This window comes from Eublepharis macularius, chromosome 2, assembly GCF_028583425.1.
Source record: "Eublepharis macularius isolate TG4126 chromosome 2, MPM_Emac_v1.0, whole genome shotgun sequence".
NCBI lineage: Eukaryota > Metazoa > Chordata > Lepidosauria > Squamata > Eublepharidae > Eublepharis > Eublepharis macularius.
This window is the reverse complement of record NC_072791.1, coordinates 71,028,655-71,301,694: the sequence shown is the minus strand read 5'-3', so window position 1 is coordinate 71,301,694 and position 273,040 is coordinate 71,028,655. Positions and strand designations below refer to the sequence as shown.

Genomic DNA, 273,040 nt, shown 5'->3' with positions numbered 1-273,040 from the left:
CATCGGTTCTAGTACCTTAAATCTTATTCTTGTTTTTTTGCCATTCCGAATGAATTGGTTTATCTGTCTCTGCCAGCTTTTCAATGTCTTATCTTTTATACTAATTGGTAACATTTGAAATAAAAAGTTAATTTTTGGTAAAATATTCATTTTGATTGTAGAAATTCTTCCTATTCAGGAAAATTTTAACTTAGACCATCTGTCAAGATATTTTTGAATTCTCCTCCAAAGAACTTATATTTAAATAATGTTTCCTTTCATCCTGTTAGATTTATGCTCAACAAACTGGGTTTGTTGATATTTCACATCCCAACAGTTCCTCAATTTTTTCTTCTTCTTGCCTTGTCAGAAATTTAGAAATTAATTTAGTTTTTTCTATTATCTTTAAATCTCAAAAGAGTTCCAAATCTTGCAAGGTGTTCCATAACATGTTGTAATTACTCGTGTGGGTTCAAAGTCGTCAAAACAACATCATCTGTAGAGCATTTCAGTTTAAATTCAGTTTAAATTTTCAAACCTTTAACTTTAGAGTCTTGTCTTAATTTTGAAGCAAAAATCTCCATTGCTTATTTTAGTTGTGTGACAGTGGACAGCCTTGTCTAGTCTGCTTTTCAATTTGTAATCTTTCTGTTAATACCCCATTGATTAAAATCTTGGCCTTTTGCTTTGTGTAGATTCTTCGTATACAGTTTTCAAATTTAAATTTAAATTCTCTACTATTTTTTGTAAGAAAGTCCAGGAAAGGTTGTCAAATGCTTTTTCAGCATCCAAAAAAATAAATGCCATCTTGTGTCCCTTTCCCCCCACTAATTCCGTTGCATCAATTATGAATTTTCTTTCATATATCTCATTTTCTTCATTTTCTTTCATATATCTCTTTGGCACAAAACCCGTCTGATCTGGTTGTATTATGTTTGGTATGCGTTTTCCGAGTCTTTCTGCCAATATTGAAGTAAACAATTTGTAATCCATATTCAGTAAAGAGATGATTGGGGCAACACTGTGTCATTTCTTACTTTATAGATTAATGTTATATGAGCCTCTTGCCAAGTTGGAGGTAAAATCTTATCTGCACTTATTTTATTCATTACTTTTTGAAATTGGGGCATTTTTCTAGCGCGTAAATAAAAAACAGACACTAGTGCCTTAGAGACCAACAGATACAAAGTGTCTGACAAAGTGAGCTTTGACTCATGACAGTTTATACCCTGGGAAGTTTTGTTGGTATAAGTGCTACTGGACACAAATTTTGTTCTAGTAATTTCTTATGGCTCAGGAAAATATCTAAGGGATGTGCTGAATTTTCTAGTGTTCTTCTAATATGTAATATTTTTTCTTATATTCGTGGAAGAGGCCATATCTCCCAAAGATTTTCCTTTAGCATTTTCAGTTGATACATCTCTGTGATCTCATGGCAGAGATGTAAGAGTGAACTATGTCTCTGTATTCACGTCTGTACTTAGGACTGCCAACCTCCAGAGATTTGGAATTTCAACTGATCTCCAGCCTACAGAAACCAGTTCACTTGGAGAAAATGACTGCCCTGGAAGCTGGACTCTATGCCTTTATACCTGCTGAGGTCCCACCCTCCTCAGGCTCCTCCCCCCAAATCTCCAAGAATTTCCTAACCCAGCACTGGCAACCCTATCTGTACTTGCAGAGTTGGAAACTGTTGACAGTTGAATCTCATGCTCTACCTTGAAAGCAGGGTTGGCCCTGGGAAGGGTCCATACCTCCCTGATGGAATGAGGCCCAGCACAGCCTTGTGTGTTTCCTGGTTTGGCCTTGACATCACCATTAGGCTGGACAGCCAGAGGGAGCAGGGCTGCAACTTGTTCAGGCTGTGGCAGCCTGGCAGCCTCCCTCTGGCAGCTTGTGCTCAGCTGAGACAGTCTCCTCACCGTCTGCCGTGTCCGGGGTGGGGTGGGGCGGGGCGGGGCAGGAACAGTGAGTGGTCCACCAGAACATTTTCCAGTGGCCATAATGGCCTATCTGCTTCTGCATTAAAAGTCATCAATCTCTAGACTCCCTGAGATTCTTCATTCATTTTTACTCATATGTGAATTTTAAACTCCTAAACTCAGAAGCCAACAGAAGAAAAATATTAAATTATAGTAAATTTAATTAATTTCTACTTCACCTCTCTTAAATACTCAAGGTGGCTTGTGCTTCATAAAACTGCTAAACTGTAAGAACTATGTGAAAGTATAAACAAGCTCCATTAACCACATCAACACAATTTTAAGTGTTCAGCAGCCAGACAGCAACTTCTTCTGAGTCCAGTATTCTCTGGTATACAAACAACTTGCCAGTGATGCTAAAGTGACACAAGTCTTTGATTCTGTTTTCTTCTTCATTTTTCAGGATTCAACAAGATCTCGCTGACCCTGTTGCTTCCTTCTCTCCCTTCCATAGTTTTCTGTTCTCAGGTTTGTCACACACTGTCCCAGTCTGTCATTCTTCCTCTCTAAAAGTCAAATCACAGGCTACAGTTTCTATGAACAGGATCGCTCCAACGAGTGAGTCTCATAAAAATGTATAAAATGGATCTTGAGCAGAAGTTGCTTCAGTTCGTGAACCGGTTTGTGGTTCATCATTCGTGGGTTTAAATGCCCCTTTCCCTACTGCTGCGAAGTGGCAGGGAAAGGGACATTTCAACCTCCGATCAGCTGCTTGTCAGGGATCTCTCCGATAAGCAGCTGATCCAAGCTGAAGGGTCAAATGCCCCTTTCCCTGCTGCTTTGCAGCAGTAGGGAAAGGGGCATTTAAACCCATGAACCACGAACCGGTTTGCGAACTGAGGCAAGTTCGTGAAAGTTCACGAACAAAGGGGCCTGCAACAGAGGGGCCGATGGAGGAGGTGCTGCAGGGCTTGGAGACAGGGCCTGCTGCTGCAGGGCTGATGAGGGAAGCCGAAAGGAAGATGGAGTGGCCAGATAGCAGCTAACAAAACAAAAATAAAAAAAAATAAAACATTAAAAGATATTAATTAAAATCCAGCATTAGAAGAAAAAAGGCCAAGCATAAAAGGATACAAACAGATCACAGACCAAGTTTTCAGATTAAAATAATATTTTTTAAAAATCAGCTGCTTAATAGGTAAACAAATGCTTTGCCCAACTCCTTGAAGAAAGCAATGTAGGTACCAGGGAAGCCTCAAAAGGAAGGGCATTCCACAAGCAAGGTGCCACTACTGAAAAAGCCCTGTCTCTGGTTGCCACCCACCTTACCTCTGAAGGATGAAGCTGTAATGGACAGTTTCAAGTTTGCCCTCCAGGACTCTTAGGCAATCACTTTCAAATGATGGGTTAAAATGTTGAAAAGGGGGGAAAAACAGGACTTGGGTAGTTTAACTGCTAGCCAACTGACAGAGGGGTTGTTGGATGTTGGCGGGAAAAGGGTTAGGAAAGCTGCTGGTTAGGCAGAGAGTACATTAGGAATTTTGAAGATAGGAAGGGTTTTGATGCTGTTCCTATCAAGAACAGCCAGAAATAGAGGTGGGCATGAACCAAAATACAAACCAAGGTTTGTGACGAACTGGGCTGGTTCATGGTTCATGAACCGGTGGTTCATGGGAGTGCATTTCTGACGAACTGTGACGAACTTTAGAGCAGTTGTTTGGTTTGTGGAGTTACAGAATCTTCCTCTGAGGACAGTCCCTGGGAGCAGAAAAACTGCTCTGGGGCTGGAATGACGGCCACCAGAGTGGAATGACTTGCATTTGTGCCATTGAAATACGTTGCAGCCCCCAAGAGTTGCAATGAAAACATGGGATGAAGTTACAGAATCTTCCTCTGAAGAGGAAGTTGCAGAATCTTCCTCTTCAGAGGCAGTTTGGTGTAGTGGTTAAGAGTGCGGGACTCTAATCTAGAGAGCTGGGTTTGATTCCCCACTCCTCCACTTGAAGCCAGCTGGGTGACCTTGGACTAGTCACAGTTCTTTGGAGCTCTCTCAGCTCCACCCACCTCACAGGGTGTTTTGTTGTGGGGATAATAATGACATACTTTGTAAACCGCTCTGAGTGGGCCTTAAGTTGTCCTGAAGAGTGGTATATAAATCGAATGTTGTTGTTGTTATTGTTGTTCATCCCACGTTTTCATTGCAACTTTTTTCGTGCTGCAATGTATTTCAATGGATCCAATGCAAGTCAATTGGCAATGGAACTTTCCTGGGGACAGCCACTTTAAGGGTGTATAACTCGGGCATCCAAGATCCAATCTTCACCAAACATGGAGGGTGGCTGTAGGAGAGCCTGCTGAAAACTTCCTGTGAGTTTGGTATCTCTAACTGTCAAGGGGGGCATTCTACAGCCCCCAGAAGTGACAAAACATGAACCAAACAAACTGGTTCGCGAACCGGGGCAAGTTCATGAAAGTTCACAGTTTGTGAAACATGATGAACCATGAACCGTGTTTCATGACATTTTCCTGGTTTGTGCCCATCTCTAGCCAGAAGCCTTTCTGTGCATAGTATAAGCCTGAATCAGTCCAGCAAGAAATCTTGGTCTATTCTGCACAGTCAATTTATGGCAATTCAGATTTCATTCTGCTTCTCTTGATCTCCAGAGTTCCACACAAGAAAAGGAGGCTTGAGATCCAGAACTGAACTTTACCTGGCTTTCCCCTGACTTTTTTTCCTGTGCACATAAGGTGACTTTTTTTGATGCTGCTGTTGAGTCGCCGCTGATGAGTCTTATATGTGTGCAGAATTCTTTGTCTTGTACTGCTTCTCTCCCTCCCCCCTCTCCTTTCCCTGGGATTTGATTGGTTAGCCACCTGGTGGAAACTATTTCCCCCTGCCCAGCTCTCCACACACCCCTTTTATTTATTTTCTTAAACAAGGAAAGGGGCGTAATGCTGTGATGTCATTGTGAAATCAAGACTGCAAATTCATAACCTTCCAAACATTTTTATCATCTGACCGACTCTTTGGTGTTAGGAGAAGCCTGGAATGAACCCCAAGCAACCAAGCCCCCCCTTTTAATTAGGGGAGAGTTGCAACATTGTGATGTTTGTGCATTCTGCCCCTGTAAGCACAATGTCCATCCTGTTTCCTAATCATAATCCACATTCTCCACTGATCACTTCTTGAGTTTACTTTTTTGTTTACTTTCTTTACAATGGGGGCTCATGATCACAGTGACTGGGAAATTGAGTGAGGGGGCTTGTCTCAAGAATCTGCCTTCCCTGACCCAGACACAGTCATATGATGTGAGGAAGCCAGAGAGAATGCAGTTTTGTTTGGGCAGCAGCATTTTAACATTTGCAGAAAGGTGTGGTTTTGTGCCAAACAGGACAATTCAAACCACACCAGAACAATCTGCTAGTGGAAGATGCACAAAAAGTACTTTGTAGTCCGTCCCCGCTCCCTGAACTCTGCTGGCAGTTGCCTCTCCAGAATTTTTTTTTTAAAAATGGTGGGCATAGGATTGCCCAATCAGCGAACACAGGGACAGGGAAAAGGAGGGGATGGCAGACACACTGGGTCCCAACATTTCCACATTGCAATTCACATGCTGAATTTTTTTTAAAAAAGTGGCATTGGCTCCAGCCCCCACAAAAGGTGAACAGACACTTCTTAACACATCTGGAATAAAAAAGCAGACGGCCAATTGCTTTGACGTCTTGCAGTGCAGAATGCGAAGAGCCCAAGCAGATTCAGCACTGATAGCTTGAATACTCAAAAGTGCCAGTTTAAAGACTGCCATGCAGAATGGGCCCTTGTTACACTATCTCATGCCCCAGCTCTCCAGTAACATTGTGACTGTAATACTGAAAGAAAAGGAAAATAGTGAAGCAACCAAGCCACATATTCTACTAAAATAAAGCTGTTTTTGTTTGTTTTTCTCAAGCCTGTTGTGTGGTTCCTTCGAGCCTATAATCCCCTCAAAATAGGTCAAGTGAATCCCGAGTGGCACTCTGAGTCAAAGCATTGCTCTCATTGAGGACTAGAAGACTAAGAGGTCCCAAAAGCCTCAATTATAAAAATAAAAATATGAGGGAAACAAAAGAAGTTTGTAGGGTGAGACTTTTAAATCTCCAGTTTGTCAATCTGGAGAGTTTTATTTATTTGTTTGTTTGTTTTACGTGTGCTATTTATAGCCCAGCTTTCTCACTGAGATGCAAGGTAGATTACACAGTGTGAGTCAGTACAGTCAATTTCAAGCACATTTCATTAAACAATGTAATAGGATATATATACATAAATTTGCAGAGATTTAAAACTAACAAGAATTCAATACAGAGTGGAAGAAATGCTTTAAAAAGAGCATAAATAATTCTAACACTGACATATTGAACAACAACATAGAAACTGTCCAGTGGGATCACATTTACAGCAACAGTGTCATGTCTGTACCTCTACATCCATAACACTACTCTATGTGTTGAACCATTGCTAATACTGTAATGTGTTGAACCATTACTGTAATGTGAACCAAAACTGTAATGTGTTGAACCATTGCTAATGCTGTAATGCTGCTAATGCTGTACCTTGTTTGCATTTTGCAAATACTCTAACCAACACTTTCTTTCTCTAACAGCCTGAGAACCCAGCTGTGGTATCTCGTTTCTTTGAAGCTCACAGAAATGACCTTGCACTGTCTGAAATGTTACAGTTTATTTTCATGCATTCCCAGACCCTTTCCCGCACAAACCTGTGGTCTAGCTGGAAGGGGGAAATGAGTGGATATTTAGAGTTGTACTTTCCTCAAGTCTCTGTTCCTATCAAGGAAGTATGTATTGCTGAGATGCTTTCTTGCTTCTGAGTAACTCTATGGAAATATATATGGAAAGATTGGATTTCTGAATAAAACCATTTAACCAAGAGCTTGGACTTCTTGTTGCAATGGTGCAGAGACTTGTCTACCATATCCTGTCATCCACAGCCTGACAAACAATGCATAGCAGTAAAGTCCACAGTCCCTATCTCTTCTACAACTCTTTGAGACCACTTCCTTACAGTACAGATTAGGTGTTTTGCCCAGGCACAGAAAGCAGGCTGATCATAACTGGACAGTATGGGTGGAGGTGGTTCTTCAAATACTCTGGCCCCAAGTCATTTAGGGCTTAAAAGGTAAGAACCAGCACTTTGAATTGTGCCTGGAAACCAATGGGCAGCCAGAGCAGATCTTTTATCACTGGAGTGATACAATCCATGTTTCCCATCCCTGACAATAGCCTGGCTGCTGCATTTTGGGTGAGCTGAAATTCCCAGGACATTTTCAATGGCAGCCCCATGTTAAATGCATTACAGTAATCTAACCTGAATGTAATCAGAGAAGGGATCCCGCTTTTTGAGGAACAACCATAGCTTTTGTATCAGCCGAAGCTCATAAACGGCACTATGTGCCACAGAAGAGATCTGGATCTCTAACTGTAGGCCAGGATCCAGCGATGTATTGGTCAGAGAAATGTCTAGGCTTTTGAAATAAGGAACGTGATGAACTGCGGGAGCAAAATGTTAATAATATACACATAATATGCAGTAATAATTATGCTCTGCATGTATATCAGCTTTTGTAGATAAGGGTCCCAAACATGAGCTGCCCACATATATTTACAGGAATTCATACATACATAATTTTTGTGCACTGGCAGCGTAGCTAGATATAAAGAAAAGCTCTGGAAAATGTAGCTTTTCACATGAAGTCTCAGCAAGATTGGAAGAATCCCAGATTTGCTCATCAAATATAAGCTTTTAAGAGTTTACCTTAATCCCCTTTTTTCTTAGTTCTTTCTCCCCAGAAGCACACAGAAATGTCACAGTGTCAACTGACCATCTGTTCTGTATGACTAAAATGGAAATTGTCCATAAAGGCCACAGTGAGACTATTACAGAGAGAGGCAAATGGAGAGAGCACTTTCCCTAATTAGCACTTCATTAAGTAGGATTAGCTCACGAGTAGAAATTCACATAGTAGATTGTTGTGCATTTAAGAATCTCTAATTGCTTAAGTAGGGCATGTGAAATACTGTTAGGCTGATTGGGACTTAATTCTGAAGTGTTGCTGTCCTCTGTCAAATGAAGAAATGAATGTTATCCGTGTACCATAAAATAGGTACCATGAATTAGTGATACAGGATTAGGAGAAAAAACTGATAAAACTTCCCTTAAATTGTTCACATAGGAATAAATAAAAATCTTTTTTTAAATGAAAAGAGAATCTCAGGTCCAGACATAGACCTGCAGGATGACAAAGCCTAATAGTGATCTTTGGAATTCAAGGGGGGAAGATGTTGCAGGACGGGAGGGCAGGAGCAGATAAGGAATTATGGCACTGAAATAATTTTAAGGAGTGAAAATGGAAATGTTCCATTTTTATATGAAAATCTTTCTTCTTTTTTAAATAGTATCCAGCTATGTCATTTCTGATGATTAATACCAGTAAAAGTTGTAGTCTTTGTAAGATCATGCTTTCAGCAAGTTTCAGAGAACAAAATATATCAGGAGACTAACAACCATCCCTAAGCATTAGTAGTACATTAATATTAGGCTCTGTACAGAAACCATGATTTTATTGTTTTTTTAAATGCCCCTTAAGTGAGACTACCCATATTGCTATAGCTGGTAGCATTGTGTGGATGAATATTTGCTCTGTGTTGGGTTTACTAATATTTTTACTTCTGTGACTTTTTAAGTCACCATTTTATCTCAGTAATAATGGCTAGATTGAGATGCAGTGGCCTGCATGAGCCTGAATGATTTAGAGTTACCAAATGCCCCAGGCATGAAAGTAAAGGCCGTATTTGTGGGACGGGGGGTGGGGCCCGATCTGGAGACTTACTTTGCAAGCACAGCACACTCATGCTCTGGAACGCTTCTGTGTTGCATCACGAATGATGTCATTCCCGGCACGACACAAACACCAGGTTGTCCCAGAGGAAGATTGGGTAAAAACTGGCCCTCAGTCAAGTGTTTGGGGGTCAATTTTTAACCTGTCAGCCCCTGGAATGTCCTCGCGATTCTCCATTGCCCTGGGAATGACATCATTCCTGGTGCAATGTGGAAGATTTCTGGAATGTGTGGGACCACACTCTGGGTTTTTTTTGCCCATTCCCATGCCTTTCCCCCTGTCGATCAGGTGAGAGGTGGCAGGGGGGAGGCTGAGAGCAGCAGATCCCCCATCCCCACCAGGAAAATGGGATCCCTAACATAATTGTCACCCTTGATCCAACCCTTCCTTTATTTATTTATTTATTTATTTATTTATTTATTTATTTATTTATTTATTTATTTATTTATTTATAGTCCACTTTTCTCACTGAGACTCAAGGCGGAATACACAGTGTGAGATTAGTACAGTCAATATCAGGAACATTTCCATAAACAGTGTCATAGGGTAAATAGATACAAGTTCACAAAGATATAGCATTAGTAGGAACAATACAACATAGTGGGTTTCTGGTTCCTAATTCATTAGCGGATCCTCTGAGATCCCCTCCCTACAATACACCCCTCCTACCTGAATAAGAAGCCTTTTTGAATAATTCGGTTTTGCATTGTTTGTGGAAAGCCAGGAGAGTGGGGGCTCTCCTGACCTCCTCAGGCAGGCCATTCCACAGGGTGGGGGCCACCATAGAAGAAGCCCATGTATGGGCTACTGTTGATTTCTCCAATGTGCAGGGTGGCACCTGCAGGAGACCCTGTTTGGAAGAGTGAAGCAGCCGTAGAGGAGCATAGGGAGGGAGGCGGTTCTGTAGGTATACCCGACCAAGACCATGAAGAGCTTTGTAAGTGATAACCAGTACCTTGACTGAGCACAGTAACTAATGGGTAGCCAATGGAGCGACTGCAGGATGGGAGTGATGTTCATGTTCCTGCTTGCTCCTGATAACAGTTGAGCTGTAGCATTTTGTACCAATTGGAGTCTCCTAGTTAGTTTAGATGGGTGATCTATATATAGTGCATTACAATAAGTCTTGATATTACGTAGTATGGATCCAGGTGGCCAGGTTGGCCAGATTGAGGTAAAAAGCCATTTTTCAGGCTAGGAAGAGGTTGTAGAAAGCATTTTTAGTGGCTGCCTTAACTTGTTTTTCTAGTAATAGCACTGGATTCAGTACAATCCCTAGTCTCTTAACTGAGTCTGCAAGGGTCAGATAAACCCATCAAAAGTGGGGAGTACAATGTCCTTCAGGATCTCTGCCTTACCAACAAGCATCACTTCTGTCTTGACTGGGTTTAATTTCAATTTTCAGCCATTTCACTACAGCTATCAGGAAGCGATCCAAGATTTCTACTGAATCTTGTGGGGACCTGGATAGCGAGATATAGAGTTGGGTGTCATCTACATATTAATGACATCCAACTCCACGGCTGTGAATGAGTTCTTCTAAAGACTTTATATAGAGGCTGAATAACATGGGAGATAAGATTGCTCCCATTCTGTAGATAGCTAATGTCCAACAGCAACCCTTTGAGTCCATTCCATGAGACATGATTTAAACCAGTCTGTAATGATTTTAAGTAAATGCGTGTATGTGTCTTTAAATGCTTGGTGTGGTATAGATGAAGTGTGGGTGATATGAGTGATATGATTGGTTGATGACTGAGAGTGTGGATGGAGTGAGAGCAAGGGAGGCAAGCTGTGTGCAGCCTGAGCTTGTTTGTGTTGTCTGAGAGAAATATGACCTATGTGGAAACCTGAACTCTGTGTTTGTGAAAGAATATTCAGTCAGGAAAAGCAGGCAAACTGTGTGTGCACCTGAGAAAAGGTCTTACTTGTAATTGAGAGAGAGATTAATATCAAAAGCAGGCAAGCTGTGCAGCCTGAACTTGTTTATTTTGTCTAAGAGAAATATGACCTGTACGGTAGCCTGAACTGTGTATTTGTGAAAGAATATTCAGTCAGGAAAAAGCAGGCAAACTGTGGCCGTTTCCACACTGCCTTAAAATAGTGACAAGGGTCTCTGGGGTTAAGAATATAATCCTTTTTAAAGTGCTAAGTGCTAAATATATACAAATTCATCCAATAACAACCATTACATAACCAACTCACACAAATATCACAGTACGCCGCTGAATAATCATATGACAAAAATACAGTTAGTCCATATCAAATTAGTTAGTCCATAAGATATTCCATAGTAGACAGTTCATTCGCAGAACGCTGGCGGCTTCTTCACGCGATATGAGATGAAAAAATGCCCCACATCCGTTTTAAAGAAAACATTGTGCAAAGAAGCCGCCAGCATTTCAGGAGCCTGCTGCTTTTTAAAGGTAGTATAGAAACGGCCTGTGTGTGCGCCTGAGAAAAGGTCTTACTTGCAATTGAGAGAGAAATCAATATCAAAAGCAGGCAATCTGTGTGTGAAGCCTGAGAGAAGATCTGTGTGGCTTGGTTTAAGTAAAGTAACTTTAAGAATTGAGAACTACTCTTTTGAAACCGTCAAGTTTTAGAAATAATATGAAACTGATACGCTTCTTATAAAAATAAAAGTTCACTTTTTTTTTTATATCCCAGAGTATCTGTCATTCCTGTATCCCATTCCTACCTTCAGGGCCGCATAGTACCATGAAAAAGACTGTCCCTTGGGCACGTTACTAAAAGGAGACATTTAAGTTATTCTGGAATTTAATTCCTGGTGGCAGCAATCTACCAAAAGGGGCCAAGAATAAAGGCTTAAAGACCAAGGTCATTTCCACACATGTTGAGTAATGCACTTTCAATGCACTTTCGCAGTCCTTTGGAAGTGGATTTTTTGTTCCACACATGGAAAAGCAGTTCCAAATGTTCACTAAAGAGTATTGAAAGTGAATTATCCAACGTGTGTGGAAGCAGCCTAAATCTACCCAAGAGAATGAAAGGGGTCGTAACACAGTCCAAGGCACATCCTTTGATGCCCACTTCTTTAGATGCCTCAACAGGATGACATGATCAGTAGATGGCATGATCAGTAGATCTGTCAAAGGCTGTAGATTGATCCAGGAGAAGCAATAAGGAGGCAAGGCCTTTGTCTGTGTTCAGATGGAGATCATCTACTAATGCTACTAGAGCTGTCTCTGTTCCGTGCCCTGGTCTGAATCCAGACTGGAAAGCATCCAGAACACTAGAGTTATCCAAGAAAGTCTGGAGTTGGTCACCTACTGATCTCTCAATCACTTTGCCCATAAAGGGCAGATTAGAGACTGGGTGATAATGGACCACATCATTTTGGTCTAGGGATGGTTTTTTAATTAGCAGACAGATAACCACCTATTTGAGCAGTCGGGGAAAGGTGCCCAGAGTTAGTGACTGATTTACTATAGACCTCATTGGTTCACTTATGTGGTCCTTACTTGATTTTAACAGTAAAGATGGGCAAAGGTCGAGCACACAAGTAGTGGCTTTCATAGATATCAGAATCCTATTAAGATCTGTCATTGTAATTGGTTCAAGACAGTCCAGATGTAAGCCAGATGGTGCATTCAGCATTTCTTTCTTGTCTGCATTGCAGCTCGCATCTAGATCAGAGCATATTTGTGCTATTTTATCAGCGAAAAACTTATCAAAGGCCTTGCAGCTAATTATCTGTTCCTGGGACTGTAAAGGTTCAGATTTAGGAGTTAGAAGGTGTCTGGATATCTTAAACAATTGAGATGATCATGAACTAGCTGATGCAATGTTTGCCGAGAAATGTTGTTTCTTTGCCATCTTAATTTCCGCTTCATAGATTCTCCAGTGGCCTCTGTAGCATGCTCTATCAGCTTCCGCGTGGGTTTTTCGCCAGTGTCTCCGACTACCACTTGAAGGATGGCAACCTTATTTGTAGACCAACAAATTATGATTTATGCTTGCCTTGAAAACCAAGGTGCCAGGCCATGTTTCCCCCCAGATTTGAGCCCTAATTTGCAGAGAAAGATGACACTACAGTTTGGACAAAGGAAAAGCAGAAATCGCTGATGAAGGGGCTGAGGGGGAAGATGAGGTGAAGCTCCTGAGGATCCCTTAGGCTTCTTCTCATAGGGGTCTGCTGTTGTATCTGAATCAAACCACTTAGGATCATAGATTCATAGGGTTGGAAGGGACCTCCAGGATCATCTAGTTCAACTTCCTGCAGAATACAGAAAGTTCACAACCCTTCCTGCCCTTCCTCTCACGATCTGCCTAGGTTCACAGAACCAGCATTGTTGTCAGATGGCCATCTAGCCTCTGCTTAAAAACCTCCAAAGAAGGAGAGCCCACCACCTCCCAAGGAAAGCTGTTCCACTGAGGGACCGCTCTCACTGTCAGGAAGTCCTTCCTAATGTTTAGCAGAAATCTCTTTTGATTTAATTTCAACCCGTTGGTTCTACTGATGTGGTTATACTGACAGATGTGGAAGCACCTAATTCTGTGGTGATGTTGGAAGCTGTGGAGTTTTGTGTCTCTGCTGTGCCTGATGGAAGAAGGCTGAGAGCTCTGAGATGTCAGCTCTTTTGAGGTTTCTAAGGGAAGAGTCAAATAAAAGTTTAAAAGCCACATGTATTCCAGCTTTACAAAATATGTCTCTTTATTGCTCTAATTGTTGTTGCCATGGTTTCTAGATGCCTTCCTCTCGATGGCAGTAGGTTTCCCATGGCGTATGATTTTCACAAGAGGAGAGCATTCAAGCAAGTCACTCTTAGGTCCTCCCTTCAGTGTGAGATCTGAGATAGTGCTGTTCTGTAAGAGGATTGTACCATGGTGAAAGGTTTTGTTTTGCTGGAGACCCATTTTTGAAGGGAAGGCCTCAGAGGTCCTACTGGCAACAAGATCTACCAGTTTTGTTCCAACAAATGCCATTCTCTTCTATGCTTGCGTCTAAATTAGCATTTGAGAGGCTAGTTGGTCCCTCCTGCAGTTAAGAAGTCTTGTAATTGGCCATGAGCGCACACAGATAGCAGTTTTAAAAGTGCAATTACAGTTGGAAGGTAAATTTCAGACTTCTTTTTTCTTTACTTTGCTTTTTTTTGAAATTTTTGAAATTATTTTTAATGTCTAACATAAAAAACTACAAAAAACTACAAAAATATAAGGGGAAGGGGAAAAAAAGGGAGGGGGGACTGGGAAAAGGGGAAAGCAACATACAAACAACAAACGCTACACTACATGTCTTGTATTCCCTTCATGCTGCAATTTTTCTTTAAAGTTAACTTTCTAATATGCTATCAGGTTGGTAGATCTTATACAATACAGACTATATTCAGGATCAGGACTTCTCCCCCCCCCCCCTTGCGTCTCGGTCTCAGTTCTCTCTGCGCAGCTGGAGCAGCTGCGCCCGTTCTTTCCTCCCCCCCACTTTCCCCTTCAGACTTCGAACTTTCTTCTTGCTGAAACTCCTGATGGTTGAACAAAAAATCTGTCAGCTGCGCGTCCAATGTAATCTTGTAGGTTTGATCCTTATATCTGAACCAGACGCCTTCTGGAAACAGCCATTTATATTTTACATCACATTTCCTCAAGAAAGCCGCAAGTCCTTTATACTTGAATCTTCTTTTACGAGTCATCAACCTTTTGCCCCATTTCATTCATTCAGTTTCGCGACAAAGGGCTGCACAGCATCAAAAACTGCTCGTCTCACCATCTCTTCCAAAGTTTCCCCCTTCCCCTGTAACGTCGCCATCACCGATTTACTCATTGCTGGGCTCTGCTTTCTCGTCGCCATCTTAGGGGGGGGGCACCAACTTTTTTTCTTTACTTTGCTAATGATTTGTTATACAATAAAACTTGCAGTCAGAGGTAGACCTCTAAGTAGGGGTGCTGTGATACGCTGCAATGAATTAGGTAGGAAGATTAGAAGTATGATTTATTCCCTCAAGAGAGAAACCAAGGATCAAATATACCAATCCTTGGTATATTTGAAGTCAGCCTCATCACCTATTTAAAATCAATCAGAAGGAGCTTTTGTGCCAAGTGAATAAATACAAACATTCTGTATTTTTACTATGGTGCTGTCTTGAGGTCTGCCTTTGTCTAATGATTATTGAATACAGCATGTCACTTTAAGAAGATCAAACTGTGGTATGCAATCCCAACCTCTTGGCCTTCTAGGATGTGTCCATTGAAATTAGTCGAAATGTATGAGATTAAGAGAAATCCAAATAAATTACTTAGAATCTTACTCATATCTATTCAATGAAGCTTACTCACAGAAAAATGTCTTCAGGATTGCCCTGTTGAGTTCCTAGATGGAACATATCAAGTGTTGCTTCCAGGACAGGTAGGGCTCCTGGGCTTTAAGACAGACCAAAGGAAAAATCTCCTAAACCTAAATCTTGTTTCTGGACTAGTACTAAATCCTGAGTTTGTGTATATTAAGATCAGAAGGGCTGTTCTTGAGTAATTACACCAGCGTTTAGTATCCAAAAGGTTTTGATATCCTAGCCAAATTACAACGTGGATAATTGTATTTCATGATCTTCTGTGGATTTAATTAAGGGAGTTAATTTTGCTTCTTAAAAGCTGCAGGAAATTGTTTTGTAAGTTACCAGAATAAAATGAATGCCAAGTCTCACCTTGAGGAAAGCAGCATTTCAGTGATGAGTAGATTAATTCCAGTGTCAGTGTTCTGAAAGAGCTTTGTATTTCAGCTGGAGAATGGCAGACAGGGAAGAATGACTCAGTAGGTACATTCAGCCAGGTAGGGTATTCTTTTGTAGTCTTTGCTATACAGTTATTCATTTTGGATTTTCTAACTAGCTACAGTGTAATTTTGTGGGTGGATGGTTTGAGGGTTGAGTGACTTGGAAAAGTAATAAAAAGATAATACAATTGTGGTCACGGTAGATACTTCACTGGCCGGCTGTATTCTCTGATGATCATATGTACAATTTTTTTTAAAAAAAATCCAGATAGAGAAAGCTTTACTGTGTGTAGGACTGTTGATATTAAATTACTAGAATTGGCCCTGCAATTGTAGTTAGAAAAGAGCAGCAGGAATTCTGTCAGGGAGTCTGGACAGTTTTCTGGGGAAATGGGATGACTGTTAAACCAGTTTAAATCTGTAACACGTATATGCTCAAAATCACTTTCTGTAGGATTTTCTTTGCATTTCTATTGGGAATGGAAGTAGATGGTTTTAAGGTATAAGAAACAAAATCTCTGTTGAGGTTGTGGTTACCAGTTGGGACTTTTAAAGTAGTGCTTGCGTGAGTCATATTTCCACATTTCTGTTCCCGATTATTTTTTAAAGAGTTCTGTTAGGGAAGGTATATTGCAATCATAAGAACAGTGTCCGAATTTTCCCACTGAAGTTAATAAAATTACTTGAACATAGTTTGGGAGTAAATATTTTAAGGACTGTAGATGTGCAGTATGATTCTTTATCTGTATACTTGGAGGTAAGTCGTACTGAGTTCAATGGCTAAAGCATGCACAGGGCTAAAACTGTAATCTTATGATTCATTTGATCCTGTGAGCAAAGGCATAGCCATTTTTCTTGCTAACTTGAAACACAAAGCTGCTTTTGCCTGGCCTTGAGTATAATTGTACAGTAGAGAAATGCTTGGTCAGCAAGACCAGAAGCAGTAAACAACTACTGGTTGAAACCAGCTAGATAACATGGGAAAGTTTCACTTAAAGCTGAGAAAAGATGATGGGTCTTTTGTCTCAGCAAGAAGGTGGGCTTTTGTCTCAAAACAGAGCAAGGGGTATAAAAAGATCATCCCTGCCATTTTAGGGTACGATCAGAGTGTTACTCCTGGAATAAACTCTTTTCCTCTTCAAAGTTCTCCAAGTCTTAGTGTAATCATTGGGCAAAGCATCAGGTCCTGATCCTTGCTATTTTTGCAACAATCCTAAGAGTTAAATGTAAACAATTAATTTTACAGTTGTTTTGTATATATTATAATCTTTAAAGATGTATAATGGCTTTAACCTTTTAATTTTGTATTTGTATTAATAGGAAAAATAAGTCCTAAGATATGTTTGTAGGCAGCGTATAAATATGTATGTTTTTAATCGGGCATTTTCACTCGCAGGGCCTTAAATAAACCTTATCCTTACATCAACCTCTAGTTTCAATTAGACATGGGCGCGAGCAGCATTACGAACGGAAAAAAACCACGAACAGCCCGTTCGTCTGTTCGCGAACGAGCCGTTCATGGGGCTCCATTCTAAACGAACAAGTGGTCGTTGCAAGCCTTGTTCATGCCTTCGTCATCCATTCGTCAAGCCAGACAGTCTGGGGCCTTTCAATAATTCCCCTGGCAATGGCAGGGACTGAACACTGTCTGAACTCCTTCTGGCTTTCCTTCGGGCTTTAACCCTTCAAAGTACTTCCAGCAGAGAGTCCCGTTTTTGCCACTGTGAAGAGAAAATGACAAAGGGAAGGACCCATGGATCATGCCTTTCCCGGGGTGCAATCTCTCTGAAACTTGGGGGGTCTTCGGAGGACAGTGAGGACTATGTCCCCTGCAAATTTGGCGGGTATTGGACATTTGGAAGGTCAGTTTGTAACCCCTTAAAGTAGCTTCCACCAGAGAGTCCTGTTTTTGCCACTGTGAAGAGAAAATGACAACAAAGGGAATGACCTGTGGAGCATGCCTTTCCCGGGGTGCAATCTCTCTGAAACCTGGGGGATCTTCAGAGGACAGTAAGGACTATGTCCCCTGCAAATTTGGTGGGTATTGGACATTGGGATGGTCATTTTGTAACCCCTCAAGGTAGCTGCCTTCCAACAGGCAGTACTGTTTTTGCCACTGTGAACAGAAAATGACAGCAAAGGGGGGGGGGACACATGGACCATGCCTTTCCCGGGGTGCAATCTCTCTGAAACATGGGGGGTCTTTGGAGGACAGTGAGGACTATGTTCCCTGTACATTTCGTGGGTATTGGGAAGGTCAGTTTGTGGGGTGTTTAAAGGGCCCTTTAAACTGTCAGCTGGCAGATGGCAGGGGGGAATTCCACCTGCCGCCTGCCTGCTGATAGCTTAAAGGGATCTTTAAGGGGCCACGAACAACAAACAACGAACATGTTTGTGAATAGGGTCATGTTCGTTACTGTTCATTGTTCATGGATGGCAATGCACAACAAACAGCTTGTTCGTTGTTTTTTTTCCGTTCGTGCCCATGTCTTGTTTCAATACAACACTTACACTGGCAAGAGTATGTTGTGGCAAAAACAAGAAAGACTTGTGGTACCCTCGTAACTGAATCTTAGGGTCGCCAGCCTCCAGGTGGAAGCTGGAGATCTCCTGGAATTACAGCTGATCTCCAGGCCACAGAAATCAGTTCTCCTGGAGAAAATGGCTGCTTTGGAGGGTAGACTCTATGGCATTATAGGCCCCTCCCCTCCCCAAACTCCACTCTTTCCAGGCTCCACCCCCAAAATCTCCAGGAATTTCCCAACCTGGACCTGGCAACCCTAAGATATATTGTGGTGTAAGCTTTTGTGTACTTTGAGGCCTAAAGACATTTGTAGGTCTTTAAGATATGACAAGACATTTTCATTTGTACTGAAAGGAACGTCTGTTTGCCTTTGTTCCATGATCCATCCATCATTAGCAAAATTCTCATGACAGAAATGCTGCTAAAAAGGCTCAAGGTGATTTTCATTGTCAGTATGAAAACTGTATTGTGTACTTCTTGATCTAAGCATCACCCTTCCTCGCTTCTTCAATTCCCACACCCAGAAACAAAGTATGGTACCTGAACTGCAGTATCCTTTGTATAAAACTCCAGAAATTATTGTTGGGAGAGGGGCTGGTAGGAGCAGGTGATTTTTCCTCTCTCCTTTGCTCTACAGCAAATTTAAATGTATTTCTGATAGCATTTAAATTTTTACTTTATCAATGAACCTCTCTTTTAAAATAAGATTTTTGTGTAAGTAAATGTTCTTACAAAAGTCAGCACAGTGAATTTTATGTATTTTAAGTATCATGTTTTAAATCCCCTTGAGAGCAGCAGATAACATTAACAAGAAATCTGGCTAACTTTTAATTTCATTCATCTTTAATAAGGCTGTGTGATTTTTTTTCTCCTTAAACATCAACATCTTTATTGAATTTCAGCTTAATTTAGATTTACTGGCTTTCTCTGGTAGGACTTGTTAGCTATATCTCACAGTTCATTAGTAACCTTTTTGGGGGGGTAAATGTTGCAATAAGCTGGTGGGGATTAGATTTTCTCCAGTTGCTTCTTGGACAGTTTGTTGACAGCCAAGAATAACCAGTCAGCTGCCTCTTGCAATTCTTCATCTCTTTGTTTGAATTCAGCCAGCCTGTAATTAGCTATCTCAGGTGAAGAGAAACCTCAGAGTGGCCATTTCTCTAGTATATTCATGTTAAATTATTTTAATTCAACCTGCTTTGCTTCTTTGCTTGGCTTTTAATGAAGGGGCACCCTCTCTGATGAAAAATTGTGGCAGGAAGAAGTAGAAGTTGCCTTCAATAACTTAATGGGATGTACCAAAATGCAAAACAAGCAAATTAGCTAACAGTTTACATTATAAAGGTGGATCCATCAGCTAGTGATACAGGATGATTTTATACATACATTTGTTCACTAAGATGACTCTGGGTGTCCCTGAACCAACACCCCGCCCCCCCGCAGTCACATATCAGCTGATAGAATGTCATGTTCAAGATCAGAGGGAGTCTTCTTTGGCTTGAACTGCTGCTGGGGGAGGGGGTTCTGCCTTCCCACAGGCTATTTTCAGACATTGAAACGCCCCCTCTCCCCCGAGTTATTTACTTGACTTTGAAGTAGCAGGTGGAGTATTCTGAGAGTGTGATGCTCCAAACTTCTGTAAATAACGGGAGAGGGGATTTCAGTATCTGAAAACAAGGTGGGAGGAAAGCAGGAGCCCTTCCATCCCCCAAGCAACAGTTCAACCTGAAGAAGACTCAGTCTAATATTTGAAATGACTGCCAACTGATGTGTTACTTCAGGGAAAACAAGGTTTGGGAAACCCAAAATCATCTAGTGAAGAAATATATTGTGTATTTTGCCCCTCAGTCTCATGCATGCTCAAGATGCAATGTAGAAAGTCAAATCATGCATCTTGATGTCCACTGTGTGAATCAGGATGCTGGACTAGATGGACCATTGGTCTGGCCCAGCATGACTGCTCTTACATTATGAGTGGGAGAATGTGAGAGCCTGAGAATCTCTCAGTCTTATTCACTTAATGGCCAACTAAGATTTTCTGCTACATTTATCTCTGACCTCAGAAAGTTGTCTGATTAATTTTTGGGAATTTTCCTGAGTGTTTAATTCCTTGATGTGGGCAGGAGTCCTTCAGGAAAGGGATCTTGCATGGTAAATCATGCTAGCATTAAAGCCTTTGAAATGATTACTTGTATTGTGCCAATCTTTTCTTTTTGTACGTGTATACTTTGATTTAAAATACAGTATAGGATTAATTATTGACATAAAACTCCCCCATACTTCAGAATTTATAGCTGAGATTAATATTTAACCATGCTCAAAATTTATTTTGGTCTACATCATGGGTGAGTGCAAACCTGGAACTTATATGGAGTTTCTGAAAAGGTAGATTCTGTCACTGATGTTGATTGCCATCCTTCTGGATGGCAAAGGTAAGCTGTTTGTTAGATGCCCATCCACCTGCCTCTCATAATTGTTAGGCAGTTCCACAAGCACAATCTGCCTTGTTGTCCTAAACTTTATGGCAGCGATGGTGAACCTATGGCGCACATGCCACAGCTGGCACGCAGAGCCCTCTCTGTGGGCATGCGAGCCAAGCTGCTGATCGCTAGGTCCAGGGCTCATTTGGAGGGGGAATGCCTGCAACGGCGTTCCAGTAGCTCTGAGCAGAGATCACATGGGTTTTGGCGCTGCCCACGTGATTCCTTTTCCTCAAGGCTGCATCCCTGCTGCCCGTCTCTTTAGCAGCAGGAAGCGGAGGCAGCAGTGAGGATGCTGGGGCTGGCTTTCTAAAGAAGAGTAAGCTGCTTTGATTTAACTTGCTTTACTTTCAGTCGTGGCTCTTGAGCGAGCGAGTGAGCGAGCGAGAGAGAGAGAGAGAGAGAGAGAGAGAGAGAGAGAGTGCTTGCAAGCAGGGCTGCTGGTCTAAAGAAGGGCAAACTGCTTTGATTTAACTTGCTTTACTTTCAGTCATGGCTCTTGAGTGAGTGAGAGAGAGAGTGCTTGCAAGCAGGGCTGCTGGTCTAAAGAAGGGCAAACTGCTTTGATTTAACTTGCTTTACTTTCAGTCGTGGCTCTTGAGCGAGACTCTCTCTCTCTCTCTCACTCACTCAAGAGCCACGACTGAAAGTAAAGCAAGTTAAATCAAAGCAGTTTGCCCTTCTTTAGACCAGCAGCCCTGCTTGCAAGCACTCTCTTTCTCTCTCTCACTCACTCATTCAAGAGCCACGACTGAAAGTAAAGCAAGTTAAATCAAAGCAGTTTGCCCTTCTTTAGACCAGCAGCCCTGCTTGCAAGCACTCTCTTTCTCTCTCTCACTCACTCATTCAAGAGCCACGACTGAAAGTAAAGCAAGTTAAATCAAAGCAGTTTGCCCTTCTTTAGACCAGCAGCCCTGCTTGCAAGCACTCTCTCTCTCTCACTCACTCAAGAGCCATGACTGAAAGTAAAGCAAGTTAAATCAAAGCAGTTTGCCCTTCTTTAGACCAGCAGCCCTGCTTGCAAGCACTCTCTCTCTCTCTCTCTCTCTCTCTCTCTCTCTCGCTTGAGCGAGAGAGAGAGAGAGAGAGAGAGAGAGAGAGAGTGCTTGCAAGCAGGGCTGCTGGTCTAAAGAAGGGCAAACTGCTTTGATTTAACTTGCTTTACTTTCAGTCATGGCTCTTGAGTGAGTGAGAGAGAGAGAGTGCTTGCAAGCAGGGCTGCTGGTCTAAAGAAGGGCAAACTGCTTTGATTTAACTTGCTTTACTTTCAGTCGTGGCTCTTGAATGAGTGAGTGAGAGAGAGAAAGAGAGTGCTTGCAAGCAGGGCTGCTGGTCTAAAGAAGGGCAAACTGCTTTGATTTAACTTGCTTTACTTTCAGTCGTGGCTCTTGAATGAGTGAGTGAGAGAGAGAAAGAGAGTGCTTGCAAGCAGGGCTGCTGGTCTAAAGAAGGGCAAACTGCTTTGATTTAACTTGCTTTACTTTCAGTCGTGGCTCTTGAGTGAGTGAGAGAGAGAGAGAGTGCTTGCAAGCAGGGCTGCTGGTCTAAAGAAGGACAAACTGCTTCGATTTAACTTGCTTTACTTTCAGTCGGGGCTCTTGAGTGAGTGAGAGAGAGAGAGTGCTTGCAAGCAGGGCTGCTGGTCTAAAGAAGGGCAAACTACTTTGATTTAACTTGTTTTACTTTCAGTCGTGGCTCTTGAGTGAGTGAGAGAGAGAGAGTGTGCTTGCAAGCTGCTGGTCTAAAGAAGTGCAAACTGCTACTTTCATTTGTGGCTCCTGAGTGAGTGAGTGAGTGAGAGAGAGAGAGAGAGAGAGAGAGAGAGAGAGAGAGAAGGTTCACCATCACTGCTTTATGGTATCTCGGTCCTATCAACTTCACAATTCAAGTGCAATCCTAAGCAGAGTTATACTCTTCTAAATCCATTAAAGTCAATGAGCTTAGGAAGGTGTGACTCCACTTAAGATTCCATTGCGAATGTGTTTTGCGTAGGCATAATATTCTTGTAACCTCTTCACCTCAGGTTACCACAAGTACCACATTTTACATGTGATTAACTGGAAATTACTGTGCATTTGTATATTCATAGGATTTTGGTATTGAGGTAACTGTAATGTGGTATCCTCAACTAAACTAGATGGGAGCTGGAATTCTCATGACAAATATAACTTTGAAATACCAAGCTCATTCCTACCCTCTCTACATAACAAAACCATAGGCTATTTATTTATGCAAGTCATGACAGCACCTGCAAATCTAGTAGAAACTGTCTTTTTATAATTCCTTTGAAATCCCAGTGTCTTTGACTATTTCTTGTTGACAAATTCCTCCTCATTATTTAGAGTAAGTATAACAAACAAGTCATTCCAAGTTTTTGAATTCTCTGGAAATACAAACCTGTTCCAAACTGCTTGTAGCCTGGTCAAGTTCAACAGCAAGCTTGGCTTGCATGTCTGACATGTTATCCTATTGACATCTAGTGTGATGTAATGGTTACAATGATCAAGTCAGACATGGGAAACCTGGGTACAAATTCCCACTGAACCATGAACCTCACTGGTGACTGCAGGTCCGTCATAGTCTTTCAGTCTAACCTGTCCCACAGTGTTGTTAGGATAAAATGAAGCAGGGAGAGAGACATGTAAGCTGTTCTGAACTCCTTGGAGGAAGGATTGTACGCTCTTATCCATTCCCTGGCTTGTTTCCTGAGGTAGGATTTTTTATTTTTATTTTTATTTTATGCATTAACAATAATTACAGTATAAACTTACCCAAAAAACCCCCTCATATCAAATAACCATATAACGGTACTATCTTTCAGAATTTAACTTTGAATCTGTTTAGATTATTCTAAATACAATATAGTATTTCTTTTTTTACACTTCTGATTTGATCCTTTTCCAAAACATTATAAACAGATACCATTTTTGATAAAAGAATCTTGAGTAAATGGTTTTCTATCTCAGGTCTCTGTGTAGGTGGATTGGCCATTATGACCACCAGGACTTTTCCCAATGGGCTGCCCCGCTGAGAGGTGAGAAGGGTAGTGCCTGACCCAGCCAAGTGGCATGTACCGTGGTGAAGGTACTGCTCAGCCAAGAGGTGTGTCTCTTTCTCCTTCTCTCCTTTTTGGGGGCAGGACTAGGCCAGGCTGGGATGTACGGCCCTCTTCCAGGACCATTTTTTCCTTCCCCGTCTGCCCTGTCTGTCCATAAGCTGTCATTTTCTCCATACACACAGTGAACCATACTTTACAAAGCTAATCCTCCGTACTAGGTAGTTTCTCTAACTTCCAATATTGCATTTAATATTCTTGTGCTGTCAAAATATTCCTTATAAGATTTCTCTTCAGTTTTATTTTTAAAACACTCCAGAGTAGCTACTCCAGGGATACCAAAATATTACCATTGGCAAATAGATCAAGATAGGTGGCTGTGTTAGTCTGTGTGTAGCAGTAGAAAAGAGCTAGAGTCCAGTAGCACCTATAAGACTAACAAAATTTGTGGTGCTGAAGAAGACCAGTGCTGAAGAAGTGAGCAGTGACTCACAAAAGCTCATACCCTACCACAAATTTTATTAGTCTTATAGGTGTTACTGGACTCTTTCTCTTTTCTATTATAATTGGCAATTACTTTGTCTTCATTCTTGATACCTTAAAAGGCACTTTCCTTCTTTTGATATCAGATTTAAGTGTGCCTTTTTAGATTCACTCTATGCCTATTTTCTCAGAAGTCCTAACATATTCAGCGGAGCCTACTCCAAAGAAAGTATGCACAAAATGTCAAGAGTTAAGTAGTCAAGAACACATGGTTAAAAATCATCTACACCACTAGTGATTTTTATAAGAACATTTTAAATGAGCCTTTAAAAACATGCAGTTGTTCTTGCAATAAAATCTATCATGGGCTCAGCACAAGTCCTTTGATGCAAGCTACTTGATTAAAGTCTTGTTTATCCAATTGCACTTTCTTTTCCTCTTTACCTTAGAGGCATTATGAAAAAGTACAATGTCCAGCTGCTACTTCAACAGAAACATCCACACATTACTATAGTCACTCACCATGCAGTAAGATATTATTTACTTAAATAGTACACTTTCCTTCTTTATCAATGATATGTGTTGTAAATCAGTTTCTTCTGAGTTACCTGCTCACAAATTTAAAAGCTAAACATCACATTCATATTACCTCATAAGATACAGCTTCATTAGGACTATACCACTTCAGAATCGAGGCAGGGCACTTCATGTTTGAATGCTACCCCACATTTACCAAAAAAAACCCCACTCATACAGGAAGTTAACATATCAAATGGATGGTTAGGCTAGAACGTTCTCCCAATAAGGTAACTTTCCATGTTCATTGCGTTTTTAAAAAAAATAGGCATTGAGTCATGCGGGCCCTACTTGAAGATCCAAATTAACTTTATATTTTTTGTAATATGGCAGGTTTTGTTCTTTCTTCTTAATTGCCATATAAATGCTGTGCTCTTGGTAGCATGACTTCTGGAGATATCGGTCCCCTCAGTTCCTTAGATGTGCTGTGTTAGCAACCTGTAAAGTTCCATTACATATGAGCCCAAGTATTCTTTCAAGTTAAATCAACTGGAGTGCCCCTGAGAATATACATTATTCATAGAAGAATATTCATTTTGATTACATTGATTCTTTTCCCTCTACAGAAAGTTAATTGTTAAGTATTTTTATCTACAAGCTTTAGAAGATGCTGAGGTATGAACATTTCCATATTAGCTTTTAACCAGGCTATCAGAAATCAATACATCCAATGCTAAATGGTTTCAGGTTGGATCTAAGAAGGTTGTAATCAACAAAATGACCCTATTGGGTAGTTTGATGAGGCATGAGATTTTAAATTTAGATTACATTATTCTTTATCCTGAAACATGCCTAGATGTATTTCAGTTTCTAGTACAAGATATTGTTCGTGATAGACAACCAGTCCCCAATGTCAATTGTCAGGGGAGTCACTTAGTGGTATTTAGCCTTATCACACCGCTTCAGTATATCGAAAGCTAGTGTAACACACAGGTGAAAAGGCTGAGCTGTGAACAGGAAGTCCCAGGTTCAGATTTGGGTCTTATGCATGCCATTATCCCTTAGCCCATCTATAATATGGTTATGATAATACAACTTGACTTATTCTACAGAATTGTTGTAAGGATTATTGACATCAGGTATGGGGAGCACTTGGAACACTTAAAATGCACTTTATAAAATGCTGATCATGATCATCATTATTAATGTGAAAGAGTGTATATACTACTTGCATCTATCCTGTAACCTTAACAACATAAGAAGAGCCTGGATCAAACCAGTGGTCCATGTAGTCCATTGTAGCATTCTGCTTCACACAGAGGCCAACCAGTTATTCTGGAGCGCAACAACAGAGCATAGAGTCCAAGGCCATCCCCAATGTTGCCTCATAGCACTCATATTCAGAAGTTTGCCTTCAGAGTTCTCTTTATCCATCAGGGCTAATAGTCACTGACCACTCGTCCTCTCTGAACTTAGCTAATCCCCATTTAAAGCCATCTATGCTTGTGACTATTGTTACATCCTTTGACAATGAATTCCACATTTTAATTACTTGTTGAATAAAGAAGTATTTATGTATTTAAAACATTTATTAGTAGCTTTTCTGCCTTGCAGGAACTCAAAGTGGCTTACAATATAAATAAAATGAAAATCCTAAAATGAATAAAACAAAGTTTAAAAACACAGTTTAGGGCAGCCAGTAAAAATAAAAACACAGTTAATTAAAAGCAGTCTGCAATAAAATTGTCTTCAGCTGCCTCCTGAAGATTGGCAGTGAGGGGCCTGGAGCACATCCTTTGAGATGCAGTTCATGGGACTGCCACCAAAAAGGCCCTCACTCATGTACCCACCAGGTGAGCTTCTTTAGTTAATGAGACACACAAGAGGGCCTCTTCTCGTGCTCTTAATTCCCAGGCAGGAACATACAGGAGAAGATGATGTGAACCTGGTTTTTCAAGGGAAGTATACCCCCATCCAAGACAGAGATCTCAAGTTCCTGGTCTGCCTTTCTACTAACCCACAGAATGTCTCTCTTGTCAGGATTCAGTTTCAATTTGTTCACCCTCATTCACGCCATTAGTGACTCTAAGCACTGGTTAAAAACATCAACAACATCCCTGGAATTAGGTTGAAAAGAAAAAAAAGAGCTGGATATCGTCTACCTTTTGGTGACACCATAGCACAAACCTCCTGACGACCTCTCCCAGTGGCTTGCTTTTGTCATCCTCACCTGTTGCCCATCAATTTCATTGAGTGCCCTCAAGTCTTGTATTTTGGGAGAGGGATAAAACATTCTCTCTGTCCATTCTCTCTGCCCCATCTTTAGTTTTATAAACGTCTATCGTGTTGTCTTGCAGTTTGTCTTTTTTTCTAAATGGAAAAGTGCCAGACTCTTCAGCCTTTCTTCATAGGAAAGGTGCTCCAACCCCTTAATCCTCTTGATTGCCCTACTCTGTACTTTTTCCAGCTCTGCAATGTGCTTTTGGGATAACAGCAACCAGAACTGCACACAGAATTCCAAATGAGGCCAAATCTTAGATCCATATAGGGGTAATATAACATTGGGAGATTTATTTTCAATCCCTTTTCTAATAATCCCTAGCACAGAGTTTACCTTTTTCATTGCTGCCGCACACTGAGTTTTTTGTTGAGTTATCGAACTTTACATTCTCAGTCTCACCAAGTTCAGACCCCATTAGCATATAGTTGAAGTTGGGATTTTTTGTTCCAGTGTGCATTACCTTTCACTTGCCTACATTGAACTTAACTTACTATATTATTGCCCACTCTCCCAATTTGTGGAATGCCTCCTGGAGCTCTTCACAGCAGGCTTACCATCCCTCCACCACGAGCAGGTGCTTCCCACTTCTGCCCAGCTAGCTGGAGGGGGGAGATGGGAAAGTGGGGCTTCTGCAGTGTCCCAACATAATAACATTACTTCTGATGTGCCCAGAAATGATTTCAGCATGTCACCAGGGGGAGCCAAAGACTTTCTAGTATTTGGGCAGAACTCTGTGGTTAAACCAGAGTTTTGCCCAAATACCAGAACATCCCTCTGGCAACACATGGACATCACTTTCAAACATATAGCAGTGATGTGAGTGCATCACCAGCAATGTTGTCCGTGGATGAGATGTCCACACCCCTCGGCCTTATCACAGCCACGACACCCAGCGCCTGTGAAAGGTGTACCGCTGCCACAGTGGGTAGAGAGCAGCTGGACGCCAGCATACAGAGGAGATATGACGCAGCCTCCACAGGCAGAGAGCGGTGGGATGCTGGTGCCCAGGGGAGCCACAGACAGGCAAGAAGGCAGCGAGCGGTCTCCAGGAGACCCAGGAGCAGCCACAGACCTCTCCCTGGGCGGAAGGCAACGAAGGACAAAGCACATGCTCAAACAGCCAAGTAGACAGGCAGGAGATCCCGCTGCCCATGCACACACAGGGTGGGGCTGACAAGCCAGGTGTCAGATCCACAGAAATGACATCTGCCCCAGGGATCTGTCTAGCCACACAGATACACAGGGAGAAGCAGCTGCCAGGACGCGTTGCCTGGAAAGGGAGAGGCTGGAACTGGGGAGAGACACCTGGAAGCCTCCCCAGCTGGCCCCGATCAGAAGCAATCAGCCTAGGAGAAGAAGGGTGGAGATCAGAGCAGGGAGAGACACCTGGAAGCCTCCCCAGCTGGCCAAGATCAGGAGTGATCAGCCCAGGAAAGGAAGGGTGAAGAGCAGAGCGGGAAGCTCTATCTAATAAGCAGGATCAGTAGAGAGCCAGGGAGGGGAGGGGAGGGGAGGGGAGGAAGAAGGAGATATGTAGCAAGAAGCAGAGGAGGGAGTGGAGGCAAGTGGTGAAGTAGGCCCAGAAGTGGCTGACAGGGTGCGAGGGTGATGTATACCCCCCTCCTTCCACTAGACGGGAGCCTACGCTGAATCTGGATGCCTCTGGGACTATTCCCTCAGCAGCTCAGGTGCTGGGCGCTGCTGCGCCCATGGCAGAACATGACAAATGTGCTGATGTTGCCTGCAAGCCCTCCCCTGCAACATAATGAGTTCCCCCCACCCCACCAGTGGTGAGGAGGCCTGGCAACCCTACTCCTTAGTCAGCCTTTGGTTTTGTCATCCTGAATAATTTTGTGTCATCAGAAAACTTTGCCACTACACTCTCCAATACCAATCCTTGTGATACTCCAATGCTTATTTCCCTCCACTGAGAGAACTGTCCATTTATTCCTACTCTTTGCTTCCTGTCATTTAACTAATTTTTAATCCATAAGGGGACCCACGTTTCCCATAATTATTAAGCTTACCCAGGAGTCTTTGGTGAGGAACCTTTTCAAAAGCCTTTGAAAGTCCAAGTAAATAATATCTACTGGGTTTCCCCTAACTACATACTTGTTCACTTTCCCAAAGAACTCCAAAAGGCAGGACTTACCTTTTTAGAATGGAGAAAGGAGATTATCTGTCATACATTGTTGATCTGCTTCTTTTAATAGGAACATACACATTTCTTAAAAACAGAAAACAGAAGCACGAGTAAAAATGGATCACTGATTGTTTAGTGAGAGAGTCTGTGTGTGCACAGTTTGCAAATGTATACACTCTGGAAGTATTGATGAATCCACTAGAGATAGAGTCACCTCTCAAAGAGCATTCAGTCAACACAGTTATGTTGTTTGAATCAGTTTTAAGAGTTGCCTCTTTGCTGTCATTAAACTGCTTCTCAAAATGTTATATTTTCTTCCATTTAGATGTAGTTTCTGATGTGTATCAGCGCACATACATAATGCAACCTGCTCAGAATGCTGAATATGGAATGTTCTTTGTCCCCTTCTGGTTTTATAATAGCTGATGAAACTACAAAATGGTCTTACCTGAAAGCACCCTAATGCGTGCAATACAAAGTAAGTGTTATTGCATGTCAAATAATGTGATGCAATTGTGAAATTTAAGCAGCTTTTCGAAAGCGTGAAGAACAGAAATGTATTTTTTTATATATATAAATTTTTATTTTTAATTACTAGCCACAAAAACTACAAAGAAGGGAAAAAGGGAACAGGGGGAAAGGGAAAAACAACATATAAAAACACACACTACATCTACAAGTATTGCATTCCCTACATAATACAATTATTTAAAGTTAAACTTTCTAATATGCTATTAGATTGGTAGATCTTATAAAGTACGAACTACAGTCAGGATCAGGTCTTCTTCTCCCCCCCTACGTCTCGGTCGCAGCTGTCTCTGAACAGCTACAGTAGCTGCGCTCACTCCCTCCTCCCCATTCTCCCCTTCAGATCCTAAATCTTCTCCTTGCTGAAACTCTTGATGATTAAACACAAAGTCCCTCAGCTGTGCTTCCGATGTTATCTTGTAGGCTTGGTCTTTATAACTGAACCAATGCCTTCCGGAAATAACCATTTGTATTTTATTTCACGCTTCCTCGGAAGAGCTGCAAACCTTTTATATTTTAATCTTCTTTTCCAAGCTAAAAATGGAACGTCCTTCAATATCTTAACCTTGATACCCAGAAAGTCCAAGTCCACATTGTATGAATTATATAAGATGGTGTCCTGAGTCTTCTTAGATGAAAAGTCAATAATAATCTCGCAAGGTAGCTGACGCTTCATTGCATATTTTGAAGATGTCCGGCGGACTTCCAGAATATCGCTTTTTAACTCTTCTTTAGTTGCCTTTGCAAATGACGCCAAAAATTCCGACACCAAATCTTTTAAGTTTTCACTCTCCTCCTACTTCACATTCTGAAGATGCAATACCGTCTGAGCACGATCCACTTGTAACCCTATCAATTGATTCTCCAGAAGCTTTACTTCTTTGTTTGTTGCTTTCATGAGTACTGCGCTTTCCCGAGCAGACTGCTCTGCCCCAGACGCCATGTCTTTAATGGTTTTCACCTCGTTTTCAACTGAACCAACCCTTTGACTGATTTCATTTAGCTTATCAACAAAGGGCTTCATAGCTTCAACGACCGACCGCTTAACCACCTCTTCAAGAGACTCTCCTTTCCCCTGCAAAGCAGCCGAAACAGATTTGCCCAGAGCAGGGCTCTGCTTTTTCGTCGCCAACTAAGGGGGGAGTCTGCCAACTAAGTTCCAAAACTCAATGAAGGGGAAGATATCCGAACCTTATTAGCTTCAACTCCCACCAATCCTTCGCATACGCTTAGAATAACAGAAGGGATTCGCTTACTTCCAGGTTTTCACTTTAAATCTGCTTGTTGCCGTTCTCCATGGCCCGGCAGCACGCGATGTGCTGCGCAAGTCTGCCGGCCTCCATAGGAGCAAACGGGCTATTTACCCCCTGCATCGGCTTCGGGGGGCTCTTCCCGCGGCGCTCCGGACCCTGACCCCCTCACTGGGAGTCCTGGGGGTTAACCCTCACGGGCCAACCACCCGGTCAGGCTGCTCGGGCACTTCCTCCCGGACCTGCAGAGAGGAGCATCCGACATGGCCGGGAAAACGAAACCGAATCAGAACAGAAATGTATTTATAGCCAATTAGTTCATTAACAATATGTTAATCTAACCAATCCACTCCATTCAGCTATAACCCAGAAAGTCTCTTACTAGCAGTTGAAAACTGGTGATGATTTATATAAACTGGTGCCTTCTTTAAAAGAGAAAAGGAAAATATTAACAGGACCCATATAAGGACCCATAAGTGTTTTCATTTCAAAGCAAAAGAAGCATGGAAAGACCAAAAAACAAAGTATTACCTCTAGCTGAGGTACTGGTTCAGATGCTTGTCTGGCCCCACACAATTTTCCAAAAAGCACACTGAGGGTTATCAATGTACTTCCGGTCCAGAAGGATTCCATAGAGATGCGGATCCAGCCTGTATATATTCTCAGATTTCATTTTGGAAATGGCTTCTCTTAAATGGGCTTGTATTGGGCCTGTGTTGGATTTTAAGTGGATAAAGTTGTATTCGAATTATACTCCCATGCATGGATAGCTGGTGATGGTGGATTCAGGGGAGGTATACCTTACAAATGTAAAAGTGTGAACGTGACAAAATGCATGTTTTCATTGCCATGATTGGCTCCAACTCTTAACTATACAGTTGATGGTGAATCTCTGTAGAATGTGTGAAATGACCATTATCTGAAGAAGGGAGCTTTGACTCATGAGAATTTATACCCCTGAAAAATCTTGTTGGTCTCTAAGGTGCCACTGCACTCAAATCCTGCTGTTCTGCTACAGACCAGCACCTTCCTGAAACTATCATCATGGAAAAGTTGTTTCTGCTGTAATATTCTTCAAACAAAAGGTCAAGAAAAAAGCAGTTGCAGATTCTGTAGCATCCTTCTTTCATTAAAATCAATATTGCACCATAAAAATGTGTGTGCTGTTGTTGAAACAACTGGATTCTCTTGTACAAGTAACCAAGCCATGGTAGAGGCATTACAGAGTAGAGATGGGCATGAACTGGAAAAAACGAACCGTGTAGTTTGTGGTTCGTTGCCACGACCACGAACTTTCACGAACCTGCCCTGGTTCGTGAACTGGTTCATTTGGTTCATGAAAGCGTCACATCCAGGTCAGCAAATCGTCACTTCCAGGTCAGCAGAAGGCCACTTCCAGGCCAGCAGAAAGTCTGCAGGAAGTCCATCCCCTGATGCCTAGGAAACTGATTGATTGGGGCCGGGCTGTCTGCAGTGACGAACCAAAAAATGAACCAAACAAACTAGCCTAAAATTTGTGACGGTTCGTCAGAAATGGGCTCTAACAAACTGCCGGTGCACGAACCATGAACCGGCCCAGTTCATCAAAAAACTTTGGTTTGTATTTTGGTTTGTGCCCATCTCTATTACAGAGATATTTGTTGGGGAACCTGTGGTTGATGTCTTACCAGCAAAATTTCCTTTTCAATGAAATAAACATCATCCTTTTTGTAATCAGTGTGAGAACTGACTCACAATACTCCCAAAGCAAAATGGAACAAAACTTACCCATGTATGAAATTGTCCCTCACTATCTCATAGGGTAATATTTTTCATGATCTGAATAAGGGTTAATCTGTGGTCAGGATGCCATCAGTTTGGTGTTTTAATATAATAGGGGCTTGCTGCCAACAAATTTTGTGTATGTTCAAATTAAATCTCTGCTTGTTTTAAAGAAAAAATACTCAGGGAAAGGTTCACAATTAATGGTCTCTGCAAAACTACCCAGACCTCAAACGTCATCAAAGCTTCACAGAGATGGATTTTCATGCCAGTGGATTTGAAAATCCTTTATGAAAATCCATATTTCATTATGAAATATGTAGCAAGGAGAAAGAAAATGATGGAGAGAACCAGACTCCACTGAACTCTTTACATGAAGGAGTAGAGTCAGAATTCTAATTCATCATTCCAGACAAGATATTTTATGTACTGTGCTTGTGGCAGTGAAACCTTACCATGAACAGTGTGTGCCTTGAATAATGGGATTAGGAGGGAATCTCAGTCTGTGAGAGAAAGGAAGAAGATATGGCAATACAAAGAAGACAGGGAGATGGCATAAAATGGCTGATGAAAGAGAGGCAGAGGCAATGTGAGAAAGAGATGGGAGATATGTGGAAGATGGATGTGGTGTAGGTGAGAGACACACACGCGAAAGAAATTGGGGGAAGGAAAGGAATGGACTTCAGCTGACATCTTGGGTCAGGAAATGGGGAAAGACACACACAGCAGAAATTCTTCACTAATTAGGGAAGGATTCTGTGTAATGGAATTTATAAGCCAAAATGTTGGCTTTAGGCCTCTAGTTTCTGTTTATAGCAGACTTTAATTATTATTTTCTTATAGATAGGTTCATGAATAAGGGCACCCTGGCTGATTTGTGAGCCTAGGGTTACTATTTATATCTATGTTTGTTAGTGACTAATTTTAAAACTGTTTAATTGAACAAGGAAAATGGAGCTGGGATAATGAGCACTGCTCTGAGATCCCACTGTCATTTGATATGATGTCCATTGAAAAGGACAAAGTTTTCAGAGAACCCTCTGCACTCAATTGTATTTATAAACTTAGCACCAAACTGCTGTACAACCATATGCCTTTCATATTGCCACAGCCATTCTTCTTGCTGTCAAGTATATTCTTTCAAGATAAAATCAGACACAGCTTTTAGAAGAAATTCAAACACTTGCTACTGATGTAGACACTTTTCCTGTTTTAAAAAGACAGAAACGCTTTTAATGAAAACTCTTAAGAATATTTCTACACTGTGACTACAGTATGACCTTTTACTTGAATGGACATATGTCTTTCTAATGCTTAACAAGATTGTGACTTGCCTTTAAAAACCTCTAGGAGTTGTAGCAATTGAAGTATTCTGTGAATATCAGTACCTTCTTGTTAAACAATCTCACCCCTTCACAGTGCTATAATTCCCAGGATTATTTGAGAGCCATGACAGTTCAACTGATACAAAGCTGTTTAAATCAATATATCTAATTTTCAATATGAACTCTTCTGTGAATAGTTAAATATAGAAACGGGTGCCATGAACAGTCAAGACATACCTTTCTACAAACCTGAGAAAAACCCTAGGTTTGCAGAAAATTCTGAACTGTAAAAAAACAACAACACTGGGGGTTAAAAGCCCCCATATAATAGAAGCAGCACCTATACCTTCAGTAAATGCCCTCTGTGGCCATTTTGAGGGTTGCTAGGCAACCAAACAATATTGCTAGTATTGTCGAAGGCTTTCACGGCCGGAGAACGATGGTTGTTGTGGGTTTTCCGGGCTGTATTGCCGTGGTCTTGGCATTGTAGTTCCTGACGTTTCGCCAGCAGCTGTGGCTGGCATCTTCAGAGGTGTAGCACCAAAAGACAGAGATCTCTCAGTTTCACAGTGTGGAAAAGATGTTGGCAGGTCATTTGTATCTACTCAGGAGGGGTGGGGTTGAGCTGAGTCATCCTGTAAGAGTTTCCCAGGGTGTGGAATGCTAATGGCGGGAGGCTTCACTGTATCCTGAGGAGGTTCTTTTGCATATGGATTGGTGCTTGATGTGCTAATCTTCTCTGCAGGGCTATTGTCGAGTATAGAGTGTTTTGTTAGCCTGGTGTTTTTCAGAACTGGAAACCATGCTCTGTTCATTCTTAAGGTTTCTTCTTTCCTGTTGAAGTTTTGCTTATGCTTGTGAATTTCAATGGCTTCCCTGTGCAGTCTGACAGTTGGAAGTGTTGTCCAGTATTTTGGTGTCCTGGAATAAGATACTGTGCCCTGTTTGAGTTAGGCTATGTTCAGCCACTTCTGATTTTTCAGGTTGTCCAAGTCTGCAGTGTCTTTCATGTTCTTTTTTTCTTGTCTGGATCCTACGCTTTGTGGTCCCGATGTAAACTTGTCCACAGCTGCAGGGTATACGGTATACTCCTGCAGAGGTGAGGGGGTCTCTACTGTCTTTTGCTGATCGTAGCATCTGTTGTATTTTTTGGGTGGGTCTGAATACTGCTTGAAGGTTATGCTTTTTCATAAGCTTTCCCATCTGATCAGTAATTCCTTTGATATATGGCAAAAACACTTTTCCTGTAGGAGACTGTTTTTCCTTGGTTGTTTGATTCCTCCTGGGTTTGATTGCTCTTCGGATTTCATTTCTGGAGTAGCCATTTGCCTGAAGTGCGTGGTTTAGATGATTAATTTCCTCATTGAGAAAGTGCGGCTCACATATCCGTCTTGCACGATCCACTAATGTTTTCATTATGCCTCTTTTCTGTCGGGGGTGGTGATTGGAGTTTTTGTGTAAGTACCGATCAGTGTGAGTTGGTTTCCTGTAGACCTTGTAACCTAACTGAAAGTTTGCTTTGCGGATGACCAAGGTATCCAGAAATGGGAGTTTTCCCTCGATTTCTTTCTCCATTGTGAATTGTATGCTCCGGTGGATGTTGTTGAGATGATTCAAAAACCCCATCAATTCTTCCTCCCCATGGCTCCAAATGATAAATGTATCATCCACAAACCGGAACCATACACTAGGTTTGTGGGGTGCTGATTCTAGAGCTGTTTTTTCAAAATGTTCCATGTAGAAGTTTGCTATAACTGGGCTGAGAGGGCTCCCCATGGCCACCCCATCCATCTGTTCATAGAATTCGTTATCCCATTGGAAGTAACTGGTTGTCAGACAATGATGGAATGATGGGGAGGAAGAATTGATGGGGGTTTTGAATAATTTTTGTGAGGTTTTTGTAAGGATAAAAATAACAATTCCTAAAGCATATGGACTTCTAGCTATTACATACCACAGTAATCCAGAAGGCAGACACAAGTTAGGCAAAACACAGAGTCTCTTTCTAGAGATATACAAGTCTTCAGTTGTTCAGCATTGCAAGGCACAAAGATGTTCACAGCAAAGTTTCCATCCTACAGAATCAGAGACAGAACTGAAGCAATAGCTGGGTCACAGCATAAGTGGCTATGACCTGACTAGAGCCTAAAGCCTCCAGTTGGTTAGCTAATTCATGGTTCTTGGAGCCTTGAATGATCCAGGCCTGTTGACCAATCAGGAGTCCAAGAACAGATGTCACCGTTGCTAGGTACATACATGTGGAAGGAGGAGCAAGACCAATCTGCAGCTTTGGTTCCACCCCTCTCTCTCTCCCAGGTGCAATGGTGTGATCAGAAAGAATGTTAACTGGCAGGAAACTGTACTATGGAAGCTCTGTCTCACTAACAAACTTAACTCACTATCTTATCTTACAAGATCACTGTGTACCAAAGGATCTTACAAGCTTTGCAAGTTTCTCATGAAGATTTCTTTAGGAAGGCCTGAGAGCCTGAACCAAAGTTTCAAGAACATGGCTACAGTTTAAACGTAAAAGACAGGCATTTTCTTGACACCTCCTCAAAGGCTCTGTCAATTTCACCTCCCCTTCTGGGAGGTGAAGAGGAAATAAACAAACCCTCTGAGGAGTGGTTTCCTCTCTGCCAGCTCTAGAGAGGTGAAATCGACAAAGTTTTCTGTTCTGTCTTTTAAAACTCTGCTCCCCAGCTAACATTGCATCTCTCTTCACTTGAGAGTTCTCATGCAAGAGGTCTTGTGTATGAGACTCTCTGAGAATCTCACAAGAGCCTCTATCTGTCCTCCCTAGATGTTCTCACAGCCATAATGCTAATTAATAGCTAGGTCCTGGTTGGCTCTTGAGTTGTTGGGTGATGTGCTGAGGTTTAGAAAAGATGGCTTCTCAGCTCACTCAGTTTCCTTCTCTATTCTTCCACCTCAGCATGTCCCCATGGAGAGGGCATGCATTTTGCCAGAAGGGTAAGATGAACAATAAATGGATGCCCAACCAGAGATGCTTAAGGTAGTAAGCTCCTAAGTTTTAGATAGGAAGATTTTAGTTAGCAACAGTAAGGTTACAAAGTTCTTCACGGTTTTGGTCCAGCATAGCTACGGGACCACCTCCCTCCTTATGTTCCTCCATGGCAGCTTCGCTCATCTGAACAGGGTCCCCTGCAGGTGCCAGGCTGCACACAGGTGAAGTCAGCAGCAGCCTGTACAAGGGCTTTCTCTGTGGTGGCCCCTATCCTGTGGAATGACCTGCCTGAGGAAGTCAGAAGAGCCCCCACTCTCCTGGATTTCCGTAAACGATGCAAAACTGAACTATTCAAAAAGGCTTTTTACTCAAATGGAAGGGCTGTATTGTAGGGATAGGGTCTCAGATGCTTCACTAACGAGTTGGGGATCATAGACTTTGTGGCGGAACGGGCGCTGGCTCACAGTCAGGGCAACTGAGCCTCCGTCAATGGCCTGCTAGCCCCGCTATCCGCCTCACGTGGTGGCAGCGGTGGGGATCGAACACCAGAGCACCAAATAGTGGGGGGTAGATCTACCCCCCCCCAGAGCTCCTAGCAGGCACAAACACACTGAACAGACCAAAAAGGGCTTTCTGTTTCTTTTTCGGGTTACGGAGTAGGGACAGTTTAGTTAGGCAGCATGGAAAAAGAAATCCTTGCTAGACTTTCAGCGCTGAAAATGCATGAATTGCAGGAGGAGTGTAGACTCCAAGACATTGATCCAGGAGACATGACGGTGGATGAACTGAAATACCATCTGACATCTCATTATAAAGCTGCTGCCCCTGAGAAGCCCAGCTCCTCCGAGGCAGTAGAATTGGAAAGAATACACCTGCTACAGTTTGAGCAACAGGCAGAAGCTTGCAAACAGGAACAGGAGATGAAGAAAGCCGAGATGGAGATGGAGATGAAGAAAGCCGAGATTCGGTTTCGTTTTCCCGGCCATGTCGGACGCTCCTCTCCGCAGTTCCGGGAGGAAGCGGCCAAGCAGCCTCACCGGGTGGTTGACCTGCGAGGGTTAACCCCCAGGACTCCCAGGTAGGGGGTCAGGGTCCAGAGCGCTGCGGGAAGAGCCCCCTGAAGTCGATCCAGGGGGTAAATAGCCCGTCTGCTCCTATGGAGGCCGGCAGACATGCGCAGCACATCGCGTGCTGCCGGGCCATGGAGAATGGTAACAAGCAGATTTAAGGTGAAAACCTGTAAGTAAGCGGGATCCCTTCTGTTACTTTAAGCGTATGCGAAGGATTGGTGGGAGTTGAAGCTTAAGAAGGTTCGGATATCTTCCCCTTCATTGAGTTTTGGAACTTAGTTGGCGGACTCCCCCCCCCCCCCCGCCCAAAGATAGCGACGAAAAAGCAGAGCCCTGCTGTGGGCAAATCAGTTTCGGCTGCGTTGCAGGGGAAGGGAGAGACTCTTGAAGAGGTGGTTAAATGGTCGGTCGTTGAAGCTATGAAGCCCTTTGTTGATAGGCTAAATGAAATCGGACAAAGGGTTGGTTCAGTTGAAAATGAAGTGAAAACCACTAAAGAGGTAGCGCTCGAGGCAGAGAAATCTACTCGTGAAAATGCAACACTCATGAGAGCTACAAACAAAGAAGTAAAGCTTTTGGAGAATCAACTGATAGGACTACAAGTGGATCGTGCTCAGACGGTATTGCGTTTACAGAATGTGAAGGAGGAGGAAAGTGAAAATTTAAAGGATCTGGTGTCGGAACTTTTGGCGTCATTCGCAAAGGCAACTAAAGAAGAGTTAAAAAGCGATATTCTGGAAGTCCGTCGGACATTTTCAAAATATGCAATGAAGCGTCAGCTGCCTCGCGAGATTATTATTGACTTTTCATCTAAGAAGACTCGGGACACCATTTTATATAATTTGACTAATGTGGACTTGGACTTTCTTGGCAACAAGGTTAAGATATTGAAGGACGTTCCATTTCTAGCTCGGAAAAGAAGATTCAAACACAAAAGGTTTGCAGCTCTTCTGTGAAAGTGTGATATAAAATACAAATGGTTATTTCTGGAAGGTATCTGGTTTAGATATAAAGACCAAGCCTACAAGATAATATCGGAAGTACAGCTGAGGGATTTTGTGCTTAATCATCAAGAGTTCGAGCAAGAAGAAGATCCAGAATCTGAAGGGGGGAGTGGGGAGGAGGGAGGGAGCGCAGCTATTGTAGCTGTTCAAAGAGAACTGAGACCGAGACACGGGGGGGAGGGGGAGAAGACCTGATCCTGACTGTAGTTCGTATCTTATAAGATCTACCAATCTAATAGCATATTAGAAAGTTTAACTTTAAATAATTGTATTATGAAGGGGATTCAATACTTGTAGTTGTAGTTTGTGTTCTTATGTTGTTTTTTCCCTCCCCCTTGTTTCTTTTTTCCTTTTTCTGTTTGTAGTTTTTAGTTTTGTAGTTTTGATGTTAGTAATTAAAATTAAAAAAAATTAATTAAAAAAAAAGAGATGAAGAAAGCCAAGATGGAGATGGAGAAGTGGCGTCTTCTGGCACAGGAGGAGCAGTGTAGACATGAACACCTTCAAGTGGGTCAATGCCACAAGATCAGAGTCACTCCCAAGGATTTCATCCCCTACAAAGAGGGGGAAGACCCATCAGTCTATTTGTCCAACTTCGAAAAGGCAGCGACCCAGTGGGGTCTGGCAGAAACAGACTTCATGGCCTATCTCTGCAGCATCTTGACAGGGGAGTTGGCTGCAGTGTACCATGGCATGCCTAGCCAGGACGGAGGAATCACCTTCAAAGATTTCAAGTCGGCTGTGTTTAAGCGGTTCCAGTTGGGACCCAACCATTTTCACAAACAGTTTAGGGCCTTAAGCTCACTGCAGTGTAAATCGTATATGGAGTATGGTGCTAAACTGGGAGAAATGTGGGGAAGGTGGCTAACGGAAGCCAAAGTAAATGATAAGAAGGGGGTGTCCCAACTGATGCTCCTTGATCAGCTGTACTCCAAGATGCCTAGGGAGTTACAGTGCCTGATCAAGGACAAGGAGCCCAGAACCCTTACTGAGGCCACTGACCTGGCAGTTAAGCTGGTAGCCAACCGAGAAGGGGTGGAGTGGGAAAATGTGGCAGGGGGGAGGGGCCCAGGGGGTGGAAAATCAAGCCCTCCTCCTTGGGGAAAGGAAGTTATTACCCCAGCGGGTCCTAAGAAAACCCCAGAGATGCCCATGAGAAACAAAACCCCTAGTCGAACGTGTTATCATTGTGGGGACCCAGGGCATATAAAAATTACTTGCCCTAAATTGCAAACAGCATCTCCCAATCCCACTCCTATGGTGCCACCTGTCTCAAAGGTAAAAGAAGGTGAGGTGGCATTAATCCAACACGAATGCCTCTTTGCCACAATGAGGGCCCTTGATGATTGGGCTGATTTTGTAGAACCAGTGAGGGTAAAAGACCAATTGGTTCTAGGGTATGCTGATACGGGTTCATCCATCTCACTTATAAGGTCTGACGTATCTGACGCTGATGTAGTACCAAACAAGGTTTTTAAGATTGTGGGGGCTTGTGGAGGATCTCAGATGGTACCAGTGGTAAGGGTGCCCCTGGAATGGAGGGGAAAGGTTTATCTCATGGAGATGGGGGTGAAGACAGATCAACCTTACCCAATACTGCTAGTCAGGGACCTTCTGGCAGGCCAATTTCCCATATATGTAGTGACCCGCAGCCAGACCTTAAAGGGTGAAAAACAGCTGGCCCCAGTTCCAGGGAGAAAAGAGACCCATGGGGAAAGTGAGTCAGTTAACCCTGGGGGGAAGCCTGAAGGCGTAGGCCAGGTAACCTTAGAGGGGAAGGACCAACCTATCCCTGATCCAGAAAAAGGGGGTAGCTGTAACCAGCTCCAGGGGGAGGAAGGTGAGGCATCAGAAACAGAAGGTCTCCTATTAAACCCTCCTGAAGCACTAGATGATGAGATAGTAGGAGGAGAAAGGCTCATACGGGAGCCACAAGATGATGACCTAGTAGAAGGGTTCAGCAGGGAACAATTTACAGGCAGTTTAGGAGATCAAGGAGAGTTCAAGGAGGAGACTCAGAAGGACCCTAGCCTGGAATCCCTTCGACAGGCTGCTATAGAGCAGGAAAGAAAGCCTTCTAAAAATACTATGGATCAAATCATATGGGACCAAGGTACGCTGTATAGGATGTGGTGGCCGCAAGAGAAACCAAATCCTGGGCAGGTGGTGAAACAGCTAGTAATACCAGCTAAGTAGACCTGCTGGGACTAGACCATGATATCCCTTGTGCCGGGTACCTAGGTGCCAACAAGACAAGGCAGAGGTTGCGACTGAATTTCTTCTGGCCTAAACTGGCACAAGATGTGAGGGAGTATTGCAGGACCTGCCTAACATGCCAGAGAGTGGGTAAGGTGGGGTGTAAGACCAAAGCCCCCTTAGAGCCCCTTCCTATTATGGGAGAAGCCTTCCAGAGGGTAGACATTGACATTGTGGGGCCGTTCCCAAAACCCACCCAGAGAGGGAAGAGATACATACTGACATTGGTAGATCATGCCACACGATATCCAGAAGCCGTGCCTTTAGCCTCCACCGAGGCACCAGTCATAGCTGGGGCTCTAGTTAAGATTTTCTGTCAGCTGGGGTTTCCCACAGAAATTTTAACTGATCGTGGCCAAAATTTCCTGTCTGACCTAATGGAGAGTCTATGGAACTGTTGTGGGGTATGCCATTTAAAAATGACTGTGTACCACCCTCAGACTAATGGGTTGACTGAAAGGTTTAATGGTACCTTAGAGGGAATGTTGAAGGCATATGTGAATTCACATCCTCAGGATTGGGACGAGAAATTGCCCCAACTGTTGTTTGCCTATCGTGAGGTACCCCAAGACTCAACCGGCTTTTCTCCCTTTGAACTGATGTTCGGGAGGAAGGTGCAGGGGCCACTGGATCTGGTGAGAGAGAATTGGGAGGAGAAAATCTACACAGCTAAACGGTCAGTAGTGGACTATGTCCTTTCTTCCAGGGAAAGGTTGAAAGACATGATGACCCTGGTAAAGGGAAATTTGGCCAATGCTCAAACCAACCTAGAACATCTGGAAAGTGTTCTGAAGGCCGTTAGGTAGGTGGGCTTACGGTGAAACTAAAAAAATGTCAAGTTGGATTGTCTGAAGTCAGGTACCTAGGACATCGGGTAGGGAGTGGGACAATAGCCCCCCTGTGGGACAAAGTAGAGGCCATCTGAGATTGGGAACCTCCTAAGACTAAGCGTCAAGTGAGAGTGTTTCTGGGACTTGCAGGACACTACAGAAGATTTGTTCTTAACTGCGGGGCTTTTGCAGAACCTCTCTCTTCACTCACCAGAAAGAGACTACCGGACAAAGTAGAGGGGACACCAGCCTGTCAGACTGCATTCGAGGGGCTGAAGCAGGCATTGGTGCCTATGCCAGTCTTAAGAGCCCCATATTTCTCTAAAAGATTCTTGGTAGCTACAGATGCATCTGACCAAGGAATTGGTGGAGTGCTGCTACAAGACTGGGAAGGGACTAAACACCCGGTAGCCTACCGTAGCCGAAAACACATCCCAGGACGGGACAACATAGTGGCTGACTCCCTATCCAGAAAGGATGATGGAGGCTGAAGGGACTATATCCTCTTCAGTAATGTATTGTTAGGTTCCGTAGGTTATATGTTTGTTTTGATGTTGACACACCAGTTATTGAGTTGGCAGACATGATACCCTCTTTTGGGGAGCTTCAGCTCCAGTCCATAAGAACATAAGAACATAAGCAAAGCCATGTTGGATCAGGCCAGTGGCCCATCCAGTCCAACATTCTGTCACACACAGTGGCTAGAAATCCAGTGCCATCTAAAGGACTGTCAGTGAGGCCAGGACACCAGAAGCCCTCCCACTGCCTTCCTTCCAGCACCAAGACAACCGAGCACCACCTCCCCACAAAGAGAATACCATCTATCTCCTGTGGCTAATAGCCACTGATGGACCTCTGCTCCATATATTTGTCCAGTCCCCTCTTGAAGCTGGCAATGCTTGTAGCTGCCACCACCTCCTGTGGCAACGAATTCCATGTGTTTATCACCCTTTGTGTAAAGTAGTATTTTCTTCTATCTGTTCTAACCCGACTGCTCAATAATTTCATAGAGTGCCCACGAGTTCTTGTATTGTGAGAAAGGGAGAAAAACACATCTTTCTCTACCTTCTCTAACCCGTGCATTATCTTGTAAACCTCTATCATGTCTCCCCTCAGTCGTCTTTTCTCCAGGCTAAAGAGCCCCAAGCGCCTCAATCTTTCCTCATAGGGAAAGTGTTCCAACCCTTTAATCATTTTAGTTGCCCTTCTCTGTACTTTTTCCAGTGCTATGATATCTTTTTTAAGGTGTGGCGACCAGAACTGTACACAGTACTGCAAATGAGGCCTCACCATCGATTTATACAGAGGCATTATGATACCGGCTGATTTGTTTTCAATCCCTTTCCTAATAAGCCCTAGCATAGCATTAGCTTTTTTTATGGCAGTCGCACACTGTGCTGACGTTTTTAGTGAGTTATCTATCATGACTCCAAGATCTCTCTCTTGGTCAGTCTCCGCCAGTTCAGACCCCATCAACTTGTATTTATATTTTGGATTTTTGGTTCCAATGTGCATTACTTTGCACTTGGCTACATTGAACCTCATTTGCCACATGGATGCCCACTCTTCTAGCCTCGACAGATCCCTTTGGAGTGCCTCACAATCCTCTCTGGCTTTCACCACCCTGAACAATTTCGTGTCATCTGCAAATTTAGCCACTTCACTGCTTAATCCCAATTCCAAATCATTAATAAACAAGTTAAAAAGCATTGGACCCAATACCGACCCCTGTGGCACCCCACTGCTCACCACCCTCCGCTGTGAGAAGTGCCCGTTTATACTCACTCTCTGTTTCCTATTAATTAGCCAGTTTTCGATCCACAAGAGGACTTGGCCCTTTATCCCATAGCTACTGAGCTTACTTAGGAGCCTTTGATGAGGAACTTTGTCAAAAGCTTTCTGGAAGTCAAGATAAACAATATCTATCGGGTCTCCCTTGTCCACTTGTTTGTTCACTCCCTCAAAGAACTCTAACAGATTGGTGAGACAAGATCTTCCCTTACAGAACCCATGCTGAGTTTTCCTCATCAGCTTTTGGTCATCAATGTGCCCACTAATTTTATTTTTGATAATAGTTTCCACCAACTTACCCGGTATTGACGTCAGGCTGACTGGCCTGTAATTTCCCGGATCTCCCCTGGAACCTTTTTTAAAGATGGGGACAACATTAGCTACCTTCCAGTCCTCAGGAACAGATGCAGAGTTTAATGACAGATTACATATTTTTGTGAGGAGATCTACAAGTTCACACTTGAGTTCTTTCAGAACTCTTGGATGTATGCCATCTGGGCCCGGTGATTTATCAGTTTTTAAATTATCTAGCAGTCGCATAACCTCCTCTCTCGTCACCTCAATGTGACTCAGGTCTTTCAAAACCCCTCCCAAAGTCAGTGCTTCCGGAGTGGGCATGCACTTCTTATCTTCCACAGTGAAGACAGAAGCAAAGAACGCATTCAGCTTCTCGGCCATTTCCCTATCACCCTTTAGTAATCCTTTTACGCCTTGGTCATCCAAGGGCCCCACTGCCTCCCTAGCTGGTTTCCTACTTCTAATATATTTAAAGAATTGTTTATTGTTTTTCTTTATGTTCTTTGCAATATGCTCCTCATATTCCCTTTTTGCCTGTCTGATCACAGACTTGCACTTTTTTTGCCACAGCTTATGCTCCTTTTTATCAACCTCACTCCGACTAGTTTTCCACTGCCTAAAAGAATCCTTTTTACCTTTTACAGCTTCTATTACATTGCTTGTTAACCATGCTGGCCTTTTCCTAAACCTATTTGTGCCTTTCCTAACCAGCAGGATATATTTAATTTGAGCTTCCAGGATTGTAGTTTTAAATAGTCTCCAAGATTCCCCAAGTGTTTTGACCTTTTTTACTTTCCCTTTCAGTTTCTTCTTCACGTACCCCCTCATCTCAGAAAAGTTACCCCTTTTGAAGTTAAACATGGCTGTGTTGGTCTTATTTGGCAATTTCCTATTTATACATATGTTGTACTCATATGTACAATGGAAGAGGGGTCCTCCGTGTCAAATCTGAGGAGGGGGAGGTGTAACGAAATGGTTACCAAGGCTGAAATGAGTGCCAGTTGCTGTTAATCTGTCTTTAAAGCGGGGCGGGGGGGGGGGAATGTTCCCTATGAGGTTTGATGGGCTGTAGGGCCAGGGAGAGGCCTGCAGGAGTCTTGGTGTGGGATGCCCTTCTTCCTGGACTACAATTCCCAGCTGCCCCGGGCCAAGAAAGTACGGGAAAAATAAGGGGTGGAGCCTGAATAGAAATACCCAGCCCATCCTGAGGAGAAGAGTCAGTCGCCTTCTTGGTTGAAGAAGGAGAGGCTGCTGCTGCTGGGTGAGACCTGGTTGCCTAGGCCCTAAATGTGGAGGGCCTGGGAGGCAGCAGAAAGGAAATAAAAGTGAGTCACCTTCTTGGTTGAAGAAGGAGAGGCTCCTGCTGCTGGGTGAAACCTGGTTGCCTAGGCCCTAAATGTGGAGGGCCTGGGAGGCAGCAGAAAGGAAATAAAGGGGAGTCATCTTCTTGGTTGAAGGAGAGGCTCCTGCTGCTGGGTGAAACCAGGTTGCCTAGGCCCTAAATGTGGAGGGCCTGGGAGGCAGCAGAAAGGAAGGGAAGGGAGAACCTTCCCTGAGACCACCACCCCTTAAGGTAGAGTAGGGAACAGTGTGGTAGGGAAAGCAGACGGCGGTTCTCTTCAGTTTGATTTTCTGCCCTATGAGTTTTGAACAGGGCGGTCTACCCCTATGTGTTGTGCCTTTACCTGCTTGTATATAGTGCTCTGTATATAGTTATTAAATTACACTTTTTTGAATATAAAGAACCTTGTGGTGCTCTGACTACGTAACCTCCCCCACTTGGCACGCTACAAGAAGGGAGGGAGCCCGGGAGAAACGGATCAAGCCAGACCTTGGTGGGTTGCCAATTCTCCAGGGCCCAACCAAAGATTGGGTAATTCATTTCCCAGTAAGGAAATTCAGCCAGAGGGGTCTCACTGCCCCTCAGTCAGGCGGTGTACAAATCAGTGAGTGGTGGCAGCGAAGGAGAGTGTGAGCCACGCCCACCAGGGATGGTGGGAGGCGGATAGCGGGGCTAGCAGGCCATTGACGGCGGCTCAGTTGCCCGGACTGAGAGCCAGCGCCTGTTCCGCCACAGACTTCATCACTGTTCTTGCCTTATATATTATCTGCTGCTTTAAATATGTACTTCTATGTACAACCAGCGCTCCATGTTGTCTAATGTTAGTCCTAGAATTTATTATGTTTTGTGCCAGTATTTTTTCTACTCTGTCTTGGATCCTTGCTAATGCGATGTCTTTTAAACTTGTATCTGTTTACTTTATGGTATTGTATTGAAATGTACTTGATACTGATTGTATTAACCTCATACTGTGTAATCCACCTTGAGTCTCAGTTAGAAAAGCGGACTATAAATGACGTAAATAAATTAAATAAAATAAATAAAAAGGTTTCTTGTTTTTTATCTGTTGCATTTGTCTGAGTGCTTTATGTATTGCAACACTCTTTAAAGCTAATAAACTAAACTTTTAATTAAGCTGAGCCTGCATTCATGACTTGGGTGTGGGTACACCCCAGAATGAACCCAGAGATTGGAAATCCAATCTCTTGGTCTCACAAAGTAAAAGGGAAATATGTCCTGCCTGCCTGACTGTTGGAGGAGTAGTTATTAGTGTCTGAAGTAGGAGGTTTGGGGTGGCTATCCCTACAGCATCCGATGACCACAGCAGTTGGGTAAGTTCATAAGGGAGTAGGCAGTTTGCATTGCTTGGTATGAAGTACTATAGAGCTAATGGGGGCCTGTTTCGCACCTGAAAAGATGTTGGAGGTGGGAAAGAAGAGTTCCTGCTGGTTACTGCACGATGCACACTCTCTGGGTCAGAGCCCCGTGGCAATTTTAAAAGGAATACAAATGCTTCTAAAATGGCATCAACAGCCACTGCATGACCCATGACTGCTATCACTTGTAGTTTGGCTGTCAAGCTGCTCTTAGGCTACCATTCTGTGGACTATATGTGTCCTGTGTAAAGCAGTTTTTTTCCTGATCCTCTGTTGCCTTATCAAATTTTAATCAAGGGATGAGTTCTTACCATTGTGTGTGTGTGTGTGATCTAGTATGGTGTGTTTTATATCTAATGCCTAGCTGTGCTCTTGTGCATGTGTTTCTTTACTTTAAAGCATTTATTGCTTTAGTGTAGTCTGGCCATTCAAAGAAGGTGTTCTGCCACTGATCTGTGGGACCTGTCTCCTGTGGGATTAGCAGAGAGCCTGGACAGCACATTGATAGTATAATAAGCAAATCTTTGTTTGTTTTCTCTTACTCTCCATACACAATGCCCTCTAATGGCAGTAATGTTTATACAGCTAATATCCCCCTTTCCAAAGAGAAGGGTAACTAAGCAAATTGAATAAACTTATTAAACAATATTATAATATGATGCTGAACTAGCCTGTGAAGGTGACCTTAGTGCGGTGCGACATCACTTCCCAAAGTGACGTGATTGCACCAGCTGCAAGTGTGCTTCTGTGCTTTGCTGGGGCCAATTTTGGCCCCAAATGGGCTAAATTGGCCCTATGCAAAGTGCAGGAGCACACCCGTGTCCTGTGTGATGACATCACTTCCTAGAAGTGACATCATTACACAAGGGTCAGGAGTGCGTGTTTGCTTTGCACAGGACCAATTCAGCTCATGTGGGGCCAAAAAGAAAACTCAGGGAAATGCAAGGTAAGTGCCAGGTCCCCCCGCTCCCGACAAGAAGGTATAGGGACCTGGCAACCCTACCTCAGCCTTCAGCTTCATGTCAAAGATTATTGTGCCCTGCTGATGTTCAATTACTAACACTTTCCATCATGTAGACCTCCAAATATTATATAATTGCTCAGAAATGCTGGCCTTTCCCTAACTAGACACATTCTCATGGGGCAAGGAGTTGGTACATCTGTCAAGGGTATCTCCTGGGTTGTATTATCCAGGTAGGGCATGCTTGTAAGATGGTTGGAAAATTCTCAGGCTTCTACCAGCCTTTGCTCAGTTGTGATGGAATAAGAAGTCCTTAATCTATCTCCTCTTTGATGGTTTTGAATGGTTACATTTCATCTTCTGTGAACCCCTAGAGAAGATGAAATTCTTTGCCGATAGGTCCATTATAAATAACACAGTGTTCACTTATTTTGCTTCTGGTTGTTAATCCAGGTAAGCAGACTGGGAGATGGTGATGCTCATGAAATTCTTTGCCTCTGAATTTCACTGTTTAATTAATCAGTCCACTTTCTGGCATGGCACATTGCAATGGACCCAACTTTTCTTTTTTACACTCCTCATCTACAAAATAATTGTTTACATATTTGTTTATGTATTTGTTTACATAACTCTGATATGATACTAGAATATTCAGAAGCCCATGTTTTGTGCAGTCTAAAGAGCTCAGAGACTAGTATTACATGCCTCCCATCTTGCAAGAACTCTCGTACACATGCACAAACATAGGGAACAGTATATGACTGAAATGTTCATTCAGGCAACATGTTATGGACATGCAATTTGAATTCAGAAACATTTGGAATTCACCTAATAGTGCCATCTTTGGAATATTCCAAATATTTGGAATCCCATTGATTCCTACAGAAAGCAAGCTGGGCTGCCTGGGAAATGAAAGTGATACACCACGCCCAGTCAGCCTGCAACCTCCAGTGGTTTGGAGGCGAGAGCTATGTGTCCTCTGACAGATATTGCCATGGTTTTCGCAAGTGAGGAGGGACTAGGGTAAGAGAAAATACTGTGCTTGATCTCGGTCTGCATTTAAAGAACTCTGAAGCAGGAAGTGACAAAAGGAAACACTTTCACATCAGAGCTTTTCAACTGATAGGCAGGCATAGCATAGCTTGTTTTATAATATCCTTGCCATCCCCTGAGCCATTTGCTTCTGATTAATACTGTGCCTTCCTTTCTACGTACCTCATCCTACATTTGATTCCCACTCTATTATAGTGTCTATATTTACATAATATTTAGGAATAAAATATAGCATTAGGAGAATCATAGATGCAAAATAGGTGAATAGGGAAAATATAGTTTCAGCCACTTTGAGGATATGCTAGGAATAAGACCAGGTAGCTGTTGCTCTGCACTTGCCACATCTGTTCAGCTCTCTGAAGTAGATACAAGCACTGGGAAAGGGTTGGGGGGAGAGAAACGTTTTTAAAAGATCAAAGGGAGTTTTTATTTTTTCCTTTATGAGTGGTTTCTGTTGACTTCAATCGTTTTCTAAATATTCAGCATCTGTAAAATCTTTAAACTCGAAATCTAAAGATTGATGTTGGTAAGCTTCGCTTAAAAATATATGAAATATCATATTGTATAACAAAGGAAAAGGTCCTTTCAAATGCAATTTTTAGGCAAGATGCTGAAACGAATTCTATATAAAGGATAGTTTCAGGTGGGTAGCCATTTTGGTCTGCAGTAGAAGAACAAGGTTTGAGTTCAATAGAACCTTAAACACCAACAATTTCCTAGGTATGAGCTTTCGAGAATCACAGCTCCCTTTGTCAGATACAAAGGATAGGAAAGCCAGAGAAGTGGAATGTCCTTGTTAAAAGAACTAAAAAAAACCCAAAGAATCCATCGGATTCATTCAGCCTTATTTGGAGAGTCTTTGGGATCTATTTATTCAGAGTGCCCAGTTCTCTGGATGGTGGAAATAGAATTCTATGGGGGTGCTGCTTGGGAGCAGGAGAAGGGTAGGGTCACCAACTCCAGCTTGTGAAATTCCTGGAGATGTCGGGGATGGAGCCTGGGGAGGGGAGGGACTTCAATGCAGTATAATGCTATAGAGTTTAGTCTTCAAAGAAGCCATTTTCTCCAAGGAAACTGAACTCTGTCATCTGGAGATCATGGTATAGGCTTCCCAGTTTCCCGCCGGTGTTGGGTTATGTCCTGGAGGTTTCCCCACCGATCTCTGACGATTGGTGGTTGGTGGCAAAACCCTCCCACCCCCAGCAATCATTTGCTACCAGCAGGCAACCCAGGAAAGTTCACACCAGGGGCACTCCTGGTGGGGTGCGATGTCACTTCACCTGAAGTGACATCATTGTGCCAGCTGCAGGTGTGCTCCCACACTTCACTGGGGCCAATTTTGTCCCCAAATGGTGACTTTGTGTAAGCACCAGGAGAGTGCACACGTGAAAGAAGACTCCCATGAAGCATGAGGTAAGTGCCAGCCCCCCCCCCCCCGCTCCTGCTGAGAGGATATAGGGACCTGGCAACCCTTGATGTTCAGGCCCTACCTGAAGGTTGACAACCCTTGATAGATCCAGAGGAGTTAGCTGTGTTAGTCTGTAGTAGCAAAATCAAAAAGAGTCCAGTAGCACCTTTAAGACTAACCAATTTTATTGTAGCATAAGCTTTCGAGAATCACGTTCTCTTCGTCAGATGCATGGAGGGCAGAAGGAAACTGGTCAAATATAGAGGAGAAGAGGGGGGAGGGGGGAAGGAGGAGAGGGGGGATGTAAACAACTCCTTTGATATGGAGATACAGACAGCTTCTTTTAGTGTGGGGATCAGTTTGCTTGTGTAAAGATTCAAAGGAGTTTGCCGTGTTAGTCTGTAGTAGCAAAATCAAAAAGAGTTCAGCAGCACTGCAGCACCAGCCCTCGATAACCACAGTCCTCCCCGCCAGATGCATCTGACAAAGAGAACCGTGGTCCTCGAAAGCCCACGCCAGGTGCCACTGGACTCCCCCTGACCCCACCTCTGTAAAGGAAATCAGTTACCTGTGATAATGAGATAACCATTCATAGTCCCTATTCAGTCCCAGCTTGACAGAGTCAAATTTGCATATGAATTCCAATTCAGCACCCTTGATAGAGGTAGTGCAAATCAAAGTATTTGTAGCTAAACTGTACTTGTCCTTAGATCCATGCAGATTGGACTTCCTAATATCCAGGCCTTTCCTTTGCCTGTAGTTGTACTGACAATGTTCAGATTGAGGCTGCAGGAGCTAGGTCTTCAAGAGTTCCATGAGTTCTTTTTCCTTTTTGTATATATTTTCTGTACTGCTTGCTGTCTTCTCAGATATCAGTCTGTCCCTTACAAAGGGCACAGTCAGTCTTCACTTTCACATAATGTATGATTAAAGTCTAGAACGTGGAACCATGATTCTTGAGGTAAAACATTATCCTAGTCTCCTTGCAGTCCTTGTATTCCCTCATGCCACTAGTATACAAACAGTTAATACCACACACCCTGCTCTTAGCTCTCCTGGGCTAAGAGGACCTTGGGATTTTTAAAACAAGGTCAATATATTCTGTTTTTTCAACTTAATTGGCCTTCCTCAGGGAAATAAACTTAAGTCCGACAGCTTATCAATGTGAAAAGAAAAAATCTCTGAATATGTCTACTTCTGTCCAAGCTGTTGATGCAGTTGGTAACAATAATTCACACCAATTTTGAAAGGTAATTAGGTAAATAATTTATACTTTGTTATCTCATAAATGCTATGTTAGCTATAGGAGCATTGGGCTAGTGCCACCAGCCGCCACTTCAGTTTGCCTCTGTCATTGAGACAGTTTCTGAGTAATTGCCTATCCAAACAAACAAACCCTGCTCTTGTTCATGGAAGGCCAGCCTTGGCAGCTATCCTGAGAGCAACTGTCTTACTCTTGAACACTGTAGACAAATAGATGCATTTGCTGTAGTGATATAGAGAGCTGGAGTACTTGGACCACACATTAGCATTCTGGCCTCACTTCAGTTGGTCTGTCTATACGGTTGTGCCAGCGAGATATGTTTCCATATTATCTTGGAAGCATAAGACAGGAAGGAGTCAGAAAAACATCAGGTCTTTCTAACTTAGACCATAGAGTGTCTTAGGCAGAGAAAAGGAACAACCAAGTTGTCTGCAGAGCTCTGGATGATTTGAGCAAGTGAGCAATGTGCATGATAAATTAGTTAGCTAAGGGGGGGGAGACATGACCTCCCCCACCACATGCAACAACCCACTACTTAATTTCCCAAAATAAATAAGTACAGTTAAAATAAAACCATGAAAATAAAACTCTAGAAAAAATAAACTACTTGGAAAAAGTGGCAAGACATATTTTTTGTTCGGAGACAATAAGATATTGATTCAAGTTCAGGGTGGAAGTGAGACTAATGGATAACTAATCCAGACAGAGTTGTAGGGTGAATGATTCGTAACTGTTGCGTTCTGGGATTAGTTATTATGTTATGAGACGGGTGATTAATATAATAGTCTCATTGTTTCCCACATCTGCATATGGACATCTTAGTTTCCATGTCCATATAATGCTCTTGCCTGTCTGTTTGCCAGCCTGTGGATTTACTAAGTTCTTCCAGACTAGATTTTCAGACCCAAATCACTTCCGTTTTGTGATCCAGTCTTTCTGTAATACATCAGAAGTAGCTATCAGAAGATTGTAGGGTGGAATTCTGATTCTAAATCTGAATCTTGTGTCGCAACATATTTGGCTTGTTGTTAGGGCAAGGAAAGACATGGGATTCTGTTGGGATTCCATTATACATTAGAGAAGCTAGAAGTTGGATCCTATGGTAATGCAAAGTACACAGAGGTGGATCTTGCTGGCTTCTCCTTCCTCCAAGCAGTTCCCTGTACATCCTACAAATCCTCTTCTGAAACTAGAGTATCCTCATAAACAAAATACACCACAGCCTGGTGGAGGGGTAGTGGTTGTATTATGGGGGAAACAGCAAAATTCTTCTACTGATAATAATAACAATAACATAATAATAACATTCAATTTATATACCGCCCTTCAGGACAACTTAACAGCCACTCAGAGCAGTTTACAAAGTATGTCATTATTATCCCCACAACATACACCCTGTAAGGTGGGTGGGGCTGAGAGAGCTCCAGAGAGCTGTGACTAGGCCAAGGTCACCCAGTTGGCTTCAAGTGGAGAGTGGGGAATCAAACTCAGCTCTCCAGATTAGAGTCCTGCACTCTTAACCAATACACCAAACTGGCTCTCCAGATAGAGGACGCTTAGTTGATAGACTAAGATATTAGTTCATACAAGAGAGGAGGTAAGGGAATTTTGCCTAATTTCCCCTTCTTACTGAAGGTCCTTTGTTTATGAGGGCTCCAAACCCTCATCTGAGAATTTTTAGGGTACACAGAAGGCTGCTGGGAAAAAGGATGGCAGGGTAAGACCTTTCCTCTGTGCTCACACCACCATAGAAGCCATCCCTGGTTTGCTGATGTTGGCAGTTTTGCAGGCCAATGAACTTCACTGGACTTGGCATTGCCATCTCTGGCATTCTGTTGTTCTAAGCACCCCCAGCTGCCAGGATAGCAGGACCTGGAGAGAGACAAAGTGGCGAGTGGTAATTTCCCGCATCCAATTTAGTCTCTCCTCCTGTCCTTTTCTTCTCTTCTCCTCCTATTGAAGATCTGTCCTGGCTGCAGATTTTTGAGAGCCTCAAGAACTCATAAGCAGTCCAACATGTTCTATCTACACTTAAAAAGTATTTTTGTAACTTCTAAAAACATAAGCCTGAAAATGATAGAAGCAAATAGGCTCCTATGTTGTGAGTCTATGTAAGAATATATGAATGAGGATGAAACTGCAGATACCTTCAGACCTGAGTCATAATAGTTTATAATGGAAGAATTAGTTTAACTGAAGTTTAATTTTCTTTCAATTATACAATTTTCTTTCAATTATACAGAAAGAAACATGGATAATTGCTACCTCTCCTTTAAAAGAGACCTTAGAGAACAAAAGGTATTTGTGCTCTCTCACACTATTTCTCAGGCATAATAATAATACATTTGAGAAATTTTAGAGTATAATACTGTGCAGATAGATTAAGATGGGTAGCTGTGTTAGTCTGTCTGTAGCAGTACTCGTCTTGCCAAGGAGCAAGAGGTTCTTTTAGCAATACACACACAGATGTGGAAGGAAAGCAATTTATTAAACAAAGCAAGTAAAATACAAAAAAGACATAAGTGAATAATCAAGACAAAGCATACATACAAAGAAATAACAGGGAAAACATACAGTATTTCAGCATAATAGCAAAGGAATATACAACTGATGATTTACAATGCCAACTTCAGTTGTCTGGGACCCCAAAAGACAACGGGCTGACCCCTTTTTGGCCAATTTTGCCCAGCCCGTTACCAGTAAAACATCTGGGCTGAAGTCCAGTTAAAGGATGATCATACTAAGACTTGTATAGGCTAAAATTATTTTATTTAGATTCCCTTCACAAGGGAGATAATTAAAGCAAGGTTGATTTATTGTAAGAGTCAAGAACAAAAAATACTCTTAATGTCCAAGGCCAGCTGATAAAGGGGGTGCTCTGGTGCCAGTTCAAGAAATGATTGCTTGACTCCTTTCTGTCAGGTGTGTTAATTTAGTATCCTTGGGGCTAGTTTGCTTGACCTTTTGGGAGATACTCAAAACACAGCAAGGTCAGAGCTTACATCAGCAAAAACAGTATAGTTTACGTATTCAAGCGAGAAAGCATGAACAGGACAAGATGGCAGAACTTGTGATACACCATATAAACTCCTCAAAGATCCACTACACTCGTGTTTAAGATAAGTTATTTCAGAGGGCTTGAACTGGAGTAACTTTGGACCAGATTTCCCTGTTAGTCTGGAATTCACAAGCATTTCAATGTAATTGGAAAGGAATGTTACCTGTAGCTAGGGTTACCAATCTCCAGGTTGTATCTGGAAGCTCCCAGAATTACAGCAAGGGTTACCAGTCCCCTGGTGGGATTGGGGGATCCCTCACTCCCAGCGTCCACTCCTCACCACCGCTCACCTGGCTGTCAGGGGGGAAAGGCATGGGGAATGCACCCAGGAGCTCCACAGGGCACTCCCACATGCTCCGGAGCACTTCTTTGTCATGCTGGGAATGATGTCATTCCTGGCATGAGAAGAAAGTACTCTGGAGCATGCACACACAGAGCATGCGTACACAAGATGAGTACTCCCTGTGTTAGGGTTGCCAGCCTCAAGTTGGGGAATTCCTGGAGATCTAGGGGGTGAAACCTGGAGAAACCTGGAGAAAGATTTGGGGAGGGAAAGGACCTTGACATGGCATAATTCCATACAGTCCACCCCCCCCCCCAAAGTAGCCATTTTCTCCAGGTGAAGTGATCTCTGTGGCCTGGAGACCAGTTGTAATTCCGGGGGATCTGCAGGTACTACCTGGAGGCTGGCAAACCTACCCTGTGTGCATCTCCTCACACACATACACACACATCCCCCAGTTTGAGCTCCTGGGGACCTGGCAACCCTAACTTACAACTGATATCCATACTACAGAGATCAGTTCTCCTTGGAGAGTATGGGGGGACTCTATGGCATTATACCTTCTATGGCATTATACCCTTCCACTCCTCAAACTTTTCCATCTCCAGGCTCTTCTAAAAAATCTCTAGGAATTTCCCAACTCACAGTTGATAACCCATTCTGTAGCAGTATAATCAGTATTACAAATACATTGGCTTGGAGATTTCATAGAAAATATGGAAGTATGACCAAGACAGATCATGCTCAGTAAACATTATGAAACCAGTTCAGAACCCTGCAGCTTTTTCCAAATGGGAATTTTGAATGTATTTGCAACTATCAAGTGTAACAGACTTACCAGAATTTTATCTTAATTTTATTGTATGTATACATAAACAAGCAGAGAACCCACAAGAATTTGGGTGGGGCATCTCTTTTTTCCCTGTATCACGTCCCCCACTATGTTCTCTTTCTCTGGCAGCCCCTATAGCCTCTCCTCTTTTCCAGCTTCTTTATTTCCTTCCCACCCACCAGCTAACCTACCTTTATCTGCTTCCCATTTACTTTATCTGCACCAAAATTCAAGCCATACAGGCTTCTTCCCCTTCTACACATGAGTATCAAAACAAACTAATTAATATTAGGGAAACAGTTATACAGGTACTGTTGTGTCTCAGATATCATTTGGGTTAAATATTGGTTATGCTCTACTTGCGTACAGCAGCCTATCAAATGATTAAATTTAAAATGTATTGCGGCAAAATCCAGCTGTGTTTTTCTGTGTCTTAATATTGCTCTGGATTCCAGCAACACCATGATAAAAAAATCAATATTCTGCAAGTGAAAGCTTGACTAAGTGAAGCCCTTGACTTTTGCAGTCAGCCCCAATGTGAACACTTCCTTGCAGCTTTATTTATAACTGAGTGAGAGATAATTGAAATGCATGTCAAGCATTGGAATGGAGAGCATACCTCACAGCTAAGAGTTGTTACAAGTGACACAGTAGCTTATTTTAGGTCTAATTTTTACCTAGGCTGTGTAAATCTGCTCCTGTTTAGCTACTTTCATACATCATTACAGATACTAGAAATAAATCCACTTTTCTCATTGATGAGCTTTTGCTCCAAATCAAAACAGAGAATATATATTTGTCCTCCCAAGTAATTTTCTCCTACTCAATGTACATTGTTGTCATTTTCATGATGTACAGGTCCCAGGAGTGGAAGCTTCCTGTTTTCCACTTTAATCCCTGCTTGAGCAATATGTACATTTTCCTGTACTTTGGATTTCTAGGAGAATTTCAGAGCCAATTTCTCTTCCCCTTTAGGGATGTGATTATGTGTGCATATATATTCCAATCATAGTTCTTTCCTTAGGGGGAAGAAAAGCAAAACAAGAACCACTTGTGTCTTTATCTTATTTTCCTGATGAGAGCCTCTAAATTCCTATGGTGGAGCAATAGGAACTTGATGGTAAGCAGGATTTGCAACAAACATAGGTTTCAATATGGTAGAATGTCAACATCATACACACTTCTCAATTGTACCTACAATCTTTATATAAATATTTGGAAATTAAAATTAGTAACAAAGGGTCTATCTCAGAACCATTGTCATTATCATCATTTTTATTACAGTACCAAGACCAATATACAAAAATTATGTTACCAAGCCACTTATCAATAAAAAGAAAAATCATCGGTTATTTAAAAACTTATAAAATACATTTCACGCCATTTAAAAATTAGTGTACAGAATCTGGCTACTTGCCATGTGATCATGTGGTTTTTATCGGCTGAGAGCCAGCCGAGCTTTGCTTTATTTGTAGTTATATGACTGGGAATCCTGTCTAATAGTGGGGTAATAATTTTTAAACGAACCTCTCCATAAAATGGGCAACTGAAGAACATGTGCTCTGCGGACTCTACCTCTCCCAAAGAGCATAGACATAGCCTTTCTGCATAGGGGATTTTGTTGTACCTACCCTCAACAACCGCTGATGGAAAAGCAGAACACCTGGCCAAAGAAAATGCCCTTCTGAAATTATTTACTTCCACAGAGACCAGATACTTGGCTGGCTCAAGAGTACCTTTATCATTTATCAGCACCCCCATTTTAGATGCGCTAGAGATGTCAGATTGGCGTTCTATGTCTTCTATTCTTTGTTTAATTAACCCTTTGGCTCGTCCAGCCCCCTGAGTTAGGAGCACCTGAGGAGAGAAACCTATTTTTGTAATATACCTATAAACTGCCTTAAGGCAGCTGGATTTAAATTCGTCATGGAGAATCAGAGGGAGCAAACCTTGAGGATAGAAAAAAGCTTTCAGCCACATATGAATGGATTGGATGCCCATCCTAGCTTCAAACCTCAGGTTTCCAGACTCCAGCCGAATCCAGGCGTTAGATACACCCTTGGGAACTTGTAGCACAGCTCTCAAAAATTTGGACTGTGCTCTATCTTACGGATTGAAGCAAGAGGAGGGAGGACCTAAAAATGTTCCGTATAGCATCTGTGCTAAAGATTTGGCCTTATACAGCTTTAACGCTGCTGGAACAAAATAGCCGTCCTGGGTACGAAAAATTTTTAATATGGCATTTGCTGATCTTTCCCCTTATTCAGCGACATATTGGCTGTGTTTAACCCTTGAGCCATTTGCTTGTACAATCACTCCCAAGTATTTAAAGCTATCTACTTGTTCAATCTGATGGCCATTGATAGCCCAATATCTTTGTTTCGATCTACTCCCAAATGCTATTATTTTGGTCTTCTGATAATTGATATCCAGGAGCTCAGTTTCGCAAAACATAGCCAATTTCCCAAGGTCTCTCCTTAAGCCAGCTGGCATTCTAGATAAGAGCACTGCATCATCAGCATACAGTAACACAGATACGTGCCAGTTTGCGAGTTTAGGGGGGTGAAGATCTCGAGTATTGAGCCAGCTAACCATATTATTGATGTAGAAACTAAATAGGACTGGGGCTAGCAGGCAACCCTGCCTAACACCTCTTAGGGTTCTAATGGAGTCAGTGAGGTGACCAAGTCTACTACATCTCACTCTTAGGAAGGTATGTTCATGCAAGGCCCACAATAAGAACAGAAGTATTTTGTCTATATTGGCACATAGGAGCTTATTCCAAAGCCGAGGTCTAGATATTGAATCAAACGCTGCCTTAAGGTCAACAAAAGCAGCGTATAATGAAATTGTTCCCCTGGCCAAGTATTTTTCAATAAGATGTTGTAAAGTCAGACAGTGGTCAAGCGTGGACCTGCCTGACCTAAAGCCCTCTTGTTCATCAGCCAGTATATTTTCTTATTCTAACCAATCCTGGAATTTTTCTAACAGACAACCGGCATAAAGCTTGCTTATAATATTTAACAGGCTGATTGGTCTGTAATTGGAGGGATCCTCCTTCATACCCTTCTTATATAGTCAGAACTGACCAGTGTGTTTTTCACTGTATTCTTGCCCTGCCATGGCCTCATGACCCGGTGTTTCTCCACAGGAAAGGCATTTGGACTAATTAGATCAGGAATGATTCATGCATACACGTTCTTACTTATTTAGATATTTATGCTTCACTTTTCTCTTCAATGGGGACCCAAAATAATTTACAACATTGTTTTCACGGCATCTGTTTTATTCTCACAACAAGCCTGTGAGGTGGATTAGGCTAAGTTTGTATGGCAGGCCAGAGTGAGGTCACCCAGCCTGCTTCCATTGTAGAGTGGGGTTTTTTAACTCAAGTCTACCAGATCATACTCTGACACTCTAAGCACTATACACGCTGTCTCTCCATTCCTGCACTACCTCATAGGATTTGTAGTTATTTTTTGGTGGAAGACTATCATTTTGTAGGCAAACACATAGCTTTTACTCTGTATCAATGTTCTTGACAAAGTAGCACATGAAGCTTGTATCTGAATTGCTCAACTGAGATGCTCTACACAATACTTTTAACATGTGTTCTTCATGTGTCGGGAGACCCAATGTTAGCTAGGAAGCGTAGTTTTAAATGGCAGAGCCAGCGGAGATCACTCTGGAGTGGACGGATTCTCTCACAGCCCTCTGCTGCCTCTATCGTCTCACCTTCCAGAGCCTTTGCCCTGCCAAGGCTTGGTTAATTCAAAGTTTTAAGTAGTGAGGGTGGCAGGGTAAAAGTTCCAGAAGGGGAGACAGTCCAGCAAACCAGAAGAGGTGGAGGGCTGTCAGAGAATCCATTCCCTGCGGAGCGATCTCTGCCAGCTCTATCTTTCAAAACTATGCTTCCTAGCTAACATTGCATCTCCCGACACTTGACGTACATATGCCCCAGCATCTTGTGTAGAGAGACTCACAGTTGCAACTTGAATGTTAGACAAAAACATCAAAGTGATCTAATGAAGGGTTTGATGTATGTGTAAACTTGTGTTCGCTGTCCATCACACATCTTTTTACACTGTGTTCCTTTGGAATTTTGCTCTGGCAATATTTTTTATTTTAAACAAAGCAGCAGATTAGAATCCCTCATTTTGCCCATCACTTTCCAGGTGGCTCCACTACTTCAATACTGCCATTGTGAATGACCATGAGTGAGCTAACAAGGGTCTGAGTTGTTTTGGCCACCACAGTATGGTTAAGTCTGAGAAATCACGTTAAGTAAAAGTGATGATAATTTTTACTACTTGGCAACTGATTTGCAGTTTGGAGAAATGTTTTCTAGTGGCTGTGAGTATATGATGGATGTCTGTGTGCTTGCAATATAATGAGATAATGATGGCTCAGAAGACATTTGAGATCACAATACTGTCAGCTGAAAAATTGTATGAAATCAGTAGCCTGCTGCAAATAATTCATTTAAATTATCTGTCAACATATTAGGGAGGGAAGAAGGAATGTACAGAATGCTGTAGACATCCCAACAGGCTCCTATAAATCTGACTAAGATGATCCCAGATCTCTAACCTGATAATTGTATATATTCTTTATCATGCTGCATACTTGACAGGCAGTCATGTCTTACTTGTATCAAGAATAGAGGTGGGCACGATCCAAAAAAAATTACCGATCAAGCTGATCGTGGATCGGCGCCAGCACCGATCCCGAACTAGCGATCCACACCGATCATCTCCCGTTTCCGATCCGTGATCGGGGAGGCCAAAGCGGAGGGGCGCCCCGCTGTTCCCAGCTATGTGGGAAGATGGGTGGTGGCGGTGACTGCCGGGCCTGGCGGGCACGGGGAGGTGGCGACGAGTCGCCTCCCCTCGGGGGGCAGGGGGTCTGGCCGCTCGACGGTGGCACCCCCCATGTGCCCACCTGCCAGGCCAAAAAGGAGTGTGCTGGCAAGAAATGAACGGTGGGTGAAGACAGCGGCCACCGGGCCTGGCGGGCACGGGGAGACGGCGACGAGCCACCTCCCCTCAGGGGGCGGGGGGTCTGGCCACTCATCTGTGTTTGGCCGTCAGAGCTGCCTCTCAGGGTTTGCAGGGATGAGATTGGAGTGCCCATGGCTACAGAACACCCCCTTCCCCCTCCCTCCCCTGGGTGTCTTCTCCCAACTGGTGAGTGCTTTGCTGCTCCGTGGTTGGAAGGAAGCCCTGCTGATCAAGGCAAACTGGGGTTCCATTCGGGTTTCCAGGGTGATAGGAGGGCAAACACAGCTCAGGCATTCCCCTGGCTCCGTTGCCAGGGGAATAGATTGCTGGCACCTGTGTGTCTGGCTTCCTGATCCGAGGCCGATCGCCCCGATCAAGCCCTGATCAAGCACCCCCCCGAACGCTGGATCGGTCGCCGTGGACGGCACCGATCCACCGGGTCCCGATTGCACAATCACCATTATCGTGGGTATTTTTCAATCGTAATGCCGATCGTGCCCATCTCTAATCAAGAACTACCTCAGTGCTTCAATTATGTGAGAAACTTTCAAGTCAGAAAATAGAGGATATTGAAAGTCAGCAGCAGGCAATTCCTAATATGGACCAGGTGTTAACAAACACTTCTGCTGGCTTTCTTCTTCAGAAAACACTCTTAATTAATGTTAGTTTTTTAGAAGTGGAAGTTTCACACATTTAGCACCCTGCATTTATACATTCAACAGTAGCAGGTAATTTGTACTATTTTTCAATACATATTTTGTTCAAAATACTTTCCTCAGAAATAATATTTTTCTTTGGGGGGGGGGTAATGGGTATAGATGACTATTTGTTCTATGATAATTTCTTGTAAATGTATTACGTGTCAGGTGCAGCCACGTGGAGAGTAGAGATGGGCACGAACCTGAATACGAACCAAAAAAACCCCACGAACCAGCTCGGTTCGTGGTTCGCGAACGAGTGGTTTGTGGAAGCTCATTTCCACGAACTTCCATGAACTGGTCTACCAGTTTGTTTGGTTTGTTTTAAAGGGCAATGCCCCTTTCTGTGCCGCTACAAAGCGGCAGGGAAAGGGGCATTTAAACCCGTGGATCAGCTGCTTGTTGGGGAGATGCCTGACAAGCAGCTGATCATGTAAACAGCGGGGCTTGGCTACGCTTTCCTGCCGCTTGCAAGGGGCAGGTCCCTTTAAACTATCAGCTGGCAGGGGGCAGTGGAGGAGGCCAAAAACGCCCTTCCCACCCCTCAAATGGCCACAGCGGCTCTTTTAGTATTTAAAAAGCTGTCACTTAAAGGAGGAAAAAGAGCTGTTCCTGTTGGCAGCAGAGGATAGGACTCACAATAATGGGGTTTAAACTACAGGAGGGAAGGTACTGGATGGATGTTAGTAAAAACTTCTTCATGTTAAGAGTAATTCAGCAGTGGAATTGGCTGCCTAGGGATGTGGTGGGTTCCTCTCATTGGCAGTCTTCAAGGAGCGGCTGGACAAATACTTGTCAGGAATGTTTTAGGCTGTTCCTGCATTGGGCAGGGGGTTGGACTAGATGGTCTGTAAGATCCCTTCCAACTCTATGATTCTATGATATGTTATGAATGGTAAGGAATAGTGTAGAACAATATATAAAAATGTGACCTGACATTAAAATGTTTAGGTTACCTTCAGATACACACAATTATCTACAGAATCTTCTTTATTCATGGAAATTCTACAATAATCTGAAATGAAAGAGTTTCTTGGCTCAGTGGCATTTAAATTGTCCCTGTATAATCTCAGTTTTCAGATGCAAATTGAGTTCAAATTGATGAAAAGGATCTGTACAAGCTGCCAGAAAATTCATGGGAAATCCTTTTAGAGTTTTCCCAAGCTTCACAACTGTAGAGTGTGTGTATATGCATATGAGATGAAGAGAGAGGAGGTGATATAGGATTTAGGATTTGAGAATTCCATTTGAGAATTCCATTCCTGCATCTCATGAAGTTGGTGGGGGGGGGGCGGGATCTGATCAAATGTCTAGTACACTTTGTTCAGCTGAAAAATAACTAACGTGGCCCTTTTTCTTGATGTAAAAATAAATTAAAAATTGGAGTGTGACCAAAAGAAGAGAATGTCGATTGTATGCGCCATTATTTTGTCTGTTTAGACCTGCTAGAGTAAACAGCATCCTGCTGCCATCTCCTGGCTGAATAAGTATAAATTGATTTAACTCATTGCTCCAGTGTTCTTTGGGCAAAATATCAGACTCTGTTCATCCTGACTGTCTTTTGTATGCTCAATAAAAGTGACTGTATTTAAGGAATGCTTCTGGGTGCTACAGAATGTGCCACAGAGTCATCCCAGTTGATCATCCAATTTTGGCCAAGCAATGGGATATGGCCTTAAGTTTTATACCTGTTATTTCTATGGATCTTAAGCTGTGAATTATTCAGCAAAAAATTATGTTTAGAGTATTTTGGACACTGCAGTGCCTTTCTAGCAAAGGATTAGGTACAGTCTGTGACTGCTGGTGTTGTAACTTACAGGATGTCTCTCTTAAGCATATGCTTTGGATGTGTCCAGTTTTTTTGGTCTTTTGAGGGGGAAGTCATTATTTATATCAATTTTGTACTCGAATACTTGTTGTTTTTTTGAAAATGTTTATGTATTTCTAAACTATTTGCTTGTTTCTTGGAACCTAACTGATGATGAATGAAAATAGATCCTCTGTGGCCTTATTGTAGCTAAAAGACTCATATTACAGCACTGAAAAGACAAATGCCCACCTCAGTGGATTAAGGGCTTTATAACTTTAACATTTGAACTTACGGCATACAGATGATAATTATGTATAAATTTATTTTTAGATATTTGGGGAACTTTCATAGAAACTTACACGTTGACTTGCCACTATTGTTGTTACATTTTTGTTGTTGTTGCTTATTTGTTCTGAATAAAAATAAAAACTTAATTTTTTTTTTAAAGTATCACCCCAGGGTACAATGAACAGAGAAAGAAATCGTTTGCAATTGTGTGGGTCCCAGAGTAGTATTTAAAATTTAGAACACAATCCTGATAAAAATTTTTGTTAGGATCATACAAATGACAAATGACTGTGTGAGCTTTTGAGTTCACTAGAACCTGCTATCAAACTGAATGTTAGAAAAAAAATTTAAAATGATTTTTAAAAGAGGAAAATTCCTGGGAATGTGATGGAGAGTCCTAGTCATGTTGCTTTGCACCATGCTGACTTCAAGTTTCACTTAGACCTTTTAGGCAAATTAAACAATTAAACTCTATAGATATTAACAAATTCTAACGATTGTACTCTCTAAATCAGCAAGACTTCCATCAGTGTGCTGCTGCACTTGGTCCTGCTCATTTGTTGTGTACTTTTCATTAAGTGACTTGGGGAGGTATCACAGAAACTATGCCGAAAAGGATGTTAACCTGCTTAAATCTAGAACAATTTACAGAGTTTAATTTGCCTCTTTGGAAACATTCTGCAAGCATGGTGCATAGCCTTTCTTTTCAAAACTTGTTCTTTCTTTCCAAGACTGACTCAGATATAGCCTGTTCTACTTGGCTCAGTTCAGATCATGGAATCACTATATCAGTCACAGGTTATAACTTGGTAGCTCAGCTGGCTGTAGCCAAGTCTTTGGGTTAATCAGTAGCTGGCTTTTCACCTTCTCTACCACAAGCCATATGAGCAAAATGATTACAGAGTTTCTATCCTGTTGCTGCTCAATTTCATGGTATTTATTAGGTGTCATCTGGCTGTCTTCTTTTGCATATCTGCTCCTCAAGGCCAAGATCTGCAAAATGTCAACAACCCTGGTCTGGCACTTCAGAGGATTCATGTGCATATAAGGACAATCAGGTTTTATATTACTCATGTGTACTACTTGCACTTCATTCCTTTGCATTTATCCAGGTGAGGAAGTATACATATATTAAACCTTCAGGAAAAGGTTCGTGCAAGTCCTTTTAGGAAGTATAAATGGCATTTTGCTAATGAAAATAATATTAGGCAAGGAAGTAAGAGTGTAGTGAAGCTGCTCGTATGCTTGTGCCATGTCGATCTTCACGAAGATCTTGCCTCCTGCTAGCGATGCCAGGAGGTGACTCACTGCCGGCACCGGATAAGCATGCTGTTGCAGTGCTTTATTTAGGGTGCACTTATCGTCCGTACAGATACGTACTGCCCCATTGGCTTTGATGGACATGATGATGGGAGTCTCCCAACGGGTGTGTGATGCTGGTTCAAGCATCCCTTGTGTGACCAGCCGGTCCAGCTCCTCGTCAATACGTGGCTTGAGAGCAAAGGGAACACGTCGAGCTTTCAAACGGATTGGCAGCACTGTACGGTCCAGGTCGAAGGATACCGGTGGTCCGGTGTATCATCCCAAGGAGCCTTTGAATACGGATGGAAATTCAGAACAGACAGCCTCAGTGTTCGATTGAGGATGCCCATTTAAGTGTTGCTTGAGATATGCATTTGGAAGGTCAGAGTTGCACCCCATCTACTTTCTGAATATGTATTTGAAGTTTGAGTGGGAAGAAAAAAATTCTCCTCTTTGCTCCCCTGCTGATAATTTTTAGGACCAAACTTAATAAATAAAATAAAATAAATGTTTTATTTATTCCATAGGTAAAAGGAGAAAATTCACATAATATAGTAGCAAAATTAGGGCAACTCCCCCAGCCACTAGTGTACTCCCACAGTTGTGCCTAGACAACGACAACCCAAGGGATCCCACTCAGCCCGCAAGGGACCTGGGGGAACAACCAGTCAAGCAGGGACTCCTTGGGACACCAGGAATGGCAGTGGAGGGCAGGAGACCAGCATGCAACTCTTCTCGGCCTTCAGGGAAGACACACTGGCTGAGAACGTTAGCAACACAAAGAGCAGCAGAGAGCTCCAGGCGGGCACACAACACTCTCAAGCCTTGGGAGGAGTCATGTTGGCCAGGGGCAACATTGGAAGACATCCTGATGTCCCCTGCAGTACTGGGTCACAGTAGGCAGATACTGCTGGTCCCAACAGCTGGAGAATCAGCTGGGAGGAGCCTGGGTCCCTCTCCAGTGACTGCATTGGCCCAGGAAACCCCAGCACATGCAAACAAAAGGTGGGGCCATGGAGAGTCTCAGGCAGCAATGCAACCCTTGCAGGACTCGGTCGGGTGTGGCTTTCACCTGAGTTAGGCTGCGCTGCAGCCGTTGGCCCAAGTGCTGGCATGAGCCTTGGGAGTGGGGCCAAAAGGCTGCCTTTTAGAAAGTGTCTTTGGGGCATCCTTGGGGCATCTTTGGGGCATCCTTGGGGTATCCTAGCCAAACTCACTCTACTGTTGTGTCCAAGACCTGGAATTACAGATGAGGCAAGGCAACTGTCTGTCATTCTTAGGCTAACGAATGGCTATTAATTGTCAACCATAACAATGAACAAACCCAAACATAATGAATTCCAACCCGAAGCTACTTCTTGGAGCTAGCAAGAGTGAGGCAGGGAGAGGTGTGGCATCCCATTTACTACTGTTAGATTCTGCAGTACTCTGAAGTATGTTTTGGAGCCAGCAGGGGCAGCATAGGAAAAAGCATTGGCCCTTGTGAGGTTATCATTGGGAGGGATGCAAAATAACCATGGAGTCCACAGGAGCAACATGGAAAGATGCACATGTATGTATATATGTATGTATGTATGTATGTATGTATGTATGTATGTATGTATGTATGTATGTATGTATGTATGTATGTACATTATTTATAGTCTGCATTTCTCAAAGAAGTTCAAGGCAGTTTACACAGTGTGAGAGGGTACAGTCGATTTCAAAGACATTTTAATAAACAATTTAATAGGGTATATAAATGCAAATTTGCAGCTTTAAAACAACCGGAAATCCAATACAGAGCTGAAGATATGCTGAAAGAGAGCATATACTAAACTGGACATATTAAACAACAGAGAAACTTCCCAGTAGGATCAACATAGTATATAGTAGTAAAGTCTATAGTCCCTGTCCCTTCAGCAATGCATTCATCTCCTCCCACACTCAGTCATGACACACACTGGACTGCCAGCTAGGCTACAGAGTGTGATGGTTGACACAGGAGGATTGCACCTGAGGATGCTAAATATGTTGAACCAGCCCTGTTGCTTCCTCTTTAATGTATTTTTTTACATCTTGCAACATTTTAATGCACTTGTATGGCATTTTATTATATATGCTGCTTGAATCATTAGTTGCATTTCTTCTAAAGAGGGATGTGGAGAAGGTTGTAGTATACGTAAAATTATTATTTTTACCCTTGAGTTGAGTTTAATTCCAGCAAGTCAGGGTAGAAGATATTGCTACTTCTGCCTTGCATTAGGGCATCTGTACTCTTGGGTGGCATATTAGACTGTGATGAGACTATAGAATTAGGGCCACTTCACACTGTTTGGTGGCAACCTAGGTTTTCTACATTCACATGTTAAACATTTTATATTTATGCCTAAAATATATTTTGTAGAACCTTCAGAGAATCTGGCTTAGAGGTCATCCTCTTTCCCAACCACCTCTTTTCAGCCTCAGAGAAAGACAGGCTGAATTAGGTTAACCTATGCCACTGAATATAATGCCAAGGTAAAGCCCAATTGCTAGGCATTATGGATATAATATACTGCAAATTGGTGTAGCAACCCAGAAAGTATTTTCTTAGCTTGGAAATACTCGTTGAAGGATAGCCTGACCCTTAATTATTAGAAGGCAAGTGTTTGTTCTGAAGTGATTTTCATTAGGATTATGTTGAGCTTCAAACACTATAAAGCATGTTTTTGCTTCAGATAAGTTCAGGCATATGAAGGGAGAAGAATAAACAGATGTCATGGGCTTTGGATGAATAAATGTATTGCAAAGTCCCTTTTCACTTTAATTACAGCTGGGAGTACAATTTCCTGCCAGGCATTAAATTGGGTCAGCAGAAGCTTGAGAACAGTCACTGATGAATGCAAGTAGTATACAGATATAGAAAACAAACTACAGCACAGGGCTAGGCTGTGACTTGTAAGATCCCCATTAACTTTCCAGTAAAAATACCTGGAGAGAATTTGTGGCTATCGGAAGATAATCAGTATTCTTGGGGTGTTAAACGCAGCAATGGCTTCAGCAGACTTTGCATAGTTCCTGTAGGAAACTTCCCCTAGCCTACTGTTCACATTTGCCAAATGTCAGAATATTGTATGTGCAGGGAAATGTGGTTTCATAAATGTATAAAAGAACATGTGAATCAGGCTTATATTCATGCGATATGCTGGCTTCCTCTTTTGAGGTGGAAGGTTCATGGGGCTAGTGATGTTGTGCATGTAGATTCCATCTTGTATGCAAACTAGTAACTTAACTGGATACTTTGTGTACTGCATGTTTGTTGTATGTGTAAAATACCCCTGTTGCAGTCAAAAGTACTGGAACTGAATTATTTGCTGAGGAATCCCTGCTTTTTGGTTGAGAAGGCCTGGGGTGATGCAGAAGGTCTTAGGTCTTGTTCTGCAGTGCACAATGGGTTCACTACAGGCACTGGACAGTCTTGTTGGGTTTTGCTATTTCAGGAACACACCTATCCAGTGTGTTCCTATCTAGAACACACCTATCCAGTGATGGCAGATGTCCCCAATCTCAGATGTGTGAAGTATTTATGAAGCAACCATTTTGGAAATGGAGATGTCAGAAATCCTGCGCAAAAGCCACCAAGATTCAGTGAGTGGGGCACTCTTTTTAGGACATGTGGAAATGGCCTCACATCAGGGAAGAGTGGGAATAGTTGGTACCAGAACAGGCTAATTACAAGCCAAACCAAACTTTGGAGGAGGTTTTGGCTCACCTCCTATGTGCTAGGATTGTGAAGCTCCTGGAATTACAACAGATCTCCAGACTAAAGATATCACTTCCCCTGGAGAAAATGGCTGCTTGGAAAATGGATGGGCTCTATGGCATCACCCTGCTTAGCTCACCCCTTCCTCTTCCTCTACTCTCAGACCTCCAGAAATTTTCCAACCTGGTGCTGATCACCTGACTTGGGGCAGGTTTTCTGAGTTTAGAGAAGTTTGTTTCCTAATCCCATTATCTGAAATTCAGAGGAATCGCCATTCTCCTTATTTATTTATTTAAAACATTTGTTAGTCTTTCTACCTTTCAGGAATTCAAGACAGCTTGCAATATAAATAAAATAACAATCATAAAATGAATAAAATAAAGTTTAAAAACCCAGTTTAGGACTGCCAATAAACATAAAAACAAAGTTAATTGAAAGCAGCCCTAAATAAAAACATCTTCAGCTGCCTCCTGAATATCGGCAATGAGGGGGCAAGGCACACCTCCCTGGGGATGCTGTTCCATACTCATGGGAATGCCATGAGTCTTGTGCACCCACCAGATGAGCTTCTTTATCTGATGAGACAGTCAGGAGTGCGTCACCCTGTGATCTTAATTGCTGGGCAGCAACATACGAAGGAAGGTGGTTCTTCAGATACCCTGGTCCCAAGCCATGTACGCCAAAACCAACACCTTGAATTGTGCCGGGGAGCATATTGGTAGCCAGTGTCATTGTTGTAATATTGGGATCATATGCTCCTAATAGCTGTCCCCAATCAGCAGTCTAGCTGTGGAGTATTGCACTAGCTGTAGCTTCCGAATGCCCTTCAAGGATAATTTCAAGTAGAGTGCATTGCAGTAGTCCAATCTAGATGTAACTAAGGCATGGATCACTGTGGCTAGGTCTGAACAAGCCAGGAACAGGCACAGCTGACTCACCAACTGAAGCTGGACAAAAGCAGCCTGAACCACTACAGCCACTTTTTTTAAGGTGACTGCTATGTTGAGTAGCACTCCCAAGCGGCAAACTTGGAATTTCAAGGGAAGTATAACTGCATCCAAGTCAGGAGAGCTCTTAAGTTCCTGATGTGCCTTTCTGCTAATGCAGAGAACCTCTGTCTTGTCAGTATTCAGTTACATTTCTTGCAACTGCATGTTGCAAGAAGGATCAGCAGAGGTGGACAAGCTGTATTTTTAGGGAAGTTCCTCTACTATAACTGATATTTTCTTTGTGGAACCCCTGACAAGCTTTGTGGAACCCCCGCAGTTTGAAAACCACTTTGGACAGTATCTGTTACTGAAACTAAAGTACTCAGTTGACTGCTGTCTAGACATGGGCACGAACAGAAAAAATATGAACATGGTGTTCGTTGTTCATTGCCATCCACGAACAACGAACAACAAACATTGACAAACATGATCCTGTTCACAAACATATTCGTTGTTCGTTGTTCGTGAGGGCCAGCAGGATCTCCTCCAGCCATCAAGATCCCTACTGCATCACTCCTAGAAACCCTATCTGAGCAGGCAGCAGGAAATGTACCAATAATAAATATTAGCTTGGCCCCAGAGCCTGGCAGCAGCCCTGGAACTTGAAGGGGTAGATCCCTACCGCACCACTCCCAGAAACCCTACCTGAGCAGGCAGCAGGAAAGGTACCAATAATAAATAATAGCTTGGCCCCAGAGCCTGGCAGCAGCCCTGGAACTTGAAGGGGTAGATCCCTATCCCCCCCCCACACACACACAAAGAAAATTCAAGCTCCAATGCACTCACCCTGTCTCTCTAACAGCAGCTGTCTCTCCCTGAAAGCCAGAGCTGGGAGCCCCCCTCCCCCCTGGTCTTTTCCTCTTATAACAGTCCACACTTGGAAGGAAAACCTGCCTATCAAGCTAAATTGGGCTTAGATTGGGGTTTCCAGGGCAACAGCACGAGTTCAGACAGAGTTCAGACAATCCCTGCCTGAGTTGCCATGGGAATTGATTGCAAGTACCAGACTGTCTGGTACAGAACAGCAATGAACTTGCAACGACCACCTGTTTGTTTAGAATGGGACCTCACAAACAGCTTGTTCGCAAACAGGAGATTGGGCTGTTCATGGGGGGTTTTAGTATTGCTGTTCATGCTCATCTCTACTGTTGTCCTCCCAGAATGAATGTAAGCAGTGTAAGCTTTGTTTGTGAATCTCTGTGGATTTTTTCTAACCTGAATCTTGTTTTATAGTTTAAAATACTCAGATAATTTCCATGTGTGCAGAAGACAGAAGGATGCAGTGTGATTTTAAGTCTACCTGTGCAGTGAAAAAACGGGGATATTTTAAAAAACCCAATATCCTATTGTTTTCCCATAAATAAGGATGAGAAACCATCTTCTATCATTAGGACTTAGAAGCAATGAAGCTGGGGAGGGGAGGAATAAGAAGAGGAAGTGGACACTGGTACTAACCAAATTTACTGTAGCATAAGTTTTTGAGAATCACAGTTCTGTTCGTCAGATGCGTGGAGGGTAAGAAGAAACTGCTCAGATATATAGGTGGAGAGGGGAGTAGATGCAATCAGTAGCTTCTGATAATGGGATCAGTTGGCTTCTGATAATTGTTGCCAGGGACCCCCCTCCCTTGTTATGGAGCCCACCCTGAACTGTGCCAGTTTCCTGCCTTGTTGTTTTGAGGCTCCGCCAAAGACTGTTTAAGGGCAGCACTGCCCATGCCTGTTTCCTGTTCTCTCTGCTGTAATGGACTGTGCCACCTATGCCTGTTTCCTGCCTCCTTGGGCACCTACCTCACCTGGGCCCAGAGCCATGCTGCCAGCAGCTCAGTGCCAGCTGGAGGGAATCTCCACGAGCCTGGCCAGGCACCCCCTGGTCAGTTCCCGTGGGGAGCCCCTTGCAGGATGGTCACTGGGTCTGCCCTCACCACTGGGCAGCCTGCTAGCAAGCTCAAGCCGTGCCAAGGAAGAAGCCATGTTCCCAGGCAGCAAAGAATCAACGTGGACAGTTTATTCTGAGCCATATCGCGAACGTGCTCCAGTCACGTCTGCGGAGCCCAGCCTCGCCCTGCTATGCATATCATTGGAAGTCACCCCGGAATGGAATTTACGTGCCGGCTGTCCAGAACACCTAATGGATGCATCTCAATACAATCACCACATTCCAGAGCTGATGCCATCAAGACAACTCCATCTTCCTGATAGATTCAATTAACCCGCCCTGCACTCCTCTCCCCTCCTTTGTCCCCTCTTCCTGAGGTGTCACAGTTATACTTTTAGATATTAAAGTGGCCCATTAGCGATAGTTGTAGACCCATTAAGCCTTTGTTCCCCTTTTGAGAACCACATGGACTCACCTCAGGGTACGTTTTTGGGTACTTAAGCAGGCTTTCCCTGCCATGAGGTGCATGCGCCATTCCTATGCTGAACCCCGACCGTCACTCTGTGTGTCTAGTGCAGGCATTAGATATCGCCCCGCTTCGCTGCTACGTCTTTGCTCCTCACTGTGACCAGGTGCATATCTCCCCACTTCTACGATCTCAAGTGGGTCTCCTGCTTAAGCAAATGGCTCTATTTTTCCTACTCTTTATTTCTTAGCTCTTGTATGTACTTTGATTGTGTGTGTTATTGTAGGCATACACAACACTATTAGTAAACATGTTCTAAACTTATTAGTCATTCCCTCTTTATTGCACGAGTAATCTGGAAGACGGACTCTGGTATAGCTGGTTAAGATCTGCACTAATTAAACCCAGACTGCAAGCTAATTTCCCCATAAAATAGCAGTTCTGATAACATAATGAAATCAGTTACTTCTGATAATGAGATAACCATTCATAGTCTCTAGTCAATCCAAGCCTGACTGAATCAAATTTACATGTGAATTCCAATTTAGCAGCTTCCCATTGGATTCTGTTTTTGAAAGGCTTCTGTTGAACTACAATGACGTTTAAGTCCCTGATAGAATGTCCTGGTAGACTGAAGTGTTCTCCCACTGGTTTCTGGATGTTGCCATTTTTAATGTCAGATTTGTGTCCATTTATTCTTTTGTGCAGAGGTTGGCTGGTTTGTCCAATGTACAGAGCAGATGGACATTGTTGCCACATGAGGGCATATATCACGTTGGAGGATGAGTAGCTGTAAGAGCCAGAGATAGTGTAGTTGACGCCATTGGGTCCTGTAATTGTATTCCCTGGGTAGATATAAGGGCAGAGCTGGCATCTGGGTCTGTTGCAGGGCCTGGTACCTGTGCTAGCGACTCTGCTAGCCCATTCATGGTTGTAAGTGAGAAGTCATTTAAGGTTGGGAGGCTGTCTGTAGGCAAGGAGAGGTCTTCCACCCAGGGCTTGTGAGAGAGAGGCATCATTTTCCAGGATGGATTGTAGATCACTGATGATACGTTGGATGGGTTTGAGCTGGGAACTATAGGTGACAACCAGTGGTGTTCTGTTGTTAGTTCCTTTAGGTTTGTCCTGGAGCAGGCTGTTTCTGGGTACTAGTCTGGCCCTGTCTGTTTGTTTTGTCGCTTCATTTGGTGGGTACTGTAGCCCCAAAAATGCTTGTTGTAAATCCCTTAAGTGGGAGTCCCAATTAAGAGCATTGGAGAAGATACAATTGTAATGTAAGGCCTGGCTGCAGACAATCGACCAAGTGGTATGTTTAGGGTGGTAGCTAGAAGCATGTAGATATGAGTATCGGTCGGTGGGTTTCCAGTATAAGGTGGTATTTATCTGTCCATTATGAAGTTGTACAGTGGTGTCCAGGAAGTGTACCTGTTGTGTAGAGTGGTCCAGGCTCAGGTTGATAGTGGGGTGAAAGTTGTTGAAGTCCTGATGAAATCTCTCAAGAACTTCCTTCCCATGGGTCCAAATGATGAAGATGTCACCCAAGAATCTTAAGTATAGGAGTGGATGGGAGCTGAGGAAGCGTTGCTCCAAGTCCGCCATGAATATGTTAGCATATTTTGGTGCCATGCGTTTGCCCATGGATGTGCCATTAACCTGTAGATATAAGCTGTCATGAAGTAGCAAAATTCAGTGGCAAGGTGTGCTGTGGTTTTGTCTGGGATAATATTCCTGATGGCTTGCAGTCCATCTGCATGTGGGATATTGGTGTACAGAGCCTCCACATCCACGGTTGCTAGGATGGTGTCATCTGGTAGGTTGTCAATGGACTGTATTTTCCTGAGGAATTCTGTGGTGTCCCGTAAATAGCTGGGTGTGCTGGTGGCATAGGGCCTGAGGATAGAGTCCATATATCCTGAGACTCCTACTGTGATAGTGCCAATTCCTGAAACAATGGGGGATCCCGGGTTACCTGGTTTGTGGATTTTGGGTAGTTCCAAAGGCCTTGTGGAATGAAAAGGTTCTAAAAAGATTCTAGCAAAAGGCTGGAGGACCAAGAGGGAGGGGCCCAAATGAACCTTTGGAGGCAAACAATTTCCCAGTATGGAGACAACAACAGAAGGGCTCTGTCCCGTGTGCCTGCTAGTCGCATTTTGGCACAGGCTAACAAACTAAAACACCACTACTTTATCCTGAGCCTTAAGCAAGTTCATGTGTGTGGAGGTGAACTTTCAGGTACCTTGGTCCCATGCCATCAAGGGCTTTGCACTGGCCTTAGGAGCTAATATGAAGCCAGTGCAGAAGCAAACCCATGCATTGGTCTTAAATGCTTATCACAGCAAGTTTCAGTCAAGATCTTAGTCACTACGTTTTTGATCCATTGGATTTCTGAGCATTCTTCAAAGAAACTCCACGTGGGGTCCAATCTAATTTGGATGTTGTCCCAACCCTGAAAATTGTTGACTTGCCTAATGTAAGTGAAATTGCAACTCAAGACTTGTAAACTGATCTTTCAAACATATCTCCCAAGTAAATCAAATCTCTTTTGTGGCATCTACCTCAACTGTAACTTAAACAAAACATATAACCTTCTGTAGCAACAGGGTTTGCCTGTATAAAAATGTCTATCAGACTTTAGAATCTAAAGTCTAATCGTTCCCTGGATAGATTCAGACAACTAGTAGCAGTTTAAAGCTGGCCTGTACCACATGAGGAAGTGGTCATCTGTAACCTGCAAATCTGGAGTATTTGAACAATAACAGTCTTAAGGATGAAGATTACAGGCACATGTACCCCCACATAATAGACTATACCAGAGGTGGGCAAATTGCGGCCTGCGGGCCACATGTGGCCCGCTACAGAGTTTTTTGTGGCCTGCCAAGACAGTAGAAAAGTGTGATAGGGTACATTTGTCTCATTAAACTGATTCTAAAATTAAATGTGCTTGCAGCTATAGATGATATGAAATTAGCACAATAAATAAATTGAATAAAACTATTTTATTTTATTTATATTTATTGATTTTTATGATACAATTTATACCTTTTCTGAAATGCAAAGTTAACTAATGAATGCAATCATTTTAAAAAGTGCGGCCCTTCGCTAACCTCCGCTCTCACAAAGTGGCCCCCGAGTCAAAACAATTGCCCACCCCTGGACTATACAGTAAGACAAGACATTATCATGTGATCTGTTGAAACCCATATCTCAGGAACGTACAATGCAATAAGATAGCCATTAATGACTTCAAACTGTCCTAAACATTCATAGACCTTTTGCATGTCATGAGAACAGATGGCTTTGCTTTAAAACTTTCGTGGCAGGATTCTGCTAAGGACTTAAATGAAGTAGATATTTTCAGTTTCATTTTTGTGGCTGTATTCTTTTAAGCTCTTTAGCAATGTTCTTCAACCACATTCACTCTAAAACATGCAGGGCAAGACAGCATAGCATGTATTCACAAAAATCTTCTTGATGCCCATCAAGAGACGGAGGCATCTTTTGAAAACTGTCAGGTAGTCCTCTGCTTTTCCTTCCATCTTGCTGTTTTAACATCAATTATTGATGTCCTTTCAGTACCTCTGCTCACTGAGTGCTCTCCAAACCCTTGTACACTGCTGTGAGGGAACAGGTGAATGAATAGTCATGAAAACCTGGATGTCGATCTCCAGCCTGTCAGATCTTGTTTCTTTTCATGGCTGTTTGCCAGCAGATACACAGGTAGTACTTGGCATTGGTGCTGATTATGAAGCAGTAGTCAGTCTCATGATGGGAGTGGCAGAGGTAGTAAGTGTCTTCTGAGTAAACATGCATAGGACTGGGCTGGCATGCACTTTAGTCATGGCTCCTTCCTGAAGACCCTGGGAACAGAGAGTTTCTCTTCTCTCCAAACAAGACTCTTGTTTGGGTATTCTGAGACTAGAATAATTTAAAGGCAGCCTCTCACCAACAGATTGCTTCCTCTCTGGTTATAGACTTCACATGAGGGGATGTGGCATTCAGAATTCAGACAATCATGCTTAGGGCTAGAGAATCATGCTGTTTGAATTATTTTTCCTTTTTTTAACGCTGAAAGCCACTCATGATGCATGGGAAAATGCTTTTATAGCTAAATAGAGTGGCAACCTGAAGAACAAAAACTGGGCAAGGGCTAGGGCACAATCCGGGTCCAATAGTACCTTAAAGAACAGCTAGATTTCTAAGGTATCAGCTTTTGTGAGTCAAAGCTCAGCTAACATAGTGCTTGGAGTTGAGATATTGTTCTGGCCTTTTGCATTTGGTCTTAGAAGCCACTGAATTTTCCTCACGTTCATGGAGCAAACCATGATACTGGAATGAATCTGATTCAAGGCACTGTAAATTATAAATAATAACCTAGGCTTGCATTAGGATCACAAAGGATAGGGGGTGGAACTTAACTAATGCATGTTTGTACTCATATGTAAAGGATACAAACACTGCGCAGCAGACTGGTCCATGTGTTAAATCACTGCTTAGAGAGGGGGAGGGGGCAACAGACCTGGCCCCACCTCTCACCTCATCAAAATTGTCCAAATATATGAAGGAAGTGCCAATTTTGTGTTACTGTTGTTCTGGGAAAGAGCTAATTATGGGCAATGCAATCCTAAACAGAATTACACTATTCCAGGTCTAAAGAGGGCTGGAAGATGTCTAGAAAGATGCTAGAGGAAAACTCACACTGAATCAAATACAGCATGCTATAGAGGCCATTGGAAGACCTATGAAATAGTAGTGATAGCAGCAGCTTTTGCATGTGCTGATTCAATTGAGATATCTCAACATCTTTTGACTCCTAAATCTGAACCCTCACTGTCTCAAGAACAGACAGTTAACTATGACACCTTTGCAAAGTTTTTTTGCTGACAAAATAGCACGAACATGCTCTGATCTGGATGGCAGCTGTAATACAGGTGATACAAAAGAAATGTTTAATACACGGTGTGGTCCACATATAGACCATTTTGATCCAGCTGTTGGTGGAGAATGCCCTCAAGTCACAGCTGGCTTATGGCAACCCCTGGTGGGGTTTTCATGGCAAGAGACTAACAGAGGTGGTTTGCCATTGCCTTCCTCTGCAATCCTGATCTTATTGGAGGTCTCCCATCCAATTACTAACCAAAGCCAGCCCTGCTTAGCTTCCAAGTTCTGATGAGGTCAGGGCTATCCAGGTCAGTGCTTGACCCAGTTACAATGATAGATATTGACAGGATCCTGACATGTGTGATGACCTCCAATTATGCACTGGATCCTTACCCACCCTGGCTGCTAAAATCATGTGAACAGCACATAAATGAGCCCTTCGGGTTTACCATAAACCAGTCACTAACTCAAGGCACCTCTTCTTTGTCACTCAAAGATGCAATTATCTGCCTGCTACTTAAAAAAGTATCCTTAGACAAAAATGATGTGGCTAATTATCACTTAGTCTCTGATCCATCCTTTCTAGGAAAAGTGATTGAGAGATCAGTAGCAGACAAATTCTTCTTGGATAACTCCGGAACTCTGGACCCCTTTCAGGCTGAGCAATGTCATGGAGATCTTTCTGGTAGCTTTAGTGGATTACCTCGATCTGAATGTAGTCAAAGGCCATACTTCTCTTTTGCTTTTCCTGGATTTATCGCCTTTGATACAGTAGATCATGCCATCCTGTTGAGGCACTTGGAAAGAGAAGTAGGTATCAGGGATGTGACTGACTGGTTTAAATCATTCCTCATAGAATAGACTCAAAGGGTTGCTAATGGAGACCGGCTATCTGCAGTGTGGGACTTATCTTGTGGGGTTCCACAAGGTGCAGTCTCATCCCCCACATTATTCAATCTCTATGTAAAGCCTTTAGGAGAAATCATGCATAGCTATGGAATTGGATGTTATCAATATGCGGGTGACACCCAGTTCTGTATCTTGCTACCCAGATCCCCAGGTGATGCAGTAGATGTCCTGAATCTTTGCCTAACAGCTGTAGTCAGATGGCTGAAAGCAAACAAATTGAAATTGAACCCAGACAAGATGGAAGCGATGCTGGTTGGGAAGGTAGAGATCTTGAATCACCAAAAGGCACGACGTATAGTGGGAGGGCGAAAATGTTAGTGAAATGCATGCATATGTACCCTGTTGCAACTCCACTTTAACAAATATTGTTTGCTCTAATTGACTTAATTATGAGGACACAGTAGAGCTTTTGCCTTGGCCTACTACTAGCCAGCAAGTGTTTGTGGTTGAATTGTGAGCAGTCTGCCTAGCTCTCCGCTGTTTAATATGTGCTTATGATTAGCAAAATCATAAGGCCTCTAACTAATGCACTGCAAGCCAGGGTAGCAAGCCGCCTGGCTGGGCAAGGCATGCCGGCTCCCACACGGGAGACCGGAATGTGAATGAAATGTGAATGGAATGCCGAGTGATTAGGTGTGATTAGTTCCTGCCCTCCCTGCTGCAGATGTGCGAGATTCCTGACAAGAAAAATGCTTGAGGGATTTTCCTAAAACAAACCTTCAGACATTCTTGCCTCCCCTTCCGTATTCAGGATTGATCAAAACTCTGAATGATCAAATCCTATCCAGCAATCAAGAGCTATCAATCATCTCTGATAAGTTTAAACTCTTCCTGGGAAAATCTAATCTAAACTTTAAGTTCATTGCCCAACCCTGGAGACACCTAATTAAAACTACAGTTTCATTGTCCAGCTCCAGGAACGACTATTCTGAACCTCCCCAGCTCTCATTGTCACACTCCAGAATGCCAACCAAGGCTTTGCAATTTCTTTGTCTATCCCAGGAGACAACCATTAAGGTCATTGTCTGTCAGGCTGAAGTCACCTTCCAGCCCCAGGGCCCATTTTGCCCTATAATGGCTTGGGCTTTGCCCCAGCCAAAGTGTGCGCACTTACTTAGATCCAAGTGCCATACCCTCGGATTTCCTCTGAGCCTCCTGCAAAGAATGCTGGTCGTTTGAGCCTTCTTCCTCTGCAGACCTCACTGCTCCTCTAAAAGTAACTATTACCTGAACCCTACAACCTATATCCAATCTCCTCTTTTCTTAGGACTCCTGTATGCTTGTGATTTGCTCTGCATTTTGCTGAGTATATGTTTGCATTTCTCTTTAACTAAAATAACTTTTTGTTTTGGAAAATACTCAACTAGTCATTTTCCTCGGGGAAGGGACTTGGCATACATTGATGGAGGATCTCACTTGTTACAGACCTCTTGCAGCTTCTCCTTGTTTGCTAATTCCCCCAACTCACAAGGAGACCCATATAGGTAACAGCCTGTGACCATTTCTTTCCCATACCAGAGAATCCAGGGAAAGGGAAGGTTTTGTTTATTTCTTGCTGGACATGTGAAGGCATTGGAGGGTAAGTGGCACTTGGGGCTACTCTTTCCATTTCAAGTTATAGCACAAAGTGAAAAAAATACTCCTCTGTATCCTCTGCACACAGTAAAAAACTTTGGGGAGGAAATGGGTCTTGTTTTAATGCTTTCAGAGCCTTTGCAGAAATCAGAGTAATTATAAATCTCACACTTAGCTTCTGCTTTCTGAAAAGTCAGTGCAAACTGAAAGGCTAATTCCTCACTTCCATTGAGTTCTTTGCAATTCACTGGAAAACAGAGGGGAGAGCCAGTGTGAGTATGGGTGTGTGGTTCAAGGTATTTTGCTGCCCAAGCAGGAACTGCTCACTGGGGATCCAAACTGGGATTCCCAGGTTCCTATACCCTCCTAGTGGAAGGGGGAGACCTGGCACTTACCTAGGACTGTTCTCTCTGCATGCGTGCAAATCATGCACTTGCTTCCAGCGTTGCCACGATGATGTCATTTCTGGGAAGTGACATCATTACATTGACCATGGGTATGTGCCCGCGCTTTGTGTGGGCCCAATTCAAGCTGTTTGGGGCCAAAAATGGCCCCAGTGAAGCACAGGAGCATGCCCATGACTGACATGACAATGGCATTTCAGGAGGAGGATGAGGATGATAACTGCATTTATATACCACTCTTCTAGACAGATTAGTGCCTCACCCAGAGCGGTGAACAAGTTAGTGTTATTATTATCCTCACAATACAGCTGGGGAGCTGGGGCTGAGAGGAGTGGCTTGCCCAAGGCCACCTACTGAGTTCATGGCAGTAGTGGGATTCGAACTAGTAGAGTGCTGATTTGCAGCTGAACCACTTAGCCACTGTGCTACAGCAGCTCTCTGCGCTTCCCTGGTTTGCCTGCTGGTGGTGGGGTTTGCCATCTCCTGCTAATTACCAGTGATTGGTGGGCAATGGGGCAAACCCCCAGGAGATTGCCCACCACTGGCGGGCAACTGAGAACCTTAGTCCAAGCCAAGCCCCAGTAGTGCTTACAGTGCTGCAGGGCCTTACATTGGCTTTGGGCAGGCAGCTCTGGTCTGGGAGGCAATGACAGGCATAGACTACAGGTCTCATTTTTTCTCACACCATGGACTGTCAAATATGAACTTGATAATTAATAAACGAATGGTTTTCTTTAATCAGAGAAAAGCAATACATATAGATGTTACCTACACCTTATGATTGTAAATGTGTCAAAGTACAGTTGGCTTTGGCTGTTTGTGACACATCTTGTAGAGATTATGCCATTTTCTACACAAAAGAACACTATAGAATTTTTTTTATTTTGTTAAAGGGAAATTGTAGTGAATATTCAATTAATGTTACAGATGAAAATTTCAGTATTTCCAAGGCCCAGTAGTAACCTTTAATCTAAAGCAGAAGGTAATTTTAATGTAAGGCTTATCAGATAACCGTGCTGCACTAAGATCTGCTGTCAGACCTGAACACTGATAAAGTTTGACAACAATGGTACATTTTAAGATTGCAAATGCACAATTCCCTCACATCAGAGATGGAAAGTGTTTTATCTCAAGGTCATAAGCACTTTTTTTGGTTTGCAGTATGAGTGACAAAATGATTCAGTTTACTCTAAAAATAATTATTATAACGTCAGACTCTTCAGCAGGGTCAGAATCTGAGACTGCTTTACCATCATCTTTTTTCCCAAGCTCCAGGCCTAAGTGAGTGCGGTTCTGTTACACCCCTCTCCCAACATCTTAAGAACAATCTAACCCTCCCTACTCTCCCCTCCCTGGGCTGTAGGGTTGCCAGGTCCCTCTGTCCTCCCACTGGGAGGGTTGGGGACCCAGCACTTACCTCGTGTTGATCTTCGTGCATGCATACTCCGGAACCGGTGTGATGATGTCACTTTTGGAAGTGACATCACCACACCGGCCACGAGAGTGCTCCCGTGCACCACATGAGGCCGATTCTGCCTGTTTGGGGACGAAATCAGCTCCAAATGAAGCGCGGGAATGCTCCTGCGCCAGCGTAGTGATGTCACTTCCAGAAGTGATATCACCGTGCTGGTTGGGAGCCCATGTGCAGTGTGCATTCCTGAGGTGCCTGCCAGTGTCAGGCAACCTCCAGGAGCTTGCCCCCTCTTGCTGATCGCTGGGCGATGGGGGGATGAGGAGACAAATCCCCGGGAGTTTGCCCACCACCAGGTTGACACTGGGGTCCCCCAATGCCCTCTCTTCAGAGGTGGGCTCACAGGGAGCGACAGAAATCTGGGCCAATGGCTTTCCTGGCTGGGCCCTCACTTCTGCTCCTTGAGGTTTTAAGAGGCTGCTCTGTCTGCTTGCTAAGGTCCCAGTAGCTGCTAGCTACTTCCTCTGGCCTGTTTCCAGATGCAGTCTGCTTCCTGAACCCTGTCACTCTCACATCATATGTCAGGCCTGAAAGGCTCTGAGGCTGCTGCTGGTGCACCTCTAGGCCTGTTCTTGCTCCTTTCCCCACAACTCCAGGGTGAGCTGCCTGCCTCAGCAGTCCCTGGCTGAGGCTGCCCCCTGCTGGAGACTCCTCCAGAGTGGGTAAGTGGGGTGGATTTTTTAGACAAGTGTGTGTGCGTATATATGCATATATATACACATACTTTAGTGCTTTAAGTTCTTACACGTAGCTTGGAACTCCTTAATGTAAGTGCTGGTGCACATACTCCAGCTGCTATTTGGTGGCAGTTATGGTGTGGGAAATAACTGGGAATGTACTTCTGACTCATTGTGCACACTGACTACAACTCAGATCTTGCAATTTTTTTATCATCACAAAAGCAACTTCTTTCTATTGCTGTCATATGATCCTGTAATGAAGACATTGGACAAATTTGTTGGGTGTGATGCTAATTTGTAACTCCCAAATGTTTCTTAGTAAAGGGGAGCTGCAAGGAAAAAACAGTAGGAGTAACCCCACCCCCACTACTTCTGAAGTGCAAATCATCCTACTATATAAAAGGCAAGCGGTACTGGCGACAACTCACTTTTCATCCTCGTGCAGGTGCATTGCTAACGACTCTGGCCTTGAGGCCGCTGCAAAGTGCCTGCTTGCTGCTGGGAGGGGGAACCACCGAATTGACAGCTTAAGCACTCCTCCCCATGCCTCTCCTGAGTGCCCTCTTGCTCTGGCCTCCAGGCCATTGTGAAGCTCCCAGTTGCTGTGGGGGGAGGGGTGTCCCACTGAATCACTTTTCTAGAGCCCATTTTATGTTTTCACACTACAGGCATTGTTGGTAGTCTTAAAGTTGCTTTTCCAGAGGAGATTTAACTGTATTTTGCTTATATTAAAAATGTGTATACTGCTTTCTCTCTAATACAAACTAAGCCCTGGCATCATTGGGGGGTGGGGGGATGGCAGCGCAGACATCTGAGTTGGATTCAGTGACAAACATGAAGAAGGAGATGGTGGAGCAGATCTTTTCTTGCCTTCCCAAAGCAGTCCACTCTTTGTCCAGAAAATCATTTCTGAGCTGCGGAATACCCTCACAAGCAAAATTCACTACAGAGGGGAGGAGGGTTGGTTAGGGTTAGGGTTGCATGTTCACACTTGAGGGAGAGTATAGCTAGCAGGCTCAACCATTTGTGCCCCTTGAGAGAATGCCTGCAGGTTTTTGATAAGCTTGATAAAACTTTCAGCTTTGAAAAGTAGTTTTATGTTTCTGCAAATCTATTTAATATGGGGGTAGTTCATGTTCTTTTCCAAAGGTAGACTTTGAAGATTACTTTCCAGAGGCAACATTTTAGAAGAAAAATTCTCAGAATAATCTGCAGGATGTTTGTGAAGCAGACATTTAGAGGCTTCTTCCAGTTCCTAAGGCTCCCAAAAACATGTATTTGAGGACTCATACAAATGTTATTGTTTGCTTCGAATCTATGCTCTAATTCACAGATAACATCAAAAGCATTCTCTCTGAATAAAGGCTGGTTCATTTTCAGAGATGGTAGAAATGATTCCTGAGGCTCTAAATGCACATTGCTTGATTTGTAGCACTCTAAACAAGCCAATCTTGTGAACATTTCTCTTTTGTTGGAAATCAGATATTTGAGGAGAAGGGTAGGAAAACTGTGCCTATCAACTTCTTTTGGGATTGCCTTTGCTAGCATCCAGGTTTCTTCAAAAGTTAGGACAATAGATAAAATGTTTTTAGCTCCAGCGCCTGGATCTTTGAAAAATATGATTCAGACAGCTTTGCCCAGTGGCAGTATTGTAATATGATTCAAACAGTGTCACCCTACTCTCTTGAGATGCCCCGAATTTCTCAGCAAACCTGTTCAGAAGTCAAACTTCCCCTGTTTAACACACACAATCACACTGTGAGCCAACCAGGGATATGTTCAGATTGCATTGACAAACTCAAACAGCTGCAGAACAAATTTTTGCTTCCTGTTGGTCTGAAGCCAACTTACAGCTGATCAGGGGATCAGCTGGGAGTTCTGATTCACATACAAACCCCAGCAAAATAGCTACATAGTGATCCATACGGAAGTTGCAAAGGAAGAGGAGGCAGACCTCATGCCTCTTTCCTCTCCTCCAAGATGGGTGATTAGCCACTAGTGAGAGTCTGGGAGTGGAGTGCTATCAGCACAACATTGTTACATTGTTTCCAGGAAAAACCTGGATGTGATTCCATGCCTCTCTAGGAATCACAGGAAACTCTGTAGTAGCAGGAGACCTAGCAACTCCAGTGAGGATGAAGCAATGCTTTTGAGATCCCCACTGCAAAAGGAAGCCAGCCAGTGACTGGAAACTGGTGGCAGACTGGGAGGCAGGGACATGGGGGGGGCACTATCTGCATGATATTGATACATCACTTCCAGAGAAAACCCAGAAGAGATGTCATGCCTTTCTAGAAATGACAGATCTCTGTGGTTGTCACAGAGCAGCCATGCCCTGGAGACAGCTCTAACTCCTCTGATGAAGAGCAGCTGGATTCCATGCTGCAGCTGAGCAATCAGACAAGGAATCATAGTTAGGAGGCTATGAGATGCGTGTTCCATCCCCCTGCCTGGAGCTGACAGTTCAAGGCAGTCAGCTGCCCCATCTCCTCCAGGATCACTGGGTCCACAAGAGAAACATCAGCGCAGGTGCTGAGGGGAATTACAGTTCTGGCACAGGTCAGCACACCTCAGAGCTCAGCACTGGCAATCAGTAGCAGTAGAGGGAGAAACATCACCAGAGGAGACATGAGGCAGCTGTTGCATGCATGACATAGGGCTCAAAGTGTATAAAAATATGGCAGAGGAGCCTTTCACTGTGGCTTCAATGCATTTCCTTAGACATTGACCTGTTGCTGCTGTATTGGACTTGCTTCTCGGATAACTGACATTGGCCTACTTAGACAGCTCTGTACAATTTACAGGTATCTGTTTATTAAATTCCGGCATTCTGCCTCTGATAACCAACTCCATTATCTGCCTGAGTGAACTCTGTGTACACCGGCCCCTGCTTGAAGCAGAACAATGGTAGCGGAAGACCTAGCAATCCTAGTGAGGACAGAGGCAATGCTTTGGAGATTCCTGTTGCAAAAAGGAGAGCAGAAAGAACTAATTTATTTCCTTTTCTCTGCAACCCAAGTGAACAGCTTGGAGTATAGAGAAGAGAAGGGAAATCAGCTGGACTTCTGATTCCTCCATCTAAATTTGCTCCATCTCAGAACATCTGAGAGGCAGCAAAGTTTCCAGAATGGGAGATAAGAAGAACCTGACTTCTTGGTGGGTGTCAGTTCCTGATTCCACTCCCCCACCCCAATAACTTTGCATGGTACAGAGCGACCTTTCCACAGCAGATCAGAAGCAAACTCTCAGATGATCCCTTATCAGCTGTGAGTCAGGTTCTGATGGCTGCAAGTAGCCTGTTCTTGTGAATAGACATGAACAGGTTGCAAAAAGCTGAACAACCTGTCATTAATTGGCTATCTGTTCACCACCAGCAAAAAGGAAGTGAGCTGTGTCAGGGCTTGTCGCTGCCACCGCTGGGCGGGGCACCAGCTGGGCCAGCCCTGACATCAGAGGGGCACCAGGGATGCTGCAGGACCCTGCTCTGTGGAAGGAGGGGCGGTATACATCACCCAGACTCGCTGGCCTGCTCAACCTGGCCTGCTCACCCCCTGCGTCCTCCATCATCTCCTCCTCCCAGAACTCTCCTCCAAGCCTCCACTCTCGCACTGCTCTGCTCTCACTCCACGCCATCACTCCTTACTCACACCCACCACCTCAGAGCTCTTCCTAGCCACCCTTTATACGTTAATGCTATTCTGGAAAGCAAAACTGTCTTATATACAGAATATGTACAGCATATATACAAAGTAAAGCATTCCAAATGTACTGCTGACCCTATCAGTTCATGATATCAGCTACTTGACTCTCAGAAGAGCTATGAAAAACTCATATATTTTCTCCATGACTAAAGTCCATCTTACTTCAACATGGATTCCATCTGAATTTGGGTGCTTTAACCATAAAATGAATAAAACAAAGTTTAAAAACACAGTTTAGGACTACCAATAAACATAAAAACAAAGTTAATTAAAAGCAGTTCTAATTAAAACATCTTCATCCTGAAGATTAGCAACGAGGAACCAAGCACACTTCCCTGGGGATGTTGTTCCATAATTGTGAGACTGCCCTCTCTTGTGTATCCACCAGGTGAGCTTATTTAACTGATGGGACAGTCAGGAGGACCTTTTTGTGTGATCTTAATTCCCAGGCAGGAACATATGGTACAAGATTAATCAAGCCTGCAAATTATTATCCTTTCTCGCTCATCCATGTGGGAACAAACAATACTACCTAGCATAGCCTGGAACATATTTATGAGGCTCTGGGTAAAAAGGCTAGATGGCCATTTGACAGCAATGGTTATTCTATGACTTGGTATGAATTTAGGCAGATCATGAGAGTGAGAGCAGGAAGGGATGAACTGCTAGTTGGCTCATGTGTCCTTTTCTTATTTACTCGGGGTAATGTCGATTGCCATTTGGGGGTCAGGTTTATTAACACTTCATGGTGCCCAAGAAATCCTGTAGGCTCATTCAGTGTGCGACTGATTATCAGTAAGAAGCTGCAGAACCTCACGAAATAATGTCTCCATGAGTTCAATCAGCTTCTTCTGTCCTGTCTTTTCAGACTATTCTGATAATCCAAGAACACAAATATTTAGATGTTGTCTCTAGATGAGAGATTCGATTGGAGAGAACATTATGTGATACTGAGACAGGTCTCATGAGCTATGGTTTGGTCTTCCAAGGCAGCAATTTTAGTCTCCATCTGTTGTACTCATATACCAATAGCCTCAATCAACTCCTGCAGTTGTTGAATTGACTTATCAATTGCCATATCGTTAACGGAAAGTTGTTTTAATTGCTCAGATTGTTTTTCCAGCTGAGCCCCCATATTTTTCAACAGAGAAATTACTTCTTCCTAAGCTTCCACATCAATTCCAGGGGAGGAAGGAGGGGCTGTCCTTGTATTTTTCCCCTTACGGCTCCTCGTTGAAAGTTATAAGCACCCGTATCTCAAGCTGAAAGCAAGAGAAAATATAAAACAGTAAATAAGGCAAATTACCACTGCATCAAAGAAGGCAGGTCCAAATCAATGTACAGAACACAAAAGAGATAGGAGTAGTACAGAGTTGCATCTCATTACTCCACCATCTTCATCAGAAGGTCTCACTTGCACTGTTGTAATCCACATTGGATGGCAGTGAGAAAGGAGGACTACACACACACACACACACACACACACACACACACAAATAACTTCCAAACAATGTAAGAGCAAAGTATGTCAGACTTTGTTAAGAGGATTAATATGTGGTCCGCAGAAGGTGGGAGTGGGGTTGCTCTTAGGCTATATTATAATAATGGGTGCAATGCTTTATAAGAGTTAGGTACTTGACCCTCTTAAAATCAGCTGCTGGAAAGCTAAGGCTTTTAAAAAGAAGAATTTTTTAGTGGAAAAGGAAATGTATAGGACTATACAGGGACTTAACACCTCTGAGCATGCAAGCAAAAGATACCATTCAGGTTGGTAGTTTGGTGCCTGTTCTACAATTTAGAAGAACAGAAAAGTTGCATTCATCCACTAACAATGTATTAAAATAGATATATAGCAATATGTTGTGAATTTCAGGGGTGGGGGGTTGCAATGCTTTTTCAACAATAGCATTAGGCACATGGCTCAAATCCAAAGAAGCCTATTGAATTCAAGCCACAGATCATAGTAATAAAACTAGGGACACAGGAAGCTTGATGCTATTTGCAGAAGTCTGGGCTCCAGTCTTTAGTATGATATGTAATTTGTTGACCCACTGAAATCAAGAAGAGACACAATGATATCAGGAAAAGCTAGACTTCTTGTCATTATTTTTTCTTTTATTTTTCTTTTCAAGGGTGAGTGATAGGAGCTAGCAACCAGAGGGAGAGAGAGCGGGACAGGGATGGGGGATGATGTTATACTAATGGTGCAATGTTACTTCCATTGAATACCTGGAATGACATGTCATCAATATGACATTCTAGGTTCCAGATAAAAATTTATGATTTTACCATAGAGGGTTTCCCCCTAAATCCTAGAGTATCACGGCAGTGGCACATCACTTTTGGGTTTTCTCCAGAAGTGACATTGTGGCATCAGTGCAATGCTACTTTTCTGCCAAATTGACCAGGAAGAGGAAGGTTGAAGTAGGACACCTAGTCTCTCTAGTGGGTGGCTATCATTAATAACTTTCAAGCTACTGACCCTGAATTTGAGAAATGTGAATTACATGTGACAAAAATGGGTAAGTAGTAGATTTGTCACATTGCATGTACCCTCTTATTCTTATTTTGGATACGTTTTCATTTATATTCCCCTTCTGAAAATGCTCCCTTTTCCTACTTGAGCAAGTTGTAGCCATGCATCAGCAGGATATGAAGACTACAGAAAAGCAATTAAAGTACATCAAACTCCTCAGTAATGAAATAACAAAAGAGCTGCTTTTCTGTGTAAGTGGTGTGCACAGCCTTTGATGTCTCCTTTCTAGTAATAGCCAAAGCCATATGCTTCAAAGACCAGTAAAGCAAGTTACATAATGAAACTATTTGCCCTTAGAGAAAGAATCTTCTGAGTTTTTTTATCCAATGTATAACATCTTATATAACTGAAGCATAGCTACCGTGTTCAGCATAGCCACGTGAATCTGGGCCTCCAGTCTCTGCATCCTACATGCAAGACGCAGAAAAGTATTTATTCTTCCAGTAAGTACATATGTAATACTGGTTGATATTATTCCATCACTGACTGGACATATGTTTGTGGAAGACAATATTAATGTAATCAGATCTGTTTGGTTGCATTCCAAGCAGAGTTACGGCTTTCTAAATACATTAATATCAATGGCCTTAGAAGGGTGTAACTCTGCTTAGGATGGCACTGTAAATGATTTTGTGTTGGCTTTCTAAAATATTTTGATATAAGTAGTATTGTAGAGCCATTATTTTATTTATGTGTGTGTGTACACACTTAGTTACTAAATGTACAAGTCCCCCTTTCTTGCTGTGACTCAAGGCTGATTACATAATTTATAAAAAAGTAATGACAGTATAACACATATCCTACCTTGCTCCTCGTGGACTCAAAGCGGTATACATCATTCTCCTGTCCTCCATTTTATCCTCACAACAACCCTGTGAGTGAGATTGTTACCCAGCAAGCTTTCATGGCGGAGTAGAGATTCAAACTTGGGTCTCTCAGATCCTAGTATGACACTCTTAATCCCTTCATCATGTAAAAAATAGTATGATTCATACAATAAAATTTTTTAAAGCTATGAAAATTTATTAAAATTTTTCACAGCTGTTAAAACTACAAACCCATTCCCTTTTTAAAAATGCCCTCCCGCAGAATTTAAAAAGTGTTTGAGTGCAAAAATAGCACCTGAAATGTAACCAGTATTGATACAATAGATGTGCCCATGCTTTCATATGACTGTTGTGAACATCTATTGGATAATGCGAATACCGTACAAACTCTTAACCACCCATGCAACCATGGTTTGCGGGCCTTTAAAAAAAATCGTATAGGTCCTTTAAGTGAAGGAAAATTCCCCTTCTTAGCAGTACAGAACTTTTGCTTTACTTTTCATTTTAGATTTTCTTTTAGAGTGAAATAAATTAGAAGTTGACTGAGTCCAATCCAGTAAATTTCTTTATGTCACTGATTTTTAAGGGATTAGGAGAAACTGGTGCAATTTGGAATTAGGAAAATGGAGCACAATTCCTACTCCTGAAGCAGGGAGATACACCTACTGTTGTAATTACATTATCATACTGCAGTGCAACATTAGAGACTGTTACCAGAGCTTTACAAAAATAATGACTTTACACATCCTGATGGTGCAATCCTAAACAGGGTTACACCCTTCTAAGTGTGTTGAAGTCAATGCACTTTTGAATATAACTCTGTTTAGAATTGTATTATGAGTGAATCACTGGGGATTTGAATCCAGATTCCAGACCTTCCAGATTCAGATCAATCAACCTGTCCAAACCTACTGGCTGTTTAGAATGTATTTTAGTGGTTATCTGTTATGTTTGCCAATAGCCTGACATAGAATGATATGGCTTTAGCTCAGACAGTGCACGATGGACTCTGTGTAACAGGATGCCTACACTCATTTTTCTTTATTAAATTCTTGAAGCAGTGAAACCACTGACAATGGAATTAAAGGTGTGGGAATCCTATTTAGTGCAGCAGCAGCTCAGCTAGATATTACTTCAGTCCACTCCAGAGCTGGAAGAATAACAGTTAACTCTATCTTTGGCAAATCAAAAACCCCAAATCAAAACCCAGTGTATCTGCGGGACTGCCTCTCACCCTATATTCCCCGGAGGGGACTCTGTTCAGCAGGAAAACATCTACTAGTGATCCTGGCCCCAAGGAGGTCCTTCTTGCCTCATCCAGGGACTGGGCCTTTTTGGCCCTGGCCCCAGCCTGGTGGAACTCTGTCTGAGGCAACTCAGGCCCAGTGGGATATATTATCATTCCGCCAGGCTGATAAGACGGAGATGTTCTGCCAGGCCTTTGGTTGTTGAGGCAAACAGGCCTCCTCCCTGCTGTAAAGGGCACCAGTCAGCAGGTCACAGAGGAGCAGGTGCCAACGAAGGTGAGACAGAAGGGAGCTTTATTCTTTTGTGTCATCACCCTGCTGAATCTGAGGCGGGGGACTAATCTCTGAGTTAGGGCATTGATTGACTTGGGTTGTACTAGAGATTTGATTGCGCCATCTCTAGTGACTGAACTGGGACTAAATGTACACCAACTGCCAGAACCATTAGTGTTTGAACAAATGGATGGTACGGTCATGAAGAGAACCTCCCCAGGATTTGAAACTGAACTGATTCCAATGGGAATAGGGCGCCACTGGGAGAACAGGACTTTTGTGGTCAGCCCAGCCACAAAGTTCCTGCTGGTGCTAGGGGGGAGATGGCTGTACGATCATGACCCATATGTTACGTGGAAAGCAGGCAAGTTGGATTTTCCCTTGAAACATTGTAATAAACATACGTGGAGCGACCAGTGGGGGTCCCAACCCCCTCCTATCACCGATGCTATATGTTTAACCATGAAAGAGAGGGATAAGATTCCTCTGGAATATCAGGACCTGGGCAAAGTGTTCAAAGAAGGAGAGGCAGATGAACTGCCCCCTCATCGGTCAACTGATTGTGTGGTCGAACTAATACCAGGGGGAAAGCTACCAAAAGGGAAACTGTATTCAATGAGTTTAGGGGAGAGGGAGGAATTGTACAAGTTCATAGATAAAAACCTAGCTAGGGGTTTTATCCACCCAGCGAAATCTCCCCATGCTGCACCAGTGCTATTCAGGAAAAAGAAAGATGGGGGTTGAGGTTATGTACCAATTTTCAGGCAATTAATGCGGTCTCCATGTCCAATGGTTACCCTCTCCCACTTATTAGGAATATCTTGGGGGTAGTAGCTGAAGGAAAGATATTCACAAAACTAGACTTATGTGATGCGTATTTCAGGGTATGAATAAAAAAGGGTGATGAATGGAAAATTGCATTTAACACCCTACTGGGCCAATTCGAGTACAGAGTAATGCCGTTTGGTCTACAAGGGGCCCCAGGAGTGTTCATGAACCTAATTAACAATGTTCTGCATAAGTATTTGTACAAAGGGTTGGTGGTATATTTGGATGATATACTGGTGTACACACAGGACCTCGCTTCCCATTTGAAGCTAGTAAGAGAAGTGTTAAGGACCCTGCTTCAGCATCGATTATTTGCCAAGCTTTCTAAATGTGAATTCCACTGGAAAGAATTGGACTTCCTAGGCTACCAGGTGTCCCACAAAGGTTTGGGAATGGATCCAGCAAAAATTGAAGCAGTGTTAGGGTGGGAAGACTCCCGAACTAGGAGACAATTGCAATCTTTTTTGGGATTCGCAGATTTTTATAGACCCTTTATTAGGAATTTTGCCCAAGTTGCATTACTGTTCACTGATTTACTAAAAACCAAAGGGAGAGGCCCGAATGGAACTAAACCAAACACAAAGTTGGTATGGTCTGGAGAATGCCAGAGAGCTTTTATGGAATTAAAGTCTAGGTTTACCTCTGAGCCGGTATTGCACCACCCAAACGAAGCTCATAAGTTCGTAATACAGGTAGATGGAAATGATGCGGCTATGGGAGGAGTTCTGTTACAAGAAGGGGAAGACGAGAAGATGCATCCCTATGGTTACATATCAAAAAAAAATTTAGATGCCGAGTGGCACTGGGCAGTCTGGGATAAGGAAGCAGCCGCTGTTAAACTGGCTTTAAGCACATGGCAGCATTGGTTGGAAGGGGCCAGGGAACCCTTTTGATGTGTGGACAGACCACAGGAACTTGGAAGCTTTGAGAAAACTGGGCAAACTGGGAGCGAAGCAGCTAAGATGGGCAGAGCTTTTCTCCAGATTTAATTTCACCCTTAAACACTTCTCAGGGAAGTCGGATTTTTTGGCAGATGCTCTGTCTCGCCTCCCACAGCATGCCAGCCAGAGAGAGGAGGTGGTAGACACAATGTTTTCCCCTGCCCAATTGGGGGGGGGCAGTAGTTACTAGGATCCAAACTAGAAAGGGGACTTCCCCGCTGCCTTCTCTTTCCATGGATTGGGAAGAGAGGTTGAAGAGAGAACTAGAAAAAGAACCAGGGGAGAGATTACCAGAGCAATTGGAAAAGAGGAAGAATGGATGTTGATATCAAAATGGGAAGATGTATACTCCTCCAGGACTGCAGGGAGAAGTATTAAAAAATGTCCATGATAGTAAGCTAGCAGGCCATTTTGGCTACCTCGCTACCTCAAAACAATTAATCTAACCCAAAGGCAGTTCTGGTGGCCCAAAATGAAGAAGGATGTGTCCCAATATGTGGCGACCTGTCAAGTATGCTTAATGGGAAAACCAAGAGGGGGAAAACCACCAGGATGGTTACAACCAATGGAGAACCTCCCTCGACCTTGGTCTGTAGTATCATGGATCTTCCTCCGCGTAAAGGAAAGACAGTGATTTGGGTGATGATGGACCTGTTCTCTAAACAGGCTCATTTTGTCCCTTGTGCCAAGCTACCCACAGCCAAGAAGCTAGCCAGTATGTTCATGTTGCACATAGTGAGGCTTCACTCTTTCCCTGACAAAGTAATTTCGGATAGAGGCCCACAGTTTATTGCTAAATTTTGGAAACAGTTAATGGAAGTGACCGGCATCACCCAAGGGATGTCATTGGGATACCATCTAGAAACGGATGGGCAGACGGAAAGGGTCAATCAGGTGTTAGAACAATTTCTAAAGTGTTATATAAACTATCAGCAGGATAATTGGACAGGATATTTAGCTTTCGCTGAATACTGTTATAACAACAGCATTTACAGCTCTACCTGAGCGTCGTCTTTCAAGATCACCCAAGGGTTTGAGGGCAAGGTGATGCCGTTTATTAGAGAGACTCATCCAGAGAAAGGAGGAGAGGAGAAAACTGAACTCCACAATTGGTGGAGGAGAATTGTAGAACAGTGGGACCTAATTTCACAGACCCTGAGAAAAGAAAAAGAGGATTACAAGGCCCAAGCAGACAAGAAGCGCTCACCTCAATGGGACTTAAAAGTAGGAGGACAGGTATTTATATCTACAAAGAACGGAGAGAACAGTCTAGTAAAAGATTAGGTTGGAAGTTCATAGGCCCATTTGAAATAACAGAAGTCATTAATGGAGTAACAGTAAGATTAAAACTGCCAAAGAATTTAAAGAGTGTCCACCCCATTTTCCATTGCAGCCTCCTAAAAAGAGCACCAGATCCGGACCAGTGGCACCCAGAACTGGGGACTCCCCCCCCCCCCCCCCGCGATCATGAACGGCCAACTGCATCATGAAGTAGAATCTATTCTGGATTCAAAACGCAAATGAGGGAAACTATTATACCTTATTTGGTGGAAACATTTTAATCATCACCAAGAGTGGGTCACAGCGGAAGATGTTTAAGCTCCAAAATTAGTTGAGTTTCACAAACGATATCCAGATAAACAGAGGGGGAATTGAAAATAAGGGGGGCTGAATGTCAGACAGAGATTAACCTGTCTGTCATAGGAGGCAGAAGTTACATAGTTGCAGTTTAGTTTTCTAGTGTTGAAAGGCTGTCAAAACCAAGAGTTCTGTTCCATAGGAAAAGGGAGGGGCAAGGAGTATATAGTCAGCATTGTTACAGTTAAACAGTAATTCTCGGCAATTGCCTTATGTTAGTTGGTTGTACTGTGATTCCTGAATTTAAAAAATCCGTTTACTGAATCTGTCTCTGCCTGATCTGATCGGTGCAGATATTTTTGGGAAGATACATGGAACAGAAACTGACAGTTATGTAGGAATGCTTCTCATATGCATGTACATAATTTGATTTCCAAGTCACCTGATTACTCAGTACTTGATATTTTGGAGATGAACGTATGAACTAGATGAAAAAGCACTAGTGATGAGAACTGTTAAGATGGCTCATTAACATTTCATCATGTGTAAAGCATTAAAAAGGTATGACTGCCCTGGCATACAACTTCTGCCGGTTCTGTTCCAGTTGTCTTGCTTTTTCCAGCCTTTTCGATTTAGCTCTGCGTGGAGTAGGATCATCGTTGCCAAGTGTGGGAAATCAAGGGGTAACACTGAATCCCAGAGCGGCCCACCCCAAACTGGGTGAACAAGAACAATGCTACACTATCAACCTGTACAATTGGTGGGGCCCACTTGGTGGTCAGAATCCATGGGAGGGTAGTCCAAAGGTTGACAGTAAAGTATGTGTTTGATTGCCAGGTCTGCCTTTTTTCATCTTTGAAAGGCCAAGCAACTGGCACCCTATCTTTCGCCCTGGGACTTGGCTACAGTAATCCATGCAACAGTCACCTCCAGGCTAGACTACTGCAACTCACTCTACACTGGGCTGCCCTTGGGCCTGACCTGGAAGTTATAGCTTGTCCAGAACGCCTATTCATGCGCAAATCCGTCCTGTGCTGTGCCAGCTGCACTGGCTTCCAGTGGAGTTCCGGATCCAGTTCAGGGTGTTAACCTTGGTATTTAAAGCCTTTCACAGACTGAGACTGGCATACCTGCAGAACCACCTCTCCCATTACGTCCCTTGCAGGGCATTGCACTCAGCAGATAAACAACTCCTGGTGGTCCCCGGCCCAAGGGACATCCGTCTGGCCCTGGCCTGGTGGAATGCTCTCCCACAGGAGATCCGGGCCCTATTACAGTGGGACCTATTACAGTTCCGCAGGGCCTGTAAAACGGAGATGTTTTGCCGGGTGTTTGGCTGAGGACCAGCGGGTATCCCCCCCCCATTCCATCTAAGATTACCACCTCTTCTGTGACCGCCCTTGGCCATGAGCTCTGCCCATATGCTATAGCCTATGCAGGTTTTTTATTATTTATCTATTGTATAATGATGCCTGGATTATTTTAGTGATAGTTTTAAGAGCGTTATTTATTTTATAGCTGAAGACTAATTTAGTGTATTTTATGATGATGTGAGCCGCCCTGAGCTTATTCGTGGGGAGGGCGGGATATAAATCAAATCAAATAAATAAATTTTGTACACACACGTGGAACCCCACTAGGGAAAGAGTCATGGGAGGAGCAGTTTGGAGAAACAGCAGGCAAGAAAAAAGGTTAAGCTCCTCCCCTGTTCTCTGTGTTGCTTTTCTGATTCCAACTGTACACTCCAAACATGTTTTTTTTCCTGTCTGCTTGCTTTTTGTTGTTAAAAGGGATGTTATACACATTTGTATGCAGCATGTATGCTGCTGGCCCTTAAAAAATAACACTGAGTAATGCCATAGTGATGGCCCATGAAGTCTGTTTAAGAACATTCTGAAAACTAAGCAAGTGTACAAGTATTAGTATTGTATTGTAGAAAAGGTTGGATTAGTTTGCTAATGTCTGAGTACACAACAGTTAATTTTCATGTCTCTAAAATGAAGCTGTTTTTATATCCATCTCAGCTATTGTAGATTTAATTTCTGGATAACACCTGGCCCAGGCTAATTTTACCATGCATGGTTGTCATTCTCAATCAGAACTCTCATGGTAAGTTCTCTAATGGTTTCGTCTCAGCTTGTGGGTCACTGCACTATGCGAGAGGAGTGTGTTATTTCTTCTTCATAGCAGATCTCTTTACTGCACCTTCATGGTGTGATGAGATTCAAAAGAATCTTGAGCCCCACCCCCAGCATGAGACAAAGCTTTGCTATTGTATATAAAAAGACAGGGTGGTGTTGCTGCCCTTTGGTCACATTGAACTTTTAATGTATACATGCCCCTTTAGGAGGGGCAACTGCAAAGGGTCAGTGTGGATGCTTATTTGAACTGGTAAATTGGTCTATTCCTGCCCTGCAGGTCTTCATTCAAGTTGTAGCCCCTGTGACAATAGGCTGGGTAAAAGACCAAGAAGCACTGACTAAAGGAAGTACTACGACTACGACTACGACTACTACTATTACTACTACTACTACTACTACTACTACTACTACTACTTCCTCTTCTTCTTCTTCAGAGGGAGCTCTGACTCTTAAAAGCTTGTACCCTGAAAAGCTAGTTGGTCTCTTCAGTGCCACTGGACTAAAATCTTGCGGTTTTTCTCTCGGTGGCTAATTAGTTTGTGGAATTCACTGTCCTCTGAATGCCAGTGCTAGGAGGGCAACAACAAGATGAAGTCTTCACCTCTTTGTCCTGCTTGTTGGCCCTTCAGAAGCCTCTGGTTGGCTATGGTGTGAAACAGGATGCTGGGGTAGGGGCAGATGGACAATTGAAGCCAGTCTCCCAGATGTTAGTGTTCACTAACCACTAAACCATGCTGGTTCTTTTTGTCTGGGTCCAGTGTGAAAAAACTTATATTCACATTGGACTCCTGTATGCCTAGTGAGTTTAACACAGTGCTGGGAGCTTCCTACAACTGCTAGTGGATGTGGACCACTCCTAAGTGGTGGTGCAAGCTGAATAGTGTACCAAACTCTAAAGAAGGACACTACTTTCTGCAATGAGCAAGAGTCACATTCCTAAGACTTACTAAAACCGAGACTGACAGTGTCGCTGCTGCTTAGGAATTCCAGTCCAGCAACTTCACCCTGGAGTCTCTGAAGCCTTTTGCTGAAGTATGGGAACTTTTAAATTTGGAGTTGAATGTCCAGGGAGTTTGCAAAGTTCATTTTATGATCTAAATATTTACATTTTTAATGTGTTTTTGCTTTCTCTTGTATGGACAGTGCTGTTTGGTCTGCGTAAATAACAGAAGGGTAGAATGAGCTTTGGTGGCATGATTGCACTTTGGGGGCCATTTGAGAGCATCACATCACGATGGATATACAGTATATCCTGACCTCAGTTTAACCTCTCAACACTCTAAAAGGAGGCATCTGACTCGTCATAATTTGAAAGAGAATATGAGAATCAAATGGACTCTTGGTTTAATTCAAATGGTCCTTTCTGATGGGCAAGGTAACAGGAAGAGAGAGACAGGTTTGTCCACAACTACTCAGTTTTCATCATGGCTAAACATAAATTTGATACTCAGGTGTTCTTCAGATGCTATTGCAGTAGTATTGTTACCTGAAGTGGTCTCCTTGCAATAAATATGATTTTTGGGGCGAATTAGCAAGCAAGGAAGACAGCTATACAAGAGGCGGTAACCATGTGGACCGTATCACCTGCTTTAACCAAGTCCCCTCCCCAATAGAACAAGCGAGTCTGGTGCTTAATATCAAACAATAACTTTTATTAAGAACAAGGCTTCATGCACATACACACCAAGTTACGTGGGGGGAAATTACACACACACACACACACACACACACACACACACACACACACACACACACACACACACAGTCCTAAGAAACTTAGTCAGAAATTGGGAATAGAGAGAGAGGGAATAAGTATATCTACCTATCCTAGAGAGTAGTCCAGTCCATGGAGGAAGAGAATAGCTTCGAACGCCAGCATCCTCGGCCAAGAGAGCAAGAGGCTTAGGGAAGTGACCCTAAGGGAGAAGCCAGAAAGCTTGCATGATTTGAATGGGGCCAGAGCTCTACCTTTATAGGTAAAATGTGCCCTGAGGTGGAAGAGCCCACCTAGCCGTTAGAACAAAGGCTCCACGATTAGTTCCTGAGTTAGACAAAAGGCTTGAGTACTTTGATTGATAGCTGCCAGGATGCAAAACTAGTTCTAGCGCTGCACAAAGAGGACAGTTTTCTGATGAAGTATACCGGAGCTAGGTTAAGTGTTTTTAGGGAGGGGATACATTATGCCAGGAACGACTGTCTATACTTATGAATGTCATTTGATTAGCTCCTCAGTCATGGACAGGAGATCTCCTATCACGGAAGGAGGGAAAGGAACGTGCTAAGTGGAGGTGACTCTGCGAGTCCTTTATTGCTCTAGGCTCTGGTGGGGCCGGCGAGGCAGTAAGTCCAATCATTCCTTAATCACCCCGCATTCCTGTGTGGCATTCCTTGCATGCCTGGTTCTCCTGGGTGGGACATAGCAACTGTTAGAAGTCCTCTGGTGGCCAAACAACAGCCATTTTAACTCCAGAGGCCTGAACATTTTTAATATTACAAGCAGCCATATATAAAACTGCTATTAAAATAGTAGAGGCCAGGCTGACTGCTTACCAGTTTGGTGTAGTGGTTAAGAGCACGGGACTCTAATCTGGAAAGCCGGGTTTGATTCCCCACTCCTCCACGAAGCCAGCTGGGTGACCTTGGGCGAGTCACAGTTCTCTGGAGCTCTCTCTGCCCCACCCACCTCACAGGGTGATTGTTGTGGGGTAATAATAACACTTTGTAAACCGCTCTGAGTGGGCATTAAGTTGTCCTGAAGGGCGGTATATAAATCGAATGTTGTTATTATTATTATTATTACCGTATCAGAGCTGCTTTTCCATGGGTTCATGCTAGGGCTGCCAGACCCCCGGTGGGGGCGGGGATCCCCCGCCCCCACCCTCCCACCCCCAGCCCCACTTACCTGGCCAGTGGGGGGGCGCGCACCTTCCATGCGTGCCCCCTGCGGTGCTGCGCGCCCCCGTGCACAGCAGCCTCTGGATCAGGCCTTTTTTGGCCTGGATTGGGGCCCCTGTGAAGCGCAGGAGCGTTCCTGCGCTCCGCAGGGGCCCACAATGGGCCCAATCCACGCCAAAACGGGCCCAATCTGCGCCCATTTTGGCACGGATCGGGTCCGTTTTGGCACGGATTGGGCCCGTTGTGGGCCCCTGCGGAGCACAGGAACGCTCCCACACTCCACAGGGGTCCAAAATGGGCCCAATCCACATCAAAACGGACCCGATCCGTGCCAAAACGGGCGCAGATTGGGCCCATTTTGGCATGGATTGGGCCCGTTGTGGGCCCCTGTGGGGCGTGGGAGCATTCCTGCACTCCACAGGGGCCCACAACGGGCCCAATCAGTGCCAAAATGAGGGCTGCGTGATGACGTCGCTCCCAGAAGTGACGTCATCACGCAGGAGCGCGTGCGCGCGCAGAGCGCGCGCGCGCACATGAGCTCATCCAAGGTAAGAGCCAGGCCCCAGTCTCCCGCTGGGAGATTGAGGGGGCCTGGCGACCCTAGTTCATGCTGTGGTGCTGCTGTAATGTTTGAAAGCCCACCACCATGTCCAGGTTTGAAGCCTTGTTTTATTATTCAGACAAGGAGAGAAGGGGGATCTCAGAATTGGCAAACGGCTAATAAAAGTTTTCCCAACAGGTGTTTACCATATATTTCTTTACTAGTCAGGATTAAAGGCCATGATTTTGGTGTGCGGACCCCCTGCGATTGCATGTATGTATTACGTGCTGTCAAGTTGCTTCCATCTTGTGGAGACACTGTGAGCTGACAGCCTCCAAAAGATGCTATCATGACGAGTCTCATCCAGTTAGTGGCAAGCCTTTAATGGGAGTGGGAGCATTATGGATTAGATTCTGTGGAAACCCCACCCCACTTCTGCAAACATTTTGGAACGAATGATTAGCCCAGGGTCAAAGCCCAGGCTTTGGCAGATTGGAATCTAAATACCACTTGACCTGTGATTCTGCTTTGTTGATTGGAAAAACCCTCAGAGCCCACCTAGAGCTAAGATGGTATCCATTCCTCACTAGGCTAGATGCAGTAGGGTTCCTCGTGAAGATGGATCACTCCACTTAAAAGTGTTCCTTTGGTTGTCTTGATCAATAGTAGATTGCTAAGAGCTTTAGAGTAACTGACATGCACACCTTGATCTGTGGCTTTAAGAAATACTGGCAACTTTTCTGAGGCAACTATAATTTAAAAGCATGCAAATTGAGCATGTTGAATCCTCTGCCTTACTTTGAGCTGGTAAACAGACTTGAATTATATCTTTGGTGCATAGACCTCTGTGCACCAAACCATCTGCTGTTTGACAATTTGGGTACTTTATTTTGGCTATGGAAGATGGTAATGCATGGTTTTAAATGATGCATAAAATGGCCTGTCACACTGCATTACATGGTGCAGGAAAACATACATAAGAAACAAAACCAGAGAAGAAAAGGACTCTTAATGGAACACTTGCTATTCATTGGGAAGTCTATTCACACTGAGTAGCTTTGATAATGTGTTTGAATTTAGCAACAGCAAAATAAAAGTAAAAAATGATTGGTGTCATTTTCCCCACTAATTTCTTGCAATAACTAATAGCTATGATACTGTGCTTTTTAAATGTGTCATTCCTCACAAATACAGCTCTGGTAAAGCTTAAGCTTCATGCTGGGAAGGTGGTTCAAGCTAATATAATAAGACTGATTGAAGTTTCCATAGAGGATGTTGCCCTATAATTTATTAGATATCTAGCCTGATCCTACGGAAATGCTTTGGGAGGGTAAACATTCAAAATAAAAACTCATATAAAATGTATTCATTATTAAATATTATGTGAACCTAAAATATGGTATTTTACATTTTGCCTCCCTTTCTCAAAGAATTGTGTGTAATTATGTTCATTGCTGAAGCAATGGAAATACCAAGTTTATTTCAGATGACACAAATCTATGATGATTTAATTAAATTATCTGTAATGAGTGCTGTTGCATGGATGCTTGTTAGTAAGGTTATGTCACAACAGGAACTGAAACCATGGCTTTATCTTGGTTGAGTCTTAGCTATGGGTTTGTGTGACGTCTGGACTACAGTCATTCTGGACTACAGGGCAGAGGAACGCACTGAATAGAAACCTTTCTCATCTTCTGCCACCTCTTGCTAGCAGGCTGCCTGACCAATGAAGCCAGCATTTGTTTAGGCAAACTAGAATTTGAGTTATCCTTGTTTATTTCAGCTCCCTTTCTGATGCCCCCATTTCTTATTTCCCTTTCCATAGGACCCCCTCCATAGGATCTGAGCAGTTTAACCTTTTGCCTCTTTTCCTTTTTGTGAGATTAGGACAGCTCAGCCCATCTCTACCAGAGGTTTCTTCCCTGCTCTTAGTACAATATATCCCTTTAATGCATTATAGCATGGATAAACAGACAATAATAATTAGGTGGTTGGCCAGATCAATTAAGATAGGGCTTATTATGCACACTTACCATGACTTAATGAGATTGCTGGAAGCTAGAAATATTCAAAAGGAACTGCAATACTCTGTCCTAGATTTGTCTCAGAACTGAAGCACCTGTAACAAATCATTGTAATAGACAAGGAAATTTGAAATGTTTATTTATAATTTTGCATTTATTATTTATACTTATTTATTATTTATAATTATTTATAATTTTGCATAGTAAGGACTCATCATGGCCACAAGTTAGGATGGGGCAGCTTTGAGGAAAAGAATATCCTTGTTGACTTCCAGCTGCTCCTGCTTATGGCGAAGGCTTAAAATACATCTCTAGCACAGACCTTTTATGCATGCGCTATTTGTTCCCTGTTTGGTCCTATACTGTGCTAGATATTTTTCTGATATATGCCGGGGTGACTAAAACAATATCCCTGGGTCTGCCCAAGTTTAGTGGATGCTGGTTTTCTGAGATCTTTTTCCTCAAGGCAATAACATGCTGGGTCTGATGCCTGTGCAGATGTTTACATTTACCTTTCCTCAATCCACTTCCTGCACAATGATTGGTCAGTTCAGCTTCTCTCCCCACCCCCCCACCCCCGTCTTCCTCTTCTTTTTTCTCTCCCCTTTCCCACACTCTCTTTCTCTTCTTTCAGCTTCCAGGGTATTTTTAAAAAATGGCTCCATCTCCTTGTAGGGGCTCAGTGTGTCCATTGCACCCCACAGTCCTCTTGTTTTGTCTTAGCCATCCTGAGGAGTTTTTTCTCCACTTTGTGCCTACGTGCTATCTATACACATGTAATCTAAAGGTTTCTGGATGTCTTGAAACCCAAGTCATCTCTGCTACATAGTGTAATTATAGATCACTCTGCTTACACTCACAGCAATTAGGAACACAGAGCAAAAAATGCAAAAAGTATTATCAAGGCTCAGCATCTGTACCATGAGGAGATCCTGGAAGACTTCACAACGGATTCTGGCTTTAGTGGCCAGGAAGATACTCCCTTAAACTATCAGAACAGGATGATTTTAGCCAGAACTGTATATGCTACAGTTGTGGAAAGGTATAAAAAAGCAGTAGTGGATATAGAAGTGTTGTAGTCATCATGAAGTTCAGCCATTTTTTTAAAGTATCTAATACTTAGGGGCCATGACCTGGCTAGCCCAGGCAAGCCTGATTCGTCATATCTTGAAGCTAAGCAGGGTCAGGCTTGGTTAGTAATTGGATGGGAGACCTCTAACAAAGACCAGGGTTGCAGAGGCAAGCATGGCAAACTACCTCTGTTAATCTCGTGCCATTAAAACCCCAGCAGAGGTCACCATACATCAGCTATGACTTGATGGCACTCTTCATCACCGCCACCTCCAATTCTTTGGGATGCAAAGAGATGATTGAAGCAGGCAGGGCTCCTGAGGGTAGAATCCTGGGCAGCACAGCACTGAAGGGCAGGGTGCTTTGGTTCTTGGTGAGGCTGGATGGCCAAAACCAGGTGAGAGGGCTGCCGATTGCCTTGGTGTACAGAACAAGTAGTATGTGAAATTTAAAAAAATGATGCTACACCAGCATGTTGGGGGACAGAGAGGAGGATAAATTCTCAGGCAGAATAGTGGCAATTGGTCACTTTAGCAAAATTGTGCAGAACAAATTCTGTGTGCAGTGAGGTAAGCATGAGGAGAACCAGTTTGGTGTAGTGGTTAAGACCACGGGACTCTAATCTGGAGAACCGGGTTTGATTCCCCACTCCTTCACTTGAAGCCAGCTGGTGACCTTGGGTCAGTCACAGCTTCTAGCTCTCTCAGCCCCACCCACCTCACACAGTGTTTTGTTGTGGGGATAATAATGGCATCCTTTGTAAACCTCTCTGAGTGGGTATTAAGTCATCCTGAAGGGCACTATATAAATCGAATGTTGTTGTTATTTCCAGAGGATCTTTCTTCCAATCAGAACTTTTTTTCCAATGTGTGGGCAATTAACATTGGAGAGAAATCTGACAGTGAGACCAAGGTGCCTAATGCACCAAACAAAAATGCTCCAAATAAATGAGCTTTCACTTCTGAAAAGATCAGGAGCAGGGCAAGAGTGCAAAAATGATCACATAGAAAACTACTGTGGAAGATGCACATTTTGCCATGGGCTATGTGCTCAAATGGCTATGCAGAACGGCCCTGAGGATACTTCTGTTAGGAATGATTTGAAGTTCTTCTACCAAATTTCTCTCCAAATGTTGAAGTTTGGTTACCAGAAATATGACCACAGTGGAACTCATGTCTAAATCTGGGGTTCTTCCTAACTGCTTGCAATAGCAATTATGAGAAAACAGTTGAGAAAACAATTGTGCCCAACATAAATAACATCAGTCATTGTGCACAACATGTTGGTGCTGCTCTGCAGTAAAAAAAAGTTGAAAAATAAATATACGTATTTTGGCACACAAGAATATGGTTTGTTTTTATATTATAGAAGAGTACAATTGTTCTCTTCTGCAACATAAAAACAGAACAAAGTACAAAAAAAGATTTTTTTAAAAAATGGAGTTAGTTTTGAAAAGCTGTCTTGTTTACAAGTTAAACAGTAGTTCAGCTGGAAAAGAGCAAGAGTCTAGTAGCACCTATAAGACACAAAATTAGTGGTAAGGTATGAGCTTTCATGAGCCACAGCTCACTTCTTCAGATACCAGTATAGCTGTACTGTTGCACTGTTGTGGAATGGCATCAATAACATACAATAAAATATGAAGGCCTCCATATCTTCTTGTTAGGGTAATAAAGTAAAAGCAACCTGAATAGTCCAGACTAGCCCAATCTTGCAAGAGCTTGGCTGCTAAGCAGGGTTTGGCCATAGTTAGTAGTTGGATGGGAGACCACAGAGGAAAACCAGGGTTGCTACACAGAGGAAGGCAAAGGCAAAACTACTTCTGCTGATCTCCTTAAGGGGTTGCCATAAGTCGGTTGGGACTTGACAACACTTCGTCATCATCAGTAGAGAAGAATTTGTTTCTAAGGCAACATGGGCATCCAGGTTTTGTTTTGCAGAAAGGCGGTGGATTCCAGTTAATCCTTTCTACAGACAAGTTTATTAAGAGATTGTCAAAGCCTCCAAAACCATCCCATATAGATGATCATTTTACATTTTTTGAAGGGACAAAAGCATGGATGCTTTCCTTTTGGGTGCCCATCTGTGCAGTTAACTCACTTGCATTTAAAATCATGTCCTTTCTTATACTGTATTTTGAATTTCTAGGTCACCGTCAAAATCGAATTAATGGTACTGTTGGTGAAAAGTAACTAAAATGAGTCATTAAATAAAAATGTTCTGTGGGCTAATGAGAAAGAAGCTGAGTGTGTCTTATCCAGGCCATAGCCAGTGTGTGACCAGGGGCCCACCACCCTACACAGTGTATTGATTTGTCTAATACATTAATGTTTTTACAAAGCTTTTTAATTTGTGACATTTCCATTTAATGAATTAAAACTCTTATTTTAAGAATAGGAAATTCTCTAGTTAAAAGGCATCATTTGAAGTTGGTGCCTCTCTCCCCCAAGCAGTAATGCTCCAAACACCACCCACCTGATCCGCCATCTGAATTTCCCAGTGCGGGCTTTTTCAAGAGCGCTGCCACCCTTATCATGTGGGGGAGGGGGGAGGTTAAACCCCATTCATTACTATGACAGCAAGAATGTCAGGATGCTTGGTGGAGTGGTGTAGAAACAATGGGGTAATTTAAAGATGTTCCTCAAGGAATGTGTTTCTAATAAGTAGGCAAATGTTTCTTAGCTTTAATGATCAAATATATATACTTCTGATGCTAAGTATTCATAGTCACTAACGTACATAGATACTTGGCAAGAGTGTTATAGACGCTCCTGCTAGTTATGAAGAAATCTCTGATAGTTCATTAATTTCTTTGAAATCCCACTGGCAGCACTAGTGAAGCGGGCTGGCAATTGCCCTGGTGTGTCACTCACAGTATCATCACATCACCAGATTAATTTTTTTAAAAAAATACAGTAAAAATAATACAGTAAGAAACTAACAATAAAAGCTACAGACATCAAAACTACAACACTGCTCCCTCTATAAAAATACCTTTCTGAACAATTCAGTTTTGCAGAGTTTACAGAACTATAGTAGTGTGGGAGCCTTCCTGTCTTTGGGCCTCTCTAGATGTACAGGTTTTTAAAGAGTTGGGGCCATGGTCCCCATACCCAACTCAGGTTCCCACAGCTGCTGTGTGGCTGCGGGGAATGGCTGTTAAAAAATAAAGGAGAGCACAAATGGCCTCAGAATGCCACTGCAAGGGAAGAAGGGCTTCTGCCTCCTCCCTCAGGCCATTTTTCAAAATAGTGAGCAGGGAATGTCTCTGTTTTTGCTACTCCATGTGTATTCTGTCCATGTAGAGCACTAAAAACAAGGAAATGCCCTCCCCACTATGTTCTGACATAGGGAAATGGCTTGAGGAGGGTGGCAGGAGCCCTCCCCCCACCAAGGTATTCTGAGGCTGTTTGTGTCCTCCTTTATTTATTTATTTTTACAGCCATTCCCCACAGCTGTTGTGTGGCTGAGGGAACCCAAGTTGGGTCTGGGAAACCCAGTCCCAACTCTTTAAAAAACCTGCACATGTAGAGAGACCTTTTGTCAGGCAGAGCATTCCACCAGGTGAGGGCCACAATAGAGAATGCTCAGCTGTGGGCAGTGCCTGATTTTACCCTTTTGCAAGGTTGCACCTTCCAAAGACCTTGCTCAGATGAGCAAAACTCTTGCAGCAGAGAGTACTTGGAGAGGCAGTTCTGCTGAGATGTCGATCCTTGGCCATGAAGGACTTTATAGGTAATAAATGGCACCTTAATTGAACTCAAAAACAGATCATTAAGCAATGGAGCAACTACAGAATAGGAGTAATATGTGTACTCAGCCTACCTCCTGATAGTAATTGAGCTGTGGCATTCTGTTGAAGATGCTGACGTATATTATAAACTGTAATGTCAGATAAATATATTTTTTTTCAAATATAATTTTACCAAAAGAATAAAGACTATCTTGACTTTTAAATCAATGGAAGATAGACAACTGCAGAGGCAACCCAATTCAACAGGAGCAGGAGATCATTCAACAATATGTAAGTATGGTGTGAGAACTGGGGTATTAGAAATATGTCCCTGTTTTCATCTGTAAAATGCTGGAAAATATGTAATAGGCAAATCAGAGTCCTCTAAGCTATATTAACAGCAGGAACTGGAGCTGGGTAACTACTTCCTCTAGGAAACATTTTAAAGATGAAATACATAATATCTTTCCCAAGAGGATGCTTATATTTCCAGTCAACTGGTTAGGAAACTGAGTAAGACGGGGGAGATGAAGGAATAACTGGGGCGCATAGAGCAATATATATAGGAGTGATTTGTATGAATTGACATTCCAATATACAGTTTTTAAAATGGTATCAGGATGGCCAGCCTTAAATCCATCACATCACCAATCTATATGCCCATGAAAGCAAACCCACTGATGTGCGCAGATTTTGTTCAACAATAGCACAAATAAATTATGCCCATCCATGGACTATCCTTATCTCTAGAGAAAGTCTGTCTATACATTAGTGGAGTTTAAGTAGTAATGTGGCAAAAGTTTGTTTTATTGATATAATTGTGCTGGATGGCTGTTTTTATTTTCTTAATGGAGCTTTTTGTATAAGGAGATGAAGAGGGATATAAATCTGTCAAATAATTAAATGGTGCCATGAAAAGATTAGCATGATTTGGCCTTTTCAGTTTTCATCCCCTATTAACATCCTCATTTGCCATTTGAAAGCTTAGTGTTTTCTTTCATTCACTCGCAAATAGAATCATTAATCTTTCCATTCCTCTTTTCAGTGTTCATATTTTAAAACATCAACGAGTTTCCCTGAGCAAGAATCCCTTCTCACTTGCACATCTATGAAGGACTTCAATTTAAAACTGAACGTCATAATTTTTTCCCACAAATTAGCAAACATATGGCTCAAAACTAAACATAGTACACAGTGCCAGCAGTGAACAGTGCTGAGAATATGATTATTAAATATAACATTTATGCTGGATGTGCTGTTAAGGAAAAAAACGGAGGTCTTGGGAATGAGGCAGTCACAGCCGCTGGATTTGTCCCAGAAAAGGAGGCCACTTTCTCTCTAACACAAAAAAGGGCCCCAATTCTTGTTATTGATTGCCACCCCAATGTGAGTAGAAGGACTGTAGGCATAGTTAATATATCAGAGCTTTTTTTCTGGGAAAAGAGGTGGTGGAACTCAGTGGGTTGCCCTTGGAGAAAATGGTCACATGGCCAGTGGCCCCGTCCCCTGATTTCCAGACAGTAATCTAAACTCCCTTCTGTCTGGAAATCAGGGGGCGTGGCCACCGGCCATGTGACCATTTTCAAGAAGTTCTGAAACTCCGTTCCATTGCGTTCCAGCTGAAAAAAAACCCTGGTTAATATAGAGGGGAACCTGTGGTGGAAAAATAATCAAGTTACATTAGAAATAGCACAGATTTGGGTGAATACAGACCATTGGCGAAATAAACAGGAAATTATATACTCACTTGGCTGTCTTCTTTGGCTGAAAGCCCAGGAGATTGATCTTGAGCATTATGAAAGACTTCCTAACTCCTACCAAAAATGGAGGTTGGTACTAACATTTCGGCAAGCCACCATCCCAGTGATGTTTCTCAAAATGAGAGGCTTCCTAACCACTTTTGGTATACATTCTTTTAGAGTCTTTCAGGATGGAAGTAAGAGACCACTTTTGCAGAGGAAGCCTGGTCATTTTCCTTTAGAAGAAGGTCCCTTAAAGACATCGATATATCAATGTACAGACAAGGTGCTGACATCTGCCAAGGACAGTGTTGGAAATATTAATCCCAGAATTGTTGCCCCTTATGACATGATCCATGAAATGAGACAATCAACATGTGGTTTATTAAATAAAGCAGAACCTTTAAAGGATTTAATTCACTTTAACCAGATGATGATCTCCCCTTTTACTAAGTCGGCTGACTTCCTCCTAATCAGGAAGACTCAAGGATACCATAACGACAGTGGCCTACTCGCTATGGATTGCTGTCCCCATTTGACGATATCTCCTTTTTCTAAAGATCATCAATACCCAGGTGGGAACGAGACCATTCCAACAGTATGCATGATTTCTGAGGAAATGATTCTGCCAGAGAAGGAGGGAGGGAGAAGAGCAAACACTTGCCTTGCCTGTGTGAGAGAAGCCAGCCTCTCAGCCCCGCCCTTCTCTGTGCCTGAGGTACTTTAAGAACATCCTGAAGTGCCTCAGTACATTGACCCTAGCACAAATTGTATTTGGCTGGGGTGTTTATACAGCTGGGATGTTTATACTGCTCAGCTCTACTGGGCTATATGGAACCAGTATTGATTCTGTTCACTGCTGTTAATTGAATTATTGTTGTGCTCGCCTGTTGCTGTTGTGGGGAATGGAGAGTACGTTGGATGATGGTGGACATAGGGAGGAGGGCTGGCATGGGGTCAGGGATCCCAGTCCTCTGGGGACATGGGAGGTATGACAGTGGGAGTTGGTCTCAGTTGAGAAGGGCACGGAGATATAGAATGGCTCGGTGCCCTACTAACCTGTGTCCCATCCTGAGAAATGCTGGTGATGGAGCTAGGAAAAAGAACCTTCCTTCGACACTGATGTTGTGCAATGCCAGGTCCATAAACAAGACCGCAATGCTGCAAGCTCTCTTTGCGGTGAGTGATGTAGACCTGGTAGGCGTGACCGAAACCTGGCTGAGGGAGGGTGAAACAGTTGCCCTGGGAGAACTGACACCCCCCCCCAGGATATTCGGTCCTCCACCAGTCCCGAATAGGAGGTCGGGGGTGGTGGTGGCAATCCTTGCTCGAGAGTCTTTCTCCTTCAGGCCACTCCCTGCCCCTGAGATCTCTGGCATTGAATGTGTAGGCCTGGTGTGGGGTGCCAAGGAGAGTTTGGCTATCTGTCTGGTGTACCAACTGCCTAGTGCACCAGCAAATACCCTGTCACGCCTGCTAGAGGTGGTAGCGGGGTTGGCTTTGGAGTACTCCAGACTGATGGTGCTGGGGAACTTCAACATCCATGTCGATGATGCCTCCTCTGTGCAGGCTGCAGACCTGGTGTCTTCCATGGTAGCACTGGAACTCTCCCAATTTGTATCGACCCCTACACATCAAGCAGGTCACACGCTAGATTTGATCTTTGGGATGGGGTTGAATGTGGATCTGGAAGTGGTAGAACCGGTGCCATGGTTGGACCACTCGGTCCTGAAGGCTCAGCTGGGGATACCACCCCCCCTCGCAAGGGTGGTGAGCTGATTTATGCTCGCCCGCGGAGACTTATGGACCCTATTGGGTTCCAGAATGCTTTGCGGGATCCAATGCTCCATGGTGGCTCATTAGATGAGCTGGTGGAAGACTGGCAGTGCCGGCTCTCCAAAGCCATCAACGAAATCGCTCCCCATCACCCTCTTTGCCCCCATGCAAGACAGGCTCCTTGGTATACAGAGGAACTTTGACACAAGTGGGAGCTAAGACAGCTTGAGTGAGTGTGGCAACGATCTCGGGACGAAGAAGCAAGATCATTTTATAGGACGTTTATGAAAGCCTATGAGGTGGTGGTGAAGGCTGTGAAGAGTTTTATGCAGCCTCCATCGCGTCAGCTAGCTCACACCCGGCAAAATTCTTTAATGTGGTTCAGTCATTGGTCTCCTTGCCAGACGGAGGCCGTCAAATTTTGAATTTGGATATTAGCTGTGAGGCTTTTGGAAGCTTTTTTGCTCATAAAATCTTGTCTCTCTGCCACGACTTGCCAGCCACAGTTGGTTCAGTGAATGAGCTAGAGACCCCTTGGCTGTTTTTGGGGCCAATGTTTGATCATTTCAGCCCACTCTTTGGGGAGGAGATTGACAGGACCCTGCGATCGGTTAGGCCCACCCTTGGACCCATGCCCATTGTGGCTGGTAAAGGCCAATGCCAAGGGGCTGTGGTCCTCGCTGGAGGCCATTGTTAACCTATTCTTAGGCTCCAGGGTTTTTCCTGGGCCGTTAAAGGAAGCTGTGGTGAGGCCTCTTTTAAAGAAACCATCGCTGGACCCCACTGACCTGGTCAATTACTGCCCGGTTTCGAACCTCCTGTTTCTGGGAAAGGCGATTGAGCAGGCGGTGGTGGAACAGCTGCAGGGCTTCCTGAAGGATGTCTTGGCCCTAGATCCCTTACATTCCGGGTTCCGACCGGGACATGGGATGGGGATGTTGCTGGTCACCCTCACAGACGATCTTCGTAGACATCTGGATCTAGGCGGCTCGGCGCTGCTGATATTATTGGATCTGTTGGCAGCGTTCAATACAGTTGATTACTATCTTTTGACTCACCGCCTCGCTGATGTGGGGATATGAGGGACTGCCTTGCAGTGGCTTGTCTCTTTTCTCCATGGTCGAGGACAGAGGGTGACACTTGGGGAGAAATTGTTATCCCGTCACCCTTTGGTGTGCGGGGTCCCACAGGGAGCAATACTCTCTCCATTATTGTTTAACATCTATATGTGCCCCCTTGCCCAGTTGGTGCAAAGTTTCGGACTTGGGTGTGATCAATATGCAAATGACTCCCAGTTGTATCTGATGATGGACGGCCAGCCCGACTCAGCCCCTGATGTCCTGGAACATGCTTTTGCAGCCGTGACTGGTTGGTTGAAGCAGAGTTGGCTGAAACTGAACCTAACGAAGATGGAGGTTCTGCACTTGAGGCACGGGAGATTAGGTTCGGGATTCTGGCTCCCGGCCCTTGATGGGGCACCGTTTGTGCCAGTTCCAAGGGTTAAGAGCCTGGGGGTGATCTTGGATGCCTCCTTGAAAATGGAGGCACAGGTCACAGCGGTTGTCAGATCCTCTTTTTTCCATCTGCGGCAGACCGGGCAACTTGTCCCTTACCTGTCAACCCGTGACTTAACTACAGTGATCCAAGCAACGGTCATCTCTAGGCTAGATTACTGTAACTCATTCTATGCGGGGCTGCCCTTGAGCCTGACCTGGAGATTACAGCTGGTACAAAATGCAGCGGCACGTGTTATTACAAGAGTGCCAAATAAGGCGCATATAACACCAATCTTACGCGAGCTGCATTGGTTGCCAGTGGAGTACTGGATCAGATTATTGACCTATAAGGCCCTGTGTGGACTGGGACCAGTGTATCAACGGGACCATCTCTCCTCATATATTCCCCAGAGGACATTCTGATCAGGGGACAAACAGCTGTTGATGGTCCCTGGTCCCACGGAGGCCTGCCTAGCCTTGACTAGAGCCACGGCCTTTTCAGTCCTGGCTCCCACCTGGTGGAACGCTCTGTCTGCTGAGGTCAGGGCCCGGCAGGACCTACTATCCTTCTGCCGGGCCTGCAAGACAGAGTTGTCCCGCCAGGCATATGGCTGAGGTTGGGCCTCCGCCAGCCTGGAAAAAGGGGTGTATAAATCTTAACCCACCCTGTGAAGGCTGTCCACCATCCTGTTTTAAATGTGTATTAATAGAAATACAATGCTGTTTTAATGATGTTTTAATGTAGATGAATTTTTATTGTATTTTAATATGTTGTTATCTGGGAGGGCGGAATAGAAATTTGAAATAAATAAATAAAATAAAAAATATACCTTCCTCCTGTTTGGGAGACACGGTCATGAGGCCAACTGTACTAAAAGAACAGGAAAGTTGTAGGAGACTGGATTCTCAGGATTGACGGGGTGTTCCTGAAAATAACCAGCATTCTGACACTTTTGTTGAACTGCTTGCATGGAACATGGCAGGCTGGACATGCTGTATCATCCATAATTCTGGTATTCCCTTCTTTCGTCAGAATTATGACATTATCCTTTTACAAGAAACCTGGTCTGCTGCAGAACTGGTTCTAGATGGTTTTAATTCATATAAAGTAAATGCAATACCTGGGTGGGGACTGGGGAGATTGAAAGGAGGATTGAGTATTCTTATATCAACTTCCCTGAAAGTGCAATCCATAGTGAAACTGGCAGTAATTTTAACAGAGGGTAAGAGGAATTTACTGATTATGTGTATCTACCCCTTCTTGTAAAAAAGCAGAAATCAAAGAGAACTAGATTTCTTTATAAAACTATGTAAGAGCTCTTATCTTAGAACACCGGGATGCCCTGATTTTGTTAGGTGGCAACTTAAATGCCCATATGGGCCCGGATGATGCATTTATGCTTCCAAATTCAAGGTGATACCAAATATACTGATGGAGAATCAGGAATCAGGATATTTAAAGATCACAATGCAAATTATGTTGGGGCCTATCTGTGTAAATTTGTTTACAGGCTGGGTCTTTTTGTTCTTAATGGTTCTATTGAAGGTGATATTTTGGGTGAATTTACGCTTATGGCGGGGTCTAAAGCTAGTACAATTGATTATATCCTGGTTTGTAGAGTGTTACTTTCTATGGTTGGTAATTTCCAAGTGCTCCCGTATATGGAGGGGTATAATTTTTCACTATGTTTACATTTGCAGTTGGATTCTGGAAATCTTCAACTGGAATCTAGATACCTAACTACAACTTGTCCTTAGAAAGATATGGCTGTCAAGCAAGGTGGTCATCTAATTTGGTGGAAAGCTTAAAAGGCATCTTAACACAGAAAAATCTGTGGATTCCACAAGCAGTGGAATTGTATGGTCTTGGTGGTGCTGCTGGACTCTTTTTGATTTTGCTACTACAGACTAACACGGCAAACTCCTTTGAACCTTTACACAAGCTAACTGATCCCCACATCAAAAGGAGCTGTTTGCATCTCCATATCAAAGGAGTTGTTTACCTCCCTCCTCTCCTCCTCCCCTCCCCTCTCCTCCTCTATATTTGACCAGTTTCTTTCTGCCCTCCATGCATCTGACGAAGAGAACTGTGATTCTCGAAAGCTTATGCTACAATAAAATTGGTTAGTCTTAAAGGTGCTGCTGGACTCTTTTTGAATTTGCATCTAGAATGTGACTCTGGGACAAGCTAGCTAACTCCTCCATTGATAGAAGACTTCTATGCCTCATAGAGGCTTTATATGATCAAACTTTCTTGAGGGTCAGATGTAGTAGGCAGGGACATCGTACCTTTAGAGGCATCAGGCAAGGCTGCCTGTTAGCACCGGCATTATTTATTTTCTATATAAATAATCCAGTTAGCTGTCTTAACTCACCCGTACTCCATCCTCCCAAACTTGCCAGTAAGTCAGTACCAGTCTCATTATACGTTGATGACACAGTGTTACTTTCTAGAACTCCTGTGGGGCTGAGGATGGTGTTGGGGAAGCTCTTCTCATATTGTGAAAATAAGTCCATCACAATCAACTATCAGAAAACCAAGATAATTGCTTTTGGGCACAGGCTGAAGATCTGGTCATGGTTGATTAATGGCCATCGTATCGAACAAATTAACAACTTTAAATATTTGGGGGTAGTCCTGCAGGCCTCAGGCTCTAGGTTCCAACATAGTAATCACGCTGCAGACCAAGGAGAAAGAATAGCAAAATTCCATCAAGCTCAAAGGATTTTTTTGTTCCTACAGCTCTCAAATTATATAAGGCTAAGACCTTAGCCCAACTGCTGTACGGTTCATTTATGGGGCTGCCCAGCTCACGCTTTGCACCACAAGAAAAAGTTCAATCTAAGTTCTTAAGAACCATTTTACAGGTTCCTAAGTGTGTCTCAAATACTAGGGTAAGATTGGAGACAGGCTGTTTGAAAGTCGAAGCCCAGGTCGGTATTTCCCTGTATTTTTCCCTGGGCAATGCAAGGATGAGACAGTGAAAAATGTGATAGCCCTTGTGGTCCCATCAGAGAGGAATGGATTTTCTGCTAGACCCAGATTCAGATCCATGGTCAACCACAAAGCTCACTTGGCATCTTTGGGTCAATCTAACCTAGCACCTCCACCTCCCTGAGAGAAGGCCAGGATATCCATAAAGACTGATGTGGCATAGCTGCTGAGCTACAAATCAGGCAGTTCCTGGTTTAAATCCTGCTTCTGTCATGAACTCACTAGGTAGTCTTTAGCAAGTCAGCCTCAGCACCATCTTTACAATATGGAAATAATAATACTGATATACTCAAGGGCTCTTTTAGTGATTACAGGAGAATATATGTGGAACATTCTGAACACTGTAAAGCATGGGTCCTCAATTTTTTATGGGCATTTTTGGAATTTTGAGAAGTGGTGATGAGCACCAAGGATGCCATGGGAGGCAGCCAAATCTAAACTGGCTTCTGCAGGAGGCAGAGCCAAGCACAATACCTCTCTCTTCACTTTGCAAAAGAAGGGGTATAAAAAGAAATGAAGGAAGAGGGAGGGGGAGAAGGGAGAAAGAGAAGGGGGGACAAAATGAAGGAAAGCCTGGAGGGGAAATGGAACCATAATCTTGGCTGTTTACCAGTCCTTCTGATCCTCCAGTGGCTGCAGCCGCTGTTGTAGCCATGGAAACCCCTTTCATTTGAATGAGGGCAGCCGTAGCCAGTAAGACGTCCTGTCTTACAATGGCCCCACTCACTTTTTGTAAAGCTCAACAGGTGTTGGGGAACTACTGGTGGGTGCCATGGTACCCACAGGCACCACTTTGGGGAAGCCTGCTCTAAAGCACTATACAGATTCTGTCTGTTCTATTATTAAAAGTAATTAATAGGTAAATAGGTATAGGACATGAGCAATCCAAGACTAATCACTTTATGTCCTGTTGCTTCCAATGGTAGGGAACTGCACCTATACAAAGCTCAGCCATTTAAATCAATGAGACTAAAACATGTTTCTGCTCAATTGTAGGGATGCCAGATAGGGTCTGGAGAAATACTGGACCCTGCCGCGAGGTGGCATTCACCTCTGGAAAAGTCACGCGCATGTACCGGAGTGATGTCATCATGCCACTCCACTTCCAGAGTGGGCTGCTGGCCAGCCACTCCCAGGCGGTAGCATACAGGTGCTCCAGTGAGCGGGATGGGAGGCTGCTTCCCTGGGATGGTTTCCAGCAGTGGGAAGGAGACGAAGGTAGCACAAGAAGGTCTGCTGCTGCTGCTGCAAGGCCCATAGGCCTGTGGCCAGCTGCTCCTCCCCAAAGCAAAAAATACCAGACATTTATATATCCTAAAGATGCCTAGTGTGTGTGTGGGGGGGGGGGCTAGCACTTACCTGTAAGATCTTTTCACACATGCTCCTGGCATGCGCAATGATGTCACTTCTGGAAGTTACATCATTGTGCCCAGTGGTGGACATGCTGCCATACTTCATTGGGTCCCCTGTGAAGCGCAGGAGCATGCCCACTGCTGGACACGTTGTCACTTCCAGAAGTGACATCATCGCACTCAGCAGGAGTGCTCCTGCTGAGCGCTGGTCTGGAGGTTTTTTGCCTCTTGGGCACATTCCCTGGGCATTTCCCCCCGCTGGCCAGGTGAGTGGCAGCAGGAGGCAGAGGCTTGGAGCAGGGGATCCCTCACCCCCACTGGGGCACTAGCAGTCCTCATATGTCTGGTATTTTAACTGCTTTTTTGTCCAGTGGAAAACCAGACCCCTGGCAATCCTACTTGGTTGTATCTTGCCCATATAAAGGATCTCTCAAATTGACACATTTTCCCCTGAAATGTATTAATAAGTTACATGTGGAAAATAAGAAATGGTTTTTCAACTTAAGTAGACATCAGTATGCGACTGGGGAGTAGAAAGATTTCATTGGTTTGTTGCTTTTTAGATAGCCTCTTTCTGTTTATCCTGTTTTCACAGTAAAGTATAAATGAGGAGCAGCCTGTAGTCATGAATGTGAGTCAGCAGGACTGAAAATAGACTTAAAACATTCTCAGACACATTTTCCATCTGGCATGGAGACATTCAAGGAATATTGCAAGTGACAGCAAAGTCATTTCTAGGGCTAAGGATTGAACTGCAGAGTCCCCTTCACTAACTTTGTAATGGTAGATGTGGACAACATGACATGAGGCTTCTTCTTTGCTGCAAGCCATGGTTTCATGTTGCTATACGCAGGCTGAGCTGAAGCCACTCAACCATATCGAGGTTTCCTTTCCTTTCCCTAAATGTTCCTATTTGCAGTATTACTCGGCTCATCCACATTTTGAATGAATGACTGATTTTATTTTTATTTGATGATGTTTTTTCTGACATTGTTAGCATCATGCAGTCTTGAATGTGAAGCAAAAATTGTCCTGGGAAAAAGGCTTCAGAGTGGCTCCCTTGTATGCTTCTGGTTTACAGGTGAAGCCTAGTAGGTCAAAGGGTACAGAACAAGAAACTGCCCAGTGGCAGCAGGAAATGCGGGGAGCGGGCTGCATCTTCACCTGTCCAGAAACTATAGTTGGGTTTTTATCTCACTCTGTACTTCTCACTTTCCCCATTTTATTCTCACAACAATCTTGTGAGCTAGGTTAGGCTGACAGAGATAGAAACAGAGAGCAACTGGCTAAAGATCATGAAGCAAACCATGGTTGAAAGGGGATTTTCCCCACATCTCCCAGCTCCTAGCTCAGTACTCTAACCACCACATCATGCTGGCTGTCAACTATTTTTAGATGGGCACTAAGAGAGAATGGTTTGCCTAAGGTCCCCTTAGTATCATGAGATGAGAACTGACTGCCTTACAAAAGACCATGAGATACGAGAACAGGATCTGAGATTTCCATTTAAAACTCAAAACATAACCAAGATAAGTGACCAGTCACAATGGAAATAGTGACCTCATGATCATGACTGCTTTTTAAGACTAAATAACACATCTGGAGTTCCAGTCCTAGAACTGCAGGATCATGTGTAGTTTAATCCTTATCAAAGTGTAAATCTCAAGCTGTGTTTAATATTTTTTGAAAATAATAATCACATTGTGTTGGAACTCACAGGGTTTTTTTCACACATTTTTCAATAATTTGAGCAAATGTGTTTGTACCACCAAAATAGAGCAACCCATGTTTTCATCATTTTCAACCTTGAATGTTGAAGTATTAAAACCACTCGAAGAAATATATGTATGCCTTGATTAACAATGAGAATAGCTTGCTTACAATTGAACATGTATCAGGTGCTGGTTGCAGTCCTAAACTTTGCATACCAGAGAAGTAACAGCTTTGGGATCACCTTGAAAATACCCTGGACTAGGCTAGCGCTGTCAGAGAAGCCCAGAGAAACACTGGAGGAATCTACTGTGGAAAGGGGTTCTTCTGACCAGCCCTTCCCTTCCTGGGCAGGGTCACATTTCCTAGCCCATACCTTCGGCTGGCCTCTTTTTCTCTGTAGGTACCTCTGCTGGCTGCCATGACTGATGGTCCCATTAGCCTTACCACTGGTCCCCCAGGCAGAGGCCCACTGGGAATTGTTCTGGTGAGATTATTGGTCACTCTAGACCTGGTATCATGTAATTATTCAACAATGCTACAATAGGCTGGTGTATATTCAACATGCAATTTGCTGTTTTGACCTACTTGGTTTGATTTCATACACTACATAACATATCACCATTTCTAATATTCCTACAGATGTTTGTTTGTTCCCCCCAACTCAGTCTATAGTTTTTTTCAGTGTAACATAAACCACAAATCAAGTTGAGTGAGAGCTGATACACAAATGGAGAATGCACAGCTGCATTCAGAGAATGCCTGACTGAAGTTGAGATCATAAACATATTTCTCATGAACAGCAGGATTTGAGTCCAGTGGGACCTTGAAGACCAACGTGATTTTCATGGTATAAGCTTTGGAGAGTCAAAGCTCTCTTCTTCAGATACCTTCAGATACATTGCCTGGATCAAGGGTACCTGAAGAAGGGAGTTTTGATTTTCAAAAGCTTATACCCTGAAAATCTTGTCAGTCTCTAAGGTGCTATTGGACTCATATCCTGGTGTTCTACTGCAGACCAACACAGCTACCTATATTTCTCATGAGAACTGATAGGATGTAATGTCAGTGAATATTAATGAAAAACTAGTTAATTCTGGGAAATGTTGCAATAAAAAGGATCCATACAGACCTTGTGCTTAAGAACTAGACACTCCTGAGTCCAGTTCCTACATGTTGTTTCTTATGCCTCCTGATCTTGAAACAGGCAGAATAAATAGGTTTGCCAGGTTGCCCAGGTAATGTTAGGAGATTGGGGGGGAAGGGTAGCAGTACTTACCATGTTATTCCCTATGCACTACCATAATAACGTCACTTCTGAAAGTGACTTCTGCATCACTTCCTGCCGTCACATGGGAGGGTGGGAGTGCACATGTCCTTTGTGCCAAGGCCATTCCTTAAAAATCGTCTCAAAACACTACATTTGGGGCTGATTCTTAAGAAATCAGACCTGGCGTCAAGCACATGCAGGCTCCCACTCCCTGGCAATGATGTCACTTTTACAAATGATGTCATCACGGCAGGATGCAGAAGCCTGCATGTCCATTTGCCTGGGATGTCTGTTGGCAGTGGGCACTCGCCAGATGGCTTGCCTTCTCCTGCAGCAATCGGTGGGCAGAAGGGCAAACCACCGGGAGTTTGTCCACCTCCAGCAGGCACCTAGCAAACCTAAGCATAAACCACATGCCTCATGTACCATATCAGGAAATTATTGTCTTGAGATTGTCCATTAAGTCCTTGTACCTGTAAGATCTCTCCTGTTTCCCAGCCCTCCTCACCACTGTTCCTCTCTCCTTAGCAAAAAAAAATAAGTTTACTTGTTGAGGAGAAGAAACTGGCTGGCCACATAAATAGGCCCCTTAGAAAAATACTCAAGCAGCAGAGAGAGTTTGGATTTGGCTCATATGGACCAGGGATTTCTGAATGAGTGGAGTTCATATTTGAACACTCCATTTGTGAAATGCCCTGCCATCACAGGCTGATAGTCACATGAGCTAAATTCAAATGCTTCTGAAAAGACAACCTTTATCTGTGCTCCAAATGGTAGTGCTTTTTCTTGTTTCATTAAAAGGATTGCTAAAAGTTGGCTGGAGAGACTAAGAATGTTTTTTTATTGTGTCTGAGCAATTTAACGTCATTTGAAAGCATTAATGGTTCCATCCCTCCCCCCCCCTCACTTGTTCAGATTTTTTTTTAATCTCAAAATAGATGATAGAGAATTCCTTCGTGAATTCATCTTTCTCTGAAATTAAATGGTAATAGTTAAGCAGAATCAGGGATAGATCATTTAGAATGCCCTTTTTGTAGAAAAATTTCATAATAAACCTGCAAGGCACACTGGATTTTAGATGGTTATATTTGCTATTCATTAAAAAAAAGCCCTTAGCACACCAAGTAATCCATTTAGTCTAGCATCTTGTTTCCCAAAGAGCCCAAGCATATGCCTCCAGAAAGCCCACAAATAGGATATAAAGAAAACCACCCTCACTAGGGTTGCTGGAAACACCTGAACATGGGGCGGGGGGGGGGGGACTTACTGCAATGGCATCCCACAACATCATGACATCACTTCCACCCATTAACTGTAAATGCTGGCACTTGCATTCTGAGTCGCTGTAGGATTCCCCCAAACTCCATGGTAAAAACCATAGAGTTTCAGACGAATACTAGAGTGTACTGCAAAATGATGACATCATTTCTGGTTACACAACCAGAAAGAACATCACAGGATGCAACCACCAGATACTTTGGAGGACCAACAACGGCATAAAGGCCAAGGCCTTCCCTTGATGTTGCCTTCTGACACTGGTATTCAGAGGTTTGCTTCCTTTAGTCCATTGCTAGCAGCCACTGATGGGCCTATCCTCCAGGAATATGTTTAATCTCCCTCTAAAGCCATATATGCTAGTGGCCATCAATATATTCTCTGGCAGTAAATTCCACAACTGAATCATGCATTGAGTGAAACATTTGTCCTTTTGTCTGTCTTGAATATATTGCCCATAAACGTCATTAGATGCTAAATTCTAGTATTTGGGGAGGGGGAGAAGTTGTTATTTCTATCCATTCTTCCTGCCCCATGCAGAATTTTATAAACCTCCATCATGTTCCCCTTTAGTCACCTTGTTCTAAATTGAAAAGCCCAAGTCTCTTTAGCCCTTCCTCTTAGGAAGGGTTCTGCCATTGTCTTCTGTACTTTTTCTGCCTCTGCAATATCCTTTTTGAGATACCATGATAAGAACGCCACACAGTTTTCGAAATGAGGCCGCACCATAGATCTATATAGGAGCATTACAATATTGACTGTTTTATCTTCAGTTCCTTTTCTAATAAATTCCCAGCATGGAGTTTGTCTTTTTCCCTGCTGCTGCACAGTGGAATCAACATTTTCATCAAGCTATCCATTAGGGCTCCAAGATCTCTTTCCACCTTTGTCTCAGCCACTTCAGATCCCATCAGCATGTACTTAAAAATTAGGAGGTTTTGTTCCAGTAGGGCTGCCAGTCTCCTGGTGGGGGGTGGGGGATCTTTTGCTCCTAGCCTCCCTGCCCCGCCCCCCCACCAACACCCACCTGGCTGGCAGAGGGAAAGTGTGCAGGGAAAGACAAAATATCTCCAAGGCAAGCCCACAATGGACATGCTCCCAACAAGGTGCAATGACATCACTTGAAAGAGTGACGTAATGGTGCTGGCTGTGGGAATGCTCCCATACTTCACTTGAAGCCGATTCTTAAAAGTGTGGGAGCTTTCCCACAGCCTGCACAATAATGCCACTCCCAGAAGTGACATCATTGCGTCGGTGCCAGGAGTGTTTGTGCACAAGAAACATCTTAATGATAAGTGCCAGGTCTCCACCCCTCCTGCTGGGAGGGTTAAGGAACCTGGCAACCCTATGTCCCAGTATGCCTCTCTTTATACTTACCTAAACTGAACTTCGTTTGCTATGCTGTTGCTTACACCCAAATTAGAGAGATCCTCCTGATTGTTGATAGAGGTATCCTCCCTTAATTTATAGGAGGTTTGCCAACCTCCAGGTGGGGCCTGGGGATCTCCCAGATTTACAACTGATCACCAGTCTACAGAGGTCAGTTCCCCTAGAGAAAGTGGTTGCTTTGGAGGGTGGACCTTAAGTCATTATACCCCACTGACCCCTCCCGCAACCTTCCTCAAATCTCTGAGAAATTCCCAACCTGGAGTTGTCAACCCTGATGTATAGTCAGTCTCCTTTTAAAGCCATTTATACTTGTGGCCATCATGACACCTTCCACTTTAAGTCTCCTTGAGAAATGCAAACTGTAAATCCTGTACAATAAATAATAAATTGATCTTGTGACAGTGAACTCCATAAATTATTATTCATTGTGTGATGAAGTACTTCCTTTATTGTCCTGAATCTGTTGCTCATTAACTTAGTTACATACCTCCTAAGGGCCTCCCTAGGTATCAGCCAGGGTGACAGATGTCTGGGAGTTCTGTGCTTCATGTGGGCCTGATTATGATGCAGCAAGTGAAGAGAAAGGCTCCCCTCCTTGCCCTGGTTTTATTTTTCAGATCTTAAATGGCTTTGAGGATTAGGTGTTTGCCCTGTTGGGAAGTTGAACGTGTAGTCCATCAGTATGCATTAAGTTTCCCCAGCAAGCCAAATTGTAGCTCTCCAAGGACATTTCAGGTTGGGGAAATGGTGCAAGTCTTTGTGTGCTGTGGTCCTGATCTGAATTGGGCTTGCATTCCCCTGAGAGCCAGGAACTCCCACACCACATCTGTCCAACTGACCTAGGGTTCCCAGTCCCCCCATGGAGGTGGGGGATCCCCTGCTCCCAGCCTCTGTCCCCCACCACCTCTTACCTGGTTGGTGGGGAGGCAAAGGTGCGGGGAATGGGAGCAGAAGCTCTGGTATGCGTTCCTGCATACTCTGGAATCTTTGTTATCACACTGGGAATGATGTCATTCGTGGCACAGCAATCAAGGGAATGCCCCCCCCCGCAGGGGTATTTTGCTTAAATGGTGCAAAATACCGCCCCCCCCCCCATGGGGACCTTCCCTTTGTTGTCATGCTGGTAACAACATAATTCCTAGTGTGATAACAAAGACTATGGAGCTTGCATGTGCAAAGTAAGTAACCCCTGTGCACGACCCTGGGGGACCTGGCAACTCTAAACTGACCCAGGGATGTATCTGGGAAAAATGTATAATATAGTTAGATTCTCATGAGTTCTTATATTGTGGGAGAGGGGAAAAAACTATGAACTTGCTCTCCTGTGTGCATAATTTTATCAGCTTGTGCCCCATTCCCTCTTACTTCTTTTTATTCTAAACTAAAACCCTCAAGCTCCTGAGCCTTTCATCAAGTGGGTGCTGCAGCCCCTTGATAATTTTGGTTTCCCCTTTCTGCACAACTTCCACTGCAACAACATCATTCTTGAGATGGGCAACAGAACTGTACAAAGCAGGTTGGATCCAGCACAATGACCCTGCTAGGCCCACTCAAGGATCCCTTGTTTTCCTGGTGCTCCCTTCCCCACAGCAGCCACTTCTGAGCCCAGGAAAGTTTATTCCCAGGGCAAAGACCCACATGGAGTAAAAGCCACACAAGCAAGGATGCTACAGTGGGAATGGGGTGAAATTGCTCCCTGCTTCCTCTTCCATTAGTGAAGCAACTTCTAAAAAAAAAAATCACCCCCTTCCCCTCCCCATTGCATCCTCCTGAGTTGTAGCTGTTACTCCACATAGGTGACGCAACCCCAGGAATAAGCTTTCCCAAGGTCTAAAATGGCTGCTGGGTAGAAGGAGAGCCAGGAAGAACCAAGTCCATCAGTACTTTATGATGGTAAATCACAGGATCAAACCCAGCATTTTATAAGTGAACATGCCCTAGATGTATATAAAGGCATTATAATACTTGCCATTTTGTTTTCTGTTGCCTTTTCTCATAACTGCAAACATAGAAATTGCCTTTTTCAGTACTGCAGTGAACTAAGCAGATGTTTTCACTGAGCTGTCCACCATGCTTCCTGCTTTGGCTGTTTTATGGACTGCGTCATCACGCGTGGAACTTTCACATCATTGAACACTGACCCAGATTTTTCAAGTGAGATCATAATAATAACAATAATAATATTCGATTTATATACCGCCCTTCAGGACAATGCCCACTCAGAGCAGTTTACAAAGTTTGTCATTATTATAACTGTGCTTATAATAATAACTGTGCTTATTTATCACCCTTTTGAGAGATCGGTGCTCACTCAGCAGTGAACAAAGTCAGTGTATTATTATCCCCACCATACAGCTGGGGAGCTGGGGCTGAGAGGAGTAGTTTACCCAAGGCCATCTGCAGATTTCATGGAAGTCATGGGATTCAGAGTTCAAACTAGTAGACTCACAACCCAACCACTTAACCACTGTGGTACAGCAGCACTCAATGAAATTCTGAGTAGTCTAATGAAGAGAGAGTGATGCAAATCTATACGTGAAGGGTGTAACTCTGCTTAGGGTGGCCCTGTAAATAATAGAAAGTACTAGGCCAATCTAGACTCACGGAATGTCCTCGTATACTGATGAGATGTTTAATGATCTTCACCCAAGGTTTATAACAACTGCTAAAAAGCATGTTAAAAATGTTACAGATGTTCTTAAACATCATTTTTCATGTGTGTAAATACAAAAGGACAGTAGTGGGCTAATCTGTTCTGTCACCTTCTATGATTCAAGCCGAAGTTCCTGACTGGTGTAAGGTTGTCACATAATGTACTGTTTAGCTTTGAAATAATGAGTCGTCATCATCATCACCCACATGTCTCCAGAGATTGGATTTGGAGCACAGCAATGACACTGTTTCAATTAATAACTTGGTAGAAGACAGTGATAAAATGTAATTAGGGTAAACTCAAGTCACTGGATACTGCGTGAGGAACTACCAATGGAAATTCCCAGCAAAATATTGAAATAGACTTTGCAATTAGGAAGTTTGGCGTTTTCAGAGTTTTCCACTTCCTTATTCATACGTCTTCAGAATTTATTATCCTTACAGAAGATGAAGCCCATATTTTAAAAGGACATACTTTTAGCTGCTTTGGTGTAAGAAGATACATGTGTGCTTTAATTCTGACTTATGTTAATCGTGCTGGGTGGTTTTTTAAGGTTCAGAAAGGCATTTGGAATAAATTTGGGATCCCAGTGTGTACATTGTGTGATCCACAAACCATGGGCTTTTGTTGAACTTACATCTTCTTAGTTTGCTGATTGAAAGTCATCGGCCCTTTGGAATACTGATTTCCCATTGGATGAAAGCTACAGTATCGTTGATCTATGGAGCTTGAATTAATTGCAGCATGCCCTACCATTCACACATGAATTGCTTGCTGATGGATGTGAGTGAAAAAATTAACTGAAAATTCTAGCAGTTTAAGGTAAAAGAAGAAATCCAAAGGGCCAGATTGAAGTTGCTGTATCATTATTCTGTTGGCTGCTTCCTTTGTGCTCTGCCAGTACTGACACATGAGGCGAGGCAGAAAGCAGTACATAGTCCCAGTTGCTGAGGAGTGATCCAGTGGATCCCATGCAAGGGCACTGAAAGACAGCACAACAGCAGAAGCAGAGGATGAGTAGTACAGCACCATGCAGGCACGTGGCAGCTGATTGGCTGTCTCTTCTCCCACTTCCCCTATTGCAAGATGGCTTGCCTCTGTCAAAACGATTCAGAGATATCATCAGGTCTGTCCACTGCATGCATGCATTCTTGATGTGGTTGTCCATGTCTCGTGTCTATGGATTATGAAAAATGAGTGACACACCTATTCTGTTTTCTGATTCATGGAGAGCCAATGAAGTTTGATGGTTATAGTGTTAGATGCTGATTGAAGTCAATGGGCTTAGGATTGCATTGTAAATGTAATATACTGTGTATATTTGTATTATATTGCCCAAAGTCATGTATTATTGTATATAATTTGGAAACCAGCACAATTAATCTGAAGTTGATTCTGTAAAAATGTTGCCTTACTCCTCTCACATTTGATCACATTTGCTTTTGATGACCTTGATTATCTGTTTACCTTTGTGTTCTTAACACTATCAGTTTTGTTTATTTGCTCCTTTTGAGTATAGTTCTTTGAAACAAGTGAGGAATTGGTGAAATGCTACAAGAACTTTTACTGCTACTGATATTGTAAGTCTCTGTGGTCACTGGGTTTGCAAGAATGATATCATTTTTGCATTTTGATTGCCAGATAGAAGACATCATTACAAGAATGCAGGATGACAAAACAGGAGGAGTACCCATCCGAACTGTCAAAAGCTTCCTGTCAAAAATCCCCAGTGTTGTCACAGGTACGTGTGATGCTTGAACTATGGTATGCTGCCATTAATAGCAATTGATATCATACAGATGTGGCACTGTAACCGTTGTTCATTCCAGTTCACCCTGATGTTCTGACTGGGAGCTGTGAGACTTCTGGGTTCTAAGCAAGATTTCAAGGAGATCAATATGGAGCACAGGATGGTCAGCTGAAGGAACAAGTTGCATGCATACATTGATTTATTTAGATAACATACTGCTCTTCCACAATGGGAACCTGAAGCTGCTTACAACTTCTACTTTTTATCCTTGCAACAAAACCCAAGTGAGGTGGGTTAGCCTGAAAATATGTGACTGGCCCAAGGTCACCCAGCAAACTTCATGGCAGGGTGGGAATTTTGAGTGGGTCTCCTAGTCCAATAGTTTAACCACTATTGCTTGCTCTCAAAGCAGGGCTAGTAGCTATGGGCAGAGGTGCTGGTAATATCTGTGATTTGTATTGGATCCCTTGGGTTTTTCCTCTTACAAAAGTGTTTTGATGGTGAGCCGAGTGGCTTGTTGAAACATAGGAACATATATAGTTGTTGCATACTACACTTACTTGGATGATTTACTGTTTTCTGCAGTGAAACACAACATCTATCTAGGGACCCCAATACCAGCAATTGAAATAATATATGCTAATATAAGTTGAATAATTATCATCACCCTCTTGGTATAGTTTGTGGAGACACCCAGTGTATTTTGATACTGTATGTCTATATGGAATGCCACACAAACAGGTTTAATAATCCCATTTAATGTCAGTTATTAGTTCTATGCATGGATTCTTAATCAACTGTACCCAACTGTACACAACAAGCTTTTCCTTGTACATGAGTGAATGACCATGAAGAAACCTATGTGTGCATTGATGACCCCGTGTGGCAACAAAGGTGTTAAATCAGTATTTTTGCTGGTTTGGTGCCCGTCCTCACAGGTAGAGAATTTAAGAGGATAAAAGCTCAGATTCTGTATGACTATATTTTGCACTCTATAGCATAACTGCCTTCATGAAGATTTTCAACTCTCCTATGATTTTAACCTCATCTGCAACCCCCAAATACTATGTAATATCACAAGCACTTCGCAAGAGAGAAACTTTTGCCAAGAATTAGTTATGTTTTAAAAAAGCAAGATGATGTGAGTCTAATGGCATGTTGGCAAACGTTATAGCTGAAACTTCCTGGGGAAAAACCACTGCTTCATTTCATTTGAAAATGTATCTCATGAGCTCAAGTGCAGAAGACACCAGTCAAGTTGACTTGATGCATAAGTCAACTTGACTAAGAAGACGGATTGCTGATTTTCTCCTTTAATATTCATCAGCTTGATTAAGCAGTGGGTCTAGCTAGGAGAACAAAGTAAAAAAACAAGATCATTTCTAAGCTGATTATATTTATCCTTCTGCAGGATTCTGGCATTCTAAAAACTGGCCTCTTCCGTTCACATACAGCAGTAGCTATAATAGGACTTTCCCACTTTCTAGTTTAATAAATATGCAATTGCAACCTATTTATATAGTTATCAGATTATCCCTTTCCTGTTCTTCTCCTGATGTGGAAGAGCACTTTTCCCCCTGGTACTGAATGTGCTTATATGGGAAAATGTGACACTTCCTGCTAGCACATACATGGCTATTTTCGATTGTCACGCTGAAGGTTATTGTGTCATGGTCCTGTAAACCTCTTCTTGTCTATGATGTCCCCCATAATAGGCTTTTTACAGCTGATAGAGAGGAAGGAAGAAGAATGTATGTGCTGCTGCTGTATGTGTGTCAGAGCAATCAAATGGTCCTCATTATTCCTAAGTTGAACATTTTGCACATGGCTTTTGAGCTAAACAAATCTCAGACCCTGTGCAAAGTTAGAACAGAATTCTGGAGAAGTGGCATATAAATACCCTAAATGAAAATATAAGATTAGAGAATCTTTGATTTCTACCTGATAGCAGACCCTGGCTGGAGTTGTCGAGTTGCAGCCCAGAGCACCTTCTGAGCCTTTAATAGCTCCCTAGCTGCAAAAGAAGCTGCAGCCATGGTCTCTCCTGCCCTGCTCCCTGGATCCCATTGATCACTATCTGCCCTAGGATTGACAGTTTTTTCACTGGCCCTACTCTTTACTAACAGGATCCCAAAACAGAAATTTAGCCACTGAAACATTTTCTCATATCTTAGCTCCATAACTAGAAAGACCTTCATTTGGTTAACTTCCTCAGGCAGCTTCTGCGAGGCAAATCAAGAAGCCACCTTGCAGGGGAAGAAGTGGCTATTACTACTGAGAAGGAAGGACTGCCAAGGTCTGCAAAAGAGACAGTAGACCATGCACTAATTTAGGAATGGAATGAATTTTTCCGAGCATGAGAAGTTATATTTCCTGATGAAATGGGGGGAGGCACTTACTTGTGTGGAGCGCTTCCTGCCACTGATGACTCAAATCATCATCATCATAATCTTTTCTTTTTTTCTTTAGCAAACTTCATTTCACTTGATATAACATTTAAAAATGGCTTTCTGTAGCAAGACCTTAGGGCTTAGAATTGATATATCGGTTGGAAGAAGCGATGTTTAGTATGCAAAGAGAAAGAGAAGATGACTCTACAAGGAGCAGCATTTCTCTTTCTATTGAGTGTCATTTCGTTGTCTTGTCTCCAGATTGGTACAGTAAATCCAAGAGGGGGTGGTCCCAAACAAAATGAAACGAAGCCGAAGAACAGGACCACGTACAAAAGAGTTTAATTTTCTTGCTATCAAAACTCAAATATAAGGCGAATGTAATTTACATGTGTGGTTAAAGTAACTTTGGCTTCTGGAAATGAGACACTTTGTAACTATGTAACACTGTTTGGCACACTGGCTATTTCAAATGATGTATTCCTTCATTTATTTTAGATTTTACATGTGGCTTCTATGTAAAAGAGAAAAGTAGCAATAGCAGACTATAATTGGTGAGTTTTTCTCTCTTTGTAAGTGAGAGACCTTGTAACCTTGTAACTATTTAAGACTGTTTGGCACACTGGCTATTTCAAATGATGTATTCTCTTGTTCATTTTAGATTTATATGTGGCTTATGACAAAGCACATTGTGCGAAACGGGGCCTAATTTCCAAACCGGCAAACCCGTTGCCACCTCCAGCCGGGAGTTTGGGAATTCTTCATAACTCCTCGGTTGATTTTGGCTTATTATGTGCCTTACGATTGTGTTCTGAAAGCAAGAAAATTGATTTTGGCTTTTCGTTGTGCCTTATATTTGAGTTTTGATAGCAAGAAAATTAAACTCTTTTGTACGTGGTCCTGTTCTTCGGCTTCATTCCAGATTGGTACAGTCAGGACAATATCCTGCTTCTTCTCGGAAACTCTCTCAGACTGGTAGATATCTAGAAGTCTGTCTTTATCTCTCCACTTTACTATCATGTATGTTAGTTCCTAAATCAGTTTGTGTGACTATTGTTGTGTAGATACTCAGCCAATAGTATGTTGACAATGAAGATCTTTCACTTGAAATTAAGTCAGTTGGTGCAATTAGTCCATTCCAATTTGAACCCATAATAAAACATAAGACCCTAGTGGGTCTTTCTGCCCTGCTAACAGCAAGTAATTTGAGATGGGCATGAAATGGGAAAAAATGAAACAAGCATTTCGTGTTTTGTCGCATTCCACTAATCATGAACTTTCATGAAATTGTCCCATTTCATGAAATGATTCGTTAGTTTCATGATTTGTCAGAGCCCAGGGCACTTTAATGGCCCCCTTCATACCCAGAGATGCCAAATTCACAGGGAGACTTCAGCAGGCTTTCCTTTGCCCCCCCCCCTCATCCAACAAATCAGCAAGAACAAATGCTCTAAAAAGAATACAAGCAAAGAAAATTAAAGAAAAAAAGATAGGCCTCAGCCAAGCTAGGCCCAAGAGCCAGGCAATACCCTGAGACTAGGGTTGGGTGGGGTGGAGGAAGGAAGGCACCCTCACCCAATGACCTTCCCAGCAAGGCCAAGAGCTGAAAATAAGAAAGAGGCTTTTCAGTCTCTTTTAAAGGAGCAGCAAATCCAGCCAAAAGCTCCCAATTCCACTCTCTCACTCCAAATCCCAGCAACAGGTCCTCCCTCTCCCTCTGTCTACTGGAACTGAAAAGCATGAGGCAGAGAGCTGTGCCTTATATAAGAAATGCTCACATAGAGCAGAACAGGAGGTCTCTGGCTGGCAGACATGGTTTGAAGAGATGAGATTGGTGTTCCCATGGCTACAGAAGGCCTATTTCCTCAGTTGCCTAGGGGATTAACCCCCCTGCTCCTTGCTATATAGGGCAGAATGGAAGCTTTCCAGTTGGCAGGAAGAGCTGCCTATCAAGGTTATGTGAGCTGAGATTGAGGTTTCCAATGGCAACAAATGGTCTGCAGACATTCTGGGCCTATGTTGCCTAGGGAATCAATGGATCGGCGCCAGCCTGTCTGGCATCACGAATCATTCACGAATCAGCCCCAAAAGTCATGAATTTCGTGAAAACCACGGCCCCATGAAACACATTTCATGAAACACGGATCGACCCGATTCGTCATGAAATTTGATTCATATTTCGATTTGTGCCCATGTCTACAAGTAAGCCAGTGCACATGACTGTTTTTGGGTGAACCCTTACATTGTAATTGCTTCACAGGGCTAAATGAAAATCTTTCACAGTAATCTGATATATTAACAGCCTTCAGGGACTTTTAATTTGCCTTTGATTTTTTAAAATTATTTTTATTAATTTTTCATAAACAAACAACATATTAAACGGTGAATGTAGTAAAAATAACAGATTATTAATTTTGTACTAGTACAATATTAGTGATCAGTTCCTATTAAACTTGATAGATTAGTTATACTAGCAGTATAACGATTGCTTAGTTTTTCAAAAGATACTAGAAGCCAGATTAAATAACTGAGTAATACAATTAGCAACAGTGCGACATTTAGTAGGGCTTATAAATTTGTGACTATCTCTCTTAAATTAGTAGTCCTATGAAAAAGGAATTTCTACATTCTTACAAAAATCCTTAAAAAAGAAATCTATCTATCTATAAAATAACAGTGAAAATTTTACCCCCTACCCACCACCCATCTAAAAGGCTATATATTATTAATAACAATATGTTTATACCTCCCTCCCCCCTTTTCACCCCACAAAAACTATTGAACTCAAATTAACAACAAATTGCAAGCGATTTACATAACAAATGCTAAACCTAAAAATATGATATATGTAGAGCCTCTGAGAGACCCTATGGGAAGTATCCTCCTTTGGGTCTGTTGAACAAAAGTACAACGTCAAGGGGCTGTCATTGGTGGGAGCAAGAGAAAACTGGCTCTCCCCACCCCCCAAAAACCTCAATACTGCTGGGTAGCACAAAACTGCTTGTTACATTTTAAACTATGATTTCTAAGTTTTGATTGTTCCCCCTTCCCCACTTATACAGCTTTTAAGGAAAGAAAAAAAAATCAGTGTTTCTTGACTCTGGAATGCTTTCCATTTTGTGGCTCAATTGTTTCTAACTGGAATTTTGCTTCCTTTATGCGGAGTAGGTGGCTGAATGAGTTTTCTTTTTTGTGCAGATTTTGATAGGTCAGTTGAGGTAATGTCCAGTTTCTGCAGTAAAACTTGTCCTGATTCATGGTCTGATGCATAAAGACGTTTGTCTTTAAATTGGACGCAAAGTGTAGAGTATTTGATCCATTTATATTTTATTTTTGCTGCACGTAATGCTTCGGTAGTCAGTTTGAGATCTCTTCTCTTGTTTAATATCTCCTTGCGAAGATCTGTAAAAATCTGGATTTGGGCTTCATTACACTTAAGCATTTTTTTCCCTCTTGCAATCTCCAGAATTCTTTTTCTTGTTTCCCAATCTGGGAACGTAGCTATAATATCCCTTGGAGTTTTCCTGTTTGCTTTTAGGGGTCCCACATGGTAAGCTTTGGAAATTACTGGAGTGCTTTTGTTTGGCTGCAAAAAACTGGCTAGCCATTTAGCTAGGAACGAAGATAGATTTAGTTTTGATGTAAATTTCTCATTCACCCCCCTAAATTTAAGATTCTGCTGGCGCGCTATTAATTCCAGGCTTATAATTCTTCCATGCATCTCTTCTTTCTCTTATTGCATAGCGCATATTTCAGATTGCAAAGAGTTAGAAATATCTAGTGCATTATCAGTCTTCTGAATAACATTATTCATTTTTGCTTGAAGGTCGGCTATCTGATTAGAGAGTGGCTTTATAAGATCTGTCATTTTAATATCTTAAATAAAATAAAATAAAATAATATCTTGTTCCATGCTTGCAAACAAAGTTGCTAGATCAGAGTCAGGAGGGGTATTCATGAGAGTTCCTACCTCGTTTCCCATCAGCTGCATTTTGCTTGTGTTGCTTGCTTTGCTTGCAATTGCTTGCTCGGCCGGGGTTGGAGGGAAAAGGTCCTGCCGACGCTTTGCAACTGTGCCACTTTGCTTCTTAGTCTTCTCATTGTGCTTCCCCATGTCTGGGGGTGATTTTCATTAAGTTAAGATGTGGATTTTAGAGGAATTTGGAGCAGGGTGGGACAGAGCTCAGCTCTCAGGCATCCATCTTCTCAGACGTTGATGCCACACCCCTGCCTTTGATTTTTCAGCCTACTTGGGGCTACATCAGGGCTATTAGATTATGTTCTGGTTTCTTCAGATGCACTTGGGAGAAAGAAATTGGCAATGTGCTTGTATATAATTTGTATTTCCCTATGGGACCATGCATTTTCTCCAATCCCACAAGGGAATTGGAAGCAGGCTTCCTTGCACAGTTTATGTGAATTGTAGATTGCCATCTGGATGCACATTCACATCTGCATTGCAGGGCTTATTCATTTGACTGGATGTATCCTTTGCTGGAGATTGGGATGTATATCCCCCTCCAGAGCTTACTAGTTCTTACCTATGACCTGAACTAGATCAGGGCTGTTGATCTGGAAAAGGGAAGGAGACAGAAAAGAAAAGCTTGATAATTTAAAAAAACTTACAATTGAATTTTAAAAATCAGAAGTACATATTGCATGAAACATCTTTTTAAAAGTATCCCTCCCAAAGGACACAAATGCTTTCCTCAACTTTTATTATGTTAAGCCTACTCATTGCCATCACTGATACTTTAACAGAACAAATCTAAGCAGCTCTGTTCAGAATCCTACTCAGATCTATTCAGTGGTGCTTCCTACCAGGAAAGTGTTTGTAGGATTGCACTTTAAGGCAATAGTAATAGTACTTAAGATAAATATTTCCTCTTGGGGGCTAACAGTCCTTCAATGTGCTGTCCATGCTGATCCTGCTAGATAATGTGGACTAGCAGCAATCAGCACCATATTGGCACATTAAAATATGTCTTTTGGATAAGAAGTGCAATCCCTTACAAAATTCTACCACTGAAATAATCCTTAAAAGCTTAACTGCACACTTAATTTAATTTAATTCAGCATTGATTCACAGCCCTGACCTGAATAGCCCGATCTCATCAGATCTCAGAAGCTAAGTAGGATTGGCCTAGGTTAGTAATTGGATGAGAGACCTCCAAAGAAGATCCAAGTTGCAGAGGCAGGCAATGGCAAACCACCTCTGTTAGTCTGAAAACCCCATAAATTGGCAATGACTTGACAGCACATTCCACCACTATTAATTCACAAGGATCAGACTTAAGGGCTCTGCAACATATTATACAGACAGAAGGGGTGAAAAACCCCTTATAAACAATTATAAAATGGGTAAAAATGATTTGTTAATAAAGTTACAAGGGCAGTATATCAGTTATACTAATGATTGAACTATACATGAAGCAACAATCTGTGACACTCTGTGCCAGTACCATTCTAGGATATATCAACAAACAGGTGCGGGACAAGAAATTAATATCAAGATGTCTATTAATCATTGGTAAGATCCCCTTTGGCATCTTCATTTAGTTTAGTTATGAGTCTCTCAAGAATAATGACATGTCTAGACACCAAATCCTAGGATGAGAAACAGAAAGAACTGAGTATGCTCAAAAGATTACATCATGTGACAACAAGAACAGGGGATATCATGCATACTAATCTTGGAGACTGAAGCCTTGCTCAGAAATTGAAAGTGTATATGTTCAAGATTCATAAATAGAAGCAGGGTTGCATCCACTGCCAGTCACTCATCACATAGACCAATTCCCGAGTGCATTCTGCAGTTACGTAGCTCTTCAGCGTGGGAAATCTATACAGAAAGGGGCAATCTTTAGGGAACTCCTGTGAGTAGCTTGGGAGGGAAAGAAGCCATCATTAATTGATTACCAGTTAATCCTAGAACACCAGGTATTAGCCAAGTAAAGATAATGGGCATGGGTCCACAGTCATAAGTGGCAACACGATGATGCATTTTCCTCCCACTTTTCCATAGCAAAATATCCCCCCCATTATGTTGCGTATTTCCCCTCTTTTGCCAGTGACAGCCAGTGATGAGAAGTAGGGACATCGAGACATGGAGCAAATTTTACCTATGTTTTTGAAAGGAGAACAAGTGCATGGCTACTGTTGTCAGTGGAAGCCTTGTGCACTGGAATATGTACATGTACCCTTAAGCAAGAAAATATTTACCTAAAAATGGTCTACAAAATAATTTCCCCCATTTTTTATGTTTATTCCTCAGGACCAAATCATTCCAATATTCTGGAAATGATCTTGAAATTCAGATTTGGGTCCAATGTGTGTGTGTGAGGATTGGGGGGGGGGGATTCATAACCTCTTATAGCCATTGCTTTCATGAAAGCTATATTTTCTGATCCCAGTTCTCCCCAGTGGGCCATTCAGACTCCATCGTTCTTGAAGTATACGTTTAATTGGCTCCCAAGTGACAATCCTGGTATTAAGCCACCAGATTTACTACAGTGCATCTTGCAAGCACAAGTTCCTTAAGGACAAGGATCTGCAGCAAGAACAGATGAGAATAGATACTCTGGTGGTTTTTGGAAACCGTAAGCTTTCAAGTTGAATGTGCAATAAAATATGTCAGATACGAAGACACATCTTGAGTGAACTGAAAATGTCTAAGCAAAACTACTTAAACGTTTCTGAAAATATTTCCGTGTGGAATATCTCCTTCCATTAAGACAAATGTCAAAATATTGGCATCTTAGGTGGAACCTTTTTAGAAACTTTGCCACAACCACATTGGGAAGGACTGTTGGGAAGACTTGACTTGGGCTTAGAATCCTTAATGGGAAGGCAGTTTCAAGTGGGTAGTCATGTTGCTGTGCAGTAGAACAGCGAGACTGAAGTCCAAGGACACTTTAAGGACCAAGAGTCAAAGCTCCTTTCGTCAGATCTAAGTAGGAATGGGAGCCCTGAGCCATTATATCCCAGCCAGATGGTAGGAGGGGTATTGCAAGGAAGGGTGTTAGGATGCAGAAGTATAATTTAATCGGAACACCCTCTCTGACAACACCACAGTTGCCTTCACTACCAGACTCTGCCAGTTTGCCCTCACCCACAGCTGCTTCAGCTTTGGTGATGATTTGTTTCTTCAGATCAATGGCAAAGCCATGGCCCTTGCATGGCATCACAATATGCCAACATTTTCATGGCCAACTTGGAGCTACACTTCTTCAGCTCTCACCTATTAACGCTCCTCTTGTACTTAAGATTTATTGATGACATTTTTATCATGTGGACATACCAGAGAGAAGCTTTGGAGGAATTCTACCAGGCCTTCACAACTTCCACCCCGCCATCAACCTGACCATGAGTCAATCCACACAGAAAATACGTTTTCTAGACACCACTGTACAAATACATGACAGAAGCTTAAGAACCACCTTATACTGGAAACCTACTAATTGCCAAACATACTTACACACGTCCAGTCACCATCCTCTACACACCAAACAATCCATTATCTACAACCAAGCTCTATGTTACCAGCAACTATGCGAATAACCGTGCCCAACTAACTAAAGTAAATATATAGAATCCTCAAATTCAATTCAAAAGAACTTTTAAATATCATTCAAGAGTGCAAATAACAACAACGGTGTGTTCCATACATACATATGCTAATTTCATTCAAATATTCAATTATTCAATAATTCCTTATATCCAAACTTATTATTGCACATGCCACTAGGAAAATTCAAAAGATGTAACTGCTGATGGGATCGCCAGCAAGAAGTGCCCGTTCCGGATTCCCCTTTATCAAAGCAGTTACTCAATTACCAATTTGATTGATGTTAATTCTCATTAGTTAAATCCTCCAGTCAAAAGATTTTCACGTGCAAAGTGCAAAGCTATAATTCACTGAGTGGCGTTAGCTCTGTGTTACAGCCGCATCTGTTCCAATCCATCTGACAGAGATTCTCACCTGCAGGATCTACAGCAGACATTTTTGGAATTACAATTCCCACCTGATGGAACAAGGAAACAAACTGACAAAGCCAGAATGGTAACAAGAGTTAACTGACTACAAGATAGACCCAAATGAAACAACAATAGAACACCACTGGTTGTCACTTACAGCTCTCAGCTTAAACCAGTTTAACACATCATTAATGATCTGCAGCCTATGCTGGATAACAATACTCCTTTCTCACAGGCTTTGGGAGGGAAACCTTTTCTTGGCCATAGACAGCCCCTGAACCTCAAACTCTTATTCACAATCATGTACTTCCTAACACAGACACGGACTCTGGGACCGGGGCCTGCAATAATAATACCAGTCATACCATCTCACGTTCATCCACTTGTTCATCTCCCAATGTTATATATGCTATCAAGTGTCACATATGCCCTTCCACTCTCTACATTGGACAAACAGATCAGTCACTACACAAAAGAATAAATGGACATAAATCTGACATTAAATATCACAAACACAAAAACTGATGGGAGAACATTTTAATCTTCCAGCACATTTCACTGCTGACCTAAAAGTGGCTGTCCTCAAACACAGAAACTTCAAATGGAGATTACAGTGTGAGATTGCTGAACTTGAGTTTATTCACAAATTCAGAGCAATGAAACCCCACGGGTTGGACAGAAACATAGAATTCTTATCTGATACAGATGCTCATTTCTGCTCTAATCAAGTTGCAGTGTACCATTGTAGCTTTGTTTCTTCCCACCCTTCTTTGCAACACTCTCCCACCTCCTGACTGAGATATAAAGGCTCAGGGATCTCCATTCCTACTTGTATCTGACAAAAGCCTGAAAATCCTTGAGCTTTCACTGGACTCAAATCTTAATGGGATCAACAAATGGATTCACCCCACAGTCCTCAACCCTATTTAGGGTGGTCCTGCCTCCTTGTTCTCAATAGCAGTTCAAGAACAGCACCCCAAGTATTGGCCACAATTATTTCTGGGTCACCATCACCAACATCCTACTAAATAGTTTGAAGATAGTAATGGTGGAAGAATTTGGTCCACCCCTTCAGTGTTTTCCTGTGGAATGCCACAGAGATCAATTTTGTTGCCTATGCTTTTTTACATGAAACCATGGGGGAAGGGTCATCTAAGGAAACACTTTAATATGTGCCTGCTGTTGTCTGAAATGTGGTAGATATCACAAGATCTAGAATCGCCTTAACAGCACTACTGTAGTTGGAACAAGGGATGTGCAATCCGGATTTCTGATTGTGGTTTTTAACCCGAATCGGGTCCAATTTATAAAGATTGGCCCCAGCATTGCTGAGCCGATTCCGGAATGCCAAAGCGAAGCTTTCCAAAGTGATTTGTTTTGCTTTGGGAAGCTTCAGGAAAGGCAGCAGCAGCTGGACCCGCAGTACTTTTCTAGCTGTTTTGCATTGTAAACAGCTAGAAAAGTGCTGCTTGTTTTCAAACTTCCCTCCCCACCACTTTTTCTCCCCTTGGGAGGGGAACTCCTCCCATGGGGGGAAAAGCGGCAGGGAGGGAAGTTTGAAAGCTACCCTTTTCATGCCACTTGCAAGCAGCATGAAAAATGGTGCTTTCAAACGTCGTACCACTTGCTTCACCCAGTGTGAGGGGGAGCCTCTTCCCCCTACCATCAGGTGAAGCAAGTGGCACAGGGTGTTTGAAACTTAAAGCGCCCCTTTTTGTGTCACTTGCAAGCAGAACGAAAAGGGGCACATTCAAATTCTGCGCCACTTGCTTCACCCAATGCGAGGGGGAGCCTCTTCAGGATGCCGCTTGCTGCTTTGGGATTCGGGTTATTCCTAATTGTTTTCCCGCTTCGGGTAAACCTAAAGCGGGAAACCCGAATATTTTGGGGTGCACATCTCTTGTTGGAACTCTGGAATTCATCTAGTCAGCTGAAACTAGCCAGGCCCCATTAACCTTCTGGCAGGAAGGTAGGGGGAATCTTGGTGATCCTTGCCCTATGCACAGTGTGCATGCATGCTCCCTACAGGCGTGATCAATTCTGGAAGTGATGTCATCTCATTTGCAGGGAGCGCACCTGCTGCGCACTGGTCTGGAAAGTTTCTTGCCTCCTGGGCCCATTCCCCAGGACCTTTGTCCCCTCTGGCCAGGCCATTGGCGGTGGAGTGCAGAGACTGGGAGCAGGGGACTTGGCAGCTCTACCTGAAGCCTTACTTATTTCAGTGCATATTAAACCAGAGCAATGATAGTTTTATTCTTGCCTGTATGTATGCTGTATTTTGGATTTGATATTTGTGCACTGATTTTAAGTATTATGCTATTCAGTTACACTAATAAGTAGTCCATAAATAGCATATGTATATACAACCATGTGTGTCCTCTCTCCCTCCCTTCCTCTCTATGCATATTAGGTTTGCCAAGTCCCTTTACCCTCCCAGCAAGGGAGGGGGGACCCAGCACTTATCTGCAGCTTCTTCTCAGACACATGTTCCTGGCGCAGTGTAATGACGTCACTCCTGGGAGTGACGTCTCCATCCCAGGCGTGTGCTCCAGGAGGCCCATTACTGCACCTGCTCCCCCACCAGCCAGGTGAGTGGTAGCAGGGGGAGGAGCCTGGGAGCAGGGGATCAGCACGTTCTGTATTATTTCCATGCCAGATGAAGTTGAGCAAAGTTCTTTTCGTGTCTTCTAAATGCCTCCCTCTGATTGATCATATTCCCAGGGATGGGACTATGGGCAGGCCACAAACAGGGTGAAATGAAATTGGCAGGGCACAAACAGGGCAGTCTGAAACTGATTTTTTCTGTCATGGGATAAGACTGTTGGGCCTTTGTGCTCCTCAGCTGAAGATCCAATTACTGCAACAGGCAGGGCTCATCCATTGGACATTCTGCACTATATCCCTCCTGACATCGGTGAGGGCTTCTGATTCCAGTTCTGGAAGGACTTTCCCCCCTCGTGGACTCAAATGATAATATAATCAAAAGGCAGAAGTTCAAGACTCATGATCGTATATGGGGATTCAGGATTTTAAGACAGAAAGTAGAACAGATAAATTACTCTGCTGAGGCCTCATTCCAGCATTTTCTAAATTAAAGGAACATTGATCTGTAGCAATTAGGCTGAACGTTCAGAGACCTTTCCCCAACCACCACCCATCTGCTTTCCCACCGCTTTTGCTTCTTGGAAATCTACTAGAGGAACTTAGCTGAGTAAAGGAGTACCATTCAGAGTTCATCTTATTTTGTCAAACCACACAGCAAATTGAATTTAGACTAGTTTTATTGTATTGCAGTCTCATCATTACCTAAGAGTCCTGCACTGAAATTCATTTTCAGGTTATACAGTGCAATTTATTTTAATTTCTGTTTGTTTATTAGAATTATTAGGGGTGCCATGGGGAGGGTAGTAACAGAATATGCTCACACTCATTAACACATGTACCTTCCAGGGTCCTTGTGATTAATTCATCAAGAGCATTATCATGGTGCAAGACCCATTGAACTGGCGACAATAAAATTGCTTTCACTATTACTGTTAGTGAGCTAGTGAGAAAGCGCGTGGGTATTGTTCTATTCATTCTCATTCTTTGAATTTGGGGATTGAAAATAAATACTAAGAAGAAAGGAACAGCTAAATTTCTCAAAAAAATTTTGGGAATGCCTTATTGTGTACCCTATACAGCCCTATGCCTGGAAATGGGACAAGCCCTAATCGAAACTAGGGCATGGCTCTTAACCATCAAGTACTGGCTGCGAATACACTATAATCCTGACCCCCATCATCTTATTTTCCATATGCTCTTAGAATCCAGATCTTCTAATTGGTTAGCCTGCATTGAGAAAAAGCTCAGTACCATTGGCCTATCCTTAGATGCACTAGCTATGCTTTCGCAAGCAGAGGCTTTTAGAATGATCAAATGCAGAGTCCTGGATATTAAACTAAAAAACCTTCATAGAGCTGCTAACAAAACTTGCTCTCCCTTGAGGTTAGGGATTTCATTTAAAACAGGACACATGGCTCCTTACTTTTATTATTTGCAAAACACCGTAGAGCCTTTTCTCTGCCTAGATTCAACGTCATACCTTCAGCTCTCTTATATGGCAGATTCCAAAAAATATCCTACTCTGCTAGATTCTGTCAGCAGCAGCACAAATTGAAATGTATCGAAACAGTCCCACATCTCCTCTTTTATTGTCCCCTTTATGCAAATACTCGTTTTAAGTATCTTGACCCTATTCTTGGAAAAAAGATGGGTCTGTCTGATCATTTTAAAGCCCAATATATCTTGAAGGACACCTCTCCTGGTTCAACCGAGAAGGTTGTTTTGCTTCTTCAATATGCCATCAAGATATGTCAAGATAAGACACGGTGATGATCTGATGTTATACTTGAATTTTAACTGTGCATGTTTCTATCCTTTTATTGTAACAATCCTGTAATTTGTATTAGCCTATCCTGTATTCTATTATGGCATTAAAGGTCCTGATTGATTGACTGACTGAAGAAAAGGAACAAAAAAAATAGATGACTCTTCGATGCTGATGACCCAGCAGCAGATCAGTATTAAATAACATGAACAATATAGCCACTCGCATCCCTATTAAAAACAGAAATGTGTTCACTAGCCAAACATTAAAAATGAAAGCTTTTTATGCATAGAAGGAGCCCCCAATTTACAAATGAAATTATGCTAGCAGGCAGTGTAGCAATCTTGTTGTCTTTATAGATATTGATTAAAATTAAAAATGTTAGAAAATTAAAAATACTCTAATATTTTTGTTACTGATAATTATTCTCTATTCCCCATCTACTAATGGAGCAATTAGGCCCTAGCAAAGTGAGGCTGTTTTTATTGGTGTCACGAATTCCTTTTAACTGAGCACATACATCTACAGCACTTGTGTGAGACTTTGAAACCTGTATTGCAAATTCAGTTGCCACTAAACAATTGAGTTTTGAATGAAATTGTTTGTCTCAAAATTACTGCAGCTCCTGCTCAGGTTGAACAGATGAGAGCTTTCTCCCAAGAGACTCTTAAGTCCATATTTGCATTTCTCATTGTAGTTCAAGTGGAACCCAAACAGTCTCTTGCATTCATAGAAGCTCAGACTTCTTCCATTTTTGATGCCCAGGAAAAACATTTATTTCAAATTCTTCTGTCTTGCCTTCTGCCTTAAGGCATCCGAGGAGAAGTTTAAAACAGGCATAACAGAATTTAAAATCTGCAAAATTAAAACAAGGTTAGAATGATCAGACAAACACATAATCCAGCCAATCAGGTCACCTTTCAACACCAAGAACAAGCAGAAAGTCAATAGCAGCAAATACCTTTAGGTATGGAGCCCAATGCCACTTTGGCTTGAAGCTGAAATGCCATCTGACAAGGTACATGGTGGGCCTCCTAGGAGAAGGAGTCCCACAAATGCAGCAGTGCAACATTTTGGTTTCTCCTGCTGGTGATGCTGAGATATGCGGTGAGGAGGATCTCCTCCCCAGTCCCGCTTTCACAGAGAACACTGCTCCGAGTTTTTGCTTGTATCATAGGGGTGGATAACTGAAAGAATGCCAGCTTGATTGTATCAGTGAATCAAGCAGCTGAATTAGCCGTGTTAGTCTGTAGTAGCAAAATCAAAAAGAGTCCAGTAGCACCTTTAAGACTAACCAATTTTATTTTATTGTAGCATAAGCTTTCGAGAATCAAGTTCTCTTCATCAGATGCCTGATCCGAACTGGTCAAATACAGAAAAGGAGGGGAGGGGAAAGAACGGGACATATATCTGTGGTTATCGAGGGCTTATACTACATAGGAATTGTATACCTTCACTGCGGCAAACTGACTCCACGCCAAAAGATGTTTACATTTACAAGCAAAGGAATGTTTTGATTGCCTTCACACTAATTGCATCCTGTCTTCTTGTGATATATGTCCCGTTCTTTCCCCTCCCCTCCTCTTCTGTATTTGACCAGTTCGGATCAGGCATCTGATGAAGAGAACTTGATTCTCGAAAGCTTATGCTACAATAAAATAAAATTGGTTAGTCTTAAAGGTGCTACTGGACTCTTTTTGATCAAGCAGCTGAAGTGACCTTTGCAATGTCTTTGTGAACTGTTTCACTTATTTCAGCGATTGTATTGATGGTCAGTTAGTTCAAGGTAAAAACAATATGGGTCATTTTCTCAGCATTTTATGGTTGGCTTCTATGTTTATTTACAGCTTCGGCATCTCCCTCTTGTTTGTTTCTGTGTGCATCATTATGTAGGTGGTCACTGTTTTGATTTCACTGTAGGCCCTTACAGGGCAAGTAGTGATTTTCATTGATAGAACATCTGGTAAAGCAGCAGATGCTTTTCAAATCACTCCAGTAGACTGGAACTAATGAGTCTTTTTTAAAGCTGAGAATTAACTGTATGCAAATTATTGTTTGTGGATATAATTCATCACAGAAGATAAAAGAGTTATTCCCGCTGGCAGAGAGCAGTATTAACATTTTGATGTGCCCTGGCTATTGTAATAATTAATGCATGCTGGACTCTAATGTATTTTTGTGACAGTATTCTTAAGTGCATAAACAAGCTATAGAGAGATAATAAAGCATTCTTCAGTTAAGCATCACTGCTGCATAATGCAGTGTAAGAAGACAATTATTTAAGAATTATCAATGATCTATATGAACAAATGTTCTTTTAAAAGGAGAGGCTTCATCCTGTTACATGATTTTCTACTGCTTTGTCATCTTCCATTTGTGCAGCAGTTACAATTGCTCTGTTTTAAAGGGACAATAAAAAAAGGGGGGGGCTAGGTACAGTGCAATCCTATGCAGAGTTACTCCATTCGAAGTCAATTGAAGTTAGTGTGCTTAGAATGGCATAACTCTGCATAGGGTTGCACCCTTAAAATCTGGCTTGCAACTTGGGCTGAAGGCAGTGGGATCACTTAAAGACCTCCATGAGGAAATATTTGATACCTTTACAATCTCAAGATATCCCCATCCTTACCTCTCCACATTTCTGCTGCTGCAGAGGGCCATCTGCTTTTACAAAGTATTTATAACATTTATCATTCTTGTAACATCCTCCCCCCGCCCCAGTATGCCATAAGCAATTAAATTGTGCATATATGCATTTGTGACAGTTTGAAATATTTTCTGCTGCTGTTTAGTAAACAGCAGGAAAGTTTTCAAAAAAATCTGTGTGTGTGTTTGTGTATGTGTGTATAGAAAAACATCTAAGTAGATATATTTATAGCTCCTGTGATGATATGTAGTGGAAAGGGTTTTATCAGCACAAGTTTTGGTGGGTGTGTGATTGATGTGTTGTTAAACCAAAAGGCTGATATGTACATCAACACACAGGCATATTGTCAAAACCTTCACACTTTGCTATCATGTCTTTGCATAAGCCATATAGAAAGCACAAATGAACATGACATATTAGGAATGCAAAGCAGTAGTGAGGAGACTAAAAATGTCTGGAAAGAATATCCAAGCATTTCTAAGAATGGCCTCAAATAGAGGGCTTCTGAATCAATGTGGGGTTGGATCTAGGGATGTGCAGTTTGGTTCGGAATTTGGATTAAAATACTGAATTTGGGCTGATTCAGTAAAAACCGGGTATTCCAAATCAAATATCAAGTATCCCGAATTATGAAATTTTCAAAAAAAATATTCAGTGAAGTTCGGTCATTGTTTTCTATGGGAAAATCACTCTGGGAACTATCTGGTGAGCTGGAAGGGTCATTTTTCAAGCAAACTTCACAAGATTTGGTGGGAGCCTACTCCTGACTGTAATCTAAAAAGCCCCCCAAGGTTCATGAAGATTGGACCCTGGGGGACAATTTCATGCCCCCTCAAAGGTATCCCCATCCATTCTCCGTTATTCCCCGTTATGGGGGCTGGGAGGTAGCATTTTTCCTGAAAACTCCACCAAATTTTCAGGGGATATATCCTTGACTTTCCTCTAATGATCTCCAAGGTTTCAGGAAGATTGGACTCTGGGGGCCAATTCTGTAAGCCCCTGAACAAAGTTCCCCAGCCACTCCATTGTTTCTTACAAGAAAAAAGTCAAAGCTGACTCCCATTGCAGAAACACACTGGTGTGTGTCTGCCATGGCCAAGGCACACTCCCAAATGCAAGCTGAACTTAACCCAGAGAAATCCCAGTAGATCCAAACTGAAGCACAGGAATGGATTCCCCCCAGAACCAAAGTGAAGAAAGGGGGCTAGCACACGTCAGAGAATTACATCCATTCTACCCAAACAAAAATGAAGCAAGTAACACTGTAACAGAGTGGGAAAACACTGCAGAACAGAACCAATCAGTTCCCAAACACAAGACAAGGCATTCCTTTGCTTTAGTTTGCTTCTGTTGGGCTAAGCTGCACACCAGCCTGCTCTGCAAGCTTTTCTGGATGACTTTGGTCAGGTATGATTCAAATATAGGTGTATGCTTAAAGAAGCCCTAAGCGTCTAGTTAGTGTTCCTATATCATTTAATTCCTGGCAAGAAGTACACCACAAATAATGTTTTAGGTTCGTACCGGGTATAGCACACAAGTAATACTATCACAGAATTTCTGTTTCTATTCTAAGCTTTTATTAGTAAAATATGATTATTCAGCTTTCTTAATATGAGCTTAATCAACAGAAAATCATACCATCCATTATAACAACGCCATAGATTATTAAAGGAGAACAATTACTTAAGTCCAAAAAAGTATCTTATCCAAAGATAAGCAGATCACAGGCAAGGAGCCTCTTCTAGGAAGAAGCTCTTGATCAGTCTAGCTTCTATTTATAGGGTTTGAGAACCATCTCCTTACAATAACCCACTGTCTCACTTCAGAGGATGAGTTAGATAGCTCTATACAAGGCCGCACAGCTGTGTTGCTCCTGTGTTTTGTGCCCTTCTCCAAGTTTGTTGGGTTCTCTAGCTATGGGACCGGGCTAGCCCAATTTCTGTGTGAAAAAGCATTTGCTATGACTTCCTTGGTCAAGTCCAGCAACTGTTCTCCTATAGTTCTAGCTATGTATCCATGACAAAATGCCAACTCAACTCTCCAGCATCCAGAAGAAGAGGATACATTCCCTCAAAAGCATCAGACTTTCCGACCAGCATTATCTTTGTGTCATTTTTTTAGCAGTTCAGCTTGTTCTGCCTTAGCTGCTTGACCACAGCCTCAAAATACTAGTTCAGAGTGTAGATGAACACATCTTGAGACCAAAATAATGAAATGTAGAGCTGGGTGTCCTCTGCATATTGATGACATCCTTCCTCAGATCTCTGCACAATCTTATTCAGCAACCCTATATAAATATTGAAGAGCATGGGTGACAAAATGGAATCCCGAGGCACTCCACAGAACAGATATCAGCTGGTTGATTCTGCTTCTCTGGTGGAAATCAAAGAAAATCAATTATTGTGTACTTAGTTTTAACATATCTGTATTACAGGGTGTCTCCATTTAGTCTGTATATATCCAGTATGCCTTTGATGATGTCACTCCACAGCTTTTATAAAATAGAGAACTAAAGCTTTAGAATGCTCCTTAAAATAGCAAGTTTCCACCTCGGGTACTAAAGCAAGATGCTCTAAACTACAACCACAAATCCCTGGCACTTTGCTTCATGTAAGCCAACATACTTATACTGCAGCAAGCCCTAAGTATCTGCTATGATCCTTTATTTCTAGATCTACAAACCTCTGCATGCAGTATTTATTCATTACTTATAAAGATAATCAATTGCTTCTTCATAAAATACCCAAATCAATGCACAATAAAACCAAAAATTAAAGGAGCATTTCTGATACAAAAAATAAAATATCCCTCCAAGCATTTTAAACCATTTAAAAATCAAACTAAAATTAATTTTAAAAATTAAAAAATCACACTATAAAAACTATGACTCCTATTAGCTGCAGTCTCTGCCTATGGCACCCCAATTGGTAAGCAGTCGAAATATTAAAAATAATACAATGACAAAACCATATATTAAAAGCTATATATAAAAGCAGAACAAAACAACAGTAGCAAACTGTAAATTTTAAAAAATTACACAATCACGTTTAAAGCCCCAGTTTTCAATATGTTTTTAATAATGTTCTTAACATGCTGGGGGGATGGCGGAATTAAGAATGTCACATTTTAATTATGTTCTTTCTCCAATAAGCTCGCTGTGGCATGCATGATCTTCCTCTCTTATTTTTACATCAACCCTGTGAGGTAGGTCAAGCAGAGTCTAACCAGCTCAAAGTCACCCAAGGACCTTCATGGCAAAGTGGAGCTTTGAAACCAGTCTTCCTGTTCTTAATCAAACTCTGTAACCACTACTCACATAGTAAATTCTCTAGAGAGGTTCCACAATCTAAAATTACTTCAAAAATATTTAATAATTATCATAACATCCCAACACCAACCAAATAATGCAATGAAGATTCACGTTTAGACGTTCTCCTACTCTTAAGCATTGATTTATATATGTGGGTTCCCATGGGCGCAAGATTCCCTTAGGTTGAGTTGTAGTATGCAACATTCTTTGTGAGTAATGATTATCTGTATCCATATGATCATATATTTCATTCTAAACTGGGCCGCACGGTATGGATTAATAGAGTCACAAAATGGAGGTAGTGACAGATGGGGGAGGGATCTTTACAAACCTGGAGTCTGAGGCTTGTATAAAAATATGAAATATAAACAAAACAAAACAAAAACTTTGATGAGTTAAAACTCCCCAAAATAATAAAAACAATACCTGTAGATTTAAGAAAAGAATGTCTGCTGAGGTCTCAGTCACCATTTTGGAGGTTGCTAGACAACCACAACTATGCTAACCCTTTTAAGCCTTGGTTTCTGTAAAGCAAAGCCATGAAGAGGACTCGGAAAGGGCCTAGAAAGGGTCCCATTCTCCTCCCCTGATGTCCCCTGATAGTATAGGACTTGCCAGGGAGAGACCCAGTGGTGACTTGCTAGTCACATCACTCAGCCTGGCTTGTCCCAGTGACTACTGTGCAACAGGGCTGGTAGCCACTAGACCCAGCCCAATGGTCACTGGACAACTGGGCCCAGCCTGGCAGCCACCACAGAACTCAACTACACCTTTTTCGAGGGGAAGCTGCCAAGAAAAGGGAAGGAGAGAAAAACAGACAAAGAAGGTGTGAGGATCCCCCCTCACTGGTGCCCTCTCCTGATGGCCTGCCATACTACCAGCTCTCCAGGCAGGTGTCCTCCGGCCTCAGATGGGCAGGGAAGGGGGTTGCACCACCTTGTTCCTTCTCCTGCCCTGGGAGTAGCAGCACACTCCAGCTGTCTCTCCCTGCAAAATCCTCCTCAGCCTTCACAGGAACCTGAATTTAAAGGCCTCCCCTGGCCCCACCTCCCTGGCTCTGGCCCCAGTCGTCACCCCATCTCCCTGACTGGCCCTGCTCCCAGCCTATCTGATAGGAGGGCTGGGTAGACTCTGCAGTCTCCTGGCCCTACCCGCTCCATCCCCACCTAGGATGGGCCATTTGGTCTGCTCTCTGCCTGGCTCGCCCCTGCTGCTTCTGAACCTTCCCCAGTGGCTCCCTTGGCATCTTGGGGCCTGCGCCTGCCTGACTTGTGCTGATGGCAACCTCCTGTGAGCCTGGATGAAGTGGAGCCATCTGGGCAGCTGCAGGAGACAGGTGAGTCTGCTGAGTGGCTGCAGGCTGTTCCCCAGAGTTGTGCCTGGGCGTCGGCTGCGACTGGCCTAAGGGTGGGAGAGGCCTGTAGGGGCTCCTGCAACTGAGGTACTGCCAGAGGCTGTGCTGCAGGGCCTAAAGGGGGTGCCTGCTGCTGCAGGGCTGGTGGTGAGGGTGGACAAAAGGCCGGCGTCGCCGGACAGGAGGAGAGAAGAAAATAGGTAACAGGGAGTGACTGTGGAGGCTGCCAGGAAAGGGAAAGAAATACGGGGGGGGGGGGGGCGCACGGATTCAGAAAAATGGAATGCCCCCTTGCAGTTGACAACGTGTAATGTTTATTCTGCATGCCTGGGAGTTTTTTTTTCATAACCAAGGGGCAATGGATAAAAGAATACAGAAATTGGGAGGGGAGGGGGACAGGCTTCAGCACATGTAATTTTTTCCTAGACTAATCTTCTGTTCAGTTGCATGTTTTCTGTTCTCATGTCTGTAACAGCCTTTGAGCAAATCTGAGCTTTCAGTCTTTGCAATGAAACCGTCTGCTCTCGTCTCTCTGCAAAATGACTTTTCTCTGCAGATTACTGTAAATAGACATTTGATCAATTTCAGATCAGCTCTGCTCAAGCTGAAAGGTTAAGCAGTATTCCAAATTGTTAATGATTGCTAATTCAAAATCAGTGTGTCTACTCTGGATGTTGGCAATCTGCCTGCAGCCACCCTATTGTATTTCTTTTTTTAAATGAACAAAAATGGACGGATTATACAGACACGGTATTATTTTTTTATTTTCTATACAACAGTGCCATCTGGTGGCCATACAGTTAGATGATTTCTGAAAACACGGAGTCCAGAAGCCCATATAAGACTAACAAAATTGGTAGCTTTGTGAGCTGTGACTCGCAAAAGATACCTACAAACTTTGTTAGTACTACTAGACTCTTGCTCTTTTCTATTGCTACAGACAGACTAACATGGCTACCCATCTTTATCTATTTCTGAAAATAGATGTTGCTAATATAATCTTCTTCTGCTAGGTATTTCTCATGTAGTAAAGCATTTTAAACGACTTTTTAAGTTAGTGTCTATTTACAACTTGCAATTTTGCTCCTTTAACCTGTTACTGACTGCCATGTTTTAACTTCTATATCATAAATAGGGAGTCTCCTCCATTAAGACTGCAAGGACTGCCAGCATATGAAAAAGATGAAAAATTCAGCTTAAAGTGCCTTGTGTTAATAGTCGTTGTACTAACCAATTCATTTATTTTTCTTGTTGCTGTTACTCTTCCATTTCATTAAAATTTTGCACTTGTAGTGTTCAAACTTTCAGGGGCTTCCAACCAGAATTTAAATGTTCTCATTCATTGCTTGAGCATCACATGTCCACTGGGTGTCCATTTGGACACAAAGCTACTACTTAAAAATACCCTGATGACTAGAGGCCTAGGGATGAAGTCCAACTTAGCCATTTTTTCCCCCTTTAGACTAAGATACAGTGGATATTTGACGCTCTACTTACCCAGTGTAAAGAGCATAATGGCTCTGTCACCGTTTTTCTTAATGCATGATCTCAGCTAATCACTCTTCCAGTGGTCCCGTTCATGATATGAAGATGAGGTTGAGAAGTGAGGCTGAACCAAGTGTTCTTCAGCAAGGTTTTTTTTTGAATAGGGGACCCCAAAGTATTCACCTTTTCGATACACTTGCTGCCTGCTGCCCCTTTGGACAGCTGTTCTTCACTGTGGCTGCTGCTTCCTTCCAACATGATTCCAGCAGCAGCCAAAAAGGTGTCATGTCATGATGATGTCACAATGCCAAATAGCCAATCATATCTGATATTCTGGTGATATCACTCAAGGCAAACACTGAAAGTAGTTCAAAATTTTTACAAAAATAGAGCATATGTGTGTGAGAGAGAAAGCATGTGATAAATCAATCATCCAGTTGCTGGGAGACACCTATTTTCATGCCGGGCATCTACTGCAGAGGTACCTGAATTAATGATTAATACCACTATTAAGTATGAAGTACCTGGCACAGGAGGAGGAGGCAGAAGGCTGGCCTGTGGGAGTCTGCAAGCTAAGCTACGGGATATGTTTGTTTACAGGTTGCCTCTGGGTTCACTCACTTTGATCAGAGTCATACATCAGTTCCAAGAATGTCACCTTAAAAGTCATAGAAGCTGATATTGCTGATGAAGGAGGACAGTTATAACACAAATTAGGAGCTTTATGTGGAAAAATCCAAGCTCACAACTCCACACAGACTCCTCCACAAAAATTCCTTTTCTGGGGTCTCCAAGGATGGTTGGCTAGGAACATTCACCTCCTGATCCCTTGCAAGAATCTGACTGGATAAATGTTATTGTCTGAGAAATCAGAATAATCAAAGAAAAACAGGATGCCTGCTGCTGCTTGACAGTAATCACCTGAACTTGAAAAGCAACATGGATTGTGTGTGTGCGTTTGTTTGTTTGTTTGTTTCCTAATGCCTAAGAATCCCAGATTTGTATTACTGTTCCTGAAAATCGCAGTAATAACCTGAAACAGTGATTTTCATGTATAGTTCCAGCTTGGAAATCTTGGAGCGCACACCCTTGCTGACCCCTTCATAAAATGCCTGAGAACAAGGCTGCGAAGTTAGAGGGAGGGGTGTTCGTTTTAATGCAACCCAACTGAAGAGAGTTTGTCTGGTTCTCAAATTGTGTGGGAGTGAGTCAGTGGGCAGCAGCAACTAGGGATATTGCAGATTTCACTACGACCATGTTCAACCATCAACATTAACATGTTTGAAGGCGTTGGTCATACATGCGCTGATCACCCAACCTGTTCAGTTTATGCCAAAGAGCTGAGAGTGCCTGCCAAATAGGTATGCTTCAGATGTTTGCAAAATAGCACATGTGCAAAGATGCTGCCAATTCAAACCCGTTAGCACCCATTAGCATCGCTAGGGACTACTCAGATGAGCACAGAAGGGCAGGATTTGATTAAAACACATTTATGACTAATTTATATGATTAGTGATTATCTGTTTAAGCAGTTGCTTGTTGAGTGGAGCATTTATGCTGCAAGAATTGGGGGTGGATGGGGGAGGGTAGTAGTAGCAATCGATTGAATTGTGTAAGAACACACACGTGCAAAAAGCCAGTTGTGCTGTACTGCATGGTTGGGAAGGAATGCAATGAAACAACCTAAACATTCACGCTCAGATTGACAGTCAAACCTATCATTGAATAATCAGCTCCCTGTTCATGACTGACAAACAGGATGGGAACCAAAAAGGCAGGTGTTTGAGCATCCCTACCTGGCCCTTCAGCTTTAGGACTCAGTTGGAAGTCTTTTTTTTTATTTACTTATTGTGTCACATCAGGTTGGGTGGGGTCCTCCAACTGTTCATCCACCATTCTGACCCTTTTCCCTCAGGGATTCCCCCAGGCTTCACATATGGAAACGCTAGGAGGTTGTGTCAGCTGGGTACCAGTTGCTCTATGGGGAACTGCTCTTTCCCATTCCTTCACTTTCAGTGGCTGCAGTCTTCTCTGTCTTTCTCTCCAACCTGTATGAGAATCCCGCCTTTTATCCTTAGCCTTATTCCCAGCCCCACCAGCACCCTCCTCACAAGTCCCTCCTTGTGGGGCCATTTGCTCTAGTGCCTGTCAGTCAGGGTCTTTGGGGAGACTGTTCCAGACCCCACTCCTTCAGGGCTCTCCACTAGCCAGGGTGGTGGGATTGCCAGGAGCGCAGCTGCAACCAGCGCCTGGACATTGGCTCTCCTTGCCACAGCGTTCAGCGCCTCTTTGGCCTCTGTGCTGCTAAGGCTGCCGGGAAGCCACAGACACAAGCTGCATGGTGACCCGGTGCTCAGGCCAGATGGTGGCCCTATGCTCAGGCTATGCAGAGGCCCCATGCTTAGGCAAGGCAGCCCTGTGCTCATTGAGGCCAGCTTGTTTGCTGAGGGAGCCCCTCAAAATCCTTGGCAAGCAAACAGGCCTTGCAGCAGCTTCTGAAGATCTCCGTGGTGGGGACTTTCCTCACTTCTTCAGGGACCCCATTCCATAGAGCAGGAGCCACAGTGGAGAAGGCCCAGGCTCTGGTTGATGCAATATGGGCCAGCCTAAATGGTAGGATAGTCAATAAACTGCATGAGGCCCGTAGTTGGTGCACATATTGATGGAGATGGCCCTTCAAATATGTGGGCCCAAGGTCATGAAGGCTTTAAAGGGCATATCCAGCACCTTGAATTGAACTCAGAAACAAAATGGCAGCCAATGTAACTGTTTCAAAATGGGAACCATATGTTCCCAGCATCTAGACCCTGACAATAGTTAGGCTGCCACATTTTGGACCAGTTACAGTTTTCAGGTTGTCTTCAGGGGCAGCCCCACTTAGAACGCATTGAAATAATCGAACACGAGGTTACAGGAACATGGATCATTGTGGCCAGAGTCTAGGTAATGAGAGAGGTGGTGCACCTGATACACCTGATAGAAGGTACTCCTGGCCACTATGCAAACCTGCTTTTCAAAGAACAGGGCAAAGTCCGTGAGCATCCCATGTTCCTGACCTGCTCTGAGAAAGCCAACTTCACTGTAGCTAGGACAAGTGGAATCAACTCCTCTAGAATATCAGGCTTCCTGACCAGTATTACCTCTGACTTGTCTGGATTCTGCTTCAGCATGTTCTGCCTTAGCCATCTGACCACAGGCCCTCTGTTAAAACTGATCAGGGGTCTATAGTGAAGAAACATTCAAGTCAAACTGATGGTCCATGAATTTTTGAGAACTAGTTGCAATCACAAGATTTTTTGGTGCAGTGGTTAAGAGAGCAGGACTCTAATCTGGAGAGCCGGGTTTTTCCCCACTCTTCCACTTGAAGCCAGCTGGGTGTGCTGAGTACGGGCAGGAAACAGACACAAACCTAACTAGAGTCCGAAGTATGCCAACACCGTCCAGGGAACAAGGAAGAAAACGTAGTCCAGAACACTGAGTCCAAAGGTCAGAGCCGGGAGAACAGGTAGAGCAGAGAGCTGGGTCGCAGTAGAGCCAGGCAGGTCTTTGCTCAGGTGCTTCTGCAACAAGGGAAAGGGTGTCCTGGCTTAAAAGCAATCACCTCCAAGGCAGTGCTGCATCCTGCTGGCACTCAAGGTCACTACGCCGCTGTTTCAGTGCCTGAAGCCTCGCACTTCGTCTTCTCTCCTGTATAACGAGACACTGTCGCACCCTACGCTGCTTATCAGGTTCAGGGGAGCTTGGTGGAGATGTTTCCCTGGTCTCAACTGCTGGCACAGGTAAGGGAACAGCTTCTGTCTCTGATTCTGCCAAGGATTCCTCAGCCCGCTCTGGCAAGGGTTCCTGCTGTTCCACTCCCTGCTGGTCCTCCAAGTGCCTGACTCCTGAGGAGCTTGGAATACTCTGTCCCCTTTCGTCCTCCACGAAGTCTTCATCCTCAGAGGAATCAGAGCCCATGACACTGGGTGACCTTGGGCTAGTCACAGCTCTCCGGAGTTCTCTCAGCCCCACCCACTTCACAGGGTGTTTTCTTGTGGGGATAATAATGACATACTTTGTAAACCACTCTGAATGGGCATTAAGTTGTCCTGAAGGGCGGTATATAAATCGAATGTTGTTCTGGAATTATATTTTTTATTATGTTGTTGCTGCTGCTGCTGCTGCTGCTGCTGCTGCTGCTGCTGCTGCTGCTGCTGCTGCTGGTGTGCAATATAATAAGACTCCTGGCTAACTTCAGACGGGGCTTTACCGGAAAAGAAGCTTAGCAGGGAGCAAGGGCATGTGAGAAGGACAAGAGATGGAAACTTGGGTACAAGGAGGAATAAATGGATGAAACAAAAGGTTGTGCAGTGTTTGTTTTTTATGAGAACTTTTACTGTGTGTGATAATCAGAGATTGCCAGGACTAAGAGTTGCCTGAAGCAGGGTTGATTCATACTTCTACATCAGTATGTAGGATATTGGTTGTATAACCATTGATAATGGAGATGAGGACTGCATGTGGAGCAAGGGAAAGTCCAGAACACTTACTTTGCCCACTGTTTTTTGTTGATAAGGCATAGCATCCAATGCAGCTGAGTCTAGATAGTTCCACTGCATGAGCTGGAGTAATATTCCTGCACCTGATTATTTTGTATTAGTGCATATTCACATATTGTACTGATAATGTTGAGATATTATATCTTTTGGTAATTGTGAATATTTAAACCTGTGTGACTAAGTGCTTAATTATCTCACACTCTTACATTAAGAATTATTTTAATTTACATGTTGCATTAGTAAGACATAAACATTCCATAGATGTAATCCTCAGTCCTTGAATGTGTATGAGCTTTGATATAAACATACAACTCCACATGTATTGAAGCACATATTTGCCACAACTAGGGTTCTCACCTCCTGCCCACCACCAGCCCTTCCCACCGCTGTTTAGCTGGGCAGTGGGAAAAATGGAGGAGAAATGGGGGGAGGGTGATTGATAGTGTCCTGTCATGATGGTGTCACTTCCAGTGAAGCCAGAAGTGACATCACTGAGTCACTGGTGACACTCTAGCATTTGGTCAAAACTCTATGGTTAAATCATAGATTTGGGGTCAAATGCTAGAGCATCACAGACAACATCATTACATTGTTGGCAAAGGGCTTCCTCCCCCAGGTGAGTATCCCACTGGCTTTGGCTGTTAGCCTTGTGCTAGCAACCCTGGTCACAGTTTAGGACAGAGGTAGAACAGCCAATATTTGATTAAATAAATTAGTTCCTTAACTTTGTGGTGCAGTCTGGCCAGATTGTTTTTAGAGTGATGTTTCGAGTGCTGTTATAGCTTTCTCTTCAGTGTGTGAATAAGTCCTAAGCTATTTAATTTATGGAAGGGAAAAATCTTGACTAGAGTTCCTTTCTGTTTCGTTCCAGAGTTGTTGGCAGCCAAGAGAAGGGCTGACTGGACATTATAGGTAAATGTCCCAGTGGGCTACTGCCATAGAGATCCACTGGCAGTCAGGTGCAGAGCCAAGCATTTCAGGGATCACTTGGCTTACAACCTTCAGAAGCAATGATAATCCATATCATCTTATCAATTGCTTCCTCCTGCACTACCATCAGTTTGTGTGAGGAAGTAATGGTTGTTGTTGGCAATGCTGAACTAAGTGGCCAGTGCAGTACTGGCTTGTAACACTGCAGGGGCTGCACAGTTTGGTTTGTTCTAAGGCCATTTTAATTTCCCAGTCTGCCCCTTGTTATAGTTGCAAAGTTATGATGCCAACAAATTATACAAAACTGCCCTGCTTAGCTTAACATTGGCTCCCAGTCTATTTGCAGCAGTGGAACTCACTCTGCAGCTCACAGACAGCCACCTTTGCAATTATCCTCAACCAAAAGAACCACCTATACTTCCATCCCTGGCATGAGGTCTCTGCCTCAGGGAGGCTCACTCACAATCTACCCATTCCTCTGGTTGTGCCTGTTTCAAGGTGAGAACTAACTACCAACCACAAGCCGAACTGTTCAAAGGCCTTGCTCACTTTCTTAAACATAGAAACATAGAGCTCTAAGGGATCCCAAGGATCATCTAATCCAACCCCCTACATAATGGATGAAATTCACAGCTACCCCCCATGACCCCTTATCAATGCCCAAAGGAAGGCAAAAAGCCTCCAGGATCCCTGGCCAGTTTGGCCTGGAAGAAATTTCCTTCCTGACCTCTAAAGTGGCAATCAACATTACCCTGGGCATATAAGAAAGGGTTACAAGAACCAAGCATCTCTTCTTGCCCTCCCTCTCACGATCTGACTACAGTAATAGAATCAGCATTGCTGACAGATGGCCATTTATCCTCTGCTTTAAAAACCTCCAAAGAAGGAGAACCCACCACCTCCCGAGGAAGCCTGTTCCACGGAAGAATAGCTCTGTCTGTCAGGAAATTCTTCCTAATGTTTAGCTGAAAACGCTTCTGGATTAGTTTTAACCCATTCATTCTAGTCTGACCCTCTCAGGCAACAGAAAACAACTCTGCTCCATCCTCTGTGTGACAGCCTTTCAAATACTTAATGGTGGCTATCATATCACCTCTCAGTTGTATAATATAAGTGCAAGAAAAGGTAGAAGTCAACCAGAAAGGCTGTCTTGGAATGAACAGGTTTTAATAGGAAATCGGAAGGCTAAGAGGTCCAAATGAACCTCAGGAGCCAAAGAATTCCACAGTCTACAGGCAGAAACAAAAATGGTCCCATCCAAGATGACTGCTAACTTCACCTCTAACAATACAGGCTCAGGAAGCAGGACTCCTCCTAGGTGGAGGTGCGAGTGATGGAAACTAGAGATGGGCACAAACAGGAAAAAAACCCCAATCATGATGTTCGTTGTTCATTGCCATCCACAAACAGGGACTCAGGCAACCACGAACATGGCCCTGTTCACGAACATGTTCATGGCTGTTCGTGGGGGCCAGCAGGCTCTCCTCCAGCCATCATCCAAGTCAAGATCCCTACTGCACCACTCCCAAAAACTTGACGTGAGCAGGCACCAGGAAAGGTACCAATGATAAATAATAGCTTGGCCCCAGAACCTGGCAGCGGCCCTGGAACTTGAAGAGGTAGATCCCTACCGTACCACTCCCAGAAACCTTACCTGAGCAGGCAGCAGGAAAGGTACCAATAATAAATAATAGATTGGTCCAGAGCCTAGCAGCAGCCCTAGAACTTGAAGGGGTAGATCCCTATCCCACCACACACAAAGAAAATTCAAGCGCCAATGCTCTTTCTCTATCAAAATGCCCACAGCAACTCTCTCCCTCTCCACTGTCTGCAAACTAAGCCAGAGCTGGGAGCCCCCCTCCCCCCTGCTCTTTGCTCCCTTGTAACAAATTTGGAGCTCCACACTTGAAAGGAAGACCTGCCTATCAAGCTAAATTGGGCTTAGATTGGGGTTTCCAGGGCAACAGCAGGAGTTCAAACAGAGTTCAAACAATCCCTGCCTAAGTTGCCAAGGGAATTGATTGCAGGTGCCAGACTGTCTGGCTTGATGAACAGCAATGAACAGCAAATGGGCTTGCAACGACCACCTGTTCGTTTAGAATGGGGCCTCATGAACAGCTTGTTTGCGAACAGCAGATTGGGCTGTTCGTGACTTTTTTTAGTTCGTATTGCTGTCCGTGCCCATCTCTAGTGGGAACTTACCTGAGTGGGGTGTGTCACTTCCCACTGAAAGTGGATATGTGGCACCCTAACACTAGCTGATCTCACTTTCAAGGCTGTGTCATAGAGATGAGGTAGGCCCAAACAACAACTTTAACAGTGTAATCCTAAGAACACTTTCCTGGGAGTATACACTACTGAATAGCCCTAAGTAGGATTCTGAGTATACCTCCTTAGGACTGCTCTCTAATTTTTTTTTTAAAAAAAACACCTTTGAACTGGGCCTGGAAGCAAAGAGGAGGCCAGTGAAGTTGCCATAACTCTGGACTGATATAATTAAGACCCTCACCACTGTATTTTGGACCTGTCAAATCTTCCAAATATTCCCGAAAGGCCTCTCTGTTTAATAGATGCAAATCTCTCTCAAGCACATTGCAGTATATGCATTTTAAATAAATAAACTTGGTTTTAGGGTTAAAAGGGCACAAAAATTGCTGTCCAGCATATTGATTGTAAGAGCTTTCACACGTTGACATGTATTTTGATTTTATTTTTACATGATAGCCTTGAGAAACTATTTTGAGCAAAAGTATGTCTTGACATTAATAATACAAATCTTGGCAATTGTTTCAATGACTTAGCAAAAAACACCGTTTCTCACATTTTTCACATCAGGTTTCACTAGACCTGCAAGAAGCTTAATAAAATGTTGGTGTTAAACCTGTCAGAATGAACAAATCCAATGTATTTAACATTAGTTTTCCTAAGTGTAAAACCCTTTAAGCATGCAGTCATTAAATCATTACAGATTAGTCCAGATGAAGGAGGTGTGACTCATAGTGAGTTTGTGAACTGCTGTTTCTTTATATTAGACACTGATAGTCTACTGTTGAAATTGCTAGCAAATGTTGAAATCACATTGGAATATTTTACAGAAGCATATGCTGCATCCACAGTGTGCATTCTAATTTCTCTTTCTCCCCCTCCCTCTGATCTGCTTCTTAAAACAGTTGTGCAGAAATATATGACTGTAAATTAAACAAAGTGTGTGGGGGGGGGCAAAAACTAGCCTGATGAAGACAACATACTCTAGCAGCATGGAATGTTGAATGCAGCAGCTGAGAGAGAGAAAAATTTTTTAAGGTGGGGAAATTAGATGACTGAAGTCCTAGAGAGGTAATAGATCTTTGAGAATGAGACCATGAGGGCAGAGAGATTGCAAAATAGTTCCCTCCTCCTGAGATTTGTTGTGAGCCCCCAGTTTGTCCCTATATCTAACAGTAAAGTGCCTGGCTTCTGTGCTATCCATATCCACGGAGGAAGCAAAACTCACCCACAAAGTAGGAGCCTCCGCATTCCAGGGGACTTTCCAGGAATGCATATAAAATGTTGAGTTTCTAACTTTTAACCAAGAACAAAGGACTGATTTAGCTCCAGAAGTAGGGTTGCCACCTCCAGGTTGGGAAATTCCTGCAGATTTGGGGAATGGAGCATAGAGAGAGGGGGGTTGGGGGAGGGGAAGGATCTCAGTAGAGTATAATACCATAGAGTCCACCCTCCAAAGCAACTATTTTCTCCAGGGGAACCAATCTCTGTGGCCTGGAAATCAGTTGTAATTCTGGAAGATCTCCACCTGGAGGCTGGCTGCTCTATCCAATAGGCACAGAATGTTGAATATACATTTACAGGAAAGGAGGGGGTAATTAGAGTTAACATGTGCCAGCTGGAGTGGGAAATCTGACTTATAGATGGGCCTTGTCCGTCTACAATTCAGCAGCCAACAGAAGAACAGTATTTTTTTTAATGGCTATTAGTGACAGTGTGATGTCTAGGAATCTCTAGAAACTCTGTGATTTTTACCATAGAGTTTCTGGCAACTCCTAGAGAGGCATGACATCACAGGTTTTCCCAGAAATGATGTGACACCATTGCTAATGGCCAGCCCCTATGTCCCCACTCCCCTAGTCTCCTGCTGATTGCCAGGTGGGGCCTAGAGGTAATTAGCTTGCTTAAACCCCTGAAATCTTATAAAATCCTGACTGCAGAGATTTACAAAGGATGTCAGATTTCCAAATGTTTCTTCCTTCCAAAATTCTGCTACCACTACCAACTTGTTCCCTTGAACAATAAACTTCATGGTTCACTGCCTATCACTACAGCTCTGATAGGAAGAGTGTCTTGGGAGATACCTGTAGCTCTTTGACAGGCCATTGTGGCTCTCCTGAACACTATTCCTCAATGTAGCACCCACCACATGTTTCAGGAAGTGGCAAGCCTATGCCCAGTGGAGCCTATTGTTGGCATGTGGTTCCCACCTTGAAACTGCTACTCTGAGCATGTCACAGTGAGCATCCCTGAGTTTCAGGCCTCATGTAGAGATTAAAATAAAAGGCTTGTCCTCTCCAACACTGCCCCCCCCTTCTCTGCAGCCTCTATGGTCTCATCTCAGCACTTCGGTGGCTTTTAACATGGGAAGCATGTTAAGTTTAACATCGCACCTTATGAAGGGTTTTGGAGAACATGAAAGCTTGCATGTTGTTCTTTGTCATAAGTTTGACTTGCAAGGCATTCCCTTCACTCCAGATTCACAAGGGCTGGTTAAGGCTCAACAGAGGTAAACGTTCACATTCAGTGGCACTCTGGTAATTGCAATGTTAATAGTTATATATTCAATATTGTTATATCTTATTGTATATGTCTGTTTGATGAAGTAGTGTGCTGGACATATAGTTGCTGTGTGGTTCTTTTGGTTGATGGAAAATGTGAATTTGACTCTCTGCAAATGGCGGAGTCAGTACCACACCACTAGGGCAAAGGAAAGGGAGCACCTACAGGCTTCTCTTAGCTTGCCAGAAGTAGAAAAAATATTATTGTGATTTTAAAAAGGAAAAAAAAAACACTTTTCAGAATGTCTTGGTGAGGACTGAGCGTGTTTCTTATTGAGCAGGAAGCCCAGAATGTTGAAGGCTATCAGTTTTAAGAGGAAAAGAAGAGGGGGCCAAGTAAGGAGAACTGCCTGGTTGAGCCTTGTATCGCTTGTATTTGTTTGTTTGCATGCTTATTTAGATTGTTTAGATTATTCTTTAGACTTCTTCTCAGCCAAAATTTCTAAGGCAGTTACAGCAAAACAAATATTTCTCATCCCCCTGATTAGCTTGATTGTTAAACCACAGCACGTTCATCTTGTATGAATTTAATTGATTGGCTTTCATTCAGTCCATTACCAAATCCAAACCCTTTTGTTAAAAGGAGTACAGTTGCATATCAGCTATATATTTATGATCTTGTCTCCTATGAGGGACTCTCCCTTCACTCCCCCACTGTGAGGCAGATTTTCCTGCAAAAATCAAGTTTCCATGCTTTGGCTGAGCAGCCCCTAGTAGCGTGTTAATATTTGCAGGTTTGAAAGTTTGTTTGCCCCACCCTGACAGGCAGATATAATTTTGGCTTTTTAGATTAAATGTAGTCAGGAATGAAAGCGCTGAGGTAAAATGTTGTTGGTAGTACAGAATATTCTTTGAGTAACAGGCAAAATAGTTTCCTTAAGGCTTAGTTTCTTATATTCTTGGTTCTTAACAGTGAGAGGTATTTTATTTAATACTTCAGTTACAGCAACAATGTTTCTTCACAGAGTTTCTTATGACAATTCAAGTTTCCTGGAGTTAGTTTGAAACTGGTTTTCCCTTCATATCAAACCCAGGGTCCTCGTGAGAAGCAAATCCCCTTTAGAAACTGAGTAGGAATTAATCTTCTTCTCCTAAGGAGATATAACCCTTCTTCTTTCGGCTTGAAAGGGAGTCTAACCTACTACCCAATCACTCTTGCTAAAACACACTCCCAGTTCTATGGTTTCTATGTCAAATAGGCTTTAGCCTATATTGACACTTATACTAAGAACTCTTACATAGAATTCTTCTTCAGGACAGTGATGTTACAGTTAAGGCAAAAGATTCCTCTTCCCTTACTCCAGAAGGGATCCTGTCTGACTTTCCCAGTCAGACTCATTCATAAATTCTCTCTGAACAATCCTGTCAGAAACCAACTGTCAGCCCTTCAGCCAGGTTATAACTGACAAATCAGCAAGGAGTCGCTGAAACAGCTTAGGGTCCCATCGTTCTGCAGTGCATGACCTCAAGGCGATTTGGTGTCTGCTAACGAGTTGAGATGTGTCTGTCTGGAGCCACCTTTTATGGGAGCTGGAGCTGATGTCAATTTTTTTAAAAAAAATTGCATGCATGGTAATGTTGCAATGTTGGAACTGATCCCCCCTCTGTATTTGCGATTGGGCTGTCCTGGGCCCACTGGAGAGGCAATTGGTAGTGGAGTTCTGGAGGAAAACATGTACTTTTCCTACTTGTTCCATTCTCATTTATTTTTTTAAAGCCAAACCAGGAAAGGGTTAAAATGCTGCTGCTTCATTCCCTCTTGGCAGCTTCCCTGCCCCTTTGTTAATGTTTATAACATTACTACCCATTCATGACTTTTTAAAAAGGGTGCTCATACCCCTCAAAGGAGGAAGGAAAAGCAGCCTTTTAATCCTTTCCTGGCTTTTAAAGCCAGCAGGGAATAAGCAGCAATGTTAGGACTTGTTCCTGGCTTAAAAAAAAAATAAAAGAGTGTGCACTTACCCAGGAGGAAGGAAACGAATGAAGAAGCAGCCTTATGACTCTTACCTCACTTTACTGATAAAAATAGTGGAAAAGGAGTTCAGAGAGCTGAGGAGGGCAGGAGTGATTACCAGTGGACAGACCAATCAGCTCCTGGTGAAAGGAGGGGGAGAAGAGAAGCAGAACTGGAGTTTTTGATTCTTCACAGACAGAACATGCGCCAGCAGGGACTGGGCAGCAGCTTCAAAAAAAATTGTGGAACGTGCGCAGGGGAAAAAACAGGAAAAGATGAGCAAAAGCCATTTCTGCTTCCCATGACTCCCTTGCAGGTGCAGAACTCGGGAGAACATGGGGAGCAGAATAGATTCTGAAACTCTGTAAAGTGACCGTGCAGAAAATACTTGTATCTCCAGACAACCATCTAGATATTAAACAGCCTGGGGCAAAGGACAGAACTCCATGAGACCATATAGCAAAAGAGCCACAGCGTGAAGCAGTAGCTTGTACCACCTTCTGGTATTCATCAGCCATGTTGGAATAGAATGCAATATCCCCAACACCCATCTTTGTCTGCTGATCCAGAAGAAAACTATGGTCAATAGTAGTGAAAGCTGCTAAAATGTCCAAGAATATTAACAGGTTCATACTCTCCCTGTTCCTGTCTCAGCATGGGCCAGGATAACTAGTGCAATTTCAATTTTAAAAGAGATTGAGAAATGAAGTGAAATGGACTGTATCAATTATCTCCATCATGATCTTGACACTTGAGTCTTAGGGTTTTGAAGGGAACAGAAAATGAACAGGGAGGGACCTTTATGTGGCTAGCTAGTAGCTACCAGCTGAATGGCTGTCAAAGTGCTGAACTCATTAGGGAAGTGTGTCACAGACACATACCCTCAGCTTGGTCAAAGACTTTCTTATGCCTCTGGGCTTAGCAACCCCTTTCTGTGGCTCAAACCCTCCCCTCTCTTTGGAAACTAAAACCAAATAGTGTCTCTTCTCCAAAACAAATATTTGAAGCAGAATTTTTTCATCTCCTCGACAAAGGAACACATTCCCATTTGGAAGCAAATGCCTTTATTGTGGAGGATGTTTAGCTTGGAACCTCTCAAAATTTTGTGGATCCTCTGTATTGCAAAGGGCTGGTGGTTCTTTTTCTGTATGGGATACGGAAGGAATGAGCCCGCAAATAGTGAAGGAAAGTAGGTTTTTTTTAAGTAGCTAAGGTAGTCTACTGAAGAAAATTACATCTGTGTGGAAAATCAATGCAAGAAAATAATATGCTTATTGCTTACATCCTTTCAGCTATTGGGAAGCCCTGGAGACAATGGACAGACCCACAGGAACGGGCCAACTGTACAGCACAGTTCCTCGATTTTAGTCTGAGCTGTAATTCCATTCTCAGGGCTATTCCCAAGGCTTCATATGCAATCTTAAGATTCATTCATTTCACTGGTGCTTGCAATAATACATAAGTCATCTTGACAGGAGTGATACATCTCAGACCATCCCATGGCCAACAGATTAGCAGTGGTATGTGGCAAGTGTCCAATACAGATAACTGTGCTTCCCATTATTCTCTTTATCCTCTGCCATGTGATGAGTTATATACAAAGCAAAGCGACTCAGACACAAATGAAGAAATTGTGCCATACCACCTGACTTCTCGAGATAACAATTTCATTCCATCCTCCAAACATTTTTGGATTGCTTCCCCCCATGGCAACATTTTGTGATTGGCCTGCTCTGTGGTAGCCAACTGCTACCATTTCTCAGCATTCCAAAAGTGCCTGCAGGCTTAGCAAGGTTGGGGATTGCCCCCTCTCCAAAGCATTAACTTTGCTTTATATGCATCCTTTGACCACCTATAGGGCATCCCAGCCAATCCACACATGGCAGCACTTTTTGAAGTAGAGCATAGATGTGGTAGGGTGAATCTCTCCAGGCAACCACAATAAAGGGAAGGAATAACAGCTATCATGACCTGCTTGCATACTTAGCAGGTAGTGGAAGAAGTAAGATACACATGGAGACAGGAGGAATCACTGAGAGTATCCGGCCTAAGAATTCCTCCAAATCTGGAGCTAGCACTGGGTGGAGTCCTAAAGATGCTGCCATGCCTAAGTAAGTAAATGTTATATGGAAATATACAAGTAGGTATTTTAACTGCCAGCTTTTGAAAGCATGTAATACCCGTTTACTGAGAGGAGTGGGGGGGGGATAATTTTTTCTCAACATAGTCTTGAGGGAAAGCTTGCCTATTTGGCAAGACCGAGTCATCAGATGGTGTGAACCTAGTGAATATTACAGCCCCCTGTGCTTTTAGTTGCTTTTGTCTGTTGTACTAGAAAACATGGTACAGTGCAGGATGGGAAAGCAAAGCAGGAGTGTGAACCTGATTCTATGCCTGGGCCAGGCTCATTGGTTTCCCTTAATCTTATTCAGGCATGCTACAAAGTCCTGCATTCGTTGCCACCCATGGCTCCTTTTCCTAAACTCCTTGAGAAAGCCATTATCTTTCCTCCAAGTAAGCATAACAGACTTGCTGTGGCCATATTTGAGATAAGAATTATAACACTGGAAAGAACTGTATGCAGAAGAAGAAACTGAAGTAAATTTCGTAGGCCTGCATTTACCCCTCTAGTGCATAGAGCATTTAACCATACCTGAACGAACAAACCCAGTCCTCTAACAAGGATAGTGGAGGTGGGTGTGGTTAAATATTTGGAGGCATTAACCTTTGGCCACCTATAGAGCATCCCAGCCAATCAGTTAGAGTCCACATATAGCAGCGCTTTTTGTTAAAGTAGAGCCTCTCAGCACTTCAACACTAAGAAACTGAGGTTACGGTATTGGGGATTTAATTTATAGGTTGAAACTTCAGATTCAGTTTCTGGCAAATCTAAGAAGAACATGAAAAGATTTCATGCTTTTTTCTTCCCAGTTCTCCAATTAATTGTTTCTGATGCAGCACAGCTCCAGCCCTCTGCATAGCAGTTAAGGGCTTCCTGAGACTCTGATGTCGACAAGAATTCTGTCAAGGAACTAGATGAAAGGAGATTCCTTCTCCCTTGAAAAATGTCTGATACAGTTCTGTTCATTATAGTAGAAATGATACAGGTACCAATGATGCACTTGGGACTCAGTTTATTTGAGGAGAACAGATCAGGAACTGATTTCTTACTTGAAATTTGCCCAAAAAAGGGGAGAAATGCCAAGAAATCAGCTTTAAAAACAATTTTAGTACCTCATGTTTCTGCTGTTCTGTAAGAAGAGTGGGCTGCTCACTCATGGCTTCATTGTCAACCCTTCCATTGTCATTCAGGAGTTAGACTTGGAAGCCTTTATAGTGCAATCAGTCATAGAAATATATGTCAATGATATCATGGGTACTGTGCAGGAGTTTTTGCTGCCATGTGAACCTAGCTTCTAAGTTGCAACAGAGTCCTTCACAGACTAGACTATAAAGTTCTTGTTCATTCACCTTCCCCAGACCTGTGGTTAGAACCAGTACATTCATTTCCTATAATACTAGGAGAAAACTCATAAAAATGCACCAAATTCATCTTGATTGGCTGCAGACAAAACTGCTACTGTGTGAGTAAGACCCAACATGCATGATATAAAGAGAGCCAGTGGTTAAGAGAGGTAGAACTCTAATCTGGAGAACTAGGTTTGATTTCCCACTCCTCTACTTGAAGCCAGCTGGGTGACCTTGGGTCAGTCACAGCTTCTAAGAGCTCTCTCAGCCCCACTCACCTCACAGGGTGATTGTCGTGAGGATAATAATAACACACTTCGTAGACCACTCTGAGTGGGCGTTAAGTTGTCCTGAAGGGTGGTATATAAATCGAATGTCATTATTATTATTAAGAGAGAGCTCTCATTGCTCACACATCCTATGCCCCACCCCCATCATCTTGCTGGTAGTGAATGGAGCAATTATCACATGTTGATAGTGAGAGTTGATGCAATTACTGCACTTTCAGATACAAGTGATGGGTTTTTTCATGCTGACATGAACAGTAATTTCAGTACATAATATAGGAAAATTGTATGAAACATTTTCAGATGTTATGGCATAACACAAACTACAGAGATTCTGTCAGTTCTAGGAATGTCAGTCCATGACAGATATATCCCCAAACCCCTCACAGCAAGTACTCCAGGGTCTTGGTTGAAAAGGTTTTATTATAGCGACCCATTAAGTTTACAGGTCCTTCAAAGGTGAATAGGAATTGGCAGGAATGAGAATACACACAAATGCACTTTGATATAAAGAGTAGGATTCCCCCTCACCTACCTCTGAGAGGTAGGAAAAAATAAAAGCGGAAAATAGAAAACACAAAGTTTGTAGTAAATAAAGCATTGATTCCACTAACTAATAAATGGATACCATTGTTCTATAAATATTTCTTGTCAATAGTTTTTTCCCCTTTCTTATAAATTATTTATTTATAAACATTCTGTACTATATTTTCCTAAGCCATCCATGCATATTTGGGAGAATCCCCTTAGCTTAAAATTATTGCTACTGCTAATATATTTAGCCACAGTATTCTTTAGCTATATGGTATTGATGGAAATAACATCTCTAAAAGAGTCAATCTCATGTTTTTTATTTATCTGCTTAGCCAGTATCTTACATATACATTTAAATATTTTGTCCTAGTATACTTGGACCTCCGAACAGTTCCACCAGATATGCAATAAGATATGCCAGTCTTCTTATCACAACATTTACTAGATACTGAATTAAACATTTGTGTGAGTCTTGCAGGGATATAGTACCACCAATATAGCAACTTAATCCTGTTCTCTTTGATCCCCATTTTATACAGCTTGCACAAATTCCTGTGTTGACATAGTAACAGACTCTCTCCCATTTTTCTTTAGATCAAGATGAGTGCTAGTCTTCTGTAGCAGTAGAAAAGAGCAAGAGTCCAGTAGCACCTATAAGACTAACAAAATTTGTGTTAGGGTATGAGCTTTCATGAGCCACAGCTGATTTCATTTTTCTTTGAATGTTCAGCAAGAGATTTTATTTTGTGTTAAGTATAGGTAATAAACTTTATTGGACCTCTTTCTATCATCCTCACGGGACTATGATGATTGTATTTATTTGTACATTTGTAAATTTGTATGCCTTTATAATAATATATAATATAATATAATAAAATGTTTAAAAGAAAGCAAAATATGTTATACCAGTAATAATAGGGCTTGCAACATATATGTATATTGTGTTAAGCTGAATAAAGTCAAAAATACAGGCTGCTCTTTGGTTATATACATTATAGCATATTCAATGTGGACAAAATTAGTCACATTTAAATAATTATATGCTTTATATATATACAAATTCCAAAAGAGAGAATATTCCAGAGGTTCCCCCCCCCTCCGCAAACTTCTTATTTTTCTGTAGGAATAAGTCCTTTAAAAACAGACCTCCCCCCAAATGTTTGTCCTCTCGAACATGGGCCTAGGGATATATTGGTTGAAATATGAAACCTCTAGGGATATATTGGTTGATGGAACAGTCTCTGTTTACTGGGATGCCCTCTAATGGCCACTTGAAGCTTTGATTGCATTTATAAAATGTGGCTATTAGGGTAGAAAATGCAGTCAGATTTTCCACAAAATTCATAGCATCCATGAGGATCACAAACATTTTTTAAAAGGAAGCATAAGATTCCCAGGATTCTAATACTCCAGTTATACATGAAACCATGTACTGTACTCACCAGGAACAAATGGGTAACTTTCTGCCTGGATATAATAGAGTTGGACTCAAAAAATAGTAAGTCAATTTTTCCCCATAACTAGGGAGTAAGTCCTACTGCCATCTGCATAAACATGCCTTTTTTATAATCATACCTTTATCCAATGATGTAGTGGGCCTGGGGAGTTGACTGCTATAAGTCCTTTACAGGATCGTTGTCCCTCTTTATGCATTTGACCGAGTCAACTCTGGCTCATGAAAGCTTATTCTGCAATAAGGCTTCATCTTTCAGTTGCAATGAGGTCTCTGTTATTTTGTCCCAATTATTTGCTTTTTTGCCAGTTGCCTGCTTTCAGATACTTTTCACCTTTTTACTGCCATCTTATGTTTGGTTGCTTCTAGACCATTGATAAGGATGGAACTGAGTATAGGAAATGGCAAAACTTTAAAGTCTGCTTGCTGCTTCTCGTGCAAAAGCTCCTTGTGCTCTGCAGACTATTCAGATGGACATATGAAGAGAGACCACAAGTCCATCTATTCCAATCATTGTCTTCTCTAGAGATAGGCCTGAGTACCAAAAACAAAAAAAGGAGAGAGATGAGCAAATGTCAGCAAACAAAAGGGAAGAGAAGGAGAGAGATGAGGCATGTACTTGTTACCCAAATAGTCAGTCTCCTAATTAGTTGGGGAAATTAGCTTAAAGGAGATGAAGCAAAAGGGGGTAACTTGGATTCTCCACCTATGTTTACAGGGATTATTTTCTTGGAGAACTCTCAAAATATAGCCAGCCAGATGTTCAACCAGAGAAGTTTTTATTAAAAAGAGAAATAAAATGTCAACTGTACAAACATCACACATAGCACACATACAAGGCTAAGAGGAAATCAGGGAGGAAAGGGGGAGAAAGCTGTTTCAGAGAAGGCTACAGTTTCCAGTCTTGAAGACAGGACCATGGAGGCAGGACCGAAACGACCAGCATTTTATGGAGAATAAAAGAGCCAAATGAATTTGGGAGTTTGTGTTAGAATCCAGAGAGAGAGAGGGGTGGCTAGGGAGTGCAGATATGGGGCAAAATGCTCCCTGGGTTGAGCTGATATTCTCACCCCAAAACAATAATTTGAGGGGTTTTCCAGATAATAAGGTAGATAATAAGGCAGATAATAAGGCAGATAATAAGGTAGAAAAGGCTTGATGGCTCTGAGAGTGCTGGATGGGGAAAGTTACCAGGTTTGCTGAATAGCAGTAGGTGGTGCTTAATCAGGGTAAATGGGGGGGGGGAGGGGAGACAGGGCGTGGATGAGGTTAGTCAGGAGTTTCTTGGGAGACCTCATTGGCCTAAATTACACATTTTTCCAGGACATGGAGGAGACCATTAGTTAGTCAGACACTCTAACTCCCGTTTAGAAGGCTCTTACCTGGCTGGCATCCATTTTGTTTTTATTTCAAGCAAAGCAGTGTCTTGCACTTATGCTGTATGAGGAAGGGTGTTTATGATTTCATATCTATAAACTGCCCCTGAGCGGGAGGAGAGGTCTGACTGCTAACATACTTGGCCAAACATACTGGAAGAAAGCTGAGTCCCAAGAACACTAACAGAGCCCCAGCTGCTCACCTCAAGCCCAGTTGGTGGCAGCATGGGTCTGGGAGACAACGGTGGATACAATGTACCCGTTTCCTTCTTCCACACTGCTAGCTCTGGCCTCTTCTCAATTTCTTGGGTGAGAACCAGCCCATGTATGCTGGGTGTTGTCTACTGCTGATCTACTTCGGCTATACAAAAACGAGGCACCCCTGGTTAGGGCCTATGCAGCCAAGTGAAGGAAAATCCCACCAGGAGGAAAACAAGGATATATATATACACAATGTATTAATTGATGTAGTATAAAGTTGCAAAATATTAAAATGCTAAATACAGTACTCTTACTGCGCAAATCACTGCCGGTGTACAAAATTGTCAACAATCATACTTCATACAACTGTTCAAATACAGCACTGTACCCCTAAAACAAATCAAGGTATCGCAACAGTAGATCTGGGACTGAGTCATTCAAAAGGTAAATCCTTATTCATAATAACATTTCCAAAATGTCTTGTGTATTGCTCTTCTTTTGCAGGTATGTAAACAAACAGCAGATGATATTCAGTACGCTCCAAGCTTGAACTGGGGCTGGCTATGGGATGACGCAGATTTCGTCCCGAAGGACTTCCTTGGGGTGTGGATGTCGTCCACTGTAGAAATTACCGCATGATATGCATACCGTTCACAAAGTCCTCGACACACTGAGGAAGAAACTAGCGCTGTCTCCGGGTTGTTGTGAACTTTGTGAATTGTATGAATATCAGGCAGTAATTTCCAAGGCCCAGCCCGCAACTACCTCCAGTAGGCGCAGCAGAGTGTCTGCTGGTGTGCTAGGTGGTCGGTACACCAGACAGACGGCCAAACTTTCTTCGGCATTCCACACAAGTCCCACACAATCAATGCCAGCGATCTTGGGGGGCGGCTTGAAGGAGAAAGCCTCTTGTATAAGGATTTCCATGCCCCCCCCCGTGACCTCCCATTCGAGACTGGTGAAGGACCGAGTAACCTGGGGGGGGGTCAGTTCACCCAAGGTGACCGTTTCGCTGTCCCTCACCCAGGTCTCGGTCATACATACCAGGTCCATATTGGCTTCTGCAAACATATCTTAAAGAGTATTGATCTTATTATTTATGGACCTGGCATTGCACAACATCAGTGTCGAAGGGGGGTTTACTTCCCTAGCTCCATCACCTGCGTGTCTCAGGATGGGATGTAGATTAGAAGGGGACCGAGCCTTTCTGCATCTCTGTGGCCTTCTCCACTTTGACCATGTCCCACCGCCATATCTCCCTTTGCCCCAGAGGACTGGGATGCCTAGCTCCATTCCGTCCATCCTCCCTACACCCACCGCCTTTGCCAGACAACATCCCGCCAGCAATAGGGGATAGTAACAATTCTAATCCAAGATGTATCTCCAATAAAGGTATTTCATATGGTGACAGCCTAACAAATAAGTTCCACATCATATAAAAACAGCCTATCCCTCCTGGGATGTATCTAAATTCCATAATCAACCTTAACTTACTGCAAAGGTCACCTAATCCTAGAGAGTTTCTAATAGCATAGTCAGTTTAACCTTCCCTTCCTATAGGACAACCCAACACCCCCCATCTAATTCCAATTCACTTTCCCAATCCTAACCTTGCCATTTGGTTCCATAAAATCTAATTGCAGCAATTTGCAGCTTTCTTACCTGTAACCCTTTTAGCTGGTGGTTTCAGGGCCTGAATCTGGGACTTTCTGCATACAAAGCATAGCTTACCCCAAACACACATATTTAATCTAACCATGCATCTATATTACATGCCATTACTAGCTGGACCTTTCAGAATTACATACAATGGTAAGCAGTTTGCTCAAAATCTTGAATTTTCTACACTTACTGCTCAGAACTGAGGCATTTTCTAATACATTATTTAATGTCCTGTACATTTTCAGTGTACTGTTTCCAGTGCAGATTGTATCATTTCAGTGGTTCCACATAATATTCCAAAGGAGCAGTGAAGGAGAGAGCCAATTTTGGTTGCTCTCTTATGGACTTTGCAGTATAACCCAGTCCTCATAAAAGTAGTGGGTTGCTTTAGGTGGAGCACAAAAGTGGTAAATCTTACTGTAGTGACTCAAGTCCATTAAATCTATATTTCTTCCAGTTTCTCAGACTTGATCTTTCCATTTCATTTTCTCTTTCCTTGACTGCCTTGGTATTAGTCATCCTGACAGGCACTTGTCTTTAGAAAACACAAGGTACCATTTATAAGGAACATTGGGGCTTAATATATAAAAGAGGAAATGGCTGGAATTATAGAGCTGTTATCCTGTCTCTGCAATACTTTGTTAGACGAATGGGCATCCTTACAGTTCATGATCAGATTCATGATTCTGTCAATGTTATGTAACCACCTATTGCTTCTGGAAAGAATGGCTTGTTGCAGTGCGACATGGTCCAGTAAAGTAAGGAATAAGCACATCTCTTAATTGCTAGTGTCTTTTGCAAAGAAATGGATCTATACAGAGCATAAGGTGGGAAATAGCAAATTTTGCACATGCATAAACTCCATTCTGGTGTAAGGTAAGGTAAGGTAAGGTTAAGGGTGTGCACCAAAATATATTCAGTTCAATCTGGATCTGGGTATCAGGGATACCATGAAAATTCAGTATTCTTGAAATCCCAAATTTATCCAGCCATTATTCCCTATGGAGAAGAATATCCAGAGGGCTGGGGGAGGATTTTTCAAGCAAAATCCACTAAATTTGCAGGGAATCTACTCCTTCCAGTCCACTAACCCCCTCCCCACAAGTTTTAAGAATTGGACCCCGGGGTCCAATTCTATGGGTCCCTGAACATGGTGCCCTTAGCCACTCTCTGTTGTTTCCTATGGGGGAAACATTTCCAAGGCTTTTCAGACAGAGCAAAACCTTAAGCAAAGACAACCCCAGGTCAAAAGCCAGTCTCAGTGCAATTCCCGCTCCCAATGCAAGTAAACCAATAAACCCCAACAGAACCAAAATTACAAGGGAACCAGCATCAAACCAGAGAATCCCAAACTGAGCAAGGAGGTTTGTGCAGCTCACCAAGCTGCCAGACAAACTGCGGAGTTTTAAAAAGACAGCCAGTGGCAGCTTGAAAGACTCTTTTAGAGCTTAAGCATGGAGGTAGGATGGGAATCCATGTCCCTTGTGGAGAAAAGCAGATACCAGAGGCAGAGCAGCAATGAGAGGGCAGTGGTGTGAAGTTGCTCAAAGCACCAAGGCAAGCTCCACAGCAGGAGAGCAGTGTGAAGCGAGCAGGGAACAGGAAGAAGCAGTCAGAGAAGCTAGGAGAGGAGCCAGCTGGAAGCATGGAAAGCCGTGAGGGCATGGTCTGAGGAAGATGGCCTTGCCCCTCTGCACGCCTGGTAAGAAAAAAAGGTTGGAGAAGCCAGCCTGCAGCAATTGGCGGAATAAACTTGTTTTAATCCAACCCATCAGAATCCAGCTTCCTAGATCTGATCTGGGATCCTCTAATTTGAACCAGCATAGCCAGATTATGCTGGATCAGTATAAATCTGGCTATATAAGTGCTCTATGAATGCTGGACTGCACAACCCTAGGTAAGGTAAGGAAGGCTCCCACACTCTGTAAAACAGTTGTTCAGGAGGGGATTTTCATAAAAGGAACAGAGATGCAGTGAAATGCAGGAAGAGCACTGTCTATTTAGGGAATCAGATCTTAATTTAATTGCCTGTGAAACTTTTAGACAGCTTTATTCCCTACTCCCCTTTTTATACTACATTGTTTACTAAATGTATTATACTGTCTGTACTTCAGTTTTCTTGAATTGTGAGCTCTACTTTATTGGATCATTGTTCACCTTTGGTCTCAGTGAGAAGGGCAGACAATAAATTAACTAACTAAATAAAAATAATTGTGAATTTGAGTTTATGCATTGTATTATAGTGTTTCTATTTTATTGCTGTCTGATTTGTGTAATTCAGTTTTAATATGCTTTGAGTTTCTACAGGGTTGTCAGCCCCCACTCCCACACCCAGTTCCTATCTCTTGCTGCCACATGGAGTGGGAGTGGGAGGAAAAAATAACAAGCTGGCAGCAGGACGGGGGAAACCCAGAAGTGACATCAGTCCACTCTGGGAATCATCAGAAACTCGGTGGTTTTACCATAGCATTTCCAATGATTTATACAGAGGTTTGACATCACTTCTGGTTTCCCCGGAAGCGAAGTCATGCCATCACTGACGGCCACCCCCAGGGTCCCACCTAAGTTACTATGAAAAAAACAGAAAAGAAATAAGTAAATAACAAATATTTCTACTAGCGTGAATACCTGAGCAAATAAGAGCAAAGAACTATAGCTGACTTCCACACGTGTTATCTGTCCTGGATTCAATGCTATTGAGAAGCTTCCCCGCTCTTCTCCAAAGTACATTCATGCACCTCCTGGGGTTTGTCTGGTTTTTCTTTGATTTTTCTCACATCTACTTTACTTCAAATTTTTGAGAAATATCTCAGTAAAGCCTGGATGGTTGCTGTGTGCTTGGGAACGTTTGGCTTTTCCCATCTACATAGCAGCCATTTGTCTACACTGTCTCCATGGCAGCCATTTCCTCACCCTGCCACCAGGAGGAGAGCACAGCTGTTACTCTGTTTAAGAATGCACTATAAATGTTGCTTTCCCACATGGTTAAGAAAAGCATCACAGCTAGCAATATTAAGAGCATGTTCAGGGGAACAGGGAACACATGGATACGAAAATGGATCATGGCAGATAAGATCAGTCTTAAAGGATCATTTGCCCTGGTGGTTAAGAGATAAGGAGGCTGAGGGCTTCTGAAAAATTAAATCTCTGATTAGTTCCCATTGGAATTTGGTAGTTAGGCAGCCCTGAATATATTGCAGAAATTATGCTTGTCTGGCTGTTTTTAAAAATAACTCATATACACAGGGATACCATATGGAGAAGCCAATGTCATCTTTTTAAAGTTATATAGCTGGATTAATGGCGGCTGGGGGTGGGGACAAGGATATGTCCATCTTCTTGATGAATGTTAGTCAGACGCATGAGCATTAGCAATGGCAGTAATTAACAGGGGGAGGAACAGCTTGTCATTATCCCAAGGGTGAATAATCATTTTTGGCAGGTGATAATTAATGGTTTGGCAAGTCAGCAGAAAGATAATCCGTCAAGTTGACAAAAGCGGGGGGGGGGGGGAGCCACTGCAAAAATCTCCTGGTTTCTTGGCAGCTGTTAGGAATCCAGTGGCTTTTTAAAATGCAAGAAATGAAAGGATGGCATTCTAATTTTGGAGGTTTGTGGGGCTTGTTGACCCAGCTTTACAAATCTTAAACTTCAAATTGTTTTGGAATGATGACAATCTCTTTTGCTGTTTTGTAAATAATAATTATGGAATTATATGTTGTGTTCCCTGATGAAGAACTGAGTGCAGCATTGCCTGGAGAATTTGTCCTTTTGTCTCTGCAAACATGGGGAGTTTGGGCTGGGCGAAGAGGGAGCAGTTCAGAGTATGTGATACTGCAATGGCCATTGGGTCAAAGGACTGCTGATTAGGAGTGGTGTTTGAGACCCCAGCACTTCAGTCTCTCGCCTTCAGTTTGTCTTATACAGAATGAATATTGTAGCAGCAAATTCAAGTCAAAAGAGTAATAATAGGATTGGTGGGCAGGGATCAGATCCTGCCTCTGCCTTGAACGTACCTTGTAGCCTTGGGCAAGTCACTTCTCCTGTCTCTGAGTAATCTGGCATTCTTTTTCAAGAAAGGTCAGTTTAATGCCTCTAGTAAGTTTACAAACATAGCAAGATGGCAGCTATGTTGTTTTTTCCTAGTATCTAATATTCAAGGTATTGTGGAGTGGTTAGAGTGCCAAACTAGGATCTGGTAGACTCAGGTTTGAATCCCCACTTGTAAGCCATTTTGGGTTCCTCATTGGGGAGAAAAGTGAGGTATAAATGAGGTAAACATAAACATACAGCCTCTGAACGTGAAGGTTCCATTTAGTTATGAGTGATAGGCATCTTCTACAGACATAGCCAGGTACAGGGAGGAGGTGCTTTGCTTCAGTGGAGTCAAGAAAATCGATAATGGGAATGACTTGACTGGATGGAACATGCAGCCCCTCTCTATAGGGACGTCCACCACCACTGCTGTCCATACTCCTTATGATTCATGTGTCCTTTTGTATTACAATGGCTTTGGGTTTTGTTTTTTTCTTCAGGTGCTGACATAGTACAGTGGCTTATGAAGAATCTGAATGTTGAAGATCTAGGTAATTTAGGGCTTTTATATTGTACTTTGGTTTTATATGCTGTGGAATTTTACAGGTTTTGAGTTTAAGTTAAAAATATTGTGATAACATGATATCCTCAAAAATGTCCTAAGTTTCAACAATGTTGTTGATAGTAGGTTGAGGAAGCAGACCTACAACATGAAAGGAGGCCTGAGATTCTAGTTTGCTTGATGCCATAGCTGTGAATACCCTTTTTATGCTGTCTTGAATTCTCCTTTGCATACTTTAGTTGAGGAGAAAGTGGGAGAATAATAGGGATATGAAAGCACACTCAGAACTCTACTGGACTGTTCATCACTTTGAAACTGAATTATAGAGTATCACTATGCCTTCAAAATATTTAAGTTTGCTAATGCTGGGAAATTGTCCTGTTTATTTCAGTGTGTATCAAATGCAGAGACATTTTAGAAATGTATTCTATAGGACTTTAGCAAATCTTTAAAGAATGTAGGTTAGAAAACCAAATGGATCAAACGACAGATTGGCTTATTTGTTTACCAGGCAGGCAGTCGTCTTCATGTGCAGGCATGTTCTTGCCCCTTCTTCTTGAACATAAGGTGTGAAGCAGGAGTGTGTGTAAACCTGATTCATGCAATCTTCTACCACCCTGCCTGTTTTTGAGGGGGGGGATCCCACCCAACAAGGCTTCACACAGGTAGGGCTCCACATGGCGTACTCTGCCTTCAATCAAGAGAATGCAGAAGCCCCCCTATTCATATGAAAATGTAACCAAGATAAGGGCATCCAGGTATGCAAAACATCTTATGAGATAGTGTTTAATATCAGGTCAGCAGCATATGGATATGAGTGGCTAGTCTCCTCTCTAAAAGGACCAAATGTTCTTCATAGTTATGCAGCTACAGCTGGATGCCTTCTTGAGAAACATTTAGACTTATTTGAATGTCTTTATGGATTCTCTGGGCTATATAGAATTTGAAAACCCATCAGCAACATCCAGGTCTGAAACTTGGTTTTGTGCCTCCCCTCTCCTGCCCCACATCCATTACTGACATTCCACTGGTTTCATTTTGCAGTGAAGTGCTTTGGTTACCTCTGTTCTAAACAGCTTCCACAAGGATGGAAGTGCCTGGGCTGTGTTTTTGGCCCTTGTGTTGGCCTCTATTCCACATGTGTGTAAGACTTGCCCAGTTCAGACTATGGTGGCTGGATAATGAAAAGAAGCTTCCACTGTGATTGAAACTGTTGGTAGAGGAAGGCAAAGCACTACCACTTTTGCATGATCTTGTTCTCTGAGCCTGCCAATGATGTCATGGACGGAAATTGTCCAGACATCAAGCAGGGTCCTACCACCAAAACCTTGGATATGGACTATCTCTGCTGTAATGCATAACTGTTTGATAATCTTCCCTTTTTAATAAATTTACAGCTGAAGCAATACACCTGGGAAGTCTCATAGCAGCACAGGGATATATTTTTCCAATCTCAGATCATGTGCTTACTTTGAAGGATGATGGGACTTTCTATCGTTTTCAGGTAAGAAAGCTATTTTCTTTAGAACTTAAATTACGAACTGGCCAAGCATTCTCCTTACTGTGAAGGGTCTGTTGTTTTCTGTAGGAGGAAAGGAACAAAGCGTTCCTACCATGCACCTTCCTACGTTGAACTTTTCAAAGAGTAATAATAGGATTGGTGATCAGGGATCCTGCCTCTGCCTTGAACATGTCTTGTATGTTTTCAAAGAGTTAAGTTGTTTGATGTTAGTATAGAAATGATTACCTTTTGTTGTAACCAGCCAGTGTTCCTGAAGCTAATGGAATGCATATGTATTTATGTACTGATTTAGATACCCTGTTCTTGTTAAGTGTTTTCTTTAAGGAAATCGTGCTCCATCTAACCCAGCTTTTTAAATGGAGATAAACCTGGGACCTTCTGCATATAGAATATTTATCACAGAGATCTCATGCTCTGCATTGCACTTAATCCCTTTTCCTAGAATCATAGAATCACAGGGTTGGAAGGGACCTCTAGGATCATTTAGTCCAACCCCTGCACAATGCAGGAAATTCTCAAATATCTCCCCCCCCCCCACACACACACATACACACACAGTGACCTTTACTCCATGCCCAGAAGGTGGCAAAACTCCATCACGATCCCTAGCCAAACTGGCCTGGGGAGAATTGCTACCTGACCCTAAGGTTGTGATCAGCCTTACTCTGGGCATGTAAGAAGGGGCCACAAGAACTAAGTACTGAAACCCTTCCTGCCTCCCTCTCATGATCTGCCTCTCACGATCTCTCAGAATCAGCATTGCTGTCAGGTGGCCATCTAGCCTCTGCTTAAAAACCTCCAAAGAAGGAGAGCCCACCACCTCCCAAGGAAAGCTGTTCCACTGCGGGACTGCTCTGTCAGGAAGTTCTTCCTAATATTTAGCCAAAAGTTCTTTTGATTTAATTTCAAGCCGTTGGTTCTGGTCTGACCTTCTGGGGCAGCAGAAAACAACTCTGCGCCATCCTCTATATGACAGCCCTTCAAGTACTTTAAGATGGTTATCATATCACCTCTCTGTCATCTCCTCTCCAAACTAAACATACCGAGCTCCTTCAATCTTTCCTCATAGGACTTGGTCTCTGGACCCTTCACCATCTTCGTTGCCCTCCTCTGGATATGTTCCAGCTTGTTTATATCCTTCTGAGAATATGGTGCCCAAAACTGAACACAATACTCTAGTTGAGGTCTAACCAGAGCAGAGTAGAGTGATACCATCACTTTGCATGATCTGGACACTATACTTCTGTTGATACAGCCCAAAATCACACAATCCTGACTCTGGCTTCGACCGTATTTGCTACCCCTCCCAATTTAGTATCATCTGCAAATTTAATAAGCATTCCCTCTATTCCTTCATCAAAATCATTTATAAAAATGTTGAACAGAGCAGATCCCAGGACCAATCCCTAAGGCGCTCTACTTGTCACTCTTCTCCAAGAAGATGAGGAATCATTAACAAGCACTTTTTGCATGCAATCTGTCAACCAATTACAGATCCACCTAACAGTAATAGGATCCAAAGTACATTTTACCAACTTGTCGACAAGGATATTATGCGGAACCTTATCAAAAGCCTTACTAAAATCGATTATTTCTACAGCATTCCCCTGATCCAGCAAGGTAGTAAAATTCTCAAAAAAAAAGAGATAAGGTTGGTCTGGCATGACTTGTTCTTGAGAAACCCATGCTGGCTCTTAGTAATCACAGCCATCCTTTCTAAATGCTCAAGGACCGATTGTTTGATGATTCGTTCTAAAACTTTTCCAGGAATAGACATCAAGCTGACAGGTCACTAGTTACCCAGATCCTCCTTTTTCTCCTTCTTGAAGATGGGAACATTTGCCTGCCTCCAATCTTCTGGCACCTCGCCTGTTCTCCAAAAATTCTCAAAAATAATGGATAGAGGCTCAGAAATTACATCTGCAAGTTCTTTTAGTACCCTCGGATGCAATTCATCTGGCCCTGAGGACTTAGTTTCATTTAAAGGCACTAGGTGTTTATGTTCTACCCCTATGTCAATCCTAGGCTGTAACTCTTTTCCCCCTTCGTGTGTTCTATTTTTGCCATGTTGAGCACCATTTCTCTCACAGGAGAAAACTGAGGAAAAGTAAGAATTGAGCAGTTCTGCCATCTCTTCATCACCTGTTACAATTTCACTTTCCTGTCCCTTCAATGGGCTTACCATGTCCTTGCTCTTTTTCTTACTTTGAACATAAGCAAAGAACCCTTTTTTGCTGTTTTTAGCATCTCTTGCTAGCCTAAGCTCATACTGAGCTTTAGCTTTTCTAATGCTCTCCCTACAAGCATTGGTTATTTGTTTATATTCATCCTTGGTTATACCCTCCTTCCATTTCCTAAATGAGTCTTTTTTATTGCTCAATTCATTAGAAAGCTGCTTATGGAGCCACCTTCGCTTCTTTAGGCTCCTCCTGTTTTTCCTTCTCATAGGAATCGTTTGTGATCGTGCCTTCAATATGTTGCCTTTAAGAATCTCCCACCCCTCTTGAACTCCCTTCTCCTTAAGTATTTCTGACCATGGGATTCTGCCAAGCATAACTTTAAGTTTATTGACATTTGCTTTCCTGAAGTTCAGGCTATATGTCTGACTTTGTACAGCTTTTCCCTTCTCCAAGACTGTAAATTCCAAAATTACATGGTCACTGCTACCCAGGCTGCCCACAACTTTTCTTCCCTGTTGGTGAGAATCAGGTCCAAGACAGCAGAACCCCTTGTTTCCCTCTCCACTTTCTGGAAAATGAAGTTGTCCGCAAGACAAGTCAGGAATTTATTTGACCTTTCATTTTTAGCAGAGTTAGACTTCCAACAGATATCTGGGCAGTGCCAGATCTAGGCGTGCGGGCGCCTGGTGCAAACCTTGTCTGGGTGCTCCGCGTGTGTGCGTGCTCCCGGCGCTGTGTCATGATGTCACTTTCGTGACATCATCACGCAGGGCGGGAGGCATGCCTGCCCACGTGGCAAGCCAGCCACCCCAGCGCCTGGTGAGCCATGGAACTGGCAGTGGCGTGTGCTGGGGTGGCCGGCTAACTTGCCACGCGCGCAGGACCTCCCAGCCCTGCGCTCAGCCACCCGCGCGGCAAGCCAGCTGCCCCAGCGCACACCCGCACCTCCACCAGCTCCGTGGCTCACTGGGCACTGGGGCGGCCAGCTTGCCGCGCGGCCAGTTGAGCACAGGGCTAGGAGGCCCTCTGCGCGGTTTGCGTTCCCCACTGCCCTGTGCCACCCACGTGGCAAGCCGGCTGCCCCAGCACCCAGTGAGCCACGGAGCTGGCGGCGGCGGTGGCAAGGGCATGCACTGGGGCAGCTGGCTTGCCGTGCTGGTGGCTGAGCGCAGGGCTGGGTGGTCCTGCACACACGGCAAGCCAGCTACCCCATCAGCAGGGCTGGTGAGGGTCTCCCAACCCTGTGCTCAGCCTCCCGGGTGGCTGGGAGCTGCGCCCGGCGCCCCTTTGGCAGTGCCGGGGGCAGGCTACCCCCCCTGCCCCCCTCGATCCAGCCCTATATCTGGGTAATTGAAATCTCCCATGACTACTGTGTCCCATCTCTTTGTGAATTGTGTAATTTGTCTAGGAGTTTCTCATCCAAGTCCTCTGCCTGGCTTGGTGGTCTATAGCAGACCCCCACCATAGTATCACTATTATTTCTTACTCCTTTTATTTTTACCCAGAGACTCTCAACTGAACTTCCATGCTCAGATGCATATATTTCCTCACAAGTATATATCTCCTTTACATATAAAGCTACTCCTTCCCCCTTCCTTATTTGTCGATCCCTTTTGAACAAGTTGTATCCCTCAATCCTAGTATTGTGAGTGTCATTCCACCAAGTTTCAGTAATGCCTATTATGTCATAATCCCTTTCCTGTATTAGGACTTCAAGTTCCTCCTGCTTGTTTCCCATACTCTTCGCATTTGTGTAGAGGCATCGCGATCCATGTGTTATATGCCCTGAGGTTTTTGTTTCTGTGCTTACCTGCGAGTTAATGTTTCCCAGCATGTGTTCCGCTCCCTGCAAATCTTCAGTGTTCTCATCTCCAGTTATAGGCTTTGAATTTTTCTTCCTGCCCTCCCTCCCACCGCCCATAGGATTTAGTTTAAAGCCCTCCTTATCAGGTTTGGAAGGCTCTTACCAAACACATTTTTCTCTACCCCCGTGAGGTGCAAACCATATCTCAATAGAAGAGCTTCATCACAGAAGTGTAAGCCATGGTCCAAAAAAACAAATCTTTCATGATGACACTATCTACGTAGCCAGTCATTTATTTGCAGAATTCTTTTCCCCCTTCCTAAACCATGGCCTTCGACAGGAAGAACTGACTAAAACACAACCTGCACTACCAGGTCCTTAACCTTTTTACCCAGAGCCACATAGTCTCTTTTAATGTGTTTTGGACTGTGCCAGGCAATATCGTTTGTTCCCACATGGATCAGCAAGAAGGGATAATAAACTGTGGGCTTGATGCGTCTTCCTATACTTTCTGTCACATCCTGGATGAGAGCACCTGGTAGACAGCATACCTCTTGACACATCAAGTCCAGTCGACACACCTGTCATGTACGTGCAACAACAGCATAGGCACATTCAATGCCAGCCCTCTAATGTGTTCTTAACAAGAGGGTATGCTTATTAGCTTTACCTCAGTTGCCCCGAAGCTACAATGAGGTAACTCAGGGTAAGTGGAAATGGTGCCACAGTTTTGAAGGACAAAACAAACGATCATTAGGCTGGGGTGCCATTAACAATCTGAGTAAAAAATGTTGAAATGTCACAGAATTACTAACTGTCCTGACCTTGCTTCAGTTTCCTATGTATTAAGTGAGAATGAATGGGTCGATATGATGGAGATGTCCGTTAATCATTGGTATTCCTAACTAAGATTGCTATCCTGCACACAGCTAGGCTGCTTAAATCCCATTTACTTCAATGGGATTTAAGCAGCCTTACTGTGCTCAGAATTGCCACCATAGTCCACTTTCTGGTAATCAGAATAGGAATATTAGGAATAATATTCATCTGTACTTTGGGTGCTTGCATTGTAATGATAAAATATAATTCACTGTTTTTCAGGCTCCCTACTTTTGGCCTTCAAATTGTTGGGAACCAGAAAACACAGACTATGGTGAGAATTTTGAGTGGTCTGATTTTTAAATGTTATATGTACATGTATCTCTAGCAATACTGTTGTTTTACAATAAATAAATGAAGCCTTGAATCTTCTAAAGCTGAACTTAGGCACCCGTCAACCACTCCCTCCAAATGTATCATGCCTATGGTTGTGTTTGAATTTACAGGGTATAGCATTGGAGCTAGCAGCCCTTCTGTAGGACCAGTTCTGAGACATCTGAAAGTATCCTCTGAAAAGAATGGTGCCCAACTTTACACTGACTTTTGACTGTGTTTAGAACTAGAAAATTTAGTGTCGGGAAGTTCCCTTATCAAATTAGTAAGCATAGAGTTGGAAAGATCACCAGCTGCTTGCTGGGGGCAGAACTCTTCCCACCCCCTGCTGCTGCCTACAGCCATTCAGCTGAACAGCGGCAGGCAGGAAAGAATGTGTTTGGAAGGGATCTGGGGAGATTCCTTGGGAGGGCTTTAAAAGGACATCGCAGGAGAACGGAGACACCTGGCAAAGTAATTCCAGGGAATAGGGAGAGCAAATACCAGAGGCCTACCTGGAGAGGCCAGGTCAAAGAGGGGAATATTGCAAGGCTTCTGATGCATATATACCAATGCCCAAAGCTTGGGCAATAAGGAGGAATCTACTGATCTACTAATGCAGATGGAAAGAGATGACTTAGTAGGCATTACAGAGACTTGGTGGGATGATTATTACGAGTGGAATACAGTAGTGGATGAGTATGGGTTAGTCAAGAAGAACAGTAAGTGTCGTAGACGAGGTGGAGTAGTGCTGTATGTGAGGAAAGGGCTTGATTGTCAGGAATTACTGGAGGAGAAAAGTGACCACCCAGTGGAAAGTGTCTGGGTGAAGATAAGGGAGGGAAGGTGAGTAGAATTGTGGTTGGGGTCTGTTATAGACCACCTGACCAGGAAGTTGATTCTGCCCTCTCTGGGCAGCTTAATAGGGTAGCCAAGAAACATGACCTTGTAGTTATGGGAGACTTCAACTTCCCTGAAATGTGCTGGGAGATCAACTCTGCTACGTGTCCAGGATCACACAATTTTCTGACCTGCCCGGCCGACAACTTCCTTTCTCAAATGATGAAGGAATTTACAAGGGGCTTGGCCATACTGAACTTGATATTAACCAACAAGAAAGAGTTGGTTGACGTGATAAAGGTGGTGGGATCCTTAGAGAGAAGTGATCACACATCCTCCTGAAATTTCTTTTGCTGCTAGGTACCAAGGGAACTTGTAGCCAAATGTGCAGGTTGGATTTTAGTAGGGCAAACTTTTAATAAACTTAGAGATATGATGAGAGTTATTCCATGGACAAGAATGCTGGAGGGGAGAGAGCGAGTGAAGGGTGGGCTTTCCTAAAAGAGGAGCTGTTGCAGGCTCAAGCTATCATCATTCCAGCAAGATGGAAATGCAGTAGATGATCTATGATGCCAATGTGGGTGGACAGAGATCTCTGTGATAAGCTAAGGAGGAAAAAGGAAATGTTCAAGAAATGGAGGGAAGGAAATGCATCCAAAGAAGAGTATCTAGGGGTAGCCAAGCACTGTAGAGCAGTCATCAGAGAGGCCTAATCTCAGAATGACTGAGAGTGGTTGGGAGGGGTGGGGCTGACCACGACAAAAGACGTTCTTCCGATACATGAGGAGCAGCAAACGGAAGGTGAAAGGGACAATACCTGCATTGCTGGGTGAAAATGGAGAAACTCTGACAGAGGATTGTCAGAAAGAAGGCAGAAAGACTGGAAACAGCTGCCTAGGGACGTGGTGGGTTCCCCTTCATTTGCCGTCTTCAAGGTGTTGCTAAACAGATACTAGTTGGGTTGCTTTAAGCTGTTCCTACATTGGGTAGGGGGTTGGACTAGATGGTCTGTAAGACCCCTTCCAACTCTATGATTCTATGAAAATGGTGGGGAAAAAGGGGGGCCATCTGTGTCACCCAAAGCAATGATGCTGCTTCCATCATGACCTGGAAGTGACATCACATTAGGCGACAGAAGTGTCATCACATTGAGCGATGCTCTAGTATTTACCCAAAACTTTAAAGTTAAACCAAAGGTTTTGGAGGGATGCTAGGAATGCTGAAGTGTCATCCCCCATGGGCTGACATCACTTTTTGATCATGCCAGAAGTGTCCTCATCATGGTTGTTGGGGGTTTTCCGGGCTGTATTGCCGTGGTCTTGGCATTGTAGTTCCTGACGTTTCGCCAGCAGCTGTGGCTGGCATCTTCAGAGGTGTAGCACCAAAAGACAGAGATCTCTCAGTGTCACAGTGTGGAAAAGATGTAGGTCATTTGTATCTACTCAGGAGGGGTGGGGTTGAGCTGAGTCATTCTGTAAGAGTTTCCCAGGGTGTGGAATGCTAATGGTGGGAGGCTTCACTGTATCCTGAGGAGGTTCTTTTGCATATGGATTGGTGCTTGATGTGCTAATCTTCTCTGCAGGGCTATTGTCGGGTGTGGAGTGTTTTGTTGGCCTGGTGTTTTTCAGAACTGGAGCCCATGCTCTGTTCATTCTTAAGGTTTCTTCTTTCCTGTTGAAGTTTTGCTTATGCTTGTGAATTTCAATGGCTTCCCTGTGCAGTCTGACAAAGTAGTTGGAAGTGTTGTCCAGTATTTTGGTGTCCTGGAATAAGATACTGTGCCCTGTTTGAGTTAGGCTATGTTCAGCCACTGCTGATTTTTCAGGCTGTCCAAGTCTGCAGTGTCTTTCATGTTCTTTTATTCTTGTCTGGATGCTACGCTTTGTGGTCCCGATGTAAACTTGTCCACAGCTGCAGGGTATACGGTATACTCCTGCAGAGGTGAGGGGGTCTCTGCTGTCTTTTGCTGATCGTAGCATCTGTTGTATTTTTCGGGTGGGTCTGAATACTGCTTGAAGGTTATGCTTTTTCATAAGCTTTCCCATCTGATCAGTAATTCCTTTGATATATGGCAAAAACACTTTTCCTGTGGGAGACTGTTTTTCTTTGGTTGTTTGATTCATCCTGGGTTTGATTGCTCTTCGGATTTCATTTCTGGAGTAGCCATTTGCCTGAAGTGCGTGGTTTAGATGATTAATTTCCTCATTGAGAAAGCGCGGCTCACATATCCGTCTTGCACGATCCACTAATGTTTTCATTATGCCTCTTTTCTGTCGGGGGTGGTGATTGGAGTTTTTGTGTAATAGCCCTGCAGAGAAGATTAGCACATCAAGCACCAATCCATATGCAAAAGAACCTCCTCAGGATACAGTGAAGCCTCCCGCCATTAGCATTCCACACCCTGGGAAACTCTTACAGAATGACTCAGCTCAACCCCACCCCTCCTGAGTAGATACAAATGACCTACATCTTTTCCACACTGTGACACTGAGAGATCTCTGTCTTTTGGTGCTACACCTCTGAAGATGCCAGCCACAGCTGCTGGCGAAACGTCAGGAACTACAATGCCAAGACCACGGCAATACAGCCCGGAAAACCCCCAACAACCATCGTTCTCCGGCCGTGAAAGCCTTCGACAATACATTGTCCTCATCATGATGGGTGATACCGAGCACCACTCCATAAGTCTCCACATCTGCCATCTTCTACTGTTTGTCAGGCCTAAGGATTGGATACAATTATTACGAAGGCACTTTCCAGCTTCCAAATGCTGCTCACCCACTCCCAAATGTCTCCTTTGGGATTCAGGAAAGACCAAGAGCAGCACTGGGTGAGATTTGGCAGTCTAAAGTGTGAGTTGGGAATTCTGTGAAAGTCATCCCCTCCTCTGCTGGTGAAAGCACCTTTCTGCTTATTGAAATTGTGGTTTGGGTCCGCCTAAATTTTCTAGCAATAGATATTATGTTAACCCTGGTGTCACTGATATCAAGTTTTTTTTTAAAAAAAAGAGTAGTAAGTATATATTAGTAGCTGGTGGCTGGTTCTGCAGGTAACTTCCTACCCACAAAAGATGTATAGCTGCGTCCTATGCTAGTAGAACTTTCCAAACCATCTGCAAGAGCAACTATAAGAGGTCAAAATGCTCTGGCTCACGTACCTGACTAGGGATTTTGGATGGCTCAGTTCACATCTAGAAGCAAAACTGCCATCATTCCTGAGAAGGCTTGACAGGGAAGACAGATACATTTATTTATTAAATATGAATAGAACAGTAATTTCAACACTAGGTTACTGATGAAAAACAGTAAATAGATTAGAACAGTTATTTAGTTAATGTGGTAATTAATGCTGGAGTTGATGTAGCTATAGCAGTTTACTTAAATTGGTGACTGCAAAAACAGTCCCTGTATTAAAGACTACACATCCAATATTGCCTCAAGGTTAATGTCGTCTAGCAGCATTAAGATTAATGTTGTGCAAAGGTCAAGCTGTGATCTGTGGCTGAATCCAGTCTGTTGTACAATAAATAATAATATAGTCTAGGCAACTAATATATAGTCTAAATGATCAATAAGCTGTTATCTTACCAAAATTAGCAATCCATTAGCAAATGAAAATGGAATTTCATTGATATATAATATAGAATAAAAAAGAAGGGTGGTAAGTTTATATTAGCGACTAGTGGCTGGTGTTGGAAAAGAAATAACAGTGTTTTATGATCTAATAAACCACTGTATTCTGTATTAAATGACTGCACAGCTGAGTACTAATGCTTAAAGGTGATATGTCAGCACTGTTATCTTTAGCTGTCTCTGTGTGTTATTGCTGTCTCTTCTAGAGCTATATTCTTCTCACACTGAAATGATAAAATCAATTTTTCTATTCAGTTGTGGCATTGGCAAAGGAAATGAATATACCTGGGCTCATAAAATGAAGGCTTTTGGAAGCGTTTCTTTTATGGGCTGACCAAAACCAATTTATGACCACAAAAATCCATTTTTTCCTCCCTGTTCGCCACCCATTTATATATGACTGTAGGACTAGTACTCCTTAATGGAATGCAGCTACTGTAATTGTGGCAGACAAAATGTTAATCACTTGTAATCTTTTATTTAACTATTGTAATTTGACTTAGTCATGTTAAAATAACATGTAATGGTAATTAATCATATTCCCTTCCTGTTTAATTTAATGAATATTTTCCTGCACTTTATTGTTCAGCATTTTGATTTGTTTAGGGCACTATCCAGAGAGCTTGCACACTGTAATAACAATATGTGCAGTATATACTTAAGGGAGGGAGGGTCTGTTTTCTTAAGAACACATTATGTGGGAGATCCATGAACCTCCTGTGTATTTTTGAGCCTTCAATTACTGTCATCCCATCCCCCTAATTCAGATCAGGGCCTAGTTACAGGCAGGCAATGGGCTTAGTCCTTTACCTTAACCAGGCCACCCCATGTTGCTACTAGCCCTGATAGTAGGGATGCCAGGTCCCTTTAGTCACCTGGCGGGGGACTGGGAACCTGGCACTCACCCTCCACGGTGCTAGGCGTCCTTACTTGTGCGTGTGCGTGATGATGTCACTTCCAGGAAGTGAGGCGCAGGCCCGATTCGGCCCCAAACTGACCTGCTGCAGTGCACAGGGGCACGCCGCGCCACCCAAGGGTGCCCCCTGCTGGCCAGGTAAGTGGGGTCAGGGGGAGGAGGTGGGAACAGGGGATCCCTTGCCCTGGGCCGAGGATGGTCCCTACCTGATAGTGAAGAAATGCAGGCACCCTTATTGCTTCAGGCATTTCCCCTAGCCAGGCAGGTCATGGTGACAATTTCTTCTAGGCAAACAGCCCATGGGAAACAGTTATTCTCCCCTGCTCATTCAGTGCTGCAGCCCCCTCTCCTTGCCTCTGTCCTTCTGTGGCTGCTTTTTAAATCTAAAAAATATAAGAAGGCCCAATGAAATTTTTATTTTAGGAAGTTTAATTCTGCCCACTGAGAAGTGCAGGAGCACTCTCAGAGGCAGCGTGGTGACATCACCCCCAGAGGTGACATTATCACACCACCCTAGGAGCGTGCCCAGGGCAGTGTTCCCCTACCTTTCCTCCCCTGCCGGCTAGGTGGGAGGGTGAGAGTGGGGGGGATCCCCTACCCCCAGAGGGGGAATGGCATCCCTAATACAAGCACTGGATTTGGTTACAAAAGTCTGCATGCCTTTCGAGCACGTATTTGAGAAAATTCATGCTGTTCCTATGTAGCCTCATTTTCCATCATTCAAGTTTAATTATTTTGGGTTAGAATCATAATACATAGCAACATGGATGTTTTTCAGTCGCAATTACCTTTTCCTTAATTCTGCGTTTCGCTGTTTTTCTATCCATAGCCATCTATCTTTGCAAGAGGACTATGCAGAACAAAGCTAGGCTGGAGCTGGCAGATTATGAAGCTGTAGGTATACTGCTTTTACAGTTCAAGTGTAATATGTTCCTCTAATCTGAGCTTTTTTTCTTTGTATGGCAAACTGGGTGTGGGATCTGTGCTTTATTACTGCTGCTTGAACAATTAGATCTGATAATAATGGTCGGTTTGGGCAACATCAGCTCTTAACAGAAGTCATAGTGTTTCAGATGTATGTGTATTTGAAGATAAGTATTAGAATGAGTTGGGAAGGCATAGCCAAGAGCACCTTTTTCTTTTAACTAAATATTCCTTTATAAGAAGCCAGTTGAAGTTAACACCTTCACAAGCCATCTATGCAAATGGCAGTAGAATGAGTTCATAGCCTCCCTTCGTAAATATCAGCATTCACCTGTAATTGATGCAGGAATGGACTGGGAAGCTAACACAGCACCTGAAACAAGTGTCACAGTAGACCCCTTGCATGCTTCTAAACAGAACAACAGGTGGAGTCCAGTAGGTCAGTGGGTGGGGTCTAGTAGGTCAAAGGTCCTGCCCCACTCTGTAAATCCCACAGTGTTTGAGCCAAGAATGGTTCCCAGAGTGGGAAAATGCCATGTGCTGCCTCAGTTTTCCTAATTATAAAGGGGCTTTTAGCCTGATTTTAAAAGAACAATAGGGCTTTCTGAACTCTTGCACAAATACTTGCAAAATAATGTATCATGTGTGGTTTAGCATGCTGTGTTTAAAGACACCTGGGGAAGTGAGGATGGGAGGAGCATTAACTGCTCTGGGCAGAAGTGGGAGGGGCAATGAGGGGGTAAAAGGTAACACGGGAGTGGGTGGCATCCTTTGTTGAGCCCCCAGTCTGAACTGTCAGCAGTTAGCAACAATTTATCCCATAAAAAACCTGTGAAATTGCACCCTGTGAAAGATGTGTGGAAATGGAAGGAAAATGAGGAGAGGGAGATGATCTTGTCATTTTGAATGGTGGCAGGCTCTAGCATTGTAAGATTTCCCCTTGTCCATCTGTAGTCTTTCCAACTATGGGCCAAAAATATCAGTCTATTTTCCATATTAGTCTAATCAGATAGTGTATGGCTCAAGAACAAGTCTCTGGGAGGGAAGGATAGTTGATTGTTGTAATGGTTAGGAAAGGAGGAAGTGGCTTTCCTTGCTGAGAAGTCCCTTAGACCAAGGTTTTCCTGGAAAGGACCATGGTTGCCACTGCTCAGGTTCCTCCTCCTGAGAACATCTGGGCTGACCTGCTGAGATGATGCCCTTCCAGTTCTGTTGTAGCAAAATAACAAAGAAACAGGGTAAAGCCCCTGGAAAATACCTTGTAGCAAACTATGTGGCACCCAAGTGATCTGGCCCATAGGAAAGAGATTCAGAGAAATAACCCTAAGAAATGCATTGTACTGAGGAAGCCAAAAAATGTTTTTATAGAGAGGTTTATTGTAGAAAATGGGGGAGGGGATTCAAAAAGGGTAGGAACTAAGACAAAATAAACACAGGAAAGAGCACACTATCACACAGCACAGAGTCTCTCAAATAAAAATAATAATGTTGAGCTAGCTCAGCTGCGTACATTTTACCTACGATGTAGCGGGTTCCTCAGGGCATGTACAGATTTCCTTGCAGTACCAACATAGTGGAGGAATCCTTAATCCCTAGCCCACTGGTTTTGGAGTCTCTAAATCTTAGGCTGTTCCAAAGTGGGGACAAAAAAAGTCCAAAGCTCCCATGGAGTGTAGCCTGAGCCAGTCTTCTTGATAAGATTGATTAGCAGATCTAGTCAATTTCAAGCAAAGCTCCATCTCTGATACCAGGGACTGTTGCTGCTCAATCAGGGAATTATTTCATTTTAAATGCTCTGCACTTCCATGACAAAAAGGGAATCTGGCCTAAACATGTTGCCCTTTGTCAAAAAGGATTAGGTTGGCCAGGTAGCCCCAATATGGGATGGAAGATAAAGCGTTATTCTCATGTAAGCCCCAGGGGTCCAAGAACCCAGACGCTCTAGGTGGCACTCCTGAGCCATATTGAATCTTAGGGGTTTATCATATTTTTAACATTTGCCACTAAATGTCAGTAATTATTTGTTGTTGTGAGGTAGTGTGTCTTAGTAAATGTCAACATTTCTGATAGGCTATAGTCAATGAACACTTCTACCACAATAAATCTGTTCATCTTTAAAGTGCCACAAAACTCCTTTTTTTCTTTTTTTTCCCTTTTCTTTTCCTTTTCTTTTCTTTTCTTTCTTTCTTTTTTTGCTACAATTGGCAAACATGGCTGGGGATTTTTACATGCACAGTGGAATCATCTGGTATTACCCTTAAAATACAGAGGAAGGCATACACTAGCATTCTTGTAGCCCCTGTTAACTTTTGTGAAGATTTATTGTAGCATCATTTGGTACTCTGTTTGGCTTACTAAGCAGATAGAAATTCCATCCCTGCAACTCATACAGAACAGCCAATCGACTCTACCTACCAACCATGGGATATAAAAATCTTCACACTCTGTATTGTAATTTTTCCAGTGTTTTCACTCTCTCACATTTTACACTTCCATTATTTATCAATTCCGTTGTAAATCTTCGCTCACTGTTGGCCAGTCAATTGTGCTGGGTATAAAAGGTTCTTTATGAAGCAACAAAAGACCTATTCACCGCCAGCGGTCATGCTCTAGTATACATGCAGAGAAGGCGCGGTGCTAAAGACAGTACTCTAGAGTCTATTGAGAGTGATAATCATCAGACAATGCCAGACAATTAGATCATCTTTCATTTTTTCCAAGAACAGATCTCACATGATGAGCACTCATATCAACATTCTGTACTTGCCCGGTTAATTAAAGAGAAACTCTGTGTGCAGCTTTAAAAAGAGCTTTGGTTGAGACTAGATAGAAACCCTTGCTTTTTTAAAGAAGGGGTGGATGGGGTATTGAAAATATGATTGCAGTGTATTTCTTGATTTCTTTCCTTACTGTTTGTTTGTCTGTTTCTTGGAAATTTCTTTATTTTCCAAGTCTGTATTTCTTCTATATGAGTAAAAACCATAGCCTTTCTCCTTAGGGATGACTTCTATATTTAGGGGTAGGCACAGGGGGTGCAAAAATAATTGTAAGATCAGTGATTTTCTCATTACCAGCAGAAACACCTATACTTCTGATGCCAAGCCCAAGTGTCCCCATGCATGAATTGTTAAGGCTATATGAATTGTTCGAATAGGAGCCATGAAAAAATGTGATTAAGAACAATTTATTATTTCATATTTACGATTTTTAAGCTCCAAAGCTTTTATCTCTTGACCATGAACATCCTCTTTAATTAATTGCCTTGTTACTTTTTATTGTTTTTATGCATCCTACAGTCTTCAGACATAGATTTCATTCAGACATAACATGAAACCACAGTTAATTTTAACTATGGTTAATTTGTTTATAAACTGAATCCTGGTTCATTTTGACAACATCTTATTTTATTTCCTTCTCTCTGTTGCTTGGGAGGCATTGCCAGAGAACAAGCCAGTATTAAATTAAGATTAAGCAAAGTTGTCTGCTTTCAGACATCACATAAAACTATACTTAAGACTTACTGAGGTAAATAAAATAACTTTAGATTCTGGTTCAATGAACCCTAACCAATCATAGTTACTGGAGTGGCCTGCATTCAGCTAATCACATGGTTTAATTAAACCATGGTTTCACATGATGTCTGAACTGTGACAAAGAAGCTGGGTTTGTCACAAAGGGGGGTTTTCTTTCCAGGATCACTTATGTAGTACTCTTGGAAAAATCTGAGCCTGAGGGACTCATTGGTATCAGAGTTGGGCAGGTCAAGAGGGTTTAGAACGTTGCTACTTGAGTGATTCTACAAGTCTCAAGTTTATATAGCTGATATGATCAACATGGGACCTCAACTGTTGTTATAAATGGTGATTCTCCTTATTTCTCTCCGTCATTAGGAAAACTTAGCAAGGCTGCAGAGAGCTTTTGCAAGGAAGTGGGAATTCATCTTTATGCAAGCTGAAGCACAAGTGAAGTAGGTGTTTTTTTTTGTTTAGCCAACCAGATGAGCATAGCCAGAGAATGGGTTAAGGCTGATTCATGGTTATGTTCCCTGCCCCCACAGTGTGAGGCTGCTAAAAGCCTGCTCCTGTATGGCTGCCTCCACTTTCCATTACTGTTAAAATCTACTTACCTCATGGAAAGCTCTCATGGCAAGGAGAATCTCTATGACAACATCATCAGTCGCATGAACGTGCAACTCTGGTATCAAAACTCTTTTTGCACAATTTGAGGCAGCATATGATAAAGTAATTTCAAATGTATATATATTTGTGGCCTTTACATTGAGGGAAGCAGGTGCCAGTGTTTGATTTGGCCATTAGAAAACAATGTATGTTGTTTATCAACCAATTTAAAGGTTTTTTTGAACTGATCCCTTGGCTGCTTTTTAACTGGTTAATATTTATTTTATTTGTCATCTGACACATTGTTATCCAGATAATGCAGTTAATCAGCATTTGTTGTGGCTAGCAATATGTCCAGTTGCAAAGGGACCTCCCTTGCACTGTGGTGAGGAGGGAGAAAGGCCTGCCACCCAGCTGGCTTGCCAACAACGATCCTCTCCTACACTTGGTGCTGGAGCCGCCCTGAGCCCGTTTGTGGGGAGGGTGGAGTATAAATCGAATTAAATAAATAAATAAATAAATAAATAAATAAAATCTTCCACTGAGGGTGAGTGATGAACTGGGCCTTATACTGGCATTGCAGCTTTCGGCAAGACCGTGCTCTTTTTAGGATGTCACGGAGCATGGTGAGACGGGCCAGGTGGCAACTGAGTCAACCCAAGAGGAGCTGTGAGTGCAGCTTGCCAGGCAACATACTCCCTCCACATATGCTGCTTAAATTAGGGGTCTCAGAATGACAGGAGGAGGACCCAGGGACTTGCCACCTCCTTCTCCTCTCTGTGCTGAGGCCAACAGAATCTTATGGGGGGGGGGTGCCACCGCCAGGTCTATTAATTAGGTCATTTGAATAACTGGGAAACCCTCTTCAGATGACAAAATTTTTACAGTATATTTTTCGTGCTTTGTCTCCCCAGTGGGAACCCACAGTGGATTGTAACATTGGTCTCCCCTTCTCCAGTTATCCTCACAATTCTTTGAATCCAACTGTGCTGGACCCTAATAATTGGATAAATAAAAACTCCTAATCTTTCATATTTCTTTTGAATTCCACATTTTTAATGTACCAAAATACCCTGAAAAAATAAAAGTGCCTTTAAAGTGCAATCTCGCCAGTTAAAATGACCCCTGTCAATTAATCTACGAATGTGAATTTCATTATTCTGCCAATTAAAATGTGCACCCCTAGTCAAGAAAGAGGTCCTGTAGCCCTTAGAGGCTGATCAAAACAGAGCAGTCGGCTCTAGTCACTGGCAGCAAATTGTCTTCTTAACATTTGAAAGCTTTTAAAATCCATTTGATTCTTATACTCTGTGGTAGTTCTTATTTTTATAATGTTCATACGTCTTGAGCGAAGAAACTGGAAAAGGGGAGGATTTTTTCTTTCCCCCCCTTGTTTCTAACCGTCTTCATTTGATGACCTCCCTGCTTTGACAGGTCTCCCCCCCCCCGCCCCCAGCAAATCCATTGGGCATTCCCGAAGCCTCAGGCAACATTAAATGAGCTGCATTAGTCAGTGTCAACCACAATGATAAGTGTGGATGTTCATCATTAAACTCGTGCTGCTAAGACTATTAGATTTACATACCTAATATGAAGTATTTAGGTTTAACCGTTGTGGTCTTCATGTCATTACTTAGTCAGTATTTCCCTTCCAGCAGTTGTCAACAGTTTGGGGGGAATAAAGGCATTCTAAGCTGTTCTACGTGTGATTTCCATCAGAGGTGTAATGAAGCCGTAACAAAACCAATCTAGAGCATTTCATGACATTTACCCCAGTTTAGCTGCTATCTGGCTCTATCTTATCCTAAACATAGGTAATCTTCAGCCCCTATTACATTCTTGCATATCTCCAATGTTTAATCTCCAGGTACAGTTTAAAAGTGAGTTTTGGTTTCTTGACACCATGGAAGAGATTATAGTGTAATATATGTACAAGCTCATAAAATTGGATTCGATTCCTGAGGGATCAGAAGGTACTAGTGACTCACAAATTCAGACCCACAATTTCCATGTATTTTCCACTCAAGATGCCCCCCGCCCTGTATTGTGTGCTGTTCTCCTGATTCCCCAACCTTCAAGAGTAGTTTTTCATGAGGCACAGGGGCTGCAGAAAATTAAGAACAGGGAATGGGAAGATTTGTCTGTGCTTCTTAAGGTTCAACCCACTATGACGCTTTGAGCACAATGTTTTTATATACACTTAGCATGCATGTTCCCAGGAGGTATCTATACCTGACTACCATAGTTTACCATAATGAACATATCACAGAGAGATGTGCTTGGTTCTGATTTAGATGTGCCTTGCGTTTGTGACACCATTCTATGCTGAAGATTGATCTAAGTTCCTATGTAGGTCTCGTTCATATGCGTGACTTTTTAAAAAATGGTTTATTTCAGAATTGACAGAAAAAAGGATAAAACGGAAAGGAAAATTTTGGACAGTCAAGAAAGAGCCTTCTGGGATGTCCATAGGCCAGTGGTGAGATTCGCTTATGTGTTTCTGTTTTGCGGGAGAATTAGCCGGGTAATGCCTGCTAAGATCTTCTTCATGCTGTCTCTCTCTCTCTCTCTGTTGTATAGTCTATATGAAGAACAACTAAGTTTGTGTAAAATTATTTCAATTTGTTTTCCAAATTTTCTGGAAACTTTTGTCCCTTTCCCTGATCTGAGATTTCCTGGGTATTAGTGCATGGATATCTGGTTCTTTGTTTTGAGGTACCTCAGAAGTATTTGTCTTCGTCAGTGCAATCTGGCTGTTCCTATGAGGTGGGGACTGGTGATCTCCCGGAATTACAGCTGATCTTCAGACTGCAAGATCAGTTGTCTTGGAGAAAATGGCTCTTTATGGGATGGACTATATGGCATTATATCCCACTGATGTCCCTCCCCAGTCTCCACCCTAAATATCCAGGAATTTCCCAACCCAGAGATGCTAACCTTAGATATAGCAGAAGACCATTTTTCATTAATTAGCTCCTTGATGGGCTGCATGTGCTTCCTTTGCTTTGTTATACACACAATGTAAATTATGAGCGTAGTACCCCATATCAGTGTGTGCAGAGGCTCCAATCACCTAAAAAAAAAAGAGGCAAGAATGGGCATTAGTTGAGAATATCCAATTCATATGGTGTATCATTTGCACTGCACAGTAAAGTATAAAGGATGCAGTAGCGTTGCCTCCATATGAAGAACAAAATCATTGGTAACATATGAACTGGGGCTCAACTTGTGCTGGGTTGCACAATGCCAGTACGTTTAAAGCCATTTATTGGTTAAACAGAATTCTCAACCTTTATTGTCGCAAAAGACAGCAGTTCTAACTGTACACTGTTCAAAATTACAGGTTTTTAGAAAGCAGAAACAGTATGAGATTTAAGCACAACTGGTTACCTTATAAATTTGTTTCTCTTAGCCGGGCTGTGTGAACACAACAGAGATGGACATCCGAAAGTGTCGCCGTATGAAAAATCCACAGAGAGTCAAAAAGGCAAGGTTTCTTTTACAAACCTCTAATGCATGCCAGAATTTCATATGGAGATTTTAGAAGAGTTTCTAGAATGTTCTTGTATACCGTGCTGGGTTCATAGTATCAGCAACTTTATAGCTCATTATGCTTATAGGCAAATATTTCTGTCATGTTCATCTACATACCTCGAGTGATGAGCACCAGATAATTTATTTCTTACTATGCATATGCTGTGTAGTGAGAAGCAATGCCCTTGTATTTTGTGGACAACAGTTAGTTGCTGGGTTAGGTAGAGACTGAGGGTCTCTCTAGATGTGCAGGTTTTTAAAGATCTGGGTCTGGGTTCCCTAGGCCCAACTTGGGTTTTCGTAGGCACACAGCAGCTGTAGGGAATGGCTGAGAAAAAATAAAGGAGAGCCCAAACGGCCTCAGAACACCACTGAGAAGGAAGGAAGGAAGCGCTCCTGCCTCCCCCCAAGCTGTTTTCCAAAATAGTAAATGGGGGGAGTGTCCCAGTGTTTGCTGCTCCATAAGGAGTATTTTGTACACATGGTGCCATAAAAATAGGGAAATGCTCCCTCCCCTGAGGTATTTTGACGTGGGGAAATGGCTCTTTAAAAACCTGCACATCTAGTTTGACCCCGAGGGTCCAAGTGAGCATGATGTTAGGAGATCTGTGGACAGATCTGGGCCATAGCATTAGGAGGTAGGAGTTAATCCTCCCTGTCTACACAGTTTCCCCAATATATCCATATGGTGCTGGGATGGAGGCAGTTGATGTAGGAACCACTGTAAGTAAAAAGAGTTAAAACTGCTTTACCAGCTGAAGTTTGAATTGGGAGCTCTTACAGTAGCTATTTACTTCTGGGAGGGAAGGGTAGCTTTTGTTTACAAATCTCTAAACATCATTGTTAGTTTACCCTGATTTACAAGTAGATCCTTTATTGATTTTAACCTCCACCCAGCCCGTTCTCGCTCCACAAATATTTAACCACATATATTTCTTTATAACCATAGTGATTGGACAATGGCCATTGGGCATTTTTTTCAATACTAGGGCTTTCCCCCCTCCAAATGGGTTCATCATTTTTTGCAGAAATAGCATTGACAATGTAATCTGAAACTGTGGTTATACGTTACTGGTCACATATGTAAACAAATATGATTTTAGCATTTCAGCCTGTTACCAGGAGCATTTCCCCCTTTCAATGTGTGAATAGACATGCTTCTTCTTCTCTTGTCTTCTGTCACACGTAGCAGAAAATGTAAAGTATGAACTGGGTGCCTCAGAGGCCTCATTTGGGCAAATTCTCAAAAAGGGGGCAAGAAACAAGTTGTATCTGTGTGTTCCATATTTGTGCACATTCTCACTACTTAGCATTAATATAGGGCCATCATTATAAATGACAGTTTCTGAAAAAAGATAGATGCCTGCTCTGAGATGCTTGCTATCTAAATGTTGATAGGGAAGAGAGGAAAGGAACAAGAGAGGAGTGTGTTTCATCTTACAACACATAGTAGACTATTCCAGCATTTGAAATGATAATCTAATACTTTATGTACTACAGTAATATTCTACTTGTCGTCCACAGTCGGTATATGGTGTTACAGAAGATTCTCAGTCACAAAGCCCTGTACATATGCCCTCCCAACCAATTCGAAAAACAACTAAAGAAGATGTTCGAAAACAAGTGAGTAATCTGCTTTCAAAGTGCTCTGATAATTTTGGAACAATAAGATAATTTTTCTGTAAAGCATCAGCTATGGAATGTGGTTCACCCTAGTAAAGCACTTTTAAGTCCCATTGATGCCAGTGAGAGCATTATAATCATTTTGTTATAATCATTTTGATATAATAATGAATTGGATTTTGTTTCATTTTTTGCATTTGAATGTACGTCCTTAAGGGATAACTTGAGCCTAAACACATGCCCCTGAAAACAAGTTCATTTATTTCAGTAACACTCAAGCATCATATGATCAGCTTGATCCACAAACTCTTAACATGTGTGGGTCATTGCTTTTCCTCGTTATTTTCATTCAGAGTGCCTGCAAGAGTAGAATTGATAGGGAGACCCATAGTGACATGGAGCTCTGAATGTATGTCAAAATACCCCAAAGGTTTGGAATGGAGTCAGCTTATATAAGTATCAACCTTAGGCCGGGTTCATCAGAGCTTGGAAGCTAAGCAGGGTCAGCCAAGGTCCAAATTTGGATAGGCTACCAAAAAGGAAGACTGGGGTTCCTTTGCAGAAGGCGGCAATGGCAAACCACCTCTGCTCATCTCTTGCCTGGAATGCCCCCCATGGATGGGGTTGTCAGGAGTCAATTGTGACTCAATGGCATGCTCTGCTTATATAAGTATCAAGATATAGGTTATTTGAAACCTAAGATGACATAAGCAATGATATCATACATTTGTGCTTTTAACCACTGTTTTCATTTTTTCTTCATCAGATAACATTTCTGAATGTGCAAATAGACAGACACTGTTTAAAAATGTCTAAAGTAGCAGAAAGGTAAGATCCCTGAATTACATTTTGATTATGCTGCTTGTTGTTACAGAGGGTTGTATCCTGCAAACAGCAAATGCAAGGGTTTCAGAGAAGCAGATCTTTCCCACATTTCTCTTCCTCAGCAGCATCCTCTGACCCCCCCCCCCACTCAAAACTGAGAAGGAGGGAGGTTGGGATTAGTCATGAACAAAATGCCATGAGACACTGGGAGGGGGGCGGGCGGGTCAGGCAAAATTGTCCACACCTCCCTCTTCTGCAAGTGAAATCCTTCATGCCAGCACATGCATCTCTGATGGAAGAGGGAGGTGGGACGATTTTTGCCCAATATCCCTCCTTATTTTGTCCCCAGCCTTAGTTTATTGGGAAGCTGCTGGAGGAAATGTTAGGCAGGAAACAACTTCTGCTTGGTAGAATCCAGCCCAATGCTTCTTTGCTGATATGCCTGGTAAAATAGGGACTGAGCTGAAACTGAGCCTTGCCTTCCCAGCCTTGTTCACAGGCTCCTTTGCGGGGGAGGCCGTATTCATTATGTAGGAAGAGGCTTCCCTTTTCCCTGCAGTTGAGTACTGGATGATAGGAAGAGTCTCCCTCTTGTGTAGACAATAGGATGACTCCACATCCTAGCATATTTGCTGTGGCCCTGAAGACAGGGAAGCATCCCTGTATCGCCCAAGCAAATTAGCAGTTTTCACAATTACAAATCTTCATACAGTGGGAAAAACAAAATGGCATGGATGTAGAATTAAAGCAAGGAGAAGGCACAGAACAGCAAGATGCAGAGTCAGTAAGTGATAACGCAGTCCTAATTGCACTGGCTGTGTGTGTCTTGAATTGTACCAGCGACGGGAATTGGTATGTATAATACCATGCTAAGCAGTTTTTCCATTGCTTTAGTGGGAGATAGATTATAGTTTGGGGGCTGGGAACATTTAACGCTGAACTTCCTTAGTTTTCTTCCTGGATGTTCTGCTGGGTGCTATTTTGGCTGAGTCAGAATTAAATACTGAGTTTTTGAAAGTTAAGATTCAGACTCATGTAGTCTTGGATAGCTGCAATTTGCATATATTTATCAGTTTCTGATATCCCCCTTTAGAAGTGCAGAAAGGAGTTTTTGTAAAACCAGGAAAATACAGTCCGTAAGTGATACTTACCATGTAGTCCTATGCAGAGTTACTGCAATCTCAGCCTATTGAAATCAGCGGCCTTATATTGGAATAACTTTGCATGGGATTGCACTGCCTGTCTGGCTGTTTTTCACAAGCCTTCACACAAATCTCTTACCTTTTTGTTATTAATTTTTTGTCAAATAAAATATGTAATAAAGATGAATTTTTTATTCCACATCAGTCAGAGGAAAATGTCTAGTTATGAAACTAATATTGGTACTCAGGGCTCATTTTGAGGGGGAACACACAGGAACGCAGTTCCAGTAGTTCTCCAAAGAGCTGACATGTCAGGTGGCCCCACCCACCTGATTTTTGGCCGTTTTGGGCCCATTTCGGCCTGGATTTGGCCCAAATGTCCAGGATTGGGCCTAAAACAGTCAGGATTGGTCCCAAAATGGCCAGGATCGGGCCTCTGATGGGTGGTAGATCACTCTCCTGCTCAGCAGCGGCCCAATTCTGACCATTTTGGGCCCCTTTTCGGCCATTTCCAGCCCCTTTTTGCCATTTTGGTCCCAATTTCGGCCCTGAATGGCCAGGATTGGGTCCAAAACAGCCAGGACAGTTGATGTCATGGGGTGTGGCATATGCAAATCAGTTATGCTAATGACACACTTCCAGTTATGTCAAGGGGTGTGGCACATGCTAATTGTGCTAATGAGTTCCTGCAGCTCTTTTTCTACGAAATGACCCCTGTTGGTACTATAGGACTCTTCGCATGTCCCCAGGCCGATCAAGAAGAGACACACGAAGAGTCCTACGAGGGAGATGATCTCAGACGTTTATTAAATGTGGAAGAGGACATACACAGAAAGTAAAGGCCCCTCTGTACCTGCCGCTCTTTGGGGCTCCAAGTGAATGACAAGGGATTTTGTACCCTCGGGTTAATTAGCAAGAATTACAATATTGGCTTTTACATTGGTCAATCTTAATGAACGTACAAATAACCTGGCGAAAGTCCATTGGCTGATTACATTTTGGTCATAATTAGTTGTGCCCGTTCTCAAATTAACAATGTTTATCATTTCAAAGGAATACATTCTTCTTCCTTTGGCACCTTGGTATCAATAAGGTTCCTTCTCAGCGGATATGTAACATTCTCCAAGGGCACTTCAAGTGCCTGTTTATCAGTTTCCAGTCCTCTGCAATTGTTAAACAAACAACCATTGTAAATCCAGCCATATACCAATGTAGGAGTGATCTCCTGTCTCCTAGGGCCACTTTGATTCTATCCATGCAGCCCAATCTTGGCACCCAGTGTCATGAGAAACTGTCTAGAGGCCTTGGGTCTTCAATTGATATCAAAGTTTGCTTGGCTTGCTCCTTTTGGCCCTAGCACCTAAGTGGTCTCTGTTATCATGCCTCAGTCTTTTTGACAGGGCAATTACAACTAGAAATGGGCACAATCTGCATTACGATCGAAAAAAAACCACGATAATGGCGATCGCGCGATCATGACCTGGCGGATCATGATCGTCCATGGCCAATGATCCAGCGATCGGGAGAGGCCTGGATCGTTGAGTTCGGGCTCGGATTGGGGATCTATACAGGCGCCAGCAATCTATTCCCCTGGCAACAGAGCTAGGGGAAAGACTGAGCTCTGTTTGCCCTCCTTCTGTCGCCCTGGAAACCCGAATGCTGAATGGGACCTGAGGGGAGGCGGCTCGTCGCCGCCTCCCTGTGCCTGCCAGGCCCGGCAGCTGCCGCCAACACCCACCATTCATGTATCGCTGGGAATACCAGCGCACTCCAGTTTGGCCTGGCAGGCGGGCACATGGGGGGTGCCGCTGGCGAGCAGCCAGACCCCCTGCCCCCTGAGGGAAGGCAGCTTGTTGCCGCCTACCCGTGCCCGCCAGGCCCGGCAGCCGCCACCACCCACCTTCCCACATAGCTGGGAATAGCAGTGCGCCACGCTTTGGCCTCCACAATTCACGATCCACAGCTCGGGAATGGGAGATGATCGGTGCGGATCGTTAATTCGGGATCGTCGCTGGCGCCGATCCACGATCAGCTGGATTGTTGATTTTTTTTGGATCATGCCCATTTCTAATTACAACCCCCTTTGCATTCCATTGCCTAGCTAATTGCTTTCACTTTCCCGCATCTCTTCCACATCAGAGAATATAGGATTTTCTATATCTAAAATCTGCTGTATCTAAAATCCTTAGGTTAGCCATGGACTAGTATTTCCACATAACGCTATTTCTATGAACCTATTTCTACAAATCATTTACCAGATAATACTGCTTTTCAATGAGTTAAGTAAAACTGTTTCATTTCCCTTTATCCAGCAACCATGTTCCATTTCTTGCTTTCTAGATTCCCTTTCTTGTATACTCATCATCCCCTCCATAACAACAATCTCAGTACATTACTTCCATATCCCACATCTGTCTGTCTGTCTCCCCTTTCTCCTAAAATTAAGATGTTAATGCTTGGGGGCGAAACAGGGAGGATGTTAATAACCAGTGTAGTAGGGTATATAGTTCAGCAGAAACATACTTGGATTTATTTTATTTTTTATTCTGGTACGAAGTGTCACAACAATAGTCTGGAGAAGGAAATTTTAAGTTAAAAAATATACAAAGGATTAGCAACTGAAGTGACTGAACTGAGCCTGCAGGTTTAAATAAATCAGGATAACTACACCTTTGCCCCTCTCTCCTTCTCTGAACACTCATACAGACACAGGCCTTGTGTTTCTCCTAGCTGACAAACTCTTTCCAAAGGCAAAGCAGTGCCGTAGCTGCATGCAGGAAAAACTGTCTCCAGCAGGCAACCGTGACTTCTTCCTGCTCGGCAGACCTTAGCCCTGGCAGCACAGTTCTCTCATACAGGATGAGGCTCCCCAACCCTCATTCCAGCTCTTTCTGCAGGATCCTTTTCCTTCCATTTCCAAATGTATGTATGCGCATATAGACTTGTGATCCTTTAGTGCTTCCATTTTCTTCCTCTAGACATTTATGAGAGACATCTCATTTTTGTCTTTGAGTTTTGTCTTCTCTGTGCGCTCTCTCCTTCCCCCTCTGCGGCCGTTTTCACACTACTAACCTGATTCCATAATGTTGCAAAACATCGCGCAAAAACTGGAGAAGATAGTGTCTTCTCGTGAGAGTTTTGCGTGACATTGCGTGACATCACGCAAAACTCTCGCAAGAAGACGCTGTCTTCCACATTTTTGCACAACATTTCACAACGTTCCGGAAGCAGGTTAGTAGTGTGAAAACGGTTTGTGATGGATGGGTTTCCCCTGTAATCACAATGCTCTTCTCACATCTGGAATCAGTAAAGAGGCTATCCAGGTTTCCTGCAATGTTGGGTCACTCTACACGTTACTTCTTTTACAGGTTCTCCACGGAGCCAACCTGTGCTCCACGCAGATGTGCGTCAGCTCAAGGACTGGCTTCTGTTTAAAAAAACGAGAGAGCAAATGGGCTCAGAAAGCTGCCACTGGAGGAGGTAGCACTCCTGCCTTTCTCCCAAGCTTTTTTCCCCCTTGCAAAAACAGTGCCGAGGGGAGCCATTTCCCCATTTCTGCTGCTTCCTGTGGAGGTATTGTATGCGTGTGGCAGCAGAAAGGGGAAAACGCCCCTCCACCCACACTGTTTTTGCAAAAAAGGGAAAACAGGCCTCTTGTTTACTATTCAGCAGAAATGTGGAACAGTGGAAGGCATCTGAGCCTCACAAACAGCAGTATCCAATTGATTTTTAACCTCCACTTATTCTTCCCACTGCTTCAATTGCTGCTTATCTCTAAAAGCAAGTACTTTCCCCACTTCTCTTACAACAGTCATGAAATGTAATTAATGGAATGAGATAAGACAGGGAAGGACTCAGAACCCTGAGGCTCTATTGGAACTTGCATTGGTTCAGAAAGATTGTGATTTTAATGTCTTGTGATAGAACAGCAACCTTTTTGTGTTGGTCTCTGGAGAAAGGACATTCTTGCCACAAGCAGCACCATTTCTGGTTTTTAAGAATACAGGAACAATGAATACAGGAACAATGAATACAGGAACAATGAATACAGGAACAATGAATACAGGAACAATGAATACAGGAACAATGAATACAGGAACAATGAACCGTGCCAATGACAATTGAAAGTGAGCAGTTAGCATCATGAGCCAGGATTATCCTTCATAGCTAAGATGTGCACACAATATAACAACGAGAGCTGGACAGTCTGTGTAGATAAATATTCCATGGATATGTTACAGTGGAGGTGGAAACTTTTGTAAATGTTAGCGCCCAAAGTGTGAATGCTAGAAAACAACAGATAGGTGACTTTCAGTATTCAATGGTTTATCTCCCAGTCTTCAGATGTTCACAGGCTTCACATCAGTCCTAGGGTGTTAGTCCCTGCCAGTAAGATCCCCAAGTCCCTCACAGCAAGCAAACACATGCATTGGTTGAAGAACTTTATTCAGAGATCCATTCAGTTCAGGTATTCACTCATAGGGAAAAGTTGGCAGAAGTAATTAGGTAAACAATAGGACTACTGATATAGAGGGACATTCTCCCGCCCCTTTGCATTTAGGCTCGAAAGCCTAAAAAGTTACATGGGAACAAAAAGCAGTTTAGTCTGAGATAAGGTACACAGTGGAGTCTTCTCTCCTGTGAAACAGATACATGTTAGTACCCAGCTGCAAGCTCTTAGCCAAGGCCACACAAAAATGAAAGCACATATTTCCTAGAGATAAGGGAGAGCTTGCCAGCTCCTTTGGCAGTTAATATTAGCAGTTTGGACACCTTCAGGAGTCCTCTCATAAAATGCATAGGATACAGTATTATAATATAAAATGCCGTGTAAAATGCAGTAGACCACAATGGTAGAATTGTCTGCATCATTCTCAGTATAAAAGTCAGATCACAGTGATGGCATATAACACAACAATGGCATGGATGCATGGCATCCATGACACTTCATCGGGATTGTTAACATTTGACAATTACCAAATCTCAAGCATTCTCCACCACATATCTACATCGTTGGGATTAAAATTGCTCATGCCATCGAGTGAAATACTGATATAAATAACCGAGTGGTGTGTTGCATCTAAGTAATATAATGTCAGTATGAAATAGGTGAAATCAATCAAGATTTTAAAAGTGGAATAATTTCTTGCAATAAATATATGAGAAGATATTAACCCTGTGCAGATGTCTAGAAACATGTAAACCTCTCTGTGCATATAGGGGGGTCATATCGCACCTACTGGCCCCAGCCCTGATATCTCTGTGCATACTTGTGTATACACATTGTCAGGGCTTGCCGCGACTGCCGCTGGGCGTGGCACTGGGCGGTCTGCTCCTGACATCACAGGGGGGCCAGGGATTCTGCAGGACCCTGCTCTGTGGAAGGAGGGGCAGTGTACCTCACCCAGACTCCCTCTCAGTCCACTCGCTGGCCTGCTCAACCTGGCCTGCTTACCCTCTGCATCCTCCATCTCCTCCTTCCAGAACTCTCCTCCAAGCCTCCACCCTTGCATCCTACTGCTCTCACTCCACATCATTACTCCTCACTCACACCCACCACCTCAGAGCTCTTCCTAGCCACCTTATATAGGGCTTCCTTTCCCCGCCCCGCCCTCCTTCTAGGCTTGTGCCATCTCCTGACTTGCCCAGCTGTGCCTTCCCTCAGGTGTTTCCCTCCTACACTAATCCCTTCTTGGCTTCCTTGCCTTGCTGGCAGGGTGGGATTGAATGCGAGCCATCCCCGGCTGAGGTCTTCTTGGCCTTGCTCATGAGGAGCTGCCCCAGCCGGCTTCGGTGCTGCTGAGCCTGCCTGGCCTTGCTCACGAGGAGCCGCCCCAGGCGGCTTCTGTGCTGCTGAGTCTGCCTGGCCTTGCTCACGAGGAGCTGCCCCAGCCGGCTTCTGTGCTGCTGAGCCTGGCTGGCCTTGCTCGCGAGGAGCTGCCCTGGCCAGCTTCTGTGCTGCCTGTTCGTTGATGCCGGGCGGGGCTACCCATCTCCTCCCCCAGAATGCCTGTGGCAGCTCCACCTGGAGGGGCTTGGCTCCTAGCACCTCCTGAGCCAGGCTGCTGTCCTCTAGCCAGGTTGTGGCTCTGGAGATAAAGAGAATGGCTGTTTCCGTAATGAAAGCTGAGCAGCACAGAGGGGAAACCCCCACGGAAACCAAACAAAACATCAATCAGTTAATAAACTTTGAAAGTTCTTAAAGTGCCAGTGCAATATACAGTGCAAACTCTTAACATGAAAAGTATCAAATTCATTCAAATTACATTCATGTACAGTAGCATAAACATTCAGATAAACTCTACAGTAGTAGTTGTAAACATTCGGATAAACTCTACAGTAGTAGTTATAGCAGCATAGACAGAAAGTGTCCAGAAGTATGCACAGACTACAGAGGTAAACCCCTCCTAATGACGATGTTCTTGCTGTCCTTTATTCCATATTCTTCCAACAGGGATATAGCTGAGCGTGGAGGATAAAGGTCTTAGCTTCTTATATATCCCTGTTGGAAGAATATGGAATAAAGGACAGCAAGAACATCGTCATTAGGAGGGGTTTACCTCTGTAGTCTGTGCATACTTCTGGACACTTTCTGTCTATGCTGCTATAACTACTACTGTAGAGTTTATCTGAATGTTTACAACTACTACTGTAGAGTTTATCTGAATGTTTATGCTACTGTACATGAATGTAATTTGAATGAATTTGATACTTTTCATGTTAAGAGTTTGCACTGTATATTGCACTGGCACTTTAAGAACTTTCAAAGTTTATTAACTGATTGATGTTTTGTTTGGTTTCCGTGGGGGTTTCCCCTCTGTGCTGCTCAGGGTGTGGCTCTGGGCTGTAGTGGCTGCTTCTCCTCATTGGAAGGTAAGGGCTCTGTTTGGGCTGTTGCTGTGTCCCTATTCCCCCTGCCTTGGCCCTTTTCCTCTAGCCCGCTTAGCCCCCTCTCTTCCCCCTGGGGGGTGGGACAAGCTGGCTTCTCCCTGCTCCCTCCAGCCTTCTGGGGCTTTGGCCTTTCGCCCCTTCCCCCTGGAGCAGGCAGGTTCTGGCTCTGTTTGCCAGACAGAGCGGTTGAACTGCTGTCTCTCGGCTGCCCCCTGCCGCTGCCTGTCAGCAAGTCCGGGGGCTGGGCTGCTGACCCCGGACACACATATGTTTTCCCATGTGATTTGGAAGGCTGCAGCAATCCTAGTTATGTACAGGAGTCTGTGAATGTACACCTGTGCACTCTTAGAGCTCACTGCACATGTTCAGATGAATATACAGATATAAGGAGGTGGAGCATCAGACACAGTACTGCCTTCTCTACCAACATACCAGCATGCAGTTTTTAAATTTTCCATAGGGCTATTATAATCTGCATGATCCAATACAAAAGGACAAATCAAGTTGTACCCTGATAGATGATCTGATAAAAGAAACCCTGAACTTCCCATAAGGAGACCAAATGAAGGTGCTAGAACTAGACAATTAAGCATACGCTAAATCGGGGATTGAGACTGTGGAGAAATGCTTTTGGGGGGGGTAGATGTGGGCTGTATTAAAACCTTCACCCACAGTTTAAAAAATTTCTCTTAGCTGAGAACAGGTAGGAGGAGGGAAGTAAAACCAGATGATTTTAAAGCCACACCCAGCCTTGGGATTTAGACATGCAGATGTGGCCAGAAGACTTTCTGCTAAAAGCTTATCCTTCCAGGTGTGATTAGGAACGGGGTTACAAAGATTACAGGAACCAAAATGCCAGAAAGGTTTCTTCCTGGAACTCTCAGGAAAAGCCTCTTTGACCTGTCCCTTTGATCTGTGCAGGGGGTGGGCAAAGGGAGAAAATAAAAACGCTTGGCACTGGAAGGAGGCTCTCTTTGGCTGATCTGAGCTGGGAGCTGAAGAAGCTGAGAGCTGGCTCCTTGCAGGTGGTGGTGTTGACTATGTGGAGGCTGAAGGCCTGAACCATGGAAAGTATGGGGACATCTCAACAAGATGGAAGATTGAGAGCCCACTGAAACAGAAGATCCAAGTTAGGCATATACAAAGGGAGAGATAGAGGAACTGCATTTTTATCCATTTCTTTTTGAGTTCCCTTGCTTACTTTGGTGCTATGCTTAAAGGTGTGAGTGTGAACATTTTTTCTCTTCTTTAAAAACTGCTCTTTCAAAAAATCTGAAATGCTGGTACCTGTTCTCTATACCACATAGACTCCCACTGCCTAACCACACTATCTAAAACAGGTGCCATGGGAAGGGGGTGGCTTGTTGCCAATTGGCTGGTCCCCCAGTGGGGCCCAAGTGCAGTAAACAGTTCCTATAGTAACCAGGTGCTGGCAGCAGGAGACTGGGCACAAGGCAGGGCTCAGAGTGGCAAGCGTGCCCAGGGAGTGGGGAGCTTTGGCCCTCCTCACAAGTGATTCCCACTGACAAGTGGTGCAGTGAGCATGAGAAAGGAGGAGCGAACGCCCCTGTGAGGGTTGGGGGTCACCACATGGGTGGCACGTGCCAGGTGGAGACTTGGACTGCCAGTAGATAGCCTTAAACACCCCATACAGCAAGACAGCAGTGCTCATGGGTCAGTGGGGCTGTTCCATCACAGAGAATAAAGTCAGAAATCATATTGATGTTATTGTTATTTTGAGGGAAAGTTAAGGAAACAATGGACACAAACAATGGACACAAATCGGTTCAGCACTAGTACTAGTACTAGCACTAGTATTTATTTATGTGGGTTACTTATTTGTTTCCTGCCTTTCTCTTCAAATACCTCTATGCAGAGTACAGCAAGTAAGAATACAAAATACAATGCATATAATAAAATCCACAATAAAGCTTAACAATGAAATTTGAATCAGTAACAAATTACTATCATAAAAATGAACATCATACCAGCATTAACCCTAACATCCAGAAATAATTTATAGAAACAATGAAATCAATACAACCAACAAAGTTTAAAAAAACAGTAGCAGAGACGGTAACAGCAGTAAAATCAGTACCATCCGTACCAACTCAAAAGCTTTCTAAAAGAAACTGTCTTCTCGTTCCGATGAAAGACTTCATCGGAAGTGCCTGCTACTCATACCTCCGATAAACCCGACTCAAAGAACACAGTATTTCCAGCAGACTGATGAAATCCCATTGATTTTGATTAGACAGAATTAAGCACGTGCTTAACTTTTCCTTTGCAATCAATTGGACTTAAAATTGTTTAACTTTGGCTCAGTCATACCCAGTAAGTTTTATCATAATCAATCTAATCATTATGAAAAGAATTGAAGCAGATACATCATTACAAACATTGCTTTATGTGGTTTTGTTTCTTTTTCATTTCATCATCATGGAATAAAAATTACAAATTAACTATAGAAACCAACCGTTAGTCCAGCCTTTTTTGTTGCTCATGAGCAGTATAACGACTACATTTTGAATTAAAGTATATATTGTTTTGAAAAAGTTGAACAAAACAGAGCATCTTTAAAACATTTATGAATATGGCTGTTCTTATCTCTGTGTATCTTTATTTCTCCTGTTATAGTTTAATTACTTACTCAGATCAATACATTGACTATGATCCTTTTATAACTCCTGCTGAACCTCCCAATCCCTGGATAAATGATGACCCTGTGTTTTGGGACTTAGAAATGAGGTAAGAAGTGAACATGATAGAGACTTTTAAAAGGAATCCTCTTTGCAGCACAAACTGTCTTGTTGCTTTGCCGTGGAAAGAGACACACACACACATCCATCATTGAGCTATTTATGTAATTTATAATAATATAAATGATATTTCTATCATATAATTTATATACATTAATTTGAAACCAGAAAGCCAATTCATTTTTTTCTTTTAGTTTGGTCAGTGATAATCCTCCACACCTCCTTATTTGAGCAGAAGTGCCGCCCTTCTCACAAAAGAACCTCCCCCCACTCCACATACATAGATGGTGTTCTTCTGATTCCAAGTGGCCCTCAGGAGCTGCTGTTTGCCCAGCTGTGGGAAACGGTAGATTGTCAATTGCTTTTTGCCGTGAGATTGCATCAAACGTTGTCCTTTCATATGTGAAAGGTGATTTCCATTTACGGATCTGTTGTTTCACATGTGAAAACTAAATCCAGATACATACTTCCCCTTGTGCAAAAGATTGCACAGCATATTGTCAAAGGCTTTCACGGCCAGAGAACATTAGTTGTTGTAGATTTTCCGGGCTGTATGGCCGTGGTCTTGACATTGTAGTTCCTGACGTTTCGCCAGCAGCTGTGACTGGCATCTTCAGAGATTAAGATTGCACAGCAGTTTGCCCATTCCCTTGCCCAAGAAGAAATATACAGACTGATATGGAAAATATCTATAGCACTGTGGTAATTCTTGCACAAGTATTTTCAGAACTGCACTTTCTTTCTCTTGTGATTCTTGATGAAACCTCAAAGCCTCTCAGCCGCTCATCCAGTTTGCTGTAACTATTAGGAAGGAAACTGGAACACACTAATACCAAATGCTGAGTATAGAGGTATGCTGTTTTACAGTATGGAGTGGATTTCTTGATACTATAATCAAGTGACTTAATGTGAAAGCAAAGACACCCCCCCCTTTATAAGTAGATTTAGCTTTCCCATTCCACCACTCCATCCTCCTTACTAGCTATTTCTACTGAGAGGCAAGCGTGCTAGCAAACCCCATTTCATTTTCCAGCTGTTTAACCAGTATGGTTGTCCGCAGAAGTTAGTGTTGTTGATTATCTAGATCTTTCTTGTTTTCTTAAATGCTAATTTCTTGCTGAAAATATGGCAAAAAACTAGAGAATTCGTGAGGTACATCCTACTAGTGTTCTCAAGCCAATGGGTTTCTCATTAGTCAGATAGAAACCATTGAGAAACATTTCATTAGATAAAGATAACCATATAGATCCGTATGTAGTTATGATTCATAAATGCAGTATGATAAAACATGATGTAAGATATCCCCTTTTGCAATCTGCTTTGTACCCAAAAGGTCCACCTAGCTTATATGGTGATATGTTTAGGGTAATAAATAATCTCTTTCATAAATATCTTTCCTTTTCTCTGCTTTCTGAAGTCAAAAGGATATGCCAGTTTTCCCAGTTTAATTTCAGTTTTATTTGCAGGCTTATTGTTGGACTTTTGGGATTTATTTTTTTTTCTTAATGATTTAAATTATCATTAAGAAAAAAATGTATGAGAACTTGTCAAGGAAACAATTGTTCTCTTCTTTTAATAGCAAAGAACCTTCTCAGCACCGTGTCAAAAGATGGGCTTTTTCCATAGATGATGTGTTGAAAGACCCAGTGGGGCGTGACCAGTTTCTTCGATTTTTGGAATCCGAATTCAGTTCTGAAAACCTCAGGTAAAGGCCCTTCAAATAAACTCAGGATTTAGTACACCAAAGGTAACCTCTGAGACTCAGAAGAAAAGGAATAACAACAGAGTGAGGAATGTAAGAATTAGCCTGTTGTGTTGAATAACTATAAATTATACTAGTTTGGCCCAAAAAGCTAGTTTACAATCGACCACTAAGGGGTTTTCCACCTTCCTTGTTAAAGGCATATTAGTAGGGTTTAGATAGAAGCCAATGATTTCAAAAGGTTGCTTTAGATATTTCAGGAAAGTTCACATGGTAATTGCAGTAATTATGAGACAATCTGATTCACAAGTCTCATCACATAGTTAGCTCCCTTCAATGGGAAGGTAAGCTTCCTAGGGTAAGATCTCTGGAAGTTAGTTCATTAGTTCATTTGATTCTCTCTCTGGCAGCTGTCAACACAAGAATTTATTGGGTTTCAGTAACATGTGGGTTAAAACAGCTAAGGCTAACCATGTTAGTGTTGGGAGTTGGCAAGATCTAAATTCAGTCACTATTGGGTTAACATATCTGTTTTGATCCTGTGAGACCCAACCTGGAAGTGTAACCTTGGCTTAGAGTCAATCCTGGTTAGAAGCCATAAAAGGGTTAATCACCAGCAAGCGTGAAGTGAGACTTTGAAGCAGATGCGCAGCCCTGCTACTGTATAGCCTCATTACTTTATCTATTAGCTGGCTACTCGTATGTATGTTTTGACTGTTTATTGATTCATTGATACTATATAAAGACTATATTTTTCTCAAAACAAACTACTCTACTTTCCATGCCTCAACCTTTTATCCCACAGTTAATGGTGGGTAACATGATGTCTGCCAAGATTACTTGCCATGAGGGTAATTTCAGGTGGGTAGCTGTTGGTGGGTAGCTGTTGGTCTGTAGTAAAAGAGCAAGAATCAAGTCCAATAGCACCTTAAAGACCACCTAGATTTCCAGAGTATGAGCTTTCAAGAGTCAGCACTCCTCACATCTGAGCAGGGAGCTCTGACTCTTGAAAGCTTATACCCTGGTAATCTAGTTCATACAATCATAGAGTAGGAAGGGGCTTTACATACCATCTAGTCCAACCCCCTGCCCAATTCAGGAACAGCTTAAAGCATCCCTGACAAGTATTTATCCAGCCATTCCTTGAAGACTGCCAATGAGGGGGAACCCACCACGTCCCTAGGCAGCCAATTCCTCTGCTGGATTACTCTTAACATAAAGAAGTTTTTCCAGACAGTACCTTCCCTCCTGTAGTTTAAACCCATTGTTTCAAGTCCTATCCTCTGCTGCCACAGGAACTGCTCCCTTTCCTCCTCTAAGTGGCAACCTTTTAAATAGTTAAAGTAATCATATCTCCCTTCAACCGCCTCTTCTCCAAACTGAACGTTCCCAGGTCCCTCAGTCTTTCCTTGTAGGGCTTGGACTCCAGGCCCCTGGTCATCCTGGTTGCTCTCCTCTGCACCCATTCTAATTTGTCCACATCTTTTTTGAAGTGAGGCCTCCAGAACTGCACACAATACTCCTGGTGGGGCCTGACCAATGCGGTATATAGTGGGATAATGACATCCTGTGATTTGGGTTTATGCCTTTGTTATTACACCCCCCAAAAATTGTGTTAGCCTTTTTTGATGCTGCATCACACTGACTGCTCATATTTAGCTTCCTATCCACCCGTATCCCAAGATAATGTTCATACACACTGCTTCCCAGAAGTGTATCCCTCATCCAGTAGTTGGCCTTTAAGGTGCTACTGGACCAAATCCTGCTTTTGTAATACAGACCAATATGGCCACCCACCTGAAATTGTCTTTAAGGAAGCTAGCTATAGTACATGTTGTAATTAGCTTGATAGAGCATAGGTGTATAGTGCAGAAGATTAGCATCTGTGATGTATATAATGTTGGATGTGATGTATATAATGTTGGATGATGAACAAGTGAATGAGCCTGAGATGGTATAGCTGGTGCTGCTAGGTCCAATGATTATGTGGTTGGAGTGAATATGGAGGCAAGGCCTGCAGCTACTCCTCTGGCATTTTTTTTAATGAACAGTGTGATTAGGGCTATTCAGCTGCTGAAGCAAACAGTTAATCTTCATGTGTAAAGCTGGCAAAAACTCCTGTAACAAACACCCAGTACTGATTCATCCAATGATGAAGAAAAAGGTAGTGTCTTGATATTAGTGCCTTTCAGATATCCTTAACATTTTAAACCTTTTATAAGCTAAGAGGAGACACATTTGTTTTTATTAGCTTATACACAGATATTTGCAGGTTTTAGTGTCACATATCAGGGATAAATCATGCAACCATGTTATCCATCAAAGTCATGGAATAGGCTATGTAGGCAACAAAAATTCATTATTTGGAATTTGAACAAATGGCGGTGATACCACCCAGGTCGCCGTTTGCTCTAGGGCCAACTCTGGTGTAAAGTATCTCAAATGAGGGACTAGGGCTTCATATGGGCATTGTTGCTCCAAGCCCCTTACTCTCCTTGATGTCAGTGTTTTCTGTACCAAAGTAGATATATAGATAACAAGGAAAGCACTTGGAATTACAGCGTCATAACTGGCTACACAAATTTCAGGGTCCTGGGTGCTATTCAGTGAATCAGAAGGAAGTTATATCACAACAATACCAACTTTGGCATCCACTGTCATGCAATTAAAACAGTCCCCTTTTTAAATTGGAGATCAGGCTGCCTAAATTGCAAAAAGAAGGTATATAAGAGATTTTTTAAGAAGAGGGTTTTTAAAAAAAGATATTTTAAGAGATTTTTTTAAGTGGCTAAAACTTATGGTGTTGTGGGTGCAATCAGTCAATAAATCATATGAATAGTGATACGAAAGTTGAAGCACTCTGTGTAAACACTATAAGGGAGGTTCTGTGGCAGCAAGAAGAGACTGTGTTCTAAAGTTGCTTCCTTTTCCATATTTTTGAAAGTACATATCAAGAATTTATGTTTTCATATGAGGCTAAAAACGGGACAGCAGCCTGTCCTAAACACTCAGAAAGCAGAAGGCAGAATACAAATCACAATATTGCCTTGTGATTTCTGAACCCATTCTAAAGCTTTTGGGAAAGACTTCTGGCTGGAGGACTTAGCAAAGGAGGACCCAGTCAAATGTCTAAATATATTGAAGCATTTTAACTTGAAAGGAAATCTAAATGTGAATTTATATGAAGAAACTTCAGTTGAAGTGACAGGTGCTTGACAGATTTAAACTAAAATCTCAATTAACTGATTTCCATCTCTAAACATTACTTGAGTTTCACAGTAGAAAGTGTGCAACAGCAAAGAAGCTCATATTTTTGCACTAACTGTATATAAAAGTATGACTACATGTGTATGAATATGCGGATGCATATAGCAGTTGCTTATTTTCCTCTATCTTATATGACTCCCCGCCCCCAGCCTGCATCTTCTGTCTTCCCTGGTAAATATATTCAAGTATCTGTTTTCCAATTAGACATGCATAGTGACCACTAATTTTAATATAATATAATATAATATAATATAATATAATATAATATAATATAATATAATATAATATAATATAATATAATATAATATAATATAATATAAGCAGTTCAGACGTATGAGAACATACTCCTAAAAGCAGATTCAAACAACATCAGATTAAAATAGGATAATGATCTAAAACATCCTCAGCACAACATAAAACTTCCTAAAAACCCTGATTGTTTAAAAACACTGGTGGCATAAAAATAGAACAGCTAAAACTTTCACAAGAAAAAAAACGCTCCTAAAAGGTGCATGGGAAAAATGAAAAATGGAGCTTTACCTGGCACATGAAAGTTTGTCGCCAAGCAAGCCTTTGTGAGGAGGGAATTCTGCAGCGTAGGGGACACTATTGACCAGGCCCAGGTTCCTATCCTTGGCGCTTACCTGATCTCTGACAGTGGGGGGAAGGGCTTACAATGTTGATCATAACCAGCTGATAACAATAAAGGAGGATCACATTGTATAATAACACAAAATTCAAAATGCTAATGAGCACTACACTGTATACATTATTATAAAGAACTACATATTTTTATATGTATCAAAGGCAGATTATGCAAAATGTAAGGACACGTTTAGACGTTAGAGTATATCCATGTAAAATGTGAAGAGTATTCATACATTACTGTAAGGATGCCAGGCAACTCTCAAGAGACTTCACTTTATGAGTAAAAGTTCTTAATTGATAAAGATGCCAGTATCATACACTTATGCCATCCTTGCTAGGACTGGCGGCTACAGACAAGCAGATATAGGTTTCCCAAGGCGACTCCTAATCCCCCCTTTCTCCGAACAGTCCTCTAACTCTGCAGACAGGAAAACAGGCTGTGTGATTCATGGACTGCTCAAGGTCAAGCAGGCTCCCAGGCTCAGGAGAGATTACAGCCGGAACAAACGCCTCCCGTTCCCAGTTTCCCACTCCAGGGTCAAATAACAGAATCACCCCAACAGCATCAGCTTCAGCTGCAGGGGGGTATTGAATATGGTGAGTGATCCTGAGCACCTGACAGTTACAAAACCATAGCATAACTGGGCATTACTGAGTATGTAACAAAGAACAGTGTGTATTGTATAACGTGTGAGCAACATCTGACAGGAATCTGGCATTCTGTTTCTTAACCACCAGACATGTTCATATGGGATAACACAATCCTTTATCTACCCTAGCCCCAGACTATAAATTTTCAGCATGCAATTTTGGTAAACACCCATGAAATCAGAAAGGGGCAACTGAAGAAAGGAGAGACTGATAGTATATGTACAAATGTTATTAGCTAGGGCTGCCAACTTGAGGTTGGGAAATTCCTGGAGATTTGAGACAGAGCCTGTGGAGGGTGGAGTTTGCAGAATAACGTGATCTTGTCCGGGATGTGAGACCATAGAGTCCAGCCTCCAAAGCTGCCATTTTTTCAAGTGGAATTGATGTCTGTGGCCCAGAGTAATAACAGGAGAGTTATAATTTTGAGAGAACTCCAGGCCCCATCTGGAGGTTGGCAAGCTAATAACAGCAGAACTAAAGAGCTCGGGTATGCAGTCCACTGAACCCAGGAGCCAATGAAAGTGGAGCTGGATCAGAAGCAGTAGTGCTCATAAGGCCCTGGAATGTGCTGAGGAAAGCAAAGCTTAGGGGATGAGGGCCGTTTCCATACTACCTTAAAAAAGCGGCAGGCTCCCAAAATGCTGGCGGCTTCTTCACATGATGTTTTCTTTAAAACGGATGTGGGGCGTTTTTTCAGCTCATATCGTGCGAAGAAGCCGCCAGCGTTCCAGGAGCCTGCCGCTATTTTAAGGCAGTGTGGAAACGGCCAAGGTTAGCAAAAGACTGGAGATACACTTCCACTGAGTGAAAGAAGGTCTCTTTGAAACACAACACCCCCTAGGACTCCATGATTAGTCTAGAAGCTTGTAGAAGTGAGAAGCTATTTCAGTATTTTGCCTCTAGTAACAAAATGCCTAAGGCTAAGCCTGGGGAGGTTCACACCAACTGTCTCCATTTTCTGTCTCTGTCAGAGTTTTTGAATAGTGACTCCCACCAAAACAAATCTGTAAAATATCCCAATTCGAACTATATTTTTTAAAACAAGCAAATATAAGAGCAAGATAGCCTTGAAATAAAGCATGTGTGGATGTTGAGGAGAGGTGTTGGGAAGTACAAAAGGGGGGAAATTGAAGAACTAGTGTTAGAAAAGAGGATTTGCACAAATGAAATATGGGAAGAGAAAGGGCATTTCTAGGCTTTATTAGAATTATCATTCACTTAATTTAATATAGTTGTTTGGTTTGTTCTTGGATTATTCTAATGAGGTAATCCTTTCCCCAGGATTTTACTAGTTTGCAAATATAACAAATGACCTTAGACCATAACTCTACAGCTACCGAGTTGGTTAATAGTCTTTATCAGAGGACCCCAACCTTTTTGAGCCTGTGAGCACCTTTGGAATTCTGATACAGGAGTAGTGAATGCAACTGCAAAATGGCTGCCACAGGAGGGAAAACCATGCATGCAGGAAGAAGATTCATACACACAGAGGAAGCTCAAGTGCAGGGGAGAAGAAAGGTAATTTTAAAGAATGCACTGGGAGGGAGGAGTGAGAAGATTAAAAAAAAAACACTGCAGGGGCAGCTGCCACTGCAATGTTATTTAATCTGTCTAGTCAATCAGATCTCCAGTGAGATCTGGCCAAACAGAAGCCCTGCCAGGCAAGAGCCCCACCTGGCCTCACCCACCTTCGAAAGATACTTTGTGAGTGCCAGAAGAGGTGTTGGCAGGCACCATGGCACCCACAAATACCACACTGAGGACCCCTGGTCTAGGTAGTTATATTAGTGCTTCAGTAATATTAAGCACATTAGCACTAAGGCTTCCCCACTTCCTCTATAGAATTGTGGAAGACTAACCAATCTAGGCTGCTTTGTTGTCACTTCATTTCCCATCCCCCCCCCCCCAATTCCAACTGAATTTGCTAGATTACCTTTTTTCCATTTCTCAGACCACTGCACCACATGCCACTGACAACACCTTTAGCTGAGAACCCAGATTTAGTAGCCATTTGCCCCAGCATCCCAAATATGACCTGATACAATAAAGACAGATGCCAGTTATGTGGGTTCAACTAGTTTCTTTATTAACTTTTAACTTTAAATTGCTGATCTCCATCATTCGTTTATACCATAAGCTGACTATTTTGAGGACTGGCTACACTAGGCATCCTCCTTAGGTGCCTGCCTGGCAAATCCACCCTGGCTCCAAACCTGGCTGGCTTGTTTATCATAGCCTGCACAGCCTCCTGTGCCAAGTGGTGCCATGCTTCATCCACCTCCCCTGGCGGGCCACAAGGCACCTACCAGGTTCAGGAGATGCCACTCAGCACCCAATGCGCTCCTTCACAGCACCATCCAACCACTGGCATATGATGACCTGATCTAGACACCTCCCATCACCAAGATGCCTCCAGTTGTTTGCTGATTAAACCGACCTATCCTGTGCAACCCACCCTATTTCTGCCAACTAGTTGTGGCCTAACCAGCTTTTAACCAGGCCTATTAAAATTCCTAGTACCACATACATCATGGAACAGGCAAAAAACAGGCCCCCTCCCTTTCCAATCTGAGGGAAGCCCTAAAAATTCCTGCTCAGCCCCAATTGGCAACCTGCTAGTCCCATGATGTATTCTGGGAGGGAGGATGGGTTGATCTTCTCCGGAAATGGAGGCTGAGGGAAAGGGCAGCTAGCTACATCGTCCACTGCCCCATCTGGATTGGCTGAGGCAGCCACCTCAGCCCTATCCATCAGGCCTTGAATCATATTCAAATTATGTGGGCTGGGGCAAACTGGGGCTATACGCCATGAACCTCACTTCCTGTACTGTAACTGAGGTATAACAAAGTTTGTGCATCTTGATCCTGCTTACAGTATGGTAGATGACTAGGGAACCCCCGCTCCCACATTTTTCCTCCTGCCACTGCTTATCTGGCCGGTGGGGGAAACTGGAGAATGGGCCTCCGGGGCACGCTCCTGGGGCCAGCATGACAACATCACTGACATGATCGCACCGCCCCAAGAGCACTCCCGCACTTCACAGTGGGCCAATTTGGGGCCCAAATTCCCAGAAGTGAGGTGATCGTGACAGTTTGTGCATGCGCAAGAAGCATACCGGAAGCAAGAATAAGGTAAGTGCCAGGTCCCCCCACCTCCCACTGGGAGGATAAGGGGGACTTAGCAATCTTATAGATGACAAATAAAGATTAGCTGGATAGGAGGTTTGGTGAGAGCAGAACGTCAGGTAGTCACCCTGCCTAATGCAAAGCCACTGAATATGCTGATGGGGGGCAGGGAGAGACATCACCCAGACCAGCCACAAGCAGCAGTAGCAGTCAATTTGAATACTAGGATTTAGGATTTCAACAGTAGTTTTGTTAAAGGCAAGTAATCATTTACAGTTGTAGATTCACCACGAGACCATTTCATCTTTAATACAAGAGTTACTCTGGTTTTATGCTTTTATTCTTCTGCATAACTATTGCCTCCCAAAAGCCTACTGGATTATGACCCTTTTGAATTTGTTTGCTGGTGCAGCCCAGGTGGAAGCAAAGAATTGGAAGCTTCAGCTGGGTGTAGAAATGACTAGTTATACCGCTGGGCAATTACTGAATGTGAGATAATATTGTACCAACATACTGTTGTTATAATGTTAGCGATGAGACTGAAGGAAACTTTGGTGATATCTTCGTGGCACTTGGCTTGACAGCCTTTGAGGTGTAATACAGAGAGAGAGAGAGACGTTTCAAGAAGCTGGGATTATTTTGATTTCAGTAGCCGTGTCTGTGATCTTATGACCACTAGAGGGCGTGGGTGCTCTTTAGGTGCTCCGAACAACTTGGAATATGTTTCTGAGGCTTTTTTTCTTGCAATGCAGAGGGAAGTATGATATCTCACTGAAACTGTGAAGGCTGCAGGATACTAGTGTGGGCCTAGCCTACTCTTTACAGAACTGTTGCCGTTCACCAGAGTTCACAAGTGCGCTGAAAACAACGTAGGATAAGCCCAACTTGTCCCTCAGAATTACTTTGTAATTGCACATCCCCTCCTCAGACTTCACCATTGACATGCAAAAGCTGAGCAAGCTTTGTTTTCATATTTTAGGGGACAGCATAAGATACAAAGCCATGAACCACATTATATGAATATAAAATTTAGTGGTCTAGGATCTCAACCTTTCTTTATTCTGGACCAAAATCTCTCTTTCATTGTACACAGGGAATGCGCAGGGCAGTGCTTTCATTTATTGCAGGTGTATTTATAGATACACAAAGTCCATGGACATTTTTTGCGTCTGTATACTGAATATAAGAAGCATTTTGGTTTTTAAAAACAGCTTTCTGTTTTTTTCACATGAATAATACCTAAAAGTTATTCTAGACCAAAGTGCCATCTTATAGTGTCACTTCTGTCCCATCCCAACTGCTTAATCTCTGATGGTGGAGAGAGGGGGCCTAAATGGTGTCTGATGCAGATCTCAAGAACCAGCCGTTTCCTGTGTGAGGTTTCCTCAAGTACCATGATAGCGAGTCATTAATGGCCTTCAAGATCAAAGCCAGCTGTTAGAATCCTGGTCAAAAACATACAGGCAACAAGTACATTTCCATTCAGGAAACAAGTGTTTGAAGTTTATATAACAGTGTCATTTTAGAGATCACTTCACTGGACAATATAATTTGATACAAAATCTTCTTTAAATAGGCGTAATTTCAAGAAAGTAAGCTAGAGACCCCTTTTCTGCTGTACCTTAACAAAATCTGTTGTAACAATAAATTCATTTTTCTTTAAGATGTCACAAGGCATATCATTTTAGCAGTTGCAAACTAATATTGCCACCCCTCTAAAAATATAAATTAAAGGGGGTTTGAATAATCCTGCATAGCTATCTTGAATAGACATGAGCCTGTGGTTATATAAGGTAGTTACATTAAGTCAAACATGCTTCTGCAACATCCTGATTCAGTTTATGTGGATAAAGTCAAGCTCCACTATCTTTCATTACTTTAGTGTCTCTTGTGAGGGCTACAGTATAAGGCCATCTAACTACCAAAGAGCGAGTGATCCACTAACTCCAGGCTCTTTGCCCCCAACTCTTCCCTCCCACCTCCTGTAATTTTCTTCATAAAAATATGAAAAATGATTTCCCCTTCATAGCTGAAGAAGTGAACTCTGACTCATGAAAGCTCATGCTGGAATAAATGTTGTTGGTCTTTAAATTGCATCTGGGTTATGTTTTTATCTTGCTTCCTGTACATTAAAGAAAACAGTAAACAAATCCTGAACCAGGTAACTCCCTCCTGAGAAGCAGAGCAAAAGCAGAAGACAAAGCAGAGCACATTTTTTGTCCAAGCCTTCTTTCGTGGAGATCATTGTGGATAACAACAAGCAATATTAGTTGATGAGCGTAACTGAATTTATTGATGCTAAATATTAAAAATTAGAACCCACCTTTCCTTTTCTGTCAGGAAGCTCAAAATTTTATTTTTTCTCTGTAAACACCTTCCTTATGGTTGTTTATTTCAGGTCTGTGTCCTCTTTGTCTTTCTAGCTGTAATCCTCGCTCACAGCAGTGCCTGTTGTCTTGGGTTTGCATTATGTCCTGCCTGCCCCTGTCACAACAGGGAATGCTGGAATGGGAATGCAATGATGAATGTTTTCCTCTGGCTAAGCGTCCTTTTCCTCAGGCTGTTCTGCCTGTACGAAGTCATAATGGAGCAGCATTGTCCTGTTTGCTCAGGGCTTTCCATACCTTAAACTGTCATGCCCTATCACAGTTTTGGTTGCAGGTCCCCTATAAATAAAATCACAGAGAAGGTAGCTCCAAAAGGTCACCATTCATTTTGGTACATGTTTACTGATTCAATTGCACACTAATTGTCCTACATTCCTAACCACAAAGCAGATCTCATGATGGTACATTTAAGCCAGGCTAAGTAATGAGACTAGATTTTTTTTAAAAAAAGATTTCAAACACTTATATTGATCTGTAAAAACTGTGGATCCCAACACAGGGCTTTGTTAACAGTTGATTGTTGCAGTGTTCCGTGTCATGAACGGCTTATCTGCCCTCCTTGCTCTTTCTTTTTGGTTGCCATGGCTTTGGGGGAGGAGAACCAGAATTGGACAGTCAATCAAACTACAGGAGGTTTTGAAAGGCAACCATGGTACAGCCCACCAGAGCTTGTCACAGATGGCTTAAATGCCTCTCCAAGTTGAGAGATTGTTAAGAACTGGAAATAGCAGCATGCAGATGCTTTTTAAAAAAGTATTAACTTGGCAAATTCAGACCATTCTTGATAGGATATTAGTTGTTTAAGAATTCCTGGGAATGGGAATATATGATTTGATGAATGGGAAATATATTTTTCCATTACTTCTGTACATTGTTAAAGGACAAAAATCCTTATTCTCTCATTTCAGAATGAGGTGATGAGGCTGATAAGCTGGCATGGCTCTTTGGCATGCTGCATTTCTTTAGGTCCTTTTGAAGGCTTTACCAACTGAATACATGCACCATAGAAACCTCTAAAGATTCAATGGATTTAGAAGGATGTAACTGTTAGTGAAGCACACGTATATGTGGACCAGCTCCTATAATATCACCTGTGCAGAAATAACAAAATGATTCTGTTGCTGTGAAAACTCCCCAGGGGGATGAAAACTGTATTTATTTTAAATGCCCACTGGATTTCATTATCACTTTGTACAAATTCCTGACAAAGCACGTTCTTACCAGTAGGAAAATTGCTTTAAATCCACAGTTTAGCTTTGGGTGTCCCTAATTATTCATGTGAGGGCAGCAGCCACATCCACATTGATACTCACACGTCTAATGGCATCAATATGTGGTGTTAAGACTGATAACATCATTGAAAAGTAGACCTCATCTGAGGTTTCTCTGATGTGTTATCAGCTCCCGACAGTATATATTGATTCAGTTGGATATGCATGCCAGGGCATGGTAGGGTCCACGTTGTTCTTGCTCACGTAATTACAAAAAGCAATTTGTGCATAGTAGGGGGCACGTAAGAATTCACTCACGGTCAGTTCAGAATACACAACAAATTTAGGCTAGAAGAGTGTACCCCTAAACAGTTATGACCTTCCAAGCCCATTGGCTTTGATGGACGTAGAAGTGTGTAACTCTACTCAAGACTGTGCCCTTGATCGGTCTTCAGTGGCATCCCAAGGCATTCTTTTTTTCTGATTAGGACCTCCTTTTAAGTTTTCCTAGGCTCATGGGCACAAAGAAACTCGTAGACAGAACAGCTTTATTAATCAGAAAGGTCTGAAAATGGAATCCATTTCATTCTTTTGCATCTATGACTCTGTAGGTCCAACTAAAATAAAGACCCATTTTTATTTTTTATTTTTATTTTAAATTTTTATTGGATGGGTCATTATACAAATATAAAAAACATACACAGTTAACTTTCCATAATATTATAATACCCCCACCCTTCCCCCCCTTTTCCATTGACTTCCGACAGTTTTCCATTCCCTTTATTACCTCTTAGATAAAATCTTAACCAAATTAAACTCTATATAAAATAATAATATCTGTCTAATGATAAATACCATTATCTAACATTCCATATCTTTTAGTACTATCTATCAATAGTATCCAATAACCTACAATATAATATGCCCCCTATATTAATAGCTATATACTACATTCTAAGACCCATTTTTATTAACAGCCAGAAATGCAGGTGTAACATAAAGGCATTTTTCACCCACAAGGCACAAACAACATTGTCTTTGTTTGATATTAATACAGATGAAAAGCATACATTGGCTGCAGTGTATGTTTGATAAATCTGTACAGAATTCTCTCCTTCATCTGCATAACACCAAAAGTGAGAGGCTGAAATAAGATTTTTAGGGCCAAGTACATGTGAAGCTAGGAGTCATTGACTGGAACTCAATGAACTTCCTTGGCCCTAAAAAAGGAACCACGAGGAAGGGGCAATCTGGATTGCAGTTGCAATGCTGAGGAAGGGAGGGGCTAACTCCTCACCCACACCATTTTCCAAGCCACAACTACCCTTGCTCTAGACTGCTCTTAGCCCTAGTAAAGGGGGGAAACACAGGAACTGGGCCTGACTTTTTACCTACCGGTAATTTAAACAGCTGAGGGAGAAGTTTCCTATCAGGGAAGTTGCAAAAGGAAAAATTAACCTCCACCCAGTGCCACTGCTCTCCCCCAGTAGGAGGCCTGCTTTTAGGGACAACTTTTACATCTGGAGTTCCAGCATGACGCGTCATTTCGCCCTTAAAGAAATGTATGACATCACACCAAGAGGGTGCTATTTTCCTATCTGATCATTGCCTAGCCATTTAAGAACTAATAATAATAATGTGGTTTATTTCAAAGATTATTCAGTGCTACTGTATTACAGTGATTTATTTGTATTTAATATAGTTTGAATATTAGCCATATAGAATGTCAGCTGATGTGCCATAAATGGGTGAACTTCACTTAGTATAAATTGCAGCAGAAATAGGACTAAGACTAATCTTTGCCATGGTGCCTCAGGTTGACCCTCATTTCTGAGATTTTCTCTCCTCCCCTCTCCCTTTTCTCCCCCTCAATGCAGGTTTTGGTTGGCTGTCCAAGATCTCAAAAAGCAACCATTGCTGGATGTAGCAACCAGAGTGGAAGATATATGGCAAGAGTTCCTTGCTCCTGGGGCCCCGAGCGCCATCAACTTGGACTCTCACAGCTATGAAATAACAAGCCAAAATGTCAAAGACCCAGGGAGGTACACATATGAAGACGCACAGGTTCGGACTTGGGTGTCATTCCTAACAGTGCATAGAACAGAAGAGGGAATGGGGTTTGTTGTATTCAGGTTGGGAAAGAGCTGCATCTTTAAAATGTCCTCCTGTTTAGTCTGTTAACATATACTCTTCTCTTTTTTTTGCCATCAAGTCACAGCTTGCCTATAGGGTTTTCAAGGCAAGAGACGTTCAAGAGGTGGTTTTCCTTTGCCTTCCTCTGCACAGTGACCCTGGACTTCCTTGGTGGTCTCCTCACCAGGGCTAACCATGCTTAGCTTCCAAGATTTGGTGAGCTTAAGCTAGCCACGGCCATACAGTTCAGGGCAAGATATACTATGGAGAACTGTTAATCCACCATCGGGAGCAGAAATATCAGGGTAGCATTACACTTTACAACTATTCTCAGGGGAACTAATCAGAACTATTATCAGACATAATTCAGTGCTAAAATCCATGAAGTTTTGTGTTGAACTTCACAAGTCACTGGGCTAAACTTACTACAATAACCCATAGGACAAGAAGAAGATGCTGTTAGCCCAAGTCCTATTACTCTCTTCAATGTCCCTCAATAGGGTGTGTTTCTTCCATCAATTTCTCTAAGGGAAAAAAGGAGAGTTTGTAATTGCAAAAACTCTTGGGAAGTAGGCTCATTGAGCCAGGGTCAAGTGTGGCCTCCCAATGATTTTCTTGATTACAGCTGTACTTCTTGAAGCTAGCTTTAATAAAATTCAGTAGCAACTGCTGAATTTCTGGGAGAATCCAGCTCCTACTTCTTGGCGTCACTAATGCAATCCATTTCTAACACTAGCATTTGGATGTTTCTGTACTAACTGTTTGATCTGGAACAGGCATCTTTTGTTCACTCCATACTGAGAATCAAGAAGTCATTTTTAACATATTGTGTTCCAGATGTTTTTCTGTCTTGCTTTCCCCATCTTTCAGAACTGATTTGTGGTGATTTCTTTTTATTAAAATATAGTAGCCCTAGCCATATCAATTAACAAAATGTTATTGAGGATTTCCTGGGCTACTATATTTCTTCCTTTTCTTTTACTTGTGTTCTATAGCTTAATTAAGAATTTCCTATTCACTTGTGCAGCTGTTTCCAGGTGAGGACACATGTACACTGGACGTGTGTCACTGTGATTGTGGCCCATTTTCCAATCTGGGCCCAAATCTAAACTAAAATAACTTGCGTGAAAGGATGCTACCTTCCTTCCATTGCCCCTCACTCCTAAACTAAAGTAGCTACCAGTTTAAGTTCTACAAATCTAAGCAGCAGCCGACACAATAGCTGCAAGGAATATTTGACAAAGTGCCTCTCCAAGTTTGAAAGAAACACTGAGAATCCAGATAAAGTGAAGTTGGGAACAAAACCTATATAAATCTCTAGGCTGGGGGCTTTGCTGATCTTACCCAGTCAAAATAATACCAATAAGAATTCAATATTGTCACCCGGTAATAGAAACCCATGCTAATTTGCTCAGTGAGGGGGTGAGTGGCCAAAGGGGTAGACAGAGATGTACAACGACGGCTATAGCCACCAGTTCTTGAAAATCAAAGCAGAGATCTGAGACTAAGAGCCTATGCAGCAAATCATTCAAGACGAAGCATATATATGCCTGCCAGTGGGCAATCTGCAGCACCCAAAGAGAAAATGGAAGCCAGTGTAGTGTATTTGTTAGAGGGCTGGACTAGGATCTGGGAGACCCAGGTTAGAAATCTCCACTGTGCCATGGAAGCTCTCTGGATAACCTTGCACTAGTCGCGCTCTCTCAGGGTTTCTGTGAAGATAAAAATGGAGGAGAAGAGAACAACGAAAGCCAGTTTGGATCCCCACTAGGGAGAAAGGCAGGGAATAAATAAAGTAAATAAATTAATAATCTAAATTTGTAAAGAGAAGAGAAGCAGAGACATGTAAGCGTGTCAAACTGTAGCCACATACTCCTATAACATGAAGTCACAGGGAGTGTGAACTCTGGTACAGATTCAGGACAATTATACAGCAGTGCCAAAAGGGAAAGATTCTTTTTGCTTTCCAGGTTTGGAAAGAGGAAATGGCCAAGATGGCAGAATCAGGTGGCAACCTGGCTGGCCAAAAGGAAGGAGCAGGTAGTTCTCGTTCCAGAGAGCAATTCCAAATAAGGTAAAAGGGAAGTATGGGTGGGTTCAGGTGGATAGCCCTATTGGTCTGTAGTAGAAGAGCAAGATTCAAGTCCAATAGTACCTTAAAGTCTAACAAGATTTCCAGGATATAAGCTTCGGGAGTCAAAGCTCCTTTCATCAGATCCCTGGAATATATAGGTCTGACAAAGGGAGCTTTTCAAGAGTAAAGCTCATACTCTGGAAATCTTGTTAGTCTTTAAAGTGCTACTGAACTAAAACCTTGCTCTGAACTGGAGAGGCGGGGTGTTTGGAGGCAGTTTTGACCTGAGCTGTGAGGTTTGGAGGGAAAATCTAGTAATGTAAATTGGATCATAGCAGCAGTCAATCCATGGCAGAAAACCTCTCATGTGTGTTTACTGCAAGCTCCTTTCGTAACTAAACGTACGCTGATTAATCATTGAAGGCCAAACTACACATTATGTTTTTTGATGAGTTGAATCCAGGTTCCCCAGGGCCAAGACATTTTGTTTGCAGATACACAACAGCCATAGAAAAAGGCATTTTTAAAGTCCCCAGGAGCTTGATTGGGCTCTTCATGACAGTGTGAGGGAAGAAGGACTACTGCCTTCCCCATCTGTGCCATCTTCCTGAGACAGAATGGCCAAGATAGGGACTAATTTGTCCATCTTTAGAATTGCACATGGAGTATTCTATGAACATTCAGCTCCAAAGCTGGGCAAATTTCTCCCCGATCCTGGCCATTTTTGCTTGGGAAAATGGCACCGGGAGGGAAAGCAGGAACCTCCTTCCTGAGCCATCATCCCAAGGTCAGTCTTGGAAACTTTAATGTATTACCCCATAGCTGCTGTGTGACTGCAGAGAAAGCAAGTTGGATCTGGGGAACCTGGTAACATGCAGTTAAGCCCTGTGGCCTTGACTAACAATCTGATGGCCAGATACTGGGCAAGGTAAGGTTTCTCCCTGAGGGTGGAGCAAAATTTATCCAGACCCTAAGGGAGGGTGGGAGCAATATGAATGAAAATGGGGGCATGTTAGCCAGGGCATTTCTTTTCTTTTTTTAATTAGGAGTTTTATATCATAATAAGACGATACATAAAAATACAGTTACGTAACATCTAGCCAAACAAACAAAAAAAGAAACAACTAACCAATAAACAAATACAGTTACATAAGATCTAGCAAAACAAACAACAAAAAAGAAACAACTAACCAACAAAAATAACAAAACACACAGACAGTACAAATTAAAAACATAGAAAAAAATGATATAAACTAAAAGAAGGCTTCTGATTTTCTCCGTGACAAATATTAGTATCTTTTTCTTACTCTATATTAAAGATAAAAGCTTTCTTTTTTTCCCCATGTCCAAATTCCTTAGTCTATAAATCCATAAATCATCAGATCATTATTGTCTATTTCGTGTAAAAAGTCTATTAGGGGTTTCCATTCATCAACAAATGAACTTAATTGTCTTCTTTCTAATCAGTGAAGTAAGTTTTGCCATCATTACAAGTTCCAACACTTTTATCAACCAATCCTCCATTACAGACAGTGTTGGACTCTACATCTTGCTGCTATAGTAATGTATAAAAACAGAGTTCCATAACTTATTTCCATCATTCCCAATAAGAAGGTCTCTGGTTTCAATTGTATTTTAATCTTTAAAATCTTCTGAATTGATAATTGTATTTGTGTCCAAAAGGTTTTTGCTTTCTTATATGTCCACTGCATATGGAAAAAAGATCCTTCATGTTGAGCACATTTTCAGCATAAGTTCAACGAACGCTTATACACTCTAGCCAATTTCTCAGGGGTCCTATACTAACGGTGCATCATCTTATAAAAATTCTCCTTAAGAGTGGAACAATGTAAATTTCAATCCTTTTAATCGCGTATTTTCCCATTGTTCCATTAATATATCCATGCTTTTAGCCCATTTAATCATACATTATTTCACTTGTTCTTCCTCTGTCTCAAATTTCAACAAGAATTTATACATTTTGGCAACACAGGTTATGGGGAGGAATGCAGGAGAGTTGGGCACTTGATCTAAGGGCGGTGCTCCACTGAAGATGGGTGCTAAGGAAGATGGAATGTTTGAAAGCACTGTTGGCTAGAATGCTTTTTAGATATACAGATCTGATTGGCCAATGAAAGCCTAGTTTGGCCTAGAGTTGTTTAACAACAAGAAAAAGAGAGTGAGCGCTTGCGCCATGCCCCCTCAATCACAAGTGAAAACTTAGTGAAGTGTACTCTTTGTATAGACTTTTGCCTCCTGCTGCAGAGGAATGATGAGAATCTCAGTCCCTAGACCCTGGCATCAGCAACTGAAGCAGATTCCTGGGCTTGGTGTGAGCAAAGCCAGGCTGTTAGTTTTCACTGGAAGTGCTTCTTGCCCTGGCCAAATAACCCTGGGTGGAAGATTTGTTATGTTCCTGAAGTAAAGAATAAACCTTATGATAGGTGGAAAGGAAAACAACAGTCTGAGAGAGGAGGTAGCAGGAGATAACCGGTGCAAGCTCATTGTCATGACATTTTCTGAGGCTAAGCTCTGGCACTGAAAACAGATTTCCAGGGTGAGACCTTGCATGACCCAGCTTAAATTAAGCCCTGAGTGCCCGCAAGAGTTCAAACACACTGCATTCCCATCCATAAGCAAGGCATAATTAGCTAAAAGAAAAGACTTTTGTGGTAGAGAAGATATGCAAGGAAGAAAAGAGAATAAACATGAATTGCCTTAGATTAGATGGGTCAAAGGTTTCATTGCTATTGTTGATTTTTTTAAAGCTAGACCTCCAATAAAGCTATCCTCTGCAGACAAGGGTAGAATTTACCTACAGGTGGAGTGATCTTTCTGGCCCATTATGGAGGAGAGGTGTCTCTCAGCTGCTGTTGATGCCTCCAGTTTTAAAGGCAGTATGCCACTGAATACCAATTGCTGGTGGCTACGGTGGAGTAGGACCATTGTGGTGTCTGATCCAGAATATCCTTCTGGCAGCTAGCCTGTCTGATGCCAGCCTGTCTGATGCCTGCACATTAGACATTGCATTTTAATAGGGCCTAAACATATCAAGCCCAGAGCAAAGGGATCCAGTCCTCATGTTTATTAACTGCTGATTTCCAGGAGTGTCAGTTGCACAGATTGGGGCTGGTTTCACACAGCCACACGCCTGGAAGATCGTGCGAAACGCACGGCATAAAACTGTCTTCCTAGCACGATTTTCCAGCATGATCCTGTTTGATGATGCTTTTTCTGATGTCATCGGGTCATTGAAGGGGATCGTGCCGGGAGATCGTGGTAGGAAGACACTTCATGCCGTGAGTTTGCGCGATCTCCTGGGGCGTGTGTGAAAATGGCCTGGGTGTAGTCTGTTGGACTATAAGCTTGCAGATCTCTGTGAAAGCCTGGTGTCCAATGTGCACCAAGCGGAGAGAAAGTCTCAGAGAGGAAGACTAATGGAAGGAACAGGGCAGAGCAAGGAGGGAGAGAGGCAAAAGTGCAATGCAGGCAGGCCCTCAGGTTAAAAGCACAGCCAGAGAACTCCAAATGCGATCTGTTGGCCAGCCTTTCAGCCTGCCTTCTTTTTGGAGGAGATGCTGAGAGGGAGCCGATGGTTACAGGGACTTGTCTTTGCCTAATTTCAGCCAAGCTTGTGCTTCAGGGTATCTGGCCAGGGTAGAGGTGTGATTTCTGGCCGCTAATGGAAATGCCATCTGACCACTTGATGGCAACTGATACCATTTATAATCTGCTGATTATAATGACAGCCTTTATTGAGCAACTCCGCCCCCCCCCCCCCACCCAATATCAGTCACTTCAGACACTGTGTATAGAAACACATAAGGAGCCAGATGGTTTTTATATAAGGGCAATAAAATAGGATTTCCCCAAAATACATAAGCGAGAAATGCATCATTTAACATGTTGATCTGCACAGTCATTCAGATGCAGTGTTCTGTGGTTTTATGGTATACAATCCATCTCCTTAGTGGGCTTAAAACAGCACACCCTCGTCATTACAAGTCTCCCCACCCTGATAAACAGACATACGGCAAGCCCAGATGGCATATCTTTTCTGAGAATTACACCGCAGATAAAGTACACACCCACAGTGAGGTTTGGCCCTGGCTTTCAAGGAATACAAATCCACATACATACTTTGCCTGTGTTTTTCACTTAAAACTCCCCAAAGACTTGACCAAATATATCATAGTTCTGACACTTTCTGGAATGGGGCTTACTGTACTGACAAGTTATGTTTGCTGTTGTAGGCTGTTTGAATAAAGCCACATCCTGTCCCTCTGCTCCCTCTCTTGAGTGCCAAAAACCCAAGCTGCAACAAGAAAAAAAAATCACCATATTTCCACTGCAAATTTAAATTTGTTAACTATGTGCTCTTCACAAAGGAGAATGCTTTGGGAGGTTAAGGATGTGGTGGTTTTAAGCCAGCATCTTGGCTCGTGGTAAGATTACTGAGTCAAAATTTAAAATAGAAACAGGACAGACATTATATAGATTGAGGCCTGTTATATAGGCTATATCCAGGCAGCTGCATAGCCTCCAACATTTGACCAAAGAAAACAGGGACATTCTTGTGGACATCTCTGTTCTCACCCTAGTGATTACTGACTGGGTCCCTCTGCCCTCCACTATTCTAAATTGCTAAGGACCTTCTCTTTCTTGGCTTAGGGAATTGTAGCTGTGTTAGGAGTACTGAAGGGAGCCGTAGCACAGGGACTGGAGGATTTGATTCTTTGTCCTGTATCACTATCCCACTCAGAATTTCAGACAGAGAAAGGGCTACTATTTGCCTCATGTGTGGGGTGCCAAATTTGGTCTGGGAAATTCCTGGAGTTTTGGGGATAAGAGGGGAGAGTTTGGGAAGGGATTTACCTAGAATTCGGTGTACCATAGAGTTTGCCTTCTGAAGCAGCCGTTTTCTCCAGGGAACTGATCTTTGTAGTCTGGTGAACAGTTGTAATTCTGGGAGAACTCCTGGTTCGAATCCCCACTTTGCCATGGAAGCTCAGTGGGTGACCTTGGTCCAGTCACTGTCTCTCAGCCTGACCTACCTCCCAGGGTTGTTGTGCAGATAAAATGGAGGAGAGGAGAATGATGTAAGGGATGTTGGGTCTCCAGTGGGGAGAAAGACAGGATTAATAAAGCTTCTCAAGGGCCAATATAGTATAGCAAACATTGTATACAATCTTCTAATTATTTGAGAGGTGCTAGCCCAGAAGTACTAATAATGAGAGTACAAATTGGTGATCCACCTGAAGGTGGTTTGGTTCCACACAACCATTTGCCTGCTTCTGGTGGGCATTCTCCCACCAACTGGGCCCTCCTGCCCTCCCACCTGTCTTTCCTCCAGGCCAGCCAAATAACAGAGGGGATCAGAAATGACATCGCACAATACTTCAGTGTCATGTCCAGCTGAAAAGCAGGAGGTCACAACAGCACATCATCCAATGCTCTTGAAACTCTGTGGTAATACCATAGAGTTTCCAGAGTGTCAGCTGATGCACTGATGTCATGACTGGTTTTTCAGCCACCCATGGCATCAACATATTGTGCAATGTCATGTCCACCCCTTGCCCTGCCTTCCAAGCTCCCAAGTGTACAAGACATCCCTACCAGTAACTCACCAAACTGAATGCAGCTCAAGAGCCACTGATTGAGACCTGCCGGGTGCTTGACAGATCTTCCTGTTGTTACAGTAACAGCAGTAAAAGCAAAGGGTTTATTGAGTCTAGTGTTGCTAGCCCCCAAGTGGTGGCTGGAGATCCCCCGGAATTACAACTGAACTCCAGACCATAGATACCAGTTCCCTTGGAGAAAATGGCTGTGGACTCTATGGGATTAGACTTTGTTGAGTTCTGTTCCCTCCCCAAACCCTGCCCTCTCCAAGCAGCCCCCTCCCAAATCTCCAGGAATTTCCCCACTTGGAACTGGCAACCCTAATTGAGTCCTGGGTGGGAAAGAATGCATGGCTGGGGTGGGGGTTGTATTTGGATTGATGAGTCTAAGTTGTGCAACCTGACCTTGGGGGTGTGGGGTTTAGGGGCTTTTATAAAAAGCAAGGCTATTATTTTTCAATTGTTCTTTTGTATCTGCAGAAAAGAATCACAGATTTTCTGAGAGTAGGGATTTTGTTTTTGTTGCTGAGCTTTACTGAATACCAGGTACAGGAGAGTGAGATAAAATTTTGCTATTTTAAATGGCTCAGCAGTTCCCTGCCTCCTTGTCGGCTATTCCCAAGGTCCTGGCTGGCTGGCTGCCACTCTGTGACCTGGCCAGGGTCATTGTTTTTTCGACTGCTTTAGGGGGAGAGACTTAAGATCTTCTTGCACCACATTGATTTGAAGCAGGTGCATTATCGAGAAAGCCTCCATCTTACCCCACCTCCCACGTTCCCATCTGGATTTCAGCGTTGTTGTTTTCTGTGTTCCTTTCCATTTGTGTCAAGGAAATTTACAGAGCTTGCCCTTCACTTCCTTCCAAAGACGTGGCATGTGCCAGAGGGAAAGAGGCAGATTTTTACTCCCTCCTCTGCAGTTGTCAGCCTTGGCTAGTGTGTGATTTCCTCTCAGAATTTTCTAATTGATACACCATCATTTTTTCTTTGTTCAGTTGCAGCACAACTAACCCCTTTCTCGCTATTTATTCTGATATATGTAGCCGTATTACAATGCCTGCCAAACGATCATTTACAAAATACAACATGCATTACTGTAGTAGCTGAAGGTCAAACTATATGTTAACAGTTGGTTGTGTGAATATTTTCCCAACAGCTTTTAAAAACCAAAAACAACTATGGGAAGCTGCTGTTTGGATTGGAAATTTGGAGAGGTTGTTCATCTCTTTCCCTGTGTGGGCCTTTTTTCTTATCAAAATTACCCTCTTTGAGCTGGTTTTTGCCCCATGGAGGAAAAGATAAAGAAGAAAAGGATAAAAAGTATCTGTATCATTTCCCCCAGAGATAAAAAGAAATTCAAAGGGTCCCTTTTAATAAGAAACATCACCTGCAGGGAGAGAAATAGGCACACACAAACTTTTACTCAAGACTGCATCTCCCCATAGCTACTTGAGGTTAAAAACCCTCAGGGAAACACTCATACAACTGAATGACATCTGTAAGGTAACTCTAAGTGATATATCTTTCAAACAGTATTCTATTTCTAACAGGGATTTGTTCTTTTAGGGCTGGCAAAAAGGAGCATTTCTTCACACAATGCATAATTAACTTAGGGTAGAGTAGGCAGGCAAACTTTTTGACTTTGAAGATGCTGGTGTTTCAGCAAACAAGGGGCAGGCACTCTGGATGTACTTGGACTAATACAGTGGGAGCAAGCTAAGCCCCAATGGTTCTGTCTGCACCTCAGAGCTCGCCTTGGAGCTGATTGTTCCATGAGATTATGATGGGCATAAACCTTCCACCACATCATCAGCTCTGGCACTGGTGGCAGCCCCTCCAGAGACTTGCTTTGGTTCCTGGGACAAATGGCCCCTGCACAAAATGGCTGTGTTAGCACCCTGGTGTTAGCACGTGAACCACGGTTTGCCTGCCTAATGATGTGGTGATGGCCGCTAGTTGAAGGGGCTTTAAAGAAAGATGGAGCATAATAATGGATATCTACGGTAGCTAAAAGTAGTCTCCAGCTACAGTGGCAATATACCTCTGAGCACCAGCTGCTGGAGACAAACCACAGGAGCAGGCCCCCATCTTCATGTCCTGCTTGTGAACATCTGATTGCAAGATTAGATGAACTGTGGGCCTAATTTTCAACAAGGCAGCTTATAAGGACCAGACTTCAGAAGACAGAGGCAGCCATTTTCTTCACATATCTGTCCCCTCAAGTATTAAATAGTGGGGTCTTTCCATGAAAGTAACACATAGGCGAGATGACCTGAATCCCCTCAGGGGGTGGAGCCTTGGTTAAGTGGTAAGGTTTTGCATAAAGGAGGTCCCAGGAACAACATGTAGCACCTCCAATGGATGTATTTCTGGAAGCAGGAGCTAGAAAAGACTTTTCTGCTTGAGGCCCCAGAGAGCCTCTCAGAGCAGATGCTACTGAATTCAGTGTACACAAGAAGAGTAATAATGATGAGCTTACTATGTCAGGTCCAGTTGGACAATGGCAACAGAACAGCTAATTAATTTCCACCTATTTCACTGTCATTGCTTTAATTCTTTTTAAAATGTGCTTGGTTATTTTTCTTTTACCCTTTTTTTCCTGCTACCAACCCTTTATTTGCATATTTATCTTTATAAGTTGTAGGTTCGATACATTTCAAGCAGATGATGCTATATCAGCAGATATTATTGGTATTTCCTTAGCGGTCCAGATTTTAATCAGTATAATCAGTTATCATAAGCGGTTCTTATCCCCAGCCTGGATTCGTGGTATACAGAAGCTAAACTATTACAGAAGCTATCATTCAAGTTGGAGCCTCTATGGACAGCGGTGCTCTCAGGTGAGCCAGTGGAGGCAATGCTGAACCAATGACAGCTGGTTGAAAGGACAGTGTAGCCCAAGTTGCATGAAAATGAATTGCAGAATGATCACTGCAGCATTCCTGCCAGTCCTTTGTTTGAGGCAAAGCCCTAAAACCTTGCAATTACAGAAGAAGCTGACTATCAGTGCCTTGCTAATTTCTTTCTCCATCCCTTTCTTTCTTGGATGTGTTATGGACAGTAACCCTTTTCAGACTTTATGTTCTTGGTGCTGTAACTGTGTGGGCAGAACAAATGTGTTACACATGATCCTCCCCATACATGTGATCACCGCTTCTTCTGAAAGAGGAACGCATGAATCTTCCACCTTGGAACATGTGGTATTGTGTTTTGAAGCTGGAATATATGTGCTCTAACTCTTTCAAAAGAAACAATAATTGTATTTATGGGGAGGATTGTGTGTGCCTTGTACATGCTGTCAAACGTAACACCTGAATCAGCAACTACAATGGCTCAGTTCAACCCCCACAAAGTAATGCTAACAATTTCACTATTTACCAGTCCTTAGACAGAAACTTTGTAGAGCCAATTCATGTCTTATCTGCACAGTCATAAACCAGGCAGAACTACGTTATGTATAGTTCCATTATCCTTATCTGCACAATCGTATACCAGGCAGATAACTATGTTACGTATAGTTCCATTATCCCTTTACCCAAGTTCTCTCCTTTTTTTCAAGCAAAACAGCCATGAGTAAATTCAGATTACTTGAAGGAAGGCTCATCAACACTTCCCTTTTGTCAGCTCAAAATTTAGCCCATCCTTCTTCCAAAATCTCCTTCTATCCCTGGGAAACAAAAGATACAGGGATCTTCTATTTTCTAAAGCATGTCAGGGGTGGGGTGGTGGTGGTTTTTAAGTGGACAAACATCTGTGAAGAAAGGGGTCAGCAGTCTTCTTTTTCCTCCTCAGTTGAGCTGGTCCTCCATTAATTTTGAACCCACACTTTTAGCTTTACCTGCTAAAAGAGAGCCTGTGAGGAAAAGAATCGTGAAACTGCCCATTACATGTAATTCTTACACCCTGAAAACCAGGCCTTAGTTGAGAAAGCTTTCAGATTAAAAACTGTGAGTAGCTTGAGTAATTGTCTTTTTTTTAACTTCAGGGCCTAGAATCCTCTTTGCAGTCCATTGCCAGATGTGTTTGATCACTGTAAACTGCACTAATTAAGCCCAAGGATAGATTAGTATTCCAAACTCTTGGGATGATCCTGTGCACTGAATTTGATGGATAAACAGTGGTGATCCCCAATGAACATACGTAGGATTGCAGACGTTAAACTGTCTCCAAGCCAGTCTAATGTTAGGCTATGTGGTACGGATGTCAAGAAATCTGTGATTCTTTGCTGCACCCAAGTCAAACCTATCAAGCATTATTTATTGATGTTTAGTTTAGTTTAGTTTAGTTTAGTTTAGTTTAGTTTAGTTTAGTTTAGTTTAGTTTAGTTTAGTTTAGTTAGTTGGAGTCTGCCTTTCTCGCTGAGACCCAAGGCAGATTGCACAGTGCAAGTGAATACTTCAGTGCCATTTATTGTTCAGTCTGGATTGAGGTGGTTGTGTCTGTATTGTTATTGTGTCTTGATTCATTGCTCCAACTGAGCTTTCAATAATTCAGTAGCAAGCCAAGGAGGCCGCACTTGTCCTTAGAGAACATCCTTTTAAAAAATATATCTAAATGCCATTCCATTTTCTACATGCTCCTTCCCCAGTTATGTACTTTTGTTGCTGCTCTTCTACATTGTTAGTACTCAGGACTGAAACCAAAATGATTGCTACCTACCCCTCCGGCTTCTGGTAAAGTCTCTTCTAGCCGGAATATATAGGTAGAAACACACCCACACTTTCTCTTGTCCAGTGAGTGAACTAGGGCAGGAGTGGGTCCCAACCTTTTGGTATAGTGATCCATAAGTCCAAATTTACTTGGTATGGTGACCCACTCTTTTTTTTAAAAAAAAAAAAAGCATACACAAATCAATAAAACTGCAAAAGCCTGGATGGGAAACCCAAGGTCAGCTCTCTTTCTAACACCTGTCATGCAGTAGGGATATAGGAAATGATATTCCATTTGTGCCTTCTTATTTCTGTTTCTCTTCTATGGGTTCCCAGAGCTCTGGCTATTAACAAATCACAGCTTCTCATTTCTTCCCTTCCCACAGGAGCACATTTACAAGCTGATGAAGAGTGACAGCTATGCACGTTTCCTCCGTTCTAATGCTTATCAAGACTTGTTGCTGGCAAAGAAGAAGGTATATATTGGAAAGGATGTGATTGCACCTCTCACCACTTCTTGACTCCTGCCTGCTGCTTGCTGCTATGTGAACAAGAAAATGGGGAGGGGCTCTCTTATCTTCCCTGTTCTTTTCTTCTAACAGAATGAGAACTTTGGCTTCCTCCTCCTTGAAGGTCCATGTTTGGCATCCCTATAAATAGCTTCAATGTAAGGAAGAAGGACTAGTCATGCTCAGCAAATTCATTCTTTGCAAAAATCATTTGAAAACATACACACACATATTAAGCTGCTTTATACTGAGTCAGAGCATTGGTCCATCTAGCTCAGTATTGTCTACTCTGACTGACAGTCTCCTGGATCTGGGCAGACAATCATTCCTGACATCTTCTATCTGACATTCTTTAACTGGAGGTGCCAGAGAGGGATTGAGCCTGGGACTTCTGCATGTGGAGCACATACTCTGCCGCTGAGCTTTGGTTCCTGCGTTTGGGACTTTCATGCTCAGAATTGGACAGCACAAATCCATTGCCTTCTTCTTTATGACAAAGATACTTTACAGTTTTGTTAAATAAAAACTACAAATATGAAAAAAATCACAGTTATGATTGGGAAGAAGTACGAAGTCCCATGATATTTAAGACTGAGGTCAAATTTCATGGTTCTTCTTGGGATGCCTTACCTGGAGGCTTCCTCTTTGTTTCCTGTCGACTCCCTCTCATTCTCTTTTACTTGCACTTCATTCTATGTAGATTTTTACCTTCTTTAATTTTAAACAAGAACTAATTATTACTCAGACCAGTAATTCCTAAAAATTGGCCCTTCTTTTCATTCATTTCCCCCTTTTGATTTTGGCATGTCCACTGCCCAGAACATGTTTTCTGTTCATTATTACAAGTAATAGAAGGCCAAGTTTGTAGGGGTTATCTGGTTGTAACCAGGCAGTTTTCTTGGAGTGAGGTAGAGAGATGAGAGGCGCTTTTATCTTCATTTCTGGCTTGTTTAAATGTCTTGCAGACTTGTTTGCACGCATGCATGACAGAAAAAATATTTCTCACTTCTCCTGTAATTCTTTAACTTCCATGACAGTTTTTACATTTTCTCCCAATTGCTTCAGCCTGGGCTTTGTGTAGTTTCCCATTGCTGTGCTGTCTGCTATCTCCATCCTGCCAGAGTTTCCACATGCTGCCATGTTAAAGTCAGCCTGTTTAAATAATTGTGATGGCTCCAGTGCCCTGAAGTGTTCAGTTATGTTTTTCCCCAATCCAGTGCTTCTTTGCATGCTCAGGAGCTCTGAAGCACATTCACTTTAATGTGGGGAGATCCTCTTGTGACAATAAGATTGTGTACACAAAGATTTCCTGGCATTAATGCATAAACTCTCATTCATGTGGGAATTCCATGAGCACATTGCTGCTTCTTCAATCAAGTAATCACTGAGTTGGGCCTAATGTGTTGTAATGTGTTGTAATGTTTTAGTTAAATCTTATCACAGCACTTTAGTATTTATGTAGCATCAGATGTGTGCTAGATTCATTCATAGACTCTTATTTTACATACTGACTTGCATTGTGAATGCCATGTGGTGGTAGAGGACCAGATGTGACGTTTTCTTACACTAGACATTGACTTCAGGCAGATTTTTTTGTTCCATAAGAGGCATTAAGCCTAGCTGGAATGGGAAAGTGGAGATTTTATGATGATATGTAAGGTCATATTTGATGTCAGCAATTTGTTGCAGTTGAACTTAAGACTGGAGTTGAGCCTCTGGTGGGTGCCATACATGGCTGATAGGTTGTGTTGAGCTTGAGAGGGTTACAAATTGGGAAGACTTCCTGTAAACCATGTCCAACTTTTAGCCAATGCTTTATAGCTGTCCATGGTTCTGAGTGCTATAAACATTCTGCTGCCTCTAATAAGGGCTTCTCAAATAATGAAAAGTACTAGACTTTATTGATAATGTTAATGTAGCACTAATGTGGATCCAGAATTAGTAGAACGTAGTCTGTGTTGTTGAGCTATCAGCTAGCTGTACTTGGTGGGGTATTATTTAAAAAATGGGGCTATGCTTTCCAGACCTTGTGTGGGGTCATGGTGGGGAGTGAATTTCCTAGAAATTTGTGGGTATGTGCACACATGGACACATTTAAAAGTCTAGAGGATTGCTTCAGGAGAGTTTACTCTTGCTTATGTTCACTGATTTAATTTAAAATTGTTTAAATTTAAAAGGGTGTATGAGTTAAGAGTGTGTAAAACCATGGATTTGGAGCTGGACCATATTTCATTTTGAAACCCTGAAGTGGTTTCTTTGATATAAAGCTAGCCGTATTGGGAAAGTCTTTTCCATTGGTTTCAATAGGAAGCACATATCTGGGTATCTATGTATCTAGTATATTTTAATTGGGCCCCTTTCTCCAAGGAGCACATACATCAGTCTCCCTTCCCATTTATTTCTCACCACAACTGGGCGATGAAGGTGAAGTTGAGAATGTGTGACTGGCTCAAAGTCTCTCAGCAAGCTTCATTGCAGTGTGGGGATTTGAACCTGGATCTTCCAGATCCTAATCTGACAAGTTAACCACTGCACTACACTGGATCTCAGTTTCCTCTCCCTAATTTGTAATGGAGCTCTCAAGTATTGCACCATCGCCTAAGCCATCCTTCCTCCCAAAGTTCAAGGAGATAGCAATTAAAATCCTCACTTGCATAGGCAAACATGTATGGGAGTTCTTGATTGTCCTTGCTCCCCACTAGAGCCTCATAACAGCTTTTTTGGGGGGGGGGAAGGAAAGAGTGTGGCAGTTTAGTGCTGTTACGTGTCATTACAGACATTTAAAGATCTCAGATCATGAAACAGCCATGCTGTTTGGCACAGTATCCCTGTCCACCTGTTTCAGTGACCACACATCCTGCTTGTATGAGTGTACATCTGTTTGCAAGAAAGAGCCAACATGTGTTCACTTTACAAATGAAACTGGGTACCAGTGCCTGGATTAATACGGAGTTTGTATCACACATTCAGCTTTATGTGTGTTGAATATAACATGAGAATTACTTGATACAAAGAGCAATACCATCAAGTGTTCACTGTACACGGATTGTACGTGTCTTCACTGTAACTGGTGGACAAGTCTGGAGAGATGATCTAATCTTTTCTCTTCATTGATCTCAGGCTCTCACATCTCAGCTGGTTTGGGTGTGTGCATTTTACTGTCCAGGGAGATAAAGCCTTAACACCTGCTATTACCCACCTTTAACTTCCTTGGGAGCTTTACTGAGAGTGTAGTATTTTTTTTTAAAAGTTAAATACCACCACCATGCTGGTTTGTCTTCAGGGAGTGTGGCTGATTTCCCTTCTCCATGTGTGCTGTCTGTCTGCTAGCTGGTACAAGCAAAACATTTCTGTCTGGTACTACCAGCCTACCGGCGGGGGGTGTTGTTGTCATACTATAGTGCTCTATGCTTCTGTTGCCCCTCCCTCATTTTCCCTGTCTGTCTGCCAGTATATACTGGCAAACCTGCCCCCTGCCTTCCTTGCTCTTGCACTTGCACAGATGAGGGCTGCAGCAAGGAGTGGGAATCAATTCCAGCCTGAGGAATCCTCCTCCTGATGCCAATAGGAAACCTGATGGGGTTGGGCCCTGCAACAATGCAACGTGGTTTCACATTCATGCTACAACTCATGGACCGTCATGTTTTTTCCCAGCTGTATTTGGTCTCTGTTGGTTTCAGATAAGGTTGCTCTGATGGTTTTTCTGGGTGTTGTAAACTCCAGTTTGGTGCTAATCAAACAACAAATCTCTGTCTATCTAAAGGAAAGATCACATTCATAATGACCTGTGCTATTTAAAGGGTTTTTATAAATATGTAGTGATGGCAACAATCCAGGCAGAAGATCCTGTGTTCAAAGAACTTGATATTTTGAGGGAAGAGTAGGAGAATGTAGGTATGGGGGTGAAACGAAAGGGGAGATAATGTAGTTGCAGTAAGCATATGGGCTCACATTTTCTCATCCACTTTTCTGCATCTAACTGGAATGAGCGCTTTCCTAATCAAAGCATTGTTACTTTAAGTAGCTCCCGTCAAACTTTTCGCTAGAACAGTGGGCTGGTTTGCTCTCTTGCAGCAATTGCCCCCTTTTCTTTGTTCTTGCATGTTTGAAAAGTGCATAAACCAGCCTGTGTATAGTCATATGTGTTGAATTCTGCATTTTTAGTCATGAGTGGCACTGTTGTAATGCTGCAGCAGACAGAATGATTCTTTTTTTGTCATTATTTCCCTTGCTTCAGGAGAAATATATAGGTCACTTTTGTTAAAATACCCACTGCCTTTTTTTTTCTGAAACTGCCCCAAGAACCTTCATTTTGCAATGGATTCATCCAGGCAAGTATCTACATTGTTAACAAAGAGTCAGGCACCCACTTAATTTATCAAATAGGTTGGTATTTTGTTTGTTTTTTTAAAAAATTGTATGTTGTGTGTATTGTATGCTTCAGAAAATGCATCCCTGAAGCAGTTCACAACAATACACAGTTAAAAATTATAAGCCTATCCCATAATCAAATAAACAAAGATTAAATCTGAATTTTTAAATTCCCATGCAAATCAACTAAAATGGCAGCAACAGCAACCAATTAAAGTCATAATACATCAGAAAAGGAGCAGGTTACAGGAGAAACAAACTATATACCAACTGAAGTAGAAACAGTCTTGGCCCAGTGCTGAAAAACATCCAGAGATGGTGCCAGGCACGAGGGGGGAGGTTGCGTTCCACAGCTGAGAGGGACCCCCAAACATGCCGAATCTAGTGTGGCCACCTGCCAGTGCTGAAGACAGTGGGACAAAAGAATGACCTGAGATGACAAAAATGTTAGGGAGCACTTTAGATTACTGCTAATTACTGCACACTGCTAATTATTTGATCTGCTATCAATCTTCTCAGAATATTTCTCTACTACATTTCTAGCGTTCAACAAAGTGCTTCATGTGCATTATTTTATTAATCCTTATAAGAGTCCTGGAGGAAAAAAGCCACTATTATTATCCCAATATGACAAACAGAGAATGTGAAGATCATTCCAGCACTTCAAATCAAAAAGGGGTGGGAAGGGGCGTGTTTTGTAGTAGCAGGCTAAAAGGAGAGATGAAGGTCATGACGCTACCTTCTTTGTGACTCACCTTTTTGTTACAGGAACTGTTTTGGTAGCTGAATTGATCTGGACTTGAACCGTTCAATCAATGGAAAGGCATAAACACTATGGCCCTGATCCACCTCTAGTCACAGGCAGCTATTGACACATAAGAACACAAGAGGCTACATGATAAGATGTAGGTACAATGGACCCTGCATATAAACATCATGATACAGAGGTGGAGATACTCCTGCTGTGCATCCACAACTTCATTGATTGCACCTGCAGAAAGCTACTTTTGTGCACAGATCAATTTTGAAATTGGATTACAAGTTTTATAACGTATCGGTAGGAATATTGACCAATCATTGGAAAAACCAAAGCAAGGCACTTGTGGTTATCTACAGTTACATACATAAGAGAAGCTATATTAGTCTAAAGCTTTTGGCCAAACCTCCACATTTTTTAATTGTGCATACTAAAGGGTTCCTGCAGCAAGGAGAAGTTTTTAGTTCCTTCCTCCAATATGGCATATAAAATAATTCAGTATGAAAGAAAAGTTCTTTAAAAATACAGAATGTCCTACTCCTTATGATAATAACATAATTTGAACTAAAAAATTTATTTTCTGTGATACTGGTTTCTTTGAAGGCCACCTGCACCAAGTTGCCGATACCTGGCCCATTTTTATGCATTCTTTGTCTAGACATTTTATCTCACCTCATCTTTGCTCCTGGGATTTTGATGAACCTGTACTTTTGTTCTAAGACCAAAGGAAGCAGAGAATCCCAAGGAACCTCTTTGTGAAGCATCCCAGTTCCATCTAGGAACAAGCAAATTCCCTCAGTTCTGGTTATTATCCCACCATTCTTTCCACTGGGCCTTGGGTTCTGGTCTGAGTGTCTTCTAGCCAGAAAATAGAATTTTGGAGAGCTGATAATAGATTTTGCACAAGGAACAAAAATAATCCTCCAAGATTTATAAATGTATATAAAAATAGTCTACTCCCATGAAAATAAAATATTTTATTTATTTTTGCTGCCTTTCTGTAGATAGGTGACATCACATTAATGCTACTATACAGTATAAAAACAAGATAAAAAGTAAAGCCCTGTAATACAAAAAAAACCCCTTCACATGTGGGAAAACATATGAGAAAAAAACATTTTTATATTGTAGGGATTTTTTAAATATATGGTTTTATTTTGCTGAAGAGCACAGCTGCAATGTTCCTAATATTCTATAAGGAAAGAAAGCAAAAATGTACAAATAAATAGAAAAGAACTGCTTTGGCATGAGAACTGCTTTGGCAAGCATACTTTCTAGAAATAAAATCCAGAAGCACCCAATTCTTACATTGTGAATTCCGCTCTGATAAATGTATATAATATGTAACCCAAGTTCAGGGAGAATTCTACAGAGGAGAATTTGATAAGCATCACCAGCACCAGCACTAGAAGTGATTAGTCTATATGGGCATATCTTTGGGTGTTTTTTGTTATCCCCCCCCCCATTCTTTCCACCTGTCCAAGGACTAAAATTTAGATTTGAGCAGGTAATAGTCATTAATGTTATTTTTTACTCGAGAATAACATAAAAGGAGAGTTCCTCAAAGGGTCTGACCCTTTGCCATCCTGCTATCTTCCCTCCTCCTCCCATAATAAGGTTACAGTAACAGAAACACTAAGCATCGGTACCAGAATACAGAACTCGGCTCACAAGATAATTTCCCTAACCAACACTATTCTTTCCCTAGGAAGATTTTCTTTATTTACTCAAAAACATAAAAAGATCTTAATATATCAGCTGCTATTTCCTGACTGCTCACTGATTTGGTAATGTCACAGGATGAATTCCCAAGCCGATTCCTCACTGATAACCACATTGAAATGAACGAGAGAAGAGGCAGGGACCCAAGCACTCTGCTGGTGGCTTTTCCTATCACCATTCTAATTTTTGTGCCAAACAGAATGACATTCTTGCCAGAAAAATTATCTCTTCCTTCAAGGATTTGTCTTGTGCCAAGTGAATTGAGCCTTGTTTCTTTTAAATATTGTTACTGTGAACGGCTACCTTCTTAAAGTGAACATCTATGATTTCTAGTTTATGAATAGCAAAAAAATACAGATACTTTTTGTTAAAAATTTAATCTCATCCTGCCAAAACCCTTTGCAGGCATCTCAACAAAGGGGTTAAGTGTTCACTGAAATACAGAAAAGGAAACTTGATCTGTTATCTCAGAACTCTGGGTATGTAAGTAAGAAGAAGCAAAACACTGCACATACATTGTTAGAAACACAGGAAGAATGTTTTTTCAAACTTTTTACTCTCAAAGAAATCTTTCCACTTAATTTATCTCTTGAGAAATACCTGTAGGGCTACCACAGAAATGCTACACACAGCAGAGGGTTCCAAGACATGCTTAAAGGCACACGTTCAGTTTGTACAGAGCACTGGCCATACCAATTGACATTACCATCAACCCATGGCTTCAAGAAAGAGCCCTGTTCTCTGCATATGCATATTGCTGAGGCAAATTCTGAAATGGACAGGCAGCCCCTCAGAGAAGTATTTACTGTTTGCAAGGTCGGCTTGAGGGCCAAGGGATGCAGTGGCAAGACAACAAAATAGACATGAGACAACAACTGGAGAGAAAAGGCCACAACTTTTATAGGTTAGAGTGACAGGAACATTGGCTTATCATAGGACGCAGATCCCAGCATCAGCTGACCTGCCTGCCAGCCAATAACCCCCTTGCCCCTTCAGCCCACCTGTTGAAGGGGGGAACCGCGAGATTATAGTAAGTAGAATCCACATGGGCAGAGGCCTCTGCGTGGATCCCTTGTCACCTGGAAGCAGATATTCCCTGACAGACCCCAAGCTGAGCTTATCTCTGCCATGCCTGGTCCAAGATCCCTTATGGGGATCCCCATCTGTGGGGGAAACTATGCACGCAGGCCCTGTTTCCCCCCCAAAGAATCTGTGCCCAACGCCCAAACTGCCACCCATAAGTTGTGACAGCAAAGAAAACAGAAAAATTCACGGATCATTCCCCATACAGATTCCATGCCAAGCCCTGTGAAACATCAAGTTCCCAAAAGTCCATCCTGTCCTCCTTTCAGAAGAGGGTGGGTAGGAAGTGGTGCTGATCAGTGCTGAACTGCTGTCCTGTCTGGCCAGCCCTGTCCTAAATAGCCAGCCAGTGGACCTGACTACAGATTGTTTCTGAGGTCCAGTGACCAGGGACCCACCCCCAAGGTCTAGCCAGCCAGTCGCTGATTGACTGACTGGCATTTGAATTTTTTCAGTTCACTGCGCAAGCCACAGGAGCTGCCCACAAAGGGCTGGCCAGAGTGGAAGACGGCGACTATGACTGCACCCTTCCCTACCATGTGGCCCACAAATTCTGGCCTGCTGTAAGTTCTTGGACCAGGGGGCATATCAAATTTTATCTTTGGGGAACCTTCTGATATGTTCCAATGGAAACTAAGAGTTCCTCAGAATACTGTATGAAAACAATTGGACTATATCAAAAACATATTCCATGTCTCAGAAGGGTACAGTTAAAAAGAACAGTATAACATTGATGTGGGGTAAATAAACATTGAGTTGACAGACGTGGGATGCAACATTACAGATCCTCTTTGGACTGTTGATTTATCAGCTACAGCACATTTTAAGGAGAGGAATGGGGTCCTTCACAAGGAAAAAAACAAGCACTTGATATTGTAGTACATTTTTTTTTGCTGTTGCAAACACCAGTTGCCATATCTTTATGAGGTTTAATTTTTATTTTCTCTATTTCTTTCACTGATGCTTTTAAAGCCAAATTTAAGCTGAAGGGATTTTGGGGGGTATTTTTTTTCCTTCCTAACTTTTTTTTCCTTCTAAAGCCCGAGAATGAGCAAGGTCGTAGAACTTCTCTAGAAAAGTTCACTCGCAGTGTGGTAAGTTCATTTGTTTTTGGTTTTGTTTGTGGATTTTTTAAACCTTCTCTCCTTCAGTATTTTATTTTACTTAGGAAAGGTTTTTATTAATTTTTCACTGCAGCACTGTCACATTTAAAATACAATTCCTATAAAATAAAAAGGCAGAATTTCATGATACGCATTTTTGGATAAACACCAGGGGCTAGGTCCGTTCCATCATGTGCAAAGGGCACCCCCGGGAAATAACACTGTCCTGTTTCCTCTTACCCTGTGTCAGGGTATTACAGGAGCCCATGTACCAAGCCAACCCTCCTTCCTCCTACTGCATCAAGGCCTGCAAACTCTGAGCTTGTATTCATTGACCAGGGTGAGGTAGGGTTGGACAGGGATATGGCACAGTAGCCCTGTTCATGTGTTACTGTCAATGCATGTACATCCTGCACGTAAGTTTGCACATCCATTTGTAAGAAAGAGCTGACACAAGTTCACTTTACAAATAAAACCAAGTACCTGGATAAATGTGGATTTGCATCACACGTTGAGTGCACATGCGTTGGACATAACGTGAGTAATACTCAATGCACATACAAAGAACAATCAACTATATACTATACATGGATTGTACTTGTGTTCACTTGTGAACAGGGCTAGTGCCTATGTGCATGCCTATGCATGGATGCTACAGAGGGGAAACTGGGCTCTCTTATGCCTTGCTGGGAGCCATCTGCATGGAGTACTGTACACATGCTGGATTGGATAGAGCCCCATGTTATGAGTAAACAGGTTTTGATGTAATTGAGATATTCATGGCACATTCTTTGCTATGTTTTTCCCTGCTTACTGAGATCTATAACATGGCTACAATAACTTTCTTTTCTTGAATAATTATTTTGATGTATGAGTGGTAGTTATATATATTTACAAGCATAAAAAGTTTTTATTACAGTCTTCATTCCTTCTTTGGTATCTCTTTTTTGGGATCTGTTTAAGTAACCTATTTCAATAAACCAGTCATCTATGAACAATTTTGAGTTTTAATTCATTAACTGTCCTGTCAAAATTTGATCTCAAATAGTTTAACAAAAGAACAAATCTCTCTTACTTTCCCCTACAGCCTCCTATGCTCCTGATACGCTTCTTCTAAAGTTTAGAGAAACTTTGGGGAGACAGTGGGATGTAGCGAGAGGGGCTTCAGCAGGAATAGGGGGATGGCAGAAATCGTCCCCCCATTCTTGAGCAACTGCTTGCTCCATTCATGGAAGAGTGTGTGCAAGAGGCAAAGGTGTGACTTCTGCTGGTTTCCTCTGAAGTTGCAGCCCCCTGCATCTGTTCATTAGAATCCACTGACCCTTTGCGGCAACATTTTGGGGTGCACAGGAAGCTACAGGGAAAGAGATTTGTTTCATGAACTCCTTCCCCTCATTGTTCATAGGAGGCAAACCATAGACATTTTCAACATGTTTAGGTGCATAGAATGCCCAAAGATATTCTGTGACCAAAACTGTGAACAAGTTTAGGCAAAGATCCAAATGTGAAACTCTCTGTGATCCATGCGAGCATTTTTATAACATTTCTTATACCACATGGCAAATGGCTTTTGAAAATGAGGAGGGTTTTAAAAGGAGTTATGACTTTCACTGGGTGTCAGCTGTTCAAAGAATCAAGTCAAAAATCTCATTAGACCAGTACAAATCCTTTTTGTGTGCTTTAACAGCTATTTGTATCTGCTTGTAGAGTAGAATATGTCATGATTCCACAACCATTTGTCATCTTTGAAGCAAAACAGTCAGCTACTCTGGTGGAGATAACTGGCAGAGATGACTCCTGAAATCAATCCTAATACTCCTTTAATGTTATTTTGTATTGTCCCCTCTGATGTGGCGCTCACATGCTTTTATTTGTAGATATTCACTCAAACATTAAAAAAGAAAAGAGAACCTGCCCTGAGTTTCAATGATGTGCAGGCATGTGCAGTTGCATTGCCTGGATATTCATTCAGCAGAAAAACCTTAGCCATATTATTAATCATAAAGAACTTTAAACAAGACTGCATCTGTTTCCAGTGTTAGCTATACATATTATTTTACAGCCCCCCACACTTCCCTAAACAGTAAAAAGTTTCAAGGGCAGCTCCCACAGGATCCATTCCCTTGGGAAAAGAGAATTCAGGAGAAACATGACACTTTGGAAATATTGATTTGTTTATAGATACACAAATTGAACATGGGACCCAGGCTGTGGTAATCTTTAAAACAGTATCAGTTCCCTAAAAGCAGCCAGCATATCCTAAGAGCCCTCCCACAGCCAGCAACCAAAAACCAGACCTCTGGCTAACTGGCTACATTCCAACTGTCAGGACTCTCTAGTTCTAACATGGCCACTAGTCTTCAAAAACTATTGAAGAAACATATTGTAGTCATTAGTGTCCATAGAGGAAATACTTTTAGCAGTTAACTAAATAAAAGACTAAACAGAAAGCCATTAGCCATTAAAATTAGGGCTGCACCAAATATTCCCTGATGTCAATATTTGCCTTGAAATTAGTATATTTGAAATAACTGAGCCAAATTTCTGAGGAGACGGGCATCACTGAATTTTACCACTGCTTCAGTGTTGTTTGGTGTCCTTTTGTTCCCTTGACTGATGAGTTCTTCTTCTCCTTTGTCCTCACTGTTCTTGATCTTAGTTGCCCACACTGCTGTTTAATCCACATATAATCTATTGAAGCTTAACTCAGGCAAGACAAAAGTACCTTGAATGGGGACTAAAGATGAACTGGGAATGGGGGTTCCACTAGTGTTGGCTGGGACTGCATTTCCCCTAAATGAGCAGGTGCACAACTCGGGCGTACTTGTAGACTTAACACTGTCCTTAGATATCCACATGTTGGAAGCAGCCTGAAACACCTTTTACCAACAGTAGCTGGTTCGTCAGCTGTAGCCTTTCCTGGAGAAAAAGACCTGGCCACAAACATACATGGATTAATAACTCCAGACTTGATTATGCAATGGGGCTTCCCTTGAAGACAGAAACTTCAAATGGTCCTGTGATGATCTAAGAGATTTGTAAGGGTTCTGGGGGGGAAACAAAGGGTGGGGGGAGCCTTTAACTACCACCAGTGACAGAGAATTTAGGAAAGGTGTTGCTGCTCACCTTTTGGTGCTCTGCCAGGACTTGGCAATATCTAGCAGATAGCCATCCTACCATCTGAGGACCTGTAAGGGGAAAATCTGAAGGGAAGTCAACCCTTTCATTCCTTCCCTGAGTTAACAACACTAAATAGTTAGAAGGGTGTGTGCTGAATGCTCAAAGAAATGTAGATGTTGCAGAAGATTTGCAGGTTTGTTCCTGCCAACTGGCCAAGGCTATTGTGTTCAGTCAGACCTGCCAGATTTGGTGGGGGGTGGGTCTGTGCTGTTTGTCATCTGATAGTCCATCTGCTTAACTAATTCAGCCTTCCAGCTGAACATCCAGTTGCCAGCAACATCATGGAGTTCTGTGACACCAACAAACAGTTCTGTTCTAGATACAATAGAAAAGGAGTTTTAGGGTTGCAGAGGAAGAAGACAAGGAGAGCTGTGGTTCTCGAAAGCTTACGCTACAATAAAATTGGTTAGTCTTAAAGGTGCTACTGGACTCTTTACTATTAGAGAGCAGATACTGTTAGTACTAGATCAGTTGTAATTCCAGGAGATCTCCAGGCCCCATCTGGAAGTCGGTAACCCATTTCTCACCCCATCTCATCTGCCCCAGGTACAGTTGCCAATATCCAGGTGGGGCATGGAGATTTCTCAGAATTAGAACTGATCTCCATGTAACAGAATGCTTCTCCCTCTCTCATTAAAGGCTTTTAACTATCCAGTGTCAAGATTTATATCCTAACTCTGAATAGCTCCAAAGCCTTAGTTTTGAGACCTAAAACTCTTGGCAAGCCTGTCAATTAGTACAAATAATTTATATAGGCTCTCTTTGCTTTACTTTTCCAACCAAGACACACAGAGATTTCTCACTACAGTTTTATGTTTATTTTTATTGAAATAAACTCTAATCTTTTTAATAAAACAAGATATCAAAATATAAATTACTATTATGATAGAACCAATAAGAATGGAACAAATACAAGCAACAAGGATTAATTCACCTAACATCTGCCAATTAAATCTTAAGATTGATTCAAAATCAAGTTTACTATGAAGTGCACTGAATTTTCAATAAGCACACAGTCAAATACAATTTTCTTACATCTTCATGAGATTTCTTTTCAGCAAGACATTCTTTATCTGGGTAGCATATTCTAAGAAATCTAAGATCTTTCACACGCAATAGCAATATAAAATTATGATTGGTTTAAGCTTTAACTAATTTTTCAGTTTTTCAATCATGCGACATTCTGCCTAGCTAAAAGGTGATACTATGTCCAGCTGCAAGGTAAGCTGTATAAATCTTTAGAGTGTGACAGGAAAAGTTAAGTGAGCAGATCATCATTGGTCCATTCTAACAGCTAGAGAACCCTTTATCGGCTGCTGTCCATGATTTTTAATTGGCTTTCAATGATGAAAAGAACATTTGTGTGGTGATACAACCTGGTAGAAAAACTACAGTAAAGTTCATACTGAGTTCACAATACACGTGTATCACTAAGGTATAATGTGCTCTAATCCATATTCCCATTACATCCAGACTACAAGATCAATCCCCCTGGAGAAAATGGCTGCTTTGGAGGGTGGACTTTATGGCATTATACCCCTCTGAGGGTCCTCCCCTCCCAAACTGTGCACTCCTAAGGCACTACCCCCCCAAATCTCCAGGAATGTCCCACCTTGCAGTTGGCAACTATAACAACTGTCCATCCTTTATTTACTGTTATTTGGGCACACGTGGCATATGGGAGGGGGGGGGGGTGGAAACAGGGCCTTTGGCTTCTAGGCAGCCTGGGTCCAAGAGATTGCATTTGGCAATTATAAACTGCTTGATGTATTGTCGAAGGCTTTCACGGCCGGAGAACGATGGTTGTTGTGGGTTTTCCGGGCTGTATTGCCGTGGTCTTGGCATTGTAGTTCCTGACGTTTCGCCAGCAGCTGTGGCTGGCATCTTCAGAGGTGTAGCACCAAAAGACAGAGATCTCTCAGTGTCACAGTGTGGAAAAGAAGTTGGCAGGTCATTTGTATCTACTCTTACAGGATGACTCAGCTCAACCCCACCCCTCCTGAGTAGATACAAATGACCTGCCAACATCTTTTCCACACTGTGACACTGAGAGATCTCTGTCTTTTGGTGCTACACCTCTGAAGATGCCAGCCACAGCTGCTGGCAAAACGTCAGGAACTACAATGCCAAGACCACGGCAATACAGCCCGGAAAACCCCCAACAACCATAAACTGCTTGATTTTTTTCTAGCAGGCCAGCAAAATATTTCCTTTGCAGTGTATATATGATTTTTTAAAAAAAAACATTTGAACCATTTGTGTATCACTGGCCACTAGCCCATTCCCTTTCAGTGCAAGTTATAAAGAACTGTGAATTTATATATGAGTGTACGTGCACCAACAAACATGTATGACCTCTAATGTAAATAATTGTGAATGCTGTGATTAGCAGATATTTATCAAAATATGTATAGCTTGACTTTGATTCACATTATGTTCTTTTTATGGTAAAGAAAGGAGGGGGGATATTGCAGGGCTACAGAGAACTGTGGTTCTCGAAAGCTTAGTCTTAAAGGTGCTACTGGACTCTTTTCTATTTTGCAACTACAGACTAACACGCCTAACTCCTCTGGATCTATTACAGGGCTAGAATACCTGGTAACAGGAACAGACCCCCCATCTAGAGAAAGTCTCACATAAAGCATTTAATCCAGTAAGGACAGTCAGAAAATTAGTTTAAGATAGAGCTTCGTTCCAACAATTCACTCAAAACCTTCATATATTGAATATTTATTTGATATTCATTGAACATTCACAGAACATTTGATGTTGGTATTGGGCAATTTACTATATTTGAAATCAAATGTTTAAAGCAATATTTTATTTACATCAGCTGGTATTTCATTGTCTATTTGGTGACTGCATTAAATGTTTGATAGTAAGTATTTGATGACTAGTATGCAGTATTGTTTATTATCATGAGATATTTATGGATTATTTGTGGGATTTTGTATATTATGACTACCAAATCAAACAATCAAGAGACAATAACCAGTGTAAAGTGCTCAACTTCTGATGTTTGATATTATTTAATAGACGACATGTTAATTTTTTTCGTAGTTTACAATATTTCATAGTTGGAAATGGTGTTTAATATTTGAATTTATTTAATAATCATAATGCTACGGTTTTTTAAAAAAGTCTTTGATGACTGGTATGCAGTATTGTTTATTATCATGAGATATTTATGGATTATTTGTGGGATTTTGTACATTATGACTGCCAAATCAAATAATCACGAGACAATAACCAGTGTAAAGTGCTCAACTTCTGATGTAAAATTTGATTGTTTTCCCCATCAAAATTTAACTTTCAAAATGTCAGTGATTATGTTGGAAGATTTGTTTAATTCTGAGTATTCTCACACAAGTGCAATATGTCAGTTTATTAGACAAATGTTTGCATGATGTGTGTTTTAGCCAATCCCAGCATCTTCCATCTCCCCCAGGGCTTTGTTCATGACAGTAAAGCAGTAGAGATTCATTTGGCTTCATCGGGTAGAGATTCATCTGACAGGCCTTTCCTGTAGAATCCATGAGGTACATCCTCTTATCCTGCATGTGATAAGAGCTGATTCATTCTACAGCTAATACAGATGCTGCAAGGAATAGCCTTTTCTGCCTAAATGCTAAATCCATAATCTGATGTGGCAGTCTTAATAAAGGCGTCATTTTAAAAACATGAGAAAGAATCCCTAACCTCTAAAAATCAGTTTGAATTTTTGTTCCTAGCAAATCTTTTCAAATTAAGTATAGTATTCACTTGATCCTATTGAATACAAAGAATACAATAGATGTTAACATCTTCAGCCTTGTTATATAGAGGAGAAGATTATCACATGTTCTCACTACTAGTTGATTTTATGGTGGACTGGGCAATGTTGAGGAACAGCAATTTACTTAAATATATTTGGATGAAGAGATTTAGGGCTTTAGTAAATGTTTGAGGGACACAGAACTGCCATTGTTCATCGTTTCTTTGCCGTCTTCTTCCCTGTGACCTATAGATAAATACAGCGCATGAACTGATGTCTTCATGCTGTGTGTTGCTTTACCTCCCAACAGCCAGTGATGTGAGTGAGGGGGTAGGTCAACAAGCAGCACAATGACACTGATGTCACCCATTATTTTAGCTGAACATTATGAGGAAACAGAAAAGGATGACACTAAGCAGCAGTGGCCCTTTTTCTCTCTTGCAAGTCTTCTAGCGTTGATAAGTGTGGTGGTCTTCATCACGCATACAAGTCCACGAAGCTCCTAGTTTGTGGTTGCTTCCATCTCTAGCAGTGAGAACAGAAACACTTAGAAGCACTCCTAAAATCTAGTGATTTTCTATTTTTGCACATTCTTTGTGCTATAAGGGGGGAAGGGGGACAATAGGAAAAAATTGAGGGCAAGACCCACCCCTGATCTACTAACGCTCTATTTCTGTGACATGTTATTTTTACAGCACAGTCCTGAAGCAGAGCTATACTCTTCCACTGAAATCAGTGGTTTAGAAGGTTCTAACTCTGAATGGGATTGCACTGTAGTGTGTTACTAGAATGCAGTACTTTGTTATTAGAACTAGTACTTTGTTACTAGAACTGGTTCTTTGTATATACTCTTGTATGCACAGTCAAGAGCACCATGTATGCTCTAAAAAAATCGACTTTGGTATGATAATTGCACATGTAGCTCCTGCCCTTAAAAATTCAAGGCGTAGGTGTGAAAGGATCAATCAATCACGCGCTCCTACTGCGCGGTCTCCTGGTTTCAACAAGGAAGTGTGGGTTTGGATGGGCTGCTCCCTACATGAGATGTCATGTCTTGATTTATGGGTTTAAAAATATATATAAGCTTGATCTTACGTTGATTTATGTTGTCCATTGCATGCTATATGTATACTAATTTAAATCCTCATTTGAGCTGGATTTCTGTGAACTTATCTGTGGATTTTATGTTCTCTCACCATTCCTTTCTTTATTGTTGCTTTTAAATATATATCTATTGAACATTCAACATTGTTTCTTTTAATTTATGTTACTCTTCTTATGTCTGCTGAGTGTATCATTGCTTTCTGGCAAATTCTACCACAATAAAAAGAAAAACAATTACATGATACGGTCCTTATGTTCTAGAGAGAAACCATACATTGAAAACACTTAGAGAGTTTGAACTGTATCAAGAGAAATCTTCTCTGTTTCAATAAACTATGTGTGTGAGTGCGTGTGTGTGTGCTGACACACACTCTACTTTGTCTAGGGTTTGTATCTGTACAGATACTGAAAGACCCAGTGCAGTACATGTGATAGAATAATATTAACCTGAATTCAGGAATTACTTCTACCCAGGAAACAGCATCATCCCCAATACCTTTGTTTTCATCATAGATGAAGGTTATGTTCTCCCAGAATATTTGTTTATTCCCAGAGAGCTAAGAAATCTGGCATTCAAAGAGAAGATATCAAACTGTAATAATGTTAGTATAGAGCAGATGAATTACCATACAGATACTTCCTTTCCCTGGGGCAATAATCTGGATTCAGTACAGGAGTTACGGGGTGATATGGTTATGAATCAGGATTGTCAGCCTCCAGATGGAATTACAACCTCTCGAAATTACACTTGATCTCCAGTGGACTCTATGGCATTACAGTCTGCTGAGGTCCCTGCTTCCCCAAACCCCAGCCATCCCCAGGCTCCATCTTCCGAATCTCCAGGAATTTCCCAACTCAGAGCTGGCAACCCTGTTATGAATTATTGTTCCACTTCTAACCTTTTAGCAAAGGTTTGAATCTTCATTGGACTAAGTGGATCTCATGCTCCTACAGCTTATTTATGACATGGAAAAGGAAGAAGAATAATCAAGGATTTATGAAAGGAAGCTGACAGTGGAGAGAAAACCAACTATCCACGTTAGAATAGCAAGGAAGGCCCCATATTGGGGGACCTGAAGCCTCCTGTTGAGTTTTTCAAGTATATCCTAATAAAATTTCACCCTCGGCATCAGACTTCCTCAGGTAAAGAACTGAGGATCAGGTAAAATGTGATGAGAAAGATCTATGAGTAGGATCTGTAATAATTTTTTTTAAAAGTTCCTAGTAACTCAGTCCACACAGCTGCTTTGAAGATCTAGGAAGAGTGGAATGGGTACAGTATGTCCTCCCATGCCTCTTCAATGATATCAATCACCCCTCCAAAGCTACAATCAGCTCCACAGAGGGGGAAAGAGGTACAAATGTCGGAATTCTACTCCACTCCCAATTGGAGCTACTTGCAGCTTTTAGGGAGATGCTGATATAAGCCATGAGAGGCATGGAGAGAAGAGGTTGAACATGCTCACTCTGACCACCCCCCCTCCACAATATTCAAAGCAACTGAGTACTAATTAGCTTTTAAAGGGGGGTGGAGCTTAATTGTGCATCTCTAATCTCTTGTGTCATGTTTATTTAGACTTTGAGTATACATTATAGATTCCAGTGATTTGATGCTGAGACTGATTAAAGCATATATGGACATCTCCACAACTGCTCTTAGTGAAAGAAAACTCAGGAAGCTGATGCCAGGCAGCCTGAGACTAGGACCCAGCCTTCCCTGCAGGACCCCAGTTGCCCCCTCCCCCACACCTCTAAGTGAAGCTAGCAGCAGGTTTAGTATCTCAGTGGGCCAGAGCTTACTTTCATCCATGTTGCCTTGTTTTTGGTGCTATTAGGTGAGAGGGGGGATCCTTTGTGACAATCAGTGAACTTTTCACTAATTATCCCTTGGTGCCACACCATGCATTTTCTTGGGAACAAGGAACGGCCAACCTAGACCCATGGACGTCAATGCCATTTTAGAGATTAATTTTAAAAATGCCATGAGGGCCTGAACCTGAGGTTCCGTAACTTCTAGTTTGGCCTGAAGATTCACTAGCACTTCTTGTCTCATCCATGACCAGGTGACTCTGAGCTTTGCTCAGAGCTATCGACTCCAGTCTCAAGAAGTTGGCTGATGACGACAAGAAAATAATCTGATAGTTTTTCAAACTCTTGGAAAGGCTAAGGTGCCAAGAAAGGGAGCACATATCTCACACCATGCACTGCTTTCAGACAGACAGCTGTTACTCAAGATTTAAATGCTTGGTATAGTTAATATCAGTGTTACCACCCTGCTGCTGCTTCTAAGGAAGGGAGGGGGCGATATAACCATGTGGTCCTACTCTACAGATCATTGCCTCCCTGAGCTAAATAGAAAAGGGGTAAGCAGCATGGAATGCAATTCTGCAGCACCTTTGATTTTACCTTCAGCTTCATGCAGGATCCCCAAGTGGTTCAATAGCACAGGAGCCATGGTCAAGGGAAGATGGTGCCAGGAGTTTATAGGCAAATCAGAGACCTTAGCAGGTAGAATAGGGGAGGCATCAGAGAACACTCTGCCTTTGAGTTCTCTTGTGTGCTGATAGATAGGAAGTTAGTGTCTCCAAGAATCCAGTCATTTCTATTTAGAAAAGTAGCTTCTAGACACAGAGTGGTAGAAAAAATCAGAAATAACTCCTTTTAATTCCCAAGAAGAGTACAGAGGAACAAACCATTCTCAAGTGACTGAATCTGTTTCTGGAATGCACAGACTTCAGGATAGACCTTTGTCTATCTACCAGACATCAATACTCTGCACATACATATTGTGGACAGCTTACTTCAAAAGCCAGTTGATGATCAGAGCTAGTAACCAGAAACAAAATAAAAGGGGGAAGGCTCTAGGATAGTCTGTAGGGATCAAAAATAAAAGAATATTATCCTTTTTGGGGTGAACACAATCTAATTCTTTTAATGTGAGAAATCTGTTGTGAAGTTTTAGGGGGAAGGAGACATGCATGATATATTTAATTTTTATCTGCAATATAATTCCAAATGTTACACATTACCTGTGAGTGTTTTCAACCATTCTCGAGAAATCACTGACCCACCTATTTGTCTGAATATACCTGGTGCAATATGATTTCTGATGTTAACCCTATGTAGCTATCAACAGTACCTATGATTGCTTTTCTGAGAATCAAATGCCTCATTATTCTGGTTGTTTAAGTAACTATCAATTAGGCCAGTATGACACTGCTCAAGCCCAGCAGTATATTCATGACCTGCTCAGCAAAATTGTGTGGCAAAATTGACTTGGAATTTGGTGAATCTGCACTGCCCAATTGCCATTTTACCCCATATTTTACAAGATGACAACAACAATAACAACAACAACAACATTCTATTTATATACCATTCTTCAGGACAACTTAACACCCGCTCAGAGCAGTTTACAAAGTATGTTATTATTATCCCCAAAGCAGATACCCTGTGAGGCGGATGGGACTGAGAGAGCTCTTGAAGAGCTGTGACTGACCCAAGGTCATCCAGCTGGCTTCAAGTGGAAGAGTGGGGAATCAAACTCGGTTCTCCAGATTAGAGTCCTGCTGCTCTTAACCACTACTCCAAACTGTCTCTCAAGCTGTTTTCCCTGTGTGACTTTGTCTATCCCAAGAACAATGATATTGAATGTACAGATAACAGACCTTCGCAGTGCAAATTCAATGAAGCCCACATTATTTTGTGATCAAGTTGGACAAGGCAAGCATGGATTGAGTGGGGAGGGGGGGGGGGTTACTGCATTTCCATGCCTTCTGAGAAAGGCAGTGGAGATAGAGATACTTCTTTAGAACCACAAGGCTCCTAGTGTGATGAGCAAACATTAGGGGCCTGAATACCCATCCCTGATACCTCAAGAAACCTCTATGTGGAAAAGCCCTAGGTTATGAAATATATCTGTATACCATTACAGTTTTCACAGCCTTTCATCCTTAGTTACTGCATCTATTCTAAGTCACTAAGTAGATTGTGTTGTTTTACCAGATCCCAACAAGATGTACTCACCTTCTTGGCTCTCCTCCCCCCGCATCCCTTTGTTTTTCTCTTCCAGGGGAAGTCACTGGCTGGCAAGCGCCTCACAGGCTTGATGCAATCCTCTTGACAGAATCCTCTTGGCAAGCAGTTGCTGACATCTCTGAAAGACAGCAGCACTCGACCTCCAAGAAGAAATATCGTTTGGGGGCAAAATGGGTCACTGTGTGTGTGAGAAAGAGAGAGAGAGGGAAAAAATGCAAATGAGGGAGTAGCACAGGGGTGAACAAGGAAATCAAGATGGAGAGTCCAGCCCACGGGAGGTTCCTCTTTTCATAGTTTACATCAACACTTTTCATACATGTAGAGCTTTGTAATGGCGCTTGGTTCTGTAAAGATAGTACTCTGTTTCAAATTTGATTTCAGAGGAGCATGGTGAGCGGTATGCAGGATGTCAACTTAGGTAGAAAAAGAAAAAAGTTTGTAGGTGTTGCTTAATACGAAGGTTCTAAGAGAAACCTAGATAAAGAACAGCTGATTGAGATCAGTATTCATAACGGTGGGTGCTGCTTTCTCATACTCCTTATACTGCTGCTGCATGTATATGGACATATGTCCATCTCCCAGTTACCCGGATAGTATTCACATTTATTCTGCCTAGCTGTGGTTAATGGTTGCATCCTGGACTTGGCATTCTCCCCAAAACCTTAAGAGTTCCTTCTGTCTGAAATAATAATATGGAACAAAAAGTTGCCATCCTGGAGTGGAAATGCAGATTAAAGTAAGCAAAGAAGGATCAAGGTACCCCCAAAGTATTTTTTTCCCTTGGCCACATGTCAGCATTCACTTGATACTGCCAAACATAACCCACGCTTATCCCCTTTCTCACAACCATCTGCGTCCAATAAAATTATTGCTGGAAGCTGTTTGTGCTTCAAAAACAGTGAAGGATTCAATTCTGCCACAAAAATGATTGACATGTTTTCATTCGCTTTTTCAAAAATGCTGGTAGCTCTTCACTCTGTTGTCATTATTAAGAGTAGGTGATTTGTCCTAAAATGTATTGAACTGAAAAGGAAGAAGCTAAACTACTGTATGTCAGTTAAGGATCTGCTACACATAAACAATCTGATTTTGGTAGAATTACTTTGCATTTAGATGTGAAAAAATTGGCCCCATCAGGCCAACAAAACTTGTGACCCACCAAGCCAAATGTTGTCCTTCAGCCAACTGTTGCTGCCTACAAGGTGCACGAGAATGAATCTTGCTGCTCCAAGCAGGCATCAAAAATAGAAGGGCTCTTGACCTTCTTTTGAGCTGCCATATGTGACTTCAGCCAAACTGGACATTACATGTGACATGAGTTGGGTCGGGGTGCCTAACCCGACTCACAGTCACACCTATGAACTGGAGAACTCGCCTTAAAAAAGCTCTGTTGTTCTGTTTGGCTCTGGAAAGCTGTGCGGAGGGAAGAGGGACTTCAAGCTTCCCTATGCACCATGTTCCATGCTCCAGTGGAAATGGCTGCAGGAGGGGCTGCTTGCCTTTTTCTCTGACTCCATGTGTTCTATGATCATATAACTAGGGCCAATTCCATTGCCAAAAAATGGCATGGGAGGGAAGCCTGAAGCCGCTCTAGGAATCTGAATTGGGTCACCCATCTCGTGTCACATGTAACATTTAGTTTGACCATTAGATAAGCTGTATTTGGTTTGGCAATACCTTGTTGTTTGGTTGCACTTTAGTTGTATATTTATTCCCATTATGTTTATTCCACATTTTACTTAAATAGAAGAAACCAAACTTTAAAATAGAAGTGGTGTCTTTGTGATGGCCACAAGGATGCTCTCATGTCTAGTTTGGCCCTAACAGAGAGGATTACCCAGCCCAAGATTTTAGAAATGGGTATATAGCACAGAGGAGCTGTTGAACTCACCAGTGGTAACAAAAAAACAGGCATGCGAACAGAAAATAGAAAGTGACCCGTATTCCACTGTCATATATGTAAACTTAATAGAGCCCTATCATTCCAAAAGCAGTTTGGACCTACTCAGTACAAGAAGATGACCTGAGTACTGCTGATGTTCAAGTGAATCAAGACTTATTTCTCAGCGCAGATACTTACAGGAATTATGTCCTGCTTATTTACACTCATACAAAGTTGGCTTTCACTGTTGTGTAGTTAATGGAAACATCACTAAACCTGAAATCTTAATTAATTGTCCAATGCCCATACTAACCTATACACTGTGGTTTGCCTTTCTTAGAAAGTGTTAGCAATTTCCTATCTGATATCAGGCTACATTTCTCAAACCTGTCTCTGTAAAGCTGAGAGTAAAAATAATCATTATTATTATTTGTATAGTGCCAACATTATGCATAGTGCATTACCATTACAGAGCAACATGTAAAAAACTGGAACTTAGCACAGGAGGGATGATAAAGAGAGGGAAGGGAGGGTAAATGGGGAAAATATGTGTTCAGTTAAATTACATGTAGTGGAAATTAGTTTAAGTTGGGGGTGAGGATTAGTAGATTGTGCCAAAGGCTTCGTGGAAAAGAAAGAGACAAAGAGTATAAGTTGTTTGTATACAGACACAAACAATTTGCTAACCTTGTGGAATGAATCAGTCCTTTTTAATTAAATGCTTCCCAAGAGCCTTCCACCACCCAAATATGAATACAAATTCAACTGGTTTTATTCTCTTGGTATAACGTTGGCCTCACGCTCAATAGGCCTTTCCTTCCTGATTCACATTCCCCCCTTCCTTCCACCTACCTCACCACTAGTCTAGATCTATCTCTTTTATTATCTCCAAGAGCTTAGAACCAGTATACTAGAGAACCTTCTGCAGCACTGTATCCACATGTGATATTTCAGTGCTTAAATATGTTCATTCAACATTGAATCTGCAACCCGCACATATCCAGTGTCCCAATTTTACCTTGGTACATAGCATCCTGGGAAAATCACAGGATCAGCACCCAAGGCACAATACACATGCGAAAGGTTGTACAAAACCCAGTACCTGAAGGTGTGTGTGTTTCACTGACAGCTTCTGCACTTTTATTGTTGTGCTACAGTTGGACACAGACCTTGAGATGCTATCTTTGCTGATGTGTCCTTAATAGCATTTCACTCCAGTGTTCTAAGATCCTATTTTGTTCTTCCAAACCCTGCACAAGGTAATCTCCTGCATAGCTGTTTCAGCCAATCAGTTCATGCCTACCGAGCCTTTAAGCCTACCAGTGGTCTTGGTAAAATGAGAAAGCTCTCTATGGCATATTCACAAGTACTTTGTGCTCGCAGAATTCTGTTTCAGGTAGGTAGTTGTGTTAGTCTGCAGTAGAACAACAGGCGTTGAGTCCGGTGGCACCGTAGAAACCAACAAAATTTTCAGGGTATAAGCATTCAAGGGTCAAAGCTCCCTTCGTCAGATACCTGAAAAAGGAGCTTTGATCTGAAAGCTAATATCCTGAAAATCTTCTTGGTCTCTAAGGTACCACTGGACTCAAAGCGTATAGAATTCTGTGCTGGGGTGTCTGTGTAACTCTGGACATAATCCATTGGAGATGTTCCATCAGACACTCCAGAAGAATTAGGCCTCTGGGTATGAGTAAAAGGCATAACTGATATTCCAGCACCTGTTTTTGCTTATTTTATTTAAAATATTTGTATGCCCACCTTTCCCACAACACAATGGGGACCCCAAAGCACATAACAACAAAATAAAATCATCACACTTAATCATCATAATAAATCATCATAATAAATTTCAAGCAACTAAAACCAAACTATAACCTTTTGTCAGTAATTCAGCCTCCCACCACTGAAGTTACAAACAAGATACTTATTTAAGAATTGTATAACCTTATCTTTCTTTTTAAAGGCTCTCAAAATGGCCTACAACTATATTTAAAAGCATCAATATATAAAAACATAATGGAGTTCACCCTACACCTTAGCTCAACCAGCCTTTCAGTCCTCTGATGGAAGAGGCTCTTCTAGAGGAAGGCTCCCTCCCAGCTGGAGAGAATGGTAAGAAACAACATCGCAAAACCAGCTACAAAACAATACAGAACAGCAGTGCCCTGTAGGTGATTAAAAGCACAGACACGTAGAATGGACGTCACTGGTTAAAAGATGCTGTAATGTAGTTGCAGGGCAAATCTGCATGGGAGAGCGCATGCCACCAGAGAGAATGCCCTCTCTCTGAAGCTGTCCACAAAGAAGGGCTTCTGAAGGTAATCTTAATTAACAGGCAGCTTCTTGTGAGAATGAGAGGTCCTTAAAATGACCCAGTCCCAGATTGCTTAAGATAATCACTGGATCCAGGGTTGTAGGAATGTCACATTAAAGATATATTGCAGCTGATGTGCAATTTGTCTGTGCAGAATTGGGGGGGGGGATATTAAGAAAATAATACTTTATCCAGATGTTCTTGCCTATCCTTAGAAATCTGACCACCAGCTTTGGGCCAATCAAAAATTTTCTAGGATACTGTGAAGGAAGAGGTAGAAGGGGCTTTCCAGGTTGGGGAAGATCCCTTAGAGAAGGGGGATTCCCTGGAAAAGACATGGTAACAGCTGCCACTGCTTAGGGTTCTCCTGAGAACATTTAGACTTACCAGCTAAAAAAGTTTACTTCTAACATAGTCCTAGATCAATAAAGAATTAACAGGGTATAACCCTGGAGAATACCTTATGGAAACTATTTAGCCTCCATGTAGTGTGACGTGTAGGAAAGAAACTAAGAGAAATAGCCCAGAGAAATATATACCACCAAATGAAGCCAAGAAATGTCTTTATTTTAAAAAAAAGTTTATTATCTAAAAAAGGGAAAGGTATGGCTGGATTCAAAAAAGGCTGAAAAAAGGAGATAGATACAAATAACAAAAGATCACACACTTAACACACCACACCACAGCGACTTTCTAATAAAAGCAATAAAGTTGATTTAACTCAGCTAAGTACACGTTACCTAGGATGTAGCTGGTTCCTTAGAACATGTGCAAAGTTCCTTGCAGTAACACTCCTTAACCCCTGCCCACCATCCTGTGGTCACGATTTCATGCTGTTCCACTAGAGAGAGGGCAAGATGCAGAACTCTCAGATATTTTATAAGCAATGGAATCTGACTTAAGCCAGCCTACCCTGTAAGATTGACTAGCTGCTTTAGCCAGTTCAACGTGAAGCCATATCTCTGAGTAGTGGCAGGAAAAATTGTTTGAAAAATGCCAGAGTTGTCTGTGCCATTATGTCACTTCCAGAGAAAACCTGGAAGTGGGTAGTTCTAGGAAACACTGGAAACGCTATGGTAAGCTATGATAATGACCCACAGGATGTAGCGTCCCCATGTCCCTGCTCTCAAGCCTCCTGCCAGTTGCTAGACATGGCTTGGTAACCGTAAGTAAAAGTGCTCCAGGAAGTTGAATAGCACTACGATACTAGAAAAAACTAACAAGTATATTGGGCACATCAACACATAGAAAGCTGACCAATCAATTTCATGTGCTTGTCTCCACACAGAACAATAATTCCTTGGATAAGGCCAAACCTAATAACTTAATTCACCCAGTGTATTAGGCCATTGTGTCTCATCATTTTCACAAGGCTTATTGTTAAAAACAACCAGGATTTGAATCCTGCTTGATGCTATCTTAAAATTAAGCTTTCAAAATGTTGCTTTTCACTAGAATTCTGTCATTGAGGTGCTTTTAATCTGTATTTGTGTTGAATAATCCAAAAGGACTGCTATGATTTGTTTGATGGCGCTGAAAACCTAGGGAATAGAAGATTTTGGGGTGGGACTGGAGTGCTTCCAATGAAAAGCAAGCAACAATAGAATGAAACCAAGTTACATGTAAAAGTCAGTTCTTTTTATTAAGATACTAAAGTATCCATGGGGACAAGGTTAGCACAAGAACAGAGCTAATTTGTGAGGAAAAAATAAAAAATATTTGTTAGTAGCCAAGAGCTAAGACTTTCATGTCTGTGTTGGAGGTTTAATATTTGCTGGCTGCTCTAGTCACCTTATGTGCCTAATATACTGACATAAAATTATGAAACAACATGATATTTCATGGAATAAGCCACTGCTAAATTTTGAAAGTACCATCATAATTTTGGTGTAAAATTAGTTTGCACTTTATTACCAAATAGAGTTACCTGTACATGCTGCAATGGCCAGATATTCAGCTGAGATTTTCTTAGGGTGGCAGAGCTGAATGAAGAGCCAGCGTCTCCCATAATGATTTTGAAGATTTGACTGACTATTCATCAGTCTTTTTCATATCTAACATTGCCTTATTTACCAGGTAGATGTTGTCTGGGGCTGAGGATTTAATGGTTCCCTTTGAAAGGCTGTACAGCTTCTTCAAGCATTAAGAAGGGACTGCCCAGTCTTTCAGGAGTGTCTATAGAGCTTCCCTATGGCTCATGTGATGATTCATCTAAAGTTGGAGAACTTTGGGAGTTTAAGAGGGAGTACCAAAAAATTGGCAAAACCAGAGATGACATCATCTCTCTGAGGAAATGAAAAAAAACTATAGGAATAGCTTCAAATCAAGCACAATCGTAGACTAGGTGCTAAGATGCAGCACCATATTGGGTCTCATAACTCTTTGACCCATGTACCCACTTTCCCCCCTTTACCTGCCCTTGCACTGGAACAAACTATTATGAATACCCATAGAAGCTATCCACAGTCTCACACATGAAGACCATTGTAATATAAATAAATCAGCATACTGAGCAGGTTGACAGCTTAAAGTGTCTCATAATGAAGAGGAGGCTAGTGCTGCCCCTCGTTAGTTACCATATTTGCAGTAGCTTGGAAATTAAATGGAGCCCAGATCAAGCTATGTATGGCTTTGCTGGACCCATAAGATGTTGTGGCTAACGTGTTGCAGCGGATTTTGCCTTTGGCTGGCCACTATCAGAATACAAAGCTAGACAGGTCCCTTGGTCACTCTGACCCACACTGGTAAGAAGAATTAGAGATAGAAATATATTTAAATGTTTAGCTTATTGGATATACTTACTGTTTAAAGACTGTTGCCCCTGCTTAAATGGAACCTTATGATATTCTTCGTCAATCATGGGTGACCAGACAAACAGAACATGATAATGTTTCCTGAGACTGTGCCTAGTCAGACAGTTACTGGTTGATTAAATGTTTGAATGACATTGAAATCTCCCTGCCCTGTGGAAAACTAGCACATCAAGGAGGCAGTTCTAGATTAATTTCCTCTGATCTACTAGTTTTCTGTTGGCAAGGATTTTTTCCACAGACAAATGTCCAAACATTCCATCCCCATGTATTGTCGAAGGCTTTCACGGCCGGAGAACGATGGCTGTTGTGGGTTTTCCGGGCTGTATTGCCGTGGTCTTGGCATTGTAGTTCCTGACGCTTCGCCAGCAGCTGTGGCTGGCATCTTCAGAGGTGTAGCACCAAAAGACAGAGATCTCTCAGTGTGAGAGATCACACTGAGAGATCTCTGTCTTTTGGTGCTACACCTCTGAAGATGCCAGCCACAGCTGCTGGCGAAACGTCAGGAACTACAATGCCAAGACCACGGCAATACAGCCCGGAAAACCCACAACAGCCATTCCATCCCCAGTTTGTAGTCTGAATGGCACAGTCCCGACATCACTGTACCACCTGGTTTATTTGCACATGGTGTTTGGCTCTATAACAGAATAAATTTCAAGATGTACAAGTTTGGCTGTGGTCATGTGAGATGTGGCATTTTTCTCAGCACCATTTGGGGGGGCGGGGAGGGGGGGGCGGAGGAACATATGCCTAAAAGGAATACCTTGGATAATTACAGTACAACAGAGTCCTCACCTACAACATATTCAGCATATTGATTCATCCACCCTATATGAACATTAAAGCAAGGGATTCATGAGTACTTGTCGGGGGGAGCCTTTTTGTGGCTGGTTCTCCTTCCACTACTGTCTCTGTTTCCCCTCCTTTCTTCACCATCATTTGGGTTGCCAGGTCCAGGTTAGGAAATTCCTGGAGATTTTGGGGTGGAGCTTAGAGAGGGTTTATAGAGTTTACCCTTCAGAGCAGCCATTTTCTCCAGGGGAACTGGTCTCTGTTGCCTGGAGATCAAGTGTAATTAAGGGAGATCTCCAGCTGCTACCTGGACGCTGGCATCGCTAACCATCACAGCACCTCCCCTTCCTCTGCTTCCTTCTGTCTGTCCTTTTATTTTGTTCCATTTCCACTTCCCTTCACTCGGGCTATGCTTCCCCCCACCCCACACTTCATCTTCCTGACCTTACTTGCCTGTCCACTCCTTTCCCCCATTCATTTCAGGCTTCAAAATGAAACCACATCAGCCAATTTGGAATACTTAGGGAACTGCAAACTGGTGTCTGAAGTTGCCTAAGCAATCCAAAATGGATGCCAAGGTCTTACCATGAGGAGATCTCATGAGAGCACAGCATTTGAAAACTTACATGATTTGGCCACTTCACAGATGAACAAAAGCAAAAAGTTCCAGCAGTAACATGTACGGTTGATGTTCAGCCGTATAAAATCCTTCTTTATGATACTACAGACAACTGGAACCCTAGTGCTTAGTATTGTTGCCAATTCTGAGTTGCAGAATTCCTGGAAATTTGGTGGCAGAGCCTGGGGGGGGGCAGAGAATGGGGATGGGAGGGTGCTCAGCAGGGATGTGATGCCACAGAATTCACCATCTGAAGCTGCCATTTTCTCCAGGGAAACGGGTTGCTAGCTTCCAGCAGCAGAAGTCCTCCCACCATATTCCAAGCTGTTGTTGCTTGCCAACTTTCATCTAGGCAGGAACATGAGATAAGTTCGATCAGCATCCCTGGCACAATGACATCACTTCTGGTACAACCCCAAAATCATGGCATCATGCTGGGTACAGCTCTAGTATACATCCTGAACTCTATGGTTAAACTATAGAGTTTTGTGTGAATGCTAGAATGTCACCGTAGTGCAATGACATCACTTCCTAGCCATTCTGAAAGTGACATCATTGCACCAGGGCCATCAATCAGGTGATTATTGCCCCCCCCCAGTTGCCCCTCCAACATGGTCTCTTACTGGTTTTTGCATGACCATTGTTTTGCCATCTCCAAATGCCTTTTCCACAGGAACAGCAAGGGCCTGGCAGTGACCTTGTTTGAGCTGACAGCCTCTTGATCCTGCTGCACAGGAGAAAATTGCTGCTGCCAGTGAGCGATTTTGGCTTTCAACAGGCATAGAAATTTGAAAAGATTTAGCCTTTGGCTTCTTCAGGCAGCAAAACCTCAGGCCAGCTGGAATGCGCCAAAGCACAGCTGTGCCTCCTACCAAAAGCAACTGGGCAGCGTGCCTGCTGGTTTGAGGCTGCAGAGAGCAATGTGTTCACTGTGATAGCACATCTCAAAACATTAGAGCATCTGTGCCTCTCTACCTACCTTCTGGAGATAATTTAGCTCTTGCTTTTGGTATCCTGTTGGTGATAGACAAAAGCTTAGATTACAGCAGAAATCAAATATCTAATACAAGTTTTTTTATACAACTGTTTGGAGGTTCTTCAAACTGCTAAAATATATGTATTTGGGTTTACTTATTTTGTCTCCTGCAATTTCAGGCAGGAATTCATTAGCATTGCCTCACTCCTTGATTCCAAGCACATCTTGCCTTTCATGTGGCTGCCAGCAAAAAAGGGCTAATTTCTCTCTAACCCAGAGAGTAGCAAATTAGTACAGCCCTGAAACCTTTCAGATGACTTCAAATAGGTCTTTGCAGGCTGGCCTGTGAAATGCCATAGATTTTTCAGAGGCCCACAGGTTGGCCTTATCCCTTTAAAGATACATGGTGATGCTGTGCTGCATTCTTAATTCATCCGTTCTTCTTCATGCACCTTTGTCATTCCTTTTTCCCTACAGTGGCATATACAGGGAATGCTTTTAAATAACTCAAGTCTGCCTTTTTAATGCAGTTGCTGGTGTCATATTGAGGGAATAAGATGTCCCAGTTCAGCACATCAATTCATCACAGTACATAAGTTCAGGGGCTCACTGCATTATATGTTCTCCAGCAGCGTGCTTCACAGCAACATGAGTATCTTGTATGATGCCTGCCTTTCCGGGGGATATTTCTGTACTCTTGAATCTGCCTGCATCTCTCCACCATGACAGCCGGGAAATTCCATTGAGAATACACCTCAAGACTAAGCCACCTCGTTCACTTTCTGCTCACTATAACTTGACTACACAATAAATAATAGTGTGCTGGCAATAGTTGTATCCATGGAGGGCTTGGTTCTCTTAGTGTTCATTCTCTCTGAAAACAGTCATACTGAAGGAGGCGTTTTGTAATCTCTGAACTGGCACTTACTGTATGGATATGGAAACGCAAGCTATGATACTTGGTGTGCAGCAAAATTTTCTGACATCTTTACTCTTCATGAATTATGATTCCTGCAGCACTTGTCCTCACTCAGTTGAATCGCAATGATAGCACCAACATATTCCACCAGGGTTCTACTTCTTCCTCTCTGCATTTTTTCATTGTAAGACTTTGAGCATCCAGGGACCCTTTCAGTTCCTTGCTGCTGGTTCCTAGACAATGTCTGGGGCCGACCTTTTCATGAAAAGGTCCTCAGGTGGAGATTTCACAGCCTCAGTCGACAGTTTATTTTGTTGGCCAAGTGCTCCTGTAGCAGGATGTTTCCCTGTAATGTTGAACATAAATCTGGAGGCCTGTAACTTAAACTCATAGTTCCCTTCCCCGTATCCTAAACAATTTCCCTCCTGAATAATTATTCCCCTTCTTCTTTCTGACATATTTTAAATATTTATAAACTTTGAGCCTCTCATCTCTTTAAGAGCCATCTTTCTGTATCTTCAGAAATGTTTTATATTCCTTTGTCTTCTAGTCTCTACCAATTCTGTTTGGAGTAGCTTGTTCTCATTTGTTAACATCTTTTTTTAAGCGGGGCAGTTGTACACTTTACATTCTCCCTGTCTGATATTACCCACACTTCCACAAGCTCCAAGTGGGGAGCGTCTGTCTGGCTAAGTGGAGATTTGGGCCTGGGTTTCCCAAGTCCCAGTCTTTAACCTCTATACCACACTGCATTTGTTTAATGATGGGCTAATACACAGGCTGAACTGGGGCATGCATTAAAGTGGCCATGCAATTGTTTTGCTGGCCATCCAAGTCTCCAATTTTTCAATGTGAGTATAACGGTCATTGTGCCACCCCAGCTTCATAAGACTAAGTCACAAGTTCTGCTTGCTTTCATGTAAGTATAATCTTGATTATATTTGAATATACACAAATATTTTTGTTATTAACATTGATTTAGGAAGGCTCACTAAATAGTTCTGGTTTATATCCATGTTAAATAATTTTTCCTGGTGCTAATACACTTTACCCAAATGCCCTTGGATTTAAGATAATGTATATGCTGAGCTATCGGACCACACCCAGAAGAATGCTTTACCCAGAGATTCATATACTTGTCTCTTGAAGCGCCTGCCTGCTTTGCTCTTTGGTGCGTGGATGCTGTTGTTGCTATACCTGAACAGACAGGGAAGGAATATCAGATGGAATCTCGGGGCTGGGGTGGGGGGAGCTGGACCTCATCATGACCAACCTGGATCCCTGCATTCAGCCCTAATGAGAGTATCTCAGCCATACCACCCTGAACACGTCTGATCTCGTCTGATCTCGGAAGCTAAGCAGGATCAGGCCTGGTTAGTCCTTGGATGGGAGACCTCCTGGGAATACCAGGTGCTGTAGGCTAGCCATCAAGCATCTTGGCTCTTCTTTCATCATTACTGAGCCTTCCTAGTATAATTTCCAACATGTATCATGCATTGTAGGTTTCAGTTGCAATCCATCAGTAACTAACTCACTAAAGCTAAATAGGCTTATGTACAAAGAGAATGTAACTGCCATTGGCTCAAGTATTTGTGGCTAAACGACCACATGCAGACAGACTGCCTGAATTAAATCTCCACCATGTACCTTTTGTTTGCACCTACAGTCATTTATTTTCTTTTTAAAATGTATACTTTGCCTTTTGATGAAATTATCTCTAAGGTAGTTTACAACATACTGAACAAAAAAAGAAACACAGCTGGAACACGGCATCAGGGTTCTTTCTTGATTGTGGAGTGGCTAAAACATGCTGGGGATTGGAGAGGGCATTAGGTTAAAATCTCCCCAGCTCTCCCCAGAGCCTGCAATAAACCAAGATGCTAACTCTGTCCCCATATTAATTCCAATAACACTGGTGTTGTTAGGACCAGTGATTGCTATAACACCTCAGATTAATTCACTTGTTCATCATCCAGTGTTATATACGCTCTCAAGTATCAGCAATGTCCTTGCACTCTACATTAGACAAACAGGTCAGTCCTGATGCAAACGATTAAATGGACATAAATCTGACATTAAAAATCACAACACACACAAACCAGTGGGAGAACATTTTAATTTTCCAGAACATTCCATTGCTGACCTAAAACTAGCTATCCTTAAAGAAGCTTCAGGGCAGATTACAATGTGATGTTGCTGAACCTGAGTTCATTTACAAATTCAGACCAACAGAACCCCAGGGGCTGAATAGAGACATAGGATTATCGTCTCACTACAGATGCTAATTTCTGCTCTAATCAAGCTGCAGTGTAACATTCCATCCCAACTCCCATCTTTGCTTCACCCTTCCCATCTCCTGACTGGGATATAAAGGTTCAAGGATTTCCAATACACCCTGTATCTGGAGAAGGGAGCTCCGACTCTCAAAAGCTTATATCCTTGAAAAATCTTGTTGGTTTCTAAGGTGCCAAACCTAGCTCTCTGGTGTTCCTGCCACCACTGCTGCTGCTGTCCATCCAAGACTTGCAGCAAGCCAAGACAATATGGTACCTCTTGACCTGTGCTGCCAAACATCAGTGCTTGCCATAGTCTCTAGAGGGTGGGGCTTCTCCTTACATGCCCCCCCCCCAAAAATACAAGAGATACTAGAGTGGAGGATGCAACATTAAAGCCTCTTCTCACCTCCCTGGAGTTCCTGCCACCCACCACTGCTCAGCCCAGAGAGTTTCATAAATGGCCCATTCAAGCAAGCTATCTGACTCTCCCTCTTGATGGTCTTGGGTTCTCTTCCCTCTTGAAACTTACTTCTTTGTTCTGTCTTCCTGCTATGCCATTCCTGATGCCTACTGCCTGACTTTTTCTGTTGTCAGAGTAGGCAATTAGCCCCAAGTATCCAAGCATCAAAGGGCTGGATGCAGGTCTGAGATATTGCAGTCCCTATGGCTATGCTGATTTCATAGATGAGCTTGCAGTTGCAGGGACCAGATGTTGCTTGTTTGTAGGGAATACATGTGAATTACGAACAATTTCTTTTGCTAAATTGGTATCTACACTATGAGTTACAAAATGACACCTTGTTAAGTGCTGAGCAGTTAAGCAAACTCCACTTATTAAAAATGGGCAACACTTCCTGATTATTTATGTAGATTACCTCAAACCCATTCATTTCTACAGTCTTCCGAAGCATTCCAGCAATACAGCTCTGTTCACACATCACAGTGGACACTCATATATCCTGCATGTATGTGTGTACATCTATTTGTACAAAGAAACCAATGCAATTTCACTTTACAAATGAAACTGGAAGCCAGTACCACGATAAATTGTGCAGTTCTGATCACACATTCAGCAATACATGTGTTAAATGTAACATGAGAATTGCTCAATGAATGTATTTTTAAAAATCAAGTGTATATTGTCCACATATTGTCTATGCTTCATGGTGGCTTCTGAACAGGACTTTAATTCATGCAGGTAAACTGATGTAGGTACTGACTGAGGTGGTATTGGTATCACAATGGTGGTTATCTAGAGGTACCTGAGGTTTCATCTTCTTTCTTGTCTGCCAGCACAGAAGGAGATATTTCTAGGGCAGATTACAGGCCAGAAAAAGTACTTGAGTTTCCCTCTGGTACATTAAACCATGAATGTTTGAATGCAGAGATACAGTTTGGAGAATGTAACTGAAGCCCTTTTGCTTTTGTTTGTGCTATAGTACTGAAATATGCACATATTATTAAATGAACCAGATGTTGCCATCAAGAGCACCTTTTCAGAATGAGAAGCTGTCTCCTAACCTGTTCTCTGCTTCTTTAAGACCAAAGTAAACTGTTTACTTTCATAACCCCTCTTCGGGTTCCCTGGCAGAGAAGGCAGTGAATTTCACTCCTGGTAGCTCTGCAGGCCACTGTCTTGTGATGTGACAAGCCTCCCACCTCTCCCCAAGAAAACAGTTTCCAGAAAGCAGCTGTGTTCTATATTAAGGTGTTTCTATGTGTTTTTTGTTTCTAGGCAATTCTAACCAAGCTGCAGTCAAAGCATACATCATGCCCTCCATATGAGAAGGGAAATCTAACAATCCTATAGCCAAAGATCTCAGCCTTGCTTTTGCATTCATCTCTGACATGATGGATTTTCTTTCTGAAAAGTGGCTTGAGACTAAAAAGAGTGGACAAAGGCCTCATTAGGAAAGTACCCTTAGCCACCAGAGTCATGAATTCTGGGAACTAAATTAGACAAATGGCGGGCCACCCACCTGTTCCTATCCCTTGGCACATTTTTATCATTATCCTGAGCTGCCTTTAAACTCATGGAAGTTGCTTGACTCTTGCCTTTGAACTATGCTCGTCCATGTTATTCTGCTGTTGGTTTTTAAATGCTACTTTTAAAGTGAGCATTTAATTAGAGTTTAAATACTCTGCATACCTTCTTTCTGTTTGAAAAATGCTGTATGTTTCTTAGACCTATAAATAATTCCCATTACTTGGAATTATGGTAGAGCTCCTTGCAGGAAGTCAGGATACTAAGAATAACCCACCACATCCCAGAACACATGGAGAAATGGTATTTTCTGGTGACATGAATTACAACTGGCTATTGAAACCACCTGCTTAGGCATACCTGTCTGCCAAAAATATGTCAGGGTTTGGGATTTCAAACAAGATATGCTGGAAGCTCAGAAACAATTCTGTTAGTTCACAGGTAAAAATATTTGCTTGTTCTGTTGGTTTCCCTCTCTGCAGACTTCTTTACATTTTTCATACATTTTTGTCTCACTGTGGTATGTTTATTATCTAAAAGCACTTTGCTATTCAGTATTAAGACTATATGGATAGGTTTTAACTGGACAGAAAAATTTCAGTGGTCCTGTTCAACATCAGCTTCTCTGTGGTGGACACAAGCCTA

The 273,040-nt window shown here is 42.5% G+C and overlaps 1 protein-coding gene and 1 pseudogene across 1 annotated transcript; both read left to right on the top strand.

The window, feature by feature from the left end:
• The first annotated feature begins 125,373 nt into the window (after nt 1-125,373).
• Nucleotides 125,374-258,119, top strand: RGS6 (regulator of G protein signaling 6). Its single transcript, XM_054971064.1, has 16 exons — nt 125,374-125,467; nt 174,773-174,823; nt 176,232-176,338; nt 181,442-181,493; nt 187,749-187,813; nt 191,734-191,810; nt 194,359-194,440; nt 195,374-195,448; nt 197,020-197,118; nt 197,885-197,946; nt 208,614-208,724; nt 210,315-210,440; nt 223,604-223,790; nt 236,586-236,675; nt 245,682-245,735; nt 257,855-258,119. The coding sequence occupies exons 1-16, from the start codon at nt 125,389-125,391 to the stop codon at nt 257,903-257,905; spliced, it is 1,368 nt and encodes a 455-aa protein (XP_054827039.1). The 5' UTR covers nt 125,374-125,388; the 3' UTR covers nt 257,906-258,119.
• Nucleotides 258,120-269,438: 11,319 nt separating this feature from the next.
• Nucleotides 269,439-269,557, top strand: LOC129325333 (5S ribosomal RNA; annotated as a pseudogene).
• Nucleotides 269,558-273,040: the final 3,483 nt, after the last annotated feature.

What these genes read in the sequence shown, in the direction of transcription:
- RGS6 (XM_054971064.1), top strand. Translation starts at nt 125,389, where the DNA reads ATGCAGGATGACAAAACAGGAGGAGTACCCATCCGAACTGTCAAAAGC. An exon ending in AAGAAGATGTTCGAAAACAA is followed by an intron (nt 197,119 to 197,884) that starts GTGAGTAATCTG and finishes TTTCTTCATCAG; the next exon opens with ATAACATTTCTGAATGTGCA. An exon ending in ACACATATGAAGACGCACAG is followed by an intron (nt 223,791 to 236,585) that starts GTTCGGACTTGG and finishes CCCTTCCCACAG; the next exon opens with GAGCACATTTACAAGCTGAT.